The sequence below is a fragment of the Aulonocara sp. 'chitande type north' Nkhata Bay genome, linkage group LG23 (genome assembly GCF_057382095.1).
Source record: "Aulonocara sp. 'chitande type north' Nkhata Bay isolate Kocher_YH1m ecotype deep benthic linkage group LG23, A_spYH_male_GT1.1, whole genome shotgun sequence".
NCBI lineage: Eukaryota > Metazoa > Chordata > Actinopteri > Cichliformes > Cichlidae > Aulonocara > Aulonocara sp. 'chitande type north' Nkhata Bay.
Window position 1 is genome coordinate 29,466,871 of NC_141365.1, and position 288,358 is coordinate 29,755,228.

Consider the following 288,358-nt stretch of genomic DNA (forward strand, 5'->3'; position numbering starts at 1 on the left):
CTCATCTTTGTCGCTCCATTCTTTGCATCTTCACAACGATCCTCACTTTGCTCTGTGGGTTGATAACACAAAGTTATACGTTTACAGCAAACATATCCAGCAACTCCCTGCTCTGCACCCATAAAAACTTCAAGGACAGCCCTTCCTTCCTAAACAAGAAGAGGATACATTGATTTGATGAGGGACATCAGGGTCAAAAGTGTTTTTTAATTACATGCTAGGTCTTTGTTGACAAAACTACCCCTTAAAGATTTATGAATTTTACGAGATTACAAGTTGTAATTTTTTTCTTTTTTTTTTTCATTTCTAAAAACCTGTTCCTTCCATAAATGGTGAAAAATCCTAATCAATTAGAGATATATTTTTGCCTCATGGGGTTTCCCAAGGCAAATGGCAAATAACCCTCTCCTTCATCTCTTCTCTCACATTTATTTCAGACAGTTTCCGTGTTTCTTTTCTAGGTTTTCTCCCTCACCCTTTTTTTGTTTGACAGTATATCTCTTCTTTGCCGTTTCTTTCTTTCTATCTTTACACCCATCCTAACCTTGCTTAATGAGATGATAACATGCTTACATTGATTCACACGTTTACAGCAAACATATCCTGTAACTCCATGTACTCCGACCAGTCAGACATCAAGGGCAGCCCTTTCTTTGCGAACAGGAAGAGAACATCTTGGTTTGATGAGGGATATCAGGGTCAATTTTCGAGCATAGCTGTGTTCATCAAGGCACCTAGAACACGCTAGGTCGCTGATGATTGGTTTTGTAATTGTATGACCAGATTCGCAGTGAGGTTTGCTGTGCCCAAATGTATAGGGAGGGTTCATTGTGCATGTCTGGCAGAGGATCCTTGTTTGTTAGATCTTTAACTTCCCCTTCCAGCAACGCAAGGATGACAAGGATGAAGGGTTATCGAAGTTGACTGATCAATTGTGGTAGCTCTATTGCCGAGATATCTGCACTGAGTAGTGGCACCAAAGCTGAAGGGAGCCATCAAGCTGAAGGAGTCCAACCAAGCGTGGTTAGCTGTTGGGCTTCTGGATACAGCTGACGGGTACCCTTGGCAGTGACTGAAGCAAAAAATTTGAGTGTTGGAGGAGTTTAATCATAATACCTCCCCCAACCCATGACCTATTGAGTTTAACCTCCACGCTTCCTTCCTCTAAGCTCCTCCTCCACAGGTATAAAAGTAAGCTGAAATTAAGCCACCTATGTTCAGGGCAGAGTGGAAGACGCAGGAGACAACTGGACTGAAAGAGGGAGGTGGAGTAGGAAGGTTAGACTGATTAACTGAACTGACTGCTGTCAGACTGCACTGCAACCATGGGAGTGACAGTAAGTTTGGACTGAGCTCGACAGTTTTGGATTGCTCAGGGTTGAATATTCTTGCCGCTTACTTACACATTAGCTTACATCTCTGTTAAATTTCTTTCTTTTTTTTTTACTTCTTTATCAACTGTGAAGAGACATTTTTCGAAATTATATAAACAATGACACATTTACTTCATTATGTAAAATCTGAAAGGCAACTTTCCAGCATGTTTCATGTTGTCTCAGTTTTATTTAAAACCCTATTTTGTGACACTGTGAAAACATACATTAATTTCTTTACAGCTTTAGAAACTTAAAACATATTCTAAAATGATCTATTTGAATTTGAATTTGCTGTTCTAATATTTAACAGCATATCAGTTAACAATATATTATTCTTTAATTGTTGACAATAATTAATAATTTAGTTTCATGCAACTTTCTGCTTTAAAATCACCTTCGATTTTAGTCGTATTCAGAACTCCCTTTTGTGACACTTTGTTCATAACAGAAAATGAAAGATGATTACAAACTGGCGGCAACCGCAGACCACGAAGAGAAGAGGAGCAAGAAGGGTAGAAAAAATAGGGATACGGAGGACCTGAAAAAAGAAGTTGACCTGGTGAGTACGTAAATTATGTGAAGCCACTCTGGGATAATCTTTCATGTAAGTGTTTGATTGGCACAATTTAAGTATGCCAATATAGTATAAAGAGTTTATAACATGTGAAAATCCGTGTTCAAACACAAAAAGATTCTTATCTTAAAATGACTCTGTATGGAGCAATGTGTAAAGTGCAGATGCATTTTGTCCCCTGTGTCCTTCTGGAGGAATTTACAGGGATGTTTTTTAAGCCTCAAATGACATTTTCGTCTTTTTCTCTCCCACACTCTCCTTAGGATGATCACAAATTAAGCGTGGACGAGATTCACAGAAAATATGGAACCGACCTAGTCATGGTGAGGACTCCGAATATGTGTCTTTGTTTTTGTGAGTGTTTGAGATGGTAAGGACAGAGGCCAGGAAAGATCAGGTAGTCTTGAAAAACATCATAGTGTGCATGCAAATAATAGCATATAAAATGTTCAAGATCTCAGTTTCTCACCCACTATGAGCAGTATCTAGTTACGGAGTTCTGTTTTATTGGTCTAGTTTTACAAACCAAATTCTTCAAATTTGAACAAAATGAAAACTAAAAGACTTTTAATCCACACAAGCCACTATTTTTTTCACATCTCTTTTATAGGTAAGCATGTTAAACAACTAAAAAGCAATCAAATAATAATAACTTAATAATTTGCTATATGTTCTCCAGGCTTAATCTTTTTGAACTTTCTTGTTTTTTCAGTCATTTGTTGCCTTGACAGCTTTTGTGTGGCCTGTAGCAAACATCAAATTTAACATTAGCTCATTTTGTGCATAAAATTGTAAAATTACAGAGAAAATACCACTGCCTTGCCACTGCTGTGCCAAGTAAAAAAACGGCATTGGAAAGGCAAAATTAAGAGGGTGACAGGAACCAGTAAATATACTACAATATTACTGTTGTAGGATGTAACTATACTGTACTACACATGTACAGACAAGTCTTTTGAACTTCTGGGGTAACTGAGACACTGTTTTTAGGGTCTCTCCTCCTCCAGAGCAAAAGAGATCCTGGCCCGAGATGGCCCCAACGCCCTCACACCTCCTCCCACAACACCCGAATGGGTCAAGTTCTGCAAACAGGTAGGAGTCCAACATCCTCACCATGAAAACCACAAACCTGTGTTTTAACTCACACATTATAAATGCAAAAAAAAGTAAGTACAACCACCAAAGGTTAAATGTTATTTCCCCTGGTTTCCAGCTGTTTGGTGGTTTCTGCATGCTGCTGTGGATTGGTGCCTTCCTCTGCTTTGTGGCTTATAGTATCCAGGCTGCCTCAGAAGATGAACCTGCAAGTGATAACGTAAGCGAGTCTTTATCTAAATTGTTATTGTGACCATTAATTCAATTCAATTCAATTCAATTTTATTTATATAGCGCCAAATCACAACATAAGTCGCCATTAAGGATCACCTAACTCTCTCGTGTCTCTTCATGTAGTTGTACCTAGGTATCGTCCTTTCTGTTGTGGTCATGATCACGGCTTGCTTCTCCTACTACCAAGAGGCCAAGAGCTCCAGGATTATGGATTCCTTTAAGAACATGGTCCCACAGGTGAGACACTGAAAGGAAAACTAATGTAAATTCAACATATTTACAGCTTATATGAATTAAGAAACTGCAGTATTTTTGCACAGTCTTAAGGGAAAAGTTCTGCACTGATGATACATTTTATCATCTGAAATTTTGGTGTTGGCATTAAATTCAAACCGGGTTAATCAAAAATTCCTAAAATCTTTGATTTCATAGCAAGCCCTGGTTATCCGTGACGGAGAGAAGAAAAGCATCAACACTGAGGAGGTGGTGCTTGGAGATTTAGTGGAGGTGAAAGGAGGAGACCGGATCCCTGCTGATCTGAGAATCATCTCTGCTCACGGCTGCAAGGTCTGTATCTCAAATACTCTTTATGCCAGCAAACATTTTTGTAGAGCATGTGTTTGATATCTACTATTATTTATTTATTTATTTAAATGAGAAGAAGACATGCTGTGATGTTTAGTTAGTTTTAGACATAGTTTAGTTATGGCCGGCGACAGAGTCAAGCTCAGCCCTCAGTCCATTTAGATTAGCTAATCTTGTGCATGCAAGATGATTGCTCAACTGTTCAACATTTTTATGTATCCCACTAGTAAATCTGAGAAGTTACTAGCTATGTTGATTGGATGTGGTGGTCTTCATTCTAAGTAGCTTTTCTTTGATCATATCATAAACTGTTCCCATTTGTTTCTTAAGTTTATTATTATTATTTTTTACAAAAATATTTAATTCTGTGTTTTCATGTCACTGATCCCCTCACTGATCTTCGTTTGATTTTGTTTGTTATCTCTCAGGTGGACAACTCCTCCCTGACGGGTGAATCAGAGCCCCAGACTCGTTCTCCAGAATTTTCCAATGAAAACCCACTGGAAACCAGGAACATTGCTTTCTTCTCCACCAACTGTGTAGAAGGTAGAGTATGAACAGCTTGTGGTTGACAATTTGAGTGTGGTTTTTATTTGATGAAACAGTAGTTTAGTGATGCTTGCTGGTAATCCACAAAATAAGAAGGATAACAAGGAAGAATGAAATCATCCATTGTTCTGTGGACTCTGTGTCTCTTCAATTTTCAGGCACAGCCAGAGGAATCGTCATCAACACTGGAGATAATACTATCATGGGCCGTATCGCCACCCTGGCTTCCAGTCTTGAAGCTGGAAAAACTCCCATTGCCATTGAGATCGAACATTTTATCCACATCATCACTGGAGTGGCCGTGTTCTTGGGTGTTTCTTTCTTCATCCTCTCCGTCATCCTTGGATATAACTGGCTGGAGGGTATTATCTTCCTCATTGGTATCATTGTCGCCAACGTGCCAGAAGGTCTCTTGGCTACTGTCACTGTGAGTTTTGGTGTCAAATGACATTCTCTGCAGATAGCTTATGTCTTACTGTCTGCAGTTGTCATAGTTTTGAAAACTTACGTTTTGTCTGTAGGTGTGTCTGACTCTGACTGCTAAGCGCATGGCCAAGAAGAACTGCCTGGTGAAGAACTTGGAAGCTGTCGAGACTCTGGGCTCCACCTCCACCATTTGCTCTGACAAGACCGGCACCCTGACCCAGAACAGAATGACCGTGGCCCACATGTGGTTTGACAACCAGATCCATGAGGCCGACACCACTGAGAACCAGAGCGGTACCTCTTTTGACAGGAGCTCTGCCACCTGGGCTGCTCTGTCCAGAATCGCCGGACTCTGCAACCGGGCCGTCTTCCTGGCTGAACAGAACAAAGTTCCTGTTTTGAAGGTGATAAACTTTCATTTCTTAAGGCTCTTGTGGTTGGCAAGTAAAAGCTTTGGTATTTTAAATAAGGCATAGGATGTAACTTATGAATCCATTTTACCAACTCTGTCTTTTTCTAAAAATCCACAGAGACATGTGGCTGGTGATGCATCAGAAGCTGCCTTGCTGAAGTGTATCGAGCTGTGCTGTGGATCTGTTAGTGACATGAGAGAAAAATACCCCAAAATTGCTGAGATTCCCTTTAATTCCACAAACAAATACCAGGTAAATCATCCATACAGAGTGACAAATCTCAAAAATACATTGTACATGCTTTGGTTTGTGAACTTCTGTTTCAAAGCTTTGTGTTTAAATCAAAAGTCCAGTAAGCCAATTTTCTCAAAAATACCTATACAGTCTGACTTCTTGTTGTTATCAGTGGAGTCATCCTTTGCTGGCAGGAGTACAGTTTAAGGCAATAAACCTTGACGGTATGTTGTTGTGGAAATGCACAGTAGTATACTTCTTTGAAGTGCAGTGCCTGGTTCACATATATACTTGGGACATTGCAATGTAAAGTCTCCATGAACAATTCTATGTGGTCACAAATAATCGGCAGGCACAGTGACATCTCCACCAATGCTTGCACTCACTGCTAGATGGTGAAATTCAAGTCACACTCAAGATTACCCTTGCAAATGTAGAACGCCTAATGAGGGCCTAATTTTTGAGACCTGAAAACTTTGCATTTAAATCAAGGCTTTCTGTTGCCCCACAGCTCTCCATCCATAAAAACAACACCCCTGGCGAAACCAAGCATTTGCTGGTGATGAAAGGAGCTCCAGAGAGGATTTTGGACCGCTGCTCCACCATCGTGATCCAGGGCAAAGAGCAGCCTCTGGACGCTCAGCTGAAAGATTCTTTTAATAGTGCCTATCTTGAGTTGGGAGGCCTTGGAGAGAGAGTTTTGGGTACAGCTTCACTTCTTTTTATATCAGCATTTATGAACTGTTTGTTTACTGGAGAAAATTTAATCTAACAAGTACTTTCTGTGTGTCTTTTTCAGGTTTCTGCCACTATAACCTCTCTGATGACCAGTTCCCAGAAGGCTTTGCTTTTGACACTGATGATGTGAACTTCCCCACTGAAAACCTGTGCTTTATTGGCCTCATGTCCATGATTGACCCTCCTCGTGCTGCTGTGCCCGATGCTGTGAGTAAATGCAGGAGTGCTGGAATCAAGGTATGCTAACTTTTTTGAAACAACAGATTTTAAACTTTCTCTTTTTTCAAACTGTGGTCAAAACTTCAAGTTAAATATTTTTCTTATCTTTTCTTTCTCAGGTCATCATGGTCACAGGTGACCATCCAATTACAGCCAAGGCTATTGCTAGAGGTGTGGGTATCATCTCAGAAGGCAATGAGACTGTTGAAGACATTGCTGCCCGCTTAAATATTCCAGTTTCAGAGGTCAACCCTAGGTTAGTTTTCTTATCAAGATTTATTTAGCTAGCTTTGAACATTTTGTGAGCATAAGAGGCAGCTGTTCAAATTAAATCAAGTTTGGCTAATGAAGGTTTTGACATCTGCAGAGCCTAAAAGGCTTTTACCATTAATTTGTGCAAGAAAAAATAATCTTGATATGGTTCTTAGCTACTGGCTTTCCTGTTTCTTCATCAGCAGTACAAGACTATACTATACTATAATCCTGAATCAGTAGTCATCTTCGTAACTCAAGTGCAAATAATACCTAATAAATGCAACACATGTGATTCATTATCTGCAATGGGAAGACAACAAGTAGAATATGTTGTAAATGTAGCTTTTTGCTGAATGTTCCATCATCAACTTTTGCTGAGGCTGACGTTATTTTCTTTCCCCCATCATTATCTTTTTCTAATATCCTTAACATAGTCTGTGCTTGGACACAGGATGTTGGACTACAGCTGCTGTTCGTTAATAGATGATTCTTATATAGTGCTTTCCTGCTCTACTTGAGTACTTGAAGTACTTTGTACAACATGCAACATTTATCCATTTATTCATGCACATTGACACACGAGCCAGCAACCTTCCAATTAGCGAATGAACTCCTCTACCTCCTGAGCCACACTACTGTCATCCAGTTGTCCCTCATTTATTGTGGGAGTTACGTTCTAAAAATAACCTGCGATAAGTGAAATCCGCGAAGTAGCCAAGTTTATTTTTTGCAATTATTATAAATGTTTTAAGGCTGTAAAACCCCTAACTACACACTTTTTTCAGACAGGCATCAAGATTTTTACACTTTTCTCTCTTGTTTAAATACTCTCAAAGTTCAAACCTTGTAGAAAAATAAGTGCAGTATTATAGAATGAAACTGAAGGCACCCGCAGGTGATGATGCTTCGTCGACATTGTTGTGTTTGTTGGGGAGAAAACTTACAAACATACAGTGCAGCACTTCAGAGTCACACTGCAAGCGAAGATTTATGTAAATTTGACAAGTTGAACGCAATCTGTACTGTGCAGGAGACACTGCACGAGGTTGATTGAAAATGGTCTACAGCCAATCAGGACGCAGAATACAATGCGCATTAAAAAAGAAAAAAGAAAAAAAAAGCATGCAGAATTGCACAAAAAAAAAATCAGCGAAACACCTCTGTACTAACGCTACTGCAATCTAATCTACAGGGAAGCTAAGGCCTGCGTCATCCATGGTAGTGAGCTGAAAGAAATGACCCCAGAGCAGCTTGATGATGTGCTGAAGCACCACACTGAAATTGTATTTGCCAGGACCTCCCCTCAGCAGAAACTGATCATCGTGGAAGGATGCCAGAGACAGGTGAGCATCAGGGGTGGGGATTCTCACACACACAGTTTCAACATTGTTTTGTTTAAAATGTATATAAAAAAATGCTTTCTTCCAGGGAGCCATTGTGGCCGTGACAGGTGATGGTGTGAACGACTCTCCAGCTCTGAAGAAAGCTGACATCGGTGTTGCTATGGGCATCGCTGGATCTGATGTCTCCAAACAGGCTGCTGACATGATCCTGCTAGACGATAACTTTGCCTCCATTTTAACTGGAGTGGAAGAAGGTAACATCTATATCAAGACTTGGAAAAAAAGTAAAATTCCATAAAATACAAAGCTTCGCAGCAGCTGCTGAATTCCTTTTTCAGGCCGTCTGATCTTTGATAACTTGAAGAAGTCCATCGCCTACACTCTGACCAGTAAAATCCCAGAGATGTCGCCATTCCTCTTCTTCGTGCTTTTTGACATCCCTCTTGCCCTGGGAACTGTCACCATCCTCTGTATTGACCTGGGAACTGACATGGTGAGATTTTGCCTGATTCTGTTCAATTCAGTTTAATTCAATCTATGTAGAACAAAATCACAACAACAGTCACAAAAACAATGATTTTAGAAGGAAGAATCATCCACGCTGTTTTAGCTTTAGCACATTCTGTTAAACACGTTTAACTAATTGTTGTGTTATCTGGCCTCTTAGATAAATAAAGTTTGGTATTATCCACATAGCAGTAAAAGTCAATGTAAAAGGGAAGCATGTATAATGTAAACAGAATTGGTCCTAGCAGGGAACCCTGTGGAACTCCATAATTAACCTTAGTGTGAGAAGAGGACTCTCCATCTTACATGAAGAAACTGTAGTCCATTGGATGGAAAGGATTCAAACTACTGTAGCACAGTACCTTTAATACCAGCAGTATCACTGAAGCTGTTTCTGTGGTGTAATGTGGTCTACACTGACTATTTAGAAGTACTAATTATTACCTTAACCAGATCAATCGTAGGGAGAGAATCTAAATAAATATCAGTAGTATTAAAGCTTACTGTGAGTAATGATATGTTTGTGACATTGTTATTAAATGTTGTTTTTTAAATAGTTCAAATATTACTTATGAAGAAATTAATAAAGTTATTTATACTTAAGTAAGTTGGGTACAGTGCTGAAAAGAAAACTGCGATTTTTGCTGTTTTCCTTGATCAGAGATGGATAGGAAGATGTCCTGGGTTTTTCTTAGATCAACAATCTCTTTTTGCAGGCTAAAAGAAGATCTCTTTGTTAATGAGGGGGCATTTCCTCTCCAGCTTACTGAATCTGTTCTACACAGAAGCTCAAGCGGAAGATAATGCATTTATGGGTGGATAATTTGTTTTTTCTTTTTCTTTTCTTGTGCCATGACAGGTCCCTGCCATCTCCCTGGCCTATGAACAGGCTGAAAGTGACATCATGAAGAGGCAGCCTAGAAATGCCCAAACAGACAAGCTGGTGAATGAGAGACTCATCAGTATGGCCTATGGGCAAATTGGTAACACATCGTTCACTGTTTAACCTTTAGCTATATCAAATCTGTTTTTAATACTTTTGTGCTGTTTTAAGCCTTCCTCTACTGCCCCCTGCTGGATTTTGTTTATACTGCAGACACTAAAACACCTTTAAATATCATATCCAAAATGGGTACCGTCATTTGGTGAGGAAGTTATTGCTTATAGATTGAATGCAATCATTAATTTAAATGCATATTACTTTATTAAATTGAAAGATTTTTTGTTTGCAGGCATTAAAAACGGAATCCGTCAGTTTTTTTCAGGCAAATCTGATCATTATTTAATTTGTTAATAGGTTAAACGTGCGGCATTGTTTCAAACAATTAATGTGTTTAATTTTCATTCACCATGGATTTGCAGAGTATTACATTGACATGTCATATTTGCTACTGCTTTCTTTATGAAGAGGCAGCCACAGTTGTTATTTATATTTGTCATTAGTAAAAGTTGAAACCCTGTCTGATAAGCATTCTTTGATGTTTTTGCTTCTTTTAGGTATGATGCAGGCCTTAGGTGGCTTTTTCACTTATTTTGTCATCCTGTCTGAGAATGGATTCCTCCCCAAAGATCTGGTGGGAATCAGAGTGTTCTGGGATAACAGATATCTAAATGACCTGGAAGACAGCTATGGACAGGAGTGGGTCAGTCACAGTAATGTTACTAACTTTACTCCAGACTGTGAGAATTGTAAAACGTGTGTGTGTTTCAGTGATTCAGTGTTAATTTAGCTTTTGTCCCCCAGACGTACGAGCGCAGAAAGATCGTCGAGTTTACCTGCCACACAGCTTTCTTCACAAGTATTGTGATCGTCCAGGTGGCCGATCTGCTCATCTGTAAAACCAGGACCAACTCCATTGTGAAACAAGGAATGAAGTATGTATGCACAGATATACATGAGATCTCCAATAACAACAGACTTTGGAACCGCCATTTTCCAAATAAACCGGCAAATAAGTCCAGTTTTAACGAGATTAGTCTCTGCTGTTTTATTGATTCTTACATTTATTTATTTCACAGGAACTACGTTCTCATCTTTGGCATCTTTGAGGAGATGGCTCTGGCTGCCTTCCTGTCATACTGCCCAGGCATGGACATTGCCATCAGAATGTACCCTATGAAGTGAGTAAAAACAATCTGATAGGTTTACACTATAATTTTCTACACTGTAATTATACAAATGAACCAAAACACTCAGCATTATTTGGCTACTTTAGAGAAATCGCTATATAAGATAAGATAAGATAAGATAACCTTTATTAGTCCCACACGTGGGAAATTTGTTTTGTCACAGCAGGAAGTGGACAGTGCAAAAGTTATGAGGCAAAAATTAGAATACAATAAGAATAAATACAGTACACAACTGTACAGAATAGAATAAAATAAAATACTATATACAGTAGAATAAAATAAAATAAATATACAATAAGATAAAAATAGAATACAAATACAAATACTATATACAACTGAGTAAAAATACAAATACAAATATATTCATATTGCAAAGTTTTGCTATTTCACCCATGTTTTTGTGGCTGCCTAGTTTGCCATCTTCATTTATGCAAAGACGATCATGTCCTTGTATTTTGTTAAATGGAGTTTTAGCGTTGTTAATATAAAATAAAATATGTTTATTACTGTCATTTCCACTTTGTAGTAAAGCGCACAAGCTGCGATATGGGTTGCTCTCCTCTAAAAAGAAAAAAGTTAAGACACTTTTAGGCTCATCGGCTCAGAAATTCATACAATCTTGCCAAAGAATATCCAAGAGGACCATAAAACATTTGCATTAATTTGTTTACTTTTCCTGTGGGTGTTCTTTAAATGTTGTGCAGTATATCATAAGTTTTCTATGTGTGCATTATGACATTGAAAGGGATCATGTCCGTATGGTCTCTTCTAGACGTGACCAGTAACAGGAATTTTAAGATCAATACTGACACAAATATTTGGTGATTTCAGAACTGATACTGGCCAATTTTTTTCTTTCAGACAGAAAATATGAACAGCTTTCCCTGTTATTTGTTATATGTAGTTATATATGAGTCCTTGATGTGACAATGAGGTTTTAAAACAGTCTTTCTTTGTCGTGGATTGCTTGTTTATGCTCTGTCCAACTTTGTTCGGGTTAGCTGGGTTTTGTGTTTGTGCCGTTTCAAATATGTGTTGCCAACAGGGAAGTTGCAGAGTGCCCTCTGGTAGGCAAACTTGCAACATCAATGGTCATAAAATGACTGAAGGCTTTTTTCTCCCCATGTCTTCCTTACTTTTTTTTTTTAATCAACTGTTATATATCCTGATACTGTTATTTAAGCTGATATATCGACCCCACTGATATATCATTTGGTCTCTAGTCTGTTCTTACTGACCTGTAGCAGTGAGTACCTTCTGTTTTTAGATTTTTTAGATGCGTCGTTTTGCTTCCTCACCTCATAAATTCATTTTAACATCTGGTTGTCTACAGCATAATGTTCACCATCAAAGCTTTTCATGTGCTTTTACAGAACCTGACATAAGAATTTCCAAGATGTTGAGAAGCAAGCTTTTGTGTGGGTTTTTTTTTTGTCATTTGAAATTGAATCTTTGTCTGTCCATTCTTACCTTAGGCCAATGTGGTGGTTCTGTTCCGTTCCCTACTCCTTCCTCATCTTCATCTATGATGAAGTCAGAAAATATATCCTCAGACGCACCCCAGGAGGTAAGACCTTCCCAGCTCTTTGTTTTACTTTCTGACACACGTAGGACACATTTTTGCCTGTAAACTCTGCATTTTAAATATTAGTGTAGGGGAATGCAAAGGTCATACTTTTTTTACATTTTATCTAAAGGGTTTGAGAAACCACAAACTGAACACCAGAACAGCAAAAAGTATTAAGAGTGAAAGGTGAAAAATGTTGATTATTCCAAGAAATGAAAATAAACTGTGTCCTGATGATCAGACTTCAGTTCAGAATTGTACAGGATGTAAATCTAATAATATAAAACCCAAATACACAAACCTCTAGCTCTTCTAGGGTCATATGACTTCATCCCAGGGTGAATATTAATGGCCTCGCTCATGATATCCTCTCATAAGCAACCCTGAGACCAAACTGACACACCCTCACATGTCCCTGAAGGGTAGAGCTCCTAATAGCATCATCACCAAAATCATGGCTGCAGTTTATCTTCTTTATAATCCCCAGTCAAGTCAATTTTTTCCCCAATAACTGTCAGTAAACATAAGCAAAATAAAGTAAAGACAGATAAAAATTAGATAAGTTGGCCACTCTATAATTTTTATTAGAATTTTTCGTTGGATTTGTCTGTAAAAGACAAAAGGAAGTATCTAAACTCTCACATTTGTGGGTGTGCGAATGCACAAGTTGTGTAAAGCGCTTTGAGTGCTCAGAAGAGTAGAAAAGCGCTATACAAGAACCAGTCCATTTACCACATTTGACATGAAACATCACACTAATTGTGTCTCATTTGATTTCTAGGTTGGGTGGAGCTAGAGACATACTACTGAGCCAACATGACATAGGCTTGGAGGATGTGCGTTTTTCATTACCATCTTATGCAATCTTACATTATTAATATAAATATATATTTATCAGTGTGTGTCACAATAAAGAACGTCTGTTGTACACTGAGGCTGCCTGCATGTTAGTGTCTTTTGTAAACACTTTTCTCGTAGGTTTCTCTGTTTTGTTAGCAGTAAAAATACTGATTCAGGATGGGGGTGGGGGTGGGGGGGTGGGGGGGGATTTCCCTGAAGCTTCAGCAGATATAGGACCTGTGATTCATTTCCACCTTTCTACAGTCCTTAGTTTGGTACAAGCTATGTGTCACAAATAAAAAAGTAACATATTAGGACATTTTTCTAATAATTTGCTGAGAGGTTAGAGACCATTTTGTTCAAGAGCACAGAGTATTTTAATGGGCAAAGTGTTGCTAATTTCTTAGATTTTCCATTTTTCCCCCTCCCCTTCGCTCTTTGTTTCTTTGTACTTTTACAACTGCCACCAAAACCAGCACTACCACCACCTTTACTAAACATGGTTGAGTAGCTACAAAGAGTCATAAGTGTACTAGAAACACTTCCAACAACCCCCACAGGCCAGCCGGTGAGCCAAGCCTTCCTCCTCACTGCAGATTCCAAAGAACAGGAAGTGCACATGTTGATTTTGTGAGGAACATCAAAGTCCTTTGGTTAAAGGGCAATCGTTTTTTTTACATTTTATTAGAGAAGTTAAAGATATTGTTGTCTCTTCAAGGGTACAGTGTGTTCCAGGTACTCTGTGTTGCTCACTTATTCACTGAAACCATCTCAGTTAAACTTTATGACTTTGCTTTGATTTCTGCTGGCCGCAGAAGTGCTGAGCTGGGGCTTCCAGTTCCCAAACCTTTTGATTCCTGATAGCATATCAGTGAAACCAATTAAATCGTATTTGTAAATTGACTTTGCCCAGATTCTGAGTCACGATAAAAAGAAAACACACCCTCTTTTCCAAGGGTTTAAGGATCAGTACATAATAGAAAAATCTGGTCGTTATGAGGTTTTAAAGTTAGTTAAATACAACCTTCAATGAATAGCAAAGCCATAGCAAAGCATGAATAGTCCTTTTACATGATTGTTCAGAATTTAACTTATACACTGTGATCACCTGTTAGGTCTTCACCCAAAGTCAAGGTCACATTTGTCATTTTACAGACATTTTTCCATTTTCACAGCCAGACCTTCACGCACCCTGCCTAAATTCCACCAAATCCTTGCTCTTCATGTAGGAACATTACTGAATCCGAATTAGTCGTTAACATAAGGTTCTTAATAATTTAATGACTGGTATCCTGTTAGATGGTGATGATCATGATCTTCATGGTCATGATCATGGAGGGAGTGGTCCTACTGGTTGACTCCCACATTAGGAAGGCGTGGTTGGGGCTTTCCTTTCACCATTATGCTAACATCAGTGAAATGCTGGTGAATTCACATATTTCCATGCTTTTTATGTGTCAGGGTTACCACTGACCATCCTGAACTTTAACTTTGTCAAGTAGATTGCTTTTTACTGGATGTGACTCTTTAAAAGCCTCATTGATTTCTCAAAGGATTCTAATTGTCTTTATTTTCTGTAATACAGTAAGTCAAAAGCACATCACTCTACTGCTCAGCTTTACACATTTCAAAAACCTTGAAACTGCTATTGATTGTAAGCTGAATGAACTAGTACATCCTTGAAGTTTCAATAAAGCACTGGGAGTCAGATTTATCAGGTAGATGTGCAGTAATACAGAACAAAGGGTTGTTGCTGAAAAGAACAGTGCAGATCTGTGCACCAGGATTTTAACTGTATGCACAGAGTAATTCGAAGCACTAAAGCAGTTTTATTCCTCCACCACATTGGATCAGGTAGACAAGGTTTTACTCTTGTCTACCTGCCTGCCAGCTTCATATTCACCATCCTTTTTCTAATATATCCATTATCCCTCCTCTGCACATGTTCAAACCATGTCAGCCTTGCCTCACTTTATCTTCAAATCACTCAAGCTGAGCTTTTCCTCTGATGTTCTCATTTGTAATCCTGTCCCAATGAAAATCTAAGCATTTTCAGCTCTCCACTCCTGACTTCATCATGCAGTACCACAGTTCCTCCTTTGGCACCCTATCATATGTTTTCTATAGATCCACAAAGAAGCACAGTTGGAAAAAATCAGCTACATTCTTTGCCAGACATCCCCAAAGCTCCACAAGTATGTCATATGAACCCACTGCCACTCTTCAGTGTGTTCATAGCTGTCCATACTTCCTCCTTACTAATTCTCTGCTGCTCATCCTTTCTGGCATGATCTTTCTGTCCAGCCAATCGATATAGTGTTTTTGTTTTTCCTTAGTGACCAGCCTTGTGTATGAGTCACTGTAACTGTTTGCCTTTGGCACTTCTTTCTTTTTGCCATATGCCTAGCCTCCCACTACTCCTCCCCACTTTCTTCATCACACGAATGATTCCACTCTTTCTTTGCCAACATCTTTTGAATATTTTCCTCTCCTAATGGCATCACCATCTCCTCTTTACTCCATCCAGAGGATACAGTAAGTACCTTCTTGGCAGTTTCCCTCACCACTTCCCTTCTGCTTTCCCAGTCACTGGGTAAGTCTTTACATGTTACATTTTACTCTGTCACTGGTGACATCAGCTGAGATGAAGATCTCTGAGAGTTAAAGTCAGAACCAACTTCTTGCCTTTCCAACAGAAACATGGAACGAGTGGATGCCTGGCTGTTGGGGGCAGGATCCCAGGTAAGTAGAGCATTTTTGGGTCTGTCTACATCCATCATGATTCCCACTGTCAAATAGAGGGGCAGTGTCGTGTAGTTAAAAAACAGAATGGAAAAGTATAAAGTATGTAATCAGTGTGGCCAAAAGTAGTTATGTGATTTTACATGATCAAGTCTATGACCTAAAATTTCCAATGTGGAAAAGCAGCCCTACTGTACATTAATATTTTGCTTGCTGGAGTTTTAAAATATAAGCTATACAATCGTTATTCAATTTTAGCGCACTTGATGTCCTTCCTTCGAAGGAGAAACAGACAAAATTTGTCCGTCTGTCTGTTTATTAGCAGTCTTTGGTCGACAGCTTTCATTTTCATTTTCAGTTCAAGCTTATTTAATTTGGGTGAACATGATATCAAGTTCACACAAATTGTGAAAAGCAGTAAAAACTTTACATTACCCACACATTTTTATGGATTGTGTTCAAAACTCAAACAATATACTAGGCCCTGAAGGACATGACTCCCTAGGTTGGCGAAACATTTGACCTTCACCATCATATAAGCACTGAAGTTCAAAGTTGACCTTGAAGAAACATTTCAAGACCAAATCAAGTAATATATGATATGAAAGGACATGGCAAGAGCTATACAACACTTTTTTTCTGTATGATGCCTACAATGTCACAATGACACCATAATAGGCTGATATGTTGTAATAAACACATCATTAGGCATCAAAGTTTTAGTCTAACCCTTCCTCCTCCGGGGGAAGTCGTTCTGAGAGCAATTCAAACACACATTTACTTCTGCGTACCTTTATCTGATACCTCAATAATCCTCTTTGCTCCATCAGGCATCTCACAGAGGTCTCCATGGTCCTCTGACGCAACATCGTGAATAGTGAGTCTTCATTTGGGTCCTTTCTGCTCCATCCCATATTTACTGCTGGGCATCAGCCTCTGCTCTTCCAGGTACCAGGCGCCTGGGAGCGACTCATCAGGTACATCACACTCAAGCAACGTCCCTCTCTTACTTTAAAGATACATTTTTTTTTTCTTTTTAAAATTTTAGAACATACTTTTCATTTTAATTCTTCTCCGCTGTCAACCTATTTAAGTAGTTCTTCTAACTATAATGCATATTGTTTGTACATTAAGGACTGGCATGACAACTCAATGACAAATTTGACTCTTATGGAAGAGGCAGTTGACATAGTGCAGAATGAAAAGTATATGTTTATGTGACCATTATCAAAGGATTATGATAAAACACTTACCAATTAACCCTGGTTAACCAAGGTCTTTTCTGGGATTTCATGATGTTGTATTCTTAATCAGCATTGGTAGGACAGCAGTGGTTCCTGTTCATCTTTCAGTCATTTTCTATACTTAATTCCAATATTTAAGGTTGTCAGGAGCCTAAGGAAGGTAGATTCACACTACATAAAGCACCACTTAAAACTAATATAAACATGTTGTTGGTTTTCTTGAACACCACTGTTAAAAGGACTACTAGTATCATACTTGCTTACTTATCCTTGAAAGACAGAATTGCTAGACCTTCACTGTGGCAGTTCATAGCTTTGCAGGTGTAAACACCTTTGTCTGGTATACACGTCTAACACCATCTTCAGAGAGTTTCTTCTTCCCATTGTCCTTGCAGTGTTCACCATTTTGCACTGTGGTTTCCTATAAAGTCTCAATTTTCCTGCATATGTTGCATCACGCCATTGATCACTCACATCCTCGTGTTGTGGCTGGGTCTCTCCTTCGACTTTGAGATAGGTCTGGGTCACTCTGGTATGGTCAGCAAGTAACCTTTTCCCTCCTCTGACAGCTTGTAAGGTCCCTCAGATAGCTATCCCACGGTGGCCCACTACAGGACATGGATAGCCTAAAACAGTGCCTCCCAACCACTGTGCATAGATGTGCTGTGAGAAATGATCAGGTGTGCCGTGAAAGATTATCTGGTTCCACCTTATTGGTACTCGAAGCGATTGGCGTGAGTAACGGACAGAACAGTTACATTGTCTTCCACTAGAGGGCAGTACAACTACCTGCTCTATTTGGTAGTTGAAGTTATATAACAGTCATGCTGTGAGACAACACAGTGCGTAATGTCAACAGGAAAATATTTGAAATGAAAAACTAGTCAATCTTACCTGGTTCCTGGAGAAAATTCTGACCCAGATAAGAGCCCTAGCATGAGTAGTGGCCAGAAGAAAGCAAAAAGGTATACTGAGCCAATTCTATACCTGGTGCACGGGGAAAATTTATCAATATGCTTTTTGTGACATTTTTGTTTGGTGGTGTGCCGTGTGATTTTTCTAATGTGAAATATGTGCCATGGCTCCAAAAGGTTGGGAAACAATGGCCTAAAACATGAGGTCTACCACCAAAACATCCATGATGATGTCACCCTTTGTTTAGGTTTTATTTATTCTAGCTTCATCTGAGACACTTTAAAGAAATGCTTATTGTAGTAGATAATCAGTTCAGACAAAATAAATACAGACTATAGCTCGGAAACCCAAAAACAATAACAATAAACAGGATTAAATGGTTTTGTGAGCAAACACTCGGTTGTCTCACAGATGGCGCTGTAGCTCAGTGAAGCGTGTGTTTATAAAGCAGTCTGTTCCAAAAACAACATACACCATTCATTATCTGAAGCTTTATGTTCTTTTGTAGTTTAGCAGCCGCTCGTTTCTCTTTCATGGCTCATTTGTTTCGTCAGTCCTGTCACCACCTTTCTTTTTGCATTAGGAATTTCAGCCATCTGTGCTCTGTGACACATCACTTAGAAATCATCCGAAGACCATAAGTCATGAGTAGAAAATTTAAATGATGAGTAAAGTCATAAGAGAGACGTATCCACTTTGAGTGTTTTGTGGGCACATGACAGGAAAAGATCCACCTCCTTAAAGCTAAAGAAATTAGCTCAGTGTAAAAGTCAACAGAGAATAGCTTATTTCTAATTGCACGCATTAAATTTTAGAGGATAAAATGCTTTTGCAGCTGCTGTCCACTCCACCTCTGCTGCACCGAGACTCAATTTATGGGCATACAGATTACTCTGTGGGCTCACCTTTCTGATACTCAGGTGACGCTAGCTGCTGTAGGAAAGAGGAGAAGGCCTCACATTTGTCTGCTGTGTTTTGTTTTGCTTGTGGAAGGGAGGCTGTGCACAGCTCTGGTATGCTTAACATAACTACAGAGTGCAGAGACAGTGTTTTAGACGAGAGCAATAAGTGTCACCTAGAGGAGGAGTGATCCAGACAGCACTTTCTCAATAACACTGCATTACCTAGTCTCACCATCAGGCTGGTGGGACTGAAAATAAAATTATATCACATGACTTTAATCCGTCACATTCATGTACCTTATAGTCAGTCTATATAAACAATGCACAGAGCTTTCCTTTAGCAGAGCAGCAGAGGAACAGGAAGATCATCTGTGTGTATATAAGATCAGCCCTGTGGGACACTGCAAGCTTTCCTCTCTGTTTCATTACATGTTTTTTTGCTTTAATAATAGCTTCTAGAAAAGTCCTTGTAATGTAATAGTGTTGTTGGATCTGTGGATCATCACTACTTATTTTCACAGGCAGAGCTAGGAGGTTGAAGAGAAGGTGACTTGAAGTTTTGTCGGGGTTTTTATTTCTTCCTCTGTTTGTATGGTCATGTGACCTTGTGATGTCAGCACAGCATACATATTCTGATGTGACCTAAAACCCTTGCAGGGTCAAAGTTAATCAAGCATGAATTCACAGAGCAGGAGTTACAGAATTACAGAAGGTCCAAAGGCATAAAAAGCATACAAGAGATTTACTTGTTTTTCCAGTACTGTCCATTAGATGAGGCTAAAGAGTTATTTTAAAAAATGAACTGTGGCCCTGACGTGAGTTTAAGGTTAAAAACAGCCATGCAGAAAATCAACATATTTAAGCCACACAGCTGTCACCTTTGACCTCCCTGAGCAGAACCATAGTAGAATTAATATCACAAAGTGGCAAAGCATCTCATTGCATCAAAATAAAATCCTCTATTAACAACATATTTCATTTCATTTCATTTATTTGTTTCAAACATGGTTCAACAGTATTCATTTCCTACATACAAATCCCCCTAGTCCACATTTAGATATAAATTTTCTAAAATAATAATAATCATAATAGTAATAAAATTGCCCATTTTTTAAATTATTAATTTAATAAAATTCTAAATGATCTAAAATAAAGATGATCTTTTAGGAAAAGTCTTGTTTTACCAACACTGCACTAAAAAGAAGCATCGCTCAGTTTACTGTTTCCAATCACTGTCTCATTGCTGTAACTTGTGTCGCTGAAGTCTTATTAAGAGGGGTGATGTTATTGGAAATCTGTGAAAACATTGTGGTCCCAGGATGAAACATTTATGGCCCCAGAGACCAGAGGGAGCGTGCTCAGACGCAAGTACAGGCCCGAGGACGGATCCTCATCCTTCTAATTTTGAACCTGCTGTGAAAAAGAAGAACAAACACATACTGAGAACGACTGAACTAATATAGAGACACGCAGAGCCAAAAGAAAGATCAAACATCTTTGTCAGGTGACCCCTGACATTTTGGCTCCTCCCTCTTCTCCATGCAACCAGCAAGCATGTTGGGAAAACCAACAAAGGATTCTGGGAAAGACAGTTGGGAGACTTTTTCCCCCCCTTTTTTCAATATAAACAACATCTGTGTATGTGTATGAGACAAAGAGAGGATTACATGTTTTTGAGCACTAGTTTTTATTGTTATTATTATTTGATTATTTTTTTCTCCTGAGAATAATTTTAGCTCTGATTCAACATTGTCCCAGATTGTGGCGCACGTCATGGCACTGAAATCATTTTTATGCTGGGAAAAGAAGCTTTTCTGAAATGATTGATTTGGAAATGTAGTTTTCTTGTTTGGTGTTCCTGACAGTGTCCTTGGGGTAGAGCACTTACACTTGGCTGAGTTACACACACGCTCAGTGAAATCAAGCAATCGAGAGACTGATATGCAATAAAATAATTGGTTTATTGGTTTATTCACTGGAGGCAAAAGTTATGAAAAAGGCTGGTGACAGCACTGGAGCTATTATTTATTTATTTTGGAAAATGATCCTTTATCCTGAGAATTTAGAAAGATTAATGCCTTTCTCATGTGAAAATCAGGATAATATTTGGGCATTAAGACTGGAGGCTGGTGAAAACAAGTAGTCAAAAGCACATAGTGCCTGTCCAAAAAACCCCTTACAGCATGCAACTACCCTGCAAACGTTATTACTGGACTCAGAAACGTTATCTCCTCTACCCTGTTTAGTTTTTGGCTAGGAGGAACTAATCATCTGGTGTCATACTATGTTCATTTTAATTACCCAGAATACTCCAAAAAGTTTGTGCCTCAGTGTTCAACACACATAGAGCCACTGAGAGTGGATTTAAGAAAGCAAACCAACTCAAAGCCATTATAAACCAGGACATTTGCACAGGTAGAGGACAGTCCTATGAAAGAGTCAAATGCACTTGGAGGTAATGTCTGTATGCAGATATTATTTTATTAGAACAAGAGTTAGTGCAGTTCTAATTAAGTTGAAAGTCAATATTTGGTGTAAGTAGTCTTCAGGAATAGTTCTCCAGGCTTCTTGAAGGACATTCAGAGCTCTTCTTTGGATGTTTCTGCCTTTTGTTCTGTTCTCTGTCAACATGATCCCACACTGCTTCAATAATGTTGATGTCCGGGCTCTGGGGAGGCCAATCCATGACTGATATGGTAAATGGCCTGCATTTGTATAGCGCTTTTCTAGTCCATAGGACCCCAAAGCGCTTTACACTACATTCAGTCATCCACCCATTCACACACACATTCACACACTGGCGATAGCAAGCTACATTGTAGCCACAGCTGCCCTGGGGCGCACTGACAGAGGCGAGGCTGCCGGACACAGGCGCCACCGGGCCCTCTGACCACCACCAGTAGGCAAACACGGGGTTAGTATCTTGCCCAAGGATATTTGGCATGCAGCCAGGATGCAGCCTGGGATCGAACCACCGACCTTCTGATTAGTGGCTGACCTGCTCTGCCACCTGAGCTACAGCCACACACAGTGCTCCACTGTGTGTGTTTTTCTATCCAGGTATGATTTTACTGCATTGGCAGTGTGCTTGGGATCAATAACATGATGAAAAATAAAGCTGTTACCAATCAGGTGCTTTCCAGTTAGTATTACATGGTGCATCATAATCCGATGGTACTTTTTCTGCATTTAGAAATCTATCAGTTTTAACAAGGTCTGCAACACTGACTGGAATACAGATCAAACCATGATGGAGCCTCCTCCGTGTTCCAGTTATAGAACAGTCTGTCCAGCTTCTACCTCTAACCAACTCCGGGGCGATCGTGGCTCAAGAATTGGCAGTTCGTCCTGTAATCGGAAAGTTGCCGATTCGAGCCCCGGCTCAGACAGTCTCGGTCATTGTGTCCTTGGGCAAGACACTTCACCTACTGGTGATGGCCAGAGGGGTCGATGGCGAGATATGGCAGCCTTGCTTCTGTCAGTCTGCCCCAGGGCAGCTGTGGCTACAACTGTAGCTGCCTCCACCAGTGTGTGAGAGTGAATGAATAGCGCTATATAAATGCAATCCATTATTATTAACCAGCACTTCTCACATTCCTGTCCACAAACCTGAGCATCAAGCAGAATTTTCCTTTCCCACGTTTTGGCCTGCAGTGTTTAAGTTTGTCTTAAAAGTAAAAGATCATCTTGTTATATTATTACATTTTCCTGAGTCTGATTTGTAGAGGAGTTGTGTTTGAAAATCCCATTTGTTGTCTTGTTTACATTTAATCAAAAAGGACTCTTGAGGGTTCATATCTCACAGCTACATCATAGGCGTAACTCTGAAGTGCAGGTAAACTCAGACTTGTATTTTGTGTTCTGCTTCATAGAGCTGGTACAGTCCAATCCTGGATTTGGCTCCGTATTGTGTTTACTTTAATAATGATGGTCAGATGTTGCATCGGATACATATTACATTACTTTTTGGGATCAGAAGCAGATGTGGAGAACATTCACACAATCCCTGCTTAAGGCAGAAAAGTACAGCACTGTGCTCTTTTCCCACCTTGCAAACTGTGTGGATGAGCCAGTTTTCAAGTTTGCAGTATTCACTCACCGGCCAATTTGTTAGGTACACCTCGCTAATGCTGGGTTAAACCTCCTAAAGTCTTCAGAGCTCTCTGAATTTGTCATGTCACAGATTCAACAAGGTGCTGGACGCACTCCTCTGAGATTTTTATCCATGTTGACATGACATCATCACACAGTTGATGCAGATTTGATGTGAATCTCCTGTTCCACCCAATCTCCTGTTTCTGTTCCTCCCAAAGGTGCTTTATTGGATTGAGATCTGGTGACTGTGGAGGTCATTTGAGTTCAGTGAACTCATTGTCATGTTTTAGAAACCAGTTTGAGATGACTGAGATGGTACATTGTGGTCATAAAGGGACGGACACGGTCAGCAACTAAACTCAGTTAGGTTCAGCTGCTGCCAAGGACTAGAAGTGTGCCAAGAAAAACATATTTTTTAAACGTTTTTTTTTTTCAGTTCATTAGCTCTAAAAAAGAGCATTTGGGTTATTAAAATCTCCAGAGTAAAAGTGGAATAAATGTAGTCAAGTTTATATAATTTCTAATCTATGCACATTTGGCATAACCAGTAAAATTTAGTTAAAAGGATTTTCCAAATTTTGCTGACTTTCCAAAATAAGGTTTACAGCTTGTAGCAGATATTTGGAATATATATATCTAACTTCATTAATGGGTCCATCCATGGTGCCATCACCGTGATCAGTGTTTCTGACTCTCCCCACTGGTGCACTGAAACAAATAACATTATGCAAACAGTAAGAAGAAAGAAAATGTTCATCCATCCATCCATCCATCCATCCATTTTCATCCGCTTTGTCCGGGGCCGGGTCGCGGGGGCAGCAGCCTAAGCATATAAATGCTATATAAATGCAGGCCATTTACCATTTACCATTTAAGCAAAGAGGCCCAGACCTCCCTCTCCCCAGCCACCTCCTCCAGCTTATCCGGGGGAATACCAAGGCGTTCCCAGGCCAGCCGAGAGATATAATCTCTCCAGCGTGTCCTGGGTCTGCCCCGGGGCCTCCTCCCGGTGGGACATGCCTGGAACACCTCACCCAGGAGGCGCCCAGGGGGCATCCTTGTCAGATGCCCGAACCACCTCAGCTGGCTCCTTTCGATGTGGAGCAGCAGCTGCTCTACTCTGAGCCCCTGTTGAAAGAAAAGAAAATGTTCAGTGTCTTTATATTCAATATTTATATTATAAAATTATTTAGATTTATATGCATCTCTTTGGTTTGCATCATTGTAGTAATCCTCTCTTCCATCCGTATGTTGCAGTACATTTTACACTCATGACAGTCTGCTGATGTTGGGTTTTTCACTTCTGAGGGTAATGTGAGGTGTTACTTGTAGAAGTCAGCCACCCTGAGTGCAGCAGAGTGATTTTACTGGAGTCAAATAATGTACAAAAAATGACTTTAAGGGCAGATGTGGATGCAAATTTCATATGATGACCCATATGATGACATGTGATGACACACACATCCAAGATGACTCTTGGATGTTATAACAGATGTGAGAGGAGCAGTACATGCCGTCGCACCTCTAGGTTGCAGGCAGCCATCTGCTACAGTATATTATAGAACCTAAAAAAGGAAAAGCTAAAGCTACCCGGATGTCAGAGCCAGCTATAAACCACTGGCCTTGGTATGAGCAACATATCAAAGCAGTTTGGAGACAAAGGGATGGATGTTATCAAATGAACTTATCCAAATAGATGAAAAGGACTTAACTTTATATTGTAAGTTATATGTTTTTTATTTATTGCAGTTTTGGGGAAGTTAAACTGATTCCTTGCATTATGACAAAATAAATTTATATTGAAGAAAAGCAAAGTTTTTGTTTGTATATGCTGTCCACTGAAGCTCTTACAAAGAAAATCTAAATCAACAAAAATGACTTCCAATTATTGCTAATCAATAATAATTTATCTTGTTTTTCTGTTTAATGAGCAGTGGCAATTCATCTGTGGGCAAAAGATATATCACCAGCAAGTGGAAGAGGTCAGTAGAGGGAGCAGAAAGCGTCGCAGTTAGGATCCTCTCACACCTAATTATTAATGTATTTTTTTTTTACTTTGTTTGGCATCAGATTAGTACAGTGGCACTGTGAAGCAAAACACTACAACAAACAAAAAGTAGCAAAACAGGAAAAACAAAAAAAGGGTGTTTTTTCTCTGTAGAAATATTATATGACATTTTTTTGTATTTGCTGAATAGACAGATCTCCCGAATTTTAGTACATCTGTTACACCTATTGATGACACGAGCGTGTACAAAACTTTGGTAGTGTAACTAAATTTTCTGGTTCCAGTGGTGTGAAAAAAACATTTCACTCCACTCTAAATTAAAACACACACATACACAAACTTGTTTAGATGGAAGAAGCTTCTCAGTTTAATAGGCTGACAGTCAGACACACTGATATAGATGAGGGTTATTTAAAGCACACATCCTGATGCTTGAGCTACAGTTACCATGACAACCTGTTTGTGTGAGCATGTGTATGCACGAGTCCTCCACATGAACCCTGCTAACTTACTTTCTTTTCTGAAAAGGATGCTGATCAGACTAAAAACTGCTTCTTGGGTCTCACTAATTCACTTGTTGCTGTTCTGCTGCTCTCATTAGGAAAAATAGACACAGGACAAGCTTTCTACTATTAACCTTTTCTTGTTTGTGAACTTTGTTTAATGAACTTTTGCCGGCTTGTGTTGATGCCCCACACTGAGAATATCTTGCAGTGGGGTTAGTCTAGCCATTCATAAATGTTCGCTATTGTTTTAGTGTGGAAGGGGACATTCTGGCGACCATGCATAACTTTAACTAAAGGTTTCTATTTAGTTATGAATGGCTATAAATTTAAACATTTGCTATGTGGATTGTTTACTCTGCAACAGACGAGCAACCTTTCCAAGGTTAACCCCACCTTTCACCCTGTGGTAGCTGCTATAGGCTCCAGCCCCCCCACAACCCTGTATTTGGATAAGAAGAAGGAGGGATTGGATGGATGGCGTTAAGAGACTTTTTTAGGTCGTTGTTGGTGCATGGTGGTGCTGTGGTGGTTCTCCATATTCTCCTCATGCCTTTGTGGCTTCTTTCTGGCTTCCTCCCACATTCCAAAGACTTGGGTTAGGTTAACTGCTGATTTTAAATTGGTTGTAGGTTTGAGCATGAATCTGGCTTTCTGTGTTAGTCCTGTGACAGACTGGTGACATGCCTCTCTTGCCCTGTGAGACACCCACAACACTAAAAATATACAAGTTTGTCTAGTATGATCACCTGTCAGTCACATGAGCGTGTTTCACTCAAACCTGTAGAGAAAGTCATGTACTTCACATAGCTGCACATCCTCTACACCAGGGGTCCCCAATCCCAGTCCACGAGGGCCGGTGTCCCTGCAGGTTTTTGATCTCATCCTGGATCAACACACCTGAATCACATGATTAGTTCATTACCAAGCCTCTGGAGAACTTCAAGACATGTTGAGGAGGTAATTTACCCATTTAAATCAGCTGCGATGGATGAAGGACACATCTAAAACCTGCAGGGACACCGGCCCTCGTGGACTGGGATTGGGGACCCCTGCTCTACACCTTTGTACACTTTTGATGTTGTACATTCAGGAAACGTACAATGGCCTCTTTTACACTTGTACCTACTTAGCTCAACTCGACTCGATTGTACTTAACCCTTTTTTAAATTCGGTTTCAACAGTTTTCCACTACAATTGAGTACCATCTCACTGTCACGATCTTGGGTCTTTTGACCCAGTGTTTTGAGTTAATATATATACATATATATATATATATATATATACATATATATATATATATATATATATATATATATATATATATATATATATATATATATATATATATATATATATATATATATACATATATTGATGTTTATGTTTTTTAATTATGCCTAGGTTGCTATTATAGTTCATTGTGATTCCCCGTGTGTCTTCAACCCCTGTGTTTAAGTCTCCCTTGTCCTTCATGTGTTTCATGCCTGCGTCTCATTATGTTTCCTGTTTTATTTTGAAGAGGTGTCAAATACTGAGCTTCAGTAAAGATTCAATTTGGAGTTATTTAAATTTCCTATCACCTTAAATCTTCACTCAAAGACAAGTATCTTTGACAGTGTATATATAGTATATATATATATATATATTGTATAGTGTATATTATGTATAAGAGACAAATATTGTTATTTTAATATGTTGGCATTACTAAATTTGGCTCAATGCTTACATATATGTGTAAAAACAAAATGTACGAGCTGTGAAAACTGTTTCTGACAGAATGAAGAGTAGACTTATATATTAAATATTCCTTTATTGGGTGAGAAAATCATACCAAGTCATACAAAACAGATATAAGAGCCTTAAACAGGCTGACTTCTGCTAAATGGGTCAAACTGGGCAGATAGTATACAAACACATAACATCCTTATAGAATATGATGTAACACTATAGATCAACTTACCTCAGAATATATAAAGCATATAAACAATTACAACAATATGATGCAACAAGCACAGCAGTACTACTAATCCAAAATACTCAAAGCTTCATAGAACTGAAACAAACATGGCAGCATCACTGACTTTCAGCCTGTTCTGTTTGTGGATATTATCCATAAAATCATCACATTCTCAGTAAGATTAAGGTCAGCTATTGAACCGTGTATATTATAAAGTAAAGATTTTAAAACCAAGTTGATGCTGAGAGTACTCACATCACTAATGTCACATAACTTTGCCGACATGTGGCCAACAGTAATGTTTTAATGTTCTTCATTATTAAACATTTGCACATAAATATGTGACATAATATTCAGTGCTTACTTTTAAAGGTTTACTCTTCAGCCGCTTCACTTCAGCCGTTCGCCTTTTTATCCTCCTGAGGCAGCATTTGTAGGCCGATTACATCACAGCAACGCGACGAAGGCTGTCCAAATTCGTAGACTCCTTCAAATGCGGCCAACAAATGCATCTTTCATTTCACCAGATTTGAAGGATGGGTCAGGTATATCCTTCGTGGCTCACCATATCCCAGAACACGGCCCAGCCAATTCCAACAATAGCGACAGTTACTTTGTTTTAATATTAATCGTATTACTTTTTCTGGGTCACAAAATAAACTTTTAAGACATTTTCAGGCGAGAATGTAGCTGTGTAAACTTTAAATATCTGCTCGGTTTATCAAGACATCACATATTTGTAAAAGTGCTACGACATTTTCAGAGACATCTGTTATCCAGCAGCTCGATAGCTAGCCGGGAGCTTGAGGGTCACTAGAGCTGCTGAGAACAGCAAACTCCCGGCACATCGTTTTCAAAGCCCCCATTACTCAGATTAAACATGATATATAAGTCACTTAGATAACTTAAAAATGTTATTGTTTGGCTTTTTTCAGTGTTTTATTTGTTCATGAGTTAATCGGTTTGGCTGAGATTACAGCTGAACAAACGTCGAATGGAAAACTGATTAAACAGAAGTGTGATCAAGAATTTACGCCAGTGTCCTGTTATATTTTAGATAGCAAGGAGCAGACAGCTGAGTTTATGAAACTCCACTGAGACAGGTGGTGATGCAAATCTGAAGGCAAGACTGTCCAATTTCACCACAGCCGCTCAATTCCAGCCTACCCAGCCTTCGGAGGACCCGGCCCACGTAGGCCACAAAGGCCGGGTCCTCAGGAGGATACAGCCTATGAATCTGGACACAGCTTCAATGTGCACGGGGTCGTTATAGCAACATGGCTAAAAGTCCAGTGACTTGTTTGTATGCCACAAACACAACAATGGAGGACGTTGAGGTGGCTGCATACCTACTGCTCGGTCTATGACATCTTGTCAGACTCAGGAACCATGTTGCCAGGTTTCAGAAATTGTGCATATGATTGTTGTTAAGGAGTCACTCTCATGACTCAAAGAGTGACACCACTGACAGGCCAATCGGGGGCATGCAGTCTGCTGACATCACATTTTCAGGTTGATTCAGATCGCTTTGAACCCAGGCCGAGCAGGTACTAAAAAAGTACCTGGTACCAGGTTCTACTACCTAATGTAAAATCCTAAAAACCAAGTCGGGTCAAGCAGAGCCGAGTAGGTACTAGTAGAAGCGAGACAAATGTGATATGACTCAGTCTTTGAGTGCAGAAGTGTAAAGACTTAGAGAGTGCATCCCATCCCAGAGTCCTACTGCAAGAAACTTATAAATAATTGGAAGATGCTGCCCACAGATTCTGTCCATTATGATATTATTCCCATGGAAATGACCCAACCTCTGCAAACGGTGCTATGTAAAAATCAGCTGCTAAACCTGTTAAAATGTGGGCTGGTTCTTCAAATAACAAGTGGCTCTGTACCAGCACTGTGTTGATGACAAAGAGTGAGTAGACTGGTAGGGAGTGTTTTTTTTTTTAAATGAAACATTTCATAGGGGACCTAATTACTATGATAACTAAAGTAGTCCAGTCTTTTATCAGAATACCAAGAAATGTGATGCTGTTTTTCACCCAATCCTGTGTTTGCTAGAGGGATATCTCAAATATCTGCCAGTGCATAGATGGCCTTGGTACACCAAGCCAAAGAACAATTGATTTGCTACTGGTGTTTCAGATTGAGATCTGGGATTTCTGCCATCAGATGAAGTTTTAGCCTTACCTGCAAACCTTACAAAAGAAATCTGTGCATGCACTTGCAGTGGCAGGAAGACAGAGTCTGGATGTTTTCTGTTAGTAGAACAAATGAAGAGTTTTGGTCTTTTTTCTGCAGTGAAAATGCACAATTGGAATTACATAACGGTCGCTAGTTGTCTTTAAAAAAAACAACAACTAGTACATTGCTTACATTTTCTTTTCTAGTCTTTTGATTTCAAACTTTCTCGTCTTGCTACTTGTCTTGTGCACCGTTTCATCAAAGTTGGCCCACTTCTCCAAAAACTTCCCAGCGAGGAGAGATAATGATGGCAGAACTCTGGCTGCCTCTAGGCAATGGTGTGCAACCATATACACATACACACACTGGGTGCCAAAACCACACATGGCATATTTGCTCTTAACAACCCTTCAGGGAAAACACACACACACACGCATGATGAGGTAAACTGATGCAATCTAACTGAAAGTGTCGATTCAGCAGAAAAAAATGCACTGACAAGAAATAAAGTATCATCCACCGTTTCCATGTTTCCACAGCGTGTGTGAGATAGCAGATAGGAACTGGTGATAGTTTTCCGCTGCCATCACACTACTTCCATAAACATTTTTCATCAGTCTTGCTGTCTGATTGCCATGGTAACCTCTACACCTGTCATGTGCAGACACACACACACCAACACGGTCACAGCCCCAAATTAGTTCAAGCCTTCCTGGTCGAAAAACAGCACATGTCGGTGATTTTCTCCTCCAGCAGCAGCTTTCGCTCTTTTTAGACTTTCACAAACATCCTGTTTTCTTCGTGTAATTATGACAATTTCCGAATTGTAAATGCACACCTAAATTTTGTCACTGCGAGGAAGAAACACACCCACAAAGCTAATTATAGCATGTGTGAGGACATCTTGTCCTCTGATCTCACCCCCTCTTAAAAATTATAAACAGCAGCTGTTGGTGATGAGCCTCCTGCATACTTATCTCCACTGCACGAGTCATTCAGGGAGTTTAATGTACTTCATGTTCTCAGAGAAACCTTAGATCTAAATGCAAAGGCAGAATAATTATTGCCTGTCATGGTTTACTTTAAACTGGCTTTCCCTTTGTTTGATTCGATGAAATGAACCTGAAAATGTTTTCTTACATTTGAAACTATGAATGGAGAGAGAGGTGTGGCTGTGACACAGTGATGAATGAAGTCATAAGGGAGGCTGAATGAAGTACTCTTCCTGATTGAACCTTTGCTAAGCTACATTAAATATCTTAAGCCCACAGTTCCAAAAGAAGTAGATTAAATAATGACAGGCACAAAATCCTTCTTTTAAGTTTTACAGTAATGATAAGTATACAGGATTAGTTCGTGCTCTAGTTTAAGCTCATTCATGCGTACTCCCTCTGAGTATTTGCTATGTGACTTGAAAGCGGCGTATAGCAGGGGCTAAGCGGTTAGCATTTTAAAAGAGCAGTTGTTTCGCTGGGTAGATGCAGTAACGTGATCTCTGGTTTGGATTTCTGATGTTGTGCTTCATCAGGGGACATTGTTATGCAATTATTGTGCTGTTGAATTTAGCCATGTTAGCACTGTAATGCTGTTTTTTCTTTCTCTAAAATTACAATAATATTTTCTTAAAAAGAATATTTTTACAAATTTTAACATTTATTTTCATGCAATCTAATCTGATGCTTTATTTATTCAGAAATGTATTTATAAACCTGCACAGGTTTTTATGTTTTTTTCTTCAGTGTGAAGCACATTGAGTTTACATTTAATAAAAATTGCCATTGCAAAACAGACTCAACAATTAACAATTTATAGATAGAAATATGCTTTCAGTCTTTAATGAAACTGGAATGCATTTCATTAACCATGTGCAAAAATAGACACGTAACATTTGCATCTACTCTCCTCTCTTTTTCCATTCGAATTACTTTCTATTAAAAGCTTCATTCTATCTTTGTGTTTATTTTATGTTAAACTCTGACTTCATTATTTTTGACAAGTGCAGCATAGCTCAGTAAACAGTAGTTTATTTTTTCATGTAGCATTTAGCTGCACTGAATACTAACAAAAGAACTGTATACATTAATCTGTTTTTACATATAGCCTACAACAAAATTCCCTGCTAGTCCGGTATTATATAAGTGCAGCTCTGTGTTTGGTGTTTGACTGTGAAAAAAAAAAGCAAAAAAGTTGTTCAACACTGGGGATAAAATTCACAAAAATAATTGGAGAAAAGAACAAAAGAAATCACATAAAATAAATAGACAAAATAGTCATAATAATCTTTTTAATATCTCGCATGATGTTTGCATGCCTTAATCTTACATTTTACATAATTTAAATCTCATCATACACTATAAACAGATCCCTAAACCCTCCTCTGTGCATCTATAAACCTTCTGCACTAGTACTTAACATTTGATACTTTATTCATACCTGATGACGCATAAGTCAGTATTTTTCTACTTGAATTTATTTAGTTGTCAGCTGTCTCTATTTTTGCCATTATTTTTCTCAGGTTATTATTAATATATGAATGAGGCGGCCTTTTTTATATGTTTACATGAGATTACAGTAGATTGTTACGTAACCCCTTGCACGTGCTCGTTAAAGTGAAGCAGCCTGGTGATTCATTGCACACATGGATAACTAAATGGCAGAAAGTCAGAGCAGGGAATGAAGTGTTACGTAACATGAATCAAGCACACACATGTGTATGATCAAGTAAACTGGGCGAAAAAATCCATCATTCATTCACTGAAGATTTGGCATGTTCATGTGTGTATGATTTGGTGTATTAGTGTGCGATCACGCGAGCACATCCAACTCTGACTGGCAGATTGCTTGCAGTGAAATGTCAGCTGCCCACACCCTGCAACATGCTGTGCTGTGTGCGTGTGTGTGTGTGAGTGCTTCATTCACAAGAGCACGCGATAGAGTGACAGGCAGACAGACAGATGGGAGGAGGGCTGCAGAGACAGTAGGGAGGGAAAAATCAATACATAATTTCAAAACAAGTTCACTTTTTCATCATATTTAACTGATACTCTGATGCGGTATGGATTAATGCGTGACACGGATCTATTCCTCATTAAACTCAAAGAGCCAGTAATAATAAAAAAGGGTTGAAAATTTCTGCAAATCCTGCCCTGATCGACTGAATGAGCTCACAACAAATTTGCCTTTTTCTAGAACAGTACTGCAGTCACATGTATAAGCTTCTTTTTCATATTCGAGGCTGATAAAATACATTGACGTACTCTCATCAGCCACTCTAATATCTACACTTTCCTACCGCTACTGTCAGAGCTGCTTTAAATCTTCATGGCACAGATTCAACAAGGTGCTGGAAAACTTCCTCAGAGACTTTGATCCATGTTGACATAACAGCATCACAGTTGGTGCAGAATTTTTCATCTTGAAAACTGCAGCAGACCAGGCATCATTTTTACGGTCTGTTTTTTCCAGTTTTGGTGAGCCTGTGTGGAATGTAGTCTGTGGTGTTTCGTTTTATAGCCCATCTGCTTCAAGGCAGGATGTGTTCTGCATTCAGAGATGCTCTTTTGCATCCCTGGTTGTAAAAAGTGGGTGTTTCAGTTACTCAGTTACTGCTAAATTCTTATCAGATGTTTGGCCCCTCTCTCCTGCCATCAACCCCCCCCCCCCCCCTCCCCCCAACACACACACACACACTTTGGGAACCACTGCTCTAGAGGGAGGGAAAATCCCAGCAGATCCAGAAGTTTGAATTCTCAAACCAGCCCCTCCAACAACACCAACAACCATACCAAGTTCAAAGTCACTTAAATCACCTTTCTTCCCATTCTAAACTTCAGGAGGTTGTCTTGACCTAGCTAAATGTCACAGCAGTGTCACACCAATGTGACTGGTTGATAATGAGTAGCTGAAAAGGTATATATATAAAAGGATTATATACCTATAAAGGTATATAAAAAGAAAAAAATCATCAAGGCTCAGCTTATCTCAGTGATCACAAAATACACAGAGGATGCCACACCTGAGTTTCAGTTACCAATTAACGTTAGTATATTTAAACTAAAGGTGGGGAGGCCTGGCAACAAATAAACAAAAAGGTGTAAGGTGAAATTCCACACAATGGGCCGCAGGACCCACAACTTCCTTCCTGAGAATAATGAGCTCAGAAAACAAAAATAACCAATAAAGCTTTCAACCTGGAAGGAAAGGAAAAAAAATCTTTACAAGGAAGCAGGGAAACGAGAGTGCGGCAGAAATGAAGAAAAGGGTGGGTAGCAGTTACAGTCACTGTTATTAAGTGAGAGAAATACAATGTTAGCGAATGACTCCGATAACCACACAAGCAAATGGATCGATCTATGTGTTTCAATCTTCAGATGAATCCCATGATTGTGCCGAAAAGTTTGACCACATGGTACATAAAAGAAGATTAAAGCACAGCAGATGATTATTTAATCAGAGTTAATGATTTATTAACTTTACTATATAAGTTAGTAATAGATTAACTTCCTTAAATCCACACATTGGTAGATGGAATAGAAACAAAGTGAACAGAAAGTTAAACAGTGTGATGACAGATGCTGGTGACATTTTGTTCTTTTGTAATCTCACCATCATGTCCCTAATCCCAGATACACTCAAACTGCTTTAAAGTTGCTGTGAAAACTCATTGTACTGACTCTATTGTCTAGCTTCATATTTACACCTGTCATCTTGCCGTGTCATTACTCACATGGTGAGTGCGTAGCTGTTCCCCAACAGGAATCTCTCGTCCTTTGGGAGTGTGGTACAGTGTCATGCTCCTCTCCGAATGCTAATTTGTGCATGAATATGTGCATGATTGATAGAATGATAAGTGGAATAACCAGAAGTGTGTGTATGTGTGTGTGTCTGGTTGTAGTGGGCTGTCCTTCCTCGGCCCTCCCCACCACAGTAAATCCAGCTCTCTGGCTCTAACATCATTAAGAGGCTAAGACCAGTCCCCGGGGGCCCAGAGAGAAATCCACGTTCCTCAGTGTGTGCATGCATTATGTGCATTCTGCTTTTTTGTTCTCTGTCCTAATTCAAATTCATGCCCATGCTGTTTCTTACGTGTGGCCTGTGAAATGATCCAGCAGAGCAGTAAGTGAAGTGGAAATCTGAAATTCAGTTGCAGCAGAAACTGAAATCTGAAATAATTTTACTTTGCATCCAAGTCCATATTGTTCCCTTGAGGCTCACGTTGTCAATCCATTTTAATTCCTGTGTGTATGCGTGTGTCCAAGAAATCCATCTGCTCTCCCCTTGTTAAGATCAGCCTCAGAGGGACCCTTGAGCACAAATCCTCCCCTTCTTGCGCTTATTTACCAGACGTAAATGAAGGGAGAAACATCAGCTTCAGTATGCGAGTCCATCTCATGTCTTACAGTCTGTATATTTTTTCGTTATTACATTTGTAAAAAAAAAAAAATCACAAAAAAACACTGAAAACAAGTTGATTTCTAAAACACCTCTGATGTATAGTGATTGTCCAGTTATAGCTTAGCAACACTAGATTTACTAAACCTGCGCAAATTTGCGTAACTTCCCTAAACCCAACACCTACTAGAATTACTGGCTTTTTTATTTTCTGGTGCAAGTCCTGAGGTGTTAATCACCCCTGCTGAGAGTTTCACAGGTCGTCAGCTCGTTTCTCCTCCAGCTTTTGTTGTGCAAACCACCCATTATCCTTGAGGCCTGGCACATTTGCATTTGCTCACTCAGAGTTGCTCAGATCCAAGCCAAGCCAAACCTCTGTGTTACAACCTTCAGAAATTCCTGCCATATCGATACAAAAGACACACATTCACAATATATGGGTACACAAGTCTGTTTTATTTCAAAGTGTTTCAAACTTTACAGCGTTTGCAGACCCAGTGTTCATCATCCCTGCATTTGGCACAGGTGAATTTCTGACATGTTGCACAGGTAAACCTGCTGCGATTCCTGTTGCAGCTCTCTTGCACCTGGCACTGCGTTGTCTTTCCAGACACTGGCACAGTAGCTGCAGCAGCTTCAGCAGCCTGTGCTAATATTTCCTTGTGCTGCATGAATCGGCAACGAAGTTCCTGAGCTAGAAGACTCAGAAACAATCTTCTTTTGCCTGTCCACCCTGTACATGCCTTGTACAAAATGTAGGCATTCCCCGCCGCCAGGTCCAGCATATTGTAGAAAACTGCTACTGGCCACCTGCGTGTTGCTGCTCTTATGGAATACATCCGCGCAAGTTGAGGAAGTTCACGCCGGACTTTATTCACCGTGCCCAGTAACGTTGTTTTGTGCTGCAGCAGTCTGTGCGACAGTGACAGTGAAGTAAAGAAATTGTCCGTTGTGACGTTTCTCCCATCATCCAAAAACGGCTCCATCAGTTTCATGACCATGTTCTCTGCCAGCCTCTGTCCCTTCTGACGACTGGGGTCCTTTCCCAAGTAAGGAGATGCACTGCAGACATATTTGGTGTCCAAGTCTGTGGCCATCCAGAACTTGATCCCAAATTTGTCTGGCTTTGTTGCGTTATACTGTGTGAATGGACAACGAACCTTGGTAGGGAACAGCTGTTCATCTATGGTCATGTGTTCTCCTGGAGTGAAACTCTTAGCACAGTTCTCGTTGAAGCGTGTCCAGATGTCAGAGATCGCCGCAAATTTGTCTGTTTTCACCCGTTCTGCCCGCGTGTCCTTGTCATCAAATCGAAGGTGTTGCATAATTGAAATGAATCTATCTCGGGGCATTGTCTCTTTGATTACTGGCACCAGAAATCTTTCTGACCAGCAATCCACAATGGCACCAACAGGACACATGATTGCTCTTACAAACAGGATTGAAATGAATGCCATCAGTTCATGAACTGACAAATTCCAGTCCGGCTCTGTTCTGTGGGCTTGATGTACCGTACACTCTCTGATGGTGTGCAGCATTCCCACGTCTAACAGGCAAAGGAAGCTTTGGAGCACACTTGTAATTTTACGCTGTCGGAAGATAAACAAATAGAGAATGGTAAATTTACATGAACCTCACTCTAAATGGGTTTATATAAATATCATATGTAATATGACAATGACAAACCTTAGCAGACTCTGTGGGTCCAGCTTGTGCAGTGAAGCACGAGCGATTTGCTCCTGCACTGGGTATTCCATTGTTCTCCTCTACCCACAAATTGCCGTCTTTTGCCGTGTGGCTCAGACAGGGCTTCCCAGTACCACGGGGCCTCTTCCGTGGAGGCATGTTGGGTTCTTGTTCCGTCTCCTTTTCAGATTCTTCTGAGGAGGTATCAGTGGCCTGCTGGACAAATGAAACCTCTCCTCCATCAGAATCTGCTTCGTCCATTTCCTGAAGCAAGGCCCAAGCCTGTTGCGCGGAGAGGTTCTTCCTGCGTGGCAGTGATACGGAGGCCATCCTGATGTGCGTTCTCAGAAATGCGTAGAAGAAATGATTCTCCCTCCTGGCCGGTCTGCTTTTATGCACAGCACTGTGCTGTAGTCAAGTAATGCCACTCCTACACATATACAAATCTCTCCTGGTTGGGGGAGGGTGTTTTGCACAACAAAAGCAGGAGAACAATAGAGCTGAAGGCCTGTGAAAATCTCAGCGGGGTGCTAGTAGAATTACTGAGCCTTTTTTCCTGCTGTAAGTCCGTACTACTACATTTACTAACCCTGCGCAAATTTGCGTAAATTCCCTAAACCTAACACCTCCTAGCACCCTGCTTAGAGGCCTTCAGCTCCATTGTAGGGTTGTAACACAGATTTTTCTCTTGCCTTGGATCTGAGCTACTCTGAGTGAACAAATGCAAATGTTCCAGGCCTCAAAGATAATGGGTGGTTTGCACAACAAAAACAGGAGGAGAATCGAGCTGATGACCTGTGAAAATTTCAGCAGGGGACTTCCACCAGAAAATAAAAAAGTCAGTTATTCTAGGAGGTCTTACCGGTAGGTTCAGGGGATTTACGCAAATTTGCGCAGGTTTAATAAATCTAGTAGTAGGGACTTGCACCAGGAATAAAAAGGCTCAGTAATTCTAGTGTTAGCAAGCCTAACTAGGTACAGCAAACCCGTAACTCTTCAGATTTTCCACATGTGCAGTTTTTGTGAATGGGGGACAAGTTTGATCCTCAACATTTCATGCGGTTGAAGGATTCTTGGTTTGGTTTTTCTTTCCAGAACTAAACGTATGTGCAAAAAGTATATATACATCTCTGTAATGTGAGCAAGTGTGAGCACCGCTATAAAAGCAGAAGTTTAACACAATTCCAAGGTGAAAAGACATCATCTGTGATCTTAGAAAAGCAATTGCTTCTGCCTATCTAGGAAGGGTTTGGCTATAAGGCCAAAGACTATCAATCTATAGCGAGAAAGACTGTTTACAAGTGGAAAACTTGGTGGCCATGATCAGACTGTGCAATTCTTAGAGAAACTGCAAAAGATGCAAGAGCTACATCTGAGACTCTACAGGCCTCAGTTAGCATGTTAAAGCGCTTAACAGTATAATTAGAAAAAGACTGAATAAATATGGGTTGTTTGGAAGAATTGGAGAAAGCCTCCTGCTCTAAGAAAGAAATGGCAGCAAAGCTTAAATTTGCAAAGCTGCATCTGAGCAAACCACAAGACTTTGGAAACAATGTCCTTTGAACAGATGAGACTAAAGTGGAAATGTTTGGCCATAATGCACAGCACCATGTATGGCGAAACCCAAATATAACATACCAACACAGTGGAGGAGGAATGATGATTAGGCCTTGTTTAAAGCCAGGGGACCTTAGCACCTTGAGTCACCACGAGCTCCTCTGTATACCAAAGTATTCTAGAGTCAAATGTGAGCCTAACAGCTAAGGCACAGCAGCAAATCTATAGCAGAATGACTGAAAAAGAAAAGAATCAAGGTGTTGTAATGAACCAATCAAAATCCAGACCTCAGCCTTAGTGAAATGCTGTGGTGTTCAACCTTAAGAGAGCTGTGCATAAAAAATTACTGCAAACCTCAATGAATTCCTCTGCAATGATATGAGCGACTGATAAAGACATACAGAAAACAGTGAATTCACATTACTGCTGCTAAAAGTGGCTCTACAAGCTACTAAATCATGGGATGGACTAAACAGTGAACATGGGGGTCCCATGGAAACCTTCTTTTTCCCATAACTGTAGCTACAGAAGCAGTATGCCTTATCTTTTACATCTAAAGTTCACAGTGAGTAAAAACCTGAACTGTGAACACTTCTGGGGCAAACCGACCTCAGAGGTAATTGTCATCTTACTTGCTAAAATTGCTGTACTGTCAGGTCAGGATATTCCTCAAGTTTACTGTGCTGAAGCTGAGCTGTAAGAACAGAAACTTCTGGTCAGCAAATGCCAGCTCAAACTTGGATTTAACCACTCTGTGTTCAGATACCTGGAGTTTGCACACTGTTTCAGTCTCTTATTTAAAGCTTTTTGATGCAGCTCACCATGCCAACACTGCACACCTCCTGCTGTCTTCACAAAGTCAGAATTTTTATTTTGTTTCCCTTTATCTCACTCGCACAACCATGCTAGAGTTACGGACAGTACACCTCAACTATTATGCATGAGACCTTGTTGCTAGGCAACACTGGCCTATGTCAGAATGTCTTTACATGCAAGATCAGACTGTGCTTTTTTTTTTAAGTAGTATTTTTGCAAAAGTTTTGCAGACCAGTTCGATTGGTGGTTTATCAGAACAGGCATGTGAAGGTGGAGATGAGGATATCTCTGTGTGTGTGTGTGTGTGTGTGTGTGTGTGTGTGTGTGTGTGTGTGTGTGTGTGTGTGTATTAATCTTGCTTGCTGGTCATGCACTCTGTTTTAGTATTTTTTCTTTTGCTGCCAAAATTAACCCCACAAACTTTAACATTTCGCTTTTATTAATTCCCCCGATTTACTTTAAATTTGTTTTAAGTATTTCTCACATTCATATCTCACTTACTTTGTTTTTCTTTGCTTTGTCTTTGTTTTGTGTTTTTTATACAGATTTTTTAAAGCTTCCAGTGTGGATATTGTGGAATTTTAACCATTTAAATACTGATCATTATTGTAAGGTAATTTGAAGATTATACGTTTTTTTATAGAGAAGAAAAACAGAGAGAGATACGTGTATGTGTGGTGTGTGTGTGTGTGTGTGTGTGTGTGTGTGTGTGTGTGTGTGTGTGTGTGACTCATTGTACATTACATAATTTTGAAGCTGAAGGAAGTGACAGGTGGGGCGGGACAATGTGGTGTTTATATTTTGAACAGTGAAAACTGTCCATCTAATCCTCATGTTACAGTTTTTCTCAGTCGCTTTGGTGCGTTTCTCAGATCAGAATTGAAATTCTCATAACTATTAGTTCAACCTCCACAACACTCAGTCATTTGTGCACATCATAGTAGCAATTTCTCCTCTCTCTGAACAAACTGCAAATGATTTTGGACATGAATCAGTTGCTTCCATACATTTCCCTGCTGCTTTCTGACATTTCCATTTGCTTATGTCATGTCAGTCAAAAGTAATCATACCTATGGATGCTGAATAGTCATTCCCAATAAAACTAATAGTCATACATCCATTGCTTAAGTCATCACACACAAAATTGTTGAACTAGTTATCACATGCCAAATATTGGCCATCTGTCAAGCAAATCCTATACCTTTCTGTATCATTTTTCCTGGAAATGTCTCCGAAATTGAACAATTGATCTCAGGTAAATTACAGCTGTCACTCATGAGGAGGCTCTACCAAATTGGTGATTTTATGTTTACATGTATTCTACAGTGAACAAGTGACTGTAGCATATTTTTCTTTTGCACAATTCTGTAGGATTACAAACACTTCTACACAATGGAAATGTGAAACGTATGTATTCAGTGTCTCAGTTACTCCCAAGACTCCCATAACATCTACAGTGACTTTACTGCACATTTCAGATGGCTGTACAGGTAGGCCATAGTGCTGTCGTCAGCATTTTCAGGTGTCACCAATTGTTTTTGCAATGGGAAACACTGAAATTATAAACTGTCATAGTGGAAACATGACAATGCCATTTGACTATCTTGTTCATAAAGATGGTGTCAAGACTTTTCATTTTGATGGCACTGACAGTTTCATTGACATGGATACTTGCTTTTGAGGTATGGATAATCAATTCTGTGCATGTGACGTGCTTTTGCAGGCTATCCACTAGGTTTTGCAGTTTGCACTAATTGTTTTGGGAAATGCACTAACTGCTGTGCAAATGTTAATGGTGTTCTGAGAAACGCACCAAAGCGACTGAGAAAAACTGTAAGCTTCAGAGCTGAACTCGAAGCACCGCATGTCCTCACATTTGGATGTTACGCCCTAGAATAAAACAACACTATGTGACACGATCAAGGCTTTAAACCTGCAGCATCAAAATTATTAAATCTAAATATACTGTTAAACACGTTTAACGTTACTAAAAAGAAACATTTCTTTTATAAAATGCTTTTTAAATGTGTGTGTATATATAGAGAGAGATAGATAGATAGATAGATAGATAGATAGATAGATAGATAGATAGATAGATAGATAGATAGATAGATAGATAGATAGATAGATAGATAGATAGATAGATAGATAGATAGATAGATAGATAGATAGATAGTTAGTGTTGGGGGAAAACTCTGTAAAAAACCCAGGAGAAATAAAGACACAATGAGACAAAGTTACTTTCTTTATCAAACGTGTACACGGGTGAGCTGCTAAGAACAACTCACACCATGCACCGTGGCTTGGTAATTTTTATAGGCACAGAGCACAGAGACAGTGAGAACAGGATAACAAATAATAAACAGATAAAATAAAACAACTCCATATATGGTGCTAGTCTCGTCAGCAGAGAGCTAGGGAAGATAAAACAATCTAAAACAATATGTCCCAGAAACAAGATGTGTTTGCTGGGAAAGTCTAAAAAGATAATTCTAAACTAATCTAACCATAGGCAGAGGGCAGACAAAAGGCATCTTTGTACATTTAAAAGAAGGTAAAGAAACATAGAATCATTTTTCCTGTAACATTCCCTCCTGTTTTAACTTATTTTAAATGTATACAGCAATTGTCTGTGAAGGTTATTTATTAAGCAATTTTTTAATTTTCAAAATGTCAGCATAGCAGAAATGGAAGTCATTTGGTCTAAAGAATAAAACAAAAGAAAATAATAAAAAGAAAAACATAGTAAATGAAAATCATAGTAAATGAAATAACAAGTGGAATAAACAAGAAAAAATAATAAAACTAAAACTACAAAAAATAAAGGATAAAAACCTAATATGTAAAACGAAAACTTCAAAAAATACAAGGATGAAAACCTTATATTTAAAATGATGCAAACCTTAAATTGAAAACTTTATATGTAAAATGATGAAAACTTCATATTTAAAATGAAAACTTCAAAAAATAAAAGGATGAGAACTTCAAAAAATAAAAGGATGAAAACTTTATATTTAAAATGAAAAACTTTATGTTTAAAACTGAAAACTTCAAAAAATAAAAGGATGAAAACCTGCATAACCTACTAATGTTTTAATCAGTGCGTGATCACTGGACAAGTCATTTTTAATCACCACGTCATTCATTAGCAGTTATTACAAGTTCTCCTCTAACAGAATTGCAACGGGATGCTGGTCTTCTTCAGGCACGGCAACATAAGCAGTCATTGTAGTTGTTATCATCTTTGAAATCATTACTCTTAGGCATGGCAACACACACAACACTAATATGAGCAGTGCTATCATGATGAGACCTAGAAGGAAAAATGGCTTTGCTACAGCAGCCAGCCATGAACCGCTGAACAGCCAGTCCAGCCAGCCTTGTGCTGTAGCTGCTCCAGGTGTGTGGTCAGTGACATATTTTTGCAGAGCGGTCAAATTCTGCAAAGCTTCATAAATGTCTCCTCCAGTTTCGTATCCATCAGGGATAAAAGTGCAACATGTTTCCCCGATCAGCTTGCAAACTCCTCCTTGTGATGCTGTTAGCAGGTCTAGTGTCAGTCTGTTCTGCAGCACCATCGTTCTGATGGCCTGCTGTTCTCCTGCTAAGGTGGTTCCCAGGGCCTTAGTTAAGTTGATGTGTCGTAGCAGAGCATATCGGTTGATTTCCACGTGATCCCGCACCTCGGCAACTCCAATGCCGGGGATCAAGCTCTGTAAGAATTTCACTCCTCCTCAGATGCGAAACTCTGGTTCCTTTACTGCTTGGTGCCGTCCGTGCACATCCTGTCTGGTAATGAGTCTTTGTTTGTAGTATCATTCGGTAGCTGTAGTTGGAGCGACAGTTGAGGCTCATCAGTGTCGCGTTACTGGCACAGGTTTCGTTGAGTGAACAGTCCATACACTTCCTCTCGTTCCTCGGTGGGCAGAAAGTGTATATGTATTTGCATAGCAGTCAGTTTTATTATTCAAGTAAGCTGCAGTGTTCATAAACTGCCACCAGAAATTTGTGGCATAGCCATGGGGAAACTTGGTGTACTTTCCTTTGTCATACAGTGTCTGCCTTTTCTTCATATTGCGTGACTTGTTGTCCCTCACGGAAGCAAAGATGAGGAGCCCGGCCATGGTCAGGGCCACTGCAGTTATTAAGAGCCACCACCTCATGACGACGGGACACACCCTCCTGTCGCGAGTAGACCCCCCGGCCAGGAAAGCTGACCCCTCCACCGGGCGAGATCACAACAAGTGGGCAAGCCTGCTGTCAGCTGTGTTTAGATGGCTTCACTTACTGGCTCTGATGGATGCAAGATGGTCGTTCCGCTATTTTGCAAGCTCCAGTTTTTCCTTTGGAGCACTTTGATCAGAACCCAGTCACCGGGCTGTGATCTGCAAGACACTTGATAGACATCATTACATTCTTCGTCATTTACAATCATCTCTTTATTTTCCTACAACTTAGACATACATTTTGCTACTGAAATTGTATCTGCCTTTTTCACTGGGTAGATTTCTGGCCACTTTGAGAATACATCTATAACCACTAGGGTGTATTTTTACCCTTGGCATTCATTTAGCTCAATAAAGTCCATATGGATTGTGTGGTCTCAGGTTTCCCTGAGCATTATATTTTTGACACGTCATGCACGTTCTGACAAATTGTTTTGCTGAGGTTTCAAAATTTACAGTGTAGAATTTACAGTGTAGAAATGAGAGTTGACAATACTGGTCAGTCCCCCCGTTGACAAATGCGTACAGCCATGAGTCACTAATGCCGCCATTTTGTGGAGGAATTTTGGCAACACTGGCTTGCCATAACACATCATTAAGTCGTTTGTCAGAACTGCACCGTGTTTTAGCCATTTTGCCTGCTCTGCTGTGCTTGCTGCTTTTGTTCATTTTTCAACACATCCAGTGGAATCTGATGTGTGTTTACTGCCATCAATGTGATGTTTGTCTTTTGTGCCGCCTATTTCGCTGCTCTGTCAGCAAAATTGTTGCCTGTAGTAATGAAAGAGTCAGTAGGCTTTGTAAGAGGTTGGCATGCTGAACCGGTTTTCCAGTTGGTGTAATCATTCCTCTGTTATGCCAAATTTTTTGCAAAATGATGCACAGCAGAGAAAACATACTGGCTGTCTGTATGTATATTTATTAGTTTGTCTTTGTGTATTTCACTTTCGCGTATCACAGCTATCAGCTCAGCGTTCTGTGCAGAATATGAAGAAGAAAGTGGTTTTGCTTCTATTATCTTACTATCTGTGGTTACTGCGTAACCTACACAATTTCGGCCTGTGCTGTAAGGTCAAATAAGATCTTAAGTGGCTGCCTCAAAAGTGTTTTGCATTATTTCTCTGTGGCCTACTCCTACAATCTCGTGTGAAGGGACCTTCCTCTCCACGGTTCTAGCAGGCGTTGTCTCTATGTTATCTGCTGTTTCTGCGTGGCTGTCTGCAGCCTTGGTGTTTATGACTTTGCTCGCCTCTCTGTTCCTGATAGCCACCTGCGGATTAGTGTTTTAGTCTGTTGTCAACACGTCAGCCTTATTTTTAAGTTACAGAATGCTTCTTCTTTTTTTTTCTTGGTTTGGGAGAATAGATGCAACACTACATTTTCACTTAAGGCAATTTTAAATAATTTCTAGTTTTTCAAACAATTCATGGATCTCACACATTTCAAACTTTCAAGTTAGGGTTGTTTCCCATTTATACAAATATATATATATTTAACTTTGCATTGCTCACAGCTCATAGCTCACAGCTCTAAACCTAGGCATTTTTCAATCATATGCCTAATCACTATGTGTCACTGTGATTCTCAAGTATTGTCACAAGTTCGTTTAAATTCGTTTCCAAAACCAACAAAATAATCAAACAAAAACAAAAAACATAAACGTGTCAGGACACAAAAGAAAAAAGAAAAAATGCTGCCATCCGAACAAGGCAGAAGTCTGCATATGTTGGCTTTTAATAGCATGCAGCTTGTAACATGGTAGACTAATGTGCCTGTGTTAATTCAGCTCCATATTATTGTGTGAAGTTGCACTGGGTTGGGAGTGGTTTTGTGGTTGTCACATTTTTGGTGAGCCAATGGCTGGAATGGGGTTGGACTAATTAGAGGCAGGTGTACTTGATTGCACTGATACACTGGTCTACATATAGCCCACACTACAAACACTGCTGTGTTGTTTTGTCTCTCTGTGCAGTCCAGGGCCTATTATATGCCACAGCCTAAAGGCAGCAGAGTTCCAGAGGCTTGAGTGACCACTGACTATATGCTTGCAGGGTGGTGGGTCTCCAAGGACAACTTCTAACCCTGTTAAAGGCAACATGTGGGGTGCAACTTGGCCGTGTGGCATAGCTGGCTCTGGCCTTGGGACTGTGTGTTTTTATACAATTCATAAGTGGGACACTGGACTGTTTTATCTTTTATCTCTTGATATATTTTTCGTCAATAAATTATCTTCTAGAATTTTATTGACTGTCATCTTTTTGCCCACGACTGAGACGGTTGGTCAGACCTAGAGTCTTTCTTTGGGTGTGTTACAGCAGCTTCTGCTCTAAAAGAAACAAAAAAGAAAAAGAACATGTGGAACATGCTCATCAGCTTAGCAGTGTCTACATATTTAATTCAGCTTCTCAATCCTGTAGTTTTAGCTGTTGTCTACAGGGTTTTGCTTATTGGTTGTTATTATAGGTGTGCTCTATATCTCAGCAATGTGTCATTCTAGGATGATAGGTTTCAAGCTGGTCAAGTGCCTCTATGCACTTCATTAGTTTAGTTATTCTCTGCATTGTGTTCATCTCACATGTCATTACACTGAGTTTCAGCAAACCTTAAGCTTGATGCAGACTACTGCTTAACAATTATCCACCTCACATCATAACCGATTAAGGTGCCTCTTCATATTAATATTATGTCATTGTTAATATTATCCTCTTTGTCTTATATGACAGCAATAGCATATTATAATATTTTATCAGTGTGTACCACTATACTACTACTGAGCCAATTTGATAGTTAGGATCATCTTATTCAGCAAACAGATAATTTTGAATTCATCCAATCTGCGGTCACATTTGTTCTCTCTGTTGCATGGCGGACCAGGCAGTTCTATTATAATATATTATTTATATTTTATTTTGTATCCATCAAGGGCTTCAGATGACCTGCAGAATCATCCTTTTCCCAAGGTGGAGACAGTTACCTTTTCACACACTGTCCTTGGCTGAACAATGACGCAGCCTTAATATACTTTATTTATGTTATTAAAATATTTTCGTGTGAATTATTTGCTTTATATTCATTTTATACATTGTGGGCATGGTCATCATGCCAACTGTGTTTCATTGTTAATATCACTTTACAGGTTGTTATCCTTGCTATTATTAATTTCAAATACTCTAAAGATAATTTCTACTGTAATTTTCCCTTTGTTTATCTTTATTTCGTACTTTTTATATTTATATCTACTCAGTGGGGTCTGTTTTCAACCCTTTTAAACTACCTCAAACTACTTTGATCTCTAGTTTTCACTTAATAAGGGATTATTATGTTCTTCCTGATATGGGTGTTGCTGCACATGCGGCTGCAGGAATGAGTGATGGTTTACTAAAAGGATTGTGGACACTGCACAGTGTCTTGTCTTCTGGTTTTACTAAACTGGCAGTTGGATTCTGTTCTTCTGACTGTTTATATTTTGTTTTCTTAAATCTCTCTCTGTTTTTGTCCGGCGTCTGGACTTTTCTTTTCTCACCACTGCTCGTCAGCAGGAATGAGTTTTAATTTCACTTGCTTGATTACCCATCTTATTTATGTATTTACTTATTTTTGTTTATTAAGTAATATATACACGATACAGCTGCTATCACCTTCGCTGGTATTAGAGACGAGAGTGGTTGCTCACACGCCCTTCTACTTTCGGACTATTTCCAAAAGCGGTGTGAACTTTACGAGACGGAACTCGACCGTTCTCTCAACTCACCAGCACGTCAGTGAATAGCAGTAAAAGAAAAACACAGTAGGAGCAGCTCAGTCTCTTATTGGACCGTGAAAATTCAGCTTGCTCTGTTAATTAAAACAATACACACACACACACACACACACACACATTCACATTCACACCTATTCGCGCGATCGGAACCCTTATCATAAGGGGAGCTGCCAGTCTTTCTGTAGACGAGCTACTTATTCCCTAGACCCTGTCTAGACCCAGCTGGGGGAGCTACCCAGAGCTCCAAACCTAACCCACAGAAGTGGGGAGCTTCCAGTCGACGAGCTCCAAGCTACCAGCCGACGAGCTACTTTAAACCCACAGAGGTGGGGAGCTTCCAGTCGCGACGAGCTACTTTCGCTATTTTAAATTCCCTGAATTTAAAATACGCTTTTACGCAAGATTGTGTCAGTGTGTCTGTATCTACCTGGTCAGTGTCGCCGGGTCTGGTCCACCTCGATCGGGTCCCACCACCGTGGGTCGCTTTCTAAGACGTTGGCCAAGACTCGAATTTAACGCCCTTGGTCTTTGACCACACACCTAGTGTGTGGGCTGTCGACAGACGAACAACGTGGACTGGTCACGGAGATGGGACACGATGGAGGCGCTCCGGCTCCGAAGGACCAAGAAATGTTGGGGGAAAACTCTGTAAAAAACCCAGGAGAAATAAAGACACAATGAGACAAAGTTACTTTCTTTATCAAACGTGTACACGGGTGAGCTGCTAAGAACAACTCACACCATGCACCGTGGCTTGGTAATTTTTATAGGCACAGAGCACAGAGACAGTGAGAACAGGATAACAAATAATAAACAGATAAAATAAAACAACTCCATATATGGTGCTAGTCTCGTCAGCAGAGAGCTAGGGAAGATAAAACAATCTAAAACAATATGTCCCAGAAACAAGATGTGTTTGCTGGGAAAGTCTAAAAAGATAATTCTAAACTAATCTAACCATAGGCAGAGGGCAGACAAAAGGCATCTTTGTACATTTAAAAGAAGGTAAAGAAACATAGAATCATTTTTCCTGTAACAGATAGATAGATAGATAGATAGATAGATAGATAGATAGATAGATAGATAGATAGATAGATAGATAGATAGATAGATAGATAGATAGATAGATAGATAGATAGATAGATAGATAGATAGATAGATAGATAGATATTTTATACTGTATATTTTTAAAGCTTGAAACAAATACAGGTCACAATGGATTTTTTAAAATTTTGACAGGGATGTCCTGAGCGAAGCTGACTTTGATCTTAAGTTGGTGGCTGTGGCTACAATGTAGCTTGCCATCACCAGTGTGTGAATGTAGTGTAAAGCACTTTGGGGTTCATAGGGACTAAGTAAAGCGCTATACAAATACAGGCCATTTACCATTTTAAAATTAGGTTCTGGTAGTCCATTACTCCTACTGTCATGTAATTTTAAACTATAAAGTTTTCATTAATTCACAGAAAATGTCCTTTTCCCCCCCGTGGACTCACTGTAAGAAAAAGAAAATCTGACACCCCTGATATAAAAGAACAAATGATCTCAAATAATATAAGCAAACCACAAGGCGACTGCTGTTGTGATTTCACACTATATTAAAAAAAATTATTTGAATTGAACTTGAACATGAAATCTAACAAAGCCATCACATTCAAATGAATGCGATTTATAGTGGTTGAGAAATTATCAGATTACCTTTCTGCAAAACACAAAAGAACTGCAAACACTGAAATATTGTTCAGGTTGACTGCAGTGAGCAGTAATCGAGGAGGAAGCAGGTGCTTGATTCTTGGCTCTGACTCTTCTGTGCTGCATGTTTTCCATGAACCTCCGGCCAATCTGTGCACGAAGTAAAACTTGCAACAGCAATTATCTCCAGGAGTTCTTGGCAAAAACGAAGGTTTTTGTAGGATACTATCTGTTTAGGGATGTGCATTTATATGTATATATATGCATATAGTGCTGCAGAACTGTATAACAGTATAAATGTTTGGTGAAAATAATACTTGGTCATGCTGACTCACGCGAAAGGTCACTTTTCACAAGAAAATGTAAATTATTTTAAACAGTACCTATTATGCTCATTTCCAGCTCTATTTTGTTTGGGGGGAGATCCACTAGAGTAGCTTTGCATCCATCACTGTTCAAAATTATCTTGACTTATGTTTTACAAGGCCTCACTTGATCCTCTGTGGCGGAACAAGGTTTTTAACCTTCTTTTAAAGGCACCTTGCCATGGAAGCCAACTTTCCTTTGATTGGCTGGGTTTGAACATCAAGTGGGTGGGGCTTCTGTGCTATGTCCCTGAGATGACCGTAGTGAGAACATCCGGACTCTACGTGCCCTTTAAGTGTTTTAATGCTTCATTTCACCTGATGATTTTGCCATTGATTCATTTTATCATTGCTACAGGTTTTAGGATTAACACACATGTTAAATGAGGGTGAAAACTGGCCTCTTGTATGCCATACATTAGTCTGGTAAGGTGATAATAATCATTTCATTTTATGTTCTGCAAAGGTAATCAATGTCTGTAACTGAAAAAACAGAATCTTAACCTAAAATAAACCTACTTTAACCTAAAATTCATCTGCCCTTGACCTGCAGTTTGCTACATTAAGATTTAAATAGATGGAAGTCCTGTGAATAATATACCGTAGCAAAGTACCATCCGGCTGTAGTTAGGTCAGTGGGGGATTAGTCCAGTGGGAGGTGGTGTTGCTTTGGATTGGAGTGGGCGTGCTCAGTTTCTCTTTCTCAGTGACCATTTAGCTATCGGTAAGCATTTCACGGCGCTTGTATAAATATTCATGTTGTCACGTGTGGGTGACTGGAAGAGCTGGACAGATTTACGTTTGTTTTCATCAAATTTTATCAGTCACGGGCCCTCCGTCCCCCATCCCCCTCGCTCATCACCCTCTCTCTCTATTCTTCTTTCTATTCCCGTTACTCTGCGGTCCACTGTTAACACAGGTCTCGTTGTGTGTGTGTGTGTGTGTGTGTGTGTGTGTGTGTGTGTGTGTGTGTGTGTGTGTGTGTGTGTGTGTGTGTGTGTGTGTGGTGTACCCTGGTAGTTTTCCATGAGGGAAGGTTGTGAGGGCCCCAGGGGAAAGTCTTTACAGAGGGGAGGAGTCAGCATAGGAATTCTGTGCGTGTGTGTGTGAGAGAGAGCGAGAGAGAGAGAGAGAGAGGGGGGGGGGGGGGGGTAAAGTGATTATGATAATGAAGAGGAATGGGTGATGTGGGGGAAGTTACAGGTGTATGCACGTGTATGTGTGTGTGTGTGTGTGTGTGTGTGTGTGTGTGTGTGTGTGTGTGTGTGTGTGTGTGTGTGCACGCATGTGTGAATGAACTCCTACTAAGAAATAACTAGCAGGAGAATGAAAAAAAAGAAAACTCTAGAGTACAAAGGGCATCTTGAGTGTGTGTCCTTCTCGTGTGCAGTGTCAGGAACTGAGATGGTATTGTACAAAAGGTGAATAGAAGCTGGATAGGAGAGACTAAGAAAATGGAAGACAGATAAGAGCTTGAAGGAGAGTGAACTCAAGACAGAAAAAGTGGGGAAATGAAGACAAGGAAATCCTTTGTTGTGATATGCCTGTGTCCTTTCCAAGGACAAGATGACATTCCAGTACCATCATGTGACAAGTCTCCTCCTCTCTTGTCTGTTCGGCTCCTCCTTTCCGACGTTATCGTGTCCCTCCCCTGACATTTTCCTCTGCTCTTAGCTTCTCCCAGCAAGTTGCCTTTCTTTGTCCACTGTGGTGAAGGAGAGGTTAATGAGAAGGTGAGAGACTTTTAAGTGTATAAGGCCGATTCCAGAAAGGTTGTGAGGCTGTGTAAAATACAAATAAAAACTGAATTTAATGATTTTAAAAAATGTTGTGAACCCACATTTTTATTCACATCAGAACATAGAAAACGTGTCATTTTAAGAAAAGAAAAAAGGTCATTTTGAATTTTATGGGAGCAATCTCCAAAAAAGTTAGGACCGGACCATGCTTGCCACTTTGATATGTTATTCTAGCTGCTTAACAGTCCTGGATCTACTTTCTTGTATTTTTCATTTCATGAATGAGTTCAGTTAGTGGTGAATCAGCCTGCACTTTCTACTATCAAGTCATGCTGTTGTAATAGATGCAGGATTCAATTTAGCATTGTCTTGCTGAAATGTGCAAGCCCTTCCCTGAAAAAGACTTTGAATGGAAACATGCGTTGCTCTAAAACCTGGATATACCATCATCGCAGAGGGTGACTTTCCAGATGTGCAATCTGACAATTCCATAGACATTAATAGCCCTTTTCCACTAGAACCTACTTGGGTGGCTTGGCACGGCTCAACTTGGCTTTTAGGTTATTCTGTTAGGTGAAAAACCATAAAACCCCGGCCGGGGTTCCAAGCAATCTGAGGCAATCCAAAAATGTGACGTCAACATACTGCATGCCATCGGTATGCTAGTCAGTGGCATCACTCGGTGAGTCATCCTCTATAAAAATCAAAACCGCCATTTTTGAAACCTAGAAACCAGGAAAATGGCCACACAAAAGACAACACTGTGTTCCCCGAGTCTGATAAAAAGCCAAAGACCAAGCAGCAGGTATACCATCGCCTTGACGTCCTCCATCGTTATGGTGTTCGTGTCACTTATATATGACATCTTGGGACTTTTTGCCACGTTGCTATAACAACCCTACGCACATTAGGTGGTACTCGATTGTAACAGAAAACGACCCAAACCGAGTCGAGTTGAGCTGAGTAGGTACTTGTGGAAAATGGCTATAAAGCTGTCTCATACCAGCACCAATTCAGACTTTTGATAACTGATGACAGATTTACTCATTTTAATTTTTTGACCACAGAAGTTTTCTACTTTGCCTGTGTTCATTTTAAACTAACCTTTGCCACGGAGAAGATGGTGACATTTCTGGTTATGATCCTCCACCCATTTTTCTTTATTCCTTACTTCTAAAAAACTCTGCCAATCATGTTATTGGCCTTTTGCTAATTAACCAAATTAGATAAAAGTGTTCCTCCAGCTGTTTCGGTTTACGTCCCTCTACTTTGTCCTTCTACCAACATATTGAGATGTGTTGCTGCCATCACGTTTTTAGATGAAACAATACTTCTCATGAAATAAGAAAATGTCTCAGTTCAAACATTCAATGTGTTTCTCTTTCATTTAAATGTCTTTTCTATTGCAAGTTTCTATACAGGCTCAGTAACCTTTTTTTTTTTTTGCCTTAACTTTGATTAAAGACCAATAAATAAATAAATAAATTCACTCTAGATTTCCAGTGAAAAACGTTCCAGGAATATATGGTTAAATCCATTGTTTGGAAAACTGAGCATTTCACTTTAGGGGTAATCAGCCCTAATCCACCACCTAGATTAGAGGGGATTTACTCATTATTAACTCATGCACTACAGGTCTGCCAGTTTCATGCCCACTGCTTATTACATTGTAGAAAAGAATATTTCCATCAACCTCAAGAATAACAGGAAAAACATCGCTGTGTGTGGGTGCAGTGATTGTAACAAATTTCAAGAAAATAGAAGAAACTGAAATACATACAGGGAGTGCAGAATTATTAGGCAACTTAACAAAAACAAATATATACCCATTTCAATTGTTTATTTTTTACCAGTGAAACCAATATAACATCTCCACATCCACAAATATACATTTCTGACATTCAAAAACAAAACAAAAACAAATCAGCGACCAATATAGCCACCTTTCTTTGCAAGGACACTCAAAAGCCTGCCATCCATGGATTCTGTCAGTGTTTTGATCTGTTCACCATCAACATTGCGTGCAGCAGCAACCACAGCCTCCCAGACACTGTTCAGAGAGGTGTACTGTTTTCCCTGCTTGTAAATCTCACATTTGATGATGGACCACAGGTTCTCAATGGGGTTCAGATCAGGTGAACAAGGAGGCCATGTCATTAGTTTTTCTTCTTTTATACCCTTTCTTGCCAGCCACGCTGTGGAGTACTTGGACGCGTGTGATGGAGCATTGTCCTGCATGAACATCATGTTTTTCTTGAAGGATGCAGACTTCTTCCTGTACCACTGCTTGAAGAAGGTGTCTTCCAGAAACTGGCAGTAGGACTGGGAGTTGAGCTTGACTCCATCCTCAACCCGAAAAGGCCCCACAAGCTCATCTTTGATGATACCAGCCCAAACCAGTACTCCACCTCCACCTTGCTGGCGTCTGAGTCGGACTGGAGCTCTCTGCCCTTTACCAATCCAGCCACGGGCCCATCCATCTGGCCCATCAAGACTCACTCTCATTTCATCAGTCCATAAAACCTTAGAAAAACCAGTCTTGAGATATTTCTTGGCCCAGTCTGGACGTTTCAGCTTGTGTGTCTTGTTCAGTGGTGGTCGTCTTTCAGCCTTTCTTACCTTGGCCATGTCTCAGAGTATTGCACACCTTGTGCTTTTGGGCACTCCAGTGATGTTGCAGCTCTGAAATATGGCCAAACTGGTGGCAAGTGGCATCTTGGCAGCTGCACGCTTGACTTTTCTCAGTTCATGGGCAGTTATTTTGCGCCTTGGTTTTTCCACACGCTTCTTGTGACCCTGTTGACTATTTTGAATGAAACGCTTGATTGTTCAATGATCACGCTTCAGAAGCTTTGCAATTTTGAGACTGCTGCATCCCTCTGCAAGATATCTCACTATTTTTGACTTGTCTGAGCCTGTCAAGTCCTTCTTTTGACCCATTTTGCCAAAGGAAAGGACATTGCCTAATAATTATGCACACCTGATATAGGGTGTTGATGTCATTAGACCACACCCCTTCTCATTACAGAGATGCACATCACCTAATATGCTTAATTGGTAGTAGGCTTTCGAGCCTATACAGCTTGGAGTAAGACAACATGCATGAAGAGGATGATGTGGACAAAATACTCATTTGCCTAATAATTCTGCACTCCCTGTATTTGAGATTAGGGTACACCAGCAACCTGTTGCTAATTTAGAATCACCAGTTAACCCTACATGCATGTCTTTGTGATGAAAACCAGAATACCTGGGGAGAATGTGCATCACACAGAAAACCACAAACTGACCTGAAGGTTCAACCCCAGAATCTTCCTGCCATGAGATAACAGTGTTTAGCTCCATACCACCATGCTAACCAGGAAACTAACTTTTCTTTTCATGTCAGACATAACGGTGACCACTGACCGAGTCATTCAAGGAAGTGAAGGCAGTTTTTCTGTGGAAGGCAGTTACAAGAATCTCCTTTTTTTTTTTTTAAAGCTTTCTCAACAAACACTGCCACACAGCTGAAACAAACGCTGCATGACTTTTGAAAGGAAGCTGATAGCAATGACTCAGTGCTATGTTACGCATTCCAACATGTGCTTTTTCACAGTTTGTACTTTTTGTGATCATCCCAGTTCAGGACTTTGACATATCTTTTACCTAATATGTATTTAGTCTCGAATATGTTGCAAGTGAGATGCCTTTGAACACATACAACAGTGCGTAGCCATTTTCTGCTTCGGGCAAAACCTTTGTCATAGCAAAACTGGCACAAACAAAATCTTGGTTTTAAGACAACAATTATGTCATTTTAATTTGGTAGCTGCAGCCATAATTAGTGAGTATGTGCATGTTTACAACTATGGAAAGGCATAATGACAACTTAGAGCTATATCTGAAATCAGCAGAGGTAGGTGGCTGAAGGCCTGCGCCCTGGATGTTTATTTTTTGATAACAGTCTCTTGAGACAAACACAAGATTTGCTCAGACAGTTAAGCAACAGCATTTGATGGTCTTTCTTAAACACATTCACTGAAACCAATCTCCTGATCTTTTGACCTTAGTTTGACTCCCAAACAGACTGCATATTGACTCTATGATTGAATTGTGTATGACGGAAACATCACAGCTGAGAAAAACAGACCATGGTGTCAGGATGCAACTTTTTGAAATTCTGCTATGGTTTTTTTTTTTTGTTTTGTTTTGTTTTGGTCAAACAAAAAAGTGAAGCCACATTTTTATACCCAAATTTGAGCCGAAACACCGGACTTCTCCATTTTGTTAATTACCAGTACTGTTAACTTAGGGCAGCAATGGCATAAACTTCACTTTGGGTGGTTGTCTAGTAAAGCAGAGCACAATTTGTGTCTTTTAAACAAATGCCTGGTTTGATTCTGCAGGAGGGTTCTTCCACTTAAAAGGGAATTTTTCCTTCCCACTGTCACCAAATCCCTAGCTCATAAGGGGTCATATGATTGTTGGGGTTTTCTCTGTAGTATTATTGTAGGGTCTAACTTACAATATAAAGCACCTTGAGGCGACTGCCGTTGTGATTTGGAGCTGTATAAATAAAATTTAATTGAAAAAAATTTAATTGAACAATTTGCAATGTTGCTATTCTGTAATAACACATATATTAAATTAAATACTCAGTCTTGACTTTATATTCCTAATGTACTATCTTCGTTTAACTACAATGCATTTAAAACAAACCTTTAAAAGCAGTTTTTGACAGAGGTGGCACAGAGATATTGTGGGAGACCTTAAAACACACAAACTAAAGTAATGAAAAATGTGCTAGTCCCTCTGCAGCAGAAGGTGAAACGCTGGAATAGCGGTGCTTTGAGCTAAATATTTACGTCAGCATGCCTACATGTCTACGTGCTCACAATAACAATCATCACTTGCTGACATTTGCTTGTTTGCGGTGTTCAAAAAGCTTAAAATTTGCTAAACACAAAGAACAACAGAGATTGGCTCATATTTGTTTGTTTTCACACATATTGGCAGATTTACCTGATGATGGTTCTTGATGTGACGTAGAGAGCCACATTTCATGGTGACCAAAACAAGTACTAAAAAAAACCCTTAAGCCTTAAGGTGATTGCTGTTGTGGTGTACAAATAAAACTGATTTGAATTAGTGTGAATGTGTGTGTGAATGGGTGGATGACTGGATGTGTAAAGCGCTTTGGGGTCCTTAGGGACTAGTAAAGCGCTATATCAATACAGGCCATTTACCATTTTTTTTATTTTATTTGTACACCATGACTTTGGTAATGACTGGAATTTAAATATTCCAGTCATGACCAAAATAGAAGGTTGAGTCCAGGAGCCATTGGACTGATGTTGCCACCACAGACTGAAAGACCTAAGGACTGCCATGATGCAACAGTTATATAATACTTTACCTGCAGGATGCATCAGTGTCAGAACTCCAGGTGTTATTTTTTTGTCTGTAGATGACAAGTGTTGAGCTAGAGCTGCAAGTGCAGGCACGTGGGCAAAGCTTGCCAAAGAGACGTTCAGTGCTTTCAGACAGATAGGTGTCCTCAGATTATGTAAAGGATCTATTTTAACCCATGTTACCATGTTGACCCAAACCTAACCAAACTGTCATCAAAAAAGGCCTGAATTTAGAAGTCTTTCAGTCTTTAGGGAATCATCCAGAAAACCCATAAGACTTGTGGTGAGAAGAAAATCACTAGCACATTACTTGCATGTGGTGGTCATTTTGGTATGTGTCTGTTAGCAAACTAGCTTGCGTCCACACTGGGGTTTGCACATTGCAGTATGTGTGCATGAATGTGTGAGAAAGAGTGAGCTCAGACAGTAGCTCTTTGTTGCTGTTGCCAGGATTTTGGATCAGCCAGGCTGAAAGTGCCTACAGTGACTCTTTCTTCCTTTATTCTCTCACTAGTTCCTTGTGCCACTATACTACAGTGCACAGTGCTGGGAAATGTAAAACTATAACGTCACATCCAGTGCTGAAAAGAGAAGTCTTACATAGCTTTTAATTTCTATTTTATTTGTTCAGTGGTTACATTTTAAAAGATTCAAATCATTTGTACATTAGATATTTTACATTCTGTCATCGGTTGTGATCAACCCCAAATTAAATATCTAATTTTTGGTGTGAGTTCTTACAAAATGGAAAATTAGTGCAGAAATGTATTAAAACATGTGCCAGCGCACGTGAAAATACAGTATTTAATAGTTTATACAATTCCACAAGCTTGAAAGTCAATATTTAGGTTACCACCTTTGTTCTTCAACACAGTCTGAACTCTTTTAGGCAGCTTTCCTGTCATTTCTTTAAGTAGTCTTCAGGAATTGTTCTCCAGGCTTCTTGAAGGACATTCAAATCTCTTCTCTGGATGTTTCTGCCTTTTGTTCTGTTCTCTGTCAACATGATCCCACACTGCTTCGATAATGTTTAAGTCCAAGTTCTGGGGAGGCCAATCCATGTCTGATAGTGCTGGATTGGCCTCAGATCAGGGATGGGATGTGTTTCAGCATCAAGCTCATTATAAGCACATGAAGGAATGTGTCAAATAAACCCTTAATCTTCATCTGATGTGCTAAAGGATTTGCATTTGTGACTTTGATGAATATGAAGTTGTGAAGAATATTAACACAAGCTTTAGGAAAACTGCACATGAAAGAAAAAAATCTGTCAGAATCATTAAGACAAGTATTGATTCCCTATTTACTTCTGTACCAACATGGTTCAGTTTCAACTGCCTGTTTGCAGCTTTGACCATACAATAATAGCAATAACCTGAATTAGAAAAATGCATCCCTCGCCCTGTCTGTCTCTTTCTCCCTCCATCTTCCTTTTTTCATTCCTTTAATTGCAGCGGGTAATCCTCAACCAGATTAAATGGATGTGCAGGGTCTATGTGCGTGCGCCTGTGTGGTCTGAATGAACGACACATAGATCTCTCAGAGATTACATGATCCCTGTCATCATCTCCCTGGGTGAAACTGACGAGAATCCAAATCCAATTTACTCTCCACTGACGTCCACTCGTACCAGGAATACGATCTGGCAGCTTGTAAAGCAGCTAAACCGAACCACTTAGGATTTTCTTCATGTCAGAGAGGATGCCATGTGCGTTGCCGTAGCCTAGTTTGATTACACTTTGATCTGTCAGCTGGCCTATTTCTAGCTGACACGGCAGCTGATTTGAATGTTTACTAATTACACAAGCATTTTGTTGTGGTGCAAACAGATTTCAGAAATTCTTTCATCTCTCTTGGCCTGCAAGGAACCAAGCTTCTGGTAAATGGTTGGTTGTAGAAACTGCTGTGGACGCCCTCTGTTTTATGCCTTATCTTCTCCTTTCATACACAATTTGACCTGGTTTTTGAATTTCCTCATTCAGGTGACTGACTTAACCATTGAAGAATATGCATCCATCAGAAGTCACATCATCAACACATCCCATAACATTACTTCCACCATGTTTGATAGATGATGTGATATGCTTCTTGATCTTGTGTTGTTCTCTGCTTTTCTATATTTTTCTCTTTCCCTCATTCTTTATCTTGGTTTCATCTGTCCAAGCATCTTTTTCCCCCTTCTGGCTCTTTTAGAGGTTTAGGGTTTTCTGTATAAGCCATTCCTAGGCTCAGAAAATCCCCTCATTCATATAATCAACTTGATTCATTTCTTTCCATCTTGTTTTTGTCCTACTGGCTTCTTTGCCAGTCATGTTGATGTTATGTCATTCTTTGATATTGGTGACAAATGTGGTCTGACAAACTTCAACACCATCTTGGACTATATCTGGCAGCAATAATCCTTTTTGTGGTGTTCTTCTGGAGGCACTAGTTCTGCTGAGGGACTCCAACAAGAACCTGTAGGAGGTAGAGAACTGATCCAATGTAATAAATTAACTGAAAATGTCAAGTAGACCAAAGACTACCAGCTGCAGTTAGAGATGAAAGACTTACTAGAAAAAACTCTAGTTATTTATTTACTACTTACCAGGTAAACTATTCACAGAGGAGCACCTTATAAATAGTAGTGTTTAACATATGAATGGGAGCTGTGATGCATGGACAAAAATATTTAAAAAGTAAAATGTTGCCAACTAAAGTGATGGGATTAAAAAAAGATTAAGAAAACTACTTTGACTGTTTATTTGATTTTTAACGTTCTGATAAAGACTAAAAAAATTATTAAGGTGATGGGACCAAGTACAGTCCAGTTTTGAGTACTTATTAGTTTGCTAAAATGGCAGGCTTCTAATTTAAACAAAATCATATTTAGTACAACTAATTTAGGGCAAAGGTTGTTTTTTTTTTTTATAACAGTAGTCCTCTGTTTGATGACAGAAAACAAATATGCAGCATTTAGCTTCATATCCATATATTTTTTTCTGACCTCATTTGTTTTTTTTTTTCTATATTTGTATGAAGTGGAAACCAAGAGAGACAAAAAGTTGTTTTTTGTTTTTGTCCCTTTCATTCATGGCAGCCTCAACAAGAGTCTGTTTTCTCTTTTGTTGACCTTGGCACAGATATCCCAGCGTGTCCACAGAGTCTCTGACTTCTTCATCTGGAATTACTCTCTGCAAAGAAACATTTATGTCTGAGGCTATGTAGCATGTTTCTGTGCTGTACTTAAATTTTTATTTTTTCTGTGAAAATTGGCCATTCTGTGTCTGTTTGATCAAAAGCAACCCAAAATTACTGCTAAAACTGAAACCTAAAAATGCACATGCTGAGCTAAATTCTAAACACCAAGAATAAATTACAGTCCTCCTTTTTTCAAGCTTTAGACAAACACCTAAGATGGAAATTTTGAGTATGTGTGTGAAGTCTCTTTTAGGAGTTATTAAGTCCTACTGGGAGTATGTCAGGCTGACTTAACATTATGAAGTTTTCTCTTAAATGCTGGCAAAGTAAAACTAATATTTTAATTCAACTTACTTTTACTCAATACTTTTCATTTTGACTCGGTGTACCACCCCAGTGGATTTTAATTCAAGCAATCACAATGTTAATAAAGTGCAGACTTTCAGCTTTAATTCAAAATATCTAACTTGCATTAACTGTTTATGAATTACAGACATGGTTTCTTTACTAGTCAACTGGCTAATAAGATGTTTCATGGCCAGGTGAGACTTATTGCCTATTCCAGAACCAGTTATACAGATGGTAAATGGCCTGCATTTGTAAAGCGCTTTACTCAGTCCCTAAGGACCCCAAAGTGCTTTACACTACATTCAGTCATTCACCCATTCACACACAGCCAATGGCAAGCTACCAGATACTGGTGGTGGTCAGAGGGCCCGGTGGCGCCTGTGTCCGGCAGCCTCGCCTCTGTCAGTGCGCCCCAGGGCAGCTGTGGCTACAATGTAGCTTGCTATCGCCAGTGTGTGAATGTGTGTGTGAATGGGTGGATGACTGAATGTAGTGTAAAGCGCTTTGGGGTCCTATGGACTAGAAAAGCGCTATACAAATGCAGGCCATTTACCATTACCATTTACATTGTAGCCACAGCTGCCCTGGGACGCACTGACAGAGGCGAGGCTGCCGGACACAGGCGCCACCGGGCCCTCTGACCAGCACCAGTATGCAAACATGGGGTTAGTATCTTGCCCAAGGATATTTGGCATGCAGCCAGGAGGTAGCCTGGGATCGAACCACCGACCTTCTGATTAGTGGCTACAGATAAAAGAGTTGGAATTGATTCCAAGCGTTGAAATTGCATTTGGTAGCTCTTCACTCCAAAGTGATGTAAGTGGAAGTGAAAGTGGCCAAATTCAACCTGCAACATCAAAAGGCCTTAAAGACCACAGAAGAAGTCTAGGAAGTGGATGATCACAGAAGTATTTCCATGGTGAAGAAAAACAACTTCACAACATCTGACAAAGTATCACTGTCAGGGTCTACAGGTTTGTCAAGGTTTACAACAAGGTGCACAGCGCTGATAAATGATATGACATGCAATCTATACTTTCTGCAAATCGATGATGACCCAAATCATACTGCAAAAGCAACCCAATGTTTTCTGAGGGCAAAGAAAGGGGATATTGTTCAATGGGCAACTCAGTCACCTGATCTGAACTCAACACAGCTGCTTTTCAGTTCCTTTAAACAAAACTAAATGCAGCAAGACCGGCAAACAAGCAGCAACTATGGGTGACTGTACAGCATCTCAAGAGAGGAACCATGATGTTTGTTGACAGCAAGGGAATAAAAACAATTCTTATATTTATGAAAATAGTTTGTGCAATTACTTTTAGGGCTCTGAAATAGTTTGGTTAAAACCCTTGAATTAAAGCTGAAAGCCTGCACTTTAGTCGCATGTTGATTGTGTTATTTGCAGTCCACCTTGATGTCATGTACAGAGACAAAATCATAAAAACTGTGTTATTACAACCTAACCTAAACCTAACAACATTATTCACCTGGCTGTCCCAATACAGTGTTCCCACCCTACCTTCTGGGAACCATTGGTATAATGTACTGAAGTCTGTAATCCAGCTGGGCTTTTTAGTATCTTTACTTGTCTTTGAAGTTCATGTTAAAAGCTCATTACAATTTTATAATATTGTTATAAAGGTACAGCCAGTTCTTATCTCTGGGGTGTCAGTTATTTCTGTTTGGTCAAGGCTCCTTTAGGTGCAACGTGTGCTTTGGTGGCGGTGCTCTGAAGTACTGAGTTATGGCATGAGTGAGACTCGGCTGTTACTTCCAGCTCATTTCTTCAGCAAGAAATATTTTAGCTTTTCTCACATTCAGTGTAAAGTTCTTATTTTTCAATGGTATTGGTAGCAGCTTGATTGGGTCTTGGTGATGTATATTGTGGTTGCTCTGTTTAGGCCTGAATGTTTTTATGATAGTATTTGTGTCATTTCCACAGTGTGTCTTTTTTTCCTGTCTCCCTCAACAGGCCGTGGCAGATGGCTGCCTGTCCCTGACCCAGAGGTTTCTTCCTGTTAAAAGGGAGTTTTTCCTTCCCACTTTTGCGTGCTTGCTCATTGGTGTTGTGTGGTTGTTCATGTTTTCTATCTATTTTCTTTATTATATCTCTTTTATTATTTTACAGTCTTTACCTTACAAAATAAAAGTCGGTGCAATAGCATCAGCAAACTCTTAATTATCTTACCTAAAACAATCTGATGCATTTAATGTCATTTTAAATCGTTTTTCACCTGGTCATCCATGTCACATCCTCTTTGTACTGCCCCACAGCTTGGGAACGACGGTTGGGAAAGACAAAGCATTGCCGATAATACTGATGCTATCACTTTTTTTCCCTTGGGAATTGAAGGCATTACTAGTCAGTGTTTTCATATTTGGGTACACTGCAGGGAGACGCTTCTGCACACATTACATGTTTTAACAGCCTTAAGCTCAGAGAAAATCTGTCATGTCATTATTATTTTTGCCCTGAAAAACATAACCAGGTAAGGAAAGATATTTGCCAATCAAAATTTGCATTATAAAAAAAATCATTAAAAAAATGTAAATATTTTTTAAAAAATTAATAAAAACTATATTTATTTTAAAATAACTGAAAGTAATAATTCTGATTCAAAAAATATTTAAAAGTCTAAATAATCTTTCAAAATAATACTTAATATAAGACCATGATACTCTAAGGACGATCTAAAAAAAATTGACTAACTCAAGCAATCAAAAACTGCATTTTGTTGGGTATCCACATGAGTAACCATATATTCACACGTTAAAATCCCTGACTGTGCAGAAGAAATAAACATTACTACATATAAATAAATAAAATTAATATACAGCTTTTCTTTGGTCTAAAATAAGCATGTCAACATTAGCTTTTAACAGCGTTGTCGGACCTATGATCCAAAATTTTTCAGTTGTCAACTGCGTTTTTCACAAACTTGTGATTGCTCATGTTGGTTATGTCCATATTTTATATACAGTTGGTGGTCTGCCCCCATCTTCATCATCATGAGATAATACAGATTCCCACAGAGTTTAAGTATCTCATGAATTTTGCTATGGCTTTGCTAGGTTTAAGGCCTTAACCTTTGATGCATAGAGAGTTAATTTGACTGCGAGCATGTTGTAGATGAACAAATATACATGATGATATGTGCTGTTACAGCACGAGGATTTACTGTCTCAGTGGGGTGGGAAACATGCTGTTCTTATCCCGTGGCTGTAATTTGGTTCAACTGTGGTTGCATTTTACATGTCTGTGCCTTTTTTCTCATCACTCCTCAAGTGAATGTTTTATATCAAATTAAAAATAAACTGCACAAAGTCACATTTATTTAATGGATATTTTTGATTCCAAGTATCTGTAGGCTTTGTGCTGTCTTGTACAAGACCTTGGGCGGGGGAAGGGGTCCTGAAGAAATCTTGAAGAAGCCTACAATAGGAATAAGATGTAGCAAACAAGTCACACATTTTGGCTGTAATCATATGATAGCTTCTCAAGTAAAGAACAGATGTATGTATATTTGTCAGGCATCTCTGGAGGAGTAGAAATGACAGCAAGGCAAATGTTCTCACATGTCAACATGGGTTTGACTGTTTGACTGTCACCCTCGCTGCAGGAGTGGCTATGAGGAGGACAAAGCACTAAAATCTAAATCTTAAGAATCACTGGTCTGTACGTGTACTGCACTTGAGTGTCCTTTTGCCATGATAAGTTATTCTGAAATTACGTTTTATAGTCCTTGCAGGTGGCAGCACGGTGGCATGGTGGTTAGCACTGTTGCTGCACAGCAAGAAGGTCCTGAGTTCAATTCCAACATCAGGCCGGGGTCTTTCTGTGTGGAGTTTGCATGTTCTCCCCGTGTTTGTGTGGGTTCCCTCCGGTTACTCCGGCTTCCTCCCACCGTCCAAAGACATGCAGCTTGTGGGGATAGGTTAATTGGATAATCCAAATTGTCACTAGGTGTGAATGAATGTGAGTGTGAATGGTTGTCTGGCCCTGCGACAGACTGGCCGCAGGGTGTACCCCGCCTCTCGCCCCATGACAGCTGGGATAGGCTCGAGCACCCCCCGCGACCCTGAAAAGGATAAGCGGAAGCGAATGGATGGATAGTCCATGTAGGCAGTCAGTATGTTGGCACTACTATAGACGGCTTAATGTTAGCTTTCTTGCCCCAGTCAGGACTTTATAGCGCACTCACTTACATGTTGCATATCCAGGTTAAGTCTCAGTTTAGGGAACTTTGAGACCCTTTTGCTATATTTTCAAGGGTAGATTTTAGTGTGTATTCAAGCCCAGTGTTGAATCCCTCTGACATAAGAAATTCTTTAAATGCACAGTCCTGAATGCTTGCTTGATGGCAAGCATCTTTTGAAGGAAGTATTCCAACGCCATTTGAGAGATATAATCTCTCCAGTAAGTCCTGGGTCTTCCCTGGTGCTCTCCTGGGTAGACGCTTCACACCTCACTAGGAGAAGTTCAGGATGGATTGCAGTCAGATCACCAAACCACCTCAGTTGGCTCTTTCGAATGTGGGGAAACAGCAGCTCTGCTCTGAGCCCCTCCTGGATTACCTCCTCACACTAGCCTAAGCCCAGTCACCCTTTGGAGGAAGCTCATTTCTGCTGATTGTGATGCTTTAAGCCAATACACCCAGGTGATGGTAGGAATCTGGAATGGCCAGTCTAAATTCTTGGCTCTCCTATTCACAAATCCTGAATAGTTACATTAATCGTTACATTGAAATGTTACATTACATAAAAATCTAGGGAAGTATTCCAGAGGCCATTGTCATTCTGAAAAATTATGCCATTGCCAATCAAATCCTTTCCAGATGGTGGTATTGCATGGCGAATGAAAGCCTGATGGTACTTTTCTGTGTTCATAATTCATTAGCTTTATCAAGATCTCCAACATCACTGACTGAAATACAGCCCAAACCATGACAGAGCCTCCACCATTGTTCATAGACTGTAGACACTCACTGTTGAACCTGTCTCCAGTCTGAACTAAAAATGTGAAATTTGGATTCATCACTCCATCAGACATATTCCCACTGATTTTCCAGTTCTTGTGGAATGTGGCATACTTAGGCCTTTTCTCACTGGTTTCAAAATGAGGGAAAAACTCTCCAAAGACAAATTTTGAAAGACCTCCAGCAAGCAAGCCTGGCTGCTTGGAAGTAAAATATAAAGAAATGAATGGTGGCTCAAGACGTTTACACAGTTCTGTACGTTGACCTGTTTCTCTACAACACTTTAAGAGGTTATATTTATGCATTTGCATGTACATTTTTGCACACACTTTTTTAAATTTCTGGACATGTGTCTTTACAGTTATGTGAATCTTCATCATGAATGCTTTATACCCATTGTACTGTATATTTTGCAAAGTTGGCTTCCGTTATAATCACTTTTCTTAAGCGTAAGTACAGCTGTTCACATTGCTGCTTTTTTTTAAATCTAGCACTTCAGTGTCTTTTAAATTGCTTGGACCCCGTGCCTCTGCTGCTGGTGTTTCCCCTAATAATATTCATGTTAACTCTCATGTAGTTGGTAGTACAGTAACGTTCTAAAGGCCATGTTTTACATTTTCAGCTCCCACGTTGTTTGTGTATGACAGAGGATTGTTTAGGGTTATACAAGAGCCTATAATGCCTTAATTGCAGAGCTAAAACCTACATTATCTCCATAAAATCTCTGAGGGAGCCACTTAGGCTCAATCATGGTTCACTGTTTTGGTTTTATTGATGCAAGAATTGCATAATTTCCGTGTGGGGGGTGAACATCCCAAAGACTCAAGCATCCACATGTACAAACCCTGCAAATGAAAGTCTAAACACTAATTTCCAATGTGTGTGCTCGTGTTTTTGGATAGAAGGTGTGATCATATGTCGTTAAGACAAAGTTATCTCTGGGTGTTGACATGACGGGCACATTTTGTTCATTAGCATCCCGATGACTTTCAGATCACTACACCACAAACCAATATCCTATCCTGGGTTTGACTGTACTGCGGTGAGCTACAGCTATTATGAGTTGATATGCAACAGTGTGTGAAAGCAGAAAAAGTCTCAAATGGTTTTTGGCTTTAGTTAATGTAAGGGAGTAGCAGGCAGCAAACCAAGGCATTCAGCATTTTATGTTAAACACGGTGGTTTAGCATAGTAAAAGGCATTGTAGAGCAGCCCTTTCTTAAAGTAATGCAACCTTGAAATGCATTGGACGATCTTTTTTTTTTTCATAAGGGAAGTTCAGAAAGCTTCAGGCTCACTGGATTACTTCCATTGCAATCCAAATTGTATCTGTGCTATGTGCACCAGTTTACTTCTCCTTTCACCTGCACCCTCACAAGATAAAAGTCCATTTTAAGCATCAAGTCCCTACTTTCAGCCATTGTTAATGAAGATTTGAGGAAATAAGTCACCTTCATAGCTGGATTCACTCCAGTGTTTCTCAACCTCAAGCGGGTGGAGACATCATAAACACATAAACGCTTCAGGTAAAATTAATGAGCAAGAAAATGTAAATTGTTTTCATAATGGCAGAATGAGGGGTGAAAGTCAAGTGGAAGACAGGAGGCAGTTTGTGCAACACATAGGGTTTGAGTGATCTTTAGCCCCCACATGGTCCTGCCCTGCCCAGCCACGGCTCCACCAGGTCAGGTATAAAGGTGTGCCAAACTGATGCCACCCATCGTCCCTGCTCTGGAGAGGGTGGAAGACAAGGGAGTGAAAGAGACAGTGCAGGTGTGAGAGAGAGAAGTGGAGGAGGCAAGTTTGACTTGTAAGGCAGGAAGATTGACTGCTGTTAGACTTGAAATACAATCATGGGATTTGGAGTAAGTACTGAAATTTTATCACAGATTTTGGCCTTTAAACTTACCTTAAGATTAGGTTCTGCATTTCTTTTCAGGTTTGAGCTCAGTCTAAATTTTGGTTATTTTGATAAAGAAATAGAATTTCTTTTGAGATAAAACAAAAATACTTCTTGTCTTTTCCAAATCATGAGGTTATTCTTGGGGCTAGGTTTGGAGTCACCATCAGAGATAACCTAGATCTCACAGGGCTCAATTTATCGTTTCGTGTTAATGTCAGTTCTCTTTTTTCTAACTTAAATTTATTTTTACAGCTTTGGCAGCATTATAAACCCAAGATTATCTGGATCAAGATTAAAGAATTTCGCTCTTCTAACAGTTATTAACACCGGTGTCAGAGCATGTTTGAACAGGACGGCTGACCTGACTTTCTGCTCTTATTTTTGCACAACAGAAGAGGAAGCTTCAGGGCAATTTCCCCCACATATGTTCAGTTTTATTAATGCCACATTTTGTGCCACTTTCTTCTCTCCAGAAAGGAAAGGATAACTACAAGCTGGCAGCAACGTCAGAAAATGGAGGACAGAAAAGCAAGAAGGCTAGAAAGAAGAAGGACATGGATGAGCTGAAGAAAGAAGTGGACCTGGTGAGTACTCAGCTCACGTGCAGCCGCTCTGTGATCATCTGTAACTTGACTGGCTTGATGTCATGTAAGAAAAGTGAGAATTTTAAGCATACAAAACTACTGATAAATAGTTTGACTGTGTCACAGAAAGAAAAAGGCATTGAATAAACGTTCGTGAACTTTAATGACAGTCACTCGATTGCTGCCAGTGGCCACAGCAATGATGCAGTCACGGCTGAGGCAAACCTCTGCTTTGGCCTCATTGCTGGTCTCATGAGATGTAGGTGTCTGAGCCATATTTCATGAAGATTGCTGCTTACATTGCTGGATGTACACTCCCATGTTATTAAGATGCTGTCAGCTATAATTACCTTCTAAGTCATGTTTATCTAGATTGGTTTTTAATGCTGAGTGAGTGAGAGGCTCTGTTGTTGTTGTATTGTGTGGTTCCTTAGATCACATCAACTCATCCTTCATGCGCAAACAGCAATTTTCTGCTGCTACATTCACATAATAAAACACATGTAATAAAATGCATGCCTGCCTGTGGGATTTTGGCTTGTTTTAATCAATGTTTCTCAATCTCTTTGTTTTTCCTCTCCTACTCTCAATAGGATGATCACAGGTTAACCTTGGAAGAACTTATCAGGAAATATGGAACTGACCTAACCAGGGTGAGCACTTCAGACGGGCTTGTGGGTGTCTAGTTTTTTAGAAGTGTGTTTTTTTAGAAGATAATCCCACAGGTCAAGGAGGATTTCATAGTCCAACATGAGGTTATAAGTAGAGGTGACACAAAACCACTTTTTAATGTCTGATACCAATACCGATATCATAAATTTGGATATCTGCAGAAACCGATATGAATCCTATACAGTCTATTTTATAATCAATAAAACTGTTTTTTTAAGTTCATGCTAACTTTAAAAACTGTAAAAAACAAAACACTAAAGCTATTCTATTACACCCAAAATATTTTGCAGTTCAGCAATACTAATCTTTTTATTTAAACTTTTAGCAGAACTTTAAATCGAAGTATTTAAAGTAATATTCAAAAATTAATTTAAAATGCAATTTTATGCAGATTTCAAAAATTCTTTGGTTCTGAAAAAAAGAATGGACCCTTTTATTCTTAAAGCTTAACATAAATAGACATCCAGAGTGGAAAGCAGTGCAAATGAATGCAAACACGGCTTCTCACAACACTCATCTTTTATCAAGATGGATGTCAGTGTAAGCTAATGAATTTTGTGTAATTTCCATACAAAACATGAGTATGAAAAAAGTGTTTTTCATATTTTGTTTTCGAACCACGAAACTGTTTAACCATGTGTCGTGCCAAAGTTGATATCCCTGACAAAATTTGTTTCCCCTGCATCAGGAGCACACGCAGGGCTCTCCAAATCACGGGCAAACACTATCCCACATTCTGGATTTGAAGCTCACAAACACTTCTAATAACGACTAAATACTGAAATTTTGGAGATGTTAGCTCCTTATACAGTGAAGTTATAGTGGGATACAAATAATATCAGGCTGATCCTGCCACAATATGTTCCCCCCCTGCCTAAATCATGGACAAAGAGTATCCCACATTCTTCATTTTTAGTTCACAAACGCTTATAATGACTAACTAGTCCTAAAACTTTGAAGGTTTTAGCTCTTTATACAGTAAAGTTACATCTATTTATCAGATAAAATGTCCTTTATTTGTTAAAATAATCCCATCCGATACCACATGAGAACAATAAATATGTAAGTTTCTGTTGTAACCCTCAAACTGAATGGTACTGTTACGACACTCATTTTTCACTTTTTCACAAAACTAAAAATTCACTACTTCCACGTCTAATTGTCTGTAATGGAGGCAGAAAAAACTGGATCTGCACTCCGTGCCCAGCGAATGCTCGCAACGCAAGAGGTACGAATTTTGTCAGGGATACCTACCTTGGTACACCTGGTTTGGCAGCACATAGCGAGGCTCCAAATGCTTTTAGTGTGAACTCCAGACCGCCGACAGGTCTCGCACACAACAGTCACTCTATCATGTGACGCATGCTGCTCCGACGTGCTATTTCATTACGTGGGTTACGCCATGTTGCAAGTTTTGTGAGATGTTTTTGTGATATTTAATGGATCGGATTACTTTTTTTTTTCTCCCCGATATCCAGTAATTTAGATCAGGATCAGACTGATACAGATACTGTATATCGGATCAATCCTTCCCTAGTTATAAGCACATGACTCAGGACAGTCAACAGTTTAGTTTACTTTGTCAAATGGACTGGTACTTATATAGCAGTGTTTCCCAACCTTCTGGAGCCACGGCACATATATCACATTAGAAAAATCACACAGCACACCACCAAGCAAAAATGTCACAAAAAGCATATTGATCATTTTTCCCCGCACACCAGGTATAGCGGAATTGGCTCAGTTTGTCCCCAGTATAGTTTGCTTTCTTCTAACCACTACTCATGCTAGGGGCGTCGTCTGGGTTGGAATTTTCTCCAAGACCCAGGTCAGATTGAGTACTTTTCTGTTGCTATTACGCATTGCATTCTTTCACTCAGAGCATGACTATTATGTAATTTCTTCTTCTTCTTCTTCTGTTTTACTGGCAGTTGGCAACCCATTCAATTAGAGCAGGTAGTTGTACTGCCCTCTAGTGGAAGAGAATGTAATTGTTCTGCCCATTACTCACGCCGGACGCTTAGAGTACTAATCAGGTGGAACCAGGTAATATTCCACGACACACCTGATCATTGGTTGGGAAACACTGTTATCGAGCACCTTTCTACTTAATATGGGCATTCAAACTGCTTTCACCCAGTCACACACATATTAATACAGTGCTTCTATCTTTACTAAGCACTTTTATCTAACATGTCAACATGTTCGCACTCTGATAGGTACATCGGGGGTAAACTTGGGATTCTGTAACTTGCCCAACGACGCTTTGACACATGGACAGAAGGAGCCCGAGATTGAGTCATGGGCTATGTGGCACTTAGCTATTTGTTTCTTTAGCCTACTTGTAATTAGCTTCCTGCCTTCATTCATTCCAATTAAAAGCTGGTAGAGGAATATTGTCTCTGTAAAGTAACATCCATCCATTCTTTTCTGTTTAACCAGTCGTCAGGAGACTGGAGCCTATCCCAGGCTTTGCTTCTTGACTCTTTTTAATGCCACATGTGGCACAAATAAAATACATTGTCTTTATAGTCCCAGATTACTTGTGGAAATGAAGAAGTTTTTTTTTTAAACAACTCAAGTGAACTTACAGGCAGTTACATTAACAGGTTAGACAGATGGTGAACTGGACCTTTAAAGTATCAATACATACCACACTACAAAAGGCAGACTTGGATACTATTCAATAGTAGCTCCATGTGATCTTCATCAAGCTACAGATAAACACACAGAATGCACTGTCACACACCAATACGGACCCACCTAATGATTGCTTGAGGCTGATTATCTCCTGGAATCTGACCTGTCTGAACAGTTTCACTCATATAGGGAAACGGGCTTTATTGACTCTGCCAACAAAGAAAATAGTAGTAAAAAAAATTCCCCGTATTTCTTCAGAGGATTTCATAGAAACAGACACAACCTGATCACTTGGTAGTCTTCGCGCCCACTGTTAATTACAAGACTTGATTTCCCATAAACATGGATTTCTCTTGTTGTCTGTTCTTAAGGAGAAGAAGCTGTAATTTTAAGATTACTGAGGTATTTCGGCTTGTGGTTGTTTTTTCTTCTTGGTTTTCCATTAGGCCTTAATTCACCATTTCTTTGGATTTAAATGCTGTACGTATTAAACTGAAATGTTCTTCTTCTTCATTATGTTTGTCCTTAAGTCAGCAAAGATTAAAAACTTTTTAGGAACAAGGGAAAAACTGGAATCACACATTTTCATATCAGGTTTTACACTCATCCAGGCTGGAGAAACTGATCAGGAAGGCTAGCTCTGTGGTCGGCATGAAGCTGGACACTCTGGTGACAGTGGCAGAGAAAAGGACATTAAAGAAACTGCTGGACATTATGAACAATGCTGGGCATCCTCTGCACACGGCCATAAACAATCAGAAGAGTCTGTTCAGTGACAGGTTGCTTCTCCCCAAGACAAGAACTAACAGACTTAAAAACTCCTTTGTCCCACACGCCATCAGACTGTTTAACTCCTCTCTGGAGGGGAGAGGGAGGGGAAACAGGAGGACAAAGGAGAGGGGAACAACTAAGCTGTAGTGCCTCTTCACCTCACTGTACAATACCTTGTGCAATACTTTTTGTAAATAGTCAACAGTGCAATAGACTCAATACTTGAAATGTGCAATTCACTTGTATTTTTATTTTTTATTCCTATTTATTCTATTTATCCCCTTTGTATATTTTATTTATATTTGTCTCTGTATTTATATGTGTGTGTGTGTGTGTGTGTGTGTGTGTGTGTGTGTGTGTGTATATATATATATAACAATTCTGTAACTGTAACTTCGGTCGTTGCTGTGCTTTTTTTGGAAGTCGAATTTCCCAGAGGAACCCACCCGAGGGATTAATAAAGTTCTATCTTATCTTATCTTATCTTACACAGCTTAACCTTTCCTCTTACCTTTATCGTTCTTTTTAGGGTCTCTCCTCCTCCAGAGCAAAAGAGATCCTGGCCCGAGATGGCCCCAACGCCCTCACACCTCCTCCTACAACACCTGAATGGGTCAAGTTCTGCAAACAGGTAAGAGTCAAACATCCTCCCCTTGCAAACCGGACCTGTGGTGGAATATCCAAATAGTAGAAATGCAAATTAAGTCTGTGTCACTGTAAACCAGTACAACCAGCAAAGCCTGATTGTTATTTCCTCTTGTTTCCAGCTGTTTGGTGGTTTCTCCATGCTGCTGTGGATTGGTGCCATCCTCTGCTTCTTGGCTTATGGTATCCAGGCTGCCTCAGAAGATGAACCTGCAAATGATAACGTAAAAATAACATCTTCAACTAGATTGTTGTATGTTAAACAGTGTTGATAAGGTCACTTTTAAAAATGTATTCCACTACAGATTACAGAATACATGCCCCAAAATGTATTTTGTAACATATTCTGTTACGTTACTCAGTGAGAATAACGTATTCTGAATACTTTGGATTACTTAATATATTATCATGCTTTTTACAACTACATGAATGTACTATTGCTCTGTGATTTATGACTATTACTTGGTTACCCGCCATACCAATACCAATATCAACTAGATTTTTGAATCTTAACATAAAATGAGTAACAGTAGGGTGGACATTATGTAAGGCTTCACTTTTTGCAGCGGTCTCGTATTGAAAACTATTCCGTGCTTATATAAAACAGGTCCGCGGCTCCAAATCGTAGTAAAGGGACCTCTGGCTAATACATTGGGCTCTGTGACTGGCTCATAGCCAAAAATTAGCTTTACTTTGTTGTTCCGGTCAGCTTTGCTAGCGAGAGACAGAGAGAGGCGTTGAAAGGCTGCTCCAACGGAACTTATTGTTTTGGAGGAAAACACGTACACGGTGTACAGTCGAGTCTTAATAGAAAATTTACAACTGGGCTAGTCAGGTACTCTTTTTTTGCTGCAGTGGTTATTATTATAGTTACATGCTTCCAACTCCCGTTTCTGGTCGGTGACAACTCGTACTTTTCCACTCTTCTTTTTCTCCCTCCTCGCGCTCACAGACACATAACAGGTATGGCAGTCCATTCTCCCTGCAGCACAGACTACACTGCCCATGAGGCTACATTCTTTAGAGCTATGTCTGTAACACTCTGCCTGTTGCCTTCATATTAAATAATTTTTTAAATAATTTAAAAAATATTTCTTTATGCTATTATGCGGGCCGCAAGTAGGGGTGACATGGGCTGCAAGATTGAGACACAGGCATTAGAGCCTCTTAATGCATGTTTTGTTTGGGTTTCCACCGGCGTGGAATTACCAAAAATAAAGAGGGCATAGACTAGCATATGAAACAGAAAAAGACCACCGTGTAATCCATTTATGTTAACAAAGTAACTGTATTCTGAATACCACTTTTTTTAACTGTAACTATAACGGAATACAGTTACTCATATTTTGTATTGTAAATACGTAACGCCGGTTCATGTATTCCGTTACTCCCCAACTCTGATGTTAAATAAATAATGTATAACACAAAAGATGACCTAACTGCGCCTTCTCTGTTAATGTAGTTGTACCTAGGTATTGTGCTTTCTGCTGTCGTCATCATCACCGGTTGCTTCTCCTACTACCAAGAGGCCAAGAGCTCCAAGATCATGGAGTCCTTCAAGAACTTGGTCCCACAGGTGAGACACAAAAAGAAAAGCTAATGTAACAGTTCATTTATACACACTGTTTTTGTATCATTTTGCTTGGTAGCCTCCCGGCGGTAACACCCAACAGTACTAGTTGCACAACTCTAAGGAGTAGCGTTTCTTCATCAGTATTACAACAATGATGATGCATTTTTACCATCACTCATCTGACTTTTTGTTGATGGGAAAAGAAAGAAAATACATATTCATGTGTCTTTTGACATATCTAGGTATGCTTGATGTGTTCCCTAAAAATTCCTAAAATATCTTTGATTTTTATAGCAAGCCCTGGTTATCCGTGATGGCGAGAAGAAGAGCATCAATGCTGAGGATGTAGTGCTCGGAGATTTAGTGGAGGTGAAAGGAGGAGATCGAATTCCTGCTGATCTCAGAGTTGTCTCTGCTCACGGCTGCAAGGTTCTTTAACTCAAATACTTGTGTTAATTACACCATACATTTTTCTAGAGTGGGGGTTTGACAGCTATGGTTTTATTTATATAAATCTTATTTTATGTGTTATAGTTTTTGAGTAATTTTTCATTCTTGAAGTGGCAAAATCAACCTCAGTCCTCCACCCTTGTGCATCACCTGATCATCACCACTGGTCAGCGATCACAGCTTATTGCTGACCCTGTTAACATGTTTGTTTCTTTTTTTTCATTCCTCAGGTGGACAACTCCTCCCTGACTGGTGAATCAGAGCCTCAGACTCGATCTCCAGAATTCTCCCATGAAAACCCACTGGAAACCAGGAACATTACTTTCTTCTCCACCAACTGTGTTGAAGGTACAGACACAAAAATTGATTTACTGTCTAATTAGAGAAAACATAAGCTTAATGATCTCAAGTAAAAGCTGATAGGTTTGTAGCTTGAACCTATTCGCTGGAACGTTGAAGACAATATAATTACACAGCAAGCAAGACACGAAGTAGGCAAAGTTCTTCTTGTTACTCATGCATGAGGGAGACCTGCCTGGAGCCAAGTGTCGTCCCACCACTTGACCTCCATCAGACTCTCAGCCAGGTTCCCCACAGCACTGCTTTTATTGTGGTTACATGACTATGCATAGGGTCATTAACATATAACATCTTACATAGGTATACATGTGAACAAAGAATACTCTGTGTGTGTGTGTGTGTGTGTGTGGGGGGGGGGGGGGGGGGGGGGGGGGGGGTCAGAGTGTGACCCCATAAATGACTTCCCTAAACCTGCTGGTCTGGAAGTCCAACAGTTCATCTAAACAAAAGGCACTTAGCCTAAAACAGATACAGCCACGTTTATCCTACCATAAAACAATAAAACAAGGTACAACCTCTTCTCATGCTCCCAGGATGTAGGTGTGCATTCCAGTGTGGAATACACACCAAGCCTTTGCAGCCTGTTAAAGATCACACATCCTATCACTACACAATTGATTATACACCTCTAAGCATATATGGTTAAATATTTCTAAGCATAAATGACAATCAACAATACAAAACCTAACAAAAGCCAAATGAAAAGTCAGTGGAATCAGTCTGTCTTCTCTTTTCAGGCACAGCCAGAGGAATCGTCATCAACACTGGTGATAATACCGTCATGGGCCGCATCGCCACCCTGGCTTCCAGTCTAGAGGGCGGAAAAACTCCCATTGCCATTGAGATCGAGCATTTCATCCACATCATCACTGGAGTGGCCGTTTTCCTGGGAGTAACTTTCTTCATCCTTTCTCTCATCCTTGGATATAACTGGCTGGAGGCTGTCATCTTCCTTATTGGTATCATCGTCGCCAACGTGCCAGAAGGTCTTTTGGCTACTGTCACTGTGAGTTTTGGTGTCTAATGGCATTCCTTTTAAATACCTTATATTTATTGATACAAAAAGACTGTGGTTCTTAAAACCTAAATTGTCTGTAGGTGTGTCTGACTCTGACTGCTAAGCGTATGGCCAAGAAGAACTGCCTGGTGAAGAACTTGGAAGCTGTCGAGACTCTGGGGTCCACCTCCACCATCTGTTCTGACAAGACCGGCACCCTGACCCAAAACAGAATGACTGTGGCCCACATGTGGTTTGACAACCAGATCCATGAGGCTGACACCACTGAGAACCAGAGTGGTACCTCTTTTGACAGGAGCTCTGCCACCTGGGCTAATCTGTCCAGAATCGCTGGACTCTGCAACCGTGCCGTTTTCCTGGCTGACCAGAGCAACGTTCCCATTCTGAAGGTGAGAAATTTTCATCTGTAAAACTGCTCTAGTTCATCCATCGTGAACATCAACAAAGACTCCAAATAATTTCCCATCCAAATAATCCATCTGAAGGAACAAATCAGAAACATTTGTTTTCCATGTAACAAGTTCTCATACCCTTGGTTGTACACAAAGACAATGCTTATTACCCCTCTTTCCTGAGTTTGATAGTATACCCAATGAATACTGGGAATCAGTGACTATGTGGGAAGTCCTGGCTTGGAACTTTTGGGATTCAACCAGATACAAATGCAGCCAAAAAGCACTACAAATCTTTATGAAACCACTCAAGATAATTAAAGTCTGTTTTAAATATACAGATGTATAATAGTCTTCGTCTAAGTCATGGTCTCCATAATCATCTATCCAATTTAGTAAATTACATCCACAACCATGTGATTGCCATATTTTTGATGTAATTCAGCAACAGATTACCTAAATACAGTTGTGTACACATCAATTCTCATTTACAAAATGTTGTTATAAAGAAGGCATGGAATGTGATGATAAACCTATTTTACTAACCCTGTTTTTTGCTTAAATCCACAGAGACATGTGGCTGGTGATGCCTCAGAAGCTGCCTTGCTAAAGTGTATTGAGCTGTGCTGTGGATCTGTTAACGAAATGAGAGAAAAATACTCCAAAATTGCTGAGATCCCCTTCAATTCCACAAACAAATACCAGGTATACCATCCACACAGTGTGATAAAGCCCTTAAATGTTTAGATCAAAAAAAGCACATCTATAGACAAAACACATACTATAAAGTTGCAGAAAGCCTTGTTTCAAAGTCTTAACTTTAGAATTAAGGCAATCCCAATCTTGATTTCCTTAAACTTGATTTGATCTGGGGGGATGCTGCACACTAATATAGTGCTAAGCTGTCAGTCTCAGGCTAGTTACCCTTTGCACTTTATTATCTATTTCACTATAAATGAGGGCTTGATTTACAAAAGAAATATCACATTGAATTAAATAACACTTAAACTAGAGATTTGGATGATAAACTATTGAGTATTTACTCGGGCTAGGGCTGTCAGTGTTAATCGCATTAAAATGACGTTAATGCCAAAACCACATTAACGCGGCTTATCTCCGTTAACGGGTTAATGTGGATCACCCTTTGTGTGGGGCTGGACGGCGTCAACGCGTTAGTGTGGGTAGCTCGATTAACGTGTTAGCGCCACGTTAATGCAGTTTTGCCGTTAACGTCATTGCAAAGCGATTAATGCTGACAGCCCTAGTATTTACTGAAGTTATAAATCAGAACAAAATGACTGTAATATCCTTTTACACTTCTGCAATCATACTACTTGTTTCAACCAGGGGAGTCGCCCCTGCTGGTGAGAGTACATTGCATGAACTTACTTTTCAGGGCCCTAAGCCATGTCTATATTTTACATATATTTTATTTCAGTCTAATTTTAACAACAGCATTTTTATCAATAAAACTTGCCTTACCTGAATCTATTAAATGTTTTTGATTAATCTAGTAAAAAGTCTTGTCAAACGGTTTAGAGTAAAGCTCTTTTAATTTTGCTTCACGTAAATCACTTAAACCTGCATTTAAATCCAGTCTCTCTGCTGTCCCACAGCTCTCCATCCATAAGAACAGCACTCCTGGGGAAACCAAGCATCTGCTGGTGATGAAAGGAGCTCCAGAGAGGATTTTGGACCGCTGTTCCTCCATTTTACTTCAGGGCAAAGAGCAGGCTCTGGATGATGAGATGAAAGACTCTTTCAATAACGCCTATGTTGAGTTGGGAGGTCTTGGAGAGAGAGTACTGGGTACAGCTAGCCTCCTTCGCTATCTGTATATTTCAATTTTAGCTAGCAAAGGGGAATCTTTCAAGTATTTTCTTTGTATCTTATTCAGGTTTCTGCCACTGTCACCTGCCTGATGACCAGTTCCCAGAGGGATTTGCTTTTGATACTGATGAAGTGAACTTCCCCACTGAGAACCTGTGCTTCGTCGGACTCATGGCCATGATTGACCCTCCTCGTGCTGCTGTGCCTGATGCTGTTGGTAAATGCAGGAGTGCTGGAATCAAGGTATGATAACTTTTTGGATGACCAGATGTTTGTTTTTTGTTTGCACAAAGTACTCCATTTTTTTCTCTTCTTTCTCAGGTCATCATGGTCACAGGTGACCATCCAATTACAGCCAAGGCTATTGCTAAAGGTGTGGGTATCATCTCAGAAGGCAATGAGACTGTTGAAGACATTGCCGCCCGCTTAAATATTCCAGTTTCAGAGGTCAACCCTAGGTTAGTTCTCTTTCAAAGATTTATTGAAGTAGCTTTGACAGTTTCTTGACCACAAGTGAGAACTGTTCAAAATGTTTCTCTCTTTAATGATACAGCTTTAAAGTTTGCTTGAAATTGCAAAAACTGCTAAATTAAATTAACTCTGTCTTTCAGAGGTCCTGACTGCTACACAGCCAAAGAGGCTTTTACCATTAATTTACATCTATTAAATCTTGGTGTGATGCTTAGCTGGTGGCTTTGCTTTTTATTCATCAACAAGTTATTGTGTGTGTGTGTGTGTGTGTGTGTGTGTGTGTGTGTGTGTGTGTGTGTGTGTGTGTGTGTGTGTGTGTGTGTGTGTGTTTGTGTGTTCACGTTAAAGCACACTAAAATTACTATCCTTCTTAGTGCTTTTGCAGGGTTAGGATTGTTAGGCTCTTTTAAACTCATATAAAACCTCTGTTTACAAAATATGACATAACATTCTGTTGGATTAACTAAATGCTAAAAACAAAAGGTTGGGATTCACTGTCTGCACTGAGGATTGATTATTTTATTAGGTGACAGTGTTATTGAGCACTTTTTTGCTGACAGTACCAAAGTTCACATAATTTACTTTTTGAAATGTCCTGATGTAATCTCCTGATGATCCCCTACTGTTATACTAATGTGTTTGTAATTTCTTCAGGGATGCTAAGGCCTGTGTTGTCCATGGTGGTGAACTTAAAGACATGACCCCAGAACACCTTGATGATTTGCTGAAGCACCACACTGAAATTGTATTTGCCAGGACCTCCCCTCAACAGAAACTGATCATTGTGGAAGGATGCCAGAGACAGGTGAGCATCGGGGGGGATTCTCACAGATACAGTTTGACAAATGTTTTGTTTGGAACTTGTAAAAACATGTTCTTCCTTGTCCAGGGAGCCATTGTGGCCGTGACAGGTGATGGTGTGAACGACTCTCCAGCTCTGAAGAAAGCTGACATCGGTGTTGCCATGGGCATTGCTGGATCTGATGTCTCCAAGCAGGCTGCTGACATGATCCTGCTGGATGATAACTTTGCCTCCATTGTCACTGGAGTGGAAGAAGGTAAGATCTATATCAAGACCTACACCTGCAGAAATCTGGAAATACAAAATACAAAACATCACTGAATCTACTAAATTACTTTGTTCAGGCCGTCTGATCTTTGACAACTTGAAGAAGTCCATCGCCTACACTCTGACCAGTAACATCCCCGAGATCTCACCCTTCCTCCTCTTCATCATCGCCAACATCCCTCTGCCCCTGGGAACCGTCACCATCCTCTGTATTGATCTGGGAACTGACATGGTGAGCTGTTTGGCTCTTCATCCTGTTCTATAGAGAGATTCAACTGAACTCAAATATGGGTGGAAAGTTCATGTGTATATTTATTCACTTGTGGTTTTGCAGGTCCCTGCCATCTCCCTGGCTTATGAGAAAGCTGAGAGCGACATCATGAAGAGACAGCCCAGAAACCCCAAAACAGACAAGCTAGTGAATGAAAGGCTCATCAGTATATCCTATGGACAGATTGGTAAGGCATCATTTATTTATTCAGCTTTAACTATACTGTATCCATATTTTTGTGGCAGTATTTAAGAATTCTGCACCTTCAATATGACATATAATTTTCCAAAAACCCTCAAAAAGTTAATTCTAACTCTTCTGCCAAGTTGTGCATTATTTATATACATCAGTTGCATTTGAATGGTCTATCTAAAATGTCTGCAATTATGAAGGGCGAGCTATTGATAGATGGGAATTAATAATAATAATAATGGATTGGATTTATATAGCACTTATCAAGGCACCCAAAGCGCTTTACAATGCCACTATTCATTCACTCTCACATTCACACACTGGTGAAGGCAGCTACGGTTGTAGCCACAGCTGCCCTGGGGCAGACTGACAGAAGCGAGGCTGCCATATCGCGCCATCGGCCCCTCTGGCCAACACCAGTAGGCGGTAGTGTCTTGCCCAAGGACACAACGACCAGGACAGAGAGCCCAGGGATCGAACCGGATGAACTTCCCAACCCCCTGAGCCACGGTCACCCCCTCGAATGGCTGATGGCTGCAGGCCCCTGCCAGGCATCGACGCTCCCACCCTAGGAGTGGGGATGGGTGCAGCCTAGATGGTCACGCCCTGGGGGTCGGCACGGACGCCAGAACAGTCCCTACCTCCTTCACTCTGGCGGCAGTGGCAGCCAGGTCCAGATCCGAGCTGCCATGCCTTAATCACCTCCACATGCTGCTCAGTCTTGTCCTGCAGCTCTTCCCGCCAGAAGCATGACAACACCGCCTGCTCTTGTTGTGTGGCTGTGAGTTTGATCATTATTCCGGCCAGCGCCTTCCCTGGCTGGCCCGGTCCTGGGTCTGCCATGCCACTCCACTCCTTGGTTTCGGCACCACTGTAAAATAACCACAGCAGACCCAACGACATTCTTACACTTTTCAGCATCTTTATTCAACCACTTTTCACACACACAGTTGCTGTACACTCACAATGGGCTGCATTTCTGCAGCTGTCAACCACACACATCCACAACAACAACAACTACAAGATTAAACAGTCACAGACTTTTAAGCTGGCGAAGCGTGATTGCAGTTGCCATGCAGGTTCATCCATCTCACCTGGAGAGGCATTGCAGACCACGCCCCACTACAAATACATATCTCTTGCTGCAGTTATTTGCAAACCTTCAGCAATCCCACTGAGAGTGACATCAGTCAGCCCAAGTAAGACTGAACTACTGGTTTCAGAAAGGTTGCCTCCTATCAGCTAACCTGTGCAGTCACCTTGTGATCAAAAGTAGTCGGGGACTTTCAAGCACCGTACAGAATGTAAAAAGAAAAATCAATACAATCTGCATTTCCTGAAGTTCCCTGTTGTTTTTCTCCTGTTAGGTATGATGCAGGCCACAGCTGGCTTCTTCACATATTTTGTCATCCTGGCTGAAAACGGTTTCCTCCCCATGGACCTGATAGGACTGAGAGTGCTGTGGGATGACAAATATCTAAATGACCTGGAAGACAGTTATGGACAGGAATGGGTCAGTCACAGTAATTCTACTACATGTACTCTGAACTAGGAGAATTATTCAGCTTTATTGTGTTGTTCACTTGAGTTTCAGTGCTTGAAAAGGCTTTCTAAGCTTATCATTTTGTTTTTTGTGCACTAGACATATGAGCGCAGAAAGATTGTAGAGTTCACCTGCCACACAGCTTTCTTCACAAGCATTGTAATCGTCCAGTGGGCTGATCTAATCATCTGTAAGACCAGGAGGAACTCCATTTTGAAGCAAGGAATGACGTACGTATATGTGGAGACACAAGAGATCTCAGGGCGGGACTTACATCAAAACTAAGAGCACCTTTAAAGTTTAATGATGTTGTGATGCTTGATTTTAGAACATCTAAGAATATTCACCAGTGTTTTGGTGATTCTGACTTTTTTTCCCTGCAGGAACCGCATCCTTATCTTTGGGCTCGTTGAGGAGACTGCACTGGCTGCCTTTCTGTCATACTGCCCGGGCATGGATGTTGCCCTAAGAATGTACCCTATGAAGTGAGTCAAGCACACAGACAAGCTTGTGCTCTTCTTTTTAATCTAGTAATACCACAAATTCAGGAAAACACCCTTAGAATTCAATAATTATTCATAAAGCACACTTTTGCTCTTCCAATGTTATTCTTGTGGCCGTCTTCTTTGTCACCTTTATTCATGCAATGACATTCATGAACACAAGACAATCCCCTGGTAAAGTGTTGATCTTGTTGTGTTTAATTCAGTGGTGTCATCTTGCTTTACCTTCTTGTTGAAAATAAGACGGCTATTATCTAGTGTCACTGGTAATTTCCTCTTCAGAGGCAGAGCGAAGCACAAGAGCTGCTATTACTAAGGAGTTTCTTTGCCCAAAAGAGAACAATAGAAAGCATTGAAGACACTTTAGGCTCATTAGCTGAAAAGTTCGCATGCTACTTCCCTAACTTACCCACTCCCCTGTTTCTTTGGGTGTCTTCTGGTGTTTAAATAATCCCAGTTTCTTATTCTGTGTTGTTGTCCCTATTTCTGATTATTTTACGCTCTTTTATTTTTTTAATTTCTTTGTTTACCTGTGGATATATTCAGATGTAGACAGCTGCACTAGATCTAGGACACTGAAATAAGCACAAAAACATAACAAACAGATCCCAGAGTTTTGTGGGCTGGTTTTCAGGGCTTTGCATTAGTGGTCTTTCAGTAACCTCGTTAGAGTCGCCAGAGAGCAGTCTCAAAGAGATGAACGCATCAGCAGGATATGTCCTCGACCCAGAGTCCTCAGATTTCTCTGCCTCGTTTTGCTTTAACAGCTTCTGAATTCATTCTAATAGCCGGTTCTCTGCAGCCTAATGCTCACTCCAAAAGCTTTTCATGTGCCTTTATTGAACCTGAAAGAAAAAAGACGAGTATGCTTGTGTTTTGTTTTGCTTTTTTTGCCATGTAACTCATCCTGACTGTCCATCCATACCTTTAGGCCATTGTGGTGGTTCTGTGCCTTCCCTTACTCCCTCGTCATCTTCCTTTATGATGAAGTCAGAAGATATATCCTCAGACGAAACCCAGGAGGTAAGAGCTTCACTAACTCTGTTACATTTTTTCACTATCTGAGGCACCCAGGACCCCCGTTTTGTCTCTGCATTTTAATCTGAATGAAGTAGCGTGCAACTCCTTTTTACCCAAATGAGAAATCAGAAGCACAAAATGTGCTGTTTTGCGTTAAAATCTATTGTACATCCAAATTTGAAGAGAAATGATCAAGTGCTTTGACAAGCCTGCTACTTAAAGGAATAGTTCACTGCAAAATCTAACTTGGGCCTGTAGTGCCCAGATTTGGTGATACAGTATAGGCTGTGGAAATGTCTCCATTCTCTTAAATGTCATGAAACTAAATAACATTCTCCTTGTAGTGCCAGTGGCACCGATGTATCCTTCCTGTAATCAGGGCCTGGTTGCTCAAAAACTCTACAAACCTTGTTTTGCACAGTTTCATGTGGGAACTATTTTCATAGTACTGAACCACATCCACTGAAACAAAGGAGCCCATCAGCTGGCTGGCATTAAAGCTCAGCTGTTGGTTGGGTGGAAGGGGGTGGGAACCATTTATGTTTACGTCCTCTCAAGTTGCTGCAGTTAAAAGCCCCTCCGTGATCAGTAGATGTACTCTTTCTCCTGCACAGTCATACAGTTGATAGGAATTGTTCCTGCATTAAACTGCCCACATCAAGGATTTTTAAGGATTTTTATTATGATACTCTGACCAGAACAAAGTTGGTGGAATTAATAACAGGTAATAGTTACATTATATTTAAGCAAGGCACACATCTGTGAAGCTGATGTTTCTAAAAGTGGCCGTTCACCCCAATGCACACGGGTGGATAAATGGGACAACAGTGCATTAAAATATGTGTGTTTCATTTTCCAGATTTTTATTTCATTTAATTTACTCTTTTTAATTTATTATTATTTACTATATGCCAAATCCCATACAATCACCACCTAATACACTATGTTGCTGGCCTTTCCACCAGAAATACTTGGATTTTTTTAGGATGTCCGACTAGTTAACCTTTAGACTAACACATGAGACATGTTAGGACAGTTTTACTCAATTACATTTACATGAAACTCCACTCATAGCTTTTGAGCTACAGGGTCATTTCAGTGTCTTGTGATCCTTTTAGTCATTTCATCCCAGGCTGATTATTTATGGCCTCACTGATGATGTCATCTCATCAGCATCTGTGAGACCAAAATGACACAGCCTCTCCCGCCCGTAGGATACATCTTCTAATAGCATTGCCACCAAAGCCATGGTGGCATTCGGCCAAAGTTCAGCAACATATATCTTCAAAGCCCCGCCCCCCCTTCCACAAGTCGAGTCTCTTTTCTTTTGATTGCTGCCAGCAAACTTAAAGGATTGAGTGCAAGCTTGTTGAAACCATGGCTTTTGTTTTTTCAACGCATCAGTTTGTCAACCCTGGTGCATGTGAGGCGAGATGTGCGATGTTCCTAATTACGTCTCCTTTGGTTTCTAGGTTGGGTGGAGCTAGAGACATACTACTGAGCCAGCGCCATGCATGGGACACAGGAGTGTTTCATATGCTACACCTATGTTTGAGATGTTAGACCACTAACACCACAAGTCATAGTCAGATTATATTGATGTATGTGTGGGGCTTTCAATAAAACATAAATACTGTGCACTGACGCTGCTTGCATAGTGGTTAATTTTGTCCAGGCTTTCCTTGTTGGTAAACGTGGGATTATCTCATCATTTAGGGTCATTTTAGCCTGTTTTCTGTTACTTCTAACAGTCTGACAACAAGTCAAGAGATCACTTTGTCTGCTCAAGGGCACAGAGTATTTCTTGGCCACCATGTTGCCTAATCATTCATTACAAGCCCTTATGTTCATTTCTGAGATTTTCCATGTGTCCCCCACCCGCCCCCACGCCCCCTAGTGTTTTGCAAGCTCCCTCCCACTCCGTTGCTAACCCCCCACCCTGCAATAGTTGAGTGACTACAAACAGCCGTAAGTTTACTACAAACACATCCAACAACCCCCACCAGTCAGCCATCAAGGACAGCCCTTAATCCTCACAGCTAAAGTTTCAGTTGCGTTAACGGCACGTGTCGGTTCCATAAGGGACATTGGGGGTCACGGGTGTCCTTCAGTTCCACTGTGGCTCTTTGAGCGCTAGTGCTGAAAACTTTTGGGCAGTCCATTTGCTTCACAGGGACTGTCATTCAGTTAAGAAGTCAGCAGTCAGTGGTCGCTCTGTTCAAGGGCACGGCGTATTGCAGGCACATTATGTTGCTTAATCATTCATTGAAACCTTGTCAGTTAAAACTTTATGGCTTTACTTTAGACTTTGCTAACCTCAGGAATGCTGAGGTGGGGATTCCAGTGGCAGCTGCAAACCTTTTGGATCCTGTTAAGTGTATCGACCGCACCAATTAAAATACACTTTTCCATTCAACTTTGGCCAAGTTTGCAAGAGATAGCTAAAAATTTTAATCTCAAAACACTTTCAAATTAGATTCTTTTTCAGAGGGGGAGGGGGGCGTTGTTTTGAGCTTCAGGCTCAGTGGTTTACTCCCTATGCATTCCACATGCTATCGTAGTTTTGAGTAGCAGTTTTGTTCTCCCTCTATCTCCCGCGCCCTCGCAAGATAAAAGTCAGTCAGTTTTAGTCAGCTTCTCACTTTTTTTTTCTTTTTTTGGTACTTTACTTTCAGTCTTTGTTATTCACGCTTTGGGCAATCAGTCACCTTCAAAGCTGTACTTTGACCTTTGGAGCTGTTGCTTTATCTCTGTGTCTCTCACTATCTTGCCTTTCACTGTGTGAGGTAAGCACACACAACCTGAGACAATGCCCTCGCACGAATAACACTGCAGATGAAATTAATCAAAAACAGAAGCCAAAAAACGGTTTTAGGACAGTTGGAAGGGAGAGGGAAGGAGAAGACCGGCTACAGTGGGAACAAAAATGAGAAGTTGAGTAAGATTTAGCCCACCCTTTCTCAGGCACGCCTCCTCCCAATGCAAGTAAACTTCCCCCAACTAAGCTACCTGTACAGTTTTAGCTCCCTTCCCCCACCCAGCAAGCCCCTCCTCTTATTCCTCCAGGTATAAAGGTGTATTTCTGCAACCGCCTCTACCTTCTCTGCTCTGGGGAGAGTGGAAGACGACTGAAAAGAGGAAGAGAGTGAGCGTGAGAGAGAGAGGCAGAGGCGGAGTGGGAAGTTTCAGTTTTAAAAAGCAATTGGACTGACCACTCTCTGACTCGTGCTGCAGTCATGGGGCTTGGGGTAAGTGTTGGAACTCTGTCACAAGTTTGCTTAAGGTTGCTTAACTTTGCATGTGAGTGCCAGATTCTCCTGCATTGACTTAGACTACGTCTTTCTTTACAGCTTTAGGAAGTTTATGAACTCCAGAACTCAAAGATCTCACTTGTGTTAATAATAATTTACAGGAGTTTCACAATATGTTTGAACAGGACAGTTGACATAGCTTCCCGCTTCTTAAAATCGGAAGCTCCAGGGCTTTCTTCCCTCAGGCTTTTTCTGTTTTTTTGTCAGAGGCTAACTTTGTTTCCCTTTCCTTCACTGCAGAGAGGGAAAGATGAATACAAACTGGCGGCAACCTCGGAAGATGGGGGCAAGAAAGACAAGAAGGCCAAGGCCAAGAAGGATATGGACGATCTGAAAAAAGAAGTCGACCTTGTGAGTACAGAGTGCTTGAGCAAAGCCAGTCTGTAATTAGTTGCCACTTGAGGCCTCGATTGATGTGATTTAAGCATAAAATGGTGACACTAAAGCCTACAAATGACATCTAAACTAGTTAAAGTCAAGTCATTTTATAAAATTCACTCAGTTCATGTTAACACTCAGTCACTGCCAGCGATACAAACCTCTGCTTTGGCCTCATGGCTGGTCACATGAGACGTAGCTCTGTGCTTACACTGCTGCATGTACAGTCACACATTATTGGGACTGCTTGCATAGTGTAGCTCACAGCTATAATTAAATTGCAAGCCATGTCTATAAAGACTGATCTCAACCAAACACGTCAGTGCTGGGTGGGAGTGCCAGGATGTTTCAAATGCATAAACTTCCACAAACACTCAGCATTTATTTTATTGTTAGGCTTCAAAATTTCAACTCTTCCCACTGGACTCTGATGACGTAGAGACTGGTGGAGTTGTGAAGTTTCACACTTAAAAGTTTAGACAGGTTTTTAAACATCCTGGCGTAGACAGATGAGAGAGAGGGAGGGGGAAAAAAAGCAGAACACTGAGATGTTTTCCACTGGTGTCAGCTTTTTCTCAGTCACAGTCTGCAGCTTGCTTAGGTCATTTCCCAAGGTCAGCAAGGAACTTGGTGTGAGTTCACGACAAAGTCAACTGCAGAGCACCGATGACCAGTTAAAACGGTCGTTTTGGTATTTTAGAAGCCAGGGATGCTTTTATTAAAAGTTTCAAGTGTTTAGGTTTTTATCCGACACATGGAGGCATTCACCTCTCTTCTCACGTCTCCACTGGAGACAACTCAGCGCGACATTTATCTCAGACTCTTAATATTATGCATTTCAATTCCAGGCAAATTTTCCTTCCATTCGGATTAACATAGATTTGTTGGTTATCAGTCAAAAACAGAAGAAGCAGGTAAAACTAGTGCGTTTTTAAAACTAACACGTAAAGTCACTGGTTACTCGTTTATTTCTATATATGTACATATTCACGTATATTTAAGATGTATACTCTAGAAAATATTTTAGCCTTGTCCTTGTCCTTGACAAGGTCAGTTGACACATAGGCAAGTTTACCAACATCTCCAAACACCAGTCAAGTATTAGCGAGCGATCTGTGTTGAAATGTCACTTCTGTCATGAGGAACCATCAATTATTTGGCAGAATGGTGTTTTTTAAATGTTGCTGGTCAATGACTTTCACAAGGTCACAAAGAAAACATGTAGATAGATATTGTTAGGTAATATCAGATATCCAACATGGCTCCAAAGTAACTTGTTAAAAACAACATTTTTGACAGAACATGCTATTAGCGGTCTTTGGCACTTCTACAGTGATTTTGTCTTGACACAAGCGACAGTCCCTTCTTCCCAATGTCATCCTGCAGGTCACAGAATACTGAGGGTTATTAGGTAATAAAAGCCCCATCTTCCACACACATGAATGATTACTGTCCCGTGTACATCTTAACTACATCTCAAAGTCCTGCTGTCACTGAAGGACATCTCAATGCCATGGCAACCCTATCACCAAAGTGCCATGACCTCCCATGGCCTGCAATTAAAAGCAGGCATTGTCTTTCATGTGTCAGGCCACCATTGAATGTGCATTTCAAAATAAGATTTACTGTCAAAGGGCAGCTTGGATTGATAATCCCCAGATTTGAACTTTAGTTAAATATTAATAACGTATTGGATTAATGTATCAGCTCAGTAGTAAAACTGTAGGTGACTCTCTATGAAACCCATGGATTTGGCAATCTGTTAATGATTATTGCATCATCATACAATTAACCGAGGCATCAAAGTCCAGCTAAAGACAAAGGGAACAGGCCCACAATAACACAACGCAGCTAGTGATTTGATAAATTGTGACAAAGTCTAACAGAAAGTCCTAAATATAGATCTTACTGAGTTATAGAGTTTGTTTCTTCAGCAGTTTGTGGATGGCCAAGGTGTAGGTCTTTATAAGCCAGAATATGAAAGCTAGCCTGTAGCATGTAATATAAGCACAGTATCTGTGGCACATTTGGTATGGAACACTTTGCATGCTTATTGTGATGCAAAAAAGTGGCCATGCTGATTGAACCATGCGGTTACCCCCATTTTTTTCCCCATGTGACAGGAAAGCGTGCAGAGAAATGTCATCAAGCACAGTGAAGAAAGAGAAGTGGTTTAATTAACTTTTTTAATTAAAAACTTAACTAGTCAGATCAACCCAGCACACAGTAAGTGAAACTTGATGTGCACTCCTTCTGTTAAATAAAGGTTAACCAAAAAAGAAACTGCAATCTATTAAAGCAGAAAGCTGAGTGACAATCATTTACCTGCAACTACAACTCTGACACGCTTTTCACAGTGCAGGCAGTAAACGACTGGAGCTTTTACACTTTAAACAATCAAAGTGATCCTGTACTTTCGTATCACCAGCACATGCCCATGCCACAGTACACGTGCTATGATTTTTAGTCTGTTGGTAGGCGGTTGCTAGGCAACGTGATGATGTCACAACCCACGTAATACACCATCCAGGTTTTGTGGATACAAATCAGATGGCATTGTTTTAAAATTAAAGTGATAGCGATGCTGGAGCTGGTTTGCTGTAGGTGCATAAACGCCAAAAAAAAGAAAAAAAAGAAATGGGTCATCTTAGCCCATTGATAGGTGGTTGCTAGGCAACGTCACCTCATGATATGTGACACAGCAGTCCCAGAAGATTATCTGCCGCTATCTTTAAAACCATTAACATATAAATTTGTGGCTATAAAACAACATCCTTGCTTTATTTATGTAAATAATAATTTTTGTTTTTGTTCGTTTTTGTCTGGAAATGGAAATGGAAATTGCTTTAGTGCACTCTTGATCGCATGACTGTGTTGTCTCTCAGTTTCCAATCAATGAAAGGTGGGAGTTAGATATCACTGCAGCTCATCCGAATGACATGAGATAATCTCAATGTAGGCATCGATGAACACATGCGTCTCTGGTGGTTCATTTGCAGAGCTACTTTAGTTTCTGCCACTATCGCATTTGGAATTAACTGAATTATTGCTTGATTAAAACGTTTGGTGGCTTACAAACACTCATGGTTAAACACTACAAGAAATCATTATGAAAATCTTGCACCAAATTCACTTTGATGTCACTGATAATGACGTGAGTTAGCCTCTGAGTCAGATAGAGTTCTTGGGGAGCTTTGCTGAAATGTCAAACAAATGAGCACAAACTTTTGAGAGCAAACATCAGTCTATCAGTTGGGTGACATCGATTTACGGAGTGTTTGCTCGCAGCAAACTGATTGCTTGAGCCAATCCGAACGTCACTGAGCTCACGGCAGCCTTCATGTCTCACTTATGCAATGTCTCTCAGTCTCTTTCCTTCTCTCTCCATAGGATGATCACAAGTTAACCTTGGATGAACTTCACAGAAAATATGGAACTGACCTAACCAGGGTGAGCATTCCAGATGTGTGTATGTGTGTCTTTGTTTTTGTGAGTCTTTCAGCTGATAAAGACAGAGGTAAGGGAAGATTTCACAATCCAAGCTGAGGTCAAACAGCGGACTAAAGACGTGGACAAAGTTTCACTTTTTTCTTGTACTTATCCAGCAGTGTAGTGTTTATCCAAGAGCAAAGAAGTGGAGGCACAGATAGTCATGCAGCAAAGAAATTCATTTCTTGGTTTTTAGCCTAGTTTTACAGGTGTTGGCCTCATTCCTTCCTTCCTCCCAATGAAAAGCAGGTGAAAAGGGACTTTTCAAAACACTGGATAGAAATAAAAAGTGTCCCTGTTATTTAAAAGTACTGTAATGGTCTTGGCTATAAGTATGATTTGCAAGCAGGTCAAAGACTACTTTGTTAGAAAGTAGTCATGCTGTTGCATTGTTACAATGATGCTACATGTTCCCACAAACAAGAGAAGACACGAGAAATTTCTAGGAAGAGGAAAGAGAGTAGCTCTTTAAGGTATCAGTGCACGCCACACTGTACAAAGAAAGCAAAGCTAGCTCCTACACAATAGTTGTTCTTCATGTTTTCCTCATCAAGCTAAGGTTACATACACACAGAATCCAACTGCACTAGCCAATACAATTCCACCACGGCCAAATGCCTGAGTGACGCTGGTTATCTCCTGAAATCTGATCTGTCTGAGTTTGCCCTAAAACAAAGGCTTCATTCACACCAGAACACCAGACTTATTGATCCTGCCAACAAGGAGAGAAAAAAAGCTCCTTGTTAATCTTGGTATTTGTTTAAAGAGACTTTCAGTCACACATGAAGTAATAGAAATACAACTTGATCATCTGGTATATTTCTCTGTCTTGGTTTTATTACTACTGGTATGTTGAGTTTTCATTTACTGCAAGTCACACATAAAACAGAGGAAGCTCTCATTTTAAGATTAGGGAGATAATTTTCTTCACGCGTTCGGGTTTTCTTTTGTTTTGCGTCAACCAGACCTTAATCCACCATGTCTTTGTGGAATAGAGTGAACCTGTTTACCAAATAAAACCGTTCTTGTTCTTGTCCTTTATTATGGTTCTCACCCAGTAAATGAAGATTTAGACAGATTTAGAGAACAGATGAATATTTTTTTATATTATAGTTTGCACAGCTTCTTCTTATCTTTGTTTTTCTTTTTAGGGTCTTTCCTCCTCCAGAGCAAAAGAGATCCTGGCCCGAGATGGCCCCAACGCCCTCACACCTCCCCCCACGACACCTGAATGGGTCAAGTTCTGCAAACAGGTAAGAGTCAAACATCCTCCCCTTGCAAACCATAAACCTGTTTTTGAATATTCAAATAGTAGAAATGCAAATTAAGTCTGTGTCACTGTAAACCAGTACAACCAGCAAAGCCTGATTGTTATTTCCTCTTGTTTCCAGCTGTTTGGTGGTTTCTCCATGCTGCTGTGGATTGGTGCCATCCTCTGCTTCTTGGCTTATGGTATCCAGGCTGCCTCAGAAGATGAACCTACAAATGATAACGTAATGATAGTTTCTTTATATAGATTGTGACATATTAATTAAAGAATTAATAGTTACAAAGGTTATGTCTCTCTTCTCTCTTCATGTAGTTGTACCTAGGTATTGTGCTTTCTGCTGTCGTCATCATCACCGGTTGCTTCTCCTACTACCAAGAGGCCAAGAGCTCCAAGATCATGGAGTCCTTCAAGAACTTGGTCCCACAGGTGAGACACAAAAAGAAAAGCTAATGTAACAGCCCATTTATACACACTGTTTTTGTCTTAAATTGCTTTGTAGCCTCCCAGTGGTAACACCCAACAGTACTAGTTGCACAACTCTAAGGAGTAGTGTTTCGTCATCGGTATTACAACAATGATGATACATTTTACCATCACTCATCTGAATCATCTGGGAATTAAAAACAAGAAATATTCATCATGTCTTTTTGACATGTTTTATAATGTAGTTATTGTTTTATAATGTTTAACTAAAGTCTTTGGCAACAAGCAACAGTACTAGTTGCACAACTCTAAGGAGTAGTGTTTCGTCATCGGTATTACAACAATGATGATACATTTTACCATCATTCATCTGAATCATCTGGGAATTAAAAACAAGAAATATTCATCATGTCTTTTTGACATGTTTTATAATGTAGTTATTGTTTTATAATGTTTAACTTAAGTCTTTGGTTTTATAGCAAGCCCTGGTTATCCGTGATGGAGAGAAGAAGAACATCAATGCTGAGGAGGTGGTGCTTGGAGATTTAGTGGAGGTGAAAGGAGGAGACAGGATCCCTGCTGATCTGAGAATTATCTCTGCTCATGGCTGCAAGGTCTGTATCAACTACTTGTGTTAATCCCAACAAATACTTTTGTAGAGCGTGGGTTTGATAGCTAATATATATTTTTAGACTGTTCAATTTACTTCTTTACACTCAAGCTGCCCTGTGATAATGTTTCTGATTCATGTGTTATGGTTTTTGAGTAACTGGGCGGAATGTTAGTCCACGAAAGCATTAAAGGCAAGCTCACATCATGATCTCAGCATCAGATGATTGCTTATCAGAAACCTTTCTATGTTTCCTAACGAGGAATCTTATCTAGACTGTGTTTGAGTTTCTTTACCCAACATACATTTGTTGCTCACCTGCAAGCTGTTTGGCAACCCACCTCCATCTCAGCTTCTCAATATATCCTTTTTCTGGCTTGATCAGCGTGATGTCTTTTGTCACTGATTCCTGCTTCTGTGCTTTCATTCCTCAGGTGGACAACTCCTCCCTGACTGGTGAATCAGAGCCCCAGACTCGTTCTCCAGACTTCTCCAATGAAAACCCACTGGAAACCAGGAATATTTCTTTCTTCTCCACCAACTGTATTGAAGGTACAGCATGGAGAATTAGTGGTTGACATAGAAATGTATATAGAGATCATGAATCATCACCAAGCTTTCATGGACTCAGTCTGACTTCTCTTTTCAGGCACAGCCAGAGGAATCGTCATCAACACTGGTGATAATACCGTCATGGGCCGCATCGCCACCCTGGCTTCCAGCCTAGAGGGCGGAAAAACTCCCATTGCCATTGAGATCGAGCATTTTATCCACATCATCACTGGAGTGGCCGTGTTCTTGGGTGTTTCTTTCTTCATCCTCTCTCTCATCCTTGGATATAACTGGCTGGAGGCTGTCATCTTCCTTATTGGTATCATTGTCGCCAACGTGCCAGAAGGTCTTTTGGCTACTGTCACTGTGAGTTTTGGTGTCTAATGGCATTCCTTTTAAATACCTTATATTTATTGATACAAAAAGACTGTGGTTCTTAAAACCTAAATTGTCTGTAGGTGTGTCTGACTCTGACTGCTAAGCGTATGGCCAAGAAGAACTGCCTGGTGAAGAACTTGGAAGCTGTCGAGACTCTGGGGTCCACCTCCACCATCTGTTCTGACAAGACCGGCACCCTGACCCAGAACAGAATGACTGTGGCCCACATGTGGTTTGACAACCAGATCCATGAGGCTGACACCACTGAGAACCAGAGTGGTACCTCTTTTGACAGGAGCTCTGCCACCTGGGCTAATCTGTCCAGAATCGCTGGACTCTGCAACCGTGCCGTTTTCCTGGCTGACCAGAGCAACGTTCCCATTCTGAAGGTGAGAAATCTTCATCTGTAAAACTACTCAGCTTCCTAAGCACTACCTGTTGTACTCTAGTTCATCCATCGTGACCATCACGAAAGACTCCAAATAATTCCCCACTGTAAGAACCTTTGTTTCAGTGGAGCAAATCCTCACAGCTCTGGTTGTAAACAAGCACAGAGCTTATTACCTCGTGGTGTATTGACCTAATTCCTTTAAATATTTTAAGGAATTTGATAGTATACCCAGTGAACATGGGATGCAGTGGCTATGTGTGAAGTGCTGCAGTGTTATGACTTGGCTTGGAACTTTTGGGATACAAGCAAATACAAATGCAGCCAATCAGCGCTAGAAGTCTTTAGAAAAGCACTCAAGATAATTAAAGGCTGTTTTAAATATACAGCTGGTTCTTTAGCGATGGCTGGCCAGAAAAAAACCATAAGTTAATATATGTAATGAATCCTGGCAAGTGTGCTACTAATGCTCATTATGGACGGAATCAAATGTAGGCAATGCATAGTCGGCGAATTATATTAGAGTTTATATAAGCTTATATAAGAGTGTAAGAGTAAATCAACATTTGATACAAGTGATATTGTACTGTGGAATTAAATTAAAACTGAATCCTAGTCCTCAAAATCATCTACCCAGTTTAGGGAGTGGTATTCATTAAGACCCAGGTGCTGTATATTTTATGTAATTCAACAACAAATTATCTATATATATAGTTCTGTATTTATCAGTCTACATTTGCAACATATTGTAATAGAGAAGGCATGGGATGTGATTGTTGATCCAATTTTAATGACAGTTTTTTTCTAAAATCCACAGAGAGATGTCGCTGGTGATGCCTCAGAAGCTGCCTTGCTGAAGTGTATTGAGTTGTGCTGTGGATCTGTCAGTGAAATGAGAGAAAAATACCCCAAAATTGCTGAGATCCCTTTCAATTCCACAAACAAATACCAGGTAAACCATTCAGATAGTGTGATAAAAGCTCAAAAATAAAAGAAAACTGATCCACAGATTGTTTAGCCACTCAAGTGTTGTTTTAAAGCATTGATTTGAGCATTAGGCTGTTTCCATCTTATTTCTTTTTTAACCTGAACAAGAAGGCTTGTGGCTCTGACTGTGAAACAAACAGCACAACAACCAAATACAAAGGCAACTTGACAATCACAGCCTGGCAATCCCCTAAACCCTACCCTGCTTTATCATATATTTTAGTTTAAATTACGCTGTGGTTTGCCAGTTGAGCATCTGCAAATTTAAAAGAGTTAGACAATAAACTAATCAGTAAAGTATTTACTCAGGTTTAATATCATACAGTCATCAATACAAACTGCTTTATCCAAACAGACCTTCTGGACATTAGAAGGCATGCAGGTTTTAGGCCATTCTGGAATGCCCTTTTTAATTAAATCTTTGATTATCTTGGTCTGTTATGTATAGTCTCGGTGTACAACATATTTAGTAGTAAATGCTGATTTGTGCCCCCTAGTGGTTGGATTAATCATAAGCTGTTTTTGGCTAAAGTTCTTATCAAAGCTGTCTAGAGTAAACCAGTTTTTTTTCATTACATAAACCACTGATAGTATAGATAAAACCTGAATTTAAATCCAGCCTTTCTGTTGTCCCAAAGCTCTCCATCCATAAAAACACCACTCCTGGGGAAACCAAGCATCTGTTGGTGATGAAAGGAGCTCCAGAGAGGATTTTGGACCGCTGTTCCTCCATTGTGCTTCAGGGCAAAGAGCAGGCTCTGGATGATGAGATGAAAGATGCTTTCCAGAATGCCTATGTTGAGTTGGGAGGTCTTGGAGAGAGAGTTTTGGGTACAGAGCATTCCTTCTATAGCTACATCCTTTATTAGGTAGTGGAAACAAGGCAAAGTTCTGCAAAGTCCTGACTAGCATTTTCTTTGTGTCTTATTCAGGTTTCTGCCACTGTCACCTGCCTGATGACCAGTTCCCAGAGGGATTTGCTTTTGATACTGATGAAGTGAACTTCCCCACTGAGAACCTGTGCTTCGTCGGACTCATGGCCATGATTGACCCTCCTCGTGCTGCTGTGCCTGATGCTGTTGGTAAATGCAGGAGTGCTGGAATCAAGGTATGATAACTTTTTGGATGACCAGATGTTTGTTTTTTGTTTGCACAAAGTACTCCATTTTTTTCTCTTCTTTCTCTCTCAGGTCATCATGGTCACAGGTGACCATCCAATTACAGCCAAGGCTATTGCTAAAGGTGTGGGTATCATCTCCGAAGGCAATGAGACTGTTGAAGACATTGCTGCCCGCCTGAATGTTCCAGTTTCAGAGGTCAACCCTAGGTTAGTTCTCTTTCAAAGATTCACTGTGCTAGTATTTCTCAAGCGTAAGGAGCAGCTGGTAAAAATCGTTCTGTGGCCATTAGCTGGTGAATGGGCTGGTTCTTAAATAGTGCTTTTGTACTCTACCTTAGCACTTAAAGCACTTTCTTACTACAAGCTTCATTACCTCTTCAACACACAGTCACACAAGCACCCTTTTCTATGCCAAAAGTGTTTTTAACATTACCTCTACTCCATTTTAACCTTTCCATTTTAACTTTTAACCTTACATTTACTCTGGATTTATGGCAACTCGGGGTTCAGTAACTGGCCCAAAGATACTTGGATGCAAATGGAGGACTCCCAATTAGTAGACAACGTGCTCTACCTCCTCAGCCACAACCCCCTTAGAACAAAGCAGTTGCTGTAGGGTAGGTGTGGCTGAGGAGCTAGAACTCATTGTCTATAATTGGGAGTCCTAGTTCTTCCTAAGGGTGATGCTGTCTTTGTTTTGGTCAAATTGACTTTATTTTTTTGTTTTTTTTTCTTTCTAATCTCCTGATGATACCCTACTGTTGTACTAATGTTGTTGTAATTTCTTCAGGGATGCTAAGGCCTGTGTTGTCCATGGTGGTGAGCTTAAAGACATGACCTCAGAGGAGCTTGATGATTTGCTGAAGCACCACACTGAAATTGTATTTGCCAGGACCTCCCCTCAACAGAAACTGATCATTGTGGAAGGTTGCCAGAGACAGGTGAGCATCGGGGGGGATTCTCACAGACACAGTTTGACAAATGTTTTGTTTGGAACTTGTAAAAACATGTTCTTCCTTGTCCAGGGAGCCATTGTGGCCGTGACAGGTGATGGTGTGAACGACTCTCCAGCTCTGAAGAAAGCTGACATCGGTGTTGCCATGGGCATTGCTGGATCTGATGTCTCCAAACAGGCTGCTGACATGATCCTGCTGGACGATAACTTTGCCTCCATTGTCACTGGAGTGGAAGAAGGTAAGATCTATATCAAGACCTACACCTGCAGAAATCTGGAAATACAAAATACGAAACATCACTGAATCTACTAAATTACTTTGTTCAGGCCGTCTGATCTTTGACAACTTGAAGAAGTCCATCGCCTACACTCTGACCAGTAACATCCCCGAGATCTCACCCTTCCTCCTCTTCATCATCGCCAACATCCCTCTGCCCCTGGGAACCGTCACCATCCTCTGTATTGATCTGGGAACTGACATGGTGAGCTGTTTGGCTCTTCATCCTGTTCTATAGAGAGATTCAACTGAACTCAAATTTGGGTGGAAAGTTCATGTGTATATTTATTCACTTGTGGTTTTGCAGGTCCCTGCCATCTCCCTGGCTTATGAGAAAGCTGAGAGCGACATCATGAAGAGACAGCCCAGAAACCCCAAAACAGACAAGCTAGTGAATGAAAGGCTCATCAGTATAGCCTACGGACAAATTGGTAAGACATTATTTATATATAAATCTCAGTTTTTATAATCGATACATGACTTGTGACCAATGTTCCCTCTAAGCTGCGCGCGTGCTGGCACGGTCTGTGCACAGAAAATCTGCGTTGTGCACAGAAAAAAAATCTACCTGAATTGAAATTAAAATTAATACTTTAACAATTCTGTTTTGCAGTGTTAGTCAGTAAGTGACTGGCTGTTCCCGTATGGGATTAGAACGATGCCACCTTATCCCATAGTCCAGCCAATAATGCGATTCACATTCGTATATACGCAGCTAATCAGCGTCGCTGACAGGCTATGACAGCGTCCTTATGTGCCGACACCGGTGTTTTAGCTAGCAAAGCGGCGTGGCTGATGTGGAGTGAAGCCACGTTAATCACAACGTGTACGACCATTGGAGATGTGAGCAGGACAGACGGAGCAATTGACGGAAAAAGTGTGGACTTTATACCAGTTTTTAAATTGTGTTGTTGTGGGCCACGTAAAACCAGAGTTATGATAAAAATATATGCAATGTTTGGTTGCCTTCCTGAATACCATTGTTATTTATATTTACTGCGGGAAGAAACGGTAAAACCAGCGTTTTATACGGAACACGCTCGAAAGCACTCTCCGCCTGTGAGCAAAAACAAAATCAAAAAAACCCCCACCTTTTCCTATTGGTGGAAAAAAGTACCATGTCGACCAATCAAAAAATGATATGGCAACATGGCATTTAGTTGCTTAGGAAGGGGGACGTTTTAGGACTGACAGTGGTGTTTTGAGATGTGAGAGATTTGCGATAGTTTTCAATAGTTTTGTTGTGTGTGTCAGAACAATGAGGCATCTGAATGTTACAGGTGTTACAGGAGTGATACATCTCCTGCTGTCAGGCCTGCAGGTATCAGGCTGTTGTTCTCCATTATCTCATAGTGGACAGAAATTTTTTTTTTGGAGTGGCACAAATAATTTGTGTGGCATCAAATTTGATGCAGAACACCTGATTGTTCTGTAAATAGTTTGAAACGTTTATTTTAAAAAAACACCTTGGCTGCATTTTTAGGTAAACAGCTGCAAAAAACGTTTGCAAAACTCAGTTACTTTTTTGAAGAAGTAACTACATAATTAATTGCCCAGCATTGGTCATTATATACAGTACTGTATTTCCCAGACCACAGACTCATACTCATAATACAAGTCAGAGCTTTATAAAAAATAAAAAAAAGAAAAGAAAGAAAGAAAGTTGTGTTTTCAAACTTTGAGTTCAAGTTATTTTTACTTCCAATAGTGTTAACATACTACACAGGTCATGAACAAGTTTTTTTTTTTAATTTTCATTGTAAGTGGGCTAAAGCAGTTAATTAAAAGTAGTCTAACATAAATGTAAATGCTGTAATTTTATTATTTTGGTGTTTAATATATTTATTATTTTTCACAATGAAATACAAAAACATAAAGCATCAAATAAAAGTAAAAGAGGGGAGAAAAATTAAAATAAAAACCCACCCTGACAAACAACACCCCTCAAGTAATCAAAAGTTTAAAAGGAAAAACTTTCAATCAGTGCGAAATAACACCAGCCAAGGTATACAGAATAAGAAGGAAGAAAAAATAAGCAAACAAATATAATTAAAAATAAATAAATAAAGGTCACTCCTGAACCTGTGTTGATGGTTGGTCAAAAAATATCAAAAAGGGTTTCCAGACTTTATTAAATTTCTTTACTGATCCTCTCAAAACGAACCTAATTTTCTCTAATTTAAGATGAAATAATACATCCTTAACCCAATACGAAACCATGGGCAGGGCTGCGTCCTTCCACTTCAAAAGTATTAGACATCTTGCCAATAGTGTAGAGAAGGCAATAAGTCTTTGACCCCCTGCCGGTAGTGCCAGACCATCGGAATTGACCCCAAATAAAAATAAAAGTGGATTGAGTGACACTCTCATTCCAAATATGCCTCACAGACATCCGTCCAGAACTTTTGTATTTTGGGACAGGACCAAAACATATGGATCAAGGTGGCCTCTGCCAATTTACATCTTTCGCACGTTGGGTCAATCTGAGGATACATCTTTGCCAATTTTGATTTGCTGAGATGTACCCTATGCACTATTTTAAACTGCAGAAGGCAATGTCTTGCACACATGGAGGACGAGTGAATATTACTTAAAACATTGCCCCAGTCTGCTTCAGCAACACAGATTTTAAGATCCTCTTCCCAGGATCGCTTAATTGCAGACATAGAGGAAGAACCCAGGCGCAAAATCAGAACAAGTATTGATGATATGGCCTTTTTCTTAACCGGGTTGAAACACATAATGTCATCCATTACATCATTAGGGTGTTTATTTGGGAACCCTGGGATAGAGCCTGAAAGAAAGTGTCGTATTTGTAGATACCTAAAAAAATGAGAGGGGGGTAAGTTGTATTTATTAGTCAGCTGTTCAAATGAGGCAAACGTGCCGTCAATTAATAGTTCTTTTAAAGATCTCAGCAACTCACCTCTGCCAGCCCTGAAATGTGGCATCAGACATTGAAGGGGAAAAAACATAGTTGGAAGCTACTGGGCTGCCTAAGCACATCTTCAGAAGATTAAAATGTTTTCTAAACTGAAAGCAAATTTGGATAGTATTATTAACTACAGGATTCTCAATTGTCAGGCTTTTGGGTAACGGGATAGATGCACCTACGATAGACAATAGCAAAAAAGAACCAGAAGAGAGCTTCTCCATTTCTACCCATACGGGTCCGCTGCAATCGTGCTGTAGTGCTGATAGCTCAGTTCCGTATCGCGAAATGCCTTGAATAGCATGATTACTTCTTATAGCTATTGCCAATGGCTCAATAGCTAATACGAAAAGGAGGGGGCTAAGGGGGCAGCCCTGACAGGTTCCACGATGTAAGCGGAACGGTTTAGAATAACGGTTATTAGTGAGTACCATAGCTGAAGGACAGGCATAGAGTAATTTCACCCAGGATAAAAAGGAACTTCCAAACCCAAATCTTTGCAAGGCCTCGAATAGATATTCCCATTCTACTCTATCGAAAGCCTTCTCCGCATCCATGGAGGCATTTAGAAGCAGCTTGACTGGGGGTGTACACTATATTAAGTAGTCGACGAATACTAAAAAAGGAGTGACTGTTTTTAATAAAACCAGTCTGAGCTGAAGAGATTATGTTGGGTAAAACTTTTTCCAATCGGTTGGCCAAAATCTTTGCTAGTATTTTATAGTCTGAATTCAGGAGTGAAATCGGCCTGTAGGATCCACATTCCAAAGGGTTTTTATCTTTTTTGGGAAGTAATGTTATACAAGCTTGATTTAGGCTATCAGGCAAAACACCTTTGGCAAGAGAGTCAGTATATAATGTAGCTAACCAGAGGTGTGGACTCGAGTCACATGACTTGGACTCGAGTCAGACTCGAGTCATTAATTTTATGACTTTAGACTTGACTTGAAAAAATGTTCTAAGACTTGTGACTTGACTTGGACTTTTACACCAATGACTTGGGACTTGAATTGGACTTGAACCGGTTTACTTGAAAAGACTTGATATTTTACCCCAAATATAAAATTTAACATGCATATTATATAGAGATTGAAAATGTGACGTCATTCACGGGTAGAACCGCAAAGGATTCTGGGAACTCGTGGCAAGCGGTACTAGCGCACGCAGGCTTTCAATTAAAATCAGTTATACAGCGATAAAAAGAAACACAAAAATGTCAAGAAGCCGTTGTATTATTAACTGCAATAGCCGGTTGCATGACAGCCACGGGAAGCCGACGGGTAAAGAGATCGGTTGTTATCGGATTACGTCGTTGAAGAGAAATTGTTCTAGCCATGTTTCCGAAGTAACAAAGACGGCCTGGATTGCAGCCATTCAAAGATCAAATATAACGTCCCAGAACCCTCCAGCTCACAGGTTAGTCTGCTCCAAGCATTTACACGAAGGTCAGTGTTTTTTAGTAGTTAATACGTCATTTTCATAACATAATTAGTGATATAGGTTACAAGCAAGTCTGGCGCTGAACAGAAATTGTCGCGCTATGCTCCTTTATTTATTGTGCATAAATAGTGAATTGTCCTGACACAATATTGCGTTTCGCTTCTGTTATTATGGTACATTGACAAAAACATATACTTTTATTCACAGGATAAAACAGGGTTTTTGTATCACTAATTGCCCAGTACGATTACAGCATACAATATTGTTGTCACTGCTACATTTCTGTGATGGGTACCAGAAATTATTTCCACTACTAATTAATTACCCTTGAGCTCAAAGGTCCTATTAATAAACGGTTAAGGAATGTGTATTTATGACGACAATTTGTGAGACTGGTAAACTTATGATACGTACGATGGTCTTTCGTTCTACACGGTGCATTTCAAGGTCCTGCACCCATCCGTCGGTAAACTGTACCTGGGCTTGTTGCAGTGACCTGAAGTTACTAAACTTCATGAGTGTATGCACTCACTCCAAGAACCATATGATTATAAATATGCATATAAATATGCTACAATGAGATAGCTGACTTCATCTAACTAGCAAATGTTGTCCAGGCTACGTTGGTGATACAGTTTTTTTAAATGTGTATGATATTTTTGTCATGCGATTTTAAAGCTGGTCCTACAACCGCATCCAAGAATAACATGCAGCTTATCTCAGAACTGTCGGTGAAAATTATTCTTGGAGCTAGGTTTAATTGAGCTGCATTTTAAAGAGGTGCAATTTCACAATTTGTGTATATTTTCTAAGTTCACTATTTTGTCATGTGTTGAGAAAAACACAGATTTTAAAATTACATGGTCTAATATTTACATTTAGCATATAACTGCAACATTATTTTTTCGTTTTTTTTTTTTTAAAGACTCGAAAGGACTTGAAATTCAAAGTTTCAGACTTGTGACTTGACTCGGACTTTTACACCAGTGACTTGAGACTCGACTCTGACTTGCCTGACATTACTTGAGACTTGACTTGAGACTTGAGGATAAAGACTTGAGACTTACTTGAGACTTGCAAAACAATGACTTGGTCCCACCTCTGTAGCTAACACAGGGGCTAGTTTTCCAGCAAAGACGGCATAAAATTCGTTCGGTAAACCATCAGGGCCTGGTGATCGGCAAAACTGTAATGATTTTATTGCCGTTATGATCTCCTGCTGCTGCAGAGGTGCATCTAGGGTGGAAACCTCGTCTGGGGACAATGTTGGAATCTTTAGGTCTCTAAAAAAGTCAGAGAGAAGGTTAGAATCATTGGTATTATCGGAGCTATACAACTTATAATCCTGTTGATCTGTAACAGTTCCACCATCTCGGGTTGCGACCCCATTAATAGTTTGCCTGGCTCTTGCACATTTCAACTGTCTTGCTAGAATCTCTCCCGCCTAATCTCCGTGCTCATAGGTATCACTGCGGTTCTTTAACAATAAATATTCTATAGAGTTTTAAGATGGGTTTCTTGGATAAAGGCTATATCAGTACCCATATTTTTCAAGTGAGTGAGAACCTTCTTTCTTTTAATAGGATGGTTCAGGCCTTTAACATTCCAGGTCACTAAGTCAATAGGGGTAACCATTGAAAATATATCAAAAATTTTAGCTCATTCTTGCTCAGACAAGAAACATAAAACACTTGGAACCCTCCCAGAAACCCCCTGAACCCCCAGGTGACGCTAGATGTCAGAACAAACAGCACACCTATCCAATCTAACTGAAAAACTTCCATAACTATCCTACCTAAAGCTCCTTAATCCCGCATAGTGGAAAGGTTGGAATAAGACTCACCAGGTGTACACCGGTGAAGTCCACCATTCAAAGTATGTGTAAAATAATTGCACTGTCACGCCAAAAAATAATAAAGAAAAAGAAATGAAGTCAAATGTCTGAAAATCAACAAAGGATGCATGACAATGCCGTAACAGTCGTCCGAAGTAGTCCCGTGTTCCACGCGCCTCAAAACAGTTCAGTCTTCCATGGAGTCTTGCACAAACCTTTCGGCCTCAGCCACAGAGCCAAATGTGAGGCGTACACCATCTGTTTTAACAATGCGTAGTCGTGCCGGGTATAGCAGTGATGGTTTCAGGCCCATCTTGTACAAGCTTGACATCACTGACCTGTATTCTCTCCGCTGGCTCACCACCTCAGGGCTGTAGTCTTCATAGACTCGGAATGGTTTATCCATATACTTCAGGTCGTTCCTCCTAGCCTGTCGTATTAGCAGCTCCTTGTTTTGGTAGCGGTGAAAACAGACAATGACGGGCCGCGGTCTGCCTCCAGGGGTCGGTTTGGGGGCCGAAATACGGTGTGCACAATCCAGTTCGGGGGGAGAGGGGAAAATGTCTCTCCCAAAAACGTCTTGCAACAACTGTGAGAAAAACTTAGAGGGTTGTGGACCCTCAATCCCTTCCTCCAGGCCGATAAGGCGGGCATTGCAGCGTCTGTTTCTCGACTCAATGTCCGATAGCTTAGCCTTCAGCTTTTCATTAGCGACCCGTAGTGTCTCACAGGTATCCTCCACTTTAGCAAGGCGCTGGTCGAGCGGTTCAGCGCTTTCCCCCAAAGATTCTAGGCACTCACCATGGTTGTCCGATGCCTTCTGTAGTCCATCCAGCTTTTTACTCAAGTCATCAAAAGCTGACTTTTAGTTTCGCCAGTAAAGCTGAATGGTGCTCCGCTAGCAGTGCTGTTATGTCGGCTTTGCTAACATTCGCAGGAACGCTAGCAACCACGCATTCGGTTGTTTTACCATTCGACTTTGCAGGTTTAGGCGACATGACAGGGCATCAAATGTTCCAACGGCTTCACCAAATCACCAAGATATTTGCCTCAAAAGATAAGTTAGGTGGGCTCGCTCAAATAACTAAAAGTTGCGGGAGCTAAGGGAAAGCGTGACTACCCCATGCTTGTCTATAATTTGATTATTTTAATAAACCATGTAACTTGGATGGATTCGATGCTGGCGTGACCACAGTGGACATGTCTGCTGTTGCTCACAGTGGTCCAAAGGACCGCTCAGGGAGTTTGTGTCGCTCAGACACATGCTCCTCCTACCAACTCAAAACAAAACAAAACACAAACTGAAGTGTATGCTCTCTACTGCCCCCTGGTGGACAGTCTGCATACTGTACTTTGAATCCCATATCCAAAATGGCTGCCTTGTTTTGGCGAGTTGCGCTTTGCTGGGGAAATCTTTGCTTTTACAATACATTTCTGGTGTGAATATCATTGCTTTGTTTCAGATGGTTTTGATGTTTTTATACCTGACTTCATGGTAAAGTCTGCATCAAATACAACACAATGGGTTTCCAAAGTCAGTTTTTTTTGTCCCCCATATCTCTCCTTTTTTCACCTTATGAAGCAATCTATATGATGCTTATTACAGTGACAAAGTCAATATTTCCATTAATTAACTACATTTATTAAAGCTTGAAATGTCTCTGTGCGGCGCCAAAATCACATTGGATTTTAAATCAACTGATCAAGATGAGATTGTAGCACAGACTTCCAGCTTTAATTCAGCACATTTTTAGAGACTAAATCCATTTAAAGTCGTGTTTTTAAAAATCCTCAAAAAGAAGAAAATCAAATTAAAGGATATCTTCACAATTTCAAACATATAGTTTTATACTGTTAAAAACTCATCTTTTTAAACTTGCTTTTGGTTGATTTTTGTTTCTATGTTTTCAGTTCTCTGTGAAGCACTTTGTGTTTTTATCTTGGAAGGGGCTATACAAATAAAATGTTACTTGATTTACTTACTTTTATGTCTCTCCAGAGGCTTAGCTTTGCAGGGAATGCCACTTACATGTTATATTTGGTTGTCTTATCTCCATCTTGATTACCAGAGACAAGTATGAAAGTTGTTAATGAAAGCTAGAGAAACTGTAACTCTGCTTCTGATTTGCATTTCCTGAGGTTTCCTGTTGTTTTTCTCCTGTTAGGTATGATGCAGGCCACAGCTGGCTTCTTCACATATTTTGTCATCCTGGCTGAAAATGGTTTCCTCCCCATGGACCTGATAGGACTCAGAGTGCTGTGGGATGATAAATATGTAAATGACCTGGAAGACAGCTATGGGCAGCAGTGGGTCAGTCACACTTATGCTTAAATTTAATTGGCGTTTCAGTCTAGGAAAAGGAAAACATTCTAATCTTTTCCTTTTTATTTTATTCTGTTCCAGACATATGAGCGCAGAAAGATTGTAGAGTACAGCTGCCACACAGCCTTCTTCGCCAGTATTGTGATCGTGCAGTGGGCCGATCTGATCATCTGTAAGACCAGGAGGAACTCCATTGTGCAGCAAGGAATGACGTATGTACACATAGAGATGCTTGAGATCTTCAAATGACAACTGGGTCTTTATATTTGAGTAATTGTAAATAAAATCAAAGACATTACTGATGAGATGGCTTCAAGCCACAATGACAGCTTGGTACTGTGTTGCATGCTTTCCTATGACAAGAACATCAATATGTCAGGTAATTTTAAGAGTAGGAGCTTTTGTTGTATTGACCCATACCTTTTTTTCACCCCCACAGGAACCGCATCCTCATCTTTGGGCTCTTTGAGGAGACGGCTCTGGCTGCCTTCCTTTCATACTGCCCAGGCATGGACGTTGCCCTCAGAATGTACCCTATGAAGTGAGTCAAGTACACAAACAGAACCATCCTGTGACTCATGACTTTAAAATTAGCTTCCAAGATAATTTCGTAGGCTCCAATAATCATGCAGAACGTTTCATTTTCCTTTTTCACTGTTGGCTTTTGTTGATATCCCACTTTGCGTGTCTGTTCAGTTTATTTGAGGACCTCGCTGAGCACAAGGCAACTTTTGTTAAAGTGTGAAAAGCCTTCTTTTGGCAAATTTGCAGACATCCCTGGTTGCTGGATCCTTCCGGAGGTTTCTCGTACATCACTCAGTGCAGACAGCCCTTTGAGAGCTTCATGTTTTCAGTTTGGTGATGCTTTAGCTTTATCATCTCGTTGAAAATAAGATGGCTATTATCTAGTGTCACTGGTAATTTCCACTTCAGAGGCAGAGCGAAGCACAAGAGATGCTATACTAATGAGTTTCTTTGCCCAAAAGAGAAAAATAGAAAGCACTGAGGCTCATTAGCTCAAGAGTTCACACGCTACTTTCCTTTGTCACCTTTATTCATCGGTTTCCCATGGATCTGTCTCTCCTTTCTCACCTTCTTCATTCACCTGTTTTGTGTCCCAGACTCTAGCTTCTGTTTTGTTCTTTCTAAGTTATTTCTCTCTTTACCTCTGTAAATATCTTATGCAGATTAAAGGTGCTGAGCATATGTGTCTGACACTATGCCCTTCTGGGGTATTTTATTGGGTAAAGACAGGGGTGTAGGCCCCTGCTCTAGTTCTAAGACACTTATAGAATCACACAAACCCCCTCTAGAAGTTTTGTGGATTTGTTTTCAGGGCTTTGCATTAGTGGGCTTTTAGCAGCCTCGTTAGCGTTGCCAGAGAGCACTATCAAAGAGATGAACAGGATATGTCCTCAACCCAGCTGTCAGATTTCTCTGCATCATTTTGTTTCAACGGCTTCTGAATTCATTTAATAGCCGGTTCTCCACAGCCTAATGCTCACCCCAAAAGCTTTTCTGTTCAAAAGAGAAGAGTGTGCTTGTGTTGGGGTTTTTTGTCACATTCCCATTAATAATTCAACCTGTCTGTCCATCCTTACCTTTAGGCCATTGTGGTGGTTCTGTGCCTTCCCCTACTCCCTCCTCATCTTTGTTTATGATGAAGCCAGAAGATATATCCTCAGACGCAACCCAGGAGGTAAGAGCTTCACTAACTCTTGACATATATAACTATCTGAGGCCCCTAGGACACATTTTTGCCTGTATTCTCAGTATTGTAATCTGAATGTAGTGGGGCACAGAGGGATTTTTTACTTGACTTGAAGTCAGATGCAGAAAAATGTGCTGCATTGCTTAAAATATGTGCTCTCTGCACATTTGGAAAGAAGAGGATCATATTTTTGCATATTTGGGAGGTGATTTTCTCAAAAGTTCGCCCCACACATTGCAGTAATCTCAATGCATGAAAAGCGCTGAAGGCAGAGGAAAAATGTGTCCCTTTAACGTAATTAAACCGCATTAAAAAAAACCCCATCTGAATGGGAGACCTTCTTTTTAGCTATTTTTTGACAAACACACGGGATTGAAAACACGACTGCAAAGTAGTGAAATATTGATGGCTTTAAAAGGTGTTGAAACTTCTAAAAAAACCCACAAAAACAAACAAACTCCCTCCAGTGGCTGATGTCAGTCTCATTGATTCATTGAGGCTGACATCACAGAGCAAAGGCAGCCGCAGCTTTGTGAAGGTGCCCACTGTACTGTGTGAAAATGAGACACAGGTGTGTGTGTGTGTGTGTGTGTGTGTGTGTGTGTGTGTGTGTGTGTGTGTGTGTGTGTGTGCGCACACGCGCGCTCAGCAAAAGTGGCGTATGCCTCTTGCGAGTCTATTTTTCGTGGATACTCGTGCCCAGTATTGCTGCCACAACTGCGTCCCTACACTGACCAGTGAGCTGAGGCAGATGGCAGAGCCCGGTGGGATTTGAACCCCCAACCGTGGTGTAGTTAATGCATCATTCCACCCACAAAGCTGAACAGAACCTGTACGAAGGGCTGGCTCTGAAGCAGCTGTGTGAGAGTGCGTGTGCGCTACATCTGAGCCCCACGGCACAGATCAGTGAACATCCCACTGCCCATCCATGGTGAATAATGTGTTACATTCAGACAGGAAAAAACACAAGTTGAGCTGACATGGTTTCTAGCAACTTTGGCCCCCTTTTCTTTCTTTTTTTTTTGAAAGCGCTAGCAAATAAATACTTTTTCCACTCCATAAATAGCCCAAAGTGAACTGCCCTTAGATAATTTTTTAACTTTTTTAAAACTATTTTTTAACTCACAGTTTCTCCCAAAAGTGAAACCCAACATGCTAAATGGTATAATTCAAGCATTTAGAGCAGGGATGTCAAGCTCATTTTACATTGAGGGCCACATACAGCCCACTTTGATCTTAACTGGGCCCTTTCTGTCGTTGTAAGTTTAAGTTTAATCCATCTCTATATTTTTCTATAATATAAGAAAATTAAGTGAAATAATAACCAAAACAGAGGCATTTCTATAATAGATGGTCATCTATGACATGATTTTATTATTTAATATATCACTGTAGGATGATTAGTATGCATGGGGTGGTCTTTATCAGTAGGTAAAACTGAAAGATTTATGAAAATACAGTTAAAAATCCAAGATTTATGCCCTCCTTCACATTGTCCAAAGATGTCCAGCGGGCCAGATTGGAGTCTTTTGCAGTCCTGGCGCCTTATGTTTGACACCAAATACCAAATTGGTGTCAAAATTGGGGAATTTTGGTATTAGGACCACTCTCGCCATTCATTTTTACTGGATTTTATGTCCAGCTAATGATATAAAACCCAAACATCTAGCTTTTGAGCTACAGGGTCATTTTATGTGATTCTTTTAGTCATTTCATCCCAGGGTGATTATTCATGGCCTCACTGATGGTGTAACCTCATAAGCAACCATGAAACAAAAATGACACAGCCTCTCCCGTCCCTTCAGGGTGCATCTCCTAATGGCCGCATTTCCCCTAAATTTAGCATGCAGTCTCTCGCACACGGCCCAAGCCCAGTCAAGTCTTATTTCTTCGAATCACTGTCAGCCAGCATGAGGGGTGAAATCTTTCTGAGCACGAGGTTTGAGGCCAAAGCCGTTTTAGATGTGGCTGTCGTGTTGTATTCCATCTTTTTTTTCTCTGTAAAAGACAATGAGACAAATTTGAGCCCTAAACTGTGAGAAAGATTAAAAAAACAAAAAAAAAACCCTCCCTAATTGTGTCTCCTTTGCTTTCTAGGTTGGGTGGAGAAAGAAACATACTACTGATCCAACGCCACACAGACACGGAGGGAGCGTGTGCTTCATTACTATTTAATGCCATGTTACATATTTGTTTGAGTTATTAGACCCCCCCATTAATAACACCACAAAGCATGGATAGATTAAGATTATATTGATGTGTGTTTCTTTCCCAATAAAACATTCCCACTGTTCACTGAGGCTGCTTGCATGATTGCTTGTCTCTCTGATGCCTTTGGACTGGAAACCGTGTTTCAGGAACTTGATTCAGGATGTTCCGAGGTTCAGCAGATACATACCTGTGAGTCAGGCGCAATGACCCGTGCAGTGGGATTATCCACCTCAACAGTCTTCACTGCAGGAATTGAATATGAAGAGCTTAATGGGGAACAAACAAGATGTCTCAGGGAAGGAGAAATATTTTAGGGCATTTTCACAGGAAAGCATGATCATCATTTACCATCAATTAGTAACTTAGAGTTCAGAGTGTATTGAAGTATTGAAGAATAAAGGTGGTCAGAACAAATATTGACTTTCAAATTCAGTAATTGTACAAACTCTGTTTTTGCCTCATATAATAATAATAATAATAAACTTTATTTATAAAGCACACTTAAAAACCAAGGGTATGCCAAGGTGCTTAACAAGTAAGATAGAGAATAGGAGGAGGATAATAGAAATAGGACCAAAGCAAGTACTAAGTATGCAAGCAGATAACTGTCACTGATACATAGGAAAGCAACAGGTACAGAGCAAACAAGAATTTAAATGAGCATAAAAGTGCATGATATAAAATCATAAAAGAAATATTAACTAGAGGGAAAGGCAAGATTGAATAAGTGGGTTTTTAATCGTGATTTGAACAGTGCAATGGAATCAGATGCGCGGAGGTCGAGAGGAAGGGTATTCCACAGTACCGGGGCAGCTAGAGCAAACGCACGGTCACCCCGGGACTTCAGCCGAGATCTGGGTTGGGTCAGAAGTAGTTGAGTGGCAGATCTGAGTGTTCTAGCAGGAGTATGTGATTTGAGAAGTTCACTAAGATAACTTGGCACTAATTTATTAATAGTTTTGAAAGTAAAGAGTAATATTTTAAATGGAATACGGTACTTTGTGGGCAGCCAATGCAAGCTAGCTAGGACAGGAGTAATATGGCAAAATTTCCTGGTGCCGGTCAAGAGGCGGGCTGCTGCATTTTGGACTGTTTGCAGTCTAAGAAGAAGAGAAGAGGGAAGACCGTAGTACAAAGAGTTACAACAATCCAACCTGGAGGTCACAAAAGCGTGAATAAGCTTCTCCAGGTCCTCATGCGGAACATAATGCCTAGCCTTAGAGATAAGGCGCAGTTGGTGGAAGCTAGATCTCACTACAGCAGACACTTGCTTATCGAGTTTGAGCGAGCTATCCAGCAGTACACCCAAGTTACTGACATAGTCACAAGAAAAGCTAGCAAAGGAACCCAGGGCAGCACAGAGTTGGGCACGAGGGATTTTACTGTTGAACACCACAATCTCAGTCTTCTTATCATATACTGTATTTCCATTTTCATGTGCAGTAAACAGCTGTACTTTCCTCGCAAAAATGAGGAACAAGCATACTGAAACGGTGTGTGTGTGTGTGTGTGTGTGTGTGTGCGTGTGTGTGTGTGTGCACGTGCTTAAAAGTGTCTCTATTATCTCAAGAGCCATGTCTGTCACAGCAGTGTTTGCAATGGATTGGTCTGTTGACCGCTAATGCAAAGAGGGCCTCAGTGAAAATGAACTGAAACCACTCTAGTGCTATCTTTGTGTTTACACTGGTCATTATGATCGCCCCTCAACCTGTCTTGTGTGTGTGCGAGTATCTAATCATCATGCCAACCTGGTCACAGATGGCCAGCTTCACATAGACACACACACACTTGGGGTTAAAGTGCTTGAGCCGAAAGAGTAATCTTTCAGGTGATTTCTTCCACAGCAGAGGGTGCTGCTGCAAGACAGAGTCTAGAGTCAGGAGTCTGCAGACAAAAGGATGGAGGGATGTAGAAGAAAGAGGGACAAAGAATGGGGTCGACAAAAGTGAGTCAGGGTGACGATGAGGAAGCGAAAGAGTTGGGGCATGAGAAACAAAGGCAGGCATTAATTTGTGTTTTTAGGGGCTGACATTATGAAGCTTAGTTTATGGGTTTCTGCTCACTGCTTTGAGAGAAAACGAGGCTGCAGACAGACTAACATTATCATGTCTTCAGCCCCCCCCCCCCCCCCCCCCCCCTCACCACACACACACTCCTCCACTCCCCCACCCCCAGTCCTGCCCTCCTTCACAAGCAGGGCCCCTGAACGTGCCTGTTGCTATGGCAACTCATTTGAGAGCCTTCTCTCTCTCGCTCTCTGTCTCTTTCTCTAACATCTAAATAAAATCTTGGCTATTTATAGCACAACACTGGCAACATGCAAGCCACATTTAATCGTGCACCCACAAATGGGAATGCAAAACAAAAATGCAGTAAACAGGCAACTGCACATGTGCAGTAATACACAGGAAGACGTATAGGCTTGTGTGCACACCCGCCTCCTCTATGCCAAGGCTTGCTGCTGTGCGTCCATCTGTGAATTAAGTCCACCTGTGGGTTTTGTTTGTTTACCCCTGCTTTGGGGTATTTTTTTCTCATCATATTTCAGAGCAGAGCTGGTCTGATAAGCAACCATGGAGTTAATGTGTGTGTGTCTGTTGAACTCCTTGCTGAAGCCCGCCATTGAAATCTTCCCGTCGTCTGTTTGATCTATCTCAGCTTTATCTTGACACTTGCCGCAGAGTGCTCTCCAGGCCAGCTGATAAAGTCTGTCAGACTACACAGGGATCCAGACAGCGAGTGACACCGTTTACCTATCGGGACACAATAGCACTCCGTAACTGCAGGCTCATATTGCCCTGCCCCGGTCTACTTCATTCTTGAGAAGGTCGCTCTCAAAGCGTAATCTGTCACAGCCTTCTGATGCGGCTGGTTCGAGCTGCAGACAGGAGACAGGAGAGCAATGAGGGGGGAATTATAAATGTGGGTTTGCCCCGAGATTTACGGAATCTAAAGCCTTGGTGGAGCTTTGGCTCATGAACATAAGGCTGTAACTTTCCTTTTTTTCCCCTCTGGCCATATATATACGACAGCAAGTGGCTGACTGTTTCTGGTTTCAAGCTTACATGCAGGGATGAAAGACTAAATCTCCCATTTGTGTTGTGGGATGAAAGGGTTTAAAAGCTCATGGAACAGATGCAAATGGCCATAAGAGTGCTGCTGCTGCTGGGGTAGTGTACAGCAAAATCTTGCTGCAGTGTGATAGTCAGTGGGCTCTCGGCACAGATCCCTCTCCCTCTATCTTGCAATCTCCGCAGGAGGTGGTCAGAGGTTGGGCAGTGTTCTGGAGCTGGTATATGTTCAAAGTATATGTGGCCTAGTCAGGGCTGGACTGGGACAAAAAAATCGGCCCGGGGAATTTGGACTAGAGACCGGCCCACCAAAAATGTGACGTCATTCAGGGGTAAAACCGCAAAGGGTTCTGGGAACTTGTGGCAAGAGGTACTAGCGCATGCAGGCTTTCAATTGAACTCAGTTACACAGCGATAAAAAGAAACACAAAAAATGGCAAGAAGCTGTTGTATTATTAACTGCAATAGCCGGTGTTGTGCCAAAAAGTGATTGTCTGCCAAAAACCGATTTCCGGTATTTGCCAAAAACTGATTGCTCGTATTTAAATTGCTATAAGTAACTTGTTGGGCTATAATATGTGAAACATATGTCAAATGCATCCCTCATGGATGACATAAAGTCATCTCTCCATCTCCATCTCTCTCTCCTGTTCTTTTATTTCTCTCTCTTGCTCCATCTCTCTCTGCTGCTCTTCTGTCTCCTCTGTCACAGACTTCTCCACTTTTGATAATAAATCAGCCTGGTGCAACATGTAAGGATTGGCACAATTTGTTAAGATTTTGAGGAGTTTGAGAAACTAACCTTAAGCATAAAATAAAATTTACTATCAGTAACTTTATAGCACCCACCCAGCAGTATATAAACTCTGTCATGCTAGCTAGTACGCAGTACCAGTTATTCTAAGCGACTGTAAAAAGTCAGCACAACGAAAACAAACTACAACTAAACTTGGTTTATATCTGACACAGATAGACAGCAGGTCATAACTTACCTGAAGTTCAGTTCCTCTGCCACTATGACCGGCGGCCGCCTCGGGTCTCTCCTCCTCTTGCCTCCCCTTTCCCTTATCCACCTGCTGGCCTCCACCACTTGCTGATGTTGCTAAATCTGTGGAAGCTATGCCATAGCTACCGCCAAACAATTCAGTTATTTTTACACATTTGGCAGCGTCTGCCTGAAGGGCTTGTTTCTTTTTGGCCCTAATTTTTTCTGCACCTCCTTTCCTTTTTTTGTTCTCCATTTTCTTTAGTTCGTCTATCCGGTTGTTCAGTGATGACGCGACGAATCCTACTTCCGGGTCCAAAGTAGTCTGCGTTTAATATGGCTTTTGTGTTGTTAACATGTTTAATGTTATGTATTTTCTTCTATTTGATCTCAAGAAGCTCCTAAAAACAGTCAGTGATCCCTGTTGACCTCCCTCGGCTTTTATTACCACTAATCATTTATTTAAGCTCAGTTTTTTTTAAAACCTTAGGATGTAACTACAGCCCAGCCCATGCAGCAGTATATGAATGACTAACCTCGTATTGTGGATGGATTATCTCAGTTGTTCTCCTGGCTGAAGTTTGGTCCTTTTACAGCATCCTGCCATGCGATTACATTTGTTCCTGACCACCGAGAACACTCACATTAACTTTTATCGAGTGGAAAAAAAGGTTAGCTTGTTTATATTATGCTAACATGCTGTGTCGCTAGCGGTCACGTAGCACATCATTATATACCAGCTAGCCTAACTTCAGTAACCCTACAAACGTCACTGCTGTCTAGTTTTCTGTCTTCATTTATGCTGGAAGTGATAGCAGAGCTGTACGTTTTAATTTGTTTCCAAAACCCCGCAGTCAGAACATGCTATATTGTATTTAGATAGAAGCTAGCGAGCTAACTCCCTGCTAACTTCTAACTCCGTTAAATGTCATAAATTCCGTTTTCATGGATGCCTGGATGTTAAACTCAATTGTTACACCTGGTAGAGCAGAACGCTGATCATTTTATTAAAGATGAAAGACTTTAGACAGTTTTTCAACTCTCAGTAATGCCATAGTGATCGTTTGATATATGGACCTGCAGCGGGGTTTAGACCCAGACACGGCCAGTGACGTCAGACTGAACAATCGGATTGGCCAATCCAACACCTTTCATTATTTATACCCTTCCAAAAAAAAAAATCGATCGGCCCATAAAAACAAAAAGTCGCCAGCGGCCCACCGGGCAAATGCCCGGTATGCCCGATGGCCAGTCCAGCTAGGGGCCTAGTACCAGGGGAGAAAAAGGAAACAATAGGCTGGCTGGTCAGAGGGAAAGAAGGGAAAAGTGTCAAGGCGCCCCAGGGCAGAATGGAGGCCTGGGATGCTAATGAATTTTGACATGATAAACCAACAAAACAGATAAGCTTTTATAAGCTTTTGTCTGCTTATACCCTCAAAACCCATGACAAGCCTGGTCAGACTATACTGCGAGCATGAGTGTGCCTTTTTTTCTGCAGCTAGAGATTCAGAAGCAGGGGCTTCAAAAGTTGGCTGCCCGCTATCAGCAGCAACAACCTTGTCAAAGCAGCAGGGGAAGGGAGGTGTCTGCGAACCCAGCTGTTAAGCTGGGAGAGGTGTAGATGAATCAGGAGTGTGTGTGCATGTGTGTGTGTAGTAGTTTGCTAACAGCAGGGTGTTAGTGGTGGGCCTCTTTTGTGCAGAGCTGAAGTTTAAAGCAATAGTTCAACATTTCTGCTGAACAGTCTTTCTTGGTTGGTACTTTGATTCTAAACTCACATTAAGCTGTCCTTTAATGAGGATTTAAAAAGTATAGAAATGATATGAGTATAGTTCATCTAGATGGTTGCCTTCATATTTAAGTGTTTCTTCTATAAAAGGGTTTGAAGGTGCCAATATTGCTGGTCACAGAGGCTAACCACATTTCGATTTAATTTACAAATAGATAGGACCTTGAAAACATATTTGTCCTCATTTATTAACGGAAAATAAGTATCCACCTATCTGGCCCTGTGCCAGTGTTAGTATTTCACACAAGAACTGGTAATGAAATAGGCTACAGTTTCTCAAAAATTAATGCATCAAAGTCAATGACACCTATCAAAACCATTTCTAAGGCTTTGGGACTCCAGTGAACCATGGTGAGTGCCATTATCCACAAGTGGAAAAACATGGAACAGCGACAAACCTTCAGGAGTGGCCGACGTACCAAAGGTACTCTAAGAGTGCATCGTCGACTCATCCAGGACATCACAAAAGAACCCAGAAAAACACCCAACGAACTGCAGGCCTCACTTGCCTCAGTTAAGGTCTAAGTTCATGATCCAACAATAAAAAAGAGACTGGACAAAAATGGCATCCATTTCCAAGGAGAAAACCACTGCTGACCAGAAAACACATCTTGATGATACCTGAGACTTTTAGGAAAATATTCGCTGGACTCACATGACAAATGCGGAACTTTTTGGAAAGTTTGAGTCTCGTTACGTTAGACATCAAACAGAAAATCATAACAAGATCATAATACTAACATTTAAACATGGTGGTGGTAGTGTTATGGTCTGGGGCTGCCCTGCTGCTTTAGTACAACTTGCTGTGATTGATGGAACCATGAATTGTGCTCTCTAGCAGAAAAAACATTAGTTAATGCCATGGAGCTCAAGAGCACTTGTGCTATGCAGCAGGACGATGATGCGAAACACGCCAGTAAGTCCACCTCAGACTGGTTAAAAAAAAATAAAATGAATATTTTGCAGTGCCCCAGTCAAAGTTTGGACTTACATCAGATTGAGATGCTCTGACGCAACTTTAAATGTTGCGTCAGAGCACATAAATAAAGCACCACAAATAAAATTCTGGGACAAAATTCTTCCACAGTGATGTGAAAGACTCATTTGCTGTTATCACAAACACTTGATTGCAGTTATTGCTGCCTAGAGTGACACAACCAGTTATTAGGTTTAGGCTTTGCACACAGTGGAAGTGAATTCTCATCATGCATCGCACCAGCTGGTTGCTTGATGACATTACAGGCTTGGGCTCCCAAGATGACCCGCAAATGTATTTATCAGTTGGTCATATGTCAATCAACATTATTCTTCACTCTCATCATCACACTTTCCATCCAAAGTTAACTTCCGTAGTTGCTTGATGTCACCAAAAATCATGCACTTTCTATGTTCTCTGGTTGTCGCGTTGCTGCAAATCAGTTTCATTGGGTACGCAGCTTTAAGGGGCAATTGCTTTTTCACACAGGATAGTTTGGATAGCTTTTATTTCATTAATACAGGAACGGATAATCATTTAAAAAAACAGAAAATTGTAATTCTAATACAAATTATGTCCACTATTAAAATTTCTAAAACATGTAAGTGTCACAAATATGCAGAAGACTAGGAAATAAGGAAGGGGTCATAGACTTTGTAAGCTAGCAATGTTTCTCAAAAACAAATAGTTCGTTCAGTGAATGAGCAAAGATACATAACATTTAACATAGAAAATCAACAGTTGCCATGATATTTTAATTGTTAGTATTGTCATTATCATTATTATTATTATTATCATTTTTATTTTGGACTACTTGCGGTGCAGATTAGTGCCCATCAGTGTTGAATTGTGTGTGTGTGTTTGTGTGTGGCGCTTAAAAAGAAAAAAAAGAAAAGAAAAAAGAAAAAAAAACGCCCAATAATGGAGGATGCCCCGCCTTCATCCGTGGGGTTACCATGGCAAATGGCGTCGACGTCACTATGGAAGAAACGCCGTCTATAAGTATTGGAGGGTCTGCCGCGACGGCTTGCGAGCTCGGATGTGTGCTGCGGAGGAGTGACACGTGCTGACTACAAAAATAAAGAAAAATAAATAAATTAAAAAAAAAAAAAAATATATATATATATATATATATAATAACAGGCACATCCAGGAGTTTTATTTTTTTATCTTTGTTTTTTGTTTAGCTTGTTTTTTTAACTGTATATAAATTTAAGGTGGAGTTTCGTTGCTCTTTTTTTTACTTGAACTGGGAAGAATTAACCCCGCATTTTGGCAACCATGGGACGAGGAGTGAGTATAAAAAATGTTTATTTTACCTCTTTGTTCGACTCCACAAATGCTCTTATTTGCTCCCGCTGAGAATAAGCGGTAGGCAAAAGGAGATATTTGAAAGTTCGCCATTCAAACAAGTGGTTCGCTTTAAGTCGATGCTGATGCTACACCATGTGTTGCGATTCGCTCGAAACGCTTCAAAATGCCTTCTCCTCAAATGCCTCTTGAGGGGTACTTCCGTGTTTCGAACCCTCAGAGAGTAGAGACTCCCCCCTTTTCTTGTTCTTCTCCTTCTGTTATTTATGTATTTTGTCATTGACTTGAGCCCGTCAAGGATAAAGACCGCTGTGAAGTAAGTTTCCATCGCTCACAGAGATGCTTTTGAGTGGCGTCCCGTTATGTAACGAGATGTTCTGAACCGCCTGAGCTGTCAAAAGTTTTCCAGCTGCGACGGTGCAGCTGTGGAAATAAACCCGCTCGAGAAAGTAACGGTGTCCTCACTTTACTGACTTTAGAGCCACTTTAAGCTTCAACTCGAGTGGGAAAGCTCTTCGTGAGCAACAGATAGCACAGAAATGTATGCCTTTGGGGAAGAACTGTGGCTTTTCTTTCTCGCTACTTGTATGTATTTATTTATTTTATTTCAGCACCAGGCGTTTTTATTCTGGGAATAACAGCCTGGCAGTGGGAGGGATATGTTAGCAGCCCGACCCATTTTTCTCTGCCTGCAACTGTGAGCAGCTATCTTAAACTTATCTGAAGTCAGCCGTACCTCCTTTTAGGGAGAATTTCTTCGACTGCTTGCTGGGTAGTTTTGTGTCATGCGGGTTCACTATTGTGACTTTAACTGCAGGAATATAATGGATGAAAGGGTAATTGTGCTCCATGGTGGCAGCAATCCATCACTGATAGATTAAAATTGCTATAAGCTGCTTGCAGGCATTGTTAAGAGAAAAAAGAAAAGAGGACAGTTTAAGCCCTTTTTGTGATGCTTTAAAATTGATTTAAAATTCCCACGCCTCCTTGTCTTTTTTCATCATATATTAGTGTCCAGCTTTTTTACATGGAAAGATTCAGTCTGTTATTGTTCCTCTGTTGCTTCTTGGTATGGCTGATATCGTCCCCTTCCTCCCCGGCTTGAATTGTAGGGGATGAAACTGAAGCCAGTTGCATGTAATGTCAGCAGTCGCCACACCCTGCCATTCTGCGCAGGGGAAGCACTCATTACAGATTCAGCCTGCAAGGGATGGAGAGGTGGGATGAAGGGGAGAGGGAAGATGGGCTGAGAGAGATCTGGCGGGAGATGTGAAGCAGAACGCCTCATTCAGTCTGTTCCTCTTTCATTTTTTCCCTCCTTCTGTTTCCGCAGAGTTTTCTCCTCACTCTCTCTCAGCTTCTTGGCCACCGCTTCTTTTTTCTCCTTCCCATATGTGATGAAAGCCATGCCCTGCCCCCATTCGAGCCTCCACTTCCCCCACAGTGTCTCCCCTCCTTTCCTGCCCCCCTCCCTTTCCTCTTCTCTCCTTTTCTCAAATACATTCAGTGCTGGCACGGACAAATAGCTAGACTTGGAAGAGATGATGGCCACCATAGAGCCTTCCGAAGGGGTGGGGGGGGGTTAAGTTGCAATGGAGAAGAAGTGGGGCAGAGAGTGAGCACAGGTACGGGAAGATCATTTTTTGGGGGGGAAGTGTGCCTCCCACTTGCTCCCCTCATAATATGAGGATGACATTACTCTTTCGCCCTTTTAAAAAAAAAAAATAAAAATATTTTCCTCACCACATCAGCAGCACAGTGCAATAAAGAGACAAAAGCAAAGTGAGCTAGCAAGAGGGTGGATTGATTGCTTGAAAAGAGGGAGGTGGGGGCCAAGAGGCACCAGTTGCCACTGCCGAACAACTTCCAGACATGATGGAGGGGCTGCGGACATTTCTGTGCAGTGCACTCTCTTAACCTGAATGATCCATTCATGGATTAAAAGCTCTTTAGGAAAGAGGAGCAGGTAGCTGAAGCTTATCTATATTTATTTATGCCCCCCCCCCCCACACACACACACACTTGTTTTTCCTTTTGTTTAAATTCGCAGTGCAGAAGCTGATGGGAGGTTACCTCACCTGTTCAAACTGCAGCTTCTGCACTTGAACTAGGCGAGCACTGCGGAGTGGGGGATCTGAACGCAGAGGCAGCTGTCAACGCTTTCAGGGGAGCAATGGGGGCGAAGTGGACTAAATATTTCATAGTCTTACCTAGCTCAACCTTTAAGATCTTTTTCTCCTCAGTTGGCTGAATTATTAAGAAGTTTCAGGTCTTCAAAATCATCCGTTTTTACAACCAATTCAAACGCTTTAGCTATAGCAGTTTCCTTTCACCAACGAAATTATCCTGTTCTGGTAAATGGGTGGGGTAGGGTGAAATGGTCACAGTTGCATGAATATTGGGTTGTCAGGTTGAATTTGTTTGTTTTCGTGCAGCATGCGTTCTGCAGTTATAGAGAGTTAAACTACCCAGTTGTCTTAATCATACTTGGATGGATGACACATTGAAGAGAAATATTTTTTATTTTTTATGATTCAATATCAGCCTTCCAGCAAGCTGAAAGTACATCACTCAAATGTGACAAGGGTCTTTCTAACTGGTTGAAATGTCCATAGCTGCCATAGCCTCCTTGACATCTCCCATCAGTTTCTAGACTCTGCATTGCAAAGCCTCAGTGTTTTGGCTCCCACCCTTCTGGGGTTTTCTTTTCTTTAGTGCTAAAAGTGGTAACATTTGACTTGGGTTTATGAGGGTTGAGTTTTGACAAAGTTTTGACCTTTCAACCGTCATATTGTTACAATGTGACCGCTGGTCATTTTCATTCTGATGGGAGTAAGCTTCTTCAGGATGATAATGCCCTCTTTGTAGGACACACATGCCTCTTTTCCACTAGCACCAACTCGACTGTACTGGATTCAACTTGGCTCAGTTTAAGCCTTTTCCCTTTCAATTACCACTCACTGTGGGTGGGGTCCTTATAACAATGTGGCCCAAAGATCCTGTGACAACATTTACATGTGAAATAAATACAACACAGCAATGGAAAACAGAGGCGTATACCTGCTGCTAAGCTGATGGTAAATGTCTGCACCTAGTCTTTGGACTAGGGTCTTGGTTTGTGTGCATCCATTTCCCTAATTTCCATGTTTGAGGGAATCAGTGGCATGAAGTCTGTTGGTCCCAGCCCAGTAGACCAGGCACTACCACCTAATGGGAAATCCTAAAAACTGAGTACAGTCAAGTGAGTAGGTAGTAGATGAGTAGGTGCTAGTAGAAAGGAGGCAATACAGTCACTAATGATAACTATTTGAACAGGGTGCAGTCAGTCCTATTAGAAAATTTTAGGACGGACATGTTGGGGAGTTCCACCACAATCCTTAGGAATGCCAAATGAGGACCCTAATGGAGTTGTAGAAACTTGGCAAATCAATACAAAGGATGACCAAAGCAGGTGTACAGGAACGTGTAGCTGCGGTACCTTACTGAAACACCCAATGTTAAGTTTTTCCTTGAATTTGTCTCATCTGAAATCTATGGACAGGCAGATTGGCTCTGTGAAAGTACTGGTTAAGGACACAGCTGAGGATTTTCTGATCTTGAGCTTGCAGTTTTGCATGGAAAATATGACTATGCGAGTGTAGTTGAAACATTGAAGTGTACATGCTGTGAACAGTGAAAAGATGGTAATATTGCTGTTTCTGGATGGCACTCCCCTCACTCGTATCAAAGACATTTCTCTCTCATCTTCCCACCATAAGCTGACTTGGCATGCTAGTCCCCGCCCACTTTTAATCTACACCTTCACATCCATTCCTTACAGTTCGTTCCCCCCTTGTTCTCTGTTTGTACCTGTTTTCCTTCCGCTCTTGTCCCGCTCCCCCTCTTTACTGGGGATTTAACATTCTTTCCGCTTGGCAGTCACTGTGAATTAACTGGGACTTTTGTCACACAGTACCCCTTGTCTGTTTCCGAACACCGCGTACCCCCTTCTCTCTGCTTCTTTTTCCTACGCTCAGTCAATCTTTACCCGTTGTGTTTCCTACGTTCCATTAATCTGTTTGCCATCTTTAGCTTCTCTCTTTCTTTCCTGCTTTGCCATTCTTTCTGGCTTTCCTCGTTTTTATTTTTAATTCCCTCCCTCCAATTCTTCCACATGCCATCCCTCCCTGAGCCTTCCCCTCTGTTTTGCTAAGAAGCTTGAGCCGTGTGATTTGTTTTCCGTGGCAGCTCTTTGAACTTTCCCTGCGAGCCTGTAGCTGAGTAAATGTGGAACATGGACATAAAAACCAAAAACCTGCAGAGAACACACGGGTGGCTGTCTTTTGTGCTCCTTTCCTGCATGAGGAAATATGGGAATTTTCCACGCCATGTTAAAATCTAGATCCAGGATCTGCAGGCTGAATCACTGAGCTGTTGGCTCGTGCGATTATGACATAAGATTGCAGTTTGAATTCTTGAGGAAACACTGCCAGACATTCATTCATTCACTCACTTTTGTTCTTTTCTTTTTTTTTTTTATGGGGGGAAAAAAAAAAAAGCTGAGAGTCACAGGGACGTGGAGGGAGTTTTAAACACGACCCCCCCCCCCCTCCCCCACATTTAAATTAACACACTTTCTTTTCAGTGTTTAAACAGAAAAAGGGGTAGTTGGAGGAAATGAAAGAATAAAGGAGGAGGAGGGGGCATGGGAGGAAAGGGGGAGGAGGAGGGGCTGTGACACGTGACTTTGTCCATTCACATATCTCCAGAGGTGTGGCAACAGTCGCTGGTGGCAACCGGGCAAAGTCCCAGGACAGTCTGTGTGTGTTTGTGGGGGCACAGTTGAATGAGCAGCTTTTGTATCTGGTAAGAGACCCTGGCACCAGGGTGGACTCGCTCACAGGAATTCTGCCTGTAAAACGTTTTCGAACACTTTAAAATATGTGGCTGCTCGACCGCTTTCTTCTGATGTCCACTTGAGCCTCTAGGATGTTGTTCTCCCATGCGAGGAGCAAAAGCCGGGAGGCTGGGAGTGGGGTCAGCTTTTGAAGTTGCTTCTGCTCGGAGATGCAAACCCTCACTGTTTTCCCCAACTTTGTCATGCTTCTTTTTCTATCTCAAGCCTTCTTCTTACCGGTTAGTTCTCACGGGATTCAATCGCTAATAAAAGCTGAGCTGAACTCAATGTCACTGATATCGGTCTGTAATGTTGCGAAATCTTTCTGACAGTTCCTGGACTGTGTAGCCTTTTTGCAGACAAACAAAAGAGAGCGTGGTTCCAGCCTGTTTTGAAATTCCCAAAAATCTCCAAAAAAAGGCGCAAGGAAAAAAAACAATGAGCACTGGTCAGCATCATAACAGATAACATGGCCCACGTGCCTGTGGTCTTACCAAGCACATGAAACGATTCTGTGAGGCTGTTGTTTGTGTGTTTGATGCAGATTTTGTGAGGGTAGTACAAAAGGCCATTGTTCAGGGAGAATTCATACCAGTTTATTATGACGTTTGCTTTTGTAGAGCAGATCCTTCCCTCTCATTTTTTTCCCTTGCTCATCATCTGTCAGTGTATTGTCTTCATACCACCTCCTTCCCCACTTTCATCCTTGCATTTTCTTTTTAATCTTAACCACCTTGCTGCTGTAAGGAGTTCACTGACCTTGAATGCTGCTCTTCAAGGTTATGAGAAGCCTCTCAGTGTAAGTGCACTGGACCCCAGAATCCTCAAAGTAGTAGTATTTGTTTGCAGCTGTGCTTCGAGCTAAATAAGCATCAGGAAATATGCAGACAGCGATGTCTTGTGTGATATCCTTAATCTAGTTGATATCTCTGACTCTGTGCTTTGATTTGTTGTCTTGCGAGCGGAAAAAGACCGCGAAAGCTTCAGAGTCACCTGACTCTCTGTTGCCTCTTCTGACACCAGGAAGATGAGCTGTCAACATGTGACTGTGGAGTAAGTGTAGGTGCAGCACCTCTGCGTGTTAATTTATGATGTCTCAGTAGTAGTTAGTAAAGTGACAGGTGCAGCGCTGTCACGGGGGATGCAGTCATTTCTGTACAGTGCAAGTAAGACTGGGGGAGGGTGGGTAAAATCCCGGATGGGATTTAGTTATGTGTCACCCTTATCTGGCAGGACCAGAGCAAGTTCACTGGGTTTAAAACTGATGCAACTGATGAAATGGGGCTTTCCCCACACAGAGGCAGGTGCGTCGACAGTAATGCATCAAAGACCGAACAAAGAAATGGCAGACAACTGTGGCTGACTTTAAGGCCACGTGTTGGCAGTGAGCTACAGAGGGATCATTAACACTGTTTTGTCTTTATAGTCAAGGCAAATGCCTTTAGAGTTAGAGGCTGAATGCTGTCAGTAGCAATGAGTTGAATGAAATGCTGTGTGATTACAAATAATCTGAGTGTCACTTGATTAAGAATAAACTTAGGTTCCAGTTCAAGGCTGGGAGGGGAAAAAAGTGTTTTGGCTGAGGCGCACAATGACAAATCAACTGACTGAGGTACGAGACGCAGGGAAATTTACTTATCAATCTACTCTGTCTTTTAAAAGAAATGTCAAGAGCAGACTTAGGGGAGCGGTGCAGCAGCTCCGGCTTGACTGTTGCTTGTCAGCTGCTTTCTTTTTTGAGTCTGCCGTCAGGGACTTTGTGCTCTGTAGCAGGTTAGTGTTTCTATTCTGGCATCTTCTCAGACTCTGATCTTTTACCTGAAGTGAAAGACTTGAAATAGCAGGTGTTTAAAAACTCACAGATCACTAGTCCAAGTTGGGGTTTCTCTGCATTGTTGTGGCCTCTTTTATGTATCATTCATATTCATAAATACACTGTTGCTGTGACAAAAAATACTAATGACTTATTAATTTCATTTCTGGATACTTCAATTATAAACTTTTATCTTTCCTATTAGGACTAGAGCCCAACCATTACAGTTGACTAATACTGGGTATTTGCCGCTATGTTAGTATCAGTGTCTACAGACAAACACAAAAACCAACAATACAAATAGGCATATAAAATTGTCATTATCCTAAAATTAGTAGCTACACATAACAAATGTATGAAGAAACTGGTTTGTGTGCCTGAAAATATCGGCTAATATGATTTTTCAATCACTGAACATGAGTATTCGTCTTAAAAATCCTGTATCAGTCTGACCCTAAATAGGATAATTAATGTAACTACTATTATATAGTAATTAAAGAACCAAAAACTGTAATTATTTAAGCTAACAGATATTTAATTATTAATTATTATTTAAGTTGGACAGTCAAAATTAAAATGGTTGTAGTTCAACTTCTTTTTCTGAGGACGATTAATGTTTGCACAAAGTCTAATGATATATTTGACGTGCGTCAGTCAAGTGATATGTTCTTGAGGCCATTCAGCTGAGGAGTGCATGCAGTCCTGGATGATAAATGATCAAATCATAATCACAAGCTATCAAAGACAAATGCATGATTTTTCATTGATTGATTAGAACGGGTGGTATACACAAGCCTGGCATTCTTCATATCCAAAATTCCAGAGGTGAATGAATTTTTATCAATAAAACATTGTTCAGGATGTGAACTTTTATACATGGAGGACATGGACTTTACAGACTCTTCAAATTGGTGTCATCTCTGTTGGAAACAAATGTGTGTCCAACTTTGGGCTCTGGTCCTCTCTTCATGAGTGTTCTCACTAAAGCCAGATGGCCCCTGAGGGCCCCCTGAGGTTCCAGAGGCTAAGAGCAAGAACCAGGCTCGATGTTTTCCCAGCTTAGCTGGCCAGGGGGGCTCAAGCAACAATAACAACATGTGCTTGGGATCACACAGTGCTCTGGTGGCTCTCTGGGAAACTTTAAGGGCTAATGTGGTAGAAAAACAATATTAGTTAGCATGTTTCCATGACTGGGACTGTGGTTAGGATGTTCATTTATAGTCATTCTGGGTCCAAAATATCACCACCTAACAAGCGAAGCAAATTGGTAGTCACTTGGTGTTGGACAGCCTCCTTCTCTGCTAACATGCTAACACCTTTAAAGTGCTGTACCTTGTACAGCGCTGAATTATTGATGGGACTTAACCACTGATCGATGTCTGCTTCTAGAATTGCTGTCTTCTGTTACATACCTGAAGCACACACTAGCTTAGCTTTCTCTCCCTCGTAGCACAAACCCTGAGAATCAAACATGTGCTTAACCTGTTAAAACACACAGCTAGTGGCCCATTTGGGCAATAGAGTTATCCAATTGTCCAGGTTATATCAACATTATCTTACTTGAAATATATAAAAACCTACATCCTGTTACTATGAGACAATTACAGCCTGCTTCATATATCTGTGATATATGAGCTGAACTATTGGGTATTTGCCGGTATATTGGTAGTGTCATTGATAACAACCAATAAATGAATTAAGTAATGGGAAAAAGACACTTGAACATGGTGTAAGTGTTGCTGTTGCATAGGCTGACTACCAGGTGGAACTCCCCTGTGTTTGAATTGGAACAAATAACAACCAGCTGACTTGATCAGAGTTGGTTGGTTGACTGAGATCAGTCTGCAATAAAACAATAATTTTTAAACTAGTGAGGATTCATAAATGCCTGCATTTTACAAACCTGTTTCTTTCAGAAGGGAAAACAGCTGATATGTGGGATTTTTCAAATCTCTAAATATCAGTATCGACTTTTTTTTTTTTTTTTTTTTAAATGGCGATGGTTATCAGTATTCCTAATCACAGTCAGTCTTTATGTAGCCTGCTAATGTGCCACATTAAGGCTAAAGGCAGCTGAAGTGTTCAGTCTTATGGTGGCCCTCGAAGAAGAACAGGAATTTTAATGTCTGCACTTAATCAAGTGGCCATGTACAAAATAATTGTTGAGATACTTCATTTTGGGCTTAAGTGGATATCAGCTTTTGGCTGATCTGTTAAATTGGACAGTTGGAATAAAATAACAATTTGAAAATTTCGGTTATCTTCCTTTGAGAGTTCAACATTGTAAATGTGACTAAATAATAACTGATCGGTGGTAAAAAGCTTTAAAAAGCACATCAGTTGCATTGATTCAGAAACCCTGCAAGTCTGAATGAAAGTAAAATTGTATAATTTCCTATTATTGCCAGATTGTTTCATCATATCACCAAGTCTTTCTATAGAGGCTATAACTTTGTCTTTTAGGAGTATCATAAAAACCACTGAGTTTGGCAGTCTGAAAGCAGAATGTTCATGTCCTCATATATAAGGAGTGGTTATGTTGGCCATCTGGTTATGGTGTCAATAAAAACTGTAGGCTCATTATTCACCTCATTTAAAACCCTGGACAGGATGAAGGTGTTCAGCAGCACATGGAATTGCCTTGCGATGTTTCTCACTGTTAAAGAACGGAGTTCATAAGTGCTGCTTCAGAGCTGTGCGTTTTGAGCTTTAAAAATAACGCTACTTCTACCCCTAGCTGTTTCCTGTGACTTCCTTTCTTCCACTTGCCCACTCTGTCTCACCGTCTCTCTAGCTTGGCCATTTAGAAGACGGTCTTTGCGCAGTCTTGCTCTGTCGTGAAATGTAAAATCAGAAGTGTTTCCATATTTGATAATTTTTAAACCTGCTTTCACTACTATGAGTAATTCTATGTGGACACTGCAAGATCCAAATTTGGAGATATTCTGTTTGCTTGCCTACAGCAAGAGAATTTGTGTCCCAGTTGGAGTTTCAAATCAACAAAATAGGGTGATATATATAAGTGTGACTACCAGTAAATGACTAGTGTGGTTTATTGTTCCACTCTGGTGTTTGGCTGGGGTGCATAACTGTTCACGTTGCATTTAGAAAACTGGCGAGTGAATAAAGTGCTTTGTGTGTGCATGCGTTTGCATGCAACAGTGACACCTTTTACTGCAAACGTGGGTGTTTTCAACAAGTGAAACTGGTTTCACCCAGCACCGTAATCTGGCTCACCACAGAAAGTCTTATCTCGCAACTGACCAGTAAGCGCAAAAACTCTGCCACTCTCCGAAGTGAGACTATTGATGCTGGCAGATAAAGATGTGCCTCTAGAGCTCGACTGATCCTTTGAAAGCTTAATTGACTTAAATTTTCAAAATTGTCAGTTGCTGAAACACAATTTTACAGATGGATTATTGTTTTTTTAAAAATAAGAGGCTTTTAGAAGTTTACTGGGGAAAAAAAGAAAGAAAAAGAGAGCTGTTTGCAGTGACAGATGGTGTCCACATGTATGTGACAAGTTAAGAGGTGACTATTCTTTCTTGGACTGTTGGCTGAAGTTTGTGGCAGTTTGTCTCACCAATTTAGGTCAAGGTTTTCTGAGGTTTAGACAAGGCCATGTTTGTTATTTTTGTATCTGGTTTTAAGTGCACTGACCCACATGGAGGCTTAAAGAGACGCAGTATGGCAAAATGTCTTCTGGCATTTGGAGTCATGAGACATCAGATGCACCTCGGCAGTAGTCATCGTGTTACTTATGCATGATTCTGTCTGTTTCTGCACAGAAAAGGTTTGGAACATGAAGTTTCACCTTCAAGTTGTAACATTTTATTATTTAGCATGCGTGTGCCATCAAGTGGTTGCAGTTCATTTAAATCAGTGGCACGCACCCCCACTTAAAGTGTCATGCAGTGATTAATATTCACTGGCCCAACATTTAAACCACTGCCAGGTGAAATGAATAACATCCATCATGTTGTTGCTTTGTTGTGCTAACAAACAAAACTTGGGTTCTGAATGTCATGTGGATGTCACTTTGATCAAACCATCCACGCAAATACCAATGCAGAAAAGGCACCCCACTGTAAGGGCCATGGCAGTTACCAGTGGCAACAGTCTTCCCCCAGCAGGGAAATGCACAATGCCATGCAGCAAAAACTGCTATTAAAGGACTACATTTACCAAATAGAGTGACCCAAGCATTCCTCTGGCCTCTCTAGAATGCGCCCCATACCGCAAGCCCACATGACCCAGATGACCCAAAGAATCCGGGGTCAAAGTCTCAGTGTTAGAAACCACAGGATATTCCCAGAGGTTTTATGTCCTTTCCCCAAAGGATCAAAGCTGGTTTGGCATCACAGGAGGGAATCTACTCACTGTTAGGCTCGAAGATTTGATCTTATATGGCTTTATAACTACATGGTAGAAGTTGTATTATAGGCATGTGGATATAAACCCAGAATGAATTCTGAATTGTCCAATGCCTCAGAATTAACTGCCTCACATGTATTGGTTTCTTTTTATCTGTGCTGGTATGTTATCCAGTGGTGGCACATCAAAAAACGACTATATCAAGGTCATGACAGTAAGATTTTTGGACACTTGGAAATCTGTTTTGTTTTTTTTGTTGTTTTTTTTAAATGTCCTTTGTGTTTATACTCTGGGACTGAACGATTGGTTTAATGTCTTGATTTAATGTCAGATCTCATTAGGAAACCAATAAAGAAAGAATCTTTTATACATAGGTCATTTAGCAAAGCAGCAGTTTGCATACATTGTTAGCAAAGTGACCGTGGTCGTTGGTGAGTTCTTAAATGTGCGTAGTTGTGCGGGGTGGCACTTTAATCACCCTCACCCAGCTGAACATGCACATTTTAAAGAAGCTAACATAGGAAAACCACCTCTGTCTATCCAGAATTCTGAGCTGGCCGCAAACTAGCAGCCTCGGTATGAGCAGCAAAATGGCAGATGCACTCGCATAAAAAAAAATTATGTAATGTAATGTGTAAAAAGAGGGGAAAAAAATACTGGAAAAATGTAAATTGCTATGGGAAGTTTTAGATCCCTTGCTCTTCCAGTGTGGATGTCAAAGTATTCTTGGGCCAGATACTGAACCCCCAATGCATCCATCTCAGTGTGACTGTTAGGTTGAAAGCATTTAGGTATAGAGAAAAACACTTGTATGAATGTGTGTGTGAGACTGGGTGAATATGACTTGTAGTAAGAAAGCACTCAATTAGCTTGCAGTAGAAAAGTACTATATAACTCCTGTGACTCGAGAGAACAATAACCGTTTCAGTGGTGTCTCATTACTAACACTATACTTTGTACCTTTTGACTGCCAATTTATGCATTATTGGTATCATTCACAAAGCTTCTTGAGATAATCTAAAGTTATTTCTGTAACTAAACAGTATCTCATTTTCTGTTGTTGTTGGGTTTGTTTGTTTTTTAACCCCCATCTGCCTTGTGTTTCCAGGAAGGACGAGAGCAGTATGAGCTCGCTGCGACCTCGGAGCAGGGCGGCAAGAAGAAGGGCAAGGGTAAGAAGAAAGAAAAGGATATGGATGAATTAAAGAAGGAAGTGGACATGGTGAGTGTGTCAGTGGTCACTTTTGTTTGTTTTTTTTGCTACGTTTGTTCACCTCAGGACCTTTTCCTGTGATTGTCCAGTCCCCTGCCTTTCATTTGAACACTCTGTCCTCTCCATTGTGTTCATCTTCTACCGCTACTTCCTTCATATATACCTCTCCACAAGGAATACCAAAATGCAGCCAGTACTAAAGAGCATAAAATTGGTGTTTGATGTCAATATATTCACAAATCTGTCAAAGTAAAAAGTTTCATTTGTTGATCTATCATACCTTCTTTTACCAATCACATGTTAATTTCTCATTAAATTCTGAATAGTGTCCTCTAAAAAAACATCATTTTTCATCCTGCCACTGCCTAATTGTTGTTTTTCTCCAGTTTTTTTTCCTGCCTAACTCCTTCCTCTTTTCCCTTTCTTGCTTCCTCATTTCATGCTCCTGTTTTGCCTGCTGCCTTCCTTCAGCTCATCCTTCTACTTACTTTACATTTATCTTTTCCTTTCTCTTTTTTCACCTCTTCTTCACCATCTCCTCTCTCTGTCTTCTGTTGGCTCATTATCTTTCCATTCATTTATTCATCTTATATGAGGAAGTCGTTGTAAAATGTAGGTAAATATCACTGGTTTTCAGCACATTGAGCCCACACACACTTGGATTACATGAACTCTGGTCTGATGCCACTTTGTCTCTGTGTCCCTGCAGGATGATCACAAGCTAACCCTGGACGAGCTCAACCGCAAATATGGAACGGACCTCACCAATGTGAGTGAAAGCTGAAAATGTGCTGCCCTCTGGCTCTCTGTCTGCTTTAAAAACCTTAAACAGTCTAACTTTTGGCAGCTGCTGTCCTCGTCTCCAGACTCTGGCATCGTAATGTAATTTTTTTTGGGGGGGGGGGTGGAGAGAGTGTATTTCCATCAAAGTGTCTCCATCTATCACGGAGATTAGATTTAAAAAAAAAAAAAAAAAAAAAAAAAAAAAAAAGCTGCAATACCAGCTGCAAACTGGCTGCTGTTTGCCTTTAACCCCCCCCTTTTTTTTTTTCCTTTATTTATTTATTTATTTTTTTTCCCTCTTCGGTCTGACAGCTGACATTCGGCACATGAATGATTAATGGTGCTCGGATGAATTAAACACGAGACTTTGTTTAAAAAGGGGAGCGATCTGTGCTCGCGTGACGAAGGGTTGTCGAGGCTGCTACTTCATCTTCAGGCTCTGTTCGTGTGTTTCAGCCAGGAGGGTTCAAGAGACTTCTGGGGGCCCAGGGAACACTTCCAGTGGAGAGAGCCCTCCGCCCAGTCATAATCCTAATACCAGTTTTTAGCTGCGTCACTTGATGCTGTGGACTGGCTAAAATATTTGCCTGTGCTCGCCAGCTGGCTAGCTGGATTAGCCAAGCTATGCAGTAGCAGGGATGGTTTGCTGTTCATGACAGATTGATGAGGCATATCGGAGATTATGCAGGTCCAAAAATAACGTGGGAGGGAGTGATGGTCGCAATATACTAATTTTACTGGTATAAATGAGCCCCCCATCTATAAAGAGGACTCTTTAGAACAGAATATTATGATTTTTAGAGAAAATATTTTGCAGCCCTCTGCTTCCTAGACCTCACTTTTAAGTCAACTGCATTAAGCTAAACCTTTAATTGAAAAACAGTGGGACAAAGAGGAATAGCAATGGAAATTGAACTGTGACAAAGAGAGTTGAATCAAGTTTTAAAATCTTTGCTGTCGATCATTTGGAGGAAGCGGAGTTCAGGTATGTTCCCACCTTGTCATAACTGTAAGTTGAAAAGCTCTTGTTTTTATTGTGACAGACCCTGCAGTGCAGAACCTCACATGCCACTGTGTAAAAGGAAATGCACTTAAGTCTGTGAAGGTTCTCAGTCATCCAGGTCATCGTAGTCAAAGGAGCTTGCAAAGAAAAGCGTCTGGACTTCTTTAAGTTGCTTGAAGACGTTTCACCTCTCATCCGAGAAGCTTCTTCAGTTCTAAGGTCAAATGGTGGAGAGTCCCACATCCTGGGCCATCTGACCTCAGGAATTCGCATGATAAGGTGGGGCCAGGTTTCACAATGAACTCACCTGAAACTCTGGCTGATTGGGACCCACGCCCAGTTTCACACCTTGGCTCAGGCGATTAGAGGATCATCAGGGGGTCCTTTTGTCCCTCTGTGGGGGGTCACTCCCACTAGGTTTATATCTGGGACTCCCCACCATTTGACCTTAGAACTGAAGAAGCTTCTCGGATGAGAGGTGAAACGTCTTCAAGCAACTTAAAGAAGTCCAGACACTTTTCTTTGCAAGCTCCTTTGAAATGCACTTAACTTTCTTGGTATTAGCCCAGTGGCATGACGACTGTATTGTATAATTCATACACTGGCTTTAATGCATGAACTGTAATGCACACTCCTGTCTTAAAGACACTCCCCCAGTCTCCAGCCACTGCCATCTCAGTCGCACCCTCCAAACGGCCCCCTTCTCCTCATGCAAATGTGCTCCTGGTCATACAGGAGGGATCAAGGAGAGTAGTTAATCAGTGCCTCTAACTGGGGTCTCCGAGCTATGCATGCGTGCGCATGCATGCGTCTAAAGCAGCTGTGAATAATTTATTAGCCACAGACGCCCCTCTGCCCTGATTTCATATGATCCCATTTGCCTCATCTTTCGCTCCTCTCATCTTCACTTCTTCATCTTCCTCCTACCTGCTGATGAAGTAGATGGCCCTGTTGTTGTTGTTTTTTGTGTAGGTTTTTTTTTTTTTTTTCCTGTTGATGATGTGTTTCCAGGCAACTAGTAGCACCTACCGTCCCCCCTGGGCTTAAATATCTGGCAGTGTGTGTATTTGTCCCTGGTTGGGAAATGGTGATGAAGACATTTAAAGGCAGACATCGTTGTCCAAGCTCTCTTGCGTGTCAGCTTGGCGCATTTTTATAACATTCTGTTTCGGTATTTTCTCATGTCAGGGGTTGACCAGTGAGAAGGCTGCTGAGATCCTGGCCCGTGATGGACCCAACGCCCTCACTCCTCCTCCAACCACCCCAGAGTGGGTCAAATTCTGCAAACAGGTGACTTCAAAATCTTCCTTGTTTGGAGATTGTCAGGGGGTTCGGCGTCGACGTTAAATTGTGACACAAGTTTCATAAAGTTCGTGAGTTAAAAGGCAAGTCCTGTTCTCGTTTTTCCTTCAGATGTTTGGTGGTTTCTCCATGCTTCTGTGGACTGGTGCCATCCTCTGTTTCCTGGCCTATAGTATCCAGGCTGCAATGGAGGAGGAACCTGCGAATGATAATGTAAGCTACAGTCCTTAACTGTGTGGAAAATGATTTCAGCCAGTTTAACATCATAAAGCAGGCAATGCTAGACACTTATTCCTAATAGGATTTACCTTCAGAAGCTTAACAGAATAAAGGAAGCTAAGTTGGATAAGAAAGGAACTGCTGGGGAAAAGTCTGAACTCGCTGTTTTTGCCATTCAGTTATACCTGGGTGTTGTGCTTTCTGCTGTCGTCATCATCACTGGTTGCTTCTCCTACTACCAAGAAGCCAAGAGCTCCAAGATCATGGACTCCTTCAAGAACCTGGTCCCACAGGTGCCTATTACATTTGAGCTTTTTTTTTTCTTGCTATCCTAATGAGACCCCTGCTGATGGATTACATTACACTGAAAGCAGCGTTGTCACAGTGATTATTATTGTGTTTATTATTTTTGAGCAGCAGAGAGGGACGTCTCAGTCTCATGCCTGTTAAATCACACAGTGCTTTCTGAAATCAGCTGAAACGGATTTGGACGTTCACCCGACTCCATTTGTCTCACATCAGCATCTGTTTCTCTCATTTCTCTTCTCTCATAGCAAGCCCTGGTTGTTCGTGACGGTGAGAAGAAGAGCATCAACGCTGAGGATGTGGTGGTTGGTGATTTAGTGGAGGTGAAAGGTGGTGACAGGATCCCTGCCGACCTGAGAATCATCTCCGCCCACGGCTGCAAGGTGGGCGCTCCATAAGTTATTTATATCTGCCTCTATTTCATTTTTAACAAACAATTTCTCATCAGTATCATCCAGGGGAAACCTTTTAATCCTTCAGTTCAGTGCTTGTTAGTGATTCGAAGCTCCTGAAATGTCTCTCTAAAAATAGTGCTTCCTTTCATAAAATCCAGGCTCGCTGTGACCAATTAATTCTGTTTTTATTGTGGATTTCAAACAATGTCATGCACTCTGTTTGTATTTTTAACACTTCATTATCAGATTGCCATGTGATTGTGAAGTAGAGCATGAAGAACCAAATTACCCTCTCTGACTCTTCCTTTGAAGTCACTATTTTAGTTACTTGACTTGTGCCTCATTAATTAACAGGCACTTATTTTGTTATGGAAAACAAAAAAGCAAATCGCTGACCCGTTTTGGGTCCCAAACCTGAAGTCAAGACCCTTTCAGTGATCTTTATTTAACTAAAGGCAGATGTTACCATATGTTTGTTGTGTTGTTTCCACTCAGGTGGACAATTCGTCTCTGACTGGTGAATCAGAGCCCCAGACTCGTACTCCTGATTTCTCCAACGAGAACCCATTGGAGACGAGGAACATTGCTTTCTTCTCGACCAACTGTGTTGAAGGTATAATGACACAGAATGAACAATGAAGCTAATGTTTTATTGTTTTTTATTTAATGATCTTATCCCTGCGACAGGAACTGCCCGTGGTATTGTGATCAGCACTGGAGATCGTACCGTCATGGGTCGTATCGCCACACTAGCCTCGGGACTTGAAGTCGGACGCACCCCAATCTCAATCGAGATTGAGCACTTCATCCACATCATCACTGGTGTGGCAGTCTTCCTCGGCATGTCCTTTTTCATCCTTTCCCTCATCCTTGGGTACACCTGGCTCGAGGCCGTCATCTTCCTCATTGGCATCATTGTCGCCAATGTGCCAGAAGGTCTCCTCGCTACTGTCACTGTGAGTCCAGATGTTTCATGTGTCTTAAAGATCCAGTGGTTCTCAAACAGTTGGCTGACCCAAGCATTCTCCTCTGTAGGTGTGTCTGACTCTGACTGCTAAGCGTATGGCCAAGAAGAACTGCCTGGTAAAGAACTTGGAAGCTGTCGAGACGCTGGGCTCCACCTCCACCATCTGCTCCGACAAGACTGGCACCCTGACCCAGAACAGAATGACTGTGGCCCACATGTGGTTTGACAACCAGATCCATGAGGCCGACACCACTGAGAACCAGAGCGGTACCTCTTTTGACAGGAGCTCTGCCACGTGGGTCTCTCTGGCTAGAATCGCCGGACTCTGCAACCGCGCCGTCTTCCTGGCTGAGCAGAGCAACGTTCCCATTCTAAAGGTAGGCCTTTCACCTGTCCTTCTGTTTATTTGGATAATTGGAATCAAATTGAGTCATTCTCGGGATTTTTCTTTTTCCCCTGCATGAATTGTGTATGTGTTTATGTATTTTAGGAAATGATTAGCTTTAAGAGCTAAAAACAGAAGCCTGTGTGCTCTTAAATCCTTTGTTCAACAGTAAGAAATGTTTTTCTGTTGTTGTAAGCTTTTAGTTTGTGTGCTCATTATGTGGGCAGGATTTAAAACTCCAGTACTGCTGACTCATTATCTAAATTTGAATATGCCCTTTTTTCAAATGATTTGAAAAACACAAGTGTTCCTCTGCCCTATTGTTTGGTTTTTATCCTCTAATGTTGTTCACTTCATTCCCAGTGTTTGTAACACCTGTGCGGTTGCGTGAATGCCTCTCTAAATATTCTAACAAAGGACAAGAGACCGGCTCGATTCTATGAAAGGAAATGTAATGATGCTGCAGCTTTTGTCTATGCTTCATGATAAAGCAGTTTAGGACATATTTATCAAGAGTGTCAAAGCTTCAGTACTTTGTGTTGGTGTTTCCAGTGGGCTGACTTAGCTGGGAGATCCACTGATAATTTCTGTGGCGTGCTACTGACCAAAGAATCCTGTAAAGCCTATGATAAAAGCCCCCTTTTAAATACAGGCCCACATGACACTTCACAGCATTCATCAGTTGGGGGAGGGGTTGCAGATTAAACTCTGGTAAACAACCTTTATTTTTGTAGAGCCCGACTGATATGAGACACAGCTGGTAGCCCATTTGGGCAATAGCTACAAAAGTATGACAGTCATAATCATGCTTTTATCCCAGTGCTCACAATGGCAATTAAAACCCAACTGATATATTGGCAGTAAGTCGATGACTGATATTTGCTGTTTATAATGGCAAATAAATCAAAATTCTAAGAATAGAAGGGAGAAACGGCCTTTAATGGTGTAATCAGTGTTGATATGGTGACATTTGTCTACCAGAAGGGACTTTGCAACTTCCCCGTTGGCATATCTGCCAACTGATCCGAGGAGAGCCGGACAGCGTGAACAAGTAATCCTTGACTTGTTGTAACAATAAAACTAGATTATTATGGAACTGCATTGTCATTATCATCAATATAAATAAACCTAACAAGTTGGAGAAGATCTGTTTGTTCCGTGTGTGGCAAAATTGAAAAAAAGAAAAAAAGGCCGATATGTTGACCATTTAAATCACCAAGTTATCGGTCTTAAAAATCATATCTTCATATCCAGCTCTACATTATTCTGTTTATGAATGATTTTGAACCTTCTAACAGGGGTCCAATTCTGTTATTGGGCTTTTATTCATTTTTACCCCTGCTGAGATGTTTTCCTCTTAGACAGACCGGCTTGTTTTCCTTCACATAACTCCCACTGCAGTGGCTCACATAAACACATACACACGCACACACACATGTAACTACATAATTACTGTGTACCTCACCACACACACACACACACACACACACACACACACACACACGCAGCTGCACGTAGGTCTCTTGGCTCCAAGACTATCAGTCATGTTCTTTCACTGCTCATTATTTTCCTGTCTGTCACTGTTACAAGAATGAGGCAAGGGTAAACATGGGGTTGGTTTTCATCAAGGCCTATTATTACAATGGGAAGAAAAATTATAACGGGCATTTTGTTTCTTGTGCTATGCCTTATTCCAAAGTAAATTTAACAGAGAACAATTTTCTAAACTCTCCGTACAGTAATTTGGCAACCCAGTTGAATAGTTTGATAATCTACTTAAGATTCTTTTCCCCATTTTATCTTCATCATCCAGAGAGATGTGGCTGGTGATGCCTCTGAGTCGGCTCTGCTGAAGTGCATTGAACTCTGCTGTGGCTCAGTCCAAGAAATGAGGGAGAAAACCCCCAAAATTGCTGAGATCCCTTTCAACTCCACTAACAAGTACCAGGTATGGCAAAAGTATGCATTGCATTATGAAATGTCACATTTATTGTCATGTACAATATTAGATTATCTTAATTGCAAGTTGGGTTCATAACTGTGCAAAAAAAAAAACAACAGTTTTTAAAAAATTTGTTCCTGATTTTTTTTTTTTTTTTTTGTTCTGTGCTCATAGCTTTCCATCCACAAGAATTCCTGTGAAGGAGAGTCCAAGCACCTGCTGGTCATGAAAGGAGCTCCAGAGAGAATTCTGGACCGCTGCTCCACCATAATGATGCAGGGCAAAGAGCAGCCTCTGGATGACGAGATGAAAGACTCTTTCCAGAATGCGTACCTTGAGCTGGGAGGTCTGGGAGAGAGAGTGCTGGGTGAGGCTCTGTGGCTGCTGGGGGTTTAAATTTCTGAATTCATAATACTGAGTTGAAACCTAAATGACCACTTCGTGTCCAATCTAGGTTTCTGCCATTATCACCTGCCTGATGAGCAGTTCCCAGAGGACTTTGCTTTTGATACCGACGAGGTGAACTTCCCCACTGAGAACCTGTGCTTCATCGGCCTCATGTCCATGATTGACCCTCCTCGTGCTGCTGTGCCCGATGCCGTGGGTAAATGCAGGAGTGCTGGAATCAAGGTATGCATGCGGAGATCACATTCAAAGCAGACATTTAGACTTCATAAATGAGAGTGTTGACTTATTGGACTTATCAGCACAAACTTCCCTCGTTCTAGGTGATCATGGTAACAGGTGATCATCCAATCACAGCTAAGGCCATCGCTAAAGGTGTGGGTATCATCTCTGAGGGCAACGAGACTGTTGAAGACATTGCTGCACGTTTGAACATCCCGATCAACGAAGTCAATCCAAGGTACCAACTTTCTGTGGGGTTACCTCATGGCCACATTCTTGGTCCCTTTTTCTTTTTAAATGTGGCTGTTACATTCAGCAAAAGGACTAGATGTTGTAGTCCCTGACAATGCATTGCTTTAAATGGCGAGAATCTTGAGGGATGGCTGTTATGAGGAAAGGCAGCCCAGAAACTTTACCAGCAGCACACATCGTTTTATGCCTCAACTTTTGGTTTTTTACCCAAGCTAATCTGCAATTTTTGGAGGGGATTTGAGATCTAATCTAGGTTATCATATTAAGATTTGGGACATATTATCAGTAGTGGACCTTGGATTCATTGGGTGTTTCGGCCATTATCTATTATAATTTCCACCCTCAGAACATTAAGTATGAATGTCATTTTTCCCCACAGAGATGCCAAGGCCTGCGTCGTTCACGGTGGTGACCTGAAGGATCTGACCCCAGAGCAGCTCGACGACATCTTGAAGTACCACACGGAGATCGTCTTCGCCAGAACCTCGCCACAACAGAAGCTGATCATTGTGGAGGGCTGCCAGAGACAGGTATAGCAAAACAAATGTGAAAATGTGGCACAGTGCTTTCACCTGTGCTGTGGAGCAGACCGTCCTGCTCGCACAAACACCTGCAGCGTTTGTGCTCGTGTTTTTTAGTTTGGCAAACACAGCACCTGCCTTTGCTTTGTCATGTAAATGCATCTGTGAATTTCTCCCAGTGGTTGGTTATGATTGCTGCTTTGGTCTGATTTATCAAGTTGGCTGAATAATTGAGCGCCAACATCTGTCAAGCTGTGAGCTCAACCATGTGCATGAATATCTGAGCGCATCAGTAAGCGGGGGAAAACTCTCAAAGTTGTACGTGGACTCTGACTATGGAGATATTTATTAAAATAATTCCTGTTTATAATGTCCGATCAAGGGTTTCGGTAAACAATTCTGCGTCACAGACTCTTCACAGCTATTTGCAGGGCGGCGTTTAGCAGACTGTTATGACTGTAATGTTTCAAACACGTCTCTCATCTCAACGCTTTAATAGCCATTATTTGCCACATCAGGTGCAGTGAAATATAGATCTGGTAGTTTACTGATGCACGTTCGGCTATAAATAATTGAACTGTCAGCTTCTTTCTTTGTCAACGTTTAATAAATCTCAAAAATATGCTTGGTGCGCTGTTCATTAGCTCAAGTGGGAGGCCTAATAATAACACTGTGTGGAGCTAATGTGACAAATAATTGAGGCACTCACCTTTTTTTAATTTATTTTTTAATGAAGGAAATCCCACAGGCTTTTGTTTTTTGTTTGTTTGTTTTTTGCCCCTGTTGGCATCCAACACAGCCACCGAATAGCCTTCCAAAGCCTTGTCACACGTAACACTGTAGCGGCGAATCTTCCTCCACTGATTCCACATTTATGTCTCTTAGTCACTTTTATCACAGCTGTCAAATACAAAAATGGGAGTTTCCCTGAAACCTTTTGAGGCTTTTCTTTCACAAGGCAGGAGATTGTGTCACACGATGTAATGTCATTTGAAAGAAAGAACGTCGCCTTTCCCCTTCTGTTCTGTTTAATTTGACTTTGGCACCGTCTTGTGTGCAGGGAGCCATTGTGGCCGTGACAGGTGATGGCGTGAACGACTCTCCAGCTCTGAAAAAAGCAGACATTGGTGTCGCCATGGGCATCGCTGGATCCGACGTCTCCAAGCAGGCTGCCGACATGATCCTGCTGGACGATAACTTTGCCTCCATTGTCACTGGAGTGGAAGAGGGTAACAGATTGTACAAATTGACACTAGCTTACTTGTGTGTAAGTAGTAGGAGCATTTATGAATACAACAAATTTGCTTTGGTCTCATCAGGCCGTCTGATCTTTGACAACTTGAAGAAGTCCATCGCCTACACTCTGACCAGTAACATCCCTGAGATCACTCCCTTCCTCCTCTTCATCATCGCCAACATCCCTCTGCCCCTGGGAACCGTCACCATCCTCTGTATTGATCTGGGAACTGACATGGTAGTGTTTTATTTTTTTTCTGCTGCCGGTTAGGGATTCATCGCTCAGTTGTATGATTTTTAAGTTATTTGAAAAACAAGGAACTTGAACTTTTATGTTTTTTGGTGCTTTTTGTTTTGTTGATTGGTGCTGCGTGCTGCCTCTCAGGTCCCTGCCATCTCCCTGGCTTATGAAGCGGCTGAGAGCGACATCATGAAGAGACAGCCCAGAAACCCCAAAACAGACAAGCTGGTGAACGAGAGGCTCATCAGTATAGCCTATGGACAAATCGGTAAACAGATGGCCTCGACTTGAATGCGAATTCTGGAAATTGCCCACTGAAATGACATTTTCTAGACATGGATCTCTGCTAGATGTTGTTTTTTTTTTTTTTCTTTCTGTCTTTCTAAGAGGGCAGCTCAGTGTCTGGGTGGAGCAAGATAACAAGAAGAGAGGCATGCACCATAAATAGTCCTGTAGTGATAGAGAGTTGAAGTGTATGCGTGTTGTATGTTTGAGTGATGACAGAGCACTGCCTCGGGCTTTTGATGTTTCCCTCTTCGGTAATGAAGCCAGAAATAAACCTGACCCCTCTGACCATTTTTGAACTTCCTTATAAGAGCGTTATAGACTCAAACAAATTTCTCACCCTCCTTACTGTTTTAAAAACATGATATAACTGTTTTGGGGGTTTGCATTAAGGAGGCTTTGAATATCTGATGATGATCAGTGCATCTTGCCAGACATCTAAAGTATCACAGCATCTTTTTATGGATTATTCATCTCATGGATAATGATTTTAAAATGAAATTTAGTCGACTTGTAATTTTTATTCTAAGTCGTTAATGCCTCAAAGACTGGTTAATCAGATTTATTTACTTAATTACTCACCCATTGACAAATGGTTTGATCCAGAAAATTACCCAAAGGACTGGATAAACATATTCACCGACTCAGACGGCGACGTTCTCATTCGTCTCGTTTTTTCCGAAAGAGCACAAAGCTGATCTGTTTAATCAATAAATGATTGATTCCAGTTTAATTTCACACAAATTAACTGCATGTATTCATCATTTTAGTATTAAAACAGCAGAATGTTATGAAGTGTCTGATATAATGATCATTCCCTCTTGCAGGTATGATCCAGGCTCTGGCAGGCTTCTTCACCTACTTTGTGATCTTGGCTGAAAACGGCTTCCTGCCGGCCACCCTGGTGGGGATCAGAGTTTCCTGGGATAACAAGTACATCAATGACCTGGAGGACAGCTATGGACAGCAGTGGGTGAGTAACATTTGTAAGGAAGACCTCAAGTAACAGTTTGTTCCATCATCAGCTGATGCAAACGATGTGTTCTCCATCAGACTTACGAGCAGAGGAAGATCGTGGAGTTCACCTGCCACACGGCCTTCTTCGTCAGCATCGTCATCGTGCAGTGGGCCGATCTGATCATCTGCAAGACCAGGAGGAACTCAGTCTTCCAGCAGGGCATGAAGTGAGTAAAACGCCCTCCGTTTGTGAATGCGGAGGTGCATCACTGTTCTCCGTCACCTCTGCTTGAACTTAGCTGTGGATATTTCATTCTGAAATGGTCCTGAAACAGCTGCCACCTTTAATGTCATGCTTATTTATCCACATTGCAGTAGCAGTGCTCTTTCTCTGGGAAGAACTCCAGCTAACCTCTGCATATATTCTGGGCTCTAAGAAGGATATACTTAATTTAAAAAGCACTCCGGCTGTGGTTTGCATCGGTCGCTCAGATCAGTGTCAGTTGTTTAAAGGGAAGCTATTCTCATCATTTCAAGTGCCACATTGTTATTCATGGACTTGACTGGAGTAGCTTTGCCCATCTCACAGTTCAAAAGTCTTTTCTCCTTTTTTTCTTTTTTTAAATAAATTATTATTATAGACTGGATGAAGGTGCATCTCAGGTCAGCCACTGTCTAAAACAAGCAGTCTTAAAGGCAGTCCTTACTTTTCAGTCAACTTCCTTGTGATTGGCCACCACAAACAAAGTTTAAACCAGTTCTATGGTCACAATTGAAGTCTGTGAGCAGCCTGACATAACCATATTAAGAACTTGTGGAGCTCTGGTCATATTTAATGTGTGTATCCACTGCAGCATCCCGGCACAATAAAACCATATAAAACTATAAATATTCAGCCTGATTTATTTCTGTTGCTCTTTCAGGAACAAGATCCTGATCTTTGGACTGTTTGAGGAGACCGCTCTGGCTGCCTTCCTCTCCTACTGCCCAGGCATGGATGTTGCCCTCAGAATGTATCCTCTTAAGTAAGTAAAGCCCTCCCCCAGAAACCACCAATAAGTACTTTACGGACTCTAATCTGGTTTACTTACCACATGTCGTTCATCCAGACCTGGGGCTCTGGATCAGTTTCTCATCTTCTTTTGTGTTTGTGTGCGTTTCCAGGCCCAACTGGTGGTTCTGCGCCTTCCCCTATTCCCTGCTTATCTTTATCTATGATGAAATCCGTAAGCTGATCCTCAGACGCAGCCCAGGAGGTGAGTCCAGAATCCATGCCTTTATTATCCTTTTTAGTGTGTGTGTGTGTGTGTGTGTGTGTGTGTGTGTGTGTGTGTGTGTGTGTGTGTGTGTGTGTGTGTGTGTGTGTGTGTACTACTTTCTCTACTACCCGTTCCTCCCTTCTTTCTTTGCTCCCTGAGGCTAGTGGCTAAAATGGAAAAATTGGCATCTCCTTAATCTTCTGCCATCCTCCTGCCTATTTCCATGCTTTAAAATAAAGTGTATAAGGAAATGTGTCCAATGAGTTTTCCTCTAAATCAAGTGAGTTTTTTTTCTCCTCCTTTTGTATCCAGGCTGGGTGGAACGGGAGACCTACTACTAAAGACCTGTCAGTCCAGTCAGCTCGCATCTTCTCCTCCACTCCCGTCTTTGCATGAATATTGTCTTGCTGCTCGGAATAAAATTTTAACCTCTGTGGAAAAAAAAAATAAAAAATTGGAACGTGTTTTTATATTAGGGAATGCTTGATACTACTCTTAGACAAATACTGAGATGGAACATGCTGATGATGATGCTGATAAATGATAATGCTAATAATGACATGAACACTGAACATTGACATGACTATGCGTGCCTTGTTTCTGAAACAGGACCAATTTTATACATGTTTTTAACAGTTATGAACGTTAAATAAAAATGCGCTCGAGTCAGGTCCCAAAATGTTTCCTGTCATCATTAATCGTGTGTGCTTGCCTGGGAAATCTCCAGCCTTTTTGACTGAATCCATGAAAATGTAATGCAAATGGCCTGAGCTGCTTCTTTGTTTTTTCTTTCTTTTGAAATGCAACCCTAAATCTTTACCAAAAAAAAAAAAAAAGGCAAAAAAAATTGAATGATCTGCAAATCTTGTAAACCTTTATTTATTCTTAATAGAACATGTATCAAATGTTCAAATTTAATTTAAAATTGCATAAAGGGGAATTCGACGGCAGGGCGGGGGCAACAAAGGGCTGAAGAAGTGATAATAAAGGGTAACATCTGGAAGATTTTCTGACTGTTTCATTGGCAACAGGTCAGTATCATGATTGGGTATAAAAAGAGCATCTTGGAGAGGCAGAGGTTCAATCTGCAAAAAGGCATCTATAAGTTGAATGTGAAATTGTGAAAACTCTCCTCGTCTACAGTTTTAATATCAAATGATTCGGGGTATCTGGAGAAATCTCTTTGCGCAAGGGACAAGGATGGGGAAACAATATAAAATACCTGTGAACTTCGGGTCCTCAGGCAGCACTTCATCATTAACAGGCATGATTCAAAGATTGCATGAGCTCAGGAAGTACCCTATCCACAAATGCAGGTGAAATCTCCATCATGCAAAGAAGAAGTCATCTGTGAACATGATCGTGATCAAGCCAAAGCTCATTTAAAATGGACTGAAGCAAAGTGGGAAACTGGGCACAGAAATCAAATGTTGGAGTTTGTTTTAGAAAAGATGGATGTCGTGTCCTCTGGACTGACGAGGAGGGGGATTTTCCGGCTTGTTGTCAGTGCTTCATTGTCTATGGAAATGGCAGCTTGCACATCTGGAAAGGCTCCATCAGTGCTGAAAGGTATATACAGGTTTTTAGAGCAACAAAGCTCTTTTACAGGTTTTGCATGTTTGAGCAAGATGATGCTTCACAGTCGAAGAGTCCTGGTGCTGAACTGGCCAGCAGTCTCGACATTTCACCAACTGAAATCATTTGGAGCATCTTGAATGGAAAAAGATGTGAATGGGACACCAATTACCTCCCAACAGTCCAGCAGCTGCTCTCCTTCAGCTCCACCACAATTACAGACTGTTGTTAAATGAAGAGAGGATGCTACACAGTGGCAAATGTAGTCCTGTCCCAACTGTTTTAAGATGTCTCTGCCAGCATGTATGTTTTGAAAATGTATGTTTTCTTTGTTCTGTCGTGAATAAAATTTGTGCTTTGAGATTTGCAAATCACTGCAATTTTGTGTTTTAATTTTACACAGCATCCCATCTTTTTCAGAAGCAGGAGTGTTTATTAAAACAAAACAAAACAGCATGACAGAAGCCAATGTACTGTTACCATTTAAGAGATTACACACTCATAAAGATGGCTAGATGGGAACTCTCTGTTACTCGTTCTCTTTGAAATGTAAATAAAGGGGATAGAAACACAATAGCATTGACTTTATTCATTTATGTTTTTTGCTCGACACAAAATTGCTGCTATGGTTTGTTTTCCTCACATTTCTTACCTGCACATCAGGTGACCTTAATTAGAGTTAAATATAGGGGTGAAATCCAGGTCTAATTAAAACAATGCTACAGAAATACAAAGGCGTCTTGTACCCACAGTGATCCCGAAGCATCAACACATGTCCACGAGAAACTACACTGCAATCACAGTGCATGCACTTAAACCTGAATTGTGTGTAAACAATGCTGTTGGTAAAGCCTTCATTTTTAATAAAAAATCTTTTGGGTTTGTGCAAATATAATCTTGAAATAATGTCTTTTATGCTTTTAAACTCAAGGTTTGTCACAGAATATCTGAACAGGCTTTAATGAAGGGACCTTGATCAAGTGGATTAGAGTAACTTATTTCCTAGCAGGCTATTGGCTGATAGAGTGATTTCTTACTGTGCAAATCCTTGCTCTTCTTATATGCAGCAAATCATTCATAAATTGAAAACCTAAAAGCCTCCTTTTTTTGTTGCCTTATTACCTTATTGCTATCTTGGCAGTGTTAACCCGTGGGTCAAATTGTGAGCAGCCTTTTATCAGCACAACAAGGGGAAGACTTATCAACGAGCTGCTCCCAGCTGGTTACCGATCTCATTCCCTATCTACATGCAGTGTGTGCTTACTGCTGCACTACTAAAACACTTTTCAGGAGTGAATCAAGAAATGTTCGCATCAGACCACTTTGATGCTTTAATGAGATTACCCAAAAGTCTTTCAGAGTGTACTGCATCTGCTTTTTGCTGTTCAGAATCACACGGTAGGTCCAACCGTCTTTGCAAGACGGTTGAAGAAGAATATCTCACAATTAACCCCACAGCATGCATCTACCTCCCAGATGATGCTACCCTTTTTTAAAAAACAAAAAAACAAAAACAAAACAAAACACAGTTTACACCATTCAAAGGTGCGTTTGCAGCTCCTGCAGCCATACAAAGTGTTTCTTCTGTGCTGAAGCCCTTTCATCTTGGCTCAAGAGCCAGATGTTTGTTTAAAATAAAGAGATTTCTAACTTTGCGTGACCTTTAAAGCAGCAGCACTGTCTCTGAGTTGTTTAAGGCCATGGTGGGTGTTTGAGTTCGCCAAGATGGACCGGCGTGCCAAATCCGATTTCCATTATGTTTCAGGCATCTACTGTATGTGGTCTCAGTCCTCCCACTCACTGCTTGCTGAGTCTTGACAAGCGCACACACACACCAGTACCCCCCACACAGAAAAGGAGACTTTTTAAGACTTTAAGAAGCAAAGAGCACAAACTCGGCAGCTTAGCATCCTACAAAAACACAGTTACAGACGAGGAAAGAGAATTAACACTGCCAGCTCTCTGATGGGTGGCAATAAAAAGTAAGAGGAGACGTGAATGGTTCTGCCCAGATATGTAGCTGGTTACTAACAGGTGAAGCAAAAGCAGCTCACAGTCATCATTTCAACTTTGCATGCTTTTTATGGCATATTGTCAGGACTTCTGTGTTACATAACTGTAAGAGCAGCTGCTACTGCCAATACCACCACTGCTGTGAAGTAATTAACTTATTAATTTATTTATTGTAAGCCAATTAAATAGAGAAGAAATAAACAACTCTTCTTTTCATTAGGTTATTGGGACTTAATTGTTTTGTCCCGCACCCCCCTCAGCCTGGAGCCACTGGTTTAGTCCACACCTGCACAGGTTGGAAGCTAATGTTAGCACGAGGACATGATGATTACTAGCTACAAGCTTTGAAGACTGCTAAAGTAACTGGTAAGTGTAGATTTTGTCAAAATTACTGGTAAAACGTGTACATTCAAAAATATTCATACATTTCCATTGTTCACAAGGTCACAAGTACATTTTGTGAGTATTGTTCTATAAGCGTTAAGTGGGCTAGCTAAATATAAACAATATATATATAAATACTCAAGTAGAAGTGAGTACTTGCTTGTTGAGTATGTTTACAGACTGCTAATAAATAAATGAAAAAACACGTGTAGCTAATTAGCTTGTTTCTGTAGACCCTGTTCACAGCAGACACATGTGTTCACAAGTTTGCATTTATTTTGGCGCTAATAATATACAAATTACAGATCCCATAATGCAGCGCTGCAGCCTCCTTGCTGACCGCTAGGCTAACTGGGAACATTCCCGCGTCAATCAAGTCAAACTTCTAGAATAGAATTGACCCTGTGCACGAGAAAATGCTAACTTCCTGGTTTGAGACCGGATGTGGGGTTCTACATTTCCGGTAGCTTTACTTTGCGGTCAATCGCTACTGCGAAGATACCTTTCACCTCGCTGTTTCACAGATTTTTTTAGTGCAAGTTTGCACGTTTTTTTTTTTACGTCACATTGTGTCCTGCTTCCTGATCGCTGCAGACAATCTCCTCCGTGATGTCTCTCTTGTACAGTACAGAATCGCTGCATCGATCGCTAGCAGTGTGAATCTGAAGTGCAGTACAGTATGTCCACGATGTCCACCAAATGTTTTGCACCGTCAAAAAATAAATTTGGCTACTTGATTTCACCTATCGCTGGTTATTTTTAGAACATAAAACCCGCGATAAACGAGGGACAGCTGAGAAATATAACATTTGAATCCCTTTTCTCTTTTGCCCTGAGGCGCGGGGAAAAAATATCAACAAGTCGATGAGCATCATTTACAGATATATTGGGTAAATGCCCAAGACATCTATAGAAATGTAAATCGCCGCTTGATTCATTCATTTGCTTAACTTGTTTTGGACCGTAAACAGGGCGTGAATAGGACACCGGAAACAAAGCTCCCCACAGGAGTTTCTGCACCGGAAGTAGCATATGCTAACGTGCACATAGTCAATAGAATAGAATTCAACTTTATTGTCATTGCACATGCACAGGGCAACGAAATGCAGTTTGCATCCATCCAGAAGTGCTTTAGCCATGATATAGATATATTACAATATATATTAGCAATAATATAGATATGTAAGTATATTACAGAAATGGGTCTATTATGGTATGTTATAATGTACATGGTATGAAGTATGTTATGAATATTCTATAACTATAAGTATGTACAGGCTGTAGTGAGTACAAGCTATGTACAGGATATGAACAGGATATAAATATGAAATAAAAAACTATACAGAATCTGAGATATACAGTTATACAGAAATGTGAGCTATGCAAGTTATAAACAGTTGTAGGATTAAAAATTATCGTATGTACAGAATGATTATTTACACAGAGCTATACAGTAGTGCAGTTAAGATAAGTGAGATATGTGGATAATTTCTACAGAGGCTATATAAAGTGCTAGTGGTTGTGAGTGGTGGTTCAGTCCATGTTATTATTGTGTGTTTGAGGGTACAGTTGTCCATTGTGTGTGTGTGTAGGTGGTTGTGGGTGTGTGTATGTTCAGTCCATGTGTTAACGTGGGTCACGTCAGGAGGCAGAGTTCAGGAGTCTGACAGCTGTGGGGAAGAAGCTGTTCCGGTACCTGGTGGTCTTAGTCCGGAGGCTCCTGTAGCGCCTCCCAGAGGGCAGGAGGGTGAAGAGTCCATGTGATGGGTGACTGGGGTCTCTGATGATTTTCCCAGCCCTTTTCAGACACCGCTTCCTGTAGATGTCCTTTATGGCAGGAAGTGGTGCTCCGGCAATGCGCTGGGCAGTTTTCACAACCCTCTGCAACGCCTTCCCGTCCGAGGCAGAGCAGTTCTCGTACCAGACTGTTATACAGTTGGTCAGGATGCTCTCGATGGTGCAGCGATAGAAATTCACCAGGATGTCTGAGGACAGGTGGTTCTTCCTCAGAGTCCTCAAGAAGAAGAGGCGCTGGTGAGCCTTCTTGACCAGCTTGGAGCAGTTGGTCGTCCAGGTGAGATCCTCGGAGATGTGGACTCCCAGGAACTTGAAGCTGCTCACACGCTCCACAGCCGTCCCCTTAATGTGGATGGGTGGATGTGGGTCAGCATTCCTCCTGTAGTCCTCGATGAGCTCCTTAGTCTTCTCGGTGTTAAGCAGCAGGTTGTTTGTGTCGCACCACTCAGCCAGACGATCCACCTCCTCCCTGTAGGCGGCCTCATCGTTGTCACTGATGAGGCCAATCAACGTGGTGTCATCTGCAAACTTAATGATGGTGTTGGAACCATCAGCAGGTCTGCAGTCGTGGGTGAAGAGGGAGTAGAGGAAAGGGCTCATCACACAGCCTTGTGGTACACCGGTGTTCATCATGATTGTAGATGAGCAGCGGTTATCCAGCCGGACATGTTGGGGGCGGTTGGTCAGGAAGTCCAGTAACCATTTGCAGATGAGGGAACTGATGCCCAGGTCTGTCAGTTTCCTGATGAGTTGTGAGGGGTGGATTGTATTGATGCTGAACTGAAGTCTATAAACAGCATTCTGGCGTAGGTGTTGTTGTTGTCCAGGTGTGAGAGGACAGAGTGCAGTGCGATGGAGACTGCATCCTCTGTGCTCCTGTTCTGGCGGTATGCGAATTGGTGGGGGTCCAGGGTGGGGGGGAGACAGGATTTGAAGTGTGCTAGGACCAGCTGCTCTAAGCACTTAGTGATGATGGGGGTGAGTGCTACTGGGCGGTAGTCATTGAGGCTAGATGTAGGGGTGGGTTTTAATAACCGATTCATCGATTAAAATCAATTCTGGCTTGGATAATGTGATATCGATTCATTAAAATCCTGAATCGATTTTTTTAATATAAATGTATTTTACCCAAAATTCCAGAATCTCAGGTGAAACGTCACAAAATTTAAACATTTAAAACAGTAAATGAGAGCAGGTACGCAGATTCTGCACAAAGACAAACACAAAGCGCAGACCGCAGATCATAATCAGTGAGATGTCGCCTTTCTCACCAGACACGGTCGGGGCTGAAAGCTGACAGCTCGCTGATTCTGATGTTTCGGCGGGTCCACGCTCTTTTTGCGCTGATTCTAAAGCTGTTAGTTTTATCTCTCTCCAAACAATATTGACCGAACCAGCAGCAAAAGAAGATCCAAACATCACATAAACATCGTCATGGACTCCCTCTTACTTTTGCTGTTTTGCTTCCACCACAATAAAAATCACACTTCATGCACAGCTCTCTCTCTCTCCTTCTCTGTATACTTCAAGAACAGTTTCCTGTCCATCCCCGAAATCTGTTTTCCGCATTATTCGCTTGCTTGTTACGCACAAGACTACCGTTGTTTACAGCGCTATCGGCTGATGGGTTTTTTTCTTTTACTTACTTCCGAAAAGAAAACCTAATTTCTGCCGTTCAATAGGCTTCTGAACAAATTTTAACTTTTTAAAATTATACAAAATGCAAAACGCTCAGCCGTGTCTCTAATAAAACCACTGTAACTTCAGAGGTAATGTTCATAAGTTGATTAATGGTTTTCTTTCGTTTTTGATGTACTGCAGAATATTTTTATAAAATCCCAGGCCAGAAAAATCACCTTCATGTTTTTCTGTGTTTTATCTTCAGCTACTTTGACACAAAGGCATTTGCTGTGATGCTCACACCTTTGATAAAGTCTTGTGTGTGTCAGCTTTCTTTTTATAGATACAAAAATATGTAAATGTACTGATTTGAATTATAATATTTCTGACTGTCTGAGGCAAAATTTCCCAGATTCAAATCGAATTGAATCGGATTGAATCGATTCAGGACCTTGTGAATCGGAATCGAATCGATTCTAGAAATCAGTGACGATGCCCAGCCCTAGCTAGATGGGTATCGGGACGATGGAAGTGGATTTGAAGCAGGCCGGTACCACAGCGTGGGCCAAGGACAGATTGAATATGTCTGTGAGCACTCCTGCAAGCTCCCCAGAACATGTTCTGAGAACACGCCTGGGGATGCCATCAGGACCTGCAGCCTTGTGGACATTGATCCTGCTCAGCACCGCTCCTACATCGGTGGGGGAGAGAGTCCGAGGTTGGTCGTCTGGCGTCATGTCTGTTTTGGTTGTGGGGTTCCCTCGCTCAAAACGAACATAAAAGTTGTTGAGCTCGTTGAGGAAGGAGACATCAGAGGATGCGGGGGAGGGTTTGGTGGTCCTGTAGTCTGTGATGGTCTGGAGTCCTTCCCACATGCATCGAGGGTTGGAGTTGGAGAAGTGTTCTTCTACCTTCTTTTTGTAATGGTGTTTGGCTTTTTTGATGCCCTTCTTTAGATTAGCCCTGGCTGTACTGTAGGCGTGTGCATCTCCTGACCTAAAGGCGGTGTTGCGGGCCTTCAGGAGGAGACGAACATCCCGGTTCATCCAAGGCTTCTGGTTGGGGTACATGGTGATCTGTTTCTGGGTGGTGACACTCTCTGTCTGCGAAGCTAGCCGCTCACAATGGTGGAGAGAAAAGTTGATTCTGAAAGCAGAGCCTTTCAGCACCGGTGGGTGACTGAATATGTTTACAGACATTGCTGGTAAACCCGTGTGTCTTATTAGTGGAGCTAATGTGGCTGTAATTAAGGAATTTAATTTAAGACTGCACTACGAGACAAAACATCAGGATAAGCTGAAAAACCTAAATGCAGAGCAGAAACTACAGAATGTAGAAGAGCTAAAGAAGAATCTGACATTTCAGCAGAGCAAAATCACAAAGTGAAGCTGTTGTGAAAGCAAGTTTTATTGTAGTAGAGGAGACTGCCAAATCAGCCCGGTACCACTCTGAAGAGCTCCATGATTAAGGTGTGCGACGTCTTGTGTCCAGACAAAGATGCAGATTTTGGCAAATGTGAGCCTGAGGAGAAATATGATTGCTGATTGGGTTTGTGAGATGGCCACTGATTTAAGAACACAGTTGTGTGAAAGAAGCAAAAACTTTATTGCATACTCTCTTGCTGTGGATGAAAGTACAGACATGATGGACATTGCACAGCTGGCCATCTTCAGCTGTCTAGAGGAAATATTGAACATTAAATCGATGCACGCGACAACGACAGGAAAAGACATTTTTTAAAACGTATGTCAAAGTGTAACCGACATGAAACTGCCCTGGGACAAACTTGTTGGACTTACAACAGATGGAGCGCCAGTGTTGTGCGGTGAAAAAAAAGCAGACTAGTCAGCAGGATGCGAGTAAAGATGCAGGAGGAGAACTGTACCGGTCAGTTAACAGCATATCACTGCATCATACACCAGGAAAAGCTGTGTGGTGAAGTCCTAAAAGGTAATGATCACCGTAACGCAAACCGTAAATTTTATCTGAGCTAAAAGTTTAAATCACCATCAATTTCAGTCTTTTATGAGGGAAATAGATTCAGAGTTTGCCGACATTCCTTATCATACAGAGATCTGTTGGTTGAGTTGGGGAAAAGTTCTCAATCGAGTTTTTGAGCTCAGCAAGGAAATCTGTCAGTTCATGGACATGGCATGTATGATGCGGTGAAGGCATTTCAAGTGAAGCTGTCACAAATGCACCAGTGCAACTTGCCTCACTTTCCCTGTTGCCAAGTAATGTTGAACAAAGTCAGTGGACTTTGCTGAACTGCACCTGTGCAGATTCAGATGGAGCTGTAGTGTAATGGTACACTCGAGGGAAAGTACGACACTGAATGGCCCGCACAGTTTATTAGTTCCATTCCTGAAGCAATGCCCCAGCTCAGTCTACATGCGGCTCCAACCTTGTGTATGCTTTCATTTATTTTTTCTGGGGTTTTTTGGCAGCATGTTCATATTTCTAACTTGCATAATTTTGACAGGATATATTTTTATGAAGAGCAAAATAGTTAAAGTTAAGGTTTATTTTTTTTAAGTTTATTTAATCTGGAATAATATTCCTGTCTGTTTTTATTCACATTTATGTTTTTAAAAAAAAAAAAAGAAAAAAGAAAAAACCCAAGCAAACATTGTTTTAGTGTATTCACTAAAACAATAGTGTGGCCTGCGACCTAAATTGTGCCTTCAGTTTTGGCACCCTGTGCAATTGAGTTTGACATCCCTGTTTTAAACTGTACAGTAGTTGGCTTTCCCCGACCTGGCTTTTTAGTTTCAAATTTTATTTGTCATATACAGGTAATGGCAGATCACTACCGGCAATTAAATTCTTAGGCTCAGAGACCCCTAAAGATATTCCACAAATTTTGAGGATTGAGCTCTGGGCTTTGAAAAGACCATTCCTGAAGCTTAATGCTAGCCTGTTTTATCCATTTTAAAAGCAGTTTTGATGTGTATGTGGTGTGGCGATAGTTACCGTCCCCGGTTATTCCTCTAAGATATTGACAACGCCACCTGGGGGAGGGCGTTACACCCCAGGAAAGATTTCTCTAGCCAATGTACGTGTTGCACTGGCTACCAAAGCCCACAGACTCGTTATTAACGGTAGAGGTGAGAAAAAGGAAGTTTACAAATCAAAATTTATTAAGAGAAACTACTAAAAACATAACTAAAATCAGGAAGACACCTAAGGTAGCAGGGTTGAGACGGCAAAATAGTTAATTAAAACACTTTATTAACAAACGATGATTAAAATGACCAGACTCCCTACCACGATGCTACCCTAAAACAATCACAGCATGATAAAAGAATAACTAAACAAAATAGTGGAGACCGGCCACTTGAGGAGGCAACCTACAGGGAGGAATGCCCAAGGGTGCCACCAATTACTCACCCGTGTAACTTCACTGCAGACCTCACTGTCACTCACACTAAACTCTAAATGGTGCAATCTACCTATGCTCGGTGTGTACACTCGCATGCATCGGGAAGGGGATTCCACCTCACGTGCCTAGCCCCTCAGCAAGCGGCCGCACCTCCACTAAAGCAATAAAACGTTCCACTAATTAATAAAAGATCTACATAAAACAATTACACCCCAAAGTACTGTTCGTTATAAAAGCATCACATAACAACAAAACAGCATGACAATACAGCAGCAGTATAGTGCAAACCTGCAACAAAAGAGGGAAACAGTTGTCAAAGTCCACCCTACTATATGCCACGTTATGATGAACACAAGAGTCCCACTTACCACTCTCTAAAGGGCAATATTAAACGGAGTAGCTTTCCTTGAGAGATCTGCAGCACTTAACTGCCTAATGCTCTCAGCCACCTTGGATGGACAAGAGTGCCAAAAGCCTCCTTCTGGTAGTAAGCGCAGCTGTTTCTTATAAGCCTGCTAATTATTTGGATGTAGTCCTCCTTCGTTCTACATTGTACAATGTATTAGTAGCACTGGCAACAAAACAGCTCCAGAGTATGATGCTACCACCACCATTCTTGACAGCAGGTAGATCTCTTAGGTTTAAAAAGCCTCACCATTACTACTTGAAACATACGTCTCGTCATTCTGGTTAAATTCTATGGCTTTTAGTTTTTAAATTTTTACTGTTTTTAACTTGTATTGTGTCTTTTACCTGTATTGCTATGTATCGCTTTTATTATTATTATTTTTTTATCTTTTTAGTTTTAAATAGTTGTACAGCACTTTGTTTAAAAGCGCTTTATAAATAAAGTTATTATTATTATTATTAAATAGCTCAATCTTTGTCTTGTCTGTCGCTGTAGCTAAGGTGGTAGAACAGGTCATGCACTAACTGGAAGGTTGGTAGTTTGGTCTCTGGCGTTCCAATCTCCATCCAGCATAATGGCTGGATGACAGAGAAACCAAATCACTCACTGACCACTTCATTAGGTACAGTTGTTTAACAGTTCGTTAACTCACATATTTAATCATGTCTATGTGATCAAATCAGTCTGCTGAAATTCAAACTGAGCATCAGAATGTTGAAGAAAGATGATTTAAATGACTTTGAATGCGGCACGGTTAATGGTTCCAGATTGTCTGAGTATCTTAGAAACTGCTGCCTGTCTTGAGATTTTCCCACACAACCATCTCTATGGTTTATAAACAATGGTTTGAAAAAGAAAGTATCCAGTGAGCAACAGTTCTCTGGGTGAGAACATTTTGTTGATGTCAGAGGGCAGAGAGATTGGCCAGACTGCTTCAAAGTGATAGGAAATCAACAGTAAGTCATATTACTACTCGTTACAACCAAAGTATGCAGAATATTTACATGTTACACTGAATGTTTAGAGATTGTCTTTAACCTCCTAAGACCTGAACTCTTCCACAGCATGCATTTTTAATTTGTCTTTGATATTTTGGCTGATTGGGACCCGATGAATTAAAAGGATTAAAAGGACAAAGCATTACCAGAATGTTTTTTCTTTTTTTTTACCAGATTTTTGTTTCTATGAAAAATGAGAGCCACATATGAGGATATTCATTTAAAATTTCGATAGAACAGTAGCAGTATGATGTCCCTGCAAGTGGATACCAGGCCCTTGTAGAGCAAAATTGAGTATTTTGGTCTAAATAACCCAAAATGTTATGTCCACATATGTGGACGCCAGGTCCTAGGAGGTTAAATCTCAATGACATTTAAAGAGATTTCTCTCAAGATTTCTCTCTGGAAAAAAAATTAGCCAGAAAAAAACCCCCACTATGTGCATCTAAGAGTTAATATCAGTCTAATTTAAACTAATACCAAAAGCACACAACAGCCAGTGGACACACACATGCTCACCATACACACATACACTCTCTTGGTCACTCCAAGGGACAAGGACAGACTGTGAGGCTCTGCAGTGTTTGTGTGTCAGTGAGCACTTCAGCTCTGTCAAGATATCGCACATCTCCCCACTGACCCCAGTGACAGCTCTGGCACTCTGATCTCCAGAGTGCGTCTGTGTGTGTGTGTGTGCATGAACCCGGTGCTCTACAGAGCATGTGCTTGCATGCTGACAATACAATGCTAACTCAACTCGCATCACTCCACTCTGTCTCTGAGGATACACTTTGCTCAGAGAGGGAAATTTTGTGGTGACAGATGTCATATAAGCTGGTGAGGTCGCAGGAGTGAGAGAGTTACAGATACAGGGAAAAGAATAGGATCCAACCTTCAGGCATTTCCAAGTGTATCTATCCCCGGACTGAAAACAGCAGTGAGTTCTAGATAATTCACTTTTTCAAACTGATACCAAATCATTCAGGTATGTATGGCCGATTAGGAGTCACTCTAGACAAACCAGTGTGCTCAGAGGAGGGCCTCACTTTTCTGCAGGCCTTCTCTTAAGATACATTCTGACCTTACCAACATTTCTAAGTGTTTAGGAGTATCAAGCTCTGCTCACAGTACACATTGTATGTATATGTAACTAGAGTGGCATCCTTGGAAGCATCCTTGAGAGTGAACATGTTGCAAGAAATTCTAGTTATAGTAAGATCTTTTCTTTTTTTGGGCAACAGGAACACATACTTCTGTCTCTTGTATAGATTATAAATTGTAAAATGAATTCTTGTTTTTCAGAGTAGTTGCACCAATTTTAGCAATTTTAATGCATTTGGAATAAATATTAAAGGAAAGAGTTGGATTTTGATGATTATACTTCTAGTTGAATAATAATGGAAAAAAACAAAGAAAAATGGAGAAGCAGATAAATTGGTAGTACAGACATAAAATCCCATCCATCTTCTTAAGTTAATCTGGGGCTGGGTCAATGGGGCAGCAGCCTAAGCAGAGAAGCCCAGACCTCCTGCTCCCTGGCCACCTCCTCTAGCTTGTCCGGGGGAACACCAAGGCATTCCCAGGCCAGCCGAGAGATATAATCTCTCCAGCGTGTCCTGGGTCTTCTCCGGGAACTCCTCCCGGAGAACACATGCCCGGAGCACCTCACCCAGGAGGCAACCTTATCAGATGCCCGAACCACCTCAACTAGCTCCTTTCAATGTGGAGGAGCAGCGGCTCTACTCTGAGCCTGTCCCTGGATGGCTGAACTCCTCACCCTATCTCTAAGGGAGAGGCCAGCCACCCTTCGGAGAAACCCCATTTCCACTGCTTGTATCTGCGATCTTGTTCTTTCGGTCACTACCCACAGCTCGTGACCATAGATGAGGTTAGGGACATAGATCGACCGGTAAATTGAGAGCTTTGCTTTTACACTCAGCTCTGTCATATAAAATTCATAGATAGTAAAGAATATTAAAAGATGATTAGGTCAGAGGAAGAAAGGTTAGTATCATTACTATAATACTGCTACCATAACAGGGAAAGAAAGATAAACATGATCTGTCATTATTCAGTTATTAGTTATAGAACAGTACATCATCAGTGAAGAGTTTGAACTTGTGGGTTACAGCATTTTCACTGAAGCAATGCATGTGATCTTGTGGTAAGGCAAGTAAGAGACATGAACATTTACCAGTCTGATAGCATCTAATAAAAGGCTGTATTCAGTTAATGCAAGAGCTGATGGTAGCAATTTCCAGAATCTAAAACTTTAGTGCTGTGGTCACATTAATGGTAAAGATGTGACTAGTAATTTCTATTTGTAGTTGGTGACCAGAAGCTGGAAACTGAAACCCAGCTGCTATGTGTGTAATGTGCATCAAATTACTTCTAAGGGAGCAGGGAAAGACAAGGAACACATGTAAAGACAGCTCTTAAAACATGTGGTTATCCCAGCTGGGTCTTTATCAAATCAGTGAAGATGCACAGGAAAGAAGGTCACTAGGGACACCAACTAGGGAGAAACAGAATGACGAACAGAACAACATAATCTTCCCTAATTTAGCAGGTTTATCAGAGAGCCACACCCTCAGACAAAAACTGGTTCGTCCCAAAGACGACTCCCAAACACAAACTAAACACCAGAGTGTATGCTGTGCAATGCAGCGAGGAGTACTTAGACCGCTGCATCCGAGAAACCAAACAACCACTCCATAAGCGCATGGCACAACATACACTGAACAAAAATATAAACGCAACACTTTTGTTTTTGCTCCCATTCCCCATGGGATGGACGTAGAGACCTAAAATTCATTCCAGATACACAATATAACCATCCCTCCCAAACAGTGGTCACAAATCAGTCCAAATGTGTGGTAGTGGGCACATCTGCCATATTGAGATAATCCATCCCACCTCACAGGTGTGCCACATTAGGATGCTGATCTGACATCATGAGTAGTGCACAGGTGTACCTCAGACTGCCCACAACAAAAGGCCACCCTGGAATGTGCAGTTTTGTCTCACAGCAAAATGCCACAGATGCCACAAGCAATGAGGGAGCGTGCAATTGGCATGCTGACAGCAGGAATGTCAACCAGATCTGTCACCCGTGCATTGAATGTTCATTTCTCAACCATAAGCCGTCTCCACAGGCGTTTCAGAGAATATGGCAGCACATCCAACCGGCCTCACAACCGCAGACCTCGTGTAACCACACCAGCCCAGGACCTCCACATCCAGCAGGTTCACCTCCAAGATCGTCTGAGACCAGCCACCCAGACAGCTGCTGGAACAATTGGTTTGCACAACCAAACAATTTCTGCACAAACGGTCAGAAACCGTCTCAGGGACGCTCAACTGCATGCCCGTCGTCCTCATCGGGGTCTTGACCTGACTCCAGCTCGTCGCCGTAACAGACTTGTGTGGGCAAATGCTCACATTCGATGGCGTCTGGCACGTTGGAGAGGTGTGCGCTTCACGGATGAATCATGGTTCACATTGTTCAGGGCAGATGGCAGCTGAGAATGTCCCAGTTCTTGCATGGCCAGCATACTCACCGGACATGTCACCCATTGAGCATGTTCGGGATGTGCTTGACCGGCGTAAACGACAGCGTGTACCAGTTCCCACGAATATCCAACAACCTCGCACAGCCATTGAAGTGGAGTGGACCAACATTCCACAGGCCACAATTGACAATCTGATAGACTCCATGCGACGATGTGTTGCACTGCATGAGGCAAATGGTGGTCACACCAGATACTGACCGGTTCTGGGTCCCCAGACCCCCAATAGCGCAAAAAACTGCACATTCCAGGGTGGCCTTTTGTTGTGGGCAGTCTGAAGTACACCTGTGCACTACTCATGATGTCAGATCAGCATCCTGATGTGGCACACCTGTGAGGTGGGATGGATTATCTCAATATAGCAGATGTGCCCACTACCACACATTTGGACTGATTTGTGACCACTGTTTGGGAGGGATGGTTATATTGTGTATCTGGAATGAATTTTAGGTCTCTACGTCCATCCCATGGGGAATGGGAGCAGTAACAAAGGTGTTGCGTTTATATTTTTGTTGAGTGTAGAAGAGCCAACTCAACAGGTCAACACTCAGCTGTACATCTGCATCTAAAGGTCAATGTTTGCTCTTTCGAGGATAACAATCTTCATATTTTGGACAGAGAACACAGATGGATTGAAAGAAGAGTAAAAGAGGCCATCTTTGTCCACTGTGAACAACTACTGAACTGTCTACAGTGCAGTTTTAAGATCCCTTCCTGGGCCCCTCAACCCCTTCTCACACCTTGGCTCTTGTGATGATGAACATGATCAATAGTCTATAGGGACAACTCCCTCTAGGATTTAACTCCCTGGGGCACACCACCATTTGGTGTTAGAACTGAGGAATCTTCTTGGATGAGAGGTGAAACGTCTTCAGAAAACTTGAACAAGTTCATTCACTTTATTTTGAAGCCTCTCAGAGTACCATGACCTGGATGACTAAGAACCTACACAGAAAAATGCAGCTGATCATTTTTCTTGTGTTCTGCACTCCAGTAACAAGGGGAACCATCAACCAGTCATGCTTTGATGTTTGAAAACGCACACATGCCGGTGGATGACGTGAACAAACTCTTGAGCAACTCCTTCAACCTTGACTCGGTGATGGTGTAGCTGGTCACGCTTATAAGGATGCTTATGTGTCAAGTGCTTTGATTTTGATAATTTGGCCTCTCACGAGTGTGTAATTATATGATCTATCTATCTAGACATAGTCATTTTTTAAAATAAATAATCATAAGCAGTATTAATATAACCACTCTTATTTCTGTACTTGTCAGATCATTTGGTGGCATGTGTGTAAGGGCTGCTTCAGATAAAGAAAAGACATACAAGGAGACCTAGAGAAAAACTCAATATCCTTTCTGATTATGGTGACCACAGAAGCCTTTAAAGGTGTCTGTTGCTGTATTTAGGAATGGCTTGTTCTCCCTGTCCTGTCTGTGTAGCAACATTAGCAATACTGCAAAAGGTGAAAGGAAATGCCAGCGGGTACTTTTCAAAGCAAACCAAAGTTAAAGCAGGTTAAAAATGACTGTTTTTTTCTCTATTAAGGTTGTAGTCCTCTACTATAAGACAAAGATAATGTAATTGTAGATCCCAGCTGCTGTGTCGTGTCTCTGTCTGTGGTTATTCATAAGGTTGCTGATTGCTGGATCTATATCCGTTATTGCCTTCCTGTCTAGACTTTAATTCAATCTGGATTTTAACTTTGTCTGGTGGATTTGTACCTTTATGTACGTAGCAAAAGTCTAGATTGCGGCATGGCTTCCTCCCCTCATCCTGTCCTGCTCTCCGCTGTCTTGTTTTTAGTCATGCTAAAACATAATCATGTAAAGAGGAAGCCTAGTCCAGCTGAGCTCTGAGATTTGACATTTATATCATCATGTCATCATCATATCAATGCACATAGACGGTCTACATGATGAAACCGTCACATAGACAGAAGATGGGTCCTTTTGCTAGCTTTGTTTTGCTCTTATAACACATAAAACTGTTTCACTTGTTTTAAATGATGGTGATTGTTTTTATCTAGGGATTGATTGGTTCCATAGGTAAATTGAAAAGCCTGAGTTGTAGTTTATACATGTATATGCATTTGTCAGTTGGTATAAAACAGTATAAATATATCAAATTATTCTTGGTAATCGTAATAGTTTCTCTTCAAAACAGAAATTCAGAACTTAGGGAAATATGAAGTTTGTGCTGTTTGCTTGTTAAAGTGTATGTGCAGTTGAGCATAATTTCACTGTATTTGTCCAATTACCTTTCTGGACTGTAACGGCGGATATGTAAAGCTAGCTCATATACACGTAACATCCTGTGTAACAGGAAGTGAATGTTGCTAACGGTAACTAGTTTGATGTACAAAAAAGACGCAAGAAAACGGTAAACTATTGCTAACGGAGAAAAGGGAGAGAAAAACATGGTTAAATTGTACACAAACGAATGTTTCTAGCTACAGTCGACAGGGGAACAAGGTTTGTAATGAACATGATTTAATTTGAGCAATCTGAAACGCATAATATGTATTGTATAGTTTAATAGAAAACGGTTAGACCAGCGTAATGAGCAGTTAAAATGGTGTTACATGAATAACGTGGTAATTGTTTTATTTGTTTGTCTAGCTCTTACGTTGGTTTGTTGTCTTATACACGGCAAGGAATAATAAAGGTCATTCAACAACCATCAGTTCTGGCCTTCTCAGTTCGACTGGATGCTACACGGACGATGTAGTTTAGTGTTATATATTTAGTTGTAGAGCTGGCTGATAGAACGATAACAATATGTATTGCGAAATAACTTTTTCTCGATAGAAAAATTAAATTATTGCAATAGGCCTCATCTCTCCTGTCCTCTTAAAAAAAAAAAAAAAAAGAAGAACAGCCAATCCAAATTAACTAGCGCAGAGCCGAACCAATCACAGCCGCAGCGTCACGACAGGTGATTTGTTACCTACAGCACAAGTGCCAAGCCGCACATGTGTATTTGTTTGGAAAGCAGCCAGCCGCCGTGCCGCCCGGGTAATGGAAGAAATGAGTGTGCCGACTAGAGAAAAATCAACCGAGAGCGTGACCGAAGGTTACCGAAAAGAGAAAAGAGATGATGGTTCCAATGCCGGAGAGATTATCGAACGGAAGAGCCATAGAAGTTCTGTAGTGTGAAGGTATTTCGGCTATTTCAAGTCTGACAAAAAAACAGAGTAGCGCGCACTGTGAATTGTGCCGAAAGCAAGTCTGGAAATACAATAAATCGCTTTCTGACTGAAAGCGCTAATTCGTCATTCGGCTTTTGTCAGACTAAAATAACTGTTAAAACTGTTTGAAAAGCTAAGCTATACAACAAGGAGAGATTGAGAATTTCCTTTTAGTTCTCAGTTTATTTGATATTGACAAAAGTTAGTCAATTTTGTCTGTTCTTCTGTAAAACAAACTAAGATTTATTCTTAGAATTAATGTTTTTTTTCTAAGTGGAATTGACAATTTAGTAGTCTGTTTCGTTTGTTCTATTTTGAAACTTAAATGCAATATTATTTATCTGAAAAAGTCTCATGTTCCTTAAGTACATCTACCCTGTTGAACTTATTATGGGAAATAAATATTTAAATCAAAACAAGCTGCTGATTATTTCACATTTTACTTGTGAGCAACGGCACATTTAAATCTTACAAATACAGTTATTTGGCTTATATCGTGATAGATATCGTTATCGCCTGAAATGAAAAAAACATATCGTGATATGAAAAAATCTTATATCGCCCAGCTCTATTTAGTTGAGATAAATCTGTGTCCTCTTCTTATAAAGCCACGTGGCATAGTGAGCGAGACAGACGGAGACACACACAAAGAGGCATAGATAAAAATATGCAGCTATTACAGCCCAAAATCTGAACATTGCTCAAACTCCATACTGTGGATATTAAAATTGTCATATTAAAACGGCATTATGGGATTGAGGTGGTGCGTTCTGGATTCTGTGCTTCCAGTTTTCACTTTTTGTCTTTTTAGTTGCTGATTAATGGGAAAGTAGTAAAAAGATAGGAAGTTGTGTGCGAGTGAGTGGACCTGGTTACCGTCATAACCCTCGTTAGGAGATCAGGAAAGACCTCTGCACACTCGAGATGAAGTTTTGTAGCAAGAATTGAATTTGCTGAGATGGCCTTTAGCAGGATAACCCTCTTCAAGCGTCAATGAAGCTGATGACAGTGTCACAAATGGACTTGTATAAATGCCTGTACAGCATCTTTGTCTCAATGGGAACTCGGGTCCAAATGTTACTCCCTTTTTTCCAGGTACCACATGATGATAACCCTTATATAAGAGAAAATCTGGTCGCACAGCGTTAAGGGAATGCTCAGGGACCGGATTGCTTGTTTATGTGAAGCAAATACGAGCCGAAAGAAATAGGACAATAAATAGACTTTCATGTGTTTATTGGTCTCATTGTCGTTCTGGTTGGGGGCAGCATCTTGTAGTGGCTGCTGCCCGCCATTTCCAAAAGAACTCAATGAGGCAGAAAATTTGTCCAGGAGCAAAGAAGTAGCCACTTGTCCCTGCACTACTCTTGGTTTCACATTGTATGTGTATCTGGGAGTAGATGGGTTTCTGTATCGTTGTTTACTGCAGCTAAACCAGGTTGCAGAAATGTTTCCCTTCCTTCCATACACTCAGACTATTTTCCACTCTCCATCCACACCGCTCCCAATCTAGCTCATAGTAAGAGCGAGGAGGAGGCGGCCCTGAGGCAGGACTTAGGCAACTACAGCTGTCCACTCTCAGTGCAGCACACAAACAAACACACACACATGGTGAGACTTTACAGATGAATAAACCATGTCACCGCTGCAGAAATAATAACAGGAACTGCAGTGGGATGAGAAATCTCTCTAATGATGAAACTGTCAGCTGCAGGAGCGTAATAATGTCAAGTTTAGGGCTGAATTAGAGCACACCGAGATGGCACAGATCTGCTTAGATGGTCATACAAGATGAGATGAGTTAGCTAGCACTGTGTATTGTTCCTATAAATGGCATAGCATCTTTAATTTTTAATGTTTGACAGTTTAGATAGAGACATTAGTACTTACTTCAACTTGTGTTGCTGCTGACTGTATATAAACTCACTTCACTATGGTGAAATATGTGACAACATCCCAGAATTGGGGGCTCTTCTGTGGAGACAGCAGATATCTGTTCACGTGTGCTGGTCATTGTTCACAACTGTAGATACATTTTTGTGAAGCTTCTGTTACCAGAAGTCTTTCATACATTGAAATATTGAAATGCAGATGATATGTATGCTTATAAAGATTGAACATGCTTTCCAGCATGACCAATGGAATTATTTTCAAATGATGCCTAATTAAATGTTCAGTGTTGACTTAATAAAATTGTTCTGTAGGAATCTACTGGAAGATGATTTGTTTCTTCTAGTCTTGCTAAGGTGTTATAGCTTGATTAATGGTGATTCAAACTCACTGCACTGAAAACAGCTGACTTTACTTTCATAATATATATTTAAAAAGCATAATGAACTAGATTCAGGTTGGTCTTGCTCCAGAATCCCTTTTATGGGCTCATGCACTATAAAAAGACTCAAAAAGCCTTAAAATTGAGTTGGACTCTTTGATTGTATGACATGTTGGCTGAGTTTGAGTTTACGGCACACTGAACACTAATTAACTCAGTTCTTCGGCTCAAGATTAATGGAACAAATGAGGATGAATTGTCTCTCTGAAGTCGTATTGCTCTTTGCAAGCATTTCCTTGTTTTTAAGCTGACAATGTGCTGTGAGGCTGGTTCAGCAGGTGAACTGCAATACTATGCAAAGTCTGGAGCCAAACCAATTTCTTAGTTTCAGTATTAAGGGGCTTGACTAACAAAAAAATCCTTCGTCTAAAAATGTTCAGGTACAAGGACTGCACTGAAAATGAGTGAAAAAGCAGCGAAAGAAAGCCTTCGAAGGACGTCCAGAAAGCCCGAAGAACTGTTGCTCAAGAGCAGTTTAAAAAACGACAAGAACGTTTATATTTTTCTTCCAAGCAGATAAAGAAATGAAGGGTGGCTCAAGACTTTTGCACACTACTGTACTGTTGAACCCAGGGTCATATATTTTATGGGGTTGGTTAGAGATATGACACAGAATCAGCATCCTGTTTTTCTGTTTGAGTATCGAGCTGCAATTCATGGGCACATCTGTTACCGTGATGTCAGCACACCTGGAAACGTGGATGCCTGATATTTGCTTTAAAGCTGCACATAAAGCTCAACATTATTAATATTGACCCGCAGCTCTAAAGCACATGGTTAGTGATGTTTTCGCCTTGTTCCATAGCAAATTGTAACGAGTTTAGTTTTTAATATGAATTCTACACATCATTTTGCCCTTAGCATAAACAAATGAAAGTAACGTTGCTCAGTTATATTTTGCGAATAGCGTAATCTAGACGATGGTGTTCGTGTTGACCTGCGATCAAACGTAAACTAAATTAATAAAATTTATATTCTTTTAGAGAAACAAATATTTGAGAGGTGGAAGGGGCAAAGCTGTGCTTAATTGCACCAAACATATGTGTGTATGTGTGTGTATGTGTAAACCCATGGGGGAAACGTAGGCTGGTGGTTTGATTAGATTAAAGCTGGCTGAGATCTACAAACTGTTAATTACCTGACCCAGTTTGTGTTTGTGTGTTTCCGGTGTGTGTGTGTCCTTGTTCTTTGTGCTGCTGCTGAAGTGGGTGAATATAACTGCAAACTTCCAAGCAGCAAATGATTGGCATGTGTGTCACGTGCATTTGTGTGCTTGCAAGTAGTTGTGCGACATTGCAAAATGAACATAAACATTTCCTAGTGGTTTTAGGAAACCACTAGGAGCAGGACCAACCCACAGAGTCATATTGTTACAATAAAACCTCGTCACAGCTTGAAGTTACACTTCACTGCTCTGTGAGTTACTAAAAGTGAGACAGTGAATGTGAAGCTTTTTTTTATTGTGTATTAATTATGTAGTTTGTTGAACTGCACACTATTTAGAAAGTGGATTAAAAGCACTATCAGTTATAATCAACTGGCAAAAAATGAATGTGGCATTATAGCTGACTAATTCAAAATAAAGCAATAGGTTTTCTAGACAACACAGAATATTAAAGATAGAAATGAGATAAGCAAATTAGATATTTACCATCTAATGCTGTTTCAAATTTTCTTTTAAAATTAAAGGCCTGTTTTGTCTAATTGGGTATGTGCCACAGTGCTGTATGAACCCGCCACTAACACATGACCCTACGCTGTGTCACTGCATCATTCTATGTTTGGCACTGATCACCACCTGCACTCATGTATATATCTTTCAACGTAGCACTCTTAATTCTTATTCTCATGTATATATCTCATGTATATCTCATGCACATATCTTTCCACGTAGCACTTTTAATTCTTATCCCTACTTTTATTTTTTTCCATGTCTATTTAAGTGCTATTTATGACAGCATGTTTGCACTGAAGCACCGCAGCAATTTCCTAATGTTGTAAACCTGCTCAACATTTGGCAATAAACCCCATTCTGATTCTGATTCTGAACTGAGTTACACAGGAAGTCTCAGCTGGAGCCATTGAAAGAGAGAAAAGAGAGCTGCAGAAGGTCTGCTGGAGTGAGTGTTTAGTCAAAGAGTTGAATAGGTTTTCAGGAAGTAGTTTGTTCTTCTCCGCTCAGCCAACGTCATCGTCTCTGGCTCGCACATTTTCCACTGCCTAGGCCAACTCTCTCTCCGCTCCTCTCACAAACACACACATGCCTTTAACTCGGCACAGATACACAGGTAACAAACGTGAACCCCCAAACATGCACGTTTCTGAGCAAACTAGCTCTTCCGAACCACCCGGCTGTCTGTGCTTTCTTCCCTAACCACATTAACTACCAGCAAGGACACGCACAGATGCACACAAAGTTAAAAGCCTGTGCTGGGAAGCTCTTTTGTGTTTTTCTGTGTGTGAGTAAGACAAACATTTAGCCACCAGTGTGGCTGATGGCACCAAAACAATGTGGTCATTATTGGACTCGACAGCAGGCCTGGTGCCAGCAGGAGGACATAGAAACAGAACTCATAGAACTTCCACTAGCTAGCTGCCCCTTGCTAGCTTTTAAACAGTTTTATACACACTGATGTGAAAATGCCCTCAAAAAGCACAGAACTGTGCAAAAGTCTTGAGCTACAGCCCATTTATTTATAAATGGGCTTCCAAAGAACCAGATTTTTGTAATTTTTGTGGTCTCAAACAGTAGCTCTCCCTGCTTTCTGAAGTTTTTTTTTTTCCTCGTCTGGACATTGACTGCTTTTTCATTCATGTTCAGTCCAGTCCTTTTATGCTGGGCAGACACTGTGCGATTTTTGGCCCATTTTGAGCCGATTTTTGAGTCGTGCGACCGTTTTGGCGATCGGCCCGATTTTGGCCTTCATCGTGCGTCGTGCATCGTGTAGTATACGTGGGGTAACGAGAAGCGATTGACACCTCACGACCAGCTCCCGATCATCAATCGCTTGGTCGTGAGGATTTCAAACCTGTTTGAAATCCTCGCGACCGTCGTGAGGGTGTCACCACAGTTTCTCACACTGCGCACGCGCAAACACAAATGCCAGCGAAAAAGACGGCGCAGCACGGCAGTGCAGCGTGTGATCTGGACACAAGCGATGGAGGCACAACTTGTAGAACTATGGCAAGCTCATCCGAGCCTTTTCGATGTGGCCTCACAAAATTATCACGACCACAACAACCGTGAAAACGGTTGGATCTATACATTGCTGCTCAATCACAGCTGCCTGATCAATGTTTTTCATTAGCAATTTAGCAAAGTTGATGGTGGTGGTGTGCGTGTCTGTGTGAGTGAAAGACAGAGAGGGAGAGCGAGCGACAGAATTTCTGTTATAACCTTCATTTTATGGAGGCACAGTGTGAGCACTCAGGTCGCATCAGAGCATCGGGCCGTATAGTGTGAGACCCTGCATCGTGACCACGAACTTCTAACCCCTGTGAGTCAATTGTACAGTTTGAGCAGGAGCTGAATCGCGCGACTGAAAAAAATCGCACAGTGTCTGCCCAGCTTTACCTGAGCATTTTCAGAGGAAGTCTTTTGTTTTTTGTTTTTTTGTTGAACCACATACCTATGATGAATCATTAAGGAACAAAGAAGGGATGAACCAGTGTTGGGAACATATCTCAGTATGGTGTGCATGATTTGAGAAAACTGGACAAGTGGAGGAGAATTAAAGAAGTGTCAGGCCTTACAAAAAAAAAAAATCTACAGCTGATGAACAGTAAGAAACAGGAAAGAAAATACCCGAAGCCTCATCAGAAATGGTCTCAGTAGAAGGGTGGCTGTCAAGAAGTCATTCTTAAGGAAGGGAAACAGGGAGAAAAGGCTGGTGTATGAAAAATACACAAAAACTGGACTAAAAATCAATGCCAGCAGGTCTGATGAAGTTCAAATCACTGTCAGCATGTATGGAGGAGGTCAAACCGTGGAAGCTCTGTCATGGTTTGTGGCTGCATTTCAGCCAGTGATGTTGGAGATCTTGATAAAGCTGATGAAATATGAACACTGAAAAGTACCATCAGATTTTGATCCACCATGTAATTCCATCTGGAAAGTATCTGATTGACAGCTGCTTCGTTTTTAAGCATGATGAAATCTGATGTGACTTACAGATTTTCCAGTAGATCGATGGCATGCTGGAGGCCCCAAGTCAAAACATATCGATCAAACAGTTACATTATTTTTTTTGGACTCCAGACTTTCATCTCTCCTCCTTGCACACAGGAAGCAGGTGAAGCCAAAAAGCTTTACTTCTACAGTAGCCAGGCGACCACCTGTTCAGCAGTATATTACCTAAACAGCAGAACTAGCTGATATGTCAAATAACAGTCAACTAATATTTAGGATGCAGGAATGTGTTTTGCATGGGCGTATTTTTGTTGTCTTGCTTGTCAGTGTGACTAATTTACTCACAAACTCCTTTTGAACACTATTCATTTAAAAAAATAAATAAATAAACACAGCATGCCAGTTTGCCAGTGTAATGTTCTTCACACCTGGAAAAATGGTATAACAACTCAATGGTTAAAACTACTCCTTTGTACAGTTTCAAAAGTTAGAATAAATCACAGAAAATGTTAGCTTCCCTGGTTTTGGTTGGAATATTTTCTAAGCAGTGTATTTCTATGAAGGTGACTGGGTTCATCCTCAGCAGCAAACAGTGTGTCATCCTGGTTACACACTCCTGCACTTTCTCTTTCTCTCCTGTTCTTTGTGCTTTGGGGTTCCCCCCCAGTAATTATTGTGCTGAGCAGCCTGAACAACAACAACAATTGCAGCGGCACTGTTGCTGCGTGTCAAGGCAGGAAACTAACTTTCAAAGACAACTCTGTTTAATGAAGCGTTTCTTCCCCTTCAAGTATTTTTGTTTATGTTTACTCAGTCAAATCTGTGAAACAGTGCAAATCAATGAGACTTTTTTCTGTTGTGATTGTGGAGGACATTTACCCTAAAACTTGTTGTCCATGTTTGGAGCGACACAGCATTTAGCGCTTGATAACTCCTCATTAAAACTGTGCAATATTAATCATGCAAGAAAATAAAAGAATACATCAGAGGGCTCCAGCAGTAATTGTACAATACAAATGTGTCTTTCGAGGAACTCTTCGAGTGTTTCCTCGAAGGACCAAAACGCAGTTATCATCAATTTATGGAGCTTCTCTAAATGTGGCAGAGGAGGAAACAAATCCACTGTGTCGGTGAGTGATAACGCATCATCCCAGGTCTTCAGGAGCTGCACATCTCCAATTACTTGCTTAAAGCAACTAATACAAGTACAGCAAAATAGCAGACAGCTATTTTGTTTGATGGGTTTTTTTGGAAGGTTTTTCAAGCACATACTTTCTTAGGGTGTTACAATACCAAATGAGTGACTTGTCTTTATTCCAGTAACGATATAGTAGTAGCTACAGATTATCCCCCCCCCCCCACACACACACACACAAAAGCCCAAAAAGTGTTGTATTGGGTCACACGTGATGTGCACTGCTTTAATGCTTTGTTTGCATCTGTTGTGCAACTGGCTTTAGGGTTTTAGGTTTTGGAAAACCCTTCTTGTTCCTGGTAGTAGGCTGGTAAACTCAGTTAGGCAGCACCAGGGAATGAGAAAATAAGATTTAATGGTCATCTGAGCGCGGGTGAGCCCAGACAAAATAAGATTTGAGTGTCCTCTTGATATCAAGCCTAGAGCCAAAGTAGATAACAGATCAAAGTTCGAGAGTAACAGGAAACATAAATTCACTGAGAAGATGATGGAGGAGAGACAAGAGAGGGAGAAGGCTGGATGCTGGGTGTTGGACATGGAAGAAAAACTGGTGTGAGGTTAGACTGTTAAGTTAAAGGCATGAACTATTTTGGGTTAGCCTCTTTTTCTTTAGCCTGTACTGGAAAAGCTGCTTTGGATGGATTTCTTTCGTAGACTTTTAAAGACTTTTGCCAATGCAGTTGTGTTGTGTGACAGATCCTGTAGAATACATAACTGCCAATGAAATAAGGCTTTAAAACCTTAATTAAAAATGCAAATTTTAGGATTCCAATTTTTGGTTATAGTTACTGGCTTTTGCAAAGCATGCAAATCATAAAGATCGTCAAACTTTAACTTTACAAGAAAATGAAAATAAGACTCAAAAGCTTCTCCTTCCTAAATGTAATTTCATTCAAACTCATATCAATAACAGACCTGCCTGGAGCTGCTGCACCCTGGTATTTGTCTGTACTGGGCTGGCCATCTAATGCTGGCAGGACTGGGAACTGTCAACAAGTAATGCCGCTCTCATCTCCTGCTGCTGTGCATGTGTCGGCTCAAATGATGATGTGACTCTAAAGCTAAGATGTAAAGAGAAGTATAATGTGCCTTCAGTACTGCTGTGTTCTCCAGTGTATTATCATTTAAATATGTTAGCTACTCTCTGCACTTTGATATGATTGGTTGCTTATGCCTGAAATCAACATACGGACACGCTAACAAGGTTAAAATGTATCATATTTGTCAGAAGGACTCCAATCATTTTCACAAGTCAGTATTGTTATTCAGAAACTCACACAATTTTTTTTTTTAGAGCCGGATGAATCATGCAGATTTACATAATAATTTCATGATAAAAATGAATTTTAAAGCACTAACAGAACGAACTAACTGCTTTTTTAAACGTCTGCTGTGGGTGTTGATGGTTGTTTTCAGCAATTTACACAGAAGCACACACACAAAACACACACGAGCATTCACAAAAGGAGTAATAGAGAGTGTGTTTGTGCGGTTGTTGCTTGGCTGGCTCTCTTGCTCTGTGTCATACCTGCTCACAGGGTCCCATTTATCAGGTGCTGCAGCACGCACATTATACAAGTGTGTAAGTTTATTGAGACAGATGAACGTTTAAGAATAGAAAGAGTTATGGCAGTACATTTGTAGGCTGGGCAGGCTTTGGCACAACATACAACAAGGGACCACCCAACCTAACCACTGCCATTCCTCATTTGTAACGAATGTGTTTTTCACGGTTGCAGGTGGGGTAACAGAGACATGACGAAACCTTAGCCTGACATAAACAAGAGAAATTATTTTGTATGGGATAAATGTTCGGAGACGATTGTGAGTAGAAGAAAAAAAAGATGCTTTCAGATAAATTGCTGCAGAGAAAAAGTTGAACTGTGAATAAAAACTTTGGCAAAGCCCACACCTGACTGCACAAAGATATAAGCATTATATTTGACTGAACATTGGACACAAGGCCCCCGTACTTAGGGCGGCCGAGATATTATTAGGAACAGATTTGTTGAAGCAAAACCAGAGGTGTCACTTCAAATATGTCCACACAGAAGCAGTTAAGAAGTCGTCTTCCTTTTCAGATGATTTGTCTGGCTCAGCGAGAGCTTCATTAAAATTGAGAGCATATGAGATGGGAGAGGAGACAAAGTATTATTTTTTGCCTTAATTATGATATATGGCCTCATTAATTGTTATACAGCTTCAGGGGAGATATTCAAGGAGGTGGAGAGTATTGGAGCAAAGGAGGACGAAATGGAGACTAAGAGGGGGAGAGGAACATGTTTGAGAGATTTTTAAGCGGAAGGAAAGAAAATGTAAATACGAGCAGGTGTAATTGATGAGTCTGGGGGCAGTTATATGAAGTAAGGCAACAGCTTAAATGTAATTTGCTTAATTTATAAGTTTATAAGGTCAATTTAAATGTTATATATTGAAAAGGACCCAAATGTTGAGCTTCTGGCCAATAGTCATCAGGGATTTTATGTCCAGCAATGGCACAATTAACAAGATTTTAGAAAGAATTTAGGGAGATAGCTGTGTCTCCAACATGTAACAGAAATCTCACTTAGAGTTGTTGCAAGAAAATAACGAGAGTGCGAGAGTAGAGGTGGGCGAATCCATCCAAATATCGACAGTATTGATAGCAACACTGTTATTGGATCGATACTAGTGGGACAGGATCGATACTTATCCACAGTTTGTGGTTGAGTATTTTCAGATTGGAGCAACAGAAAGAAATGAAGCCCTTTATAACAGTTTTGCATGCTCCTCTTCCCTCTTGGTCTTTATTTCCTGTTTCCCTCCTTCACACCTGTGGGAGACAGGGGTGTGACAAAGACCTGACACAAACCACACCCTGCCACAAGGCAGAAGTAAAAATTGTTAGTTGTGCTACGAATTAGGGCTGCACAATTAATTGAATTTGAATCTTGATCACAATTTTGAAATCCTACAATTAAATCAGCAGTACTGTGCTCCACCACTAGAAAAGTAAGGCAAAGCAAATCATGCGCTCCATAAATCACTGTCTGCATGTGTCAGTCCAAGCTATTTACCTAAGCTTGGAGTTTCCTGATTATAGCTCGAACCAGTGACATCACAGTAGTTTTCAGTTTTATTTGTCATATGCAAGTTAGCACAGGGTCAACATTGCAATGAAATGTATTCGACGAGCAGAAGACAGTCACTCAGCAGAATGGTACAGTAGAAGAAGAAAAAAAGAAAAAAAAATTATATATATATATGTATGTATATATATATGTATATGTATAAAAACCGCCCGCAGGGGCGTGCTGGGTGTTAGTTTATTAGGGGTGCAACAATACACAAAATTCACAGTTCGATACTTTGGTGTCACGGTTCGATATTTTTTCGATACAAAAAATGGTCATTCCTTTTTAATTTGTCATTTATTAAAATTGTAAATATATATTTTAACTCAAAAGTACAGTTTTTAAATTTAATGTTGCTGAAACAACAAAATAATAAAAAAATAAATCTATCTGATCGAGAAATTACTCATCTTTGGAAAAGAGAGTTTATTACAGAGAAATGGTTCTTTCTAAAATAAAAGCTATACTATACGCTTCTTCTGGGCTATATTCTCAGCAGCATATTAAACATATCAGGTCCCCATAAGGAGAATCATGTGCTAACGGCTGTCTAAATGACTCTGGTGAAGTTTGTAGCATGCGTGCTTGTTGTTTTTGTCTGCTTCCACTTGTCTTTGCACTAGGATGATGTCGGCGTAAATGTACAGTCATATTCGTTGTGTTCCCACTAGTGCTGTCAGTGTTAATCTCGTTAAAATGACATTAACGCCATAACGCGGAAAATCTCCGTTAACGAGTTACCACGGATCGCCCCGTGCGTGGGGCTGGACGGCGTCAACACGTTAACGAGCTAACTGCGCTAACGCACTAGTTCCCAAGATTGAGCATTGTGTGGCACATCCAACACACTGTTTAACTTTTGTCCATGACGCGCTTACCATCAGGGTCATGCTTCACATGAAAACCGAGATGGTTCCAAACGCCAGATCTGAATGAGGGTGGGGGAGGTTCAATTTCAGGTAACGTTGAGGCAGTTGCCATGTCGCAACAAGCTTAGCTTCTGTCTTGCTATGTCAGGGTTTCTGGGTTGTTGACCCAGTATTTTCAGTTCACGTTCACTGTTTATCTACTGCCTGTTCCACTTCCTGTTTTATTGTGTTAGCCTTGGTCTGTGTGCATTATGTTCAGTCCTCTTCCCATTTATCATTAGTTCATTAGGTTCAGCTGTTCACTCACCTGTCTCCAATCGTTGTCATTGTTAGTCGTGTATTTAAGCCCTCTCTTCCCTTCAGCCCTTGTCGTGTCATTGATGTTATGTTGTCGTTTCCGCCTGCGTTCAGCCAGCCAGCTATTCAGTCAGTCCTTCAGCCAGCCAGCCAGCCATTTTCTACCTCTGTTCTGTTCATCCACTCCTTATAATAAACCTTCACCAGTCTTCACCTACCTGCGAGTCCTGCGTTTGGGTTCCTTTTCCTCGCCTCCACACAACGCCTGATATGCTAGCTTGCGCTGCGCTCAGTGGATCTGCACTCGACAGTGCAGCCTAGGTGGAGTAGTCGAACGCAGATCCACTGAGCGCTCAACGCAGACAGCATCATCAGAAGAAAAGTTGATAAAATAAATAAAAAAAATTGTATTGTTCGATACATATGCGTACTGAACCGAAAGCACTGTATCGAACGGTTCAATATCGATACGAGTATTGTTGCACCCCTAATGAATATATGTACACACTAGTGATTAAATAAAGAAAATCTTAAATAGCAATGTGACGGGGGGCGGCAGATGGGATATTGCAGTGGCAGGAATGAGCAGCAGTACAAACTGAACAGTAGTGATGGGATTTCCGGCTCTTTTTAGAGATCAGGCTCTTTCGGTTCGGCTCACTAAAAAGAGCCGGCTCTTTCGGCTCCGAACCGGCTCTTCGGGTTGTTTTGTTGCTTCAATTAATTTATTATTAACAATAATATACAATTATGCACAAAAGGAATTACTAACGTAAAAAAAAAAAAGTGGTTTTATTTATATATGTTTATATATAAATATATGCGGTGACCCCTAGAGACAAAACACGTACAAACTTCAAAACACATTTCTAGCATGAACTGAACTTCCAAAGCAGAGCTACTAGATCACTTAAATTACACAATTGAAAGCATGTGTATTGTTTGTGTATTTATACACAGGCACTCATATATATTCAAATAATTTAAAAAAAACGGTTCATTTACCTGTTACTACCACACACCAAATCCAGTCGTTGGTACTTGCTGGCTTGTGTAGCCACTAGGTAACAAAAGCTCAACACTGCGCCTAGCATCCTGGAGCACTTCTGTTGTGTTTTGTACGTGTTTTGAGTTTTTATGTGCTTCTGAGTTTTTATGTTCTTCGGAGTTTTTACGTGTTTTTGAGTTTGTACGTGCTTTAGGGTTTGTACGTGCTTCAGAGTTCGTACGTGATTTGAAGTTTGTACGTGCTTTGTCTCTAGGGGCCACCGTAAATATACTTTTATTTATTCACTCCACATAAAATGTAATAAATGAATCATATAATACAAAAATCAACTATTCACATTTCAACTTTTAACTATTTAAATTTTCAGCTTTTTCCTTTTACAAATTTAAAGTGAAACAACACAAAACACTGCAAACCACAACACAATTAAATATAAATTAAAATATGAAAACAAAAAGAAGATGCATATTCTGTGTCATATGGGCCTGCATGAATAAACTTTCTGAATCCATTATCATCTGCAACTGAAAATAGTTGTGGATGATTACTATACCTTTCTAATGTGACGTTGTTGTCCCTGGCTCTCTTTCTCTCTCTCTTCCTCTGGCTCTGTTCCTGTGCTACTGCTACCGCCCCTTCCCCCTCTGCCCAGTGTAAACCACAAGGCTTGCGTGCAGAGTGAAGCGGGGAAAAAAGTGCGAGAGAGAGGCTGAGAGAAAGAAAAAAAACAAAACCCACGTGACGGCTCGCGATAAGGAGCCAGCTCGCATCGTTCATGTCAAGGAGCCGGCTCTAAGAGTCATTTCGTTCGCGAACGACCCATCACTACTGAACAGTACAAAAGTTTTTTAGTGGCACTTTTTACACAACCCGTTCTCACTCCCAAAGCGTAACATTTTACGCTAGGTGACAAATCGTCACCATATTACGTTTTCGGCTACCCACCACGTTCCTAAATGACGACCTCGGAAAAAGAGGAAATATGAGAACCGTCTGGACTGAACCTACACATGTTCGCTCTTTTTCTTCAAATCGCTTAGAAACACGCTATTTAACATCATTAAAGTCCTGGTTAAGGTCAGGAATAAGGTTATGGTCAGGGCTAGGGATAAGGTTAGGTTTAGGGCTGGAATACAGGGCTGGAACGTCTACTACCGCGGGAGCGTCATTGCACTGGATTCCAGCCATAACCCGCCGCGTACCATAAGAACGCCGAAGGTCTCCTTTCGCGTTCCTCAGGAATGCCGCGGGACGTGACAAAACGTCGACATGTTACGCCTCGGGAGTGAGAACGCTCTGTTTTACAGTATTGCACTTTTTTTCTTTTTTAAATATAAATATCAGTAAAGTGGAGTGACCAGTGCAGATTATACAGAGTACTTGTGAAGCTGCAGGGTAGCTTCTGAGTGCGTTCTGTGGACTGTGTTGTGTGTGTTTAAAGTGTTGTGGTTGAGCTGTCGTATGGGTTGATGGTAGAAACTGTTTTTAAGTCTTGTAGTCCGAGCAGACAGACTCCTGTAACGTCTGCCAGATGGTAACAAGGTAAACAGTAACGGTAAAAGACAAATATGCAACAGATATTAGACCGCCTCTCAATCACACACCTTTTCAGTCTGCCTACGTCTGGATGGACCAGTGTAGGCTTTTAGCAATACAGTGTATGTTTGCAGTAAACATGGTGGTGAGCAGTGTTGGTCAAGTTACTTGAAAAAAGTAATCAGTAACTAATTACTGATTACTTATTTTCAAAAGTAATTAGTTACTTAGTTACTTTTTAAAAACACGATTTACAACCTGAATAGGTGATAAAGCGATAGATCTTTCAGCCCAATTCTACTTTTTCTACATAATCCATCATACAAAATGTAATGAAATGGAAAAGTCTCTTTTTTTAAACTTGTTTTATCAGTTTTAATCTTTTAACTTTATGTATCAAGCAAAAATAAAATTATATGCAACATTCTCTGACTTGAATAAATTAGTTTAACATTTAAACCTATTTTCTGCACATTCCAGCACATAAAATAAAATATTTTTTGTGTTTACACTCAGTCTTTCAAATAGATGCAAGTAAAACACAGCAGAAAATAAATAAAGTCAAAGACTAGCGGTCCTTTTGCTCTATTTTCACCTGTAAAGCAGGACTGGGCCTACCCCAGCACCAGAGGTTTACCCTGGTGCAGGTGTGCCGCGGTCAGTTGAAGAATCCACGAGTTTCTCTGTGAATTTCCCATTACGTCGTTGCGCACTCGGTGCTTGTTTAGGGGTTTTTTTTTCGCTGTAAAAATAAGTTTTCTTCCCACGCACAATGGACACTAATGTTTTTGTCACTTTTTATGGCATCAAACTCAAAGTAAGGTCAGTACTTCCACGCTTTAAACGCTGCACACTCATACTCTCTCCTGCACTCGATATATTTTCCATTGTTGATCTGCACACAGCTGTTGTCAGGAACATCGCACTCGCTTACATCACTGTCATGAGACATTCTCGCAAAAAAAATCACGGTTTTAGTAACGCAGCGTTCCTACGGGAAAGTAACGGTAACCTAATTACCGTTTTTGCAATAGTAATCCCTTACTTTACTAGTTACTTGAAAAGGTAATCAGATTACAGTTCTGCACTGGCACAACATTTTGCATGGGAAAAGGAGATGGATTTCACAGCTGCTGAACACTTGCTGAAAGACTCAAGTTTGCAGCACAAAGTAAAAATTCATTTTTTATGGTTATTCTAAGAGCTGCTGAATTTAAGAGAATATGGAGGACTCATTTTATTTGGATGCAATGATTTGGACATGCAGGAATGCAGCACATCGTGGTTGTGAATGCAGTGTTTTGTTTACATGACAGCTCAGTAAAACAGTTTTCCTCACTAATGATCATAATAAATAACTCAGTGTGATCTCAGTGTTGATCACAATAATCCTGATAATCAGTTTAGCTGTCATCGTGCAGCTCTCCGCTGGGCTGAGCTTCATATTTTTTAACCCACATTTTGTACTGTCTGCTTGAGCTACTTAATAATATAAAGAAAAAATAAAAGTCAAGAGGTTTTAGCATTTTGATGGCACCCACCTGTAATACTCGTAGCCCACTTAATCTAACAGCATGATGAAAATGGGGCATTCATAACAGATGTGCAAATAGAGGAAAAGAAACAGGGCACATGTGGAGAAATGAAGGAAGATGGGCTGGAAAAGGGGGCAAGAGGGAATGTACTATTCTGGTTTGTAATGAGGGGCAGGATTTAGCACCAGAAACTGCAATCGGGGTGTTTCGTTCTAATCAAAGGATTCATTAAAACTGCTGGCGCTGTAATTGGTTTGGTTGCTCTTGGGGAGAGAGTTACTGTCACACTGATAACGGCAGGGATAAAGATCTGCAATCTTTATTTCATGAAATTGTGTAACTGTGACTGCGAAACCTTAAGCCTTTTGCCCAAAAAAAAATAAAAAATAAATCCTACCTAGGATTTGCTCTTCTCTCCTGGACAACGTCGTCAAACTGTCAGAGGTGGCAAAAGCGTGTGTGTGAGAGAGATGGAGTCACTGAGGATTTTTTTCATTTACTTACTGTTTATTCTGTTTGGTAATTATCATATCCACCATCTGTTACAGAGCATATGATAAGTGGGAGAAGAGTTGGTGGTGCCAAGAGGAGACGGAGGGAGAATGGGAGCACAAAGGAGAGACGTACAGAGGGTGAGGGTGGGGTGGGGGAGAAAGATGAGGGACAAAAGAAAGGAGAGGAGAGCGTGACCGTGGCAGCATGTGCATCCACCTGTGTTTGTTTATGTATGAGCGCGGCTGCTTGTATGCATGTGACACTGAATACATTTATGCATGAGTGTGTGTGGCATGGAGGGTGGGTGCGGCGGGTACGCGGAGAGCTATTAATAGCCGCTCCCTCACCTAGCTGTTAGCAGTGTGTTTACCAGGAACCGAGTGGGATCATGGAAGTCCCAGCAGACGGAGCTCTGCCTCACAGCATTATGTCACAGCTCTCCCCTCCCCACTGCCTCCTCCTCCTCCTCTCTCCCGCTGTCTTCTTCTATTCTTCCAGTCTGAACGGGCTTCCAAACATGCCCATAAATAGTTAAAGTCTCTCTGCACTCGTTGCCTCAGCCTCCTGCCAAATTGGAAACCATGCCACAGTTTGAAAAGGCAGACTGTTGGAGGAGTCATCATTCACAGATGAGCTGATTATCATGACACATACACAGTGAATGATCTTTTATTTGGGGGGCGGGGAAGATGGGGTTGGGAAATGGTTACACTTGGTGGTTTTCTTTAATTAAACAAGGAAATTTAAGGAAAGTTGATTTCATATTAACTTCTAGCCATGATTTGAGTCTTTAACTATCATCGCAAAGGATAGCTGCGCAACAAGCACCTGCTTTTGTTATGAGAATAACAGAAAATCTAAATAAATCTGTCCATGTTCCTTTCCCACTTGCACGATGTGGCTTTCATGATTACCAGGTTTTCTGGATCCAAGGAGCAGACATGACAGCGCTGAGCAAGTTTAAGGGTTTTATTTACAAATCCTGAATCTATCAAAAGCTGAGTGGAGAGATTGGAGACCGGAGCTGAAACACTAGACTGTATGGGCAGATGTGGGTAGTTTAGATCCCTTATTTGGGGTGGGAGAATGAATAATGAAGAGGGAGATGGCTGTTTGAGGGCAGGATGTTGAGCAGGCAGGTTGGAATCCAAAGTGGAGGTGGCAGGCTGCGAGGGTAAGACGAATTGACTCTGGCTCTGAACGGAGAGCTCCACAGGAAGCTGCAGGTTAGCTATGCATGTGAATCCACTGGAGAGCGGAGCAATGAGCTGAAGGAGAAACAGGAGCTCCAACTTTGCTAAGATCGAACACAGGGGAAAAAACGTGGAATCAGTTTACCACCATAGTGGCTGGGACGAACTGTGATTCTCAAACACAGTTGGAGGTAAATACACCACCCTTGCTTAATAGAACCAAAAAAAATCACAGTCATTGTTCTTCTAGTTGGAATACAAATAAAAGAATATTGTACAAAATGAGCACATCTTACTTTCTTCACCTTTACTACCATCTGTTTATTCACTGGTGTTATCTAAGACAGAGGTCAGACTTGGCACTCAGAGTGATTTACCGTATTTTCACGACCATAAGACGCACTGTACTAAAAGGCGCAGTCTCAGTTATGTGTGCCATTACTGTATTTAACACACACATAAGGCGCACTGGATTATAGGGCGCATACAAGTACCGTATGCGTATTTAAAAATAAAGCGGGAGCAAACCTGAGTTCGGTACCTTACTCACATTTCTATTACCGGTAATCGTCATCATCAACAACACACAAGCATACAAGTGTGCATATTTAAAAATAAAGCGGGAGCAAAACCGAGTTTGGTACTCACATTTTTATTACCAGTAATCGTCATCATCAACAACACACAAGCATACAAGTGTGCATATTTAAAAATAAAGCAGGAGCAAAACAAAGTTTGGTACTCACATTTTTATCATCAATCAAACCCATCGAAGTCCTCATCCTCTGTGTCTGAATTGAACAGCTGCACTAAATCTCCATCAAACATGCCAAGTTCACTTTCTTCACTGTCAGAGTCACTTTCCGTGCCGTGCGGCTCCTCGGAAATGATGCCGGCTTTTGCGAAAGCTCGAACAACAGTGCCAGCAGACATGTTAGCCCAAGCATCTACAATCCATTGGCAAATTGTGGCGTAACTCGCCCGGCGCTGCCTTCCACTCTTGGTGAAACTGTGGTCTCCATCGGTCATCCATCGCTCCCAGGCCGCTCGCAGCCTTACTTTGAACGGGCGGTTCACACCGATGTCCAGCGGTTGGAGTTCCTTTGTCAGGCCTCCCGGAATGACAGCAAGCTCACAGTTCATTTGTTTCACTAGTTTTTTCACATCGGCTGTGAGATGGGCACGCATAGAGTCACAGATCAACAGCGATGGTGATGCGTGGAAAAAACCACCTGGTCTCCTTACATACACCTCCCTCAGCCACTCTTTCATCATTTCCTCATCCATCCAGCCCTTTTCATTTGCCTTAATGATGATTCCTGCTGGAAACTTCTCTTTAGGCAAAGTCTTTCGCTTAAAAATCACCATAGGCGGCAGTTTCTGTCCATTAGCATGGCAGCCAAGCACAACAGTAAAAGAAGACTTTTCATACCCCGTTGTGCGTATCGCTACCGTGCTGGTCCCCTTCTTCTCCACAGTGTGACTCACCGGGATGTCAAAAGTGAGCGGGACCTCGTCCATGTTTGTGATGTGGCTGGGCTGGATGTTTTTGTCGCCGATGTGTTTGCTGCAGTAGGAGCGGAAGATGGCCAGATTTTCCTTATAATCCGCTGGAAGTTGCTGCGCTACCGTAGTCCTGGTCCGGATGGAAAAATGGCACCGTTTCATAAAACGAAAGCACCAAGACGGACCTCCTTGGAAATGTTCAATGTTCATCTCTTCAGCTAGTGAAACTGCTTTTAGCCGAATGGTGACCGTCGAAACGCTTCTCCCGCTCGTTCTTTGCTCGATGATCCACCGCTCGAGTCTTTCCTCCAACTCGGGCCACCTCGCCTTATGTCCGCGGAAACTCAGCTGCGTTTTCTTGACCTGCCGGAGCTTGTTTTCTAGCTTCCTCCATTTGCGAACCATCGATTCGTTAATCTTAAATTCTCTCGCCGCTGCTCGATTTCCATGTTCCTCCGCATAGCTGATGGCCTTCAGTTTAAACTGTGCTTCATAAGCGTGTCTCTTTGCCATTTTCAGGGTTGTTAAAACAACGATGTTCCACATAATGCACATACCTGTCCTTTTATACAGGTATGTGCGATTGTCCGGTATATACGATCAACGCCCACACTTCACCCTTTAGCGTTCTCATGGTGTTCTCTACTACGTCCTCCTTACAACACACAGGGCGCACTGCGCTATAGGGCGCGCCGTACTTTTTGAAGAAAATCTAAGACTTTTAAGTGCGCCTTATGGTCGTGAAAATACGGTAGAAACCAGAAGTAGAGAGTTCATTAGTCACATCTGGTCATGGCAAATTACTAAAAGCCAATTTGTCAGCATCAGTGAACCTCCAGACCTGACTGCGAGCTCCCAGAGATGATTCACTTCTTCTACAGTTCTTATAGTAAAGCTTCTTTCTGTAGCCCCTGCTTCACAATTTCAAGAGGTACATCTGATATCCATGTGTTATAGTTGTTACTGCATCATCATAAAAATATTGGTCCACCATTGCAAGTGACCAATTATGTAATTGTGATGTCATAGCTTTGGAATGTGGTGGGAAAAGAAGAAAAAAATGCTTTTGTTAATCGAAACCTCATTTCTGGAACAAATGCTAACCACTTCAAGCGTTTTCTTTATTTGTTTATGCAAATATAACAAATATATTCTCAAGTTAGCTTTGCTGTTAGTCGAATTTAGGTCACTCATGTTGGTTTGTTTGTGATAGTTTCTAATAGCATTAGCTAACTTCTCAGCTAACGCTTTCTGAATGCTCAGACAGCATGGCTGGTCAGTTGCTGATGTTATTATGATGATGTAGGAGAAAACAGCAACACATATACAAGAGTAGAATTAAAATTCAACTCATGTATATGCAGTATCTGAAAAACAAGATGCTGAACTGTTCAAACGGCACCCGAAACATTTTGGAACATATCTCAACCAGCTTGGACATCAACATCACATGGACCAGTGGACAGAGAAAATAAATTTGGATTACAAATGCAGGCACATGTGCTGCCAACTGTCTGTTAAATAATTTCAACAGCAGAGACGTTATTTCTTGTATTTGTTTTTCTTCGAACAAAGAATGGTAGCATTTTCAAATGAGACCTCTCAGAAATTCACAAAGAACAGACAGTTAAAGCTTTGCACACCGTGTTTCTAATGCTTTGCCTCTATTACCGAACCTGACTGAGAATGAGAACTATTTTTAGCCCATGAAAAGCGGCTTCACGTGTTACTTGAAATGAATTTCGAATGAGTGGGCCCCCTTTGAAGCTGCTTCAAACAGCCTTGAGAGTGGACACAATACTTTATAGGAGATGATAAAACAGGTTCTTCTCTTGTAGACTGAAGATGAATAGATGCAGATCTGGCGAAATAAATTATCAGATGAGCATAATGTGTTTTATTCAAATTAAAATTAAATTAACCCAAAAAGGACAAGCATTGGATCAGAAATGCTCACATAGTACAAAACACACAGAGCAACAAAAGCAAGAAAGTTTTGAAGAAGGTCGGGCTGTACAACCAAGATCTGCTTAATCTGCAGATGATGTGCTTCTCAATCATAGTGATTAACATAAATGGGTCTGTCTGTGCAAATCATACTGGCAAATAGATTGTGCTTGATGAATAAGTGGTTGAATCTAAATTAGCAGCATGTGTGTTTACATGAGTGGGTGTCTGTCGCTTTGTATTAGAGAGGACCAGCGGAGCCTGGGGCATAGCAAGATGTGATCATGGGTACAGTATGATGGTTATTTATAGGCATATACACCAACCGTTGAAACTAATGACAGATGAAATGAACTACATTAATCATTATGACATTGCAATGTTCTGCGGTGTACTTACAGACGTCCACTTAAACACTCGGCAAGACTAACCTCAGTCCCTGCAAAGACTGAAGATACTTGTGCTTTGCTGTTTTTATTACACTTTATTGCCAAAATTATTCAGTCACCTATCCAGATCATTGAATTCAGGTTTTCCACTCACTTCCATTACCACAGGTGTATAAAATCAAGCACTCAGTCATGCAGACTGGTATGGGCTCAAATTGCGGTCATAAATATTTGTATGTGTAAAAAGAATTTGTGTGTGTGTGTAAAAAAAGATTTGTATGTGTAAAAAGAATTTGTGTGTGCGTAAAAAAGATTTGTGTGTGGACTTAGCCAAAAAATACGTGTGAAACTGCACTCAAGTTCATCTGATTGGCCAATGTCATGTCAATCACAAATTTAACTATCCAATCAGAGAACAGGTGGGTTTGGCTGTTGGAGGTGTGCTTTATGGAGCTTAAGGTCCTTGAAGGGAATAAATGCCCTTTTACATGCCAGCCCAGCGTTTTCCTTCATCGCCACGAAGGAAAACACAGGTTTACGTGCTTAACCCTTTAAGACCTAGTATAGAACCAAGGCCGCCAGAGCTTATATTATATTTTTACATGCTGTAGTGCCATTTGTGGGAGCATTCCAAGTCGCTATACATCAAATCAACCATTAAAGCCCACATTTTAATAATATGTAAGCATTAAGTGCATAGTAATTACATAAATTGCAAAATATGCAATAAACTAAAAAAAATTTGAAAATCGTTTTTGTTTTTTTAACATATATTTCTAGTTAGAGAAATTTAAGAGGCTTTGTAAATACAAAAAAGTTGCACAAAATAGTTTCCCACCACAGGAAATTTATTTTGAGTGTCTTCATAGTTTTATTTTTGAAATACACCAATTTTAATATACTGCAGGAAAAACGAAAATAAATATTAGAATGCAAATTTGTAAAAAAAACAGCATATGCATCAAAATAAACTATTTCCAGCAGTGCAATATGAGTCCTAAGCATTCCAGAAACGACACAGAAAGTCATAAAGTCAAACATAAGTTTTAAAAACACAAATATAGGCTCATAAGGCCCTGATGGTAAAAAACTACATTTCCGCAAAATGACGTCACTTCCGGTTTCGGGCGGGACATGGCGGACATGCGATAGTTCGCGCTGATGGACTAGGAAGTGTTACAAACAGCTGATCGGATCGGCAAAGCGTGTTTCTGGAATATTATGTTTTTTTGCTGCAAGTGCTTTTTATGCAGTTTTTGCAAAGCTGTATGTGGAAGGAAACTGTGACCTAGGACAAGCTGATGGCATAAGATGCAAGTACAACTCCTCCGGTTTCATATGCAAAAAAAAATTATTGCGCTAGCTTACGTGGTTGCAGTGCTACCGTGATTTAAAATTAGTTACGCAAAATGGAGCGTGTCCGCTCCGACCGGCTTTAAAGGGTTAATACAGGGACCTCCAGAGCCTTTTCAACAGCGCTGTGGACCTGGGGGGTCTCAGTATTGTGGAAATGACAGTCTTCACTAGTGGGGATAGTTACAAAGCTTTCTTCGTTCTGAATGAGCATACATGTTTTTATTGAATATTTGAAGAACCAGCAAAAAAAAAAGAAAAAAACTCTTGTAGAGGAAATAAAGTCAGAGATACAAACAACAAGGAGCAGGTGCATCTAGTACAGGTAGAGCTGCTGCAAAAACCCACAGAGCTCAGCAGCCAGCGCAACAAATTCTGGATCCTTGGCTTTTAGTTAGCAGTTAGCATTAGCAGCACATGCTGTGTCCGATGTGAAAGGACCTTTATGCTGCGCACTGTGACTCACAGCCATGGTCCCGGGTCAGCCCTGACTTTGTGTTAAACTAATCCTAAAGTAATAATGGTATTTCTAACCACTGATATACCACAACTTTATCCTTTCAACAGCTACTGAAAGTTTGGGGACCTAGCTTCTATCGGATATTTACATAGAGATCCTCCAGCTTCAAACTGTATTACCCTTCAAGGACCTGCAGTTCAAAAAAAGTGCCCCTCCGACAGTCAAACCCATCTGTTCTCTGATTGGATAGTTAAATTTGTGATTGACATGACATTGGCCAATCAGATGAAAGGAAGAAAAACGGGGTCAGAATTCGTACTTGTAACTTGAAACTAGAGCTGGGCGATAGAACGATAATGATATGTATTGCGAAATAACTTTTTCTCGATAGAAAAATGAAACTATTATGATGGACCTCATCTTTCTCTCTCTTCCTCTCTTATAAAAAAGATGAATATCCAATACAAATTAAGTAGCACAGAACCGAACCAATCACAGCCGCAGCGTCACGTCACGTAACTTGTTACGTACAGCTCAAGTGCCAAGCCGCACATGTGTATTTGTTTGGGAATCAGCCAGCCGCCGTGCGGCCGGGTAATGGAGGAAATGAGTGTGCCGACTAGAGAAAAATCAACCGAGAGCTTGGGTGACCAGGTTACCGAAGAGAACACAGATGACGGTTCCAATGCCGGAGAGATTGTCGAAAGGAAAGGCCAGAGAAGTTCCGTAGTGTGGAGGTATTTCGGCTATTTGAAGTCTCACAAAAAACAGAGACTCACATTTGTTACGTGCGTGTGCGCGCACCGGATGACTGTATGCCAGTGGATGTGACATTGTTGAGAGTAGTAAAACATAATGAAGTTAAGCAACCTTGTACTGAAAGTAGTTTAAAACCATGTCGGACTCCATGTGCTCGAGACATAAATGCATAATCTTTACAAATGTGGCACCATTTAAGGGGAAATAAACAGGTTTTCCAACGGTATAGCTTGTAATGCCAAGAAGCATTCTGACAACAAATAAATAATCAACCAATTTCCTCACAATTTCCTTACTTTTTACTCCGAGTTTATTTGACTTCTTCCTGGCCTGGTGCATGTAACCAACATAGCACTTACTCTGTTCACCGCCACATTTTCAGAAAGGCCAGAACTGTCACGGTTTGCCGGGGCAAGCCGTGTGAATAATAATGGATCCAAACTGCAGGCTGCTGAAGTGGAGGGTGAGTTTATTTGCAACTAAAAGGTACAACAGACAGGGTGGCGAGGAACAGAACGGTGAAAACTCTAAACTGGGAAAACTAAATAAAACACTAACCGGAATACGAACGTGACATGCAGGGAGAATGACCAGAGAATCAACACAGAAGGGTGGAAGGGAAATAACACAGACGAACCAGCAACTACCATGACAGAAGACACAACTTAAATACACCCAGAGAACACAGGGAGATTACACGCAGGTGGGGAACACAGCTGGGAGTGATTATCGTGACGAGACTAGGGAGGCAAACTGAGAACACTCACATAAGACGCAGACCTTCACAATAAAACAGGAAACACATACACGCAATGACATAACACACCAACTAAACACAGACTGGGGGACACAGAACATAGGAACATGAACAGAAGAATACAAACACCCAAGGTAACCAAAACCACAGAATACTAATAGACTAAACATAAACACGGAGTCGCAGACTCCGGACCATGACAAGAACAGAGTTAAAAGTGAGCTTGTCTTTGTAAACTGGTGTAAATTTCCTGTCATGTTCTTGTGATGGAGTAAACCCAAGAAATGCGGTTGTTTTATTTGAATTTGACATGCAGACCCTCCAGAGTCCCAGTCACACAAGCAATCAGTCCATTCATCTCCCACCAAGACAGACCAGGTAAACAGAAAAAGAAACTAAATCAGGCAAAAAGATGCCTTTTATTTATCTGAAAACTCATAAAATTGGCTCCACGTTATCTGTAGCTGTCACTTATCAGATGTATGTGCTCTGTCGGAACATTTTGTGCTCAACTTCCCCTGTATTTGCCATCATTTAACATTCAGCATGATTATTTTAGTAGATTTTTCTATCTGTACTCTTTAGTCAAGCATTCGAAAGTCTAGTCGAGCACACTGCAGTAAAATCAGTCGGAAGCTGCTTCACTTCACCAATGCAGAGCTGAGCAGAAGACGAACGCACACGCATTCAGGCAGAAAGGATCCTCTTCATGATGCAGATGTATCTTTATTCTTTCTTTTTTTTCAATCTGAAGCAGGTTCATGAATAATAAATGACAACACATTGAGAGTTGGACAGATAAACAAATGCAATCTGTAGAGAGATAGGATGAAAGTGACCGATCAGAGGGATGTGAAAAAGAAAAAAAAGAAGAAAGGGGGGAGAGTGTCATTAAGACCACGAGTGACGCTGTGAAAAACTGGACTACTCGGCAAGGAGATGGAGGCAGGTGTTTCAAGGCATAAAAATAAGGACGAGATAAGCTAAAAGTGCGAGGGGGAAGAAGAAGAGAATTGAAGCTGCAGCAGACAGTAAGATGGAGCGGGTTGACGATGGGGAAGAAGCACGAGTGGAAGATGAGCTCCACTTTTGTGTGAGAAAGCAGTCAGATGTGAGCGAAATCATTCGCCTAATCCTGCTTCTGGTTCTTGATTTTATGTCTGATGTAATGACAGGACGATTTGGGTTTCACGATTGCCCCGAAATCGAGAAAGAATAGCTGCTTAATAATTAAAACCCCTTTTCTCATTTGGCACTCGTTGCCATTACTCAAAGGCTTCCTCCTTCCGATATATTCACATCTTCTTCCTCTCACTTTCTTCATTCCTTTTATCATTGTCTTGACCACTTTAAATCAGAGAGAGCAGAAACATTAAATGTCATATAGAGCCTTTAGCACTCGCTCTAATGGTTGTTAATGGAAGCTGTCTTTCTCTCTTGCACAAAACAGTGTTGTCCTTTTTTATTATGCACAGTGAGAGTGGATGGGAAATAAGAGGTGAAACAGACACTATCATCTTTGTCACAGGTACAAACACTGGAAGCTTGATGCAAGACGTAAAGGTGAGGAGGAAGGAGGAAAGACAGATTAGTTTATAAAGCATTGAGCAGAGACAGAGCTTGTTGGTGTCCCAATGTATGATAATTCAATAGAAATATGGGAGCGTAGAGGATACTTCAAGGCAGTCATCAGCATTAATCGACCTGTTTGTACTTTAGCTAGAAGTGTTAACCGATAATTTTCATTGTTTATTTTTTCTACAAAAACAAAACAATACCTAATAAAAATGAATAAATGAGGACAAAAACTATGACAAAATTGACACACTTAGAATAAAGACAAGATTAAAATGTTCTGGAGAGACAAGTTTGGAAGTAGTCCAATCAGAAGTAATCTCCTTGCGCATTAAAGTTAGAAGTGCTCATGCCCCCTGTTTCTCATGAAAACTCGACCAAACATCAGAGCTTGGGAGGAAGAGCAGACCAGACACATTTGATCCATCCATCTCCATCCATCCATCTTCTTCCGCTTTATCTGGGGCCGGGTCGCGGGGGCAGCAGCCTAAGCAGAGAAGCCCAGACGTCCCTCTCCCCAGCCACCTCCTCCAGCTTATCCGGGGGAACACCAAGGCGTTCCAAGGCCAGCCGAGAGATATAATCTCTCCAGCGTGTCCTGGGTCTGCCCCAGGGGCTCCTCCCGGTGTGGCATGCTCGGAACACCTCACCCAAGAGGTGCCCAGGAGGCATCCTTGTCAGATGCCCGAACCACCTCAACTGGCTCCTTTCAATGTGGAGGAGCAGCGGCTCTACTCTGAGCCCCTCCCGGATGGCTGAATATCTCACCCTATCTCTAAGGGAGAGGCCAGCCACCCTTCGGAGGAAGCTCATTTCTGCCGCTTGTATCCGCGATCTCGTTCTTTCGGTCACTACCCACAGCTCGTGGCTATAGGTGAGGGTAGGGACGTAGATCGACCGGTAAATTGAGAGCTTCGCTTTTACACTCAGCTCTCTCTTCACCACGACGGACTGGTGCAGCGTCCGCATCTCTTCTCCCATCACTCGCGAACAAGACCCCGAGATACTTGAACTCCTCCACTTGGGGCAGAAACTCATCCCCAACCCGGAGTGGGCACTCCACCCTTTTCCGGCTGAGAACCATGGCCTCAGATTTGGAGGTTCTGATCCTCATTCCCGCTGCTTCACACTCGGCTGCGAACCGTTCCAGTGCGAGCTGGAGGCCCTCACCCGATGAAGCCAACAGAACCAAATCATCCGCGAAAAGTAGAGATGAGATTCTGAGGCCACCTAAGTGAAAGCCCTCCACCACTTGGCTGCGCCTATAAATCCTGTCCATAAAAATTATGAACAGAATCTGTGACAAAGGGCAGCCCTGGCGGAGCCCATCCCTCATCGAGAACGAGTCCGACTTATTGCCGGCAATGCAAACCAAGCTCTAGCAACGGTTGTATAGGGGTCAAATGGCCCGTAGCAATGGGCCAGACACCCCACACTCCCGTAGCACCTCCCACAGGACACCCCGAGGGACACGGACGAATACCTTCTCCAAGTCCACAAAACACATGTAGACTGGTTGGGCAAACTCCCATGTGCCCTCAAGTATCCTTGAGAGGATAAAGAGCTGTTTCAGTGTTCCGCGACCAGGACAAAAACCGCATTGTTCCTCCTGTATCCGAGGTTCGACTAGCAGACAAACTCTCCTTTCCAGCACCCTGGGATAGACTTTCCCAGGGAGGCTGAGGAGTGTGATCCCCCTGTAGTTGGAACACACCCTCCGGTCCCCCTTCTTGAAAATGGGGACCACCACCCCCGTCTGCCAGCCCAAGGGTACTGACCCTGATCTCCACGCAACTTTGTAGAGGCGTGTCAGCCAGGACAGCCCTACAATGTCCAGAACCTTCAGGAACACGGGGCGGACCTTATCCACACCAGGGCTCGGAAATTGGCGGGTCATCCCCCTCATCCCCAGACTCTGCTTCCTCCTTGGAAGACGTGTCAGTGGGATTAACGAGGTCCTCGAAGTATTCCTTCCACCGCCCAACAATTTTCTCAGTCGAAGTCAGCAGCGCTCCGCCAGCACTATACACAGTGCAGGTAGAGCACCACTTTCCCCTCCTGAGACGCCTGACGGTTTGCCAGAATCTCTTTGAGGCAGTCCGAAAGTCTTTTTCCATGGCCTCTCCGAACTCCTCCCACACCCGAGTTTTTGCTTCAGCCACTGCCCGAGTTGCATTCTGCTTGGCCTATCGATACCTGTCAGCTGCCTCCGAAGTCCCACAGGCTAGCCAAGCCTGAAAGGACTCCTTCTTCAGCCTAGTGGCTCCCTTCACCTCTGGTGTCCACCATTTGGTTCGGAGGTTACCACCACGACAGGCACCAACCGCCTTGCGGCTGCAGCTCAATGCGGCAGCTTCGGCAATGGAGACGCTGAACATGGTCCATTCGGACTCAATGTCCCCAGTCTCCCTCGGAATGCTGCTGAAGCTCTAGTCTAGAATAATCTTTAGATGTTCAGTTCAGTTCAGTTCATTTTTATTTCAAACATTTCAAACATGTGCCTTCACAATCATTACAAAATATCATTCCATTATTTGTTTGAAAAGGAGTAGGCTGAAGTATTTACTGATTTGTCCCTACCCCCTCAAGTTTTACCTCTCATTCATTTAATTTTTTTTGTCTTAAATTAAACAAACAACATATGAAACATATGAAACATATGAAGTAAAACAAAACATAACATACATAAATCAAAACAAGAAATTAGCAAACCCCACCACAGTATAGTTTCTTTCATATGAAAAATACAGAATGTGTATATTTGCAGATACACAAGTTATGGAAAAACAACAAACCAAAACAAAACAAAAAAAACAAAAAAGAACCGCAACACCATTTCCAGCAACATTACCGTCCTGGGTTAACCCCGTTTTCTTCATTCTTATACTTATTTAAAATTAGGTTTTTGCTCACGTTATGAGCTAAAACTAAAAGATGTATTAGTCAATGAGTAAAAGTGAATCAAAGTTTGCTGTCAGAATTAAAACTGCCAGCATGTAGTCTCAGATTGATTGACTATAACTTAGAAGTGAGGTGCTCTTATAGAGACAAGTCAAAGTGTTCGTAGATTTAGAAACAACATTTATCAATCATGCAAAGTGGAATAAATGACATTGGAAATGCTTGGTGAATAAACCATGGTAGATACGAAACATTTTACCTACACACTAGACATTTACCCTTCCTCCATTGGAGACTTTCGCACGACAGCTTAACATCTCCTTCATAATCTGTCTCTTTGCTCATCACTGACTTTCTTTCTCAGCCTGCCACCACTTACCAGAGAGCGTCAGGTGATGGTATTGATTGATGGGACATATAACAACAGATAAGATTCATTAAATGGACCAATAACATCTGAGTGAAATGAAATGAACATACATGCCAGTATTTCTGAGGTTTTCCCCTGATTTACATTCATTTGACCTACAACTGCTAGATCTTATTGTCCACATACTGTACAATTTGTCACCTGACTGTAGGATTTGCATGACCAAGGGTTTGTGCAGTGTACAGAACTGCTCTAATACTGTGAAAGAGTATTTGACTAAACATTTAAAGAATTAGAATGAAGCATTTGTGCAGAAAACCACTGGCTTCCAATGTGTTTATTTATTTATTTTTAAATTTAGTTATTTCACGAAATGATTTACATTTTCTTACGCTTGATATAAATATGTGCCATTATTATTATTATTATTATTATTATTATTATTATTATTATTATTTTTGCCAGCACGCTTTTTCCACTTTTGCCAGAAACACACATGTACACAAAAACACACCTGCATGCAACACACAGATTTTGGAGGAGCATGAAAGAGTGCCACTCTGATTAAGTTAATTAATTCCCCTGTGGCGGCGCGCCGAGATAGAGAGTAACTTGAAACACGCCCAGAAAACAGATAAACACAGACACACACACAGACACACACACACACACACACACACACACACACACACACACACACACACACACACCAGCCTTATGCAGCTCTATTTCGCCTTTCTTTGTCACAAGTCAGAGAAGTGAACAAAACAATCCAATCTCATGAAACCTTTTTTTTTTCTCGTGTACCTTTTGATTTATTCTCAGCTTCCTGAGGTGAAAAGCTTAAAGAGGCAGAAAGTCATTTCCATGAGGATAGAAAGTGAGCTGTAGATTACAATAAGTCTCACATTAGGATGTATAAAATATAATTGTTTTATTGGCAACACAGAGTACTGATAGTCAGTAAAATGAGAAAAAGTCAAGAAAACTCACAGGTTAAGTTTTTTTTTTTCTTTACCTTGAAGTTTTACTTTATAACATCTTCAAGAAACAAAAAAAAGACCAAAAATATGTAAATAATTAGACCCACAAAAACCTAAACTGCCAAGCGTACAAATTGAATCCACCAGGAGTAACAAAATTATTGCAGATTGGAAGAAATCCTCTGCAGGGGATTCATCTGTGATTTGAGTACCTGTGATATCTCTGCTTCAAAAGTATAAAAACCCTGGCAAAGAACAACAGTGTCGTCTCCTTTCTCTTCCTTGATTAGTACTAGGATTCAATTAAAATACTGCTGTTTCTTATGCTCTCATTTATGCTTCAATTGCTGTGGTAGGTGGTGCCTTTCTCCTCCTTCCGCTGTCTAATGATGCCTGTTTCTTATTTTTCTTGACTTTAAGCATTGGAGGGTTTTTTTCATCATATCTTTAGGGTGTTAAATAATCTAATAATGATAAAGTATAATTGCAGGGAGAGTAAGGAGATTGTGGCATTTAACATACATGCACTTCCAGATCTGACAGTGGACGTTCCTGCTTCTGAATGAACGGAGGAGGTGCTTTCCCTCCTGCAGCGGAGGAGGAATCTGGATGGATGTGGGCGGCATTATAGATGCATGAAAAATTGAATAGCAAATAAAGGATGCAGCTGGGGCACACACCTACACAGAGGCATACATGCACTCACACACTACTTGTGTGTGTGCTATGAATGTTTACATTTAAGCAGAAATCTGCCTGTGTGTGTGTGTGTGTGTGTGTGTGTGTGTGTGTGTGTGTGTGTGTGTGTGTGTGTGTGTGTGTGTGTGTGTGTGTGAGTATGTTGGAACAGTGAGAGTATACATATAGTAAACCACAGCTATATGTCTAGAGCATAGAGACCATACAGCGTGGCCTACATAGAGAGACTGTGAGTGGGGTTGAGTGGCGCTTTATTATATGCTCATCAATATGCTGTTGAGTCTCTGAGAGCCACTCTAGCATAACTTACTGATTGTACACATGCACAAATGAAGCACAGTAGATCCACTGAATCTGTCACTTCTATTCAGATTCTCATGTTATACAAGTACAGTATACAATAGAGGAAACTCAGTGAATCCAAGTTGAATATTACTGAATATTTCCATCCATTTTCTTAACTGGTTATCCAGGTAAGGTCATGGGGGTGCTGGAGCCTATCCCAGCTTTCATGGGGCGAGGGGCAGGGTACACCTTAGACAAGTCCACAGTCTTATCGCATTCAAACACACAGTCACACCCACAGTCAGTTTAGAATTAGCATTTAAGTTAACACACATATCTTTACACATGGCAGGAAGCAAGAGTATCTGGAGAGAACCCACCCAACTGTGATTTCCATTCGACCTAAATAAACAGAATGTTCTGTGCAAAAGTCTTGGGCCACCCCGTGTGTTTAAAAAAAAAAAAATTTCTTCTAGGAAAATGGGTCAGTGCAGTCATTTTCTGCAATGTGCAATCCAATATAAAAGGCAAAAACAGAGTTTTACAATTTCAACAAGCTTGAAAGTCAGTATGTGGTGTGACCACCTTTATTCTTCAGCACAGTCTGAGCTCTCTTAGGCAGCTTTCTTGTCATGTCTTTAAGTAGTCTTCAGGAATAGTTCTCCAGGCTTCTTAAAGGACATTCAAAGCTCTTCTTTGGATGTTTCTGCCTTTTGTCTGTTCTCTGTCAACATGATCCCACACTGCTTCAATAATGTTTAGGTCTGGGCCTGGGGAGGCCAATCCATGACTGATAGTGCTCCACTGTTATTTATTTATTTATTTAATCCAGGTATGATTTTACTGCATTGGCAGTGTGTTTGGGATCACTGTCATGCTGAAAAATGAAACTTACTGAATAATCTTCAGTGAGTTTCTCATCCTGTGGATTCATTCTCATCTTTACTATGATAAACTGAAGCTGACAACATAGGTTTTTGTTTTCCTTTGGTTAGAGCTGCCCTTGATTTCCATTGAATCTTCACAGCAGATTAAGGAATAATGACACTAATAGCAGTTCATGATGGAAAAACTAGAGTACTTCAGCCAGATTATACCCACCTTGTCATCTTCGTGAATAGTGGTGTGCACCAAAACCTCATAACTGCTGGCATAAGTCGTGCTTTGGTATTGTTTTGGCATGTCATGCATCTCTGGATTTTGGCAGCCTTGTATGGGTCGCGTGGCCAGATTGAAGACACAAGTGTGCGATCCTGTGACTTTTTACCACCGTTTCCCAGATTAAACAGAGGGAAACTCTTATTTTTTTTCCCTTCCGGTATCAACTTCTTCTGCTCAGCGGTGCTGATGTACAATTTTTGCTTGGCTGGGTACACCGATCATTCACGACAGTATTGCAGTGTGTCTAACAAACTCCCAGGCCCAGTAAAAATGTTTATGGGGATGTGGTGATGTCACAGTTGGCCCGCCTCACAAACAATGCGACAACTATTAACAAGGCACTGGGAGAAGTGAAAGACATCAGGTGACAGGACTACAGTGGTCAGTGATATAGGAAACTTCTGGGTAGCAGGGGCTGAAGAAAAAGCAAGGGTATTGTCCGCTGCTAAAGTGATAATGTTGCTCTTTCACACAGATGAACAATCACAAAATCTGCATGTATGAAGCACTCCAATGTTTTTTATTATAGTAGACTAGAGTACTTTTAAATAAACAAATAGCTTACGTCTTAGTTCTGAGGATCCATTTTCTCATTCACAGTTTCTAAGATATTCATACGTAAGTTTGATAAAGCGAGCAACTGATGCTATTTTTTAGGCACACACTAAAAGAAACACCACGTCTTTCACAAACCCAAGCATTTCCACTGTCTGAGGAATTTTCTGTGAGTGGAGCTGTGAAAGTACCATAGCAATCAATGTTTAACGCACACTGACGGTAAAAAGAGAAGCTGAGCAAGCAAAAGCATAAAGGGCTGAAGGACTGTGGCTATTAATCGCGAGAGAGGCAATAAAACTAAACAAGTGAGGGGAGCTCAGCAGTTTGGAGTGGTGGATTGATGATCTGTGTATGGGAGCAAACACTGTAATTAGATGCATTATGCATTCATTATTTGTTGTGGTCACGTTGAGAGAAACATGTATGAGCGTTCAGAAACTCAAACCCTCCCCAGCAAGAGTCTAATCGGCAGTCGGGGTGTTTTACTGATAAAATCAATTCTCTGAATAATCCCTCCATCCTTCATCTGCTTTATACCTCCTCCTCCTCATCGCTCTTTGCAATCTGTAATTCTCTCCTCATATTCCTGCATGTAATTACTGTTTTGGCATTATTTCACTCACTCAAGCTGACACTTTTATCATTCACTTGTTCACACTCTCTCATGCAGACCCTGTCTCACTCTTTCTCCGCCCCCACCACCATCTCTGTACTGCAGGGTATTATGTTATATGGGTGTGTCTTCCCCCCCGCGTCTGCCTGCAGTGGAGGAAATTTCCCCGGAGGCGAGCAGATGCAGAGACAGACTGAGCAGTGTAGCATAGTAGCTGTAAGGCAGTGATCCATTAGGCTAGTTTTATGGGCATTTAAATGAGGAACGCTGCCATCAACAGTGAGTGTGCTAAAACTTAATCAAAAGTTTTTATACTTTGAAGAGATCGTCTTCCAGCCAAACTACTTGAGGGTTGTGTCTCAGTAGCTTTTACATTAAGCCGCAGCTCTCAGACTCAGAGACTCAGTTTTTTTTTTAAAACTTGTCTTATGTAAGTAACTTTTTGTTTTTTCTCATAGAAAACATAAAAACCAAAGAATGCATTAGAACTCACTACAGCTTATAAGGTTTTTGTATTATATAGTAACTAGGGGATGCCCCGGAGCATGCTTTCATAGGGCAAGATTACATAAGGAAGAGGAGTTCAGGTCATTCTAAAGGAAGGGAAACAGGAAGAAAAGGCCGAGATATGCCAAGTTACACAAGAACTGGACTGAAAATCAGTGACAACAATAAGTGTCTATAGATATCTGTAAAGCACGGTGGAGGCTCTGTCATGGTTTGAGCTGCATTTCGGCCAGTAGTGTTGGAGATCTTATCAAAATTGATGAAACTGTGAACACAGAAAGTGCCACCAGATTTTGATCTAGATACTTTTCAAAGATATAAAACAGAAGGAAGATTCCACCTGTTCTCTATTTTTAATGAGAGGGTAGTGGACCTGTCTGTGTCTCCTGAAGTCCATGAGGAGTTGTTTTAAGGATGTTCAGCTTCAGGTTATTTTCTGAGCACTAGTGGGACAAATTCTCTACCTCTGATGAGCCCAACCACGGTGGTGTCATCAGCATATTTGACGACGACGTTGGTTGGGTGGGTTGGTGGACAGGGCGTACAGTAGGGGGTTGAGAACGCAGCCATGTGGGGGTCTGGTGCTGAGTGACAGTGGAGGGGAGAGGTGGGGGCTGAGTTGGACTGATTGAGGCCAGTTGGTGAGGAAATCTTTGATCCAGGAGCAGGTGGGATGTGGAGCTGTAGCAGTTTGGTGGTGAGGATGTCTGGGATTATAGTGTTGAAGGCTGAGCTGTTGTCCACAAAGAGCATCCTCATGTAGTTCTTTCTGTTCCCCAGATGGCTCTGTGGATGGTGATGGTGATGGCACCCAAAGTGGAGCAATTTGCTCTGTGAGCAAGCTCGAGGGCGAGGAGTAGACATTTTCTGATGTGCTAAGAAGCTATCCACTCGAAACACTGTATGACTAGAGACGTTAGAGCTATAGATCTGTCGTTGTTGAAACACATAAACGTTGTACTTTTTCTTATTTGCTGAAAGCGCCTTTACACATTTATTAAATGGAACATTTTAGAGATTGCTAATTGGAAATAGTTAGGTATTTATTTTAGTACGTCATTTGTGCTTAAAAGTTAGGGAAAGCAGGAGAACAGAAGGTGCAGTATACAGTATAATAGTACAATATCTGTGTGTGTGTGGGTGTGTCGCGTTGGTCGAGCCATTAGTGACAGCAGTGGGGAGGAGAGGAGGGAGTGACAGAGCAGGGAGGAGTGGAGGGGTTGAATACGAAGAGGAACAAAAGTCCGTCATCAGCAGGAAAACTCCTAAACTGTCGATTGCTTTGTTGCTGCAGTGTGTGTGTGTGTGTGTGTGTGTGTGTGTGTGGGGATAGTGGTGCATTGGGAAGCCCTGCCCACAAGAGCTGTCTAGCTGTTGCCTTCCAAATGTAATCCATTTACTGGCTGATGTCGAAGCAGGATACCCAGCAATAAAAGGAAAGAGAAGAGGAAGAAGAAAAACATCCACTCACTCTCACTAAGATTTTGTTGGCATGTCTGTGAGGAACATGAGCTCAGATTAATACTAGCAGACTTAGCGCTTACAAAGCAGCTCTGATTTCATCAATGAGATCCAAATTATTGATGAATTTCTCATCGGGACTTTGAATGCATGAACAGGGTTTAGTTAGGTTATTCTGCAGTGGATTTTTATAAAACCAGCAATAAGCTTTAATATTTAAATGTGTACACTTATTATTTTAGTCTGAATGAAAAAAACTGAAGCTTGGTTTTTGCTTTTTAAGAGTAAGCACTACTACATAGTTTTCATGCTAGCAGGAGAAACTGATTGCTATGGCTATCAAACAGTTCAGTCTTTTTTTTTTGCATACAAACACCTTATCTTCTTCTTCTTCTTCCCTAGACTGCGTCTGTTGTCACGAGATCGAGTGAAACCAAAGATATGTCGAAGATAACGCTGCATTGCTGCAAGCAACGCCTCCATCTTTCAGATGGAGCATATTGATGAAATCATAAATTAGAGCACGGCCTCGCCCTGTCTGGCTTTATAGCTGTGGTAAGACAGAGCAGCTGCTGCTGAGCTGCAAAGAAAATGCTGTGCATCTGCACCAACATGAAGTCACATGATGCCAAACCTGAGTCAGGCTGAAATGGAATAAAACTACAATTTGATTGTTAATTGTCTCGATTTAAATGCAATTTATTGAGCTTTATGCATCAAAGCCAGTGGTAATAGTTCATTTTCAATTTACAGGAAGTAGGGGTTGAGTGCATTAATTTTAAGTTGATTAGCATACTTTAATCTGCTCTTTATTTAATGAAATAAGTAAAATAAATAAGTAGTTTCATGGATCAGAAGAGGTAAATCAACGTGAGAGTAGGATTTGAATTTTCAATGCTTCTAAAACACAATATATTAAACTTTCCACATAGATGTTTTCTTAGGTCCTTTATCAGTAGGAAATACTTTAAAACCTGTTAAAAAAATAGAGTTAAAATCCAAACTCTATTATGCCCTCTTTCACATTTTCCAAAGCCATCCGGTAGAACCATATTGAAGTCTTCAAGGGGCTCAATCTGGCCCTCGGGCCTTATGTTTAACAGCCCTGCATTAAAGGATGCCTTAGGCAAGCGAAGTCATGTGTGACAGGCGAATCACTTCCAGTGTGGACGCAGATTTAAAATTCTGTGGTTTGAAAGGTTGTGATATAGTTTTCTCGGCTGTGTATCATTTATTTTCAACATGAGTTTAATGGTGTGGTTTGATGACACCGCGAGGATAAAAGAATTCTCCGTAGCTTCAGACTGACACTAGTCTTGTTCTGGAGATGGATATTTGCTGTCAGTCTTTTGCTGCCCTGGGGAGGGATTGCGTGCAGAAAACACTGCAGGATATCTTTGCGCTAAGATCAACCGCCAGCAAAAAGACCCTGTGGTCTCACCAGCTAAGTACTTGTACAACCACCATCATCTTTTAATTCACTCTGTTTGACAAGGCAAGCAAAATGTAATAGAGGAAGAAGAAGCCGCTGCAGAGCTTGAGGTGGGATGTAGTGTCCATAAGTTCAAATAAAGCTTCAAATTAAAACCAAAAATATTTTACTTTCCAGTCCAAAATAACAAGTTTCCACAGTTTACAGATGATTCAGTTCATAAATTCATGATTGCAGTGGACATGCTCTGGAGTGAGGCTTGCTCTCATCTTTGAGATGATGTTCCCAGCTCCTGATAACCATGATCCTCTCTGTCATGACTTCAGCCGTTTGGGATGTGCATGAGCATCTTTACATGACAAACTCACCTATATGCCTGTGCTTAGTACTAGTAAAACAGAACAAAACTGAATTAGAAAAGACCATATCTAATCACAAATTTGGTTGTATATCATAGTTCCTCAGTTGGTGTAGCATTTAATCCCAATTAAACTTTTTAACTGGTTTTATAGAATTAATTATTGATATTAATTATTATTGGAAGAGGTTTACTATTCAGAATAAACGCTAATATTAATGTGAGAAGAAGAAAAAACAAAAAACTAGGAGACATTATGGCTACTCCAGTTTAATGGTTTCCATTTCACTCATTAACTAAAGCTAAGCTAGCATCATCCTGGCAAGTTTGTGACAGCTAAGCTAACATAAACATTAATGTACAAACATTAACATAAAGAAGGCATCAGCAGTTCGTGCTACGTTCTTTGTCTGCACCAATGACTGTTTTCTACAGTCATTGGTCTGCACTCTTGGCAGACAATTAGGCAACACTGCCCCCACAGCTTCCAGTAGTGTATTGCAGTTACAAAAACACGTATTCGTGACACATCGACAATAAAATTCCAGATTTTTACAGTCGATTTTATTGATCATGTCGACGAATCGTTGCGGCCCTAGTTTGGAATAAGAAATGCCAGAAGGTACTGTGTTTTGTGTTTTTATAGCTCGTCTTCTCCTTAATTTATCATCACTCCTCTTTGTCACCTCATGGCCCTCTTTTATCTACCTTTGTGCAGTGCAGTGTAAATCCCCTGGTGTTTCCTTTGCAGCTTTTCAGCCTCTCAGGCTATATAGGCCATTAAAGTTTAATTATTAATAGACAAAGGGGGGCTGAACCTGCTGCTTTTAGGTTAAGAGCAGCAGGAAGCCAAGACTACACACACAGACACATACACATAGTTTATTTCCGTTATTTCTTTTACATGAACACTGCTTACCTAATCCGTACCCGAATTCATGCTTTCACCCTTAAATCAGGTTATTTATGTCGTACTATAAGTGACTGTGTCCGACTGCTACATGGGTAACACAATGATAACATTTTAGTTAAATTCACCTATTTTTCTGGACTATAGAAAGACCAGTGAACAGAGTAAATGCTTAAACACTCGCAGCAGGGTCTTGAGGGTCTGAAGCACACTCGAGCTCACAGTGTTGCATCTTTAAGCCTGATATTGAGGCAAGTTTTAGCGGCAGGGGTTCCTTTTAGATGAGTGGAGTTTGTGGGAAATCAGAGCTTTCTGACTATTAGAAGTAAACAGTACGAATTTGTTTAAAAAGAAAGAAAGAAAAGAAACGGCATGAAGCAAGCGGGATTGTGGGGAATTTGTTTAACAGGTAAACAGTCATCTTGGCAAATCATCAGTCAGTCTTGGTAAACAGTCATTTAAATTTGTTTTATGCTGTTAAGCCCAACCCGTTGCATCAGATGAGCCCCGTTCCTGAGTTTGTTCTGCCAGAACTTTCTTCCTGTCAAAAGGGAGTTTTTCCTTCTCACTGTCGCCAGAGTGCTTGTTCAAAGATTGTTGGGTTTCTCTGTTTTCTCTGTTTTCTTGCAGGGTCTTTACCTTACAATATAAAGCGCCTGAGGTGACTGTTATTGTGATGTGGTGCTATATAAATAAAATTGAATTGAATGCCTCATTTTCAGTTATGTCTCACTGGAGATTATTTAGAGTTTTATTTTTCAATTTCAGCAGGTGCATTTCATAAGTAACAATGCAATTAACGTCACATTCAGGCTGCTAGTTATGTAGTCTGTATAATAATACTTGTGTTGTGACATTTTGGAGTGTGTTTTGTCATTTTATCAATATAATCTCCTGAGGAAAAGAAGGCATAGCGACAGAGCTGCAGAGAAAAGTAAATTGATGTTGAGAAATGCGATGCCTCAGGCTTCGTGTTGTCATTCCTTTGTGTTTGAACTCTGACCTTTTGTCACATGGATTTGAACAGCAGTCTCTCTCTCTCTTGCTCTCACTCACATGGTTAGAAACAATAGGACTTCTTTCTCAGATTCCTGCAGTCTAATCGTGTTATGCAATCTCCCACAGACCACAGTTGGTCAGACCCTCCAACACACACACACAGCCTCGCTCTGCCTTGCCTCTTCGCTCTGTTTCTTTCTCACACTCTCTCCTAAACTCACTACTGACTGTGGAAACATGCGGAAAATACAAAGTGCTTGAGCGTGCATGTATGAGCTCAGTGGTGCCAACGGGAGAAAAGATCCTTTGTTTCGCCAACCAAATAAAGGAGCAGTGCACACAGTTTAAATGGCTTTGGGCTGAGAGGTGATCGTGGAATAGAGTTGGTAGATTATTAAGAGTAACTGTGAAGCATCTCGCTATTCCGATCATCTGAAATTAATTTGTGTTGATCAATATGGTCTGAAATGTATCACAGACCCCGATTGTTGTAGTTTTGACCTAAACTTGATAGAAGTATTTAGCATGGTTGCTGTATTTGGACTTCTGTGTCCAACATATTTCATCCATGATGGGATTTCTGTTGCTTGACTTTTACAGCCTCGCCGCACTAACAAAGCTCCTGTTTATCAATATCAATATCAGCAAATACAATTGAACTTTAGCCTATGGAGACAGTATATGTATATTAAATTCTGATACCAATGAATTAACATAAATAAAACAAGGAAAGAATGCTGATGTTACATAGTTTGTCCACCAGATGGCACTCTTCAACTTCCATGTTGGCAACATTTGTTTGGGACGCCACAAACACAAGTGATTTGTGCAGTGTCAGTGTTAGTGAGTAATCTGTGGCTTGTTGACATCAAACAAGATTATCTTTAAACTCTACTGTTGTTTTATTTTTGTTAGGACTCATAAATAGCTGCACGTAAAATCTGTTATTCATTTTTCATTTGTTTGAAAGAAAAGAAATATCAGCCAAAATATTGGATTTTTAAGTCACCAATTATCGGTATCAGTTTTCGGTCTTAAAAATCCTATATCAGTCGAGCTCTATCATATAATATTGATTATTATTGGCGAATTGCTGTTTTTTCTTTCTCTTCCAAGACTTTTAAAATATTTTCATTTGATACAATTAAAAATGTACTCCTTAATGTTCTTTTGACTAATTTTATTGCTGCAGCTCTAATTTCACGAGCTCTGTAGACTGGCAGGAGCTTTCAGCTTAGCAGCTTAGTGTAATGCCATTAATTACTGTTAACATCATAATTGCAGAGCGCTCAAAACAGCCTTTGGATTTATGATGTGTCTGTTTTGGTGCCACAGTGCTAAGAACAGACACACTCTGATGTCCGAATATTCCCTCAGAAATGTACAAACACAGTAAATGATGTGGTATTAATTTAAAAATACATTAAATTGACTGTTATTTGGACCATAATCAAGCTGGATGGCATGTTTAAAACACATTGAGCTAATTTGTTAATTAAATCAGACAGGTCTTTTTTATATAGCAGCGAAACACAGCCATGCTCATCCGAGACACTCATAGGGTCAAGTCCTAGCAACGTTAATGTTAAACACCCAGTGATCTAAATGACTTGGCAACAGCGGCGAGAAAAAAAACTCAGAAGAGAAGAAAGCAGGCTCAGGGAGGAGCAGCCAGCCATCTGCTTCGGCCGGTTGGTGGTGAATGATAACAGAAAGAAGAGCACAGAGGGATGAAAATCAGGACAAAGCACAAACTACAGGCGATGGTAATGACGCACAATCATGCTATATAAACACAAGTGGTGTAAAAATGATAGTTATAAAAAAAGAAACACACACATTTTTTTTTTTTAGATCTTTTTTTCTAAACTTGTCTTCTTGGCTATGTGATCCATTTCTGATTGTCCTGCTTTTCCTTATTTGTCAGATCTGTTCTCCTGGTTTCTGTTATATGGATGTGAGACATTAACACAGGCTGCAGACTGTCCAGGATGTACAGCAGACATTTAGCTCTGCTAGTTTTTTTGTTCTTAAGTTCACGTTATTGAAATATTTATTTCAGATGGTTATTTTAATTCCAAGTAGCACAGTGCGATTCATCATGCATATCTAATGCGAGTCGTGGCTCTTTCCCTTTCTCTCTTTGTTTCTCTGTCTGCATCTCTTACAAAAATATGAGAGCGTAATTCATTTTGCAGGATTTTAAAAAAAAAAGTACATTTGATTAATGACGGTTAATCCGGGTTTACATTTCCATGCCCTGTAGGGAAAGAATAATTTATATGTTCTTACGAAAACTGTAATAAATCAGCGTGAAGGGTGGAGCGGATGAAAGCAGACAGCATCACAACACTGTTAGCTGTGAGGTTGCTGGTTTAAATCCATGCAAAAGCACAAATACATGGAGATTTTTCCCTGCCTTTGCTGCTTCATTCTAGGCCGAGCCATATTGCGTGTGCCGGTACGGCCCCTGGGGGCCCCTGCACACTCGATTACATAAGCTTTTTGCGAGGATTGAGCTTTCTCAATCTGTCACTGTCCCTGCCTGTTCCACCTGCTGTCTGCTTTAATGTTGCACTTTTTAAACATTTTTTTCCTCGTTTCAAATCTGTAAAAAAAAAAAAAATCAACAACAGCATAATAATAAAGCAAAACAGACGCCGAATGAAGGCAGTCAATGAAAGCAGTAGACATAATTGGAAATAGCCAACCAGACGTGTTGTTGTTGGAGCTGTCATGCTTAATTGAATCCTGCAAATTTTTTCATTCATTTTCCTGTCACTCAATAATCCTCGCAAGTCAACAGGCATTAATCAGCTGCTCGATGGTTTTCAGCAGGCGCTGCTGGCTGGAAACTGCGCGTGCGGCCATTCAAGCAGCCGCTCAGCATAGCTGCAGGAATTGCGTGACAAAATACAGAAATAGCTTTTTGCATCCTGTGGAAAACAGGACTGAGCTGTTGGCTGGCAGCTGCAGAAAAACAGATCACTGCAGACCACTGAGGGCCCCTGGTGGCCCATAGATTTAATCCTATCTCTGTCTCTGTCCATCAGATATTGCAGATGTAACAGCAGCACTGTAATGTGATTACAAGTAACTTAATCCGTTTACATTTTTGCACAATTAAACAAATCCCAGAAAGTCAAACAGATGACCGCTGCTTTCACCATCACAGTACCTCGACTAAGAGGTTGATGCCCCATCTTAACATATAGGGATTAATAAATTAAAAGGGTAATACAGTAATCGTGTTATGTAACGACAAATGCACGTACTGTAAAAAACACTGCAGCTGAGCATGGCGCCTTAGTAAAATAATAATCGGTCTGTGGGGACACCTGGTGGATGACTTTGGGAACTGCAAGTTGAAACGTGAAACTGCATACTTGCACTGTAGTTGTGCATGTTTTAAACAGTGCAGAATTTCAGGAATCAAGAGGGTTTGTTGAAATGAGGCCATGTGTGTGTTGTAGAAGAAAACTTCCACCTGCTGAGGACGCTCAGGAGTTTTAACTTAAGTAAAGGCGATTTAAGTCACTCACTGAATCTGTTGGCCTTCAGTATTTCATTCTGGGTCTCACACTTACACACAGGAAACTGTCAGATTATCACACAGGCCATGAAGACAACAGGTTCAGTTCAAACATCAGTGTAAGGGTTGCACATCAGGCCATTCATTAGGAAAGCCAGTGAGATCATACAGCTGTTACTATCAGACTGGTGTTACAGAGTTCCCTTGACTTGAAAAACAGTCGTTTTATTCCCTCAGCTGTGAATATTTAAAATAACATGTCAGCACATAACCTTATTTTTAGTTTGAAGGCTTTGTTGGATGCCATTGTTGTTTATGGACTGTGATTTTTGACTCTGATGCCTAACAGTGTTTTCATACCTATAGTTTGATTACGCTGGTCTCTGGTCACATGTGTCTGGGGAAAGTAGATCCAGGAAGAATGTACTGGAGAATTTTACATTGATTTCGCAGCTTGTTGCATGCCAGCGTTGACCTTTGTTTGCTCCTCTGTAGGACCCTGCCATATCCCAGAGTGCAAAGCATATATGGGTACAGGAAGGCGTTTAGCTCGAACTTGCAACACACACATGGTAGTTGGGTTAAATTGAATCTCGGTGTGGTCGTTTTGGCCCACACTGAAGTGTTATTACTGTGTTCACACCTGCACAAACCGATCACATCAAAGGGAGAAAATGAATCAGAGTTTGAAAACAATTTTTTTCAAGTGTGATATATCATATGAGAGAGCACAGAGAGAGCTGTACAACACACTTTTTCAATACAACATCCATAACGTCACAACGACGCCATGAAGTTTGCAAAGTCACACAGTCCATGAATATATCTTTAAATCTCAAGCCAAAGGTTTCAGCCAGTTCAGCTCTGATCATACGGATAAAGATAATAAATGACACCATTGTAGTATGTAATGTTTCAAGGTCATAGGTCAAAGGTCAGGGACACATAAATTAGGAAAAAGCGAAAAAGCTTTAGTTTCCATTGGGGGGCATGCACACTTTCTTTTTTGAGGTCTTTAAAATATATATTATATGCAACATTATATGACTTTACAGATTTACATATTAACAATGCTGACATCAGCATGAAACATCAGGTTTCAGGTTGTCTACAGATTACTGCTACTAAATAAAGATGCTTTCTTTCCCTAAAATCAATATTGCGAGATGGAATGAAACAACTCATGTGAAGCACTGTGGACTAGACAGAGTCTGTTGGGCATAAAATAACCTGTGTTAATATGTCTGACATTCAACCTAGCACCTCTGTGTCTTAGGCAGGGTGATGCTGTGACTCCGTTATAATTTCAGCTGATTCGTTTTCAAACATCCTCACTCCCAACTCCGAGTCCTATCGTTTTCTCTGTGCGTATTTCCATTGAATGAATCTGCGTATTTGTTTTTGGAGGTCAAATTGCATCTTTATGTTCTTCAGTGGTGATTCAGTAACGCTCTGTTAGTCAAGGTTATCAAAGCGCTCCCTGCAATCCAGTCCTGGCCATTGGAAACATTTATTTACTCTACATTTGATTTATCCACAGTTTGTGTTCCATCATAATTTAGTTTTTAGCAAATAAAGCGGGCCTCTGAATATACAACAGCCTCCTCACTCATGTTTAAAACTACAAAACAACACTGAAATGACTGAATGAAAGGAAGAAATAAATGAATTATCAATAGCAACCACCATCTTCCAAACAGGCACATTGCAAGTATTTACAATAGGAGTTTGCACCGTGTGTATTTACAGTACATTGTGTGGCCTTCAGTTGTGTGTATCACAGCTGGGCTCATAGACTGTGACCAAAAATGGGGAGAAAACAAAACTGTGCAAAGCACGCAGGCCCTGTGACAGAAATTATGGAATACAATGTGAAAGAAACCTCGCTGTAAAACTGATAAACTAGTCAGTGTAGGAGGGCTGGTGTCTGCAGGAAGGTGGAAGCATTTATAGCCCATTTAGGGCCTGCAGAACAAAGCACAACTCAATAAACCCAAATGGAGAAACCTAGTGCCAAAGGGGTTGTCGAACATTAAGATCCACCGGTCTGTAGTCTACAGTGACATCTTGTGGCCTAGGACTTGCCCTGGCACTGTAAGAGGCTTAGAGTAAAAAAAAGCAAACAGACAAAAAAAAAATCCTTGGCACTTATATTTATGTTGTTTAATTGATTGATGTTTGTTTTCATTTCAAAGGACAGTTTGTATTGTTTTTTGTGGTCGTTGGATTTTGTAATTAACTTGTTTTAAAGTGGCAGAAAAAATATTGTACATATTACAAATATTGTTAAAATGCCTGGATTATTATGCTATGATACCATTTTTGTGGCACCTCCAGACAGTTCTTAAAAGCTGGTTTTAAAGTTGTCACGTTTGTATGAGGTTTACGAAAGTATCTTGATACAGAGGCCTGGACTTGTTTCTATTGTGGACAGCTTTTCTAATCCTCCTTTAAGTGCCGGATTTTCAAACTGATCCAAACCAAAGAAGCAGAGAAAAATCCTGTGTTGAGACCTTTGCAGTGAAGTAAAGAGTTGTAGTGGCGTTATTGAGTTGTGCATTTGTGCATTTCTGAGAATTCTCTTCACAACCACTAATGCTCCACGAATGTCTCTTTTACCTAGAAATTATGAAGAATTCTGCGTAGTCTTAAATACTGCTGCATATTTGTGAGACACTGGGGGAAAAAAAGGTGACATTAAAAATATGAAGAGCTGTTTCATGTCTTCTGCTCAACAATGCCTTCTACATAAGTAAATTCAAGTTACATAAAAAAAAATATTGCAGAGTCCAAATTGATAACCAGGCTCCACAGGTACTGAACAGAGAGCATTGGCTTGCTAAAGTAGTGCACATCAATAAAATGGTGCGATTGTATGCTAGCCATTGATGCATCTGTCCCCACCAGTGTTGGTTATAACACATTTCAAAGTAATGTGTTATTGCAATTACAGTACATTTTTCAATAACACAGTAAATTAGCTTGTTATTGAAATCTGTATTCACAATAACAGATTAAACGTAACATGTAATTACAATGCATTTTTCACTAACATATATTACATTTTTCAATAAGATGTTATAAGTTCCAAAATAACACATTATTGCAATTATATTACATTTTAAAGCAGTATTACAACATCTTACTGTACTGAATTCAGTAATTATATTACATATAATTATATTATATATAACTGAAGAACCATTGTAATGCAAGTACAGACATAATTGTAACTGCAATTATGTCTGTACTTGCATTACAATGGTTCTTCAGTTATCTGCAGAAAAAAACATCAAACTTACCCTTTTCTCCCTGCATCTTTGCGCTGCATTCAGCTGATTCAGCAAGGAGGAAATTGGTGGAGCAACCTAAAACTTTTATAGATACTCGTCTTTCACTTGAACAACATAAATGTTTGCACAGAAACAGAAATATTACCTAAATTATCAATTTATAAAAATGTTGTGCACTATGTAAAACTCATTTCACATTAATTTCCAGGTTTTTTTTCCCTCTATAAAAAAAACAAAACAAAAAAACAATCAAACAAACAAAATACTTGATATTTCTATACTAGATAATGGAAAAAACAGGAACTTTTCTGTTGTTTAACTGTTTAATTACTTTGAAGTATGAATGGTGAAAGAGGTCTGTGCCAGCAGGAAAAGCTGTAAAATGTATTAAAATACACTTAAGTTCAAAATTTATGCACTTCTTCTAAATATTTTCCAATGTCGTCCAGTGGGCCGGATTTGAAGCTTTCCTGGGCCCCTCTTTTGGCCCTTGGGCCTTATGTTTGACACGCCTGCAGTGCAACCTTTTAATACTACTGAATTAATTTCAATGGGTGCTATTTGTAGATGCATGCAACCTGCCGGTTCAACCTCTAGAGTGTGCTGCTGTTTAGGAAACAGGATTTGGTTTAAAGCTGCCGGACGTGTTAGGTTACTGGCCTTCACATGAACGAGCTTCTTCCACTTTGAATAGATGCCTCACAGCCTGCAGCTAATGTTCTGTTTTCTGCCAATTATGACAGGAGAAAGCAGCAATTCCTCAGATTTGAGAGGATTGAACCAGAAGAGGAATGCGTATTAAAAAAAATCATCTTTAGAAAAAAGTTATATGGACTTAAAAAAACGTCAATGGGTTATTCGGTAAAAACAGCTGAAGTTAGATGATAGATGTTAAGATTTTTTGCAGACAGCGGCGATTCTTGATGCTAACATGTGGAAAATATCATCGCTGCCTTCAGAAACATTAAATCTGCTCTCGTAGGTAATGTGAGGCCGCCCTGCTGCCTTCGTCCCGTCTCTCTGCTCTACAATCTGGTCAAAGCTTAAACTGATTGCCGGATTTGAGATTGAAAGAAAAGCTCGTCGAACCAAATAGGTGATGACCCCAAATTCTTATTTCTCCCTCCCCCACCGCCTCCCCATCGCTCCTCGCCCACCTCTCCAGATATACCCTATTTCATTTTTCATCATTTTCACCCCCCCAACCCCCCTCCTCTCCTGCTCCATCCGAGATGAAGATTTGGCTCTGCTCATCCATCCGGCCCCCATGCAACCACTGTAATTCAATTTTTCCAATCTTTCTAATCTAAAGATTTGGTTTTCATTTTTCTAATACTATCAAGGCCAAAGGGAAAGGGTGGGGGTGAGGATGTGGTGGTGGGTACACAGCTCGGGCCCCATTTATGAATATCACAACCTTGTTTTACTTCTTGCTTGATTACTAAGAGACTTTGTCGAACTTGTCCCTCCCCCACTCTTTATCTCTATTCTCTCTTTGTCATAATGTCACTTTTAGAACATCATCTTTTTCTTTTTCCACTCTTTTTTTTTGGTTTGCTTTCTCTTTTTCTTTTTTATCTCTCTTTCCTTTCTGTCCCCCTCGAGTCATACCCGAAGTCCTAAATCATTACGATTATTTGGCTCTAGGAGGGGCAGCGGAGCGTATGGGGAAATTGTTAAATCCATGATGGATTACGATGTCCAGATTGTCGTTCTGAATTAAAGAAAACAATAAGGAATATATGAAAAAGAAATATAAAAAAACAATCATAAGTAGATTTAGTTCTCAAGGAGAAACTGTTATAATGACAAGCCGGTGTCTGGGGTGGGGGGTGTGGCAGGACTGCATTCAATCACTGAATATCGTCTCGGCGCGTCTTCTTAAAATCTTTCGCTGGTAACACACGGCCGGGGTTATCTGAGACCTGCGTCCACTCAATTTAGGCTCCCATCAGGAAGGCATGCGGTAGCCATCTTGTTTGTCAGTTTGTGTTACTGCCCTCTTCCTTCAACTACCTGGAGAGCAAAGGAGACTTGTAATAGCCCTATCTGCTGCAGTATGTGCGGCTATCTGAGCTAACCACTGTGCCCCCTAATATTTAGTGGATTTCACTTTTTGGGTTGGCTCCAATTTTGCACATTTAAAAAACTTCTCATTTATCTCAATGCACTATTAGTAAAGTTTCTCAAATTCCTGATGAATGTTTATCCAAAATTTGCAGAAAATCATAAAAGAAAAGGCCAAATAATATGCACGCGCACACACAGCTGCGGTTGCACAGACACAGCTGGATGATTTATTGAAATGACACCAGTTAAACTTCTTCATCTTCAAAAAAATCCAAGAGTGCTGACGCTTGTAACAGTACATTCTGGTTAACAGGGACCAACAGGAGCAGCGCTGAACTCTGATGAAGCAAATGGAAACAATTTTTGCGTGTGCGTTGTGTGTAAAGTCGTGGTCCAAAGATGGCGGGGAGAAGAGGGGTGGTACGTTTGAGGAAAAGTCGGATTTGCAAGAGGATGAGTATGCAGTCTCTGGGGAGATTATGTCCTTAAGTCACCAAATGCTAAAACTCAGATTAAATTTATGAAACAGTTTTTTTGTTAATTCCTGGCATGCGGTCTTATTTTGAGCGTCTCTGGAATTTGGTCTGTCTTTGTACTAGAAAAGTGTTTTATTTAGCGGCTTTCTGCAATATAGAACTCGTTGTGTTACTACACTATAGTAGTACATCATCTGTTGTATCTGTACACTGCTTATTAACTTTATGTTGTAAGGTAAACATGAAACGTACAATAATCAGAGCAAACATTAGTTGGTCACACACTACAGCAGATAGTCCTGATCAAAAACATCATGAAGAGAAATAGTGACATTATTGTGAGTAACAGGAGATTTTTACAATCAAGAAACACTTGTCACAAGTTACCATACCAATGTTAAACCTGAAACTTGGCTTTGCTGCCCTTAAGGCAACTTTTACGTGTTAACTGTCAAGAAACTGAAACTGTATAGATGAGTTTAACGATAAAGTCGGTTCTATCACAAGCTTCATATATTTTAACACTGCTTATTCAAAATGTTGACTTGAATGCAGTGTTTGTGTCTATGTAGGTCTCTCTAGAAGGAGACCGAAGGATAGGGTGGTGGTAATATAGGTATACTGTTTACATTGGTAACACAAATCATCCCATGGTCAAAGACCACATGGAAGCACATCATGTATTTATGCCCTTAAAGACACCAGTTACCCTGGTCTTAATGAAGACTTGGTCCACCCGTGTCTTTGTGGTCAGTACCTCGGTCCTTTACTAGGTTAACTAGTCTGGTGAGTGACTAGAGTTGAGCTGCTGTGCTGTGTGTTAAAAGTTGCTGTGGCTTCAGTGCATTTTTAGTTCTGTTTTATTAGCTCCTCCAAGGAGGTCATGTCTTTGGTGTCATCCTGTCTGTAAACACAATAGCTCAAAAAGTTTTGAAACTCATTTAAAACTATATTTCTTACTGCCAGTGTTTGTACTGACAACATTTAGGCATATAGGGAATGATAGATGGGGCCAAATAAGGTCAAATTTTCATAAAATGTATTTTATCTTTAAAACTACACTACATTTTTTGTATTGGTAAAAAGGAAATGATATTGGCATGTGGGTTTTGTGATGATCACAATATAGTTTGCATCTAAAAATCAAGTCACATTTGACCTCTGACCTCACTTTTAGATTTCACACCTGCCTTTCTTTCAAGTTGAATCAAAAATGTGTTACATCTTTAAAGAACGTGTTGTAAAGAGAAAGAGAATGAGCTGCCTGGTGGAGGTTTAAGCTTTCTGAGAGCTTGTTGATTTTGTTTTTAGTAAGGATTTCAATTTTGTACCTGACAGAAATATATCTGATATAGCTGTCAGGCCAGAGTTGTTGCTACCGCAAGAGTTTTTGGCAGAATTAGACATGTTCTTACTGTTATCATAATATTAATAATAATGATAATAAAACACCCTCAACACAAAGGGGTGGTGCCTTTGTCACTTAGATTGGCTGTTTTTTACAGCCAATCTATCACAGTGAATTTAGGAGTAGATCAGCTGAGGTAAGGTTCAGAGAAAGATCATCTGTAGAGTTTGAGATTATAATAAAACACTGCTCTACTTTTATTTTCTATTAGCACCATAATTTGATCACAGATGTGTGCCCACTTGGAGCTAACTTAAGTTGTTTTGTGGGGGAAGTTTTATCAGAGAAAGATAAACGCTGCAAATGTTGGTGCATTTTGGCATAATGTGTAAAAATATCTGAATGAGTTAAATGAAATGACCACAAAAAAGAAAACAAAACACAATAACACTCTCTTTGCTGTGCTCTACTTTAGTAGAATAGTGATCGTTAAGGCTGATGCAATGTAATCTTCCAGTAATTTAATAACTCTTTATTTCCATCATATGTTTGTCTCTGTTATCCTTGTCAAAGGTTCAGCTTGTTTGACAAAAACAATACCTTTGGCTTGTCTGTTCTGTCGCTGTTGTAGTGCCGGACTCTGGTCTGTGTTCACTTTATCTCATATGGACTGCCAAGAAAAGGCAGGGAGCAGTAAGAGTATTACATGGCAATATGCATCAGCGTGTCCTGCTGAATTATACAGAAAAGTGCCCTGGCACTGTAAGAGGCTTAGAGTAAAAAAAAGCAAACAGACAAAAAAAAAATCCTTGGCACTTATATTTATGTTGTTTAATTGATTGATGTTTGTTTTCATTTCAAAGGACAGTTTGTATTGTTTTTTGTGGTCGTTGGATTTTGTAATTAACTTGTTTTAAAGTGGCAGAAAAAATATTGTACATATTACAAATATTGTTAAAATGCCTGGATTATTATGCTATGATACCATTTTTGTGGCACCTCCAGATAGTTCTTAAAAGCTGGTTTTAAAGTTGTCACGTTTGTATGAGGTTTACGAAAGTATCTTGATACAGAGGCCTGGACTTGTTTCTATTGTGGACAGCTTTTCTAATCCTCCTTTAAGTGCCGGATTTTCAAACTGATCCAAACCAAAGAAGCAGAGAAAAATCCTGTGTTGAGACCTTTGCAGTGAAGTAAAGAGTTGTAGTGGCGTTATTGAGTTGTGCATTTGTGCATTTCTGAGAATTCTCTTCACAACCACTAATGCTCCACGAATGTCTCTTTTACCTAGAAATTATGAAGAATTCTGCGTAGTCTTAAATACTGCTGCATATTTGTGAGACACTGGGGGAAAAAAAGGTGACATTAAAAATATGAAGAGCTGTTTCATGTCTTCTGCTCAACAATGCCTTCTACATAAGTAAATTCAAGTTACATAAAAAAAAATATTGCAGAGTCCAAATTGATAACCAGGCTCCACAGGTACTGAACAGAGAGCATTGGCTTGCTAAAGTAGTGCACATCAATAAAATGGTGCGATTGTATGCTAGCCATTGATGCATCTGTCCCCACCAGTGTTGGTTATAACACATTTCAAAGTAATGTGTTATTGCAATTACAGTACATTTTTCAATAACACAGTAAATTAGCTTGTTATTGAAATCTGTATTCACAATAACAGATTAAACGTAACATGTAATTACAATGCATTTTTCACTAACATATATTACATTTTTCAATAAGATGTTATAAGTTCCAAAATAACACATTATTGCAATTATATTACATTTTAAAGCAGTATTACAACATCTTACTGTACTGAATTCAGTAATTATATTACATATAGTTATATTATATATAACTGAAGAACCATTGTAATGCAAGTACAGACATAATTGTAACTGCAATTATGTCTGTACTTGCATTACAATGGTTCTTCAGTTATCTGCAGAAAAAAACATCAAACTTACCCTTTTCTCCCTGCATCTTTGCGCTGCATTCAGCTGATTCAGCAAGGAGGAAATTGGTGGAGCAACCTAAAACTTTTATAGAGTGAAGATAGGGACATTACCTTTATCTTTATTGTAAGAAAGGGCAAGGAGATGGTGGTAAACTGCAACAAAAACAGGGCAAGACAAAAACAAACACAACTTTGGCTATTTGCAAGAATCTGCACAAACATGCTAATACATGATTAGCGAAGAATCCATTGTGCTGTTAAAGCTGAGCCTGCAGTCAGAGCCTGAACTTTAGCAGGTAACAGAAACAGTAATGAGCAGTCAGTGTAACTCTGTAGCCATCATTTCTATCTGTGGATACAGTGGCTTGCAAAAGTATTCGGCCCCCCTTGAACTTTTCCACATTTTGTCACATTACAGCCACAAACATGAATCAATTTTATTGGAGTTCCACGTGAAAGACCAACACAAAGTGGTGTACACTTGAGAAGTGGAACGAAAATCATACATGAAGTCCAAAGAACACACCAGACAGGTCAGGGATAAAGTTATTGAGAAATTTAAAGCAGGTTTAAGCTACAAAAATATTTCCCAAGCCTTGAACATCCCACGGAGCACTGTCCAAGCGATCATTCAGAAATGGAAGGAGTATGGTACAACTGTAAACCTACCAAGACAAGGCCGTCCACCTAAACTCACAGGCCGAACAAGGAGAGCGCTGATCAGAAATGCAGCCAAGAGGCCCATGGTGACTCTGGACGAGCTGCAGAGATCTACAGCTCAGGTGGGGGAATCTGTCCATAGGACAACTATTAGTCGTGCACTGAACAAAGTTGGCCTTTATGGAAGAGTGGCAAGAAGAAAGCCATTGTTAACAGAAACCCATAAGAAGTCCCGTTTGCAGTTTGCCACAAGCCATGTGGGGGACACAGCAAACAAACTATTCCTCTTCCCCGCAGTCTTTGTTTCCCTCCCTCCCCATGGTTATGTCTGTCCCTTCTGTAACAACTGAAAATAAAATAAAATAAATAATAACAACAAAGGTCAATCAAATGGACCAATAGGGCAAGGCAGGGATGGTTCAATGGTAAAGTAATTCCGTTGGGCTTCTCTCCTTACCTTCAGACAATAATTCTGATGGCAAAAGAACCAAACAGGACAGGTGGCCAAAAAAAAAGAAAAAAAAGAAGGTGCTCTGGTCAGATGAGACCAAAATGGAACTTTTTGGCCAAAATGCAATACTTTTGCCAAGCCACTGTATTTCTAAAGTACCATCATTGTGGCGATTGCTCCAAAGTCTCTTTTGGCTGGTTTTCATCTGCTTTTTGTTGTAGGTTTTGTGCTCATATTAAACCACTAAATGATTGTATGTTTGTCCTCATTAGGACTGGGATTTGTGTAAGCATGTGGGAATGGTAGCCCAAGGTTTATATTTTTAAACGATTATCCTGTTCTACGAACACTAAAGATATAGCATCTTTTTCCTGTAGTTTATTTGTCCAGGTAAAAATCTCACTGCGATTAAAAAAGCTCTCCTTCAAGAGTGACCTGGCCAACTGAGACTTGACCCGTTGGTGTTGGCATTTAGACATAAGTCAGTTTTACCTGACTAGGAATGAGTGAGGTGCCCTGGCCTTCACTATAACTTAACCCCAGGTGAAATGGTTTGGGATTACTTGGACTGCAATGCAAGTGGTCGGCATACGTGGAAAGACTTCAGGCGCAAAAGTTTCAGGCGATAACGTCATGATGAATGCAACGCCTGGATCAAAAGGTTGAATGAAGAAACTAAAATTTCCAGACATATCATGTTTTGTTTGAACTTTATTGTTTATTACATAGTTAACAAGCCTTGTTGTATGGCAACATAACAAAGCCATACAACGGGCTTTGTTAGTAACTAGATGTGTCCAACATGTTGACCAGCACTGCTCAAGCTTTCCGCTTTTAAAGTCCATTTCAGTGTTTTAGAGACTGAATTTGCTCATTGTCTTCAGTTTATATTGTTTGCACTAATGATTGGAAAAAATAATTGGTGACGGTGGAATGTGAATAATCTAAACCCGCATAAGCCTCTTGCCATGTCTCATAGTGATTTACAACCTGAAAGCTTAACCTTGTTTTAACTTTGCTGTCCTCCTTCGACCCCATTGTTTCACCTCAGACTTGCTTAGCTGCCAATTGACAGCTGTCCACAAGTGTCTTTGTGTGTGTCTGTGTCTCTTTTATTTTCCATGCTCTGTTCCCTCAGTCCTCAGCTGACCTGCCAGTGAACCTTGACCACTGCAAGTTCAAAGAATGTGCACAAGCTTATTTGTAGTCTGTCTGTGTGTGGACAGACAAGTACGGGAGGCCTGAGATTCCTCCCCCTCTGTCGCTCGTCTTTAATGCTAGTTATCAAACAGCCCATTATTTTCATTTTATCTTCTTCTGCTGGTTGATTTTCTTTTTTCTTTATGCTTAAAAAAACCTTTTCTTCTTCTTCTTATTATTGTAACTTTACTCTCATACTTCAAGCAGTTGCTCTCTCGTTTTGTTATTTATAGTGTTTGTGTGTGTTTCTGAAGAGGGGTCTTCTAGGAGCTCTTTCCATGTCTTGATAAATGAAATTCCTACACCCACTCTGGGGTTTTAACAATGGCATAGCACAGATACTGAGCTTAAGAGACTCTGCCCATTATTAGTCTTCAGTCACATGCGCATTTGTCCACAAGCACCGCATGCCTCAAGATTTTTTCCGAAGGTCTTCTGTAGGACAAGAAGCACCTCTCAAGTCCGTATAAGATCTATGCTGGCATTTCGTAAGGAGATGACTTTCAGACACTGTTTATCAGCTGCAGTTTTTGGGCGGAGCCTGACATTTCTTTTGTTATCCCGTTTAACAGTTTCCTTTAACTATACAAGTGTTTTAAAAAATGACAACATGCAGAGATATAAAAGTCCGCACTGCTAAACCAAACCAAAGCCAAAGACATGCTTTCACATCCTGACACTTTGAGACAAGATTTGGACTAAGTTTTTAAAAGTAGATGTTTTGGTAGAAGATTCATAACCAGCTAGGTTCATGCTAAAATTATTTGAATATCATTAAAAAACAGTAACTATTTTGATTGTTTAAATAATTGCGAGTGATTGTTTGAGCTTCTCACCCTGCTCTGTGTTGCTACTTTTGTCATTTCACCCAAGGCCTTAAATTAAATAAAGTAGACATTAAATAAGTAAATAAAACACTAAATAAAAGTGGTATTTATTTGTTTACTAAAATTTTGGCATTTCATTTTAGTTTAAAAGTAAATTTTAAAAAAAAGTTTACAGTAAAGCCCTTGAACTCAAAAATCTCTTTTGGCAGAGTATCGTGGCCCAGAGAAGGTTTTGCTGACTAGCAGGAGAAACAAGAGCTCCTGGAGAAGTGCCTACACTGGCATGAGGAGAATATGCACCTGCTTTGAGGCACTAACCACTGAGCCATGTCAAAAATTCAACTCTGGAGTTTGACATTACCTTTTGAACACATACAGTACTTAAAAGGGTTGACCTAACGTCCCTTCTCTGACCTGTGGCAGCAGGGGTGGGGTGATGTAGATTTAAATGGAACAGCCCCGTGCATGTCCTCCACTTGTCTGGTTAGAGGACAAATATGAAGATGAAGTTAGTCTTTGTGGGTGTGCAGATGAAAAACATTTCATCTGTGTGTCAGTTGGTAGAACCCCTGGTATTCTTGAAAGGCTCTTATTGACAGACTTAATGCCTGTATTGGACATGAGACACGTGGCTGACACACTCCCTCAAGCAAATACTGGAAGTGTGTTTATGTATGAGCATGTATTAATGTGTGTGCGAGCTCCCGTATGCGCTCTGTGGGAGCCTTTATTGATTTCCCCACCAGATGTCTCTTTTCTCTGCTCGGATGAATTTTACCATCACAGGGTGTCCAGTCGCTGCTCTCACACTGACTGATAACAGGCAGTCAAAATAAAAAAATATCTTTCGATCAACTGAAAGTTTAAAAGCTTTGATCTTTTATAGCCAACTTTCATCATGTTATAACCTCTAAAAGCTATTATCTAAAAGCATTACTTCCTCTCATTGAATCTTTGAAGTGGTCTGCAATGACAAAATTGTTTTATAGCCAGTTTTTTTTTTTTGCTTCAGTGTTATTTTTGACAATGTGACATTGTTTTAATGACTTTACACACCTATGGAGCACAGCTTATCAGGTAGCATTAATTAAAAAGCACTAAAAGTAAAAAAAGACGCAGGTGTCCTCGAAATATCATTTTTAATTAATTAATTAAGTCATTCTTTGAAGAAAAAAACAACTGGGATGCTTTGAATGGTCATCTTTTTTGAGGGGCTCTGACCATTCATTAAATTAGATAGGTACAAAAATCTGAGTGGCTGCATAATGGTAAAAGTTTGCAGCTAGTTTTTACCAGCCAACTATCCATCTATCTAGATATGAATTTCTTTGTAAGCACAATATACTGCATTGCACAAAAGTGTTGAGTCACTCCTCATTTCTCGATATTTTGCTAACAAAGAGTCAGACATTTTTGTTTGTTAAGCCACTCAACAGTGAACTATGAATCATTGAAAGTTTTTTCTTTAGCTGAATCTGTGAAAAAATGAATCAGTTTGACAGACATAAAATCATATTTTTGTACCAACTAGGTGATTTCCAAAGAGGTATTAGCTAAAAACTTGGCATATCAGCGTGGTGTGCAGTGTGTCCTTATAAAATTGAGAAAACTGGACAAATGGAGGACTAAAAACAATCTACAGCATATTAATAGTATCTGAAAGTCCTGTCCTGAAGAAATTTCAGCAAAGACTTGGCACAGGACCTGAGAGATGCATCTAATGTTCACTGAAGCCTTATCAGAAATTGTCTCAGTGCAGCGGTGAGCGTTAAGAAGCTTTTTTTAAGAGAGGCAAACTGGGAGAAAAGTCTGAGCAGTGACAATTACACAAGAACTGGACAAAAAATCAGTGACAGCAGACCTGACGAATCCAGATATGGGGTTCAAATCATTGTCAGCATGTATGGAGGAGGTCAGGAGAGACGTACAACAGTGAGTGTCTACAGCCATCTGTAAGACACAGTAGAGGCTCTGTCATGATTTGGGGCTGCACAATTACACACATTAACACAGAATGCAGATGAAGCATCTGACTGGCAACCACTTCATCTCTCAGCATGACAATGATCCCAAACACACTCCCAGTCCAGTAAAATCATACCTGGATAGAAAAACACACAGTGGAGCACTATCAGTCATGGATTGGCCTCCCCAGAGCCTGGACTTCAACATTATTGAAGCAGTGTGGGATCATGTTGACAGAGAACAGAACAAAAGGCAGAAACATCCAAAGAAGAGCTTTGAATGTCCTTCAAGAATCCTGGAGAACTATTCCTGAAGACTACTTGACAAGAAAGCTGACTAAGAGAGTCCAGAGTGTGTTAAAGAATAAAGATGGCCGCACCAAATATTGACTTTCAAGCTTGTTAGAATGATCTAACCTTATATATGTCTATGTGCTGTATATACTGTGGTATATACGTACAGTAGACATATACACATTATGAGAGACAAAGCAGCAAAGGTATAGAGGACACAGGAAAATGTCTTCAAAATGTACTTTTTAAATTTAATCCCCCCAAAACGTTCAAAAAGACACAGTTCAAAATTTCATTAGTGGGCCCATAAAACAGGTCAGCTAAATATAACTACTCAAAAAGTAACTTCCAGAAACTTAATCGAACAAAGCAGACACAACTCACAAACTGACCTAAGCACAAAGACACAGTGGTTGAGCCAAATCAGTTACACACAGTAGGGGGAAACAAAAACAAACACCAATACTAAGTAAATACAACATAATATAACTAAACCTAAAACACTCCCGTTTCTGACAAGCATTTGGCTGGTCCTGCTGAGCAGGTATGTCCAATAGATATGTCCCAATTCTTAGGCCGCATCCTTCAGAGGCCACATTTGAAGGCCGATTACGTCACAGCCAGGCGACAAAGGCTGTCCCAACACTGTTTGCTGCTACAGCTACACATGTTTCTTTTCCAACTATTTATTTATAAGTGACTTATGTATGTATGTATGTATATATATGTATATATTGTACTATTCTTAGTTAGCGTATTGTCTGTCTTGTCTTAATGTTGGTTTAAAATGGAGCACTGTAACAAAAAATAATTTCCCCCAGGGATCAATAAAGTATTCTGATTCTGATTCTGATTCTGAATTCAAAGGCTGCTCCAAATGTGGCCGACAAATGCATCCTTCATTTCCCCAAATTTGAATCAGGTCTATCCTTCATAGCCCAACCAATCCCAGAATTCATAGCGCGGCCCAGCCAATTCCAGTCTCCAATAATGGCGGCAGCTAATTTGTTTTAATATTACTCTTTCTGGGTGACAAAATAAACTTTTAAGATATTTTCAGGTGAGAATGTAGCTGTGTAAACTTCAAATATCTGCTTGATTTATCAAGACATCACATATTTGCAAAAGTGCTCCGATGTTTTCGAAGACGTGTGTTACTCACCAGCTCAAAGCTGACCGAGAGGTCTATGCTCACTAGAGCTGGTGAGAACACCGGACTCGTTTTCAGACCTCCCGCAGTCTTTCACTACTCAGGTTAAACATGATATATAAGTCACTTCGATAACTTAAAAATGTTAATGTTCGGCTTTTTTCAGTGTTTTATTTGTTCATGAATCAATCTGTTTGGCTGAGAATTAGAGTTTAGTTTTCACACAGCTGAATAAATGTCAAACAGAAAACTGATTAAACAGAAGTGTGAAATGGTAGAGAATTCACTCCAATGTTGTGTTATTTATTAGCAAGCAAGGAGTGGATGGCTAAGTTTGTTAAACTCCACCAAGACAGCTGGTGAAGCAAATCTCAAGGCTAGACAGTCCTATTTCACAGCCTCGCATTTCTGGCACTTTCGGTCTTCGAAGGACCCAGGCCACATAGACGGCAAAGGCCGGGTCCTCTGAAGGATGCGGCCTATGAATTGGGGCATAGCTATTGTGTTTTCAAAGTCCACAGCCCTTGGCCATGCCTTTTGCCCAGACAGAAAACAGCCACCTCCCTAAACCAAGTAACCCAAAGAAAGAGAAAGATAATGAGTCTGCACATTCTTCAGTATATCGCTGCACCTGTATCCCTATGAGGGGTGGCTCAGTGCTTGTGCACAGTACTACAGATAAGTGATTTTAGTATTATTTCAAAAGCACAGTCCATGTAAGTGTGAGCATGGACAGTCAAATTCAATATGCTCGTAATTATATGAAAAACTTTTATGTGTACAGTTTAATAGTAGAACCTTTGTCTGGTCAAGACTGTGTCTGCAAGTGCAGCGATTCAGTAATACTGAGTGTAAAGAGAACTTCAGTCAAAGGAAGGGTTCAAAGTAAAAGAAGTGAAGTCACTGTAATGGATCATTCAGCTGTTCATCATTCAACTGTTATAGATGTCATAAAATGCTTGGAATAAAAAAAAAAAATCAAGGTCCAAAAACTTCACAGCAAAATACTTTTACAGATGTGTACAATACAACGAAATACAAAAGAATAAAATAAGTAATATAATACCTGACAAAACCAGCAATAAAAAATTCAAACTTTGCAATAATATAACCAAAAGACTTGCGATAGATTACCTGGGAGAAGTGATTTCAGAGATGTTGGATGAAAAATTAAATTAACTCAGTTAATAGGCAGTGCTCTGAGTTGCATCTTGGATGGCACTAGAGTGAAACATACTTCACTAACATCTTTTTAGTCTCTTTTAACCGACTTTACATCTGAATAGTGCTGAAGCAGTTTTACATACTCTATGTGGACAAAAGTATTACTGCACACCTCTTCATTTTAGGACAGGTGTTATCAGTCCCAGTGCTACATGTGTATAAAATCAAGCACCTACTGTAGCCATGCTGTCCGCCTTTACAAACATACTGTAGCCCAATGTTTCCCAATCTTTTGGAGGCACGGCACATATTTGACATTAGAAAAAACACACAGCGCACCACCAAACAAAAAGCATATAGAGAATATGCACCGCGCACCAGATATTGCAGAATTGGTTCGGTTTGTCCCCAGTATACCTATTTTACTTTCTTCCGACCACTACTCATGCTAGGGCCTTCATTTGGGTTGTAATTTTCTCCAGGACCCATGTCAGACTTTTTACTTTTTCTTTTCAGATATTTATCTATTGCTATTACTTGCTGCGTCGTCTCACAGCATGACTATTTCTTCTTCGTCTTCTTGTGTTATATTGGCAGTTGGCAACCCATTTAATTAGAGCAGGTAGATGCACTGCCCTCTAGTGGAAGAGAATGTAATTGTTCTGCCTGCTACTCACGCCGATTAGAGTACTAATCAGGTGGAACCAGATAATCTTCCACTGCACACCTGATCATTTCTCAGGGCACACCTATATGCCACGGCACAGTGGTTGGGAAACACTGCTGTAACCATATTTGGATGGATATATGTATTTAGAATGAGTTGAAATGAAAATATAGGGATAGGTTTAATGTGTATGTGGCCCAAATTCTGATTCAATGCAGTCCAGTTCCTTACAAACAACCTCAGTTGGGTTTAGTTGAAGTGAATGTGGAGGCCAGGTAATCAGATACCAATGTTTCACTAAAACACCACACTACCTCTTTGCTTTACTGTGAGAGATACCGGAAATTCCACATGAAAACATGATTTAGTCTTTTTTTTTCTTTACTTGAGCCATAGCGAGTGTCTCAGGGGAAATTATATCAAGAATTTCTGTTATTTCAATCATACTCTTGGTGATGGTGGACACTTTGGAAATCTGCACCTTCTGTGGCTTCCTCTTGGGCACGATTGTTTCAGTTTCTTCAGTCAGACTTTCTCCTGGTTTCTCGCCTTAGTGGTGCTGACTTCCCTCTTACAACACCTTACAACATCACCACTTTTTGCCCTTTGAATACGTGTTTCCTTCGAGAAATATTTTAGTACACAAAATGTTTATGTACCTATTAATCAGAATGATTGTGATTAGGGGTGGGTTTTGATTATCGATTTATCGATTAAAATCGATTCTAGCTTGGATAATGTGATATTAGTTTAGAACATAGTAAAGATCAGATTTTTTAAAAACTTATATCCTGAAATGTAAAACTTTAGAATTGAAAGATGGTGTACTTCTTTTTCCACTGGGGTTGTGAAAATGTGGGGGTGTTGTTAAAATGATGGCTCATTCAGGGAAGGCTATTAAACGTAGAACATTTTGTCAGAGTAACATCAGCGATTTTCATCACAATGAGAATTTCAGATGATGAGAACTTATTGCAATCGATCTGGAGACCTTTTCAATTTCGTAACTTCATTTCATTTCATGTCTTCAGTTTTGTACAACAATGCAGAAAATATTAAAAATACAGAAAAAAAACCTTTAACGAGTAGGTATGTCCAAACCTTTGATTGGTACGGTTCACTGTAATCATTAACAGCTATGAGGCTGTACATGAACTTTCCTTCTTGGTGGTATGGAAAGGTATTAGCACCTACCTGAACGCCCCACATAAACCACTGCATCCGTACTTACTAGTAGGAATCTTTTTCTCTTAATCCTTTCTGCCTTTGACTTCTGTTTCTTAGACTTCTATTCACGACTATCTCTTAAGGTTTTCTTTCGTCTGTCCTATTGTTGCCTCCTATTTTTCTCCCCTTAAACCCATTTTTCTCTTCCCTTTATGCAATGAAAAAGTGCAGCCTTGGCGTTTCAGTTTCATTTCAAAAGCTCGTATGCGTAAAGGGAGACAGACAAAGAAGCCAGCGAATGTTACGCTGTGTATAAATGCATGCGAGTGCCAGGAGAACATTGCATTGAAGCACCAGTGAACATCTGGCCTATGTGCCAATGATTGGTTGGGGAAGTTCCTCAGGATATAACACTTGAAAATGTCTTGGCATGTTCACGACAACAGCAGTGCAGTTTGTGCAGCGTGTGTGCGTGTCTGTGTGTGTGTGTGTGTGTTCTGGGTGAACATGTATTGTTAATTATATTCAAGATATGTGTGTTTGTGAGGGATGATTGAATTGTTTGCGCAACAAGACGTGTTTGTGAGTTTAAGCTAATTGCGTTCTTATGCCGGTGCGTGAGTGGTGATTGTACAGTATTTGTGTGTGAAATTGTATTCTTGTGTGTGAGTGCTGGGAGCTTTTACTTCCCACCATTAGCTCTAAACTCTTTTTTTTTGAGCAGGCGGCTGATTCTTCCCTTGATTACTATTTGGACTTGCACTCGTTTACTGAGCACCATCTCTCTTTGGTTTTATCTGTCCTTTATTCCTCTTTCTCTGGAATTTTATTTTCTTTGCTCGTGCTTCATAATCATCTCACTTAGGTTCAATTAGAGGTCAGTAGGACTGATTCTTTGTTCACCTTTTCATTCACCTCCTTTTTATTCTGCTTAATAACTGCTTCTCTCCTCTGCGAGTCTCACACCCTGATCTCTTAATAGGTTACACATGCGTGGTTTCGCACACCACCGATCCTGTCGTTTGCGGTCGCGTGCGCCCGTAAAGGAGGCGGTGGCCCTCGCTGGCGACGTCTGCCTGGTCGAGGTGGCGGGCGGCGGGCTGTGGAAGATGCGGCAGGGTTGTTAAAAGTGTTGTTAAGAGAGCGGCTGGCAGCTGTTCCTGACAGGTTGGGGATGGAAGGACAGATGGTGTTTGATTAGCGAACAGACCGCTGATGGAAGGAGGGATGGAGGAAAGAATGAGGGAGGGGGAAATGGATTCCGGTTTGTAAGGAAAGGGGGAAAAAAGGATGGATCGCATGACTCAAGTATGGATGGGTGGATTACGATAAGCGTTAGGCCCGTTGATGTAGAGATGCATGCTTTCAACTTAAAGTTTTTCCTCTAAGTTTATGATAGACTAGGGTTGTTCAGACACAATTCACGTTTGACAAAAAAATGCTACAGGAAAGGTGTACAAAGGAAAAGAGACTCAATCTGGGGTTAAAGGGAGCCCAACCTAATGGAGAAACACAGGGATGCGGTGCGTGTTGGGAGAAGTCAAAGTGCTTTACAGCAGCTGTTCCAAACAACAATTAGCTCCATTCACCTGGGTGCCATCTTAAAGAACTGATGCAAATAAACCTGCAGAGCTGGCTGATTAAAGTCTGTTCAACAAGCTAACAGTGATTGTTGTATGCTGTGATGGTCCGATTAAGTCAGCCGTTTATTTGAGTGATGCTTTCATGTCAGTTTGTTAAAGTAATAATTAGAGTCTGATTTTGGCTTTCCAACAGGTCAGACTGAGGTCAGACGGTGCCAAGGTTCTACCTGAGTTGCCTGAAAAGACAATGAAACGAGTATCAAACAGCGATGGGAGAGCCACCTCTGTTCTGCAATGGTGCAGCAGAGACAGTTTACACAAAGAAATACACTTGTCAGTTTCCAACTACATCATCTTTATTGGCAGCCATGATCACAGTTTAAAGGGGCTGAGAGCTGAAGTGTTGTTCTCCATGCTTATGATCTATTTTCAAAGTTCACTAGACTGTGGGGGTCCAACTAATAACCGGATTCATTATTTATGCTACAGAAGTTACATTTTTTGTTATTATATACTGAAAAAATGAACACAATTATGTAATCAAGAAAGTGACTGTATGAACACTTGTAAAAGTCATTATTGGGTAATTTTACTCAGGCTAAAGAGAAAAGAAGAGCTGTATATTGTTTATTTCTAAAGGTAAAAAAGATTCTCTGTCATTACATTTTCTGATTTTTCAAATCAAGTCACTTTATTTTGAAAGGTAAAGACCCTAAAACGATACAGAGAAAACTCCAACAATCCGACAACATCTTATAAGCAAGCACTTGGCGACAGTAGGAAGGAAAAACTCCTTTTTAACAGGAAGAAACGTGCAGCAGACCAAGGCTCAGGGAGGGGCGGCCATCTGCCAGTTCGAGGTTGAGGGGATTGTGTTGTCTCTGAGATGCTGGTCTTTCGTTACTGCTCGTGTGTCTGTCTTGGTTGGTTGGGGTGATTCAGCGGTGGTGGTGCTTCTTTATCTGATCTGAAAATATAAGGACAAACATTTTAGGTCCCTCACCAGCTGTATAACATGGTAATGAAATGTCTGTGCTTTTTATGTTGTCTCCTAGAGCACTTCTCAAGCAGCTGCTGTTTGTAAATCCCTCCTTGGAAGCCCTCTTCTGCATGTGTGCACTCGATCTGTTCCATCGTGTCAAAACTGCAGCCTCTTTGCTTATGAGATAAATGTGGACAGTAAGGTGGTGATGAGCAAAGACTTTTTAGTTATGTAGAGTTTTAGTTATGGCAAGATTGCAGCCCTCATCGAGGTGGTTTGTGCCACATTTTCTCCCTCAGACACCTCAGAGTCGAACTCCACACTCACAGTCAGAACATGGGGGGACATTCATGGTCCACAACGCTGTGATTTTGGAAACCAAAAGCAATGAGCTTGTTCCTGGTAAATGGACTGGTACTTATACAGCACTTTTCTACTCTAACAGAGCACTCAAAGTGCTTTTTACTACAAGCCTCATTAATCCATTCATACAAGTGCTTTTTTCTATACTTAAGCTCCTTGTCTAGCATGTGTACACACCCACACACACACATCAGAGACAACTCAGGGCTTGCTCATGGATACTTTGACTAGTTCTATCCTTGTCCTCCAGTTGGTAGATGGCCTCGTCTACTTCCTGAGCCGCAGCTACCAAAGACCTCAAAGCTTGCACTCTTCAGACTCTTCCAGTGAAAACGGCTGTTTGGCCTCTGGGTTCCGGCTGCAGAAACAGCTTTTGTTACCAGTGATGATCCTCGGCATGAAGGTTACGTGGGTTTGACACATACACACACGTGAAAGTGGTCAGCAGAGCACAACCAGGGACTGACATAAACATGAATGAGCAGTGGGAGCATTTTATTGCTGCTCCTTGAAGGTGGAGTCAAAACGTTTTGATCATAATTCAGATACCCACATATAAAATCTGGTATTTGATCATTGTTAAGCTGAATTTGGGTTTTTCGTTTTTTTGGAGTGTAAAAAATCTATCTTCAACTGCAACTTCAATCTAAGTGTTGCACTTTTTATTCCTCTTACATCCCAGACTAGTGCATCCATCTCCCAGTATTGCAGTGGATGTGAATAAACACACACACGCACACACACTGCAGTCCACTTTAATAGCAGTTAACATAGAGAAGATGCAGCTATTAGAATAATGTTGAGGAGAGATTTTCTTCATAATAAACTGTCTCCCTACTCCATAACAGCAGCTATTACCCAAGATGAATCACTGTCATGCCATCTCTGTGGACAGTAAGTGTGTTTGTGTCTGCGTAAGTGTGTTTGTGCTTATGATGGGGTGATTGAGAATGAAACAATCATCAGGCCAATACAAACACAGCTGTTTTATTGTTGCGCTGCTCAGATGTGCTTTCACAGGCAGACGGCATGTGTGCGCGTACATGATCATATAGAAGAAAGAGTGACCCCACCTCCTGTTCAGCTCCTCCTTTTCAAATGAAAAGCTTTGGCAGAGTAAGCTAATGCACAAGATACCCTTCGCCTTCTTGCGCGTGTATCTGTGTTGTGCTCTTTTTAAGCTGAAATCTGCAAGTTTCTGTTTAATGTGTCTTTATTAACCCCATCTGCGGTGCAGATGCTGCAAAAGCTAAAAGAAACTCGTTTGCATGACACCAACCTCTTAGCATTGCTAAGTTTTGAATGTGCTCAAAATATTAGGATGTCAAATGTTTATGTTGTATTTGCTTTGAAGCTCTTTTTGCCCTAAACAGCCAGGATGGAGGGTAGCTGGACAACCTTCCAAGATGTCCTAGCAAGTTGGTTTACCAACATTTTAATAAACCTACTAACAGAATTTTTTTTTGTTGTTGCAAATTTCAGCAATAAAATGAAGAAAAAACATCCCCTGCAAAGTGGAATCAAACTTTTAATCTCATCTCTTGTAACAGCACATGTTGTACTGAGCAAACCAGCTGTTGTGCACAGTGATAGTGCAGGGGGATGTGACGGGTATAACTGACATGTTAACATGACATATAAATGACAAATGTGTTTGATTTTTTTTTTTTAGTATTTAAAAAGATGTCATCCAACCGTTCATTCATACATCTATTTTCTGCCATTTATGTGGGTCCGGGTGGCAAGGGTAGCAGTCTAAGGGTGTTTTTATGCTCTCTGAATGTTACACCATCATGTGGCATGCACCACAGTATTTGAGGTGCTTTGGCTGGTCGTGCACCTCTCGATATTTGGAACCTAGCCATCGCACGACACGAGTGTACGATTGTGTGAGTTTTTATTGCCATTTTAAAAATATTGCAGCACAAAAGCTCAGAGACATACAGATACAGTGGGGCAAAAAAGTATTTAGTCAGCCACCGATTGTGCAAGTTCCCCCACTTAAAATGATGACAGAGGTCAGTAATTTGCACCAGAGGTACACTTCAACTGTGAGAGACAGAATGTGAAAAAAAAAATCCATGAATCCACATGGTAGGATTTGTAAAGAATTTATTCGTAAATCAGGGTGGAAAATAAGTATTTGGTCAATAACAAAAATACAACTCAATACTTTGTAACATAACCTTTGTTGGCAATAACAGAGGTCAAACGTTTACTATAGGTCTTTACCAGGTTTTCACACACAGTAGCTGGTATTTTGGCCCATTCCTCCATGCAGATCTTCTCGAGAGCAGTGATGTTTTGGGGCTGTCGCCGAGCAACACAGACTTTCAACTCCCGCCACAGATTTTCTATGGGGTTGAGGTCTGGAGACTGGCTAGGCCACTCCAGGACTTTCAAATGCTTCTTACGGAGCCACTCCTTTGTTGCCCGGGCGGTGTGTTTTGGATCATTGTCATGTTGGAAGACCCAGCCTCGTTTCATCTTCAAAGTTCTCACTGATGGAAGGAGGTTTTGGCTCAAAATCTCACGATACATGGCCCCATTCATTCTGTCCTTAACACGGATCAGTCGTCCTGTCCCCTTGGCAGAAAAACAGCCCCATAGCATGATGTTCCCACCCCCATGCTTCACAGTAGGTATGGTGTTCTTGGGATGCAACTCAGTATTCTTCTTCCTCCAAACACGACGAGTTGAGTTTATACCAAAAAGTTCTACTTTGGTTTCATCTGACCACATGACATTCTCCCAATCCTCTGCTGTATCATCCATGTGCTCTCTGGCAAACTTCAGACGGGCCTGGACATGCACTGGCTTCAGCAGCGGAACACGTCTGGCACTGCGGGATTTGATTCCCTGCCGTTGTAGTGTGTTACTGATGGTGACCTTTGTTACTTTGGTCCCAGCTCTCTGCAGGTCATTCACCAGGTCCCCCCGTGTGGTTCTGGGATCTTTGCTCACCGTTCTCATGATCATTTTGACCCCACGGGATGAGATCTTGCGTGGAGCCCCAGATCGAGGGAGATTATCAGTGGTCTTGTATGTCTTCCATTTTCTTATGATTGCTCCCACAGTTGATTTTTTCACACCAAGCTGCTTGCCTATTGTAGATTCACTCTTCCCAGTCTGGTGCAGGTCTACAATACTTTTCCTGGTGTCCTTCGAAAGCTCTTTGGTCTTGGCCATGGCGGAGTTTGGAGTCTGACGGTTTGAGGCTGTGGACAGGTGTCTTTTATACAGATGATGACTTCAAACAGGTGCCATTCATACAGGTAACGAGTGGGGGACAGAAAAGCTTCTTACAGAAGACGTTACAGGTCTGTGAGAGCCAGAGATTTTCCTTGTTTGAGGTGACCAAATACTTATTTTCCACCCTAATTTACGAATAAATTCTTTACAAATCCTACCATGTGGATTCATGGATTTTTTTTTCACATTCTGTCTCTCACAGTTGAAGTGTACCTCTGGTGCAAATTACTGACCTCTGTCATCATTTTAGGTGGGGGAACTTGCACAATCGGTGGCTGACTAAATACTTTTTTGCCCCACTGTATTCAGAGGAGGATGTTGCAAGAGTTCGAAAACTTGAGACTTTGAGGGAAAAGAACACACTCGGTAAAGTCTTTTCTTGGCTTCTTCTCTTCCTTCATCAGCGCTCATGTGGTGGTATTGTCTGCGTGGCGACACCTGTTGTTCAGGAGAATACTGCAGCGGCTTATGATGTATGATGTCATACTGGCACTTTAAGCAGAGACCTCTACCTGGACCCTCCTCCTCATTCTTTCTTTTTGTAGGACTGTAGCTAAACAGATGTGCTTTCACACTCAACTCTCTCTTCACCACAACATACTGGTACATTGTCTGCATCATTGATGATGCCCCACTCATCCTTCTGCCAATCTCAAACTCTACTTATGAGCAAAGCCCCTAGATATTTAGGCTTCTACACTTGGAGCAGTAACTCCTCGCTGACCCAGAAATGGCACTCCACCCTTCCATTAGGACCTCAGACTTGGTCTCATTCCCGCCCCTTTGACATTCAGCTGCAACCTAGAGGTCATCACCTGATTAAGCCAAGAGTGTCACGGTTCTGGGTCCGTTGGACCCAGTATTTTGAGTTTATTGTGTTTTGATTTATGTTTGCATCAGGGATTGTGTTCTTGTTCTCTTGTCGTGTTATGGTAATGTTTATGTCTATTTAGAGTTCCATGTTTCTGTTTATCTGGGTCTAAGATGTGGGTTTAGTTTCATATGTCATTTCAAGTCTGTCTCTGTCTAGTCTGTGTCTTAGTAAAGTGTGTTTTGTTTCCTGTTTTATTGTGAAGGTCTGCGTCTCATGTGAGTGTGTTCATTTTTACCTTTGTCTCGTCTTGTTGATTATTCCCAGCTGTGTCCACCACCTGTGTGTAATTCCCCTGTGGTTCTCTGTGTATTTAAGTCATGTCTTCCGTCATTGTTGTTGCTGGTCCGTCTGTGTTTCCACCCTGCGTCATCTGTGTGTTTCCCTGCCGTCACCATCTTGTACCGTCGTCCACCTTGCTTCATGTTTGAGTTCCGGTTTGTATTCAGTAGTTTAGTTGTCTCCAGTCTAGTTTAGTTCGTGCTCCATTTGCTGTTTGTCTATATTTATTTCGTGCCCAATAAACCACCTTCACTCCTCCACTACTGCCTGCAATTGGATCCTCATTTATTATTTTTATACGGCTCATCTCACTCGCCGTGACAGTTGGGACCAGCCAGATATGGATCCAGCGGCAGTCACCCCACCCAGGGAGCTTCAGGAGGCCGTTGTCCGCTCCGCCTCTAAGTTGGTTTACCGGCTGCTTGAGCATGAGGGAGGGGCGCCTCTTCACTCCGTTGAAGCCGATCTACAACACCTCCTTACCTGTTATCCCTGGCTACTGGACTCTTTGCATCCGCTCGTGCAGGATTACGTTCTCCATGAGCCTCACCTACACCCCCCTGCCGCTACCGCTCGCCTGCTCGCTTCAACGGAGGACGTGCTGTCCGAACCGCCGGACGAGGGATTACCCGGCCTGTCGGAGCCGTCTCCGAGAAAGAAGCGACGTTTGCGCCGTCGGCGTGGCACCCCACAGCCGGATGTCGGGACATGGAAACAATCGGCTGTGGTGAGTGTGAGGGACACTTTTTCTGCTGCGTCGGTGACTGTTGTTTCTGGAGCTATTTTTTGTGTGTCTTCTGGAGATAACAATAATTTTTCTGTCTCATCCATGGCCACTGCTTCAAAGACTGTTTCTCCTGAGCCCACGCTCTGTGTTAATGACTGTTTCCATTTTGTTTCCAAGCCTGGTATTATGAATTTAGACAATGAAAATGTTTGGGACCCTTTTTCACCTGCACTGATTCATTCAGGGGAAGTTGTAAACCTCACCGAAGCAGTTTTTTCTGATCATGTTCTCCCATCCACACTTTCACCACAGTTTAACGTTGGGTCTGCAATTCAGTTAACGGTTCAGTCAGCAGCCGCGCTGCCCTCAGTTCAGTCAGCAGCCGCGCTGCCCTCAGTTCAGTCAGCAGCCGCGCTGCCCTCCGTTCAGTCAGCCACTCCACCACTCATTACGACTCCACTACAATCGTCTCCGCTACCTGTAGGTCAGTCTGTAGCCGCTTCGTTGCCTATTGCTCAGTCGCCACCAGTTCAGCTGTCTGCCCGCTCATTTACTCAGCCACCATCCTCACAGTCTCGTTCAAAGCAGGGAACACACTTCACCGCAATATCTGCTGGTTCTCTTAAGCTGGCCATGTCAGAGACAGTTGCTCCCTCTAGGGCCTCCCCAGAGGCTGGGTGTCAGTCACCAGCCAACTCTGGACCCCTAGAGGTCAAGACGCCAGCGCCAGCAGCCTCACCGGAGCACTCACCAGAACAGTCTCAGCTCTCAGCACCCCTTGAGAGTTCAAGTGAGTTCACCCGTCCGCCTCCGTCCTCTGCTGAGTGTATTAGGGAACACTTTCAGCCCTCTGAGGACTGCATCCCACTGTTGCTGCCTGAGTCTAGCCACTGTGCTGCTCAGTCCCAGCCAGTGTCCACACTGGCGGAGGTCTCCGTACCTGCTGCTTCAGTGTCTGTTTCCACTGGAGGGCCAGAGGAGCCCGTCCAGTCTCAAGCCATGTTTGCTGGCGGTTCTGGAGAACCCAGCCAGCGTCCTGCCTTGTCGGCTGGAGGGCCCGAGGAGCCCGTCCAGCCTCATGCCACGTCAGCTGGGGGTTCGGGTGAGCCCGTCCAGCCTCATGCCACGTCAGCTGGAGGGCCCGAGGAGCCCGTCCAGCCTCATGCCACGTCAGCTGGGGGTTCAGGAGAACCGCACCAGCCTCATGCCACGTCTGCTGGTGGGCCCGAGGAGCCCGTCCAGCCTCATGCCACGTCAGCTGGGGGTTCGGGAGAACCGCACCAGCCTCATGCCACGTCTGCTGGTGGGCCCGAGGAGCCCGTCCAGCCTCATGCCACGTCAGCTGGGGGTTCGGGAGAACCGCACCAGCCTCATGTTTCATCTGCGGGCGGTTCTGGAGAACCCAGCCAGCGTCATGTTTCGTCTGCTGGAGGGCCCGAGGAGCCCGTCCAGCCTCAAGCCGCGTCTGCTGGAGGGCCCGAGGAGCCCGTCCAGCCTCAAGCCACGTCTGCTGGAGGGCCCGAGGAGCCCACCCAGCACCACGCCTCGTTAGCTGAGGGTCCTGGAGGACCCAGCCAGCATATCCTCACATCTGCTGGCGGTCCGGGGAAGTTTGTTCAGCTACCATCTGCTGAATCATCCCCTGTGACTCCTACACCGTTGCCTGCATCCACATCACCGCCTGCAGCATTCACGCCACCGCCTACAGCATTCACATCATCACCATTCGCATCACCGCCTGCAGCGTCGCTGCCGTCAGGTTCTGCAGCCGTCCCGCTGCCGTCAGGTTCTGCAGCCGTCCCGCTGCCGTCATCCACGCCTGGTCCAGCCTCCGTGTCTTCATCCACGCCTGGTCCGGCCTCCGTGTCTTCATCCACGTCTGGTCCGGCCTCTGCTTCGGCTTCAGCTTCAGCCTCGTCTGGTCCAACCTCAGCTTCAGCTTCGTCTGGTCCAGCCTCCGCTTCAGCTTCAGCTTCGTCTGGTCCTGCCTCGCATGGTCCTGCGGTTGCCACACCGCCGTCAGAGCCAGCTCGACCCGTTCCGCCTCGCCTCTGCTGGCCGTTTTCCGGGCCTATTAGGTGGCATCATGGCCTTCGGGGACGGCCTCCGGAAAGGGTTTGTCGCCGCCGCTGGCATCGCGGCTGTCCTCCGGACCTGCTCAGTGGCCGCCACTACCTTCCAAGGGGTCGGCCTCCGGAACTGTTTGCCCGTCGCCGCCGTTGCCGTGTGCACAGTCGGCCTCCTGAACTGTTTTCCCGTCGCCGCCGTTGCTGTGTGCATGGTCGGCTCCCTGACTGTGTTATGGACTAGTGAACAGTCGTGTTTTGGTTCTGGACTCTCGTGCTCCTGGTTTTTTGTGTTTCGGGCCCTCCTTCCTGGGCCCCCTCCGCCCGCCCTGGCTTGGTGCTTGTGTTTTCTGTTTGGGGCTGTCGGGAGCCAGCCCTTTGAGGGGGGGTACTGTCACGGTTCTGGGTCCGTTGGACCCAGTATTTTGAGTTTATTGTGTTTTGATTTATGTTTGCATCAGGGATTGTGTTCTTGTTCTCTTGTCGTGTTATGGTAATGTTTATGTCTATTTAAAGTTCCATGTTTCTGTTTGTCTGGGTCTAAGATGTGGGTTTAGTTTCATATGTCATTTCAAGTCTGTCTCTGTCTAGTCTGTGTCTTAGTAAAGTGTGTTTTGTTTCCTGTTTTATTGTGAAGGTCTGCGTCTCATGTGAGTGTGTTCATTTTTACCTTTGTCTCGTCTTGTTGATTATTCCCAGCTGTGTCCACCACCTGTGTGTAATTCCCCTGTGGTTCTCTGTGTATTTAAGTCATGTCTTCCGTCATTGTTGTTGCTGGTCCGTCTGTGTTTCCACCCTGCGTCATCTGTGTGTTTCCCTGCCGTCACCATCTTGTACCGTCGTCCACCTTGCTTCATGTTTGAGTTCCGGTTTGTATTCAGTAGTTTAGTTGTCTCCAGTCTAGTTTAGTTCGTGCTCCATTTGCTGTTTGTCTATATTTATTTCGTGTCCAATAAACCACCTTCACTCCTCCACTACTGCCTGCAATTGGATCCTCATTTATTATTTTTATACGGCTCATCTCACTCGCCGTGACAAAGAGAACCACATCATCTGCAAACAGCAATGAGGTGATCCTGCAACCACCAAAGTAGAAACCCTCTGACACTTCCTGAGGAACCTGGTCAAATGCCCTGCCCAAGTCCACTAAAGAATGTGTAGACTGGTTGGTCCAACTCCCACAAAACCTTGAATATCCTTGAAAGGATTAAAAAAATGATCTGGTAGTTCTAGTTTGTGTTTAATGTGGCTGTCTGATCAGATGTTTCACAACCAAATTGTCAATCAAACGCTGTGCTAAAAAAACAAAGACACGATTGTAGAAATGACGTTCTCTGCGGCTGAAGTCTCTGTTGTCGAGCAAGCGGCCATTTTTTGGCGAAGGACACAGCGTCCCCGTCACAGTGGCGTTTGATGGCCTTGTTTCGTGGCTATTCAGCCTCTTCTTGAAGGTACTTTTGGTTTTGCTGAATGCAAAGCAGTCACATTAAAGCCAGCGACAGCCACCTCCATCTTTGTGGTTTCAGATTTTCGTGCTTGGCAAATGTTCCTGTGAATTTTTGTTTTGTTTAATTTAATCCCCTCTGACTTCTACATAGAGGCAAAAAATGGTAATTGAGACTGGATTATTACAGGAGACATAGCTTTACAGAATTATAAACTGTTTTATTATGCAGGAAGTCTGGCAGTATTTATTTGTTGCGTGTGTGCGTCGGTGAGAGAAAGAAAGGGGGGGGGGAAAAAGAAGCACATTGAGTGCTGGCACTTAATCCCATGCTGGTGATGGTGGTTGGCATTGTGTGATGCCAGTTAGTGTTTGGCGCCAACACACAGAGGGCATGGTGTGTGTTTGTGTGTGTTAGGGAGGTAAGTGGCGTTAGAGGAGGGTAGATGAAATAAAATCTGTGCGATAGGAAGCGAAGAGGAGACAGTAGAGGTATAAAAGAGGGGAGGAGGAGAGTAATATCAGCGATGGAGTGATGGAGGGGTGTGAGAGGATGAACGGAGGAGAGAACAGGGGAGTGAGAAGCAGCGTAGGGCAACGAGGGCCTCGTCCCCGTGTTTTTGTGTGCGCAACTGAGAGCCTGTACCTATGTCTTTTTGTGTGTTGTGCGTGTGTGTCCCTGCGTCTTTGTACTGCCTAATCTAGGCGTCAGCAGCTTTTTGAGGCTTTTGTGCTGACAATAATCACACAGCGCTCCTCTTTTCAATTCATCAGCAACAACAACAAGGGATCACATGTCCCCCCCCCTTATACAGGATCCAGAGAGAGAGAGAGGGAGGGAGGGGACGAGGGCATGGACCGAGTTAAAGTGGCCATCGCGTTGCCTAGTTACTGCTTGGGTTGACGGCGAGCTGGTGCGTTCAAGCGGTCAACGCCCTCCGCACCTCAGCCGAGCGCAAACAGAGCAGGAAGAAAGTGGCGACGAGCTTACAAACGACCTCCGACTGATTTTTGTTCAAAGAATAATTTATTTCATGTTGCAGTTTGATGGATAAACATGATTAAACCACTGGTCAAATCTGTAGCAAGCATTAATAATCATCATCATCAGAATAACATTAAAAGGAATAATTATTTCAGTTATAAATAATAACAATATCAGAGTGATCAGAGTATTTATTACATCTATACAAGCTACAAATATCAGCATTTGTTGTCTCTTTTTTTTTCTTTTTTGCTTTGTTTCTTTTTTTTCTTCTTCAGCTGTTAAAACCTTAAACACTTCACACATGACCCGGCCGGTGCAGCTGCCCCCTCTCAGCTGTCCAGAGCAGAGAGGAAGTACCTGGGGAACTGGTTTGGTGCTTATCAGGACATTTAATGATTACTTAAAAAAAAATCATGATTGTGTAACACAGATTTCAATTTTTTCCAAAGATTAGTCTGTGGCCAAAGCACCATCTGAGACATACCGTTGTTTTGTTTGCATCTATGAACATCTTCAACACTTTTAATTAAAAAGAAATGTGACACAGTGGTTTAAAGTGAAGGCCTTAAGGGGGGCATCATGGACAAAACCAAGCCTCAAACATATCACAAGAATTTGTTTCATGAATCAGTGCCACGTTTTTTAAGTATTGTAAAGAAAACAGTGACTCATCTTATCGTTTTGACATTGGTGCGTATGTAACAGCAGATTAGGAAACGTGCATTATATCATTTGTCCCCCAGAGGGAACTAAAATGATTATTTGCCTGTTCAGTACAGATCATGTACAGATCAAATAAAGACAATTTAAGGAACGCCTGCGCAAACAGCATATGGAGATACAGGGTTGGTCCAAACAAACAAATAAAACATTTTTAAAAAGCAGCAACATTTCAGTCTGCTGACATTAGGACCTAAATGCAGCTGCTGAATTAATGCATTAGAACAGATTTTTACTTTTTTTTTAGTTACTGTGGATTTTCATCTGAAATGTTTGCAGCTGTCAATTCTAGCATCTGCTAAAAAACCCAGTACTGATGAATCTCTGATGCTCTGGATATGTGAAGAGAAGGGGGCAGCCAGAGAGCGATGGGGCAGGGAGAGAGCCACACAGTCAATATAGACACTCAGTAAGTCTCAGTACAATAAGAGGAGGCTTAAGTAAAAACAGGAGGGGAAATGAATCAGATAAACAACAACTAAGTGGGTTTTTTGCCCAGTTTGTCTGGATTCAGGTGAGGATTTGGGAATGCTACTGTGCTTTCCTATGAGGGGTGTATCTGTGTGCATGTCGTAGAAGAGAGGATGTAAGCTTATACAAAGGAAAGAAAAAAATACACAAACCACTTTTTTGTCTCAAAAATGTCCATGTAACTTAAAAACATCCACAATAAAAAGATCTTTTTTTCATATATTATCTTCTTTAATTTTTAGTCTGCCCCCTGACTCGAAGTCACAGGTCAAATCGTCATCTTCATCGCACCTTTGTTCCTCCGGAGAAGGATGGAAAAGTTTAAACAAGGCGGAGGAAAAAGAGAAGACGAGGGTTTTCAAGGACGAGGAGCTTCTCTGCCAGTTCGATGGGATTCTGTTTCTCACCATTTTGCTTTTTCATTTCCCCAACAAAATATGTTAATTTGAGCATAACCGCACTCTGGGTCGCAGCCCGGCACCTCATGTAAGAGGAAAAGCTTTTTTTCTTCATAGAACATCTTGTTTTTAAAAGACGGGCTGACCAAATGATAACCATAAGCGAAGCTCTCTGGCAGCCTCCGAACAGAACTGCCTGTTCATATCTTTATGAACGTCACAAACCTTCAATCGCATTTCATCACAGACCTCCGACTAGTCTAACTCCGAGCATTTGGCGGCATTTTCCTACAGTCTTCTCACTGTCCTCGGAGGTCTGTCTAGCTTGCTTTGCTTCTTCCCTTGGCCTAGTCAGTCATGGAGGAGCTCTTGTAGACAGTTGGGGGATTTGAAGACCTCAGGAACCTCGCTGTCCAGTTTGCAGATCACTTTGTAGATGGCCTTCTTCCAGGATGGATCGGCATCCTTTCCAGCCACAATGGCGTTGAAGAACTCACGAAGGGTCACCTGGGCCACCTCCAGGAATCGATCAGGAACCTGAAAGGAGAAAAAAATAAATCATGGGTGATATCACCAATTTGATCTTTGAAGGAAAAACTTCCCACTTGTGTTTCTGCATTTCTTTCTGCACAAGCACAGCATATTTCCACCTCAGAAAACCTGGAGTGCAAGAGGGAAAGTAACTGAAAAATGATGTGGACATTAGAACATTGCAGCCAGATGTGACTGTAGTATCCAGTGCCAAAACTATGGATATTAATCTGCCGCTGTAACAGTCCTCACCAGATGTTGGCGCTCTGCTGCAGGAACAGCTACAGGAGAATCAGGGGCGTTAATATTGTAGCTGATCTTAAATTCATATTAAATCCTGTTACATCACAGGACAACTTGAGACGTGTCTTTATGTAAAAAATACAGCAGCACAAAAGGAGGATCGTGAACTTGAACTTGAAATGTGCTCAGAGATTCAGAGTAAACACGTACATGTTGGCGATTATTGCAAATTATTTATTTAATGTTTTTATTCAGTTTAAGTCATGCGCATACTTTATAGTTAATCAACTAATTTTATTTTTGCTTTATAAATGAGATCATTTTATTTCTGTGGCCATAAAAGTCCATAAAATAAATGAAGAAGAACTCAAAATAAAAAAAGACACATTCTTGTGTAACTGTTTGAACAGGTTGGTTTATGCCATATGACATGATACACATGTGCCGTGACTAATACTAAACAATACGCTGTCAAAAAAGGGAGAACTGAAATAGAGAAAAACAACACACATGTATAAATCTTTAAATAGTGAGCAGGCCGGCTTCCAGAATGCTGATGACGCAAAATGATGAAGAATTAAGCGTGCGGCTGTTTCAGGTGACCAAATATTACTATTCCTGTCAGTAAACTGTTCTTCAGAACTTCCCTTCCCTGTACTTCCCCATTCTTAACAACTCCCAGATGTATGTGTGTGTGTGTGTGTGTGTGTGTGTGTGTGTGTGTGTGTGTGTGTGTGTGTGTGTGTGCATGCATGCTCCTTGTGGACACGCACACACTCTCACATAATGGCAGATCACAAACACGCAGTCTTTGACGATGACAGGTGAGCAGTGGTGTGTGATCCGTCAGACTGTGTGTGTTTGTGTGTGTGTAGATTTTAATGCTGTGTGTGTGTCATTGTAACTCTGACAACAGAACAATGGCACACAGAGAGGTACACACACACACACACACACACACACACACACACACACACACACACACACATTTTTCAGTCTTTTTTTCCTGCCCTTTCTCCCGGGGGCAAGATCATACAAAGACACTAAACAACCTGACTGGGATACTCCCCCTCCTCCCTCCTCCCTGTCTCCTTTTATTCTTCTTTTTTGGCTCTTTTTCTTGTATGCAGATGCAAACACACACACACCCAAACACACACAGCTGACTCTTCAAGGCAAGGTACACCCACCTATACACCCCAACAAGCTCACACACACGTGGAGGACGGCACAGAGCTGTCTGGGTGTAACCCCCGTCACGCGTGGCAGGACATGCCAAGGTTAGCTGCCACCAGAACGGATGAATCACTCCACGCACACACACGCATACACAGTCACACACACTCGCAGTCTAAATGATTCCCTGGACTCTCATATACTCTGTCTACCCTAACCTACCCTCTCTCTTTTTTAGCTGGCCCCCTGAGACCACAGTTATTTCAATGAGGCCCTCTGTCATTGTCTTAGTGTAGACGCTACTGTACACACACACACACACACACACACACACACACACACACACACACACACACACACACACACACACACACACACACACACGACATACAAGCTTACTCTCACACACATATAAAAGTTAAAACTTTCCAGGATGGTATCAAAAGTTTGGACACACCTACTCAGTAAAGAGTCTTCAGTAGATTAAAGCTTGGGTAGTCAAAACTCTACTGAGGTCTTTTTCAGGCTTTAGAAAATGTAGCATATAGGTGAGACTTTAGCCAATCACAGGTCACTTAAGACCATATCAAGTAATATAAAGAGCAGAGAGAGAGAGAGTCTGTGTGGGAAGTACGGCCTCAGTCACACAGGCCTTGAGACTGTTTGCTATGGAATAATGCTGATATTTGGCTTCACAAATTATTCCAACTATGCTCTTCTGGACGATGGCCATTTTTTTTCAACCTTTTGAATTACTACAACTTAGGCCACAGTAACAGAGGTCAGAGACCACCTGTCAACCAACCATTCCCCAACTGGTTTGCAAGTGGTTGCAAGTTGTTACCTACACAGAGAGTCTGCACTGAAAAATTTGGTCTCCCGTAGTTTGCATAGAAGAAGCTAACTTGTCTGCAGACACTAACCAATTACTGAGTGTGACATTCAACACGAACCATAAATGAGGAAGATTCACCTTTACATTTTCACTTTGAAGGCAGACAGTCTCTGTTTCTGATTTGTGTCTAACTTGACTATTTAGCTTGGAGACCTTCGCAACTTGCTAGCTTTCATCGCATAGAGGTCTGCGGGTATGTTACGATATTTATCTTTCAGACCAGTTTTACTTCCCTGCTGCCATTAATCTCCAGGAGTCAGTCAGGGAATACACATTTTTCCCTAGCGACCAGAGGTTGCCTGGTCTGTTAGGCCTGTGTGATTGGGGCCCAAGTTGTAGTGATGCTATTGGTTGAACAAAAGACTTTGGCACAGTTGGCACAAGCCAAATATCAGCATTACCTGTTTAAGAAGCATCTACCAGTCCTTACAACACAGTGAAGGAGTCTACTTCTAAAATCAGATCTGCTTTTTCTTTTTTGATTCTGGTCTCCTACCACCTCACTGTGGAAGAAATAAAAAGTGGCATAATGCACAGAATTTTGTAGGAAGCAAAGTTTTTAGGCAAAATATGCTTTACATCTTATTCTTCATAGTAGCTGCCTCCATGTTGATAACTCTTGGCATCCACTCAGAGCTTCATGAGGTCATCACCTGGAATGCTTTCCTTACACTCTTAAAGGAACGTCCACATGTGTGGTGCACTTGCGTTGGATGCTTTTCCCCTCACTCTGCAGTGGAGGCCAGATGCAGTGCACAGTCACTCTCTGTGGTTAAACTGTCCTTCAATTCAGTGCTTAATTCATAAGTTAGAAAGCCCTGTAGCTTAGGGAGGGTGAAAACGTCTTGAGACCCATAAAAACACACAGTACACTGGACAGCTGGAGGTGTGTCCTGTTGGAAAAAGAAATGATGGCTCCGCTTAGTGCAAACCTAATGAGACGATGTGTTTTTGCACAGTGCTGTTGTGACCAGTTTGGATGAGAGCCTATTGAATTCTTAATCAGTCCCCAGCAGTGTCACCTGCAAAACAGCCCAAAACATCCCACCTCCTCCCAAATTCATGATGCATCGCATGCAGAGATGGAACAAACTCTCACTCTTGCTTTCCTGACGTGGTTCCATCAGGCTCATCAACAACTGTTTAAAAACTACGCTTGGATAAACTTTGGAAATCCTTGACATTTTCCAGCTTGAATGAAAGTCAGCGCTGTGCGATAGCACAGATTTTGATATCGATCCAATATCAAGCAAATACAAAGCCAGTATTGCCGATACCGGTACCGATACCTTTAACCAGGAAGCTTATGTAGGTGAGAGCAGTGGGTCATGGTTTATGAGCTGAATCATAATCAATCTGCAAATTCTGAAAACATTTTAATAACCACTTAGTGACTGGGTTTTCCACATTAATTAGTCAACACAAGAAAACACTTTCAGCTTTTCTTGAAACAGTTTTTTTCCCAGTTCTGGTTTGACTTTAACTGCATTTTATTGGCTTTGTAGCAATACTTTTATTAGCTGACTCTAATCTAATCTGCACTAAAAAGAAAAGAAAAGTTTCTCCATCTTCAATAAACATGTACAATTTGAACAAAATGCAACTGAAAGATATAAAATCAAAGTTGTTTTTTTTTATTTAATAATGAGTCAAATATGTTATTAATGTGCTTGTATAAACAGAATGGATACCAATCAAGTAAATTTCATTTGACTAGATTCTGTTAAATCTCACATTTCACATTACTTACATTACTATGTATATAAGTATAACAGAAATACATGGAAACTTTAATCTAAATTGTTAAAGCCAGCATTTTGGGAATAATATATTTATTATTTTCTGTTATTTTTAGTGGAAACTGTAACTGGGTAAAAGCAGTTCATTAAAAATATTATTAACAAACTCTTAGCAGAACTTTGTGTCTGCATTTCTTAAAAAAGGGCAGTAGATCAAACTTTCTGGACTGTTTAAAACTATTTTTGTTATACTTTAAATTTGCTTTTACAGCTCCTGTACAGGCTTAGCCTCACAGGTCTAAAACCATCACATCATCTTGGATTTCTTAGTCTTTTTAGCCACATTAATACAGACAGAAGCTATAACCATGACATCATTTATAAAGAATACAATATAATTCCCTTTCATAGCAAAAACTAGATTATACCATCAAACCTCGGGAGGTGCTACAACTACATACTTGCTTTTTACCTCTGCAGGAAATCAGAGAAAACCACTAAGTCAAGATGCTGGTTAATGGTTGCTGTGAAACTGCCCGTGGGACAAATAAAAGTTGAAACCTGAGCTTGATCTTTAAGATGAATGTGCCTTTGAGGCGTCCTCTCCCTCCCAGAGCACATCCCTTCATCCTTTAGTTGTTAAAATCGGCTCTTATCTTAAACCAACACAGATCCCCTCCGTTTCAACATCTCCTTGCATAAATTGCATTTCCGCACTGACATTTATATTCTCTGCATGTATGTTAGTGGTGTAGAGCCTGTCGTAGTCTCCGATGCACCTTTAGCACCTAATGAAATATTTTCCCACGTCTGCTGTTTGTGACTGATGATCTGAAATCGCAAAAACTGTCGAGTTGCACACTTGCACTGCGAGACATTCGCTGACCTTGACCTATAAGTGCCCTGCTGCGGGCGCCTCTTCAGCGTGATGATCACCGTGTGTTTTTCGGGATGACGCGTGTCATCGCGGCAGCGGCGAGAGAACTCAAAGTGCTGAAGCAAGACGACAAAAAGGACACCGCTGACTCAAAGAGAGGCAGGGGGAGAAACGCAGGAAGAAAAGAAGGGAACAAAGAAGGGAGGATATTGTGTGTCCGGTTTGGTGTCGGCTTAACTGGACAGCCCTGCGCGCACGCATGCACGCACGCACGCACGCACACACACATATACAAACACACACACACACAGACACATACTTCGGTCCAGATGCCCAGATTTGTCTGGCCATCGTAAATCAGTCCAATAAAGAGATCTAAATTAGGCCATCATCAATACAGATGGGCATGTTTTCCCTGTGTGTGTGCGTGTGTGTTTGTGATTTACTCCTGGCTAGGATCTTGATTTGGTATCTAGTTGCCAGGAGAGAGAGAGAGACGGCGGAGGATTGGGGGAAAGTGGGAAGGAGAAAGAAAGCTAAAGAGGAAGAAAGACACTTCGTTCCCAGTAAACATAATTCGCATGATTGCTCCGGTTTGGTGGGTAAATATTGGATGAAGGGAGGCTCAATTACTCTCTCTTCACACACACAGACACAGATGTGCACACACACACACACACACACACACACACACACACACACACACACACACACACACACACACACACACAGAAGGACAAGAGCCTGTAAATCTCTAAATCGCTGCCCAACAAAGAGGCCTACTGGGACGCCCTCGCTCCTGCTTTTTCTCTTTTTTTGTCTCCTTCCTTTTTCTCTCATCCACTCGCTCTATCCCTTCATCATCCGCCTCACAGGCTCATCCTTTCCTGATCTCTTCCTGGAAGTTTATTCTTATGAGAAATCAGAGTGTTTATCGTCAGGCAAATTCATCACCCTCGCTTATAGAGACTAGTGAATATCTGAACTGCTGTTTTTCTTTTGTTGACACATTTAATCGCAGTCCATCTATTCTCTTCTTTCATTTGTACATTTCTATACTAGTTTAAAAGTAGGGATTTCCCAAAAAAATTTGAATTTTTTTTCTCCTAAATCTGATGCGTTTTGTGTTTCTAGTAGCGGTAAAAGCAATACTAATTTACATCAGTATCGGACCGATACCGATACGTAATATCGATACGTAATATCGGATCGGTCCGATACTGATGTAAATTACTGGATCAGATATCGGAGAGAAATAAAAAAATGTAATCGATCCATTAAATATCAAAAAAGCACCTCACAAAACTTGCAACATGGCGTAACTCGGCTCATAACCGTAGCATGTCGGAGCAGTGTGCTCACGTGATAGAGCGGCTGTGTGTATTTGTAGCCTCGCTACCAAACCAGCTTAAACTTGATAATCTGTTGTTAGAATTTATTTAATATTACTTTCTACACCAGGATCTTTTTCTACGTAGCTGACGGCTGGTAACTGTGCAGGGGCGGATCTAGCAAAGTTTAGCCAGGGGGGCCGATAGGGCATTAACAGGGAAAAGGGGGCACAAAGACATACTTTTCTTTCTTATTCTCGTTTAAAATGTCTAGCTTTTAATAAATAATTGTCTGAATCTTACACCCAAAGTTTTAATCTTATGTAAAATATATAGAAGTCCATTACTATATATAGTAACTGTTAAGTCTAATATACCCTGGTAAGCTATACTACTTTTTCCTTTGGGAAGGTATGATCTGTGCAGTCTGCAATTCTGTAGAAGAAAGATGTTGAATCTATTTAATTATTCTTGAAAAATAATTTATTTCTGTGCATTTTTTTTTCACACTGCATCAAGTTGCAGTTGAAAAAATTAAAATTGATTACGTCGATTAAGCATCATGAGGTGGAGGGTGGGGGGTGGTTCCCTATTTTTTTTTTTTGCTGGAAGTTTGTAACCCTATTAGTTAGGTTGCTTACTCTTTAAAATACCAGAATAGGAAGGATGGAGTAGGTTTAAGTTCATTAGATTGATCAGTTTTGCTGAACTATGAAATATTTTGGGTGCAGTGTATTTTTTACATACAGGTATAACAGAATAGCTTTAGTGTTGTTGTTTTTTTAAACTTGAGTATGAACTTATACAATATGCAGCAAGATATAAAAAAAAACAGTTTTATTGATTAAAAAACACTATATCGGATTCATATCGGTATCGGCAGATATCTAAATTTATGGTATCGGTATCGGACATAAAAAAGTGGTATTGTGCCATCTCTAGTTCAGATTGGGATAACTGTGCTGTTGGCAAACATAGTGGAGTCTGCTGTGGCTGAAAACACAAAGGAAAGATCACCAGCGAAAGAAAATGTCAGCACCCCGGCCTGAAAACACGAACACGACCGGTAACCACTTAGCAACAGTTACGCCTGTTTACTAATTTAGTCTTTTTTAACAGTGCGGGCCACGAGCACAAAAGGGCAAGGTTGCATTCAAATATTTTTAGAATAAAGGAGAGCCCTTCATAAGTGGGTTACTTTTTTATGTTTATTTTGTCCCATTTTAACACATTCAAAACATGATAGCTTCAGGGTCACCTGGTCCAGCCCCAACTATATGCTTTATTAAGTCTTAAGCCTAAGCTTAAAAGTAGAGAGGGTGTCTGTCTCCTGAATCTAAACTGGGAGCTGGATCCACAGCGGAGTGGCCTGAAAGCTGAAGGCTATGCCTCCCATTTTACTTTAAATACTCTAGGAACCACAAGTAACCCTAACCCACAGTTTGAGAGTGAAATGCTCTAATGGGGCGATATGGTACTATGAGGTCTTTAAGATAAGGTGAGGCCTGATGTGACCTTGTGCTTTCAACAAGTGGAGAAAATCAATTTAACACAAATTATGAATCAAAACTCCGACATCCAGGCCTCTACAGGCCATTTTTGTGTTAAGATGCTACATTTGCACCTAGTACACCTACTTTAGGGCTCCTAAAAGAAGTTTCGGGGATGCTGTTGAACAGGAAGACCTTTGGTAACAACTGTTCCTGCATTTGCTTGGTGACGGGTGGCCACAGTGACAGCATCAGAACAACGAGAGCGTCACGCCATTGTCGTTCCAAAGAAAGAAGTCTTTGGCGTATTTTACCAGCTCTAGCCCTCTGCTTCCTGTTTTTTTTTTTCTTTTTTCTTTTATGGTCTGCCATCCTTGTCATCTACAATGTGATGCCGATGTTTATCCATATTTGGCAAAATCCACCGACCTCCGCTGACACAAAAGGATGTGATCCTTGTTTTGAGGGTGTGCTTTTAAAAACAGGCAGTACTTAGTCTTTAGCATAAAAACTAAGCAAGATAACATCTAACTGAGGTAACAAATAGGCAGTTGTTCAGAAAATTATGAATTTAGGTCACTGATTTGATATCACTGATGTTGTGACAGTACTGGGACATCAGAGTCACTCAGCAGCAGTGATGGCACCGCCTCCCTCCATCCTTTTATGCTTTCCTCTGCATCGCTCATCACCTGCTCACCTTCTTTTCTCTCCTTTTCCCTCCCTCTTCCTCTGAATTTAAGCCACTCCTCTTCCTCTGACTCCCCGTATCCTCCCAGAAGGATTAATGCCTTTTCTCTTCATGTTGTCACCATGAGACCCAGAGTGATGCATATGCTCTGTGTGTGTGTGTGTCTGTGTCTTCATGTCCTCAGCTGCCTCTGCTTTCCATATGTCTTCTGCTCGTCTATCTATGTTGTTTTTTCCTTTCCATCCTCACTCGCCGTCTTGCACAGAAAGAGGAAACAGACAGATTGTGCTCTTAAGAAATCACTATACAAACACCATATGTTTGACTATGAAGGTGTGCAAACAGAGACTGTGTGTGTGTGTGTGTGTGTTGTTCCTTCTGTTTTCTGTAAGTCTGTCTGCTTCGCTCCGTCAGTGAAGGAGATGTCTGTATTTGATTCAAGATTCGCTTGAATGCTTTCACTTGCGTGCTTTGCTTGATCATTGATCATTTTTGACCTTGCTTGTCTTTTTCAAACCTCCTCCTTAGTCTCTTTAATTTCACATCAAACACACAAACACACACTCACGGTCTTTTTCTTCTTTGCTATTAATTCGCTCTGTGGCCTTGAGGTCCACTGTGCTGTCGGTCAGTGGAGTATTTCTCTATCATGGAGACAATACTGGAACTCTTTCATGTGCTGCTCCTTCTGTGGACTGAGCAAATGCTGTTATATGAGTGTGTGTGTGTGTGAGGCACTGAGTGGATGTATCTTTTTTTGTGCCAACACACAGGCATCTGCTTCCTTTTTCCTTCTCTCTCACTCTCTCGCTTTCACTGCTATCAGACCTGGCTCTTGTCACACACACCCTGGCAGGAAAATACAAACACACACACACACACGTGCAGGCACACACACACAAACACACAGCCAGCAAAGAGAGTCCATTCTCCCTCTACATCTTTTTCCTGTCACCCTTTCTCCTTCGACAGGAACATTCTGTATTTTAGCTCAGTGCAATTTTCTGTTGATTAGAGGTCTAAGAGACATCCAAATGACACAGAGCTGCCCTGTTTTTGTTGTTGTTGTTGTTTTTTTTAAAGCGTTTGAATCTAGTTTAAAAGTAAAAGTTTGGTAGATGTATGCATCACCGCTAGCCATTGTTTCAGCATTTCAGCAGTTGTATGCTGAGGGGAGAAAGAAAAAAGTCCAAACCAAAGCAGGTAAGCTTTAAAGAGGAAGTGGTAAGACGCCTGGGAGCCCAACACATCACAAAGTTATGTTACTTAATGTTAGACAATGTGACTGTCCAGAGCTCTGACCATGTTATGCATGAGTAGAATCTCCTTTTCTTCTACATATAGAAAAAGATCTAACGGCATTTTTAAATTGGAAAAATGGGCACTTGGTAAGTCTGAGTGTCAATCCATTGCAATAGAGAATAAATCTCCTGTTCCTGATGAGCTCCACTGGTGCCCCCTTCTCTATCAGGACCCACTCGTCAACTAATCAACATCTGGAAGGAAACGTGAATGCAGACGGACACATTTGCTGGTGGGTATTCCTGAATCTTACCTGTTAACTCTGGCTCAGTCTTAAAAAAATCTTTTTTATTTCATATTTTCCTGTGGTGGATCTCACAGCGGTCTAGATTTAGCTTGTGGTGCTTAGTGTTACAGCGTTCAGCATAGTTGTAAGACTAACGTTTGGTTAAACGCTGAGTCAGAGATATTGGCTGGAAGATAAACTTTTTGACCGAACTGTGCAGAGAGTGAAACAAAGGGAACCACAACCATAGTAAAGGGTCCCAGCCAGGCTTGAATCTGAGCCTACTGACATATGGGTCACCTGCACTACCTAGTGAGCTATATGTGCCCTAAGATGTTGACTTTTTATCCCATCTGTGTCTGCATTCCTTTGTTTTCCTACATTTAAACTCATCCGTTCATCATTAAGAAAGAAGCCTCCTAAAGCTCACCTGCGTCTGTATCTTGCCCTCTGGTTGCATAATTTTAGCGTGACACACCTTAGAAGCTGTGAGTTTGGGGACCCCGAACATTTAGGAGCTTTTGAAAAAAAGCCACACACCATTCAGCCTCCCAGCCACTTCACATAAATAACATAGAGCTACCTAAGTCGCTCTTTGACACAGTCACTGAAATTCGCAGTGGGCACGTAGCGGCCATTCCCACGTAAATCAGGAAACATGATGCTGATTCACAGCTTCCTCACACACAGGTGAATAAATATCAATTTGACGGCATATCGATGCGTCTCATCTGTTTCTCAACAATGTGATTTGTGAGTGCCTGAGTGTGAGCTTTTAGTCAGTAAGTGTGACATTAGAAGTCAGAGTGGAGACTGGAGGCTCCTCCAGGACATCGGCAATATGTTTCCTTTCTCAGCTGCTCTTTTGTCAATCAGTCACTGATCTCACTGTCAGCAGGACAGTGACAATAACGTTTCTCTTTGTTCAAACGGCATGTGACTGAGAGGAAGGGTCTGCGTCCTGAGATTGGGCCTGTGTGTGTGTGTGTCTGTTGTCACTATCTCATCAGTGTCTGCGTTTTGTGTGCTATCATTACAAGCGTCTTCGTTTCTCCGCCTGCTCCGGTTTCGCGCGTGCCTGTTCACACACGTGCTGTTCCTCCTCAGATGTGTGTGTGTGTGTGTGTGTGTGTGTGTGTAGTCTTCCTTGTGTGCGTACGTTTATGTGTGTCACCCATAAAGAACAATAGCCTTGGTCATCTGACTGAGAGGCTGCAGACCACTAGCATCACATGATAGAGGCTGAAGGCCACGTCTTTGTTACCAGGCCTATTGTTAAAGCTAAGGAGACAGCTGGGGTAGGAGAAGGGAATCACTGCATGCTCAACACACACACAGAGTTACAGGAAGACCATACACAGTCACACACATGCACAAACACACACATAAACCGCCCCTCGTGACTCCAATCAGGCTCAGTGACAAAGATGATGCCTTCTTCTTCTCAACTGGAATACTAAGACACACACACACACACTGCAGGCAGATAGCTATAATTATAGTGACAGAAACTGGCAGGTGGCATTGTCTGCAGCATACCGCTCTCTGTCAACCAGCAATAGAAAGCAAGAGATGCCGGGGAAGACTCGGAGCTCATTCTTGGAATGACAGCAGCCTCGAGAGTGTGTGTTCATGTGATTTATGGATCTGCGTGTGTCGCACAGAAACCCAGTCCCACATATACAACTTATAATGAGTAATTAAAACAATGCACCTTTCAAAACCTCAAGGCTTTTGTAGAGAAGTGAAGTCACGAGGAAACTCTCGTTAAACTGTGTCTGCTCATAATTAGAGACACACTTCAGTGTTTTGACTTCACCTTTTAGCACGACTCAGATCTTTTCCTAAGTGTTTCAATAGCCTGCAGTTCACAATGTGTTACAGGATGCTGGTGTCAGGTGTCGCTGTCCCGACCTCTGTAGTGCCCATCCCCCTTCACCCTGACCTACGCAGGCATATACACAGCAAAGCAAATAAGTATGGTATAACAGCTTCATAGAGGACTAACACTTGTACTGTTAATCTGAGCTGGTTCCCTTACGCCCTTTTAAACATTTGTATTTTAATTTGTTCTTTTAATATTTTTACAAGGGCGGGAAACATTAAATACCTGGGGGTGGTGTCAAATTAAAAGCTGGTGTCTCTAGAAGTGCTCAAAACCCAACATCACATGAAGCACAGCGAGCGTACTTTAAATACCAAGTCCAAAGCTCTGAATGCAGAATGAGGCAGAGATCAGAGCTGAGAAGAAAAAAAAAAGAGGGTGGAGAGCGAAAGAAAGCAGGACAGGTGTAGTCTTTGAAATTCACCTCCTCTCAAAAGGGCTGATGAATTACTGTGTGTGTGTGTGTGTGTGTGTGTGTGTGTGTGTGTGTGTGTGTGTGTGTGTGTGTGTGTTTGTCCCTTCTGGGTAGGTTATGACTAGAAGAGGTGAGGACGGCAGACAGACTGATTAAAATTAAGGGAACAATGACAAACTTAAGGTTGACGCTGATACAGAGAACGCATATTTAAGAAATGGGGGAAAAAATCTGCACTCAGGGTTTTGTTTTTTTTATTGTTACCAGTGTGAAGAGAAACACGCCTCCCAAAATCGATTCCTGGGAGTTGAGCTCAGACCCCCTTTTCACCGGGCTCACGTGAAGAAGAAGCGGAAAAGACGATTGAATAGATGAATAACGAGAGCGAAAGGGTAACAAAGAATCTAAAACGGCGGAGAAAGACATGAGGAGTTTAGCCTTTCATGAAGTGCACAGCTTATGAAATCGGATAGCCCTGAAATATGAGTGTGTGACCAGCCTGTGGCCTCCAGGTGTTTGTGAGTGAGTGTGTGTATGTGTCGTTCAAAGTCAAAGGGTAGATTTTAGCAGAAACCACACCCACCCTTCAAGGGAGGGCATCTCTGCTCCTTTCAGACAAATACAAATGAGTATCTGTGTGTATTTGTGTGTGTGTGTGTGTGTGTGTGTGTGTGTGTGTGTGTGTGTGTGTGTGTGTGTGTGTGTGTGTGATGTGCAGCTGTGCTGACAGAGACAGTAAGGATCCTTGAACTGGAAAGATGAGAACGTCCTCTAGAAGGCTTCATAAAAACATCTCATTGTACATCTTATCGCTCATTGAATTCTCACACATGGAAACTTAACAGTCTCGTCCCCATCCACGCACCAGGCCTCCATTTTTCCACAGTTAAGTATAATTTCCACTAGCTCCCACTCGGCTGGACTCGACCCAATTTCCAACATTTTCCATTTCAACTGTGTACCACCTAATGTGTGCAGAGATGTTACAGCAATGCGATTAAAGTCCCGTGACATCATTTGTATGAGACACAAACACAGATATCAAGGCGATGCTGTCATTTTTCTTGTTGCTCTCACGACTCATCGAGTGCCACCAATCAGTGGCGAGCAGTCTGCTGACGCCACATTTTCAGACCGACTCAGCTCGCTTGGAACTCTGGCCTCAGCCTCCAAGTAGATACGCCTATGGTATCAAAGTCCTATGTGACTTCCTTATTGAGTTATCGTGTTCAAAAGATTTTCAAAAAACTTGACCTCTGACCTTAAGGTCAAGGTCACTCAGATTCAAGCTCGTCTGAGATTTTTAGTAGATACACCTGTGGCATCAACTTGAAACTCCTATGTCACTTTGTTCTGAACTTATCGCATTCACCAACTTGGGTGTCCAAGTCACCCAGCTGCCCGCCCCGCAGGGTGAGAAGAATACCTCATCAGCCTTTTATGGCTGAGGGGTAAAAATGTTCCTGGTACCAGGCACTACCACCTAATGGAAAACCCTAAAGCCTGAGCCGAGACGAGCCGAGCTGAGCAGGTACTGGTGGAGTCAGTCTGCATGTTTAGGAATGTGCTCCCGTTTGCTCTGGCAGGCCTAACCCACCAAAGCATAAATCCTTAATAAGTTCAAAACACACACTCTCAGGCAAGTCAGGAGCGGCGCGCCTAATGCTGCTGGCAGCCTTAACCAACAACTCGTCAATCTGTTCTCGGTATATTAAAAAAAAGAGGAAACATTTCTCTCCCTCCTGGCAGAAGGTAGGAGCTGACACCTTTCCCTGAGCGTCCTGGCAAAGAAAACCCCTCTGTCTTTTTTTTGTTTGGTTTTTGAAGATGAGACTATTCCCTGTTTCCTCTCTCCCTTACTCCAGTTTCCTTCTTCTTTTCGCCTTCCTCATTAGTTGGTGGGCAGAGCTGCAATTAGCACAAAATTGTTTCAGAGATTGGGGGGGGGGGGGGGGGGGGGGTGAGGAGAGAGTAAGGATGGAGAGACAGTGAGAGAGAGGGAGAGGTAAACAAGACAGAAGAGTTGAAAGAATGTGGCTGGAGGAGAAGGTAATTAATGAAGGTGCTATAATTACTGGGGCCTGTTTACGCCAACACACACACACACACACACACACACACACACACACACACACACACACACATCACTTACCTTTCCACTGCAATAACTATTTAAAATGCTGGCCCTGTAACTTTACTAATGACAGGCTTTTTTGTTTCCTCAACCGAAGCATGGGCCATTTTAAAAATTCACCACATAGAGCTTTAGTTAAGATTTGGCTCCATTTTAACCAGGAAAACATAACCTTGGAAGTACAAAGATGTAAAAAGTAACAATAATAAAGATGATGACACAATAGTAAGAGTAGACATAAGATGGGATGGAAGGATTATGGAGGGGAAGAACAAAAATTAGAGCAAAGGTGGAGGGAAAAGTTAAGGGGACAACGGGGAGGAATTGGAGGGCGATAAGAAAGAGGAGGAGAGGAGAGGACAAAGGCAAATGAAAGGAGGATGCGAAGGAGAGGAGGTGACGAAGAGACCATATCAATAGAGGACACATTCAGCAGGAAGAGGGGGAGGAAGGAGAGGGAGCAAGGAAAGAGCAAAAAGTGGAGGAAGGAGAGGAGGGAGGGAGGTGCGATGGGGACAAACCAAGGTGGAACTCTGATGATGCTAAATTTGGCGAAAGGAGAAGACTTCTGTGTGTGTGTGTGTGTGTGTGTGTGTGTGTCTGTGTGTGTGTGTACATGTCGGGAGACTTGCTGAATCGGCCGTGGTTCCAGTTTCACGCCTCTGAGTTTGACAGAGGGGGAGAGAGAGAGGGGAAAAGAGAAGGAGACAGAGAGAGCGAGAGGGTCCCTAGCCAGTAATGTTCCCTCAGGGCGGAAAAGAAGGAGGGAGGTGAGGAGAGGAGGAGGAGGAAGAGGCAGGCACGAAAGGGGACAAAGTAGGGGAAGAAAATGTATATGCACAGTTACAAACACTTCATTGCTTGGAGAACACTCGACCTTTTTCTAATGTCCTTACAAGCATTATAGCTTTATAGTATAACTATCAACCTTCATAACTTCTAACACAATCTGTATTTATACTGATTTACTATATTTACTGTTCACCACAAGTCTTCTTAATCAGACATCTGTTAAGACCAACTAGGCTAATAATAAGTTATTGACTTTATATAAAAGCTGGATGTGGCCTCCAGGTCTGAAGAACAATCTATCATCTAATTACCAAACAAGCTGAATCACCAGACCAAGGTGCTGGACCCATCTGGCGTATGTTTTAAGTATCTCGCTCTTCGCACTGTGTAGCTGCATGTGACCAAAACAGCTGGACAACAAATGTAAAATGAAGCTTCGGATACAAAAAAAATCACACCCCTTGCCTTCAACTGCAAAAACCTGTCATAATCGGCATTCTTTCCCATGGCCAGCAGAGGGCAGCTACTCCGATGCAAAAAATTAGGCAGATCACATAGGTACGGTGGCCCTGAGAGGGCAAATGCACTGAAAAGCACAAAAAACATAATGGGAACAGATAAAAAATAAACAAAAGATGAATAAAATACATCGGAAATAGAAAAACCCCCCGCAGCAAATGCTAAGAAAATACAAAAATAAGAAAACAAGTGTTTTTGGGGACACAATAACATGGCAGAAACAACAAGCTAACAGCAAACGGCTAATAGCAAAGAGCAAACAGCTTTATTTCATATGAACCATAAGATTAAAATACTCAATGCATCATTTTCTCCCTAACAACACTGATTTATACTGTGTCAATACCAAGTTCAATCCTTTGCATTCTTTACTTCTTGTCACTTCCGCGGCTTGTCCGTCCCATTATTGTATCCCCAGAAACACTTCTGTTGTGTTTTATTCACATTCTTTAGTATTTTGTGGGCTTTTGCAGCATTTTTCTATTTGCTGGTGTTTTCTTAAGGTGCAGTTCATTTGACCTCTCAAACCCGCTGTATATTGGAGTCAGTTGGCACAGCAAAAAAGGTCGTGAGTTTGAATCTAACGGCCAGCTGGGGTCTTTTTGTGTGGAATTTTGCATTTTCTCCACAGTACAAAGACGTGCATGGGTCGGTTTAACTGGCACTTCTAAATTGGCCATTAGTGTGAATGTGTTATTCCTGCAACAGGCTGGGGAACTGTTCAGGGTGAATCTCACCTCACTATAATAGCTAGACTTCAGCCCCACTATGACCCTAAACTGGGTTTTATTTCTCTATTATTTGTCTATCAATTGTGAGTTTAAAGTGAAAAATGAACACAATATGAAACTCATTTTGTAATATTTGTCCCAGTTAAACTAAAATAGATGCAGTAAAATATAGTTTATCAGCTGACTCTTTCCCTCAGCCCTCCCTGTGTCTGGTTGTTCCTGTTAAAAGTGAATTTTTCCTTCCCCCTTTTACCAAATGCTTCCTCACAGGGGGTTACTTGATTTTAGGGGTTTTCTCTTTATTATTATAGGGTCTTTACCTTACAATATAAAGATCCTTGAGGTTGCTGTTGTTGTGCTTTGGCGGTACATAATATATATGTTATTTAATTGGCAATAAACTAGTACATACCACTGAGCACGCTCAACTCAAGACTCCATCTTTTACGTAAGGTTTGTGGTCTCGATAAGGCTCTAGTTTTTGTGTTTGTCTTGTACGCGAAAACCTAGCCACTGAATGATGTTTTTCCAGTACTTTAATGTAGTCCCCTTATTTTAAAGTTTAATCAAATGCAGCTAAGAACAAATAAGATCATTTTTAACAGTGTTTGGTTACAAGTGCACAACATCACATGCTAATTCTTAACAAAACGTGTTTAATGGCTTTAATAGCTCAGTTTCAGGTTTAAAGAGTTTGTGGGCTGATTTTCAAACTGCACTGTGCAGTCAAATGGATGCAACTAATGAATGCATGAACGGTACAAACTCAAATCAAACACTTTCTGTCATCAAAAGCTTAACTGAAAGCTTTTGATGATTTTAAAAAAAAACAGCTAGTAATGATCCTACCACAGGTTCACCTACAGAAACCTTGTTGTGACTTTTACTTCCTCTAGAAAGTCAAATATGATTGTCTTCTTGGCCAAAAAAGTGCAACTGAGCCCTGGTTTAAAGGTCTTCTGGACCCAGTTTGAACTTTAAACCTGACCCTCCTATCTCTATAAATAATCACACATACTCATTATTTGCATGCGTGTGTCCGCTTCCTGTACATGCTCTTTTCATACACACCTGTGAAATGCTACCTGACTCTTGTTATGCAAACTATGCAAAGCATTTGCTATTCATTTCTCCAAATAGCCTACTTCAATATCACAAACCCTTTGCAGCATGAATATGAGGGTGTGTCGTGTCTGCGAGTCTCTTTATCCATTTAAGCTTTGGCATTTGTATCCTTAAGCAAAAAAAGAAAAAGCGAAGTGTGCGTGTGTGTCAGTGATAAGGTGTAAGCTAATGGACATCTAAATGCTGCTGATGTTACATTGGATAGTTTAAGGGCCCTCAGGTCCCCTTAGACCAATACTGGAAGAGGAAAAGTGAGAGACGGAATGTGACTTCTGCAAATCGCTTTGACAAGGACACCCGTGCCTCGAGCGGCGTCCTCTCTCGCCTCATCGAGCACACACACAGCAACATCCACACCTCAGCAGAATTGTGAGGTGACTGTTGCACTCTGAACAGCTGACTTGGTGGAGGACATTTGTGTGAGTGAGTGTGTTTGAGCTACGCTGAATTCAGTTTTAATCCGGTAACGAGAGAAACGGGTAGAAAGTATGGGAAACTTTTCAGTCTTACTAGATCGAGGAGGCTTTTGATTTCTGAAATGTTTGGAGAAAAATGGTACTTTAATTAAACTGAAGGCAACCTGACATTGCATTCCAAAGTTTGGCAAACAGATATTTTTTATTAAAAAACAAACAAACAAACAAAAAAAAAGACCTTTTCCAAAAAATGTCATGTTTTTGGAAGATTTTGTATGGGTTTAAGAGAGAAGTTAAACCACCAAACTTTGCAAGAGAACACCACTAAAGATAAAACATAAGTTTAAGAGGGCTTACCATTAAAGGTGGAGCACAATATTGAAGCAGCGATATATCTTATTGCTTCAACTTTCAATATGTGAGCTACACACTAGTGCAGGTGTACCTAAAGCAATGGTAAACAGTGACAGCCGACCAAAGCAAATCATTGAGCTGATTAAATGAAACAAATATCACACACACACACACACACACACACACACACACACACACACACACACACACACACACACACACACACACCATGATACAGTGAGTAAATACACAAGTTCTGCTTTTTGTCTTTTTAAGGGTATTACTATTTTTTAGTTACTCTGATACTAATGAAGCATCATAGATAAACAACATATCAAGTAGTACAGACGTGCTGTAGAGTGACAGTTTCCCACTGTTGCTTACTTTGAGTTTCCCTCCCTATTTGCCATTTTCTCTCCATATTTTCTGTCGTTGAGTGGAACGTCTACTTCCTGTTATACAAATTAATACACCTGGCGTCCCCTAAAAAGGACAGCCCAGCTTACCTCAAAGTCGTTGGCCTTGTTGTAGTGCATGTTGAGTGCCCTGAAGAGTTCGGCATCTCGCCCCACAGTCAGCTCCTCGACAGCAGTCACACCCTCGTTGATGGCCTGCCGAGCAAACTTCTCCATCTGGATGTAGTAGAACTCCCTGAAGTTGCTGAACCACTTGATCAGCTGGGAGGTGATGCATCGATTGAACTGTACGAGAAGAGCATCATAAATATAAAAAAAAGAGCTTTAACATTACATTTCCACCGCATGCACATGTTCCCGTAGAGCTGGGATTTTCCGCATGTGTGCAATAGAACTGTTGGTCTTAATAGCAAAATCACAACATGTCCTCTAATGTTGTGTGTTTTAATTCAACTAAATTGAATTAAAACTAATTAAAACTAATTCAATTTAGTTTTATTTACATAATCACAACGACAGTCACCTCGAGGTGCTTTATATTGTAAATTAAAGACCCTACAATAATACAGAGAAAGCTCCAACAATCACTCAACCCACTATGAGCAAGCATTTGGCGACAGTGGGAAGGATAAACTGCCATTTAACAGGAAGGAACCTCAGGGAGTTTGTTATTTATGTTTGTGTTCTCTTTTTAGCAGCATCAGGTTGTGTTAAAGTATTTTTTGTTGAATCATACCAATTAACATGATCCATTGTGCAGAAATTTTTGATGACTTTTGGTTGTAAGGTAACAAATCTTCGAAAAAGAGGCAGAAGACGGACTGCTTATTGCTGCTTCCTGTTTGTTGATGTAGACGTATCATAGCACAGCTGATGTTTTCTTTGGAACTTATTTGCCTGATGCTCTATCATCAAATTTGCCTTGAACTGGGCCTCCGTATGAATGCTCACATTACATTGTGGCACTACATGTTCAGATGAATTTGCTTTTTGTTCTGCAGCCTACATTTTCCATGCAAGTCTATGCAAATATAGCTCTAATTGTATGTCAACACTGTGCCGGGACTAAATAATAAGAAGGAATGTAGACAGTGTTGTTTTTTATTTGAATTTTTTGGTGTGTATACGTACACTGGAAGTTAGAGAAAAACAGGAACTATTGCCCCAATCAACCACCCCCTCTCCACACGTCTGTATTTGTCCTCCTCATTAGCCACTAGTACAACGAACACCTTTAGGCTCCTCGCTGGAGAAAAAACATCTCTTTAAACTGCAGCAATCACACAAGAATATCCCAAATATTAACTTATTGTTATGCCAGTTCGGGCTTTCACACAGAGCCAAACTGACATTAACAAGTCGTTAAACCCTCATCCTCATCAGCCTTACGACCACTGCGGAAAACGTCTGTTCCGATCCAGTTTTTTAGTTTAGCGAAGTTGTTTTTACCAAAATGTTATTAAATAATTGAGCTTTTACTAAATTAACATCAAGCTAGTTGTAGTGATATCAAATACTAATTTGAGTTTGGAAACAAACAGCTACAATTTCACATAATTGGCAAATCATCATTTTCCTGCACCAATAAATGATTCTTTTTTGATAATTTTCCACCTTTAAATAGATAAACTTCTTGTGTATTTGTATCACAGGATATAGAGCAGGAATAAAGGAAGGAAAAGGGAAAGTATCAGTGCGTACAGCAAGCACTGTGTGTGAAAATGCACAACAAACTTGAAGGGCTGAACATATTTTAAGAGATTTCTGTAAGTTTTAAGAGAATCTTTTGGAGGTTTTTAAGGCAGCATTACATATAAAATATGTCTGAGTTTTCATCGTTCTCTGGAAAAAGAAATAAAACCCCCCACACATTAATGTTTTTTAAAAAGCACAGCGACAGCTCAGTGAAAGTGTATGTGGTGTGTTTGTGTGTGTGTGCTCAGTGGAGGGGAAAAACGGCTTTGACACAGAGATTAAGCTCAGTATTGTTACAAGACATTGTCTCACAGGAGCGAGGGATGAGCGAGAGAGATAGAGGGAAAGAAAGACAGACGGGGGAGAGCGAGCCGAATGGTGCGAGGCAGCGTGGAGAAAAAAATAGGAATGCACGGAGAGGGAGCGCAGCGGAGGACGGCCGAGGGAAAGATATTTTTTCAGGAACGGTTAGAGGGGGTGACATAATGGAGCATAATAGAGCGTGGTGCTGTGTGTGTGTGCAGGAGAAGGAAAGGGAGTTGGTTTTAAAGAGCATAGTGACAGGAGGGAAGAGTGTGTGTGTGAGTGTGTTGGTGACCCACAAAAGAGTAGCATGAAGGGAATCTGATAACTCAGCAATTAACACATACAAGAAGATGTCATTTGTAAAAAAAACAAAACATAACCATCCTGCCACAAACTCAAAGTAGGATAACAAGGACACCCACATTAATAATTAACATATTTTAGTTATTATTTTCACGAATAAATAAAGGTTAATTATGCAACTGTTTGTGTATCTGTACCATACAGGCTTCCAGATATGATCCACCTAAGAAGTTGGAAGATGTATCACAGTTTATCTGAGGATGCTGATGTAAGAATTTTAAATCCAGCAAAATTTTCGAAAACCTAAATTTTGCTTCTTCACTGTCTGATCACTGAAGTAAAAGGTGATAGGCATCAATTAAATAATCATTTAAGTCCCAATTTGAATTCAAATTGCCAGCATTTTACAAAGTCTCAAATATAATTACACGATTCACTCAAAAGTTTGGGGTCACTTAGAAATCGCCTTCTTTTTTTTGTGTAATCAAAGTTTTGGTTTTAATAATATTAACAATAACAAATAATCAGGGCATTGACAGTGGTTAAGACTTTTAATGGGCTTCATATGTCATTTTCATGCAGCCACACTGGGCTACGTAATGTAAGCATAGCATGTTAAAAGGCTAATTGATTATTATAAAAGCCATTTTCCAGCCATGTTGGAACAGCTTTGATGACTAAAGGAGAACATCAGACTTCAATTACAGTCTCACAAAGGTCAACAAAAGTAGTTTTCTTCTAAGAAATGTGAGAAATGATTAAAATAGTGAATTTTTTATACGACAGTATAATAAAATAAAATGGCACAAACTGTTTCTAATCAGTGTATAACTGAGTACATCAGAGAGTCTAGTATGAGAAACAGCTCTATTAACTGGTACTCAAAAATCAGCAACTTCAGCATCGACAGCCAACACTTGATTCTGGTGAAATTTCCCCCTTAAACTTTGCGTCATCAAAATTACATTTTGGGTTTTCCAAACCTTATCCTCCACTCTGCTTAATAAAGTGTTTCATCCTTAACAGTCGTGACTTTATCATGTTATGCTGTCTATAATGAATTAATATAAACAAACCCATATTTAAGATGATGCTTAGTATTTTTATACTTAATGACTCCAACTAGAGCAGTGCGATATGGCCAAAAATATTTATCACGATATATATTTGAAAATTTGCGATAACGATATAACCGACGATATAATTGATGCGAGACAAAATACAACTCCACAACATTACTAGCGCAAAAAGACAACCTTCCATTTATTTTCACTTAAACAAGAAGCTGGTTTTTATGTACATTAAAGCTTTATAAAAATGTAACAGTGCAAATGCAAATTCCTTGCTGAAAGTTTAACCAAAAGGCATTTCCAGTAGAAATGGGCTGACATATCCTGAGCATAACCATGTATAATATCCACTGAAGTTAAAAAGAGGTGCTTTGCAACATTAAACTGCAGTGTGCAGTACGTATTTTTCGCACCATAAGGTGCACGGGATTATAAGGCACATTAAGCGAAACAAAGCAGTCAGATAAATCAAACTTTATTAAACTCATTCTTCTTGCTTCCTCCACTTCTGTGCCATTGATTCATTAATGTTGAATTCTCTGGCAGCTGCTCTATTCCCATGTTGTTGCAGTATATTAATGACTAACCTCGTATTGTGGATGGATTATCTCAGTTGTTCTCCTGACTGAAGTTTGGTCCGTTTACAGCATCCTGCCATGCGATTGCATTTGTCTCTAACCATGAAGAACCTTCACGTTAACTTTTATAAGTGGAAAAGTGTTAGTGTTCGTCCTCCAGCTTCACTGTTTATGTTATGCTAACATAGCTGTGTCGCTAGCGATCACGTAGCACATCATTATATACCAGCTAGCCCAACTTCAGTAACCCTACAAACGTCACTGCTGTTTAGTTTCCTGTCTTCATTTATGTTGGAAGTGATAGCAGAGCTGTACGTTTGATTTTTTTCAGAAATCTCTCCGTCAGAACATGCTATATCATGCTTAGGTAACTAGCGAAACTAGCGAGCTAACTTCCGCTAGCTTCCTGCTAACTTCTAACTCCGTTAAATGTAATAACTTTTGTTTTCATGGATGCCTGGAAGTTAAACTTTATAGTTACACCTGGTAAAGCAGCAATGCTGATCGTTTTATTAAAGATGAAAGAATTTAGACAGTTTTTAACTCTAAGTGATGCTGCAGTGTTGTTTGACCTGAAGCATACGGAGTTTAGGACCCAGATTACTCCCAGATTTAAGAGCATCTTAGTCCGACAAATATGACAATAACAACGGCCGCTTGCATGTTCTGCAAAAAAATGTGCTTTGTTGTGTATCTGACGGACAAACACCAAACCAGTTCCACATCACTGAAGTTGCACCATTTTTACAAACCAATTCTGGTTCATCTGTTTCACTCAACAATCGGCCATGTGCGTATGAAAACAAAGGCACTGCGCATGCGCATTTTACTCCCATTCTATCGCGATATTTCATTTTCCTATCGTTGCCTAAAATTATACCGGTATTACCGTGAACGGTATAATATGGCCCAGCCCTAACTCCAACTAATCATAGATAGCTATAAGAAATTAAAAATGCATCCCAAAGAAGAGGTCTGGTCTCAGGAGGTTAAAGAAGAGGCAGTCGGGGGTATTTTGCATATAAAAAGAGAAGTCGGCACAGTCACCGGATCCCAGCTCTGTTGAGCTGGTGTGGGAACAGTACACCACAAGTTCCCATCGGACTAATCAAATGTGGGAGGTGCTTCAAAAAGCCTGATTACCCAAAGTAATTGAAAATAGATATGATCATTTTCATATTATTTTCACTACAAACCTTTTGTTTGTTTATGTGCATTAGTTTTGCTTCCACAACTGGACTTAAGAATAATGCATCCTTTAGATTTTCATTGGAAAATAAAGCCAATGTAGGATATTCTTTTCTTTCAGAAACATGAAACATAAACAGATTTGTTATTTATGAGTTCATACTGAGGTAACATGATGGTGCTATATAAAAATAATTGATCACAACAAGTCATGGTATATTCATTTATGTCTGACCCGACTCTGCTTGGACCTCTGGTTGGCAAACTATGCAACACTGATAAAACGGTTTATTCTTAATTTTTTACATTTCTGTCTTAATGTATAAAACCACCTCAGGTAGAGTTTATAAATATGCTGGTGGCTACAAAATGTAACTTGGGTAGGTACAGCCTGAAATCAGAAGCGTAGAAGCGACTTCACATGTAGTCAGATGTAGTCATGTCACCACCTGCCCTCTTATCCACCCACTATGTCATAAAGCTCATCACAATCAGCACAAACCACAAAAAACAGAAGGGGGGGAGGAGAAAAAGCGCTGAGGTGGAGGAATGCCGTTTTCTGTTTGCAGTGAAAAAGGGGAAAGAGAGAGTGTCAGAGAAAGTGTCAGGGTGGCCCGACTCTTGTTCCCTTGATGGTCCATGACACCCCACCCCCCGCCCCCGGGCCACATTCGAAGGGCAAACACACACATCCTTTAAGAATCTGCCCCCCCGCCCCCGCTTCAACCAGATTCACCATAGCTCGGCAAGTTCTGCCGAGGACGGCGTGAATGTGCACAATCAACAGAAATCTGCGAGTCGTAGCACTGAAGGTGTCTCGTGATTCCTGGAGGAATAGCTGTTGTAGGAACTTTCTGTTCAATTTATGTTGTAGGTCATTTCTGCTTTACCATACAGCACACAGTGTAGGGACTGCAGCTGCTTAAGGAATAGTGTGCAGAATCCTTGCTTTAGCAACAAGCCGCTTAGAATTTTTAATCACTTGTATCCAGTTTTGATTGGTTAATCTTTGTTGTGGCAAATTTTTTGCTTAAAGACAGATTAGATCATGAAAAGCATAGTTAATCAGCTTCCTGTTACACAGTTTTGAATTAACATCAGCTCAATGTAACTAAACGGTCTTAGGAAAGATTTAAGTAAGCTCATAAAATTGTTCATTTCTGATGTTCAGTTTAAACAGCATCAGTAAAAAAAGCTTTTTCCCTCTTCATATCCTGACAAGGCAAAATTGGCCGTATTGCTCATCGTGAAACTAATTGACAAGACGGGTGAGAGGCGGGCTGGACGCTAATTGATTCCTGCTGAGATGGCGGCATCCAGATATCATTTCAGCCTCTCAAGGCAAGAGTCTTCAGGGCTCTCGCTGATAAATGTGTGTGTGCACATGCATATTAGCGAGCGAGAGTGTTAAAAACCCTCAGCTGGCAGGCAACTTGCAAGTGAGAGTGCGCGAGTTAGACGGAGCTCCCCGAGCCAGCCAGCGTCTAATTAATCCTCCTCCACTCCTAACGAGGTCTTAATTATTCTTGCTGACTCTCTGAAGACGAGACGGCAGCGACCTCAGCGTCTTGTGCTTATATGTGTGATTGTCTGGTCAGAAGGCAAGAGTTTTGCACAATGCAATTAATGTCCCGGGCGTGCATGTGTATGTGCATGCTTGCTCATCTGTGGCTAAAACAGTTGTCAGCTCAACCCACTTCCCACACCGAGAGAGGAGACAATTGTGTGTAAGAGGCTCATCTTTAAGAACCAGTTTCCCATAGACAAAGTCCATTCAAGTCCAATTAGGGAAAGCCATTCAGGGCCCTAATTCCCTTACAGTGAATCTGCCTGATCCTTCTAACACATGCTACTTATTGTTCCCTGGGAAGGATCGGGGGGCGCTAGGAGTAAAAGAGAGGGTGAGAAAAAAAAAGGAAAAAGAGACACTGACCCGGATTTCAGAGACATGGTAATGATGAGGATAATGAATGCAGTGGGACAATGAAACAGGACACACACACAGACAGACAGCAACAGGGTGTGCTCACTCGCTCAGTCTTCCACGCACACACACACTAGCAAAGGCTTGAAAAGAACAGCTTCACTCATCACAAATAGGATTAACCATGATTCATTTTGATTAAGCAATGTAATGTCTCCCACTCAGAAATATGCTGGATTAAGTGGGATTACGACTCAATTAAAACAAAATTTGACTAAACTATTATTTGCATAAAATATGAAGAATAGGAAACCATAATTTCTTAAAGGCTAACTCTGTAGATGTGTACTTTTTACTGTCATCAAATCCCTTAAATTGATCTCACTAACAAGTGCCGTCTGGGAACGAAAGCAAGTTATATCAAATTCTTTGACAGAGCACACACACACACACACACACACACACACACACACACACACACACACACACACACACACACACACAGGTCCTGAAAAATCTGCACCATTTTACAAGTTTTTGTGTTGCCTTTCTGAAAATAACCGTATTCGTCATGTAAGATTGATGATTTCGCTCTAAACTGGATTTCATACAATGAGAATTTCTTTTGTCATAAAAATATTGCATCCTTTAGACTTTCATTGGAGCCAACCATAATAGGAGCTTTAAGATCGATACTAATACCGATATTTTGTCGTTTAAAAACCTGATATATCAGTTGATATTTTTTCTTCTTTTAGAAACACAAAAAACCCAGATTACACTAAAATTTGTTGTCTGCTGTTATTTATAAGTGCCTACTAAGATAATGTGATGGTGCGATTTAATCCTGCTTTTTTGTCACAACAAGTTGCCTGATTGGAAGTCTGTGATACAATAGTGTCTCCTGTTTCTTCTTTGCCTTTTCAATTTTCATTTATTGACCAATATGAAAGCTGACACAATATATATATATATCGGCTGACTAATGATATCAGCCAAAATATTGTTCTGCTGATATATCAGTCTGGCTGTAAAAGCCATCCAATGCATTTTCATTCAGTAACTACCTCTCTAAGCAGCAGATTTGTCTGTTGTTGACTTTGTTCCACATTGCACGAGGGATGTCAGGAAATAAGGTATGGAGTCTTCTCAAAAGTCTAATGTTAAGCTCTTCCAGCAGGGCTCTGTTGTGATGTGACAATGACACACCATAATGTCTGTGTCATGGTCCTGGGTCGGTGACCCAGCGCTTTTAGTTATCATTTTCTGGTTTATTGTGATGATGATGATTATTATTATGGTTTGAGTTCTATGTGTTATATTCGGTCTGCCTTTGAGTCTGTGTCTCTGTCTGTCTATGGTGTCACCCCATCTGTTTGTGAAGCTGTCTGTTTAGATCTGTGTCTTGTTTGGTTCCCCGTGTCTGAGTTTCCTGTTTTATTGTGAAGGTCTCTGTCTGATGTGAGTGTGTTCAGTTTACGTTTCCCCTGTCCCGTCAGCTCTGATTTCTCCCAGCTGTGTTGCCCTCCTGTCTCTCATCCCCTGATTACTGGTGTGTGTATTTAAGCCCTGTGTGTTCTCCTGCCTGTTGCTGGTTTGTCTGCGTTACGTCGTGTCAGTCTGCGTTACCCTGTGTTCCACAGTGGCCTGTTCCTCGTCTGCGTCTCTCTGCTTCTCATCCCCTTTGTCGTATGCTCCCAGGTCTGTTATTTTTAGTTCTCCCAGTTTAGGTGTCTTCAGTTATTTGTCATGCCCCACTGCTTGTTTGCCACTACACCTTTGTTAATAAACCTCACCAGCGTTTCATCCACTGCCTGCATCTTGGGTCCTTCTTCCAACTCCACACAGCTCGCCTCGGCGGCCGTGACAGTCTGTCCCTTGACAGCCAACAAACTTGTATCTTTACACTGCATTAACTCCCACTGTTTGCGGTTCTGACTGGACTTACAGTTCGAGACTCAAATACTGTATCTGCACACAAACGTCTCCTAATCTAAATCCATGTTTGTTGAGACTGAAGAGATTAATTGGATATCTTTTTGAAGATAAACCCACAGATTGCAGAGTAGATTAAATTTAAAAGCCAATATCAATCTCAAAAAGACAAACTCGTGAACCAAAGCTATGCATTAACTCATTAGTTCTAATTTATTCATTTTCCAAATTAAACCCCAAAGCCAGATTTTACTGGCCACATAAATATTGAGGATATTACTCAGATAATTGAAAATATGAGTTAAGCTGATTATAGAATAATATCGATGTCAGCACGTAGCTGTTTTAAACTGTCTCTTCTTGTTCGTTTGTGTGTCTCTGGGTGTGGCACTAGCTAACTCACCCAGGCACCTGTACTATGAAGCAAGCTGAAAATACCCGTGATATCTCTGCTTCATCTGGCTTCATTAAACCTAAAAACTGCAATCAGGCTAAGCCTTGTTATGATGAGGATTTTCAGATCTGCAAGTAAAAGCCAAATTTCCCGAATCAATCAGTGTATTTGTTGCCGCTAGATGATTAACTGCAAATATTGTCCGGATTGAGCTGCACTTTTCTGATAAAAAGAACAACAAATCAGAGGAATTTAGAAATACTAAACCAGCTAAAAGCAACATAATTGCTGCAGCCAGAGCTGGAAAAGTACAAAGACGTGTTGAAGCATAAGGTATGAACCATTATTAGTGCAGAAGTAGATTTGACTGTATTTACATCTGTGTATTCTTATGTGTTGTAGGACATTAACTCCACTTTTACCCTGGTGTAGGTAAACGGCACTGTAAAAACATAATTTACATAGGAAGGTCGGCTTACTTGCAAATCTTCTGAGATCATCAAGCACTTAAATAAGCTTGCAAAAAAAGCAGTTTACTTAACTAAGAATCTATACCACCCAAAGCTGTAGATGCACATTGTTTGAGCCTCTCACAATCCACCCACAGTTCTTCTCCAAATAGTGATCCCATTATTAGAAATGCACCATCAGTGCACTGCACTTTCATATGTGTCGATTTGTTAGCTGTCCTCAAGCAGTACAGGTGTTCAGCACAAGTAAAGATGACAGTGTACCACCTTAAAAATGCAAACCCTTCCTATGACACTTTAAACCCCGAGTTAAACCTGAAGGCACCTCGCTGAACGTGATTTATAATACACCCCCTGTCAAGTCACCGGCTCCTATTAGGATGATGCATTTGAATGTAGAGTTTTCACAGGAAGAAGATCCTGTTTAGTACAGCCATGTCAAACTCATTTTTACATCGTGGGACATATACTGAAACTCCTCTTTCTGTCAGTGTAAAGATGTTTAACTACACATTGAATCCCATTTAATTTAAGAAAAAGAAGTATGATTTTTTTCATCAGTTTTTCATCAGTTTTTCTACACGATAAAGAAATGTTGCTGCAGTAAATTAAATAAATCAGAGAACTTGAAAAAACAGGTAAAGTTCTGGTAGCTCTCTGCACAAACATAATTTATATTAATTCAGAGAAACCTTCACAGGAATCTTAAGATGATCCAAAAGCCGTCTAATGGGCCAGATTAGAGCATTTGCTGGGCTGATTCTGGCCCCCGGGCCACATGTTTGACACCCCTAGTTTAGTATATATGATTATAAGATTAGATTGGTCACCATTTATATTACAGGCAGCTAAATTGTATTTATTTGTATGTCTTCCACCATCTCTGTGGTGGAACCTACACTTTTATTGTGAAAGTTCAGAGAGATCTGTTGGCTCTCACAGAAGAGGCAACTGTTTACATTGCCCCGTTATTTATTTCCTGCAATGTACTTGGAAATTAAAAGAATCAAAATCTGCAAAGAAGAAATTGTTGGAAGCTTATGCCAAATCAGCAATATTGTAATGTTTGTAAGTTCTGAGAACATGTTCAGGCTCATCAGTGACAGATTCTCTTGGAGAGATGATAAACCTTTAAAGCACGTTGATAAAATGTTCCTTTCTTTGCTTTTATTTCGACAGTAAAGGTACATCGGCTAATGACAAATCACAGTCTCACACACTGGGAGCAGGTAGACTTAGCAACCTTGTGTTTGCCTAGCAACCTGGTGTCCCGGCGACCCCTGTTGCCATGGCAGCCAATGAGGATGTGGCACTGCCACAAGGAAGTGGTCACCGCAGATATGAGCCAAAGGCCAGCTGGTGTGTGTGTCTGCGTTTATGCTCATTTGAATACAGCGTCCTGAATCTGTCGAGGAGCCGTATGCTCCTTTGCAAAACACGTAGCAGCCTGTAAACACGAAACAATCGGCGTCTTTGTTTTAAAGCTGTTGTTCTCTTATTCTGTCATCCATTTCATTTTGCTCTCCCCTCCCCTCTGTCATTTTCTCAAAGCCGTCCAACACACACACACACACACACACACACACACACACACACACACACACACACACACACACGTTGTCTTCTACTTTTTTCTCTTTTTCTTGACTTTATGTACTTGATCATTTTTACTCTATTACTTCCGTTCATATCCCATCAAATGTCAAAAGAGCGCACACGCAGTGCTTGTTTCCGTGTCCGTGTTTAAAGAAAAGTTCAGCTTCTCATTTTGCGTTACTGAGAGTGAAAGCGTTAGTGTATATGCATGGGTTGTGGGTGGCAGGGAGATAAAATGAGTATTACGGGGGGGGCCCTCTTACAGTTTGTGTGTGTGTCAAGAGAGGGAAAGTGGGCGTTAGCACCCCTCCTTCCTACCCCTGGCCGATTAAGGCCAGAAACTCTAATTATGCTACAAAGACGTGACAGACTGGAGCACCCATCTGCGCTCCAGGGTCTCACCGCACAAACACACACACACAGTTTAATGGTGCAATATAGCTGAATATAATCAGACAGCAAAATGCACACAAGTCAGAAAAATACACCAGTGTGTTTTTGGAGCCCGGACTCTAAGGATGCCGTTACATTCCCAACATTAACGTCCATATTTGACGTGAGAGTGACTGCAGTACTCATAGCTCTTCTTATTTAAAGCCACTCACTTTTTTCTGCCTTTGTCTGTCTCTTCTCCTGACAATTACATGTGTGTGCCTTGAGGATTTCACCTTGAGAATTCAGAAACATATTAAAGCGCATAGCCCAACTTTTATTTTGCATAGTTTGAACAACTTAGACAAAGTCTTATGCACACAGATTAGTTTGATAATACAAACTATAATCTGTCTTTAGTTTGGAGTTTCAGCCCTCACTAAAATAATTATCCTAGATTCCCAAGAGAAGTACATACTGTGGATCCAGTGGGGAAAAAGTGTTGTAATCACTAAAGTTAAATGATACAACAAACTGAGCAGGGGACTTGAATGTGACTGACATAAAAGAGAAAAATATGATTTGTAGAGAGCAGCTGCAGGAGGTTCATTAAAGAAAACAGAAGGAAAAGAAAAGTGAGGAAAGAGGTCTTACCTTGACGTCAGAGAAGTACATTTTGAGCATGTTGGATGAGGGATAGCGGGTGTAGAAGAACATCAGCTTGGCCTTCTTCAGGTGGTTCGGAGACAGGCCCTCTTGAATCTGAGCATTAACAGGGTCAAGGAACCATTAAACAGTTTGTTTTTTGGGGACCAAAGCTTTTGAGGAACACAGTGGAGGGACATTTCCTCTGACACAATCCACATTATGCTTGTCTAAGCCTGGCTAAGGAATTGCCACGACAGCAGTGAGACCACACTCGTTACATGTGAATGTAACATCCAACCCACCTGAAGTCTGAAAACCTTTCAGTGTGTATGTATTCCTTTTTCTAACACAAACTCTATAACTGTAGAGCGACCAATGAGAGGAGGATGATTTTCTTTTTTCAAAAGCATTTGTGAGAAAAGCTCACTACCACACTGTGAGGAAGGAGTGACTAGTTTTAAATGCAGAAACTCTGATAAGTCAAAGCCACTTCTGCGACGGGTGTGGAGCAAAAATCAAACACAAGCACCTGCTGGCTTTTGATCAAATCCCAGCATCTCGCAGACTCTGCCCATCCCACTGTCTCAACAACGAAAATAATAATTGTGCAGGCCCCGGTTGTAGGGGCGCCAAGAGTATCCGTGTGTCCGAGTGGGTGTGTATGCACACGTGTGTGTGTTTGCATGCGTGTGTGTGCGTGACAACAGCTGTGCCCCACCACGCTGCCATTTCCCCACCACATTAACAGCCCTATAATCTATCAGAGAAGATGAGGCAATCAATGGAACCCCCTGCAAGGTCAATTAGCACACAGAGAAACACACACACATACACACATAAAGACAACCCCAGGGGCCCTATATGGCTGGAAAGAGGGAGAGACTAGCATCAGCAATCAGGAGTGGAAAGTGTAAAAAAAAAAAAAAAAAAACGTGGAAAAAAAGAAAAGAAAAAGAGCAGCTTTGGGACAAGAGATTTAACTTTGTCAGCTTTTTGCAATTTGTTGTTGTATCTACCCATCAACCTTCAACGGCCAATAAAAAATAAAAAATAAAAGAAAGGCACACCGTCGTCTGTCTCGACCTAAAAAGCTGTCCTGACTTCGTGCTACTAATTAACATGACCCAACAACACGATTAAAAAGGCCTCTCCATATCAGAAGCTAGAGGTGAGCCTCGCTGTCATCCATCATTCATTTAGCAGCAGATACGTCCGGTCAGCGGACAACAACACCATCACTTAGTTAACATTCATGCCAACATGTCACTGTTTGTGTGCATTTAGATCAACTGTTTTTTTTTTGTCTTATTTTTTGTGGACACGCATACACATTTAAACACACCCAACATGACTCAGAGTAAACAGTGTGAAGCAATATAATAATGAATAAATGCCAAGTGATGTGCATGTGTGTTTGTGTGCATGTAATAGTAGCTAAAGTGAGTCACTGAATAAACACATTTTTTCTTTTATTCTTTCACTTCTCTTCCTCCTCCTTTCCTATACGTGCACGTGCGTGTGTACCTGCCACTTCTGCTTAGGGACAGAGATGGTTTACGTGGGGGCTTACCATATCAGGTGTAACTTGACCTTGTTACCAGGTGTATGTGTGTTATGGTGTGTGAATGGGGGGATTGGGAGGAGAAAAGATTGAGGAGGGAATAAATTCATAAATGAATGGAGGACATCTGCTCAGCTGCGCACAAAGGCTTAAAGACACACAGACCTGAGTGTGCATGCGAGTCTTTAAGGTTAGCTATTATCAGTGCAAAGGCAAGTCTTTCTTAAGACCTTACAGCTACCAAGATTGCATTCACCATGTCGTCTCTACTCTGCTTTATACTAGACACAGAAAACAACATGAAAAAAGGCAAATTTGAGAAATGTGACCGTTCACAGCAGGATTTGTGGATTTTTTTTCTAGTTAACCAGGTCATGACTTGCAGACATCGTTGGTTGAGTGCAATTATGTTCAAGAAAAGGTGGACACTTTCTCCAAAACTGGGCAACACCACTCCAAATCAATCAGGATGGATACATGACACGAGTATGCTTTAGATTTATACCCGAGGAAAATCAAAGTGTTAGCCTGGTGGCACATCTGGTGCTCATTCCTGTTTGCTTCAGCAAATTTGCACAGTAAATGTTGTATGTAATTATTTGTTAATTGTATGTAATGACAAATAATTTAAGTAGGCTGGCGGATGGGTGTGTAATTTGCAAGTGTAAGGATAATCAGCTATCAGAATTGGACGCTTACATGCACACATACATTTTTTCACTGAATGCAGCTCAACTGTTTGAGTTTAATCCTCAAATATCCAAAATTCTTCTCATGGCCTGATTTTATTATTTTATATTTGCGTACTGAAATTCACGACAGACTGTTTTATGAGATCTGTTTTATGAACTGTTGTCGTATTATGTGTATGTTTGACAAACAGACATACGTGTCCTCGCGGTCTTATTTCTCTTTCCTGTGTTATTTAAAGCAACAGTTTGTGAGCCTGAGCCCAAGGTGAATGCTCTCTCTGCTTTGTCAAATTCAAAACGATGAATTTCTTATAAAAGTGAATAGTTTAAAGAAAGAAAGGAGAGAGGAGGGTTTGAAGGGTGGTGCTCAGTATGTTTGAAATACTAATGTCCACTTTCAAAGATTTTTCTTTTTTCTCGGCCAAATGAATGGGAGAGCATTTTGGAATGAAACGGCTCAGCAGGATCAAGAGACGTGTCAAATATTTTTCTCTTTTTGTTTTTTTTTCTAATTAAAGCAACATCTAAATTGGCTTTGAAGACGACGCTGTGATCAAATCCCCACCACAGCTGCAAGGAGTTCCCATTTTATCAGGTTCAAAGTCTTATTTTTCTTTTCACTTTGTTGTTCAAACGTGTGTTTTTCACGCACGCCCCCATGTTTGCACGCATGCATGCATGCGTGAGTCACTGTGTGTGTTTGTGTGCACAGCGGCTGGGAGAAGCCCTCTCCATATGAAAGGTTAGCAACAAGAAGATAAACAGCTACCTGCAAACACCTGTCCCCATGCACACGCCATGAAAGATGATGTGTTTGTGCATGTGTGTTTGTATGAAGCAAAACACACAGCTGTCGAGCCACCGAGACCGAAGGCCAACAAATGAAAGTGAGTAGGAGTGTCCCAGAACAACCTGCTAACAATCATAAAAAGGAAACTAAAGTGTACATTTGAGATATTACACTTCTCCTTATGTGTGCCCACAAGGTTGAAGAACACACATTTAGAAAGTGTCTGTCAGTAAGGCCAAGCATTTGCCTGTTCCCCTCTCCTGCTCTTTGAAATATGATTAGCTTTGAGCTCCTATGTACGAAGTCTTACCTACCCTGCACACACACACACACACACACACACACACACACACACACACACACACACACACACACACACACACAGACAGACAAAGTGAAATATGATTTGCTTTGAGCGTTTATGTACAAAGTCTTTGTGATGAAAGCGAACCTAACAGCACAATAGTGTCTCAGACAGTGGTAACAGTGTGTGTGTGTGTGTGTGTGTGTGTGTGTGTGTGTGTGTGTGTGTGTGTGTGTGTGTGTGTGTGTGTGTGTGTGTGTTGAAGAGGGAGCTCACAAGCCTTTCTCAGCACCTTTAAACACCAAAACCTGCTGCATGGACTTAAAAGGGCTTTGAGAGAGCAGCGTGCGACCTGTTTAATCTTCCCCCTCTTGCAAGACCGGGCGCGTCCGTTTCATCTTCCCCACTCAGCTAGGAAACAAGAGGCTCAGACGAGGAACCAATTAATGCAGATTAATTGATATTAAAGAATTTATGTGACTGTTGCCGCCTCCTCCTGCTGCTGCTGCTTCTAACATGTCTCCGTGTTTGACAGTGTTGACTGAAGATGTGACTCATGTGGGAAAGAGAAATAAGATCAAATGCGAAAAACAAAAAAATAATCTCATTGTTGTTCTCATCCTATCTTTGTTTTTCTACTGACGAAGCCCCTGATTTCCTTTGTGCACTGCAGTGTGGGACTATACCGTCCATCAGCCACACACTCTAAAGCCTAAGTGTTGCTATTAAAAGTTTCAAGTAGGCAGATTGTTGCTAATTTTAATGCACAAAACCAGCCTACAGTTCAAGCCGGTGCAGAATTTGGATGAACACAATGTTTTTGATTCTAGCGCTAAAGCGTTTGCAGATGTAAGGCAACACAGGCACTCACACAGACTCACAAGTGCTAAACCTTTCAGGAAAAAGGATACAGTGCTGCCAGAGTAGGGCGAGATGTCAGACATGTCTTGCAGGTCCCCACACTCAGACTTGATGAGGGATAGCGACAGACCCTCTGGGCCATGTTGGTTTGGGGAGCTCTGCCTGTGGTGATGGTGACCAAGATGGCCTCCCGCCAGGGACGCCATTTTGGTTCTGAGGCTGGTTTCCCGAGTTATGTCCATCGAATCGGGAGAGGACCGGTGGTGGTCCTTGGGCCCCGGAGGGTACCCGGCTCCACCCCCATGTGACCCCAGGGGGCTCTGAAAGGGGTAGCCCATGAGGGGAAGAGGGAACGGGTGGCGGAAGGATGGAGGGCTAAACCCGAGCGAAGCTGTGAGGGGAGTGGGGTGGAGAGAGGGATGGTGAGGAGGAGGGGGAGGGGGAAGAGAGGGTTCGGCGTTCTCTCCTCCTCCTCCACCGCTCTTTCGCACCACCAGAGGCAGTGCTTCTGTTTGGTCGTTGGGCATTGGCACACCACTTAGTCTGCTGCTCAACCCGCCGAACGAATCCAGCGGGCTCGGGACAATCACGTCCCCAAAGCAGTGCAGCCTCTGGTTGGAAGAGTGGTAGTTAGGAGTGGGACTGCCATCGCCGTTCAGACTGAGGGCCAAAGCGCCGCCACCGAATCGAGAGTCAGGGGTGAGGGAGGGCATGGGGCCAAAAGGTGGGGGGCACGAGGAGGACGAGTTGGAGGAAGAGGAAGGCGCGGCCGGCGTGGTGCTGTGGCAGCCATGATGGTGATTAATGGCCTGTTTGGGCGAGGAGAAGCCTTTGACAACGGTGTCGACAACCTGCGACACGGCACAGTTCAGCTCCTGCTTCAGAGTCTCGGCTAACTGCCTCCCCCCTCCTCCTCCTGCCCCCACCGCCCCCCTCCTCTTCATTACCCTCTCCCCGTTCCTCTCCTCTTCCTCCCTGCTGTCCACATCCTCCTCCATTTCTCCATCTATCAAGGCCTGTTCTCGGAGGAGGGCCCGTGCCCGGTCCAGGAACAGACCCGGGTCCAGCTCAGAGAGGTCATCGTGGCCACGTCGGCCCCTCTCTCTGTGCCGCTCCTCCAGGCCGTCAGAGCGGATGCTATCCTCTGACAAGTTGCCGTCCTCCTCTCTTTCTCCGCCTCGGTCAGGCTCACCGTTCTCGCCATTGTCTTCCTCCTCCTCAGTCTCCGAGTCGTAGATCTGGTAGAACTTCTCCTGAAGCTGACGCAGCTGTTTCTGAGCACAGGAAAGAGAATGTAAAGAAGAACCTCTTCAACTCATGACATAAAATATTTTCTTGTTGCTGTTTTGTACCTAATCAGCTAATAAGTAACCCAATGTTTTTCTGCATCACCTATTTTATTTTTCTCGTCGTAAAGAGCAAAGGAGCCGACATTAATATATTAAAAGTTTGATTCTTTGTTATGCTTAAAAGACAATGGCCCTTTATTAGACTGTAAGGTTAAAGCTTCATGTTTCTCGGTGCCTAGACCCTCAAACTCTGGCGAACATCCTAGTTTTAAATCATAAAAACTACAGAGGAAGGGACCGACAATGTATTTGTTATATTTTAGTAACTACTCAACTACCAACCTGCATGTCTTCCAGCTGTAGCTTGAGCTGCCTTCTTTCTTCCTGCCTCTGCTCCTGCCTGGAACACACCAGCTGGGTGAAGCTGTGCTGCTGCTGTGGCAGGCGCTGCTTTCTCTTATTCTCCCTGTAGACCTCGCCGACTCCAACCATGCCACCCCGCGAGCCAGGCGAGCTCAGCAGAGAAGAGGGGCAGTCGCTCCGGCTGTGACTGCTGGTGCTGTGGCCGTTGCCGTCGCCTCTGTTGTCGTTACTGCTGTTGCTGTTGTTGCTGCTGTTCTCATTTTCGCGGTTGCTCTCTTGGTTGTGGTCGCCGGCATTGGGTCGGACCAGCGGAGAGTGGCTCATGCCACGGATGATGTTTTCCACACGGGCGCGCTTGGCACGAAGGTGCTCGTCGGACAGCCGGTCCAATTCGAAGGAGGAAAGGGAGAGGGGCTGAGAGGGAGCGTGGGAGTTGAGGGTTGTAGGAGGGGGTGGCCGCCCGAAGGAGGAGGAGGAAGATGGAGGGGGCAGAGGAGGCCCAGGAGAGAGGCAGTCAGACGGGCTGTCCCGATCACGGGAGGAGTTGCTGCAGGCGTCCTCGGCCTGGATCTCTGAGCCTCCACTGGACAGAGCACCACTCCCCTGTGATGAAGGACAGCAGCACTGACTTAATAACAATGAATAATTTAACAGATCCATGAAGGAGGACTTAAGACTACATTCTTGGTTGATTGGAAGGGTAAAAGAAGAGAAAGATTCAATGAAACAGTGTCTAAATAGTGACATTTATTCATTTTCTAACTACTTCCTGTTTCCGTATGTTTCTCTGTACCTGAAAACCCGAGTCACTGCCTCCGTTCTTCCCCATGTTGTTTTTCAAGAGCTGAGAGATGATCGTAGCCCCAGGGAAAGGCATTATGGCATCCTCGTATGAGTTCGCTCTCTTCAGCAGCTTTCTCAGAACGTTCGACTTCTCGCCGTCACCGTTGGTTGCCCCGTGGTTGTGACCGACCAGCGAGCAGTCGTCGTCCTGATCGGGGCCGTGGGATTGGTTCATTCTGTCGATCAGGGTGTCTCTGGCGCGGGCGAATATCGCGCTACCCACAGTCCTTTTCACCCCGATGTCAACACGCCGGCGCTTGGTCTGTCTTGTTAGGAGGGTGGTGCTGTCATGATCAGGCATCACGCAGGGCAGCTAAGCAGACATGACCAGGGGTCCTCACAGACACACGCACACAGGATCAGAGGAGTTACCTGATCAACAACAACAAACAGGAGGAAACACCTTTTACTGGCAGTTAATGAAACTTCTCATTTCCACCTCTGATCTGTCTTACGTGGCTCCGGTTTTACAGACAGGAAGGATCTGAAAGAAGTCCACTCGCTGAAATTGGTAATTATATTTAAAGACAAAAAATCAGTGGCCTTCTCTCCAAATAAACTTTCATTTTGAATTAGAAAATTACACTAACAATGTAAATTTAACACATTTTAGAGACACTGGATGACGACAGGTAATAAAAAAGGAATCTGCTGTTAAAAAAACAAGAAAAACCTATCTCTGTCGTCTTTATGAAGCATCAGAGTACACAATAATTAAAGGAATTTAAAGAAAAAGAGGAGAAGCTCTTTCTTTTATTGATCTAACAGTTGGAGAAATACAAAAACAGGACACGGTTCATTTCTTGACCAAAAGCCAAGGGAACCACAGCTAGAAACAACCCACTCTTTAAAATAGTTCAAGGAGATATTCCCGCAGAGAAGGAACACCTGCCTGTAATAACCAAAATAATTTCCCATTTCCTCCTCGTCTCCTGGGGGCTAACCTTGATTTCTGCATCTTGTGAGAAGCTGTGAAGAATTGACAAGCTCTCTCGTATTGACAGAGGGCATTCTACTCCACTGTGAAGGAAAATAAACCCGTTTTTTTCCCCTCACTTTATGATCTTCCTGATTTTTTTCTGCTTCTTTTTGATTTTTATGTTGTATTTTGCAGTGAATTTAGTTGTTTGTGAAATTATTTTATTCCCCCCCCCACAAAAAAAAGTTATTAACACATGCTGTATGAGCTGAATAATTAAAAGTGGGTTTCTCGTACTGCCATGTGTGAGTGGGGCTTATCTGCTATATGGCAAACACAAAGAGGGGCACGCACAGTGACCGTGAAAGGTTAAGTTTCTCTGCTGAAGCATTGGAAACACCCAGAGCTTTCACTACCTGTGCAATAGGTTGCTTTTCATTCCTACAGAAGTCGCCTCATAGCTGAATCACACAAAATGAGATGCACAAGAGTGCAAACCACAAAGTTTTCAAACTGTGAAGGAAAAAAAAACAATTAAAAAATTTCAGCTTGTCTGTTTTCAAGCAGGCGCAAATTGTTTGCACTTGTACCTCCACTGGTGAACACAGACAGTGTTTCCCATGTTACGTGTTTGCATCTGTTTTGCAAAGGATTTCAGTTTCTAGACTAGGGAAATGATTCACAAATTAAGAGTGTCCAGCTTTACAACAACAGTTCTGCAGTTCGTACATCGGCCAGAAACGGGTACGATTTCAGGCCGATCTGCAAAATACACTCAAACACTGCTGGAGAAAGGATTTAAAAAGACTAAACACACACACACACGCATACGCTCGGAGAAACAAGATGCTTTTGCATCAGTCAACAGCAGCCGATCAAAGCAGACCCCGGCGTGTTCCTGCTGGTGCCATTACCAAATGAGAATGGTTAGTTTGAATATGACTTATGCCAGTTCTGCTGCTGTTAGGTGTTCAGGAAAAACACGTCCCCTCAGCACAGAGCCAGGGACTGACCCAGATACACACACACATATACTGAGCACGCATGCATACACACATTGGTCTGTGTTTGCATTATTGGTTCTTCAGCATTACTCTGTGCAGTGGTCTGTCTCACACACATGCACACACACACACAGGGACACAAACAGTTTACATTAGTGAGGTCCAAAGAGCTCGACAACCTATTTTGAAACTGGCGTCTTAGTTCAAGTTGAGAGTGCCCGGGTCTGACCGCTTTAATAAAACACTAAACAAACAGAAGACAGGGACACCTCAGAAATACACAGCAGCTCCAAAGGTTCATCTACTCACAGATGAATTTTAATAGAAGTTGGATGAACTTTTCTTTCTTTTTTTTTATGAGCTTCTGTTGAAGGTGAGGTGGAGAAAAAGGAGATGTGAGAGTGTGTGTGGCTTTTTTGGATCAAAACTGAAACTTTTGTTTTAATCTGAAATTAAAGGGCAGGAATATGTGGCTCTGTATTTGAGAACTGAAATGGGAAGTTAGTGATTAATACGTGTAAATGTTAGATTTCAATTCACAAAGGAATACAAAGCGCTAGGTGACTTTTTAACTTTAAACTGCCGTTTAAATACATTTGCCTTCATAATTTAAATGTAATAGTTCCAAATCATAAATACTTACAAACAATTAAATATTACACTTGTTTTGTTCCTTCTTTTAGTTCGTTTTGTCTCGATTGAGTTAAAAACGGGGAAAACTTAAAAAGTGAAGGCGATCACAGCTTGTTGCTGCAGCTCGCTGTGTGCGCTCTGAGCGGAAAGCGAAGCCGTGCACAGTCCGAGGGGGAAACAGACTGTGGACGACACTTACACAGAGATCTTAGTCATATTCCAAACAACCATTAGCCCACGATCATGACACGACACGGACTTTTCCACTCACCCCGCCGTTTATTTTCTTAGTTTAAAGTGGATAAACTGGATAAAGAGCAAAGAGAGAAGAGAGAAACCCGCCCGCGTTTGGCTTTAATTGCAAAACTGATAACAAGAAACTGGATTTTTACCCCTTCAAAAATAAAAATTATCCATCAACCTGCCATAAAACGCGAAAGAAGGGAATGTGTGCGCGCACACGCGCTGACAAAACCAAATAAAACCAAGAGTCTGAGTTCAAATTTCAAACAAACTTTCATGTATCATTTTTTTAAGTCCTTCCTCACAGTCGGCCTGTTTTTGTGTTTTGTTTTTCAGCAGAAGCAGATTGTAAAACAGTCCCGAGATTAAACTGAGCCATCTGGATCGAAGCTGTGAGGCAAAAGATGTCCATGAACTGGAGGCAGTGCGAGTAAAGTTGCACTCGGGTTATTCACAGCCACGCGTGTTCCTAACAGGCAGCAGACACAAACACGGAGAATAAGAGTTTGTACTTACTTCTCTCTCTCTCTCGAGCCTTTCTCCAAGTCGCTCCGTCGAGAAGGGGAGAAAAAAAAGAAACGGGAGGCGAACACGAGAGACAGATCCGCGCTCGCCGTTGAGATCAATGCCGTAATTTACTACGGCAAAGTGGAGACGTATGCAAGAGCGTGCACGCGCGCGGGCGTGAGCGTGTCTGTGTGTGCGGGAGAGAGAGGGAGACAACAGAGAGACGCTCGCGGAGAAGTGTGCGCACGATAGAGAGCGATAGGAGAGATGCGGAGAATGAGAGAGAGAGAGAGCGAGAGGGGGGAGAGAGAGCGCCGCTCTCCTCCCGGGATGGGAAGTGTTTAGTATCGAGCGCACCCGCTCCGTCCTGCACTCCTCGGCTCGTCTCTGACCGACGGCAAGACTCTCAGTGAAGAAACAAGAAGAGACGCGCGTGAAGGATACGTGAAGACGCTGCGTCACCGGCCGACACAGTGAGGTAATGGCTCCACCTGACCAATAAGGAAGGGGAGCCGGGGACGGTGGATTTTATTTATAAGGAGCCCCGCGGTTAACAGCGCGCTCCCAGAGCGAGGAGAGGAGAGAGGAGCACACGGCGGGTAAACTGAAAGTCAGTTCACCAGTCTTTCTCCAAAAGTTCATTTTTTTAGTTTTTCTAGAATAAATGTATACTTTGAGTTCAATCTAAAAGGCATCACGTGACTTTTATTGATTAAATATGGTTAATAGCAAGATTTAAAAATAATTTGCTTTTCAATAAAAAAGAGTTTGAGTGACAGCTGGTTTGGTGCTGGATGTTCTCAGCTGTGTCATTAACGATTCAATAAACACTGGCTTTAATTCGTTTAATGTTTCTTTGCGTTCATCGTCTGCATTAAAAAAAACCAAAACCTTCATTTACTACTTTTTGTTCATCTTTAATTGCGCGTGCGCAATCGGAGACCTCTGTACCGCTCAGGGTAAAGAAAGTTACCGAGACTCAGACAAACACCCCGCTGCTGCTGGTTGATCCAGAGATCAGAGGTCAGGGAACACCTGGAGCTGGGAGGGACGCGCTGTTGCTCAAGGGCACTTCAGCAGAGCAGAGGCTTAAGAGCTGGAGGTCTCTGTGTTTGTGCCGGTGTCTGTCCTCTAGCAGGCAGAGTTGTAAATAAAACAGAATAACGGGGGCGAACGCATAATATTTCTACGCTTAAATCACGCACGTGGGCCTTTAAAAAGCCACGAGCTGTGTAAATTATTTGCAGAAAGAAAAATCTGTTGGAGATGTGTGTTTGTTACTGCCGTCACGTTCCTACAGTGTGGAGGTTCACGGAACTTCACTGACCGTTTCCACAGATCAGAGGAGTAAATCCGAATCACAAGAGGTTAATGAAAAACACCAGAGATTTTTTAAGAGTCTCAAAATGAGTCTTTTAATTTTATACAGTGCGTATTAAACTGTTTGGAAGTCTACATCATTTCTCAGGGGAGGACTTAAAATAAAAACTGAATTAAACCCAAGAAAAAAAAGACACACAATTTAACTTTTTGGTTTAATAGAATAACAATAATAATGAAAAACGTTTTAAGACGAATTCGATTGAAAAAACATTTTAAAAATAACTTCCTTAGATTGAGGCGAGGCTGGAGATTCCTGCGCTCTCTTTTTATTACGCATTTCGTGTGTGAAAGATTTCCTTCTCTAAAAATTGCATCTCCAAAGTTGCTTTTTTAAGGTGCTTTTTCAAAATCCCGCCTTTTAGTTTCCCCCCAGAATTAAACCTCAGCGTCACTTAATTCAATTAAAGAAGTGGACATTTTATTCGTGGCGCAATTATTCAAAGCGCTCTGTGGCAGCTTCGTGATGCAGAAAACAAACAAATATTAAATTACAAATCAGCGAGAGGGAGAAAAAAGAAATCCCCCCCGAGGAGACAGGAGTGTGTTTCGTGCCATGCGGGTTGTCCTCGCGTGCAGAGGCATTCAGGGCCTCTTATTTCATTTTTTCTTTTTTCTTTTTCTAATGATCGGCTGCCACATTATTAAGCACAAAGAGAAACGGCAGCTGAACTTGACCAGAATACAGCACACAGATCTCCTTTTTTAACCAACCCCCACTCTCCCTCTCTCTCTCTCTCTCTCTCTCTCTCTCTCTCTCTCTCTCTCTCTCACACACACACACACACACTTAACAATAAGCTGTAAAAGCTGTGACCTATTTGAGCCACGGCGCACTGGGTGATGCCATTTAGAAGTTTGCTAACTTCCACATTATTGTTTTGTCTTAAGAAAATGCGCACGCGAATTTGCGCCAATCTGGGAGATCCGGACACAGGAGCAGAAAGTTGAAGAGATAAGAAGAAAAAAAAACCCTTTTGGCCTGTACCAAAAAATAAAATATTAATAAAATAATAAAAATCCTCAGTGTGAGGCCAGAATAGGTGGAGAATAATGATCTTATCTTACAGAAGAGGAGGGGACGGTGCTGCTGCTGAAAACTGTAAACAGCGGGGGAGAAATGTCAAACTGAGAGAAGCTGCTGTTGAATTTCAAATACAATAATTAGAAATACTAATATAGTAATACAAATATATATTTTTTAGATGGCGTATCGTGGCAATTGCGTGCTGTCATTTAAACCCACAGCAGTAACACAGACACGAAACATGTTTCTCACTGCGATGGGTTGAAAATAAACGCTTTAATGTTTAACTCGCTGACTTCCCTTTTATTTACTTGCCTGATGTGGCGATGACCCCCCCAAACTCGTGTCTGTTGTGTGCGCGCCTGGTGCTGGAGCGAGAGCGGGAGCGCGCAAACGGGCGAGAAGACTCAATGAGGGAGAGAGAGAGAGAGAGACTTGAGTGAAACAGAGAGAGAGAGAGAGAGAGAGAGAGAGAGAGAGGGGATAGGAGGTGGAAGTTGTGTGAACTGTGTGAAAGAGAAAGTGTGTGTCTGTGTGTGCTTCGGTCACGGTCAGTCACCATGATCAGTCTCTATAGTTTACTCAGTACATCCCAGTGTGACCTTACAACTCAAACAGCAACACTGAGGCTTTTAATCAAACTGACCCCACTGCTCGTTTTTTTGTTGTTGTTGTTTCTGGGGTTTTTTTTTTAGGATTTAGCCAAAGAGCCAAACTGACTGTCCAAACACAAGTCGTGGTCAAACAGCCCACAGTGCAAGTCACCTTTAGAGCTCGGATCCACGGCAGGGAAGGGAAATAGTTGAAAACACCACCTGAGGCAGCCTGAAACCAGTAAATCTCAGACACTGTGGAGGAATCAGAGTCTGCAGGCAAACATGTGGAAGAAGCTCCAACATGTTAAAGCTGGCTCTGTGAGTCACAGCACAACTGTAGTTTTAGTTGTCGTCAAAGAGCAGCGAGTACATGTCTTTAATGTGAGAGGTGATGCTAAAGAAGAAGAAAACTGTTGCAATAAATGGAATTTACCACAGGTTCAGAAAAAGTGATACTTTTCTTTTTGGCACTAAAGAGGAACCTGCGTTATCTCGCACGCCTCAGACAGTTTTCTCCCAGTTCCACTTTTCTGTTTCAGCCACAGACTGAAGGAGCGGCGACATCAGATCTGCTGCTCAGTGGACTTATGTTAGATCTTGAGATCCAAATTATGTACAGAATAAAGGTGTGGGTGGAGTGGGGGACGCACACACAAAAGAATCTTTTTCCTCTGCACTTTAAGTAGAGAGGTAGATTTTTTTTCTTGCAGCAGTTATTAAAGGTGCATCTGGAGGATTTGCTGCAGTGGCTTCGGCTAATGTCGCTAAAAACAGCATAGTCCCTTTTTCTTCCAAATAATACTTGAATGTCATCAAAATTTCACTTTGCTAAAAGGCTTGCTATGTCATGTAAGGACTCCTTATGTGCACACACACACTGGCACTGTGTCTTTTTGCAAGAACAAGATATATGTGGATTACCATCACGCTGAAAAAATACACAAAAAGGGAATAATGAAAATAGAAGGGCATAGTGAGGGAATAATGATAGGCCTGCTACTGATGGAGGTCTGGAGGTAAAGACAGATGGATGCAGAGGTTTCTCATTCTGTCCCCCCCCCCCCCCCCCCTCCTCCCGACGCACTCTTTCTCTCTCCCTGTCCTCACCCTTTCCCTCTTTCTCCTCTCCATCAAGATGCCATTATTCAGGACATTAGCGAAGAAGAGCTAAAAGCTCTCACTGTCGAGGAGGGTCCCAGGGTCCTTTCTGAGAGAGCTCTGATGCAAACGCACACACACGCACGCGAGCATGAACGCACACTTTGACTACAGAAGTAGCGTATAGTATAGGTGAAGAGGTAAGAGGTGGTGAAAAGGTCTTATTGCAGACATTACCAGGTATCTCGGCTCCTCTACTCTCCTCTGTGAGCAGAAACACAGACATTAGCTGGCACAAAGGAAACGAACAGTGCTCAATAAAGCAACACACGGTGTCCCCGCGGGTCTATTTATACTTGTGAACTTTCTGATCTTCTCTCTCTTCGCTTTGCTTTCCACGTGTTTTCTTCATCCTGCCACTCGTAATGCATCTAAAAATATTCAAAGTTGCACCAAAGTGAGCAAATTAGGAACAGTGTTGATGCATTTATCTGTATTTGCTTTATTCTACTCATCAGGTAAACTAGAAATGATGCAGACAGCCTTAAATGTGTCATAAACTGTTGGATTCCTTCAGTTATTTCTAATTTGAATGCCTTAATAGTTCAGTTTAAATCAAGGAAAATACAAATTCCAACATGATAATGTGTAACAGGCATGTCAAACTCCAGACCAGTGAAGCTCCCACTTCCACACTGCAAAGAAGAGACATCTTTAATATGAGAAAAAAAAATCATAAAACAAAAAACTCAATCATAAATCATAAAACTGAAAATGTCCTGTTTTTTTTTTCTTTGAATGCATTGTTTAAAAAAAAAAAACACACATTTTTATAGTAGATAGTGGAATAATAGAACCCTTGCTGTCATTTATTTGTTTATCTATGACTTAATTACTTTGGTGTAATACCAACAGCTATGTGAGGAGTCTTTATCAGAAGAAAAAGCTTTAAGACTTATCAAAATACAGTTAAAAGGCCAACATTTATGCCTTCCTTCACATTTCCCAATCAGTCACGTGGGCCGGTTCAGAGTCTTTGTCACCCCTGTTGTATTAGACAGTTATTTGTGAAATGGGGCTCCCCAGAAGCTAACCACAGCTTATTTGTATGGGTCCAAAGATCAAATAATATACTGCAAATACAATGTAGATTTTCATGTTATCCTAAATCACTAAATATCCTAAGATTCGACTAGGAATCATAACGTAAACTAAACTAATACTAATCCAATTCATGTTGACTGTGGCACATGCAAGCAACAGTATAATCCTTATATAGAATTAACCATAGTTCAGTAGCAACTGTTATTTTAGATGTTTAGATATTAACATTTTTAAACTGCTTTGTCCTAAGTTTGTGGTTGTCTACACTAAAACTTACACACTTAGCTTTGCGTTTCTTTTGCTTCAAAAGTTGCTTTTTTTTTTCTCATGTTGCATGTGTGAATAGGCTCACAAAGTTGTTTGTCCAGTCTAAATACTATATTATACATTATATTCTGTTAGCCTCAGAAGTTTGTAACCACAGAGAAGAAGATCAAACTTCAGGAATCAGATGGCTGACTAAAACTTGTCCCATGTTCTCAGAAACAAAAGGTGGAAGTAGAGTAACTGTGCAATGTTAAAACCCCACGTATATTTTTATGGTTGTAGATCGAATAGTTACAAGACTTGATGTACTCGACTGCACCACTTAAAATGCTCACGTAGCTTCAGTTACTTCTGCGCTGTGCAGCTGCCGAACTCTGAAGTTCTCAAGATCTTACAAGGGAAGCCGCTTAAAATCATAAGCTGGTAGAGGGTTTAGTGTTTTAGAGCACATGGACTTGTGGACGTGATATTTATTGCAAAATGTGTTCATGTGTGGAAGTACATATAAACAGTACAGGGTGTATCAAAAAGAATAATCTGATTTCAAAAGGTTGTATTTTTTAAGTAATAAACATAAAAGCATGTGGTAAATGTTGAAATACATGGTGGAATATAAAGCTTTACATACAAAATGTGTGTCAAATTGTCCCACAGTTCTGTGAACATGTCTGCAGCCACTGTAGTTGCTATGCTACCAACCGGAAGCATCGTGAAACTCACGTATCCGGTTTTCCTAAAAGTGTTTGGATTGTTCCTGGTGAACGGCGGCAGCATTAAAAGCATAGCAGACGATTCTCTTAGATAAACCCTGTATGTTATACATAGCTTTAACAAACAGATGAGTGATGGATAAAATATAAGGTAGAACTATATAGGAACATAAAGGCTGACAACCTCAAGCAGCGAACAAACACAAAGCTTGTGTTGCTGTAAATACATGCGCAAAAAGGATGAAGTAACAGACCTAATATGTAAAGCATTACTTTTAAAGTATTAACTTTTAAAGTCCATATCAAATCGATATGATTTACACACTGTAAACCTCAATGCTTACGTAAATTAAGTGATGATAAAAAGCAGTCCTACTGACTCAAATAGTTTATCAAACATTTCGTTCTATTTGAGTTACTTCATATTATTATTGATCAATTTCAATTATTTTGCATATTAAGCTACTAAATTAAATTCTAACCTTTTCGGGTTTACAGTGTACCTTACATTAAGTACCACAGGCGGGTGGACAGTGGGCTAAATTAGGAAACATCCAGAAAGACAGAAACCAAACAGAACCTTGATGTCTTCAGGAAGCCGGTGCGGAGACAAAAGTTTTCTGCTTATGTATGACATATTCTTATACATACTCTCATGCTTAGTGATGCAGAAGCTAGTGGTTGTGCTGTTAATTATATTAGCTGTGCTGGTTGTAGCAGATGTTTAGAAAGAACTGCAGCACAAATAACACTGCATTATCTGCTATAATGAATTAGAAACCGATTACAACACTTGCAACAGAACTAGTCTGTGTTAAAATGATTACAGTTGTCATAAGTAGCGCAGGGGGACCATCTAGTAAGATTTTTAAAGAATAGCTGCATGTTGCGATTGAAGAGCACAACCATCAGCAGCCAGTGTTGTGTGTCCGTGTGTGTGTGTGCTGCAGTAACCCTGATATAACTTCCACCACAGCTCAGAAAGTTTGTTGTTGCAATTAATTTTCAAACTGGCTCTTTCCTAACTTTTCCTAATTATTCCATTTTGTGAGCTCAGGGGAACTGAGGATTTTCATAATTCATCCTCCTCCTTACCCCTCGTTTTTTTTCTACAATTACTGTAGTACAAAACCATCGAAATTATTCATCTGTTCCTCTTTTCAATTTACCATTCTTTCTTTCAGTCCCAGTAATTCATGTGTGTTCTTTCTTTTTTTCAGACCTATGGAGCCTCTACGCTGCTCATGTATTTATTCATGCTTTTCTGCCTCTGATGAGCAACATGGACGAAGCTGAATAGAGGCGTTGTGTATGTGTGCATGTGTGTGTGTGTCTGCGCGGAGCTTCGCTGTAGACCTTCTCCATTGTGCCGATTCTAAGAGAAGGTCTTAATCTAGCCACCGCCATTACCGCTGCCGAGACCTCCAGCCTCCAGCTCCTCCCCTCTTGTCCTGATGTTGTGCCCAGCCACGAAGGCCCTTTAGTGGGTTGACTGGCAAGCCAGATCAGGGTCTTGGGTCTGGGACTTGGCCTGGATCCCCGGTCCTCATCCTCCAGCACCAACGCCCTCTGCAGCCCCACAATGAAGCCTCCATCCTGGCCTGACTTGGCCCCCAAAGCTGCCTTCTTGGCTCGGGGCCTGGATGGATGGAGAGGAGGGGGGAAGAAAGCCTGTAGCTGGATGTGCAGTGGAGTGAGGAGAGGTGGAGAGGCTAACAATGCTATCAGAGAGCTGGCGTCCGTCTCTCAGACACACACCCACACACACACAGACACTGCTGTGTTTGTCTTCATTTATCAGTGCTCTTCACACATAAATGACAACAAAAGAAGAAAGGGGGTAAGCGGAGTAGAGAGGGTCAGGAAGAGGAAAAAAGAGTGAGAGGAAAAAGTGGCAGCGAAAAAGAAACAGAGATGCTTTAAAAAGACGGATAAGCGAAAACAAACGGTAAAGGCAGAGACACAGAGGGGGAGGCTGAAGAGTTAAACCAACAGAAAGAATTCATTTAAAAAAAAGAAGAAAAGAAAATGGAGAGTGGAGAGTGGAGAAGAAGAAACAGCGAATAAAAGAGGGGCGGAAAAAAAGAGACAGCAGTGCTTTTCGCCAGTCTGTTGGCCGAAGCCTCTGTGACATTGTGAGGCCTTCTGGATCCCCATGGAAACAAAAATCAACATGTTTGCCTGAAACGCTTTCATTAACACCTTGTAGCTCAGCCAAAAAAGCACGATGAGGGACGAGGAGGTGCAGAATAGAAAAATCCCAGCACAAATAATGCAAACAAACAAAGGATAAAAAAGACAAAAAAAGAGCAAAAACAAACTTAGTAAAAGCAGTTTTCTCTCTTCCTTTTTTACCCTGTTTCAGATCTGCCTATTGACCCGTGTCATTTTGCAAACAATGTAACAGGCAGGCAGACTTTCAGGATGTTTTGAGTCGCCATTACTTTGGGGATCAAACTACACTTGATGTAATACCATGGCCATATTTGCATGGGGTATTATAATGATAGCCCTTGGCACATTAGAATAAGCTCTGGACAGGGACAGAGGCTTAAACAAACAGTTGGGTTGAGTTTGTTGACTTTTTTTCTTTTTATTTAATAAAAAATCACAACAGATAAAAATGAATTAACCTCTCAGCGTTTCTTTTATCTCGTGCACATCGCTGTTCGGAGCCGTTTTTCAGTCATTTAGCAGATGTGGGTGGGGAGGGGGGCAAGAGAAAACACGAAGCAGACATAACTAATTACATTTTTTTTCTTGCATTTCATGTACAATTATATAATTATAATAAATAAAATGCAGTGGTAATCTGAAATGTCACGCTTGGTTCCCCAGCATAAACAGGAAGCAAGCTGAGTATAATCAAGCAAGGATAAAAGTAGGACATCTGTGTGTGTGTGTGTGTGTGTCTATAGTCAGCATGGCTCTCTCTCTCATACACACTCACACACAGGAAGAGCGAGAGAGCGAGCTTTGGCATGGCGGCAATCAATTAAAGCTTCCTCTTCTTCTTTACTTTAATTGAAATTGAATAACATAGGTTTACCTC

At 41.2% G+C, this 288,358-nt stretch overlaps 6 protein-coding genes across 7 annotated transcripts; 4 read left to right on the forward strand and 2 right to left on the reverse strand.

The window, feature by feature from the left end:
• The first annotated feature begins 1,227 nt into the window (after positions 1-1,227).
• Positions 1,228-13,106, forward strand: LOC147302064 (sodium/potassium-transporting ATPase subunit alpha-1-like). Its single transcript, XM_086283797.1, has 23 exons — positions 1,228-1,337; positions 1,825-1,935; positions 2,214-2,273; positions 2,941-3,042; positions 3,164-3,265; positions 3,403-3,516; positions 3,712-3,846; positions 4,293-4,410; positions 4,572-4,840; positions 4,935-5,243; positions 5,370-5,504; positions 5,998-6,190; positions 6,286-6,461; positions 6,563-6,699; positions 7,891-8,041; positions 8,127-8,295; positions 8,380-8,534; positions 9,408-9,531; positions 10,046-10,191; positions 10,293-10,423; positions 10,568-10,669; positions 12,154-12,245; positions 13,027-13,106. The coding sequence occupies exons 1-23, from the start codon at positions 1,326-1,328 to the stop codon at positions 13,053-13,055; spliced, it is 3,072 nt and encodes a 1,023-aa protein (XP_086139923.1). The 5' UTR covers positions 1,228-1,325; the 3' UTR covers positions 13,056-13,106.
• A 2,363-nt stretch (positions 13,107-15,469) lies between these two features.
• On the forward strand, positions 15,470-84,329 carry LOC147302065 (sodium/potassium-transporting ATPase subunit alpha-1-like). 2 transcript variants are annotated; one of them, XM_086283795.1, is made up of 24 exons: positions 15,470-15,827; positions 16,658-16,804; positions 67,144-67,254; positions 67,848-67,907; positions 71,867-71,968; positions 72,105-72,206; positions 73,445-73,558; positions 73,850-73,984; positions 74,236-74,353; positions 75,103-75,371; positions 75,464-75,772; positions 76,346-76,480; positions 77,392-77,584; positions 77,673-77,848; positions 77,927-78,063; positions 78,731-78,881; positions 78,966-79,134; positions 79,223-79,377; positions 79,480-79,603; positions 80,976-81,121; positions 81,251-81,381; positions 81,535-81,636; positions 82,586-82,677; positions 84,147-84,329. In XM_086283795.1, the coding sequence occupies exons 3-24, from the start codon at positions 67,225-67,227 to the stop codon at positions 84,173-84,175; spliced, it is 2,979 nt and encodes a 992-aa protein (XP_086139921.1). In that variant the 5' UTR covers positions 15,470-15,827; positions 16,658-16,804; positions 67,144-67,224; the 3' UTR covers positions 84,176-84,329. The 2 variants fall into 2 exon arrangements, with proteins under 2 accessions (XP_086139921.1, XP_086139920.1); XM_086283794.1 differs by lacking the exons at positions 15,470-15,827; positions 16,658-16,804 and adding an exon at positions 66,499-66,632.
• On the reverse strand, positions 35,497-37,042 carry LOC147302066 (uncharacterized). Its single transcript, XM_086283543.1, has 2 exons — positions 36,713-37,042; positions 35,497-36,615 (listed from the first exon to the last, which is right to left on the reverse strand). Exons 1-2 carry the CDS (start codon positions 37,040-37,042, stop codon positions 35,497-35,499), a joined length of 1,449 nt encoding a protein of 482 aa, XP_086139669.1.
• A 1,431-nt stretch (positions 84,330-85,760) lies between the features above and the next one.
• LOC147302067 (sodium/potassium-transporting ATPase subunit alpha-1) lies at positions 85,761-109,352 on the forward strand. The gene is made up of 23 exons (XM_086282263.1): positions 85,761-85,922; positions 86,226-86,336; positions 89,754-89,813; positions 91,004-91,105; positions 91,244-91,345; positions 91,435-91,548; positions 92,025-92,159; positions 92,590-92,707; positions 92,805-93,073; positions 93,166-93,474; positions 94,291-94,425; positions 95,099-95,291; positions 95,393-95,568; positions 95,651-95,787; positions 96,371-96,521; positions 96,606-96,774; positions 96,863-97,017; positions 97,120-97,243; positions 105,184-105,329; positions 105,423-105,553; positions 105,781-105,882; positions 106,949-107,040; positions 109,150-109,352. The coding sequence occupies exons 1-23, from the start codon at positions 85,911-85,913 to the stop codon at positions 109,176-109,178; spliced, it is 3,072 nt and encodes a 1,023-aa protein (XP_086138389.1). The 5' UTR covers positions 85,761-85,910; the 3' UTR covers positions 109,179-109,352.
• A 7,752-nt stretch (positions 109,353-117,104) lies between these two features.
• Positions 117,105-143,030, forward strand: LOC147302068 (sodium/potassium-transporting ATPase subunit alpha-1). The gene is made up of 23 exons (XM_086282435.1): positions 117,105-117,377; positions 129,567-129,680; positions 130,381-130,440; positions 132,646-132,747; positions 132,871-132,972; positions 133,158-133,271; positions 133,533-133,667; positions 134,175-134,292; positions 134,367-134,635; positions 134,715-135,023; positions 136,845-136,979; positions 137,148-137,340; positions 137,428-137,603; positions 137,702-137,838; positions 138,232-138,382; positions 139,434-139,602; positions 139,693-139,847; positions 139,995-140,118; positions 140,963-141,108; positions 141,189-141,319; positions 142,016-142,117; positions 142,257-142,348; positions 142,664-143,030. Exons 1-23 carry the CDS (start codon positions 117,366-117,368, stop codon positions 142,690-142,692), a joined length of 3,075 nt encoding a protein of 1,024 aa, XP_086138561.1. The 5' UTR covers positions 117,105-117,365; the 3' UTR covers positions 142,693-143,030.
• A 92,746-nt stretch (positions 143,031-235,776) lies between these two features.
• On the reverse strand, positions 235,777-279,528 carry prox1a (prospero homeobox 1a). The gene is made up of 7 exons (XM_086281927.1): positions 279,134-279,528; positions 275,769-276,190; positions 274,955-275,578; positions 273,374-274,597; positions 269,122-269,229; positions 256,727-256,921; positions 235,777-237,885 (listed from the first exon to the last, which is right to left on the reverse strand). The coding sequence occupies exons 2-7, from the start codon at positions 276,117-276,119 to the stop codon at positions 237,700-237,702; spliced, it is 2,688 nt and encodes an 895-aa protein (XP_086138053.1). The 5' UTR covers positions 276,120-276,190; positions 279,134-279,528; the 3' UTR covers positions 235,777-237,699.
• Positions 279,529-288,358: the final 8,830 nt, after the last annotated feature.

Excerpts from the sequence above, each read along its gene's own strand:
- LOC147302064 (XM_086283797.1), top strand. Across the intron at positions 8,042-8,126 it reads TGGAAGGATGCCAGAGACAG|GGAGCCATTGTGGCCGTGAC; the intron begins GTGAGCATCAGG and ends GCTTTCTTCCAG. Across the intron at positions 10,192-10,292 it reads ACAGCTATGGACAGGAGTGG|ACGTACGAGCGCAGAAAGAT; the intron begins GTCAGTCACAGT and ends TTTGTCCCCCAG.
- prox1a (XM_086281927.1), bottom strand. The coding sequence starts at position 276,119 with ATGCCTGATCATGACAGCACCACCCTCCTAACAAGACAGACCAAGCGC. Across the intron at positions 274,598-274,954 it reads TACAGCTGGAAGACATGCAG|AAACAGCTGCGTCAGCTTCA; the intron begins GTTGGTAGTTGA and ends TCCTGTGCTCAG. Across the intron at positions 256,922-269,121 it reads TGTACTTCTCTGACGTCAAG|TTCAATCGATGCATCACCTC; the intron begins GTAAGACCTCTT and ends CTTCTCGTACAG.
- LOC147302065 (XM_086283794.1), top strand. Across the intron at positions 74,354-75,102 it reads CTCCACCAACTGTGTTGAAG|GCACAGCCAGAGGAATCGTC; the intron begins GTACAGACACAA and ends TTCTCTTTTCAG. Across the intron at positions 75,372-75,463 it reads GTCTTTTGGCTACTGTCACT|GTGTGTCTGACTCTGACTGC; the intron begins GTGAGTTTTGGT and ends AATTGTCTGTAG.
- LOC147302067 (XM_086282263.1), top strand. Across the intron at positions 89,814-91,003 it reads ATGGAACTGACCTAACCAGG|GGTCTTTCCTCCTCCAGAGC; the intron begins GTGAGCATTCCA and ends TTTTCTTTTTAG. Across the intron at positions 107,041-109,149 it reads CCTCAGACGCAACCCAGGAG|GTTGGGTGGAGAAAGAAACA; the intron begins GTAAGAGCTTCA and ends TTTGCTTTCTAG.
- LOC147302066 (XM_086283543.1), bottom strand. The coding sequence starts at position 37,042 with ATGGCCTCCGTATCACTGCCACGCAGGAAGAACCTCTCCGCGCAACAG. Across the intron at positions 36,616-36,712 it reads GACCCACAGAGTCTGCTAAG|CGTAAAATTACAAGTGTGCT; the intron begins GTTTGTCATTGT and ends ATCTTCCGACAG.
- LOC147302068 (XM_086282435.1), top strand. Across the intron at positions 134,293-134,366 it reads CTCGACCAACTGTGTTGAAG|GAACTGCCCGTGGTATTGTG; the intron begins GTATAATGACAC and ends TCCCTGCGACAG. Across the intron at positions 137,839-138,231 it reads ATCAACGAAGTCAATCCAAG|AGATGCCAAGGCCTGCGTCG; the intron begins GTACCAACTTTC and ends TTTTCCCCACAG.